Source organism: Megascapheus bottae, chromosome 25, assembly GCF_031878675.1.
Source record: "Megascapheus bottae isolate mThoBot1 chromosome 25, mThoBot2.hap1, whole genome shotgun sequence".
Lineage (NCBI taxonomy): Eukaryota > Metazoa > Chordata > Mammalia > Rodentia > Geomyidae > Megascapheus > Megascapheus bottae.
This window is the reverse complement of record NC_143533.1, coordinates 14699242-14987599: the sequence shown is the minus strand read 5'-3', so window position 1 is coordinate 14987599 and position 288358 is coordinate 14699242. Positions and strand designations below refer to the sequence as shown.

The 288358-nt window shown below is 42.2% G+C and overlaps 7 protein-coding genes, 1 long non-coding RNA gene and 1 pseudogene across 23 annotated transcripts in view; 3 read left to right on the top strand and 6 right to left on the bottom strand.

The window, feature by feature from the left end:
* Positions 1-11118, top strand: part of Pigb (phosphatidylinositol glycan anchor biosynthesis class B) — a 16866-nt gene extending 5748 nt beyond the window's left edge. For 2 of the 5 annotated variants that reach the window (XM_090358365.1, XM_090358366.1), the window contains 9 exons: positions 59-163; positions 1469-1599; positions 2429-2569; positions 4459-4510; positions 6070-6281; positions 7361-7425; positions 8281-8494; positions 9813-9993; positions 10905-11118. In XM_090358365.1, the coding sequence (XP_090214491.1) occupies positions 59-163; positions 1469-1599; positions 2429-2569; positions 4459-4510; positions 6070-6281; positions 7361-7425; positions 8281-8494; positions 9813-9993; positions 10905-11057 (1254 nt within the window). In that variant the 3' untranslated portion in view covers positions 11058-11118. Of the gene's footprint in view, positions 1-58; positions 164-1468; positions 1600-2428; positions 2570-4458; positions 4511-6069; positions 6282-7360; positions 7426-8280; positions 8495-9812; positions 9994-10904 lie in introns of those variants that run through there. The other 3 variants (XM_090358368.1, XM_090358367.1, XM_090358369.1) reach the window with 3 other exon arrangements.
* A 116-nt stretch (positions 11119-11234) lies between these two features.
* Positions 11235-43099, bottom strand: Ccpg1 (cell cycle progression 1). 3 transcript variants are annotated; one of them, XM_090358363.1, is made up of 10 exons: positions 42973-43098; positions 34715-34783; positions 31840-31954; positions 29460-29542; positions 27208-27406; positions 21966-22220; positions 18189-18310; positions 13879-15281; positions 11892-11989; positions 11235-11344 (listed from the first exon to the last, which is right to left on the bottom strand). In XM_090358363.1, exons 2-10 carry the CDS (start codon positions 34772-34774, stop codon positions 11328-11330), a joined length of 2352 nt encoding a protein of 783 aa, XP_090214489.1. In that variant the 5' UTR covers positions 34775-34783; positions 42973-43098; the 3' UTR covers positions 11235-11327. The 3 variants fall into 3 exon arrangements, with proteins under 3 accessions (XP_090214489.1, XP_090214487.1, XP_090214488.1); XM_090358361.1 differs by having other exon boundaries at positions 11235-11989; positions 42973-43099; XM_090358362.1 differs by lacking the exon at positions 42973-43098 and adding an exon at positions 35816-35904 and having other exon boundaries at positions 11235-11989.
* Positions 37088-37219, bottom strand: LOC150046442 (thymosin beta-15A pseudogene; annotated as a pseudogene).
* A 63-nt stretch (positions 43100-43162) lies between the features above and the next one.
* Positions 43163-46783, top strand: Pierce2 (piercer of microtubule wall 2). 2 transcript variants are annotated; one of them, XM_090358371.1, is made up of 2 exons: positions 43163-43419; positions 46325-46783. In XM_090358371.1, the coding sequence occupies exon 2, from the start codon at positions 46358-46360 to the stop codon at positions 46670-46672; it is 315 nt and encodes a 104-aa protein (XP_090214497.1). In that variant the 5' UTR covers positions 43163-43419; positions 46325-46357; the 3' UTR covers positions 46673-46783. The 2 variants fall into 2 exon arrangements, with proteins under 2 accessions (XP_090214497.1, XP_090214496.1); XM_090358370.1 differs by having other exon boundaries at positions 43164-43524.
* Positions 46784-52962: 6179 nt separating this feature from the next.
* Dnaaf4 (dynein axonemal assembly factor 4) lies at positions 52963-67225 on the bottom strand. 2 transcript variants are annotated; one of them, XM_090358358.1, is made up of 9 exons: positions 66991-67217; positions 66361-66508; positions 65316-65449; positions 64553-64784; positions 62593-62738; positions 61288-61397; positions 56774-56927; positions 55820-55925; positions 52963-53839 (listed from the first exon to the last, which is right to left on the bottom strand). In XM_090358358.1, exons 1-9 carry the CDS (start codon positions 67111-67113, stop codon positions 53727-53729), a joined length of 1266 nt encoding a protein of 421 aa, XP_090214484.1. In that variant the 5' UTR covers positions 67114-67217; the 3' UTR covers positions 52963-53726. The 2 variants fall into 2 exon arrangements, with proteins under 2 accessions (XP_090214484.1, XP_090214485.1); XM_090358359.1 differs by lacking the exon at positions 55820-55925 and having other exon boundaries at positions 66991-67225.
* Positions 67226-67245: 20 nt separating this feature from the next.
* LOC150046438 (uncharacterized) lies at positions 67246-78985 on the top strand. 3 transcript variants are annotated; one of them, XR_016539686.1, is made up of 4 exons: positions 67246-67424; positions 76428-76490; positions 76745-76865; positions 77651-78985. It is a non-coding gene; the product is annotated as an uncharacterized LOC150046438 (long non-coding RNA). The 3 variants fall into 3 exon arrangements; XR_016539685.1 differs by lacking the exon at positions 67246-67424 and adding an exon at positions 67440-67667; XR_016539687.1 differs by lacking the exons at positions 67246-67424; positions 76428-76490 and adding an exon at positions 67444-67667.
* Positions 78371-89004, bottom strand: Pygo1 (pygopus family PHD finger 1). The gene is made up of 3 exons (XM_090358360.1): positions 88736-89004; positions 80914-80999; positions 78371-79492 (listed from the first exon to the last, which is right to left on the bottom strand). Exons 1-3 carry the CDS (start codon positions 88782-88784, stop codon positions 78371-78373), a joined length of 1257 nt encoding a protein of 418 aa, XP_090214486.1. The 5' UTR covers positions 88785-89004.
* A 15052-nt stretch (positions 89005-104056) lies between these two features.
* Positions 104057-172233, bottom strand: Prtg (protogenin). Its single transcript, XM_090318685.1, is given in 22 exon segments — positions 104057-104392; positions 105538-105642; positions 107310-107475; positions 108266-108386; positions 109166-109348; positions 113602-113706; positions 113709-113771; positions 114472-114599; positions 115478-115664; positions 116126-116221; positions 134063-134251; positions 136149-136454; positions 137294-137458; positions 140726-140733; positions 141014-141265; positions 142539-142698; positions 143259-143417; positions 144367-144504; positions 145410-145543; positions 147018-147162; positions 169176-169478; positions 172146-172233. Coding segments are annotated over 22 exon segments (3537 nt in total).
* A 30048-nt stretch (positions 172234-202281) lies between these two features.
* On the bottom strand, positions 202282-269036 carry Nedd4 (NEDD4 E3 ubiquitin protein ligase). Of its 6 annotated transcripts, XM_090358357.1 has the most exons (29): positions 268965-269036; positions 264122-264195; positions 261697-261775; positions 261565-261603; positions 260165-260218; positions 237386-237436; positions 235768-235829; positions 233579-233681; positions 232727-232893; positions 231138-231255; positions 230578-230745; positions 226808-226873; positions 225921-226040; positions 216674-216874; positions 215533-215613; positions 215233-215287; positions 214847-214905; positions 212834-212899; positions 211001-211230; positions 210490-210611; positions 210326-210396; positions 209793-209888; positions 209127-209200; positions 208128-208188; positions 207574-207633; positions 207385-207492; positions 205805-205901; positions 204237-204309; positions 202282-204095 (listed from the first exon to the last, which is right to left on the bottom strand). In XM_090358357.1, exons 1-29 carry the CDS (start codon positions 269007-269009, stop codon positions 203993-203995), a joined length of 2703 nt encoding a protein of 900 aa, XP_090214483.1. In that variant the 5' UTR covers positions 269010-269036; the 3' UTR covers positions 202282-203992. The 6 variants fall into 6 exon arrangements, with proteins under 6 accessions (XP_090214483.1, XP_090214477.1, XP_090214479.1 ...); XM_090358351.1 differs by lacking the exons at positions 260165-260218; positions 261565-261603; positions 261697-261775; positions 264122-264195; positions 268965-269036 and adding an exon at positions 252188-253711; XM_090358353.1 differs by lacking the exons at positions 260165-260218; positions 261565-261603; positions 261697-261775; positions 264122-264195; positions 268965-269036 and adding an exon at positions 252188-253711 and having other exon boundaries at positions 232727-232845.
* Between the last annotated feature and the right edge of the window lie 19322 nt (positions 269037-288358).

Here is a 288358-nt window from a genome sequence, read left to right as displayed (position 1 = left end):
ATTTCCATTTGGTATGAACAAGAGATGTATTTCAACTCTTCTTCTTTACCTATTAAAGATCTGGATCCCCAGACTCGCCCAAGCACTTCTGTCTGCTCTAGCAGACCTGAGGCTTTACTCACTAATGAGGCAATTGGACAGCCAGGAAGTGGCAAGATGGGTGGTAAGTCCTAATCATTTAACCTATGAGCAGAAAGTATCTGGAAGAAAATACAGATCAGCATAACAATTGAATTAAAATACCAGTGGCCCGTCCCATATGTTCATTCCTGATTGAGCCCAGGGTAGTGGAAGGCAAACTCTGGGAGAAACTGAGGCAGAATAGACAGCCTTCTGGTACTGTCTCAGAAGTGCCCACGCCTTTGCTTTGTTTTACCCAGAATCCAGGAGGTATAGCAGCACATCACTGCCCACCTCACAAGAGACCTCATGTTTATTCCACAGAGAAATTCCTTGGCACTCTGACCAACTAGAATGCTTGATATGGCTGGACTTGTAGAAGGGAACAAGTATAGTGTGGAAGAGTCTTTGACTTATTTAAAGATGGAAGTATCAATTCCTTATTATATCCCACTCAAATCTTTGAAATGAATTTGGAGAATTCAATAGAAATTTCAAGTAACTACTTCTAAAATATAATTTATTAGTAAATTGGGAAAAAGATGTGTAGCTATGAGCAGTGTAGTCTTTAGCAATGTGAAAAGGCAGGTTAGTTTGGCGATGAAGCCCTGCTTGTTTATGCAGATAAGTCAGCCTGTATTTTGTGACTACGTATATGTGCACTGCCTGACTCAGCCTAAAATGGTAGCAAGGGTCAGGATACCTCTGAAACCCTACCTCCAAATAGAGCCACTGTGTTCTAGTTTTGAAAAACCCTCTAATTTCATGAAGTATTCTTTAAGGTACATTAGAAATAACAGGAAGCAAGTACATGGTAAGAGCCTTACCCCAACAAACAAGTTACCTAAATTGTACCATCAAAATAGCAGTCTAGCTTACATCTTTAATTCATGAAAAGTGGAATTTAAATCAAATACAGAACTATAAAGTACACTTGAAAATAATCCCACAGAGATCTGATACTATTGTAATGCTACGTTGGATGGAAGTTCTTAAAAACAATGTCTGATGGGGCTGAGAGTTTGGCCTAGTGGTAGAGTGCTTGCCTAGCATGACCCAGGTTCGATTCCCTGGTACCACATACATAGAAAAAAAAGGCTGGAAGTGGTGCTGAGGCTCAAGTGGTAGAGCTCTAACCTTGAGAAAGTCCAAGGACAATGGTCAGGCCCTGAGCTCAAGCCCAGGACTGGCCAAAAAAAAAAAACCATAAAACAATGTCTGAGAGTGTCTACTGTTCATGACCATGTTGACGGGGTTTTGGCAATACTAGACTCTTGCTAGTTCACACAAAAGATGATGCTAACTTCCCACTTCGACAGCATACATGTTTGTTCATCACTTCTCTTAGTTGTTTTGCCAGTTGTGTTCTTGGTTCACGTGGTATTGCTGTACCAGAACCCTCACCAACACCATGGAGACTGTTCTCACTGTACTTGCTCTTTTCTACTATCCTCTGGAAGGTTCCAAGTCTGTGAGCAGGTGAGATCTACTACTGTTAACAATTATGTACGAAACTTAAAGGCATACTTTTGGGAAAAGCTTAAACTCTGTGTTACAGGATCCAGTATTTTCCCAAGTGTTCATAAGTTATGAAACCACAGATTCTAGTGGATAAATTATACTACAAACAAGCAGTGTCCTCAAAGTGGATAATCAAAAGAATATAATTTTGCAAGGGTATATATAGCCAAGTAGCTAATCACCATATAGCTTTTCATACCAAAAAGATGGGTTTTTTTGGTGCCAGTCCTGGGACTTCAGCTCAAGCCTGATCACTCTCCCTGAGCTTTTTGGCTCAAGGTTAGCATGTTACCACTTGAGCCACAGCTTCAATTCTGGATTTTTGGAGGTTAATTGGAAATAAGAGAGTCATGGACTTTCCTGCCTGGACTGGCTTTGGTCTGTGATCCTCAGATCTCAGCCTCCTGAGTAGCTAAGATTACAAAGACCACTGGTACATGGCTGCTCATTTTATTATTTTTTAAAATTTTATTTATTATTTTTTATTTTTATTTATTTATTTTTGGCCAGTCCTGGGCTTGAGCTAAGGGGCTGGGCACTCTCCTTGGACTTTCTCAAGGCTAGAGCTCTACCACTTGAGCCTCAGCACCACTTCCAGCTTTTTTTCCTATGCATGTGGTACCGAGGAATCGAACCCAGGTCTTCATGCATGCTAGGCAAGCACTTTACCACTAGACCAAACTCCCGGCACCTTATTTTTAAAAGAAAATACTGTATCACAGTATTAACAGTAGGTTAGCTTCAAACCTAACTATGGTTCTTAATGGTTCTGTTTCCTTGCTTACAGTGCTAAGTACGTGTCATTGGTGGCATTCGCCTTCATAATTCGTCCCACAGCCATCATCTCATGGATACCTCTACTCTGCACACATTTCTGGCAAGAACAGAGAAAGCTCCCTCTTACTCTACATCATTTCTTACCTGTGGGGTAAGTGTGGCTACTTAGTGTTAAGTATACTAACCTGTAAATGAGCAACTGCAAGGTTTTAAATCCTTTAGTTCATTGTCTTTTTTCCAGTGTTAACTAAAACTTCACACCCATCAGTAAAAAAAAAAATAGTAAGAAAAATATTACAGGAAAGTGAGCAAAATGAAGAGCTATTTCAATGCAATATCCAAAGGGCATCTCCTTAGCAGTGATGAAGTGAACATTTTAAATGGCCATGACACACATCTGCCCAATGGCCGAAAGTTTTTGTTTTTTGTTTTTGTTTTTTTTTGCCAGTCCTACGGCTTGAACTCAGGGCCTGAGCACTGTCCTTGGGATTCTCAAGGCTAGAGCTCTACTTGAGCCATAGCACCACTTCTGGCTTTTTCTATGTACGCAGTACTAAGGAATCTAACCCGAGTCTTCGTGCATGCTAGGCAAGCACTCTACTTACTAGGCCAAACTCCCAGCCCTGAAAGTTTTTTGGAACTCCTAGGTATACATGGAAGAATGTAATTGGACACAACCAGTTCTGAAAACTAAGTACCAAAGCTGACCTTGTAGACTAGCAATCTTGCAGCCCTAAAAGTATACAACAGAAGTGCTAAAGAATGTCCATAGTGGAGGAAGAGAGAGGATTATGAACGATACAAAATATATGCATGTCTGAACTACCATAGTAAAATGCCTTGATATAACTAATACACTCTAAAAAAAATGAGAAAACACTTAATGACAGAAAAATCCAACAGGCTTGTTTTGTGGGAGGTCATGGTGGGGGGGGCGGTGTTGCTAACGAAGATGATGAATGGGAATGTGGCCATTGTAGTTTGTGTGCTTGTATGAAATCCGCTGAAAACTGTTTTGAAGACAAGGGGAATGAGGGAGAGTGAAGAGAGTAGTAGAGGCAGGCAGATGGGGATACTGTACATGGCAGCATTGTGCCAGCCTTCCCTTCTCCCCTCCATTCAACTACTTTATGCTAGTAAGAAAAGAAAAAGTAATGTTTGTGGGCTGAAGTGGAGGTATGGTGTGGATCAAATAGTGCCAGCCTAGAAATCATGAGACTCAGTATCACTAAAAAATAAATAACACAGTGGACCCCCCCCCATCCCTACAACTAATGTTTAAAGAAAAACTTTAAAATGTTCTTAGCATCATTTTTTTTTTTCTTTTTCTGGGGCTTGAACTCTGGGCCTGGGTGTTGTCCCTACGCTCTTCAGCCCAAGGCTACCGCCCTATTCCCTGAACCACAGCACTACTTCCAGCAACACTTAACAGCTAAAAATGGACACAGTAAAATACAGTGTATTGTATTAGAACAGTTACATACATGATAGTGTAAATGACAATTGCCTCACCCAGGAAAATAGTTCAGTCCCACAAACATGATGAAAGACGTGGGAACAAGAGTACATACAGTATGATTCCATTCTCCTAAAATTCAAAGAAGGTAGAACTGTGCCACAACTTGAACATGGGCTTGATTTGTAGACTTAAGTTCTAAGAAAGATCTTTCAAAAAGTGTAAATTCATATTCAGCTGAAGTTTGAAAAGGTGCTTTGGAGTTGTTTTCTGTCATTCTGAATTCTGCCTGGGCACTGTCCCTGAGCTCTTTTCACTCAAGGCGAGTGGCTAGTGCTTTACCACTTTGAGCCACAACTCCATTTCCTGTATTTTGCAGGTAAGAGTCTCACTGACTTTTCTGCCCAGGATGGTTTTAAACCACAATCCTCATTTCTCAGCTTCCTGAGTGGCTGAAGTTACAGGCATGAGCCACCAGCACTCAGCTGAGGATTTTAAAAGTTATCTATTGGTTGAAGAGCTTCAAGAGATACTGTTTTTAAGTAGTTTCAGAATGTGAATCACAGTTGTGATTTCTTTTTCAGATTTGTAACTTTGAGTTCATCTCTGATCATTGATCGCATTTTTTTTGGCCAAGTAAGTAAAAAATATATTAAATATTTCTATCTCTAACCATTTTTTGCACTGGAACCCCAAGCTGGATTCTTAATCCATTAATATTTCAGAAGAGGCAAATTTTCAAAATATATGAAAAACATTTTTAGCAGATTTTCAAGCCATACCTGAAACTTCAAATCCAGGATTTGAGAGGCTGGGGCAGGATAACTTAGTTTGAGGCCAGTCTAGACTATAAAAATTAAATAAAAATGTAAATGACTTCCGGAAGTGGCACAGTTGCTCAAGTGGCAGAGTGCTAGCTTTGAGCAGTGTCCAAGGACAGTGCCCAGGCCCTGAGTTCAAGCTCCAGGACTACCCCCCCTCCCCCGCGCCCCTCCAAAAAAAAAAAGAAAAAAGTTGTAATGACTTTCTTTTACCCTTAATCTACAAATCCTATCAACCAAGGTAAGTATTCTATTCCTCAATCTGGATTTCAAGATAACTAGATAATGGCTTTTGGTTGTTTGTATGTCCCCTTTGGGCAGAAGTCACTTCTGCGTGTTTGTGTTGTGTGCATATATCAGTACAGGAGCCTCAACTCAAGGCCTCTGCACTCTTCTTGGCTTTTTCAATCAAGGCTAATGCTCTACCACTTGAGCCACACTACCACTTTCAAATTTTGCTAGTTAATTCTAGATGTCTTTAGAATTTATCTGCCTGGGCTAGCTTTGAACCTTGGTTCTCAGATCTCAGCCTCTGAATAGCTAGGGCTATAGGCGTGCTCCACAGGTGCCAGCCAGACATCATTCTTGAATATGGATTCAATAATCTGTCACAGTTTGAAACTCAGTACTCTCACAGACAAGTTTCAGATCTTTCCATGACTTCTTTTTCTGGAAGTAATTCTGGCCCATGATGTTGAAAAGATAAATCATGAAAAATGTTTACATTATAGCAGTTCCTAGCCTGAGTGAGTGAGCACTTAATGGTACTTATTTTTAATTAATTTTATTTTTTGATTATGTGGTACCAAGGAATTGAACCAAAGACCTCAATTCATGCTAGGCAAGCACTTTGCCATTAAGCCACATTTCCAACCTCTATTATTAATTTGCTGTCATTGCTATATAATTCAAGTTTTAATATTTGCAGTTTTATCTTACCAAGTAATATTAATATGCAGTATTGTACAGTAAAATATAGATACCACACATATTCTCTATTAAGTTTCACACCCTACCTCTTATTGGATGTAAAACGTAACATTACTTAAATATGTATAAACATTTAATTATGTTGAAGATTCCTCTTAAATCTCAAAACCCAGTCTTTCACAAATTAACAAAGAATGCATCAGTACTTAAGAAAGAAAAATGTCATTAAGGATGACTGCAGCTAATCCCAAGTACCATAAAAAAAGAATTTCAGGGCCAGGAGCATGGCCTAGTGGTAGAGTCCTTACCTAAATCATAAAATCATTAATCAAAACTATTGATCTATTAAGTTTGATTGAGTGGTAAGAATTTTATCACATTTCCTAATGTCAAAGATAAATATTTGACACTAACACATGTTTCTTTCCTCTTCAATTCTGCCAGTGGACTCTGGTTCAATTTAATTTTTTTAAATTCAACGTGCTCCACAGTTTGGGGACATTTTATGGCTCTCATCCATGGCATTGGTACTTCAGTCAAGGATTTCCAGCTGTCCTGGGTACGCACTTACCCTTCTTTATCCATGGCTGCTTTCTAGCCCCAAAGAGATACTGCATACTCATGGTGACTGTGCTGTGGACACTGTTAGTTTATAGGTAAGATTATATTTTCTTCAAATAGTGTGTTGTTTTTTCTTTTTACTAAGAAATCGAATTATCAGTTCAATTAATTGAATTGATTCTATGGATTTGACAGTGGAGATTTTAGAAGTAATTGTGCTCATGGTCAGGTAATTTACATACAGCATTTGCTGAACAAGGGCTATACATTTTTTTTTTTGCCAGTCCTGGGCTTAAGCTCAGGGCCTGAGCACTGTCCTTGGATTTTTCTCAAGGCTAGAACTCTACCACTTAAGCCTTAGCACCACTTCTGGCTTTTTCTAAGTATGTGGTACCAAGGAATTAAACCTGGGTCTTTGTGCATGCTAGGCAAGCACTCTACCACTAGGCCAAATTCCCGGCCCCTATACTCCATTTCTTAAAAGGAGAACAAATTTGATTCACCTTAAGTAGACAGAACCTACCAAAATCTTAAGCATTATTCGGGCACCAGTGGTTCATGTATGTAATCCTAGCTGGAAGCTAAGATCTAAGGATTGCACTGCAGTTCGAGGCCAGTCTAGGCAGCAAAGTCCTTAAGACCTTTTTTTTTTTTTTTGGTCAGTTGTAGGGCTTGAATTCTGGGCCTCGCTACTGTCCCTGAGCTCTTTAGCTTAAGGCTACTCTACTGCCCTACCCCTGGAGCCACAGTACCACCTCTGGTTTTCTGGTGGTTAATGGGAAATAGGAGTCTCACGTTTTTTAGTGCCTGGGATGGCTTTGAATCTTGATCCTTAGATCTCAGCCTCCTGAGTAGCTAAGATTTCAGGCATGAGCCATTGCCCCAGACAAGTCTCCAACAAACTACCAGAAGTAGAGTTGTGGCTCAAGTGGTAGAGTACTAGCATTGAGCAAAAAAGCAGCTCAAGGACAGCATCCAAACCCTTAGTTTGGGTACAATTACTTGACTGGATTAATTAACATCTCTTCCTGAATGAATTTTCATAAGAAAAATGACTGATGCTTTAAGTTCGGTTTCCAATATTTAGAAAATAGATTGTGTTATATTTCTTTTTTAATTATCAGTCATGTCACATGTTGAAATAAATTTTTCCCTTTATGATTTTTTATTATAGCATGTTAGGTCACAAAGAATTCAGGTTCATCTACTCTGTTTTACCGTTTTGTATGGTGTTCTGCGGTAAGTAGCTTTTATTTAATATAAACTATCTATAGAAAGTTAAGACAGTACTTTTGAACTAATATCTTTTCAACCAAGCTAAGAATTGCTTAATTATGTACTAATTGTATTACCATTCTGTTTCATGTCTTAAGATAGCTAGCTTTTTTTTTTTTCCTTTTTTTTAACATTTGGCTTTGTGAGGACTCATTTCCCATTCTAAAACAGAATTCCCTTTCCATCATGTAAACACTGAAAATACAAAGATACGTCTTCCCCAGAATACATAAAAATGGAAAGTTCACTTAGTGAGACAATAGAGATGGTAGTAAGGTTTCTCAGCATTGCATTTTCTAGTTTGTAGATAATCATCAGTAAATTTGATATAATAAGCACTGTACAGGTTCACTTTCCCATCCTGTCACTATCTTGGTGAGGACAAACTCATGAGTTGTTGCCATTTATTTAGTCATTAGATTTAGTTGGAGTCATACCATTTTTACTAATTGGTTGATGACATGGATGAACAGATACCAACATATCAGCCCTCCAAGCCTTGACCAACACTTACAAAAATGTGTCTTATCAAACCTGCACTAGATGGCAGAATCTAAATTACATTTTAAAATTTTCAACAAATATACAATTATGTTGTTCTAGCTTTTGTTTTTACAGATAAAAATGATCAAAACATGAAAATGACAATAATCTTAGTGACTAGTAGTCCTAGCCAAAGGAATTATGACTGCTTATGATTAAGAAATCTTAATAATGTCAGTGTCATAGCTTATGCTATGATACCCAAATATATTTAGAGCTAACATAAAACACTAAGACTGCCAGTGTTAACACTTGAATGTACCTATCTCCATATAGGACACTCATTAGCCCACCTGAAATCATGGAAGAAAGCAGCCCTAAGTTTCTTGTTTTTATCAAATACGCTCCTCGCATTCTATACTGGTTTAGTTCATCAACGAGGCACTCTTGATGTCATGAGTCATATTCAAAAAGTCTGTCACAGCAGTTCCAATAAATCTTCAGCCTCAATACTTATACTGATGCCCTGCCACTCTACTCCTTTTTACAGGTAATAAAAGTTGCTTTATGGGCTGGGAATGTGGCTTAGTGGCAGAGTGCTCACCTAGCATGCATGAAGCCCTGGGTTCCTTAGTACCACATAAATAGAGCCACAAGTGGCGCTGTGGCTCAAGTGGTAGAGTGTTATTCTTGAGCAAAAGAAGCTAAAGAACAGTGCCCAGACCCTGAGTTCAAGCTTCAAGACTGACCAAAAAAAAAAACTTTACTATGTGCTGTTATTATGAACAGAAAAAGGAAAACAAACTGAAACTTAGCTGAGATGTACTCCAGTTGTAGAGGTCTTGGATTTAATTCCCAGCAACACAACACACATACACACATTCCCTCTCCCTTCTCTCAGAATCCCAGATGTCAATCAGCTGATCAATATTCAAATGATAATTATGAACTCAAGATGGTGTGGGCCTGTAATCTAGCACTCAGGATCTTGGGGCATAAGGATGATCAAGACTGGGCAGTCATTCAAGCTATGACAAATCCCCTTCTAGGGCAGAAGGGGAAACGTATAAGAATCCTTTCCACTTACAGTTGTTTCTTGCCAAATAAGCCTTTAAAGAACTTCTCTAAAACAAATTCATCTACCTGTTCTCAAAATGCACTTGGACTTCTGAAACAGCTCATTAACGTTGCAGTATGTGGAGTCTCAAAGATGCTGACTGCTCCCTCCTGTACCCCTCCATACTTCAATTTGGGCTTGTAGGTTTGCTGTTACATGGGAGACCCTTAGTCTCTCTCTCTGATGAAATACAATAAAGGTGGCGGGCGTTTTGGCTCACGCCTGTAATCCTAGCTACTCAGGAGGCTGAGATCTGAGGATCAAGGTTCAAAGCCAGCCTGGGCACAAAAGGACCTGAGACTCTTATCTCCAATTAACCTCTAGAAAACTGGCAGCGGAGCTTGACTCAAGGGTAGGGCTGTAGCCTTGAGTTGAAAAGCTCATGACCCACAAAAACAAAAAAATACAGTAAGGGCTTGTCTCTTCACCTTACTGGAATGCAACTTACATATTTATATCTCCCATTTTGCTAAGCATATATCTTAAAAAGTAACATGAAGGGCCAGGAGCATGGCCTAGTGGTAGAGTGCTTGCCTTGCATGCATGAAGCCCTGGGTTCAATTCCCTGGTACGACATACACAGAAAGCCTCAAAGTGGTGCTGTGGCTCAAGTGTAGAGTGCTAACCTTGAGAAAGCTCAAGGACAGTGCCTAGGCCCAAGGACTGTGGGGGTAGATGGGGAGAAACTAACATGATAACAACTGCCTTTTTAAAATTTGTAACTATTATGGGGAACTGATTCTTCTCCTAGCCATGTTCACTGTGCACTTCCAATGCGATTTCTCCAGTGTCCCCCAGACTTGAGTGGAAATAGTCAGTATCTTGATGAAGCAGATGTGTTTTACCAAGACCCTCTGAAATGGTTACATAGGGAATTTCCTGAGGACATATCACTACCTACTCACTTGATCATCTTCAGTGCTTTGGAGAAGGTGAGTAACATGAAGGAAATGTACTTTATTTCACTTTAGGATTAGCAAACACTGAAGTCAATGAATAATATAGCCTATTTTTGACCTCCTTTAATTCTTGTAATTAGTCTTTTCCGTTGTCAAAATTTGTGCTCCAGTTCTGTAACTTTGGAGGTACACAGATTACCACCCAAAAGCTATTTTTTTATGCCAGTCCTGGAGCTTGAGCTCAGGACCTAGGCCATGTCCCAGGACCTTTTTTTTTTGGTTCAAGGTTAGTGTCCTACAGCTGTGCCACAGCTTCACTTCTGGGGGTTTCTGGTGGTTCATTTCACTTTCTGGTGGTGGTTAATTGTAGATAAGTCTCATGGACTTGGGTCTGGGAGTTTGGCTTAATGGTAAGAGTGTTTGCCTAGCCTGCATAAAGACCTGGGTTCGATTCCTTGGTACCACATTCCTACAAAAGCTAGAAGTGGTACTGTGGCTCAAGTGGTAGAATTATAGCCTTAAGAAAGCCCAAGGACAGTGCTCAGGCCCTGAATTCAAGCCCCAGGACTGGAAAAAAAAAAAGTCTCATGGACTTTTCCTGCCCAGGCTAGCTTCAAATGATAATCCTCAGCTCTCAGCTTCCTGAATATCTAGGATTACAAGTGTAAGCCACTAGCACCAAATCCCCAAAGTGAATTTTTTATTAAGGTAATCTTGCATGGAAGGAAAAGTTGTCAAGCAGCACTCAAGAGCTCACTGGTGATTTGGTGCTTTGTTTTTGATGATGGTACCGGGATTTGAACTTGGGGCTTGGTGCTTGCTAGGCAGGTATTCCTACCACTTGAGCCACATCCCCCTACCTAAAACAGGCCATCCTAAACGTCTCTAAAACATTACTCAGCAAAATGTATCCTTTATTCATGTAAACATTTATTTACTTCTAGGAAATAAGTGCTTTCCTAGCTGCAAGAAATTATGAAAGGACTGCTGTTTTCTTCCACACTTACTTGCCAGAGGGCCGAACTGGAACGCATATATATGTCTATGAACAAAAAGCAAATGGGAAACTCAACAGGATGAATCTCTGGACTGTTTAGAATTTCTACAGAGACTATGTCTGACATCACTGAATTGAAACATTCAGAAACACTCAGTCAATGCCATTATGAACTGCCCAAATATCATTACTGAGGAATTGCATAAAATATTACAAAGTAAAAAAAACATGTTAATACAATGCCAGATTTTAAATAAAGACCTTTAGTTTTCCTCATGGTGTAGTTTTATTGTTTCTTCCACAATATTCAGATGTGCAAGAAATTTCACAAGAGAACAAATCAGCAAGCTCTTAAGAGGCAGCATACTCTTCACATGTCAACGGGCTCTTGAACCCACAAAAAGACAAGAAATGTAAGTATAAAATGTTAGAGATGAAGTCCCAGCACAACATACTGTTTTCAAGCTCTACTGCGAATCAGTGTTAATTACACTTTGTCATGTATGAATTGGGCTTGCTTGTTAAGCTCAGAAGACTGAAAGGAAGTCTTACTTCATGCACAAAATCTGTTGCATGCCTGGCTTCCTTAATAAAACTACATTTTTTTTCCAGAACCCTCCCCCCAAATTTCAACAAAGCTAAATTACAGGAAAATGCAAGTTAGTAAGCTTTTGACTGATGCTTCTGAGTAATAATATGAAGCCATCAAACTGACCTTTTAAAAGTGGAGGGGAAAAAACAAAAAAGGATTGATAATTTCATGTTAAGTTTCAACACCACAAACAACTGTAGAAAGCATCCATGTGTCTCTTACGTTTTCTAATGTAATATTAACTGCAGAATCAGTATTTAGGATCAAAAGGTAAGTGCCCCAATTCTATTTCAAGATTTGCCATGTGTCTTCCATGAGTGCGCCCGTACTTATGCCATTTACCTTCCCTTTTATAAGGCTGTGGCTGTAGGTGCTTCTGCTCCTGTTTTCGATGCCTGGAGTTTTCAATATTTACCATACGTTGCTTTTTATCAGGTCGACTGAAAGTAGTAAACACATTTTTCATCTATGTTAGAGTTCTATGTATTTAAGACAATTTTCATGTTTTTCTCCACTAATCTATCTGAGCACTGTGCAGGAAAATGTTAATATGATGCATAATTCTTAATATACCAAAAATAGAAAAATGTAACTATTGGTAAGAAGGGGAAATACTGAATAGATAACAAGGAATAGAAATGTGACAATAAAATAATGAGATGTTTCCATTTTTCTTCCTTTCCATAAAAGCCAGTCCCTCCCCAAATTGTTCATCTCTCTGTGCACACATATATGTACACACACTTTTTAGCAAATAAAATGAAGTCTCTGGCTCTGCCTCCCTCACAGCACAAATGTCCTTACCCTCAAGGATCAAGTTTCCATCAGAAGTCGGTCCACATGCCATCCACAGCCACAATTCCTAAGCCAAGGAACATTTTACAAAAAAAAAAGTCCCTGTCCTTTAACATTTGATCCATGACTTGTATGTTTTCCCAGACATCTTTCTGCTATCTTGTCTTATTAGCCTTTTCTACAATTCTAGCAGCCCTGTTCCACAAGGCTGGCAAGTTTGGGGCTGCCTGACACAGCTATGTAAGTAATTGCCTGTGAAGCCTCTCCAGATGAATGTCAATATCTCCCAACAATTCTCATTTCCACTTCCTCTCACCTCCAACTTCCTTCTGAATGATATCCAACTCAATCAACTCCAGAAACCTACAAGACACTTTTAGAAATCTGTTTATATTCTGTCTCCACTTTCGTTCAGATGCTCATTAGCTCATGTCTGTAGTATAATGACCACTGGATTCTAGTCTCACACCTGCCCATTCAATCCTGTTATCAATAATATAAAATCAGTACTGTTGCCAAAAATCTAAAAGGCAACATAATTCCACTTACTATAAAATTCTATTCATTTTTGTCCTACAACAAAATCCTTCTGAGTTCATACCTCAGCACTACTTTTCTTGCTTAGTTTTGTCTTCCTATCTTCAAATCTTTGCAGTTGATTGACTTACTGACTGAAATTCCTCCTCCATCTGTTTAAATCAAGGATGCTGAAAGGCCAGTCCTCTCACTAAGCCTTTCCAAGTATTTCCACATAGCCTGAGGTCACCACATACATGCCTCCATATCTTCAGTTATCATAGTTTACTCAAAGCAGCCTCACAACATTTGCTGATTATTGCACCAAATATTTAGCAACTAAAAACACCAGAAATCAGTCTCATTATTTTATAGACACATTACATTTATTCATAAGGATATAGTGATATAGGGCTCTTAAAGGTAAAAAGTGAAAGTAACAATTGAACATTAGGGGAGTTTCATGTTACAGAATAAAACAGGAACAATGGATAAAATGTTACAAACACAATGTCTGGCTTGCTGAGTTTGCTTCATGTCACTACCCTTATCAATAATAATCTCATCAAAGTATTAAGTATAATAATTAAATTGGTACATGGAGTGGAAAAATGACAAAAGATGGGCCACTAGAACTGTGTATGCTCTTCTGACTTTAGAGTAAAATTTCTGTTGTCCACTTCTAGCCTCTTAAGTTAACCAAATAAAAGATTAAAGAAAATAACTTCCCTTAAGGTAATGATAGTTTTATACAAAACTGAAACTGAAAAAAAACCTTGCCAGATCAAAGATTACACAGCCTAATTTTTAGATCAAAGTGATGCTATATTGAATTTTCATTTGCAATAACAGTACTTTTCAAACTAAATCCTTCAAATGATTGTAAATTTTCATTGACAGTAATAAAAACATTTCTCTTAGAAATAGTAACATTTCAAGAAACTCATTAAATGTTACAAATACTCTGCTCTACAACTGTTAGAAACTATTATAATAACATGGGTTTATGTAAACCGACCTGGGTCCATGTGGAGGGGGGAAAGGGTGAGCAAAATGTCTGTATATGTATTCATCCAACTTCTCAAACACGTCATCATTATCTACTTGATACTCCTTCATGCTGCTAAGATAATCTTTAACATCATTAACAAAGTCCAGGAAGGGCTTCTGATCATGTTGAAACAGACCGTTGAGGAAAAACTTACTGATGAACTGATCAAGTTCTTTCCAGTGGTGAAAAGCTCTCAGTTCTTTTAATAAGTACCTTTCCATTATCTGTCTAAATTCATCTATCCTTACAGGATTCACGATATTAAAGGGACTTATCTTGGATTCCTGTTGAGCACATTCAAATATATTAGAACACGTTTTTCTGAAAGAGTGATGCTTTTCCCTACAGTTGTACTCAGCACTGCCCCTGGATGGGTTTATATTTCTTCTGTGTTCTTCGAAGGGCACTGGCTTCTCTTTCCTTCTGTCCTGATGCATAGTACGGCCTCTGCAATCCTGGTTTGGTCTAGGTGACCTAAATGTTGGGTACAAGTAGTCACTAAAAATTGTTCTTGGTTTCTCAGCTGATGTTTCCTTTGTAGCACCAAATCTTTTATTGCCCTTTTCATCAAAGATATTCTTCGTGGTATCTTTAAAATGTCGGAAAGTGGATTTAACTGAATCTGAGAACTTTTTCAGATTTTCCTTTACAGCTTCCTTAGCCTGCTTGATTTTTTCTTTATGATGTCTTACAAACTCCTTGGTAGAATTCTTCATGGCATCAAATGTCTCTTTCACTGTTCCTAAGAGTGTTTCCTTTGACTTGCTCTTAACCCTGTGGCTTCCTCTGCTCCCTTTCTTTTTACCATCTGTTTCTTCTTTCCCATTTTGACCTTTTGCCTCCACATACAGTCTTTCCCACAGATCAGAGCGTTGCTGCTCAAAGATTAACTTCTGTTCCATCTCAGTGAGCCTCTGCTGTAAGAGCACAACTTCACTTTTTTCATCCAGTACATCAGGAGACTCGGAGTTGTCCTGGACCTGGGTGTTGAACTGCTGGAGTTCTAGCTTCAAAGCTACCACCACCAATCTTTCTCTCTCCAGCTCCGTCCTCAACATTCTTGTTTCTTCTGACAGAGTGTCCCTTTGACTAAGGAAGGTGTGTGTTTTCTGTTTTTCCTCTTCCAAATGCTGCTTCAGTTTCTGATTTTCTGAATATAATTCAAGATTGGTCCCTTTATCTTCCAATATTCTTATTTGTTCCCTTAGTTTCCTTAACTCTTCCTGTAATGAAGATATGGCTTTTTCATCCTTCTCCACAGTTAGTTTTAGATGCTGATTTTCAGTAGCAAGGTTATTTTTCTGAGTTTCAAAGGAAATCTTTTCAGCTTCAGTAAGGGTCCAACAACTGGCAAGATTTTCTTTCAATGACTAAATTATTTTTTAAAGGAGAAAACAAATAATGTTAAAAAAGCTGAAGCTGAAGCTGAATCTTTAATATATATAACATTAATGAACATGTTCCTAACTGTGCAGTGCCCTATTTTTGGTGCTTGAACTCAGGAACCATGTGCTGACCTGAGCTTTTTTTTTTGTCAGTCATGAGGCTTGAACTCAGGGCCTAGGCATGGTCCCTGAGCACTTCTACACAAGGCTAATACCACTTCCAGTTTTCCAGTGGTTAAATGGAGATAAAAGTCTCACAGTCCTGGTCCGGGAGTTTGGCCTAGTGGTAGAGTGCTTGCCTAGCATAAACGAAGACCCAGTTTCAATTACTCGGTACCACATAACACAGAAATAAGCTGGAAGTGGTGCTGAGACTCATGTGGTAGCTCTCTATCCTTGAGAAAGGCCAAGAACAGTGCTCAGGTCCTGAGCTCAAGCCCAGGACTGACAAAAAAAAAAAAAAAGGTCTCACAGTCCTTCCTGCCCAGGCTGGCTTCGAACCATGATGCTCAGAGCTCAGCCTCCTGAGTAGCTAGGATTATAAAAATGAGCCACTACCACCCAGCTTCCCTGAGCATTTCTGCTCAAGCTAGAACTATTACTTGAGCCACAGCTGCAACTGTGACTATTTTATGGTTAAATGGAGGTAAGAGATTCATGAACTTTTCTTGCCAATGCTGGCTTTAAATCATGATTATCAGATCTCAGCTTCCTGAGAAGTTAGGATTACTGTGAACCACTGATGCTTGGCTCTATTATTTTTAGTAGTATTAAAGATTGAATGAAAAAAAGAGCTATATCAAATTAAAGCCAACTGCATGATAAAATAATGTAATTAAAGACAAAGGAAAGTTACCAAGAACTCTCAGTTTAGCCACAAAAGAACTTAAAGGGGGCTGGAGAATGCTCAAATGTCAGAACATTTGCCTAGCATGCACCAGGCACTGGATTCCAACTCTAGAGAAGAGAATACTTGTAGTTTTCCAAGAAGATGGAGGATAGCCCCTCTATCTTCTAACTACAGAACACTCTCGGGAAAGGGCTCCTAAAGAAGTTAGGTAGGACCAAAGCTTTCGTTTCATGAATGGGGGAAATTATCTTTTATAAAATGTAGTCAAAATACTTTACATGAATTTATGAAAATAGGTCAGTTAAACCAAGTGAATTTAAGAGGCAGAAAAGAGGACTGAGGAGACTATTGTGAGAGTGACTGATAGGGTACATTGTATGTGTGTTGACTATATCAGTGGAATCCACTCTTTATAACTACTGCATGCTAATTTTAAAAAACGGTTTTTAAAAAGACAAAATTATACCTACAGCATACTTCCAGCTTTTAAAAAAAAATTCTAGATGGGCTCTGGTGGCTCATGCCTGTAATCCTAGCTATCGGGAAGCTCAAAGCCAGCTAGGGCAGAGAAGTCCATGAGACTCTTAAATCCAATAAACTACTCAAAACAAGCGGGAAGTAGTGCTGTGGTTCAAGTAGTAGAGCATTAGTCTTAAGGAAACAATTTAATCATATACAAATAACATTTCAAGGTTAAAGGCAGGTAAGTCATAAAAATTCTACAGTAACAGAAGAGACTGAACTCATAACAATTATATGACAACATATATACTGAGTTTCTCCGTTTTCAAAGGCACTTCTGAAGGCACTATATATAAACCAGATTATAGTAACTCTAATGCATACCAAGTAATGTAACTCAGTACCTATGAATGGCAGAACTGGTACTAAACAAGGCTTAAGAATATTTCTGCAGTTAAAAGTAGCTTTCACTGATCTAGTTTTTACTTTTAAAAATGTCAATTTGGGCTGAGAATGCATGCATGAAGCCCTGGGTTTATTGTTCAGTACCACATAAACAGAAAAGGCCACAAGTGGCACTGTGGCCCAAGTGGTAAAGTACTGGACTTGAGCAAAAAGAAGAAGCTCAAAGATAGTGCCCAGGTCCTGAATTCAAGCCGCAGGACAAGCAAAAATACAAACAACAAAAACAGTAAATATGATTTCAGTAAGCTGTTACAACATTATCCAAATCAGTTAAAATACAGCTAAAAATATATCATGGGTTATAAAATTGTAAAGCCTTTGTGCAACTACTTAATAATAAAAGGAAAACAGAACAAAACAAAAACTTCAACCATGGTCCTCAGATCTCAGCCTTGAGTAATCAGTGCCCTGCTTAATAGTTTTTCCTCCTCTTTTGTGGTGGGATTGAACCCAAGATGTTACAAGGGGTAGGCAAATGTGCCACTTTCTGAATCTCTTCTTTTTTTTTTTGCCAGTCCTTGGGCTTTCTCAAGGCTAGAGCTCTACCACTTGAGCCACAGCACCACTTCCACCTTTTTATGTATGTAGTACCAAGGAATTAAACCCAGGTATTTATGCATGCTAGACAAGCACTCTACTACTAGACACAACTCCCGACCCCTCTTTTCCCATCTTTAAAATGAAATTACAATTTACTTAATGTAGAGTTATAAACTGGAGCTCTGGTGGCTCACAAATATAATCCTAGCTACTTAGTAGTTTAAACTCAAGCCAGCCAAGGCAGGAAAGGCCACAAGACTCATATGTTCAACTATTAAAATACCAGAAATGGAGCGGTGATTCAAGTGACAGAATGCTAGGCTTGAGCAAAAGAAGCTCAGAGACAATGCCTAGGGTCCTAAGTTCTTGAACTTAGGAGCTACACACAAAAAATTATACAGATATATATATGTATATATATATGGTTATCATGAGAAATATAGCAGTTCATGACAGGGACTAGGATTTAGCAGTTGCTCTAAACAATTTTATCAACACTTTTAAGTTGCTCTTCACTATACTTCAATCTAAATAACACATACTGGCAAACAATTTTATCTATTTGTGATACACACCTTAGAATCTGTAAGAGACTCCTGTTCTTGTTGACATTGATAAAGATAATCCTTCATATCATTCAATTCATCTTCATGTATATTTCTGACTAACTGTTGACGCTTTTGAATCTGAATTGTGCCTAAAATGAAAAATTATTATGAATATATAACATTATGATGACCAATATATACAAATACAGAAAATATTTACTCTACATACAGCTACTTAGAATAAGAATAGCACTTTACAGTCCCTTAAAAACTCGAATTATAATCCCAGTGCTGATAACTTACACTCAGAATCCTAGATACTATAAAGGCTGAGATAGGGACAATTGAGGTTCAAAGCCAGGCCGGGAAGAAAAATCCAGCAAACTCCATGTCCAATTAAACAGCAAAATCTAATTGGAGGCATGGCTCAAGTGGTAGAGCACCAATCTAGAAAGCAAACCAAGTGAGCACAAGAGTCTGAGTTCAAGCCTTACCACTGTCAAAGAAAAAGAAAACGTTGTCATTATAAGCTAGCACCATTGACTAACATCTGTAATCCTAGCTACTCAGGAGGCTAAGATCAGAGGATCAAGGTTCAAAGAAAACTCTGAAACTGGCAGTGGTAGAATACATGCCTATCATGCATGAAGTTCTAAGTTCAATTTTTTGGTACAACATATACAGAAAAAGCTGGAAGTAGTGCTGTGTCTCAAATGGCAGAGTGCTATCCTTGAGCAAAAGTGCTCAAAGACAGTGCCTAGGCCTGAGTTCAAGTCCCGGGACTGGAAAAACAAAACAAAAAGAAAAAGAAAACTCTGAAACTTTATCTCAAATTAATAAGGAAAAAAAATGCTAGACTGTAGGAATGGCTAAAATGGTAGAACACTAGCCATGTGCAAAAAGGTTGAAAGAACACAAGGTCCTTAGCTGAATCTTCAGTACTAGCACAGACAGACAGGGAACACACACACAGTATTCTATAAACAGTGAACATGTAAGTAAAATGTCACGGTGTCATTCATTATATGATGCCACAGGATACTAACTGTAATATTAATAAGCCCACTTATGTTCATCTGTGTTACTAAACATACATGTGGAAACTTTTTTCTGTGTATTGTTCCTTGAGCTTAAGAACCTGGGCACAGTTCCTGAGCTGTTTTTTTGCTCAGGGATAACACTTGACTCACAGCTCCATTCCTAGCTTTTGGCTGGCTAACTGGAGGTAAGTCTCTTATACCATGCTGTCTAAGCTGTCTAGGATTATAGGCGTGAGCCTTCGGCACCCAGGGATGGGACAGACTGCCTTGTATCACTCTGCCATATCAAATGCACTTAGCTTGATTGTTTAAGGCACTTTTAAAGTACATAAAGTACTCTAAACTCCTTTATATAAAGAAATAAATATCCGTGGTAGGCATTTTCCTCCAACAGGTTAAAAGTTAGTGCAGGAAAAAATGAAAATCTCTCTTTTAATATCTAATATTTTGTTGTAGAATACAAGACCAAAAAGGAAATTATATTAAATAACCTGGCTATAATTACCCACCATTCTCAAAGCCAAATCTTCTAAGAATTATGCCACAGAACTGGAGATGTACTCAGCAATAAAGCCCTTGCCTCTGTATTCAATTCCCAGCACCACCGGGAGCTGGGGGCATAGTACCCATATCAGTGGGTCAGATTGGGGGGGAATCCACGATGGTTAAAGCGGTACTGTAATACCACTATTCTTATGCCATGCAGGATAAAGGAAGATTCTTTTAGTTTCAACTCCATTTCACCCCCAAATCAAAACATTATTTTGCTAAGACATGCTGTCACATGCTTCTACATGCTTCATACATGAGAAAACCACAGAAACTAGAAGGGCAAAATGCACCTGACAACTTACTATTTACCAAGCACACACACACAGAATTTCAAAACCAAAGGATGCTACAGACTATTTTTAATCTTTACTACATCTTGAAAAACACTAAAAAGAAATGTTAGTGAATGAGAAATTCTGTGTAAGGTTTCATTTTTTCCTTTACATTTCTGACATACAGAAACATGGCAAACATGATTTAAAAAATTACTCAAGATGAGACTTTAAGTATTGGAAATTGCTATAATTGTTTCAGCTAGATATAATTTCCAGAGAATGAGGAAACCTCTAGCATTCTTTCAAAATGCTAACAAGAACAATTACTTTGCTGTTGGCAAATAAGTAAAATCCCTGTTGAGATCTAAGTGTATAGGACTAGAACTCAGCACATGGCTAATGTCTGATTTAATAGTTGGTCTTATTTAACAGGTGCTCTTGCTTAGGACTGTCTCATTTAATTTTTGATGTAGTCATGCAAACTGGCTTTATCCTTTCTGAAAGACTTCTGAGCTTGGGATACAGTTGCCACCCCTTAGGAGAGCTTGTGGACAACACATCTAACATAATCTGAATACAACTGTGGGAGCCTCTTCAGGGAGAGGAAGGTGTGGAAGCTCCAACACTATTGTAAACCATTCAACAATGAATTTCAGTATAAACCACTCAAATTACATTTGTCAATTTACTACATCATCTAGCAAAACTCTTTTCTGACACCCCAAAAGTAAAATAATTAGCATATTTCCTAGTATTTAATTGTCTAACAACACCCCAAGTAACCAAGCTCAGTCCTATCTTGTTAGTCCTCAGAGACCCTTATTTTACTGACTTCTGTTGCTGCCTCCTCACCAAATCTCTGGCTACAAATTAGCTAGCTGTTTCAGTTTGTTCCATGCCATACTTACTTACCTTCCAGAACTTTCTACAAAACATTCAAAGGGCATGCAATTGCTGAGATTTTAACACAGCCTATATTAATATTAAAAGTCACTTTTAACAAAGTTTGCTTTTAGTAAGAAAAAAAAGTTAAGAGATCCTTTGTTACCTTCATGTTTACCTATAAAGGGAAAAAATTCATACTGAAGATGTTATCAATACAACTGACCCAGCTACTCAATAAAGTTAGATATGCATTTCAAATCAAACTGCATTACTACAAACATCAAGGGAGAATACAAGTCATGGTGCCTCAGCATTCAATTCAAATAGGCATCCATCAGAAATCTAAATACCCTTTTTCTTTCTTTTCTTTTTTTTTTTTGCCAGTCCTGGGGCGTGAACTCAAAGCCTGAGAGCACTGTCCTTGGGCTTTCTCAAGGCTAGAACTCTACCACTTGAGCACCACTTCTGGCTCTTTCTATGTATATGGTACTGAGGAATCGGACCCAGGTCTTAGTGCATGTTAGGCAAGCATCTACCCCTAGACCAAACTCCCAGCCATAAATACTTATTTTTAAAAATAGTATTATTTTCATTAAAGTTTATCCTGAGTGGGGCACTGGTGACTCACACCAACTACTCATACCTTCTGAGATCTGAGGATATTTCAAAGCCAGTAGGCCACACTCCTGACCCCAGAGTTGAGTTTTCTGAGGAACCTCCAAACTGCTGTTCAGAATGGTTGTGCGAGTTTACATTTCTACCAACAGTGCAGTAGGGTTCCTTTCCCCTGCACATCCTTGCCAACATTGTTCAAATTCAAGTTGTTGTCCAATCAATACAACTGGGGTCTGATCCTGTATTTCTTAATAACTACTGGATCATGTACACACACAGTATTCAGAGACAGACAGCACTACCTCCACTGCCCAAATGAAAAAACAGAGCACTCAAGTTACAAGATATATATATATATATAAAATAATTTGGTGAGCAGAGACCCATGGCTCCTCACTAAAGATCACTTTACATCTTACTTATTTTCAAATACTTACCATAGAAATGTCCAAATCCCATGCTGATAGCAATGACCAAAGCAAGTATAACACACTTATTGAGACCACTACTGCACTGGCGTTTACTCAACTCCTTGGAAGGTTCGTGCTCTTGCTCAGCAAGCAGCCGCTCCTCAGATTCTGATGTAGAAAGCGTCTTCCTCCTTCCCCGGCGCCGGCGGCAGGCAGGGCTCGGCTGAGGACTGGTTTCATCGCTACTCGATTCAGCATCATCATTAGGCTGAGATGAAAATACTATTTTAAAAAAGTTGAAAATTAGGTATTAACATTTTTAGCAAAGCTTTCCCAGGAAATACATTCACAGTAACTAATGCCATCCTTACATGCCTTTTAACACAAGACAGCCAAAACCACAAACCAAAGCACTAATGTGTTCAATTTACCAACATAAGCAGAAATGAAAAATACCTCAATATACAAAATTTATCTTAAATTTGTGTGTTTTTCTCCTTAAAGAAGAAAGTATTGCCTTTTCAGTTCAAAAAAAAGCAAGCTCCTACTTGTAAGCAACACAGGAAGTTATCGAATACTTCTTGTAGCGTGCAACATAAAAGCAGCCACCAATTTTCCTCAGTGTACCTGCCCCTTATCCTATGGGGTCACCATAAAGGTCAAAATATTATGGTTTAGTAATACAGGTTTCCAGAAGTCAGATAAGCCCCTCCCTTCGACTGCCACTCTTACTAAAAGGTTTTTAATTTTACCTTCTAGTAAATACATCAGCATGAGGAAGTGACACAAGAGCTATTGCCAAAATTAAGGACTAGACTGGTACTACTCCTTTATGAAAAGAATGAAAGACAAATGAAGGAAATTTTTTTAAATGAACAACAAAAAAATCTCAAGCCTCGGAAACATTCCCTAGAAATATCAACTTCTTTTTTTTCTCCTCAATTGTATCACTTCTTAACACTGTGCTTTATTTCAGCAAACTATAAGGTCATAAAGAAGGAAAAAATCACTCAATCTCAACAGACCAGTTTGAAGAAAAGCAAAGCAAAAACAGTAGGGACAAAATGTGAAGTAGAACTTAATTCACAGCTTCAAAACAAATCTCATGCTTCAAAACAGCAAAACAATTTTTCAGAAGATAGGATAACCATGCCACAAAAAAAGCTGGTAACTTGGTTTAGTACTATTTGAATTTAATCAGCTTTCACACAATAATAAACACAAAGAAATCACTACTGAATGCTTATTCCTAATACTTAAGTACTATGGATGCCATTGAAATCTTTTGATCATGACCCTTATTTTATGCCCATCATGTTTTTCTGTCTAGTCTTGAACACTAGTTTTCCAAGATGTCATCACCTAAGATATACGGTTACATTTCTTGGATAAAAAGAAAAAAAAGACCTAAACATTCATAATACAAAGGCATTCATGATCATGACTAGATTACTTTGGTCAGACTTTCTGACATAAAACTGTAATAATTGTACAACAAACCATTTGTCAAAATTCCCAAAATGAATGTTTGTGTGCTATTCATTTTGAATTTATTATATATTGTACAAAATCAGCCTACTTCACATTAAAATACTTACTTTATCTAATGCTTCCATTTTTTTTTTTTTGCCAGTCCTGGGGCTTGAACTCAGGACCTGGGCACTGTCCTTGGGCTTTTTCCAGGCTAGACCTCTACCACTTGAGCCACAACCCTACTTCCAGCTTTTTCTATGTATGTGATAACCAAGTAATCAAACCTGGGTCTTTGTGCATGTTAGGCAAACACTACCACTCGGCCAAACTCCTGGCTCCCTGCTTCCATCTTTTTTAACCCATACATAAAATTAATTGCTGAAATATTTTCATTCCCAAGCTCCTTTCAAAGCTTAATTTGGCCCGCAGTCCAAGATGCAAGCAACGCAAAGGCATGCAAATAAGCTTGGCCAGCTTTTGTTTTTATTAACAAACTCTACTTTGAACATCTCTCAGAGGATCACAAGTAACAGGTATTTTTTAAAAAGCACTTAGTAAAAAGTAAATGTGACTGGGCACACTCAGCTCTTGAGAAGCTGATGGGACCACCTTGGAAATCGAGTTGGCTGAGAGCATGGTGTTTCAGCCGGTCATCCCAGCCCCTTATGCATTCAGGAATCTTCCACAGCTTCTCCCACCACCTTTCTTTTGTGAATAAACAGGAAAAAAGATGTATAAAGCTTTATTATATATAATAAAAAGGGGGAAAGGAATTGAAAGTACTTCATTATGTAACACTTATCAATTCTAAATTAAAAACACTCATATGTTTTTGTATCCATGCTGGTTCTAGGGCTTCAACTCGGGGCCTGTCCCTGACCTTTTATTTTGCTCAAGACTAGCACTCTACCACTTGTGCCACAGCTCCACTCATGGCTGTTTGGTAATTAACTGGGGGCATGAGTCTCACAGATTTTCCTGCGCAAACTTGCTTCAAACCATGATCCTAGATTTCAACCTTCTAAGTAGCCAAGATTATGGACATGAGCCACTGACACCTAGCACAATTTGAAAAGCATTCACAATGCTGGGTGTTGGTGGCTCACGACTAGTAATCCTAGCTACTCAGGAAGCTGAAATCTAAGGATCACGGTTGGAAGCCAGCCTGGTCAGAGAAGTTCCCATGAGACTCTTAGCTCCAATTAACCACTCAAAAACTAGGAGTACTGTGGGTCAAAGTGGCAGAATGCTAGCCTTCAGCACAGAGAGCCTCAGGGACAGTGCCCAGGCCCTGAGTTCAAACCCCACAACCAACAAAACAAAGAATTCAAAACACAATCGTCTCTATAGCTACCAACTTTGCCTTCAAGGGAAGGTCACACTAAATAGGCAGTATTTAACTTAGTCAAAAATATAGAAGCCAAAGATGGGGCCAGGAGTTTGGCCTAAGGGGTACTTGCCTAGCATGCACAAAGATCCATGTGGATTCCTCTGTACCACATACATAGAAAAAGCTGGAAATGATGCTGTGGCTTAAGTGGTAGAGCTCTAGCCTTGAGGAAAGCCCAAGGATAGTGCCTGTCAGGCCCTGAGTTCAGCCCCCAGGACTGGCCAAAAAAAAAAAAAAAAAAAATCCAAAGAATGAAAAGAAAAGGGATAGAAAAGACAAAACAAAACAACTCAACAATGGGCGCATGAAATTAACAAAGCAGGAAGTAAAAAGAAAGGAAAGGGAAGGAGAAACTATCAGATACTTGCCTGCATAACAAAGGAGGTCCTATTACACTCTGTACAGTCACATCATACAGTCCTAGCTGCATGAAGTTCCATGACATTAGATGATGAAACCACCTAATGATGCATTTCTCACAACATTGCACATTGTTAAGCAGTATATGGCCTGGCATCTTTATTTACTGAATGGAACAATTTATTGGAAAGGATAACTATAATAGATTTAAAAAAACCAGGAGAATAGCCTGGGAATGTGATTTAGTGATAGAGCACTTGCCTAACATGCATAAACCTTGAGTTAGCTTCCTCAGTACCACATAAACAGAAAAGGCTGGAAGTGGCGCCATAGCTTGAGCACAAAAAAGCTCATGCCCAGAACTCAGGCCCTGAGTTCAAGTCCAAGGAAGTGGGACTGTGGCTCAAATGGCAAAGTGCTAACCTTGAGCAAAAGAAGCTCAGGGACAGTACACAGGCCCTGAGCTCAAGCCCTAAGGCTGGCAAAAAAAAAAAAAAAAAAAAGCACAACAGTTATCCTGATAACTTCAAAAAGTTCTCAAGTTTTCAAAAAATATTCGCCAAGTAAGCATTAAAATAATGGGCTTAGATGTGTCCAGGTTCCTGAAAAAGCTACATGTGTGATCTCTTCTATGTCTTATATGTCACCTTGGACTCTTCTTGCCCTGATTTTTTTTTTTAGTATAGTAGCCTAGGCTAGTCTTAAACTCCTCCCTCAGCCTCCTGCATGCTGAATTAGAGGTTTGCCCACTATGCCCAGCTCAATCTATCCCATGTGTACTCTTTTTTCTATTGTGCTGTTGGGCTCAGGACCTGGGAGCTGTCACCAAGCTTTTTCACTCAAGGCTAGTGAGACACCACTTGAAGCAACAATGTCACTTCTAGTTTTCTGGTAATTAATTGGAGTCTCATGAATTTTCCTACCTGGGTAGACTTTGTATTGTGATCCTCTGATCTCAGCCTCCTGCCTGGCTAAGATTACAGACCTGAATCACTGGAACCACAGCTCTATGCGTACTCTTAAACAAGAAGGATAAAATAAAAAGCCACAGGGGAATCAGGAGAGAGACTATTTGAATGCAGCATGAATCCTAGCCCTTATATGCATTTATTTACCTGGGCTATACAGTAAAAACCTGTCTTAAGGATAGGGCCCAGGCACTGATTTCAAGCCCCAGGACTTGGCCACCTCCTCCCCCCACACACAAAAAAAGTTCACAAGACTCTATCTCAAACAAACTGCACATTGTGGCACCTATGATTCCAGGCTTCAAAAAGATAATAGGCCATCTAAGAAAAAAAACAAAACACAAGAAACCCCAACTGAAAAATTAAAGCAAAAAGTCAGAAATGTGCCTCAATGGTAGAATGCCTGGTTAGCAAATATAAGAATGCTACCAAAATCCAAACAAACAAAAAAAAAGTTGAGGAAAAGGAAGAAATTCTACCTGTGGCTGGGCTGTAGCTCAACAGTAGAGTGCTTGTCTAGGATTTAGGACCTTGATTTAATCCCCACACAAAGAAAAGGAAAAAGGTATTGTTACGACAAAATTATGCTTTACTCTAAACCACAGTTGCCAGTAAAACATCAGACTTAGTAGACTAAAAAAACAAACAAAAAACAGGGGACAGGAGTTTGAGTTTGGCCTGACAGTAGAGTGAGTGCTTGCCTAGCATGCTCAAAGATTTAGATTTGGTTCCTTGGTACCACATACATAAAAAAGGTCAGAAGTGGTATTGTGGCTCAAGTGGTAGAGTGCTAGCCATGAGAAAGCTGAAGGACAGTGCTCAGACCCTGAGTTCAAGCCCCGGACTAGCAAAAAAACAAAAAAAAATAAAATAAAATAAAGAAAACCTTTGAGTTTGGGGCTAGGAATGTGGCTTAGTGGTAGAACACCTGGCACCTGTCTAGCATGCATGAGACTTTGGGTTCCACTTTGGTATCATATAAAAAATATATCCAAAAGTTGACAGCTAGAATCAGAAAATGTGACACAAACAAGTGGTTAAGTGTAATATCCATGTGTTACCTTTACACAGGTCTTACCAGTTTCTGGTTGGCAGAACGCATACTGGCTGCTCATGGAGGAACCCATGTTAAAGTCGTCAGAATTGTGTGCCTCAACAGCCAGAACCTCTTGACTTTCAATTTCTTCTAACTTAGGTGGTTCAAGGGTAACAATATCAGAGTCATCACTGGCAGTTCCAAAATAGACATTGTGTTCAGGTGACTTTGTTTCCTCTACCTAAGAAGTCACAAATTTACAGAAAATAAATCTAATCATTGTTTAAGATTTTCTGTGCAATTCAACATGGTCCATAACCTTATGAAAATAAGACAATTTCTTTTTTCTTCTCTTCAGTATTGGGGATTGAACTCAACAGCCATATATATGCTTACTTAAAGACATTATGTTTACCCAGTAGTAAAGGACTGCACAGTATCAGGCACGTGATATAAAGTAGGGCTGTTGAATTACTATCATGGTATACAACCATGTGCAAAACACAGTAGAGGAAAGGGCCAGGAGTTTGGCCTAGTGGTTAAAGTGCTTGCCTAGCATGCATGAAGACCCGGGTTCGATTCCTCGGTACCACATACATAGAAAAAAGCCGGAAGTGGTGCTGAGGCTCAAGTGGTAGAGCTCTAGCCTTGAGAAAGTCCAAGGACAGTGCTCAGGCCCTGAGCTCAAACCCAGGACTGGCAAAAAAAAAAAAAAAAAAAAAAAAAACAGTAGAGGCAGGGAGTTTGGCCTAGTGGTTAAAGTGCTTGCCTAGCATGCACGAAGACCTGGGTTCGATTCCTGGGTACCACATATACAGAAAAAAACCGGAAGTGGTGCTGAGGCTCAAGTGGTAGAGCTCTAGCCTTGAGAAAGTCCAAGGACAGTGTTCAGGCCCTGAGCTCAAGCACAGGACTGGCAAAAAAAAAAAAAAAAAACACAGTAGAAAAATTTCAAGCAGGAAATAAAATTAAGAGAAAGGAAAATATCACACAGCATTGCCTATTGCTTAAATGTGGAAATGACAATATTTTGGACATGTGAAGTGGAACAAAACATAATTTTTTTTAAAAAGAGGGGCTGCTGGGCTGGGAGTTTGGCCTAGTGGCAGAGTGCTTGCCTAGCATGCACGAAGACCCGGGTTCAATTCCTCAGTACCACATATGTAGCAAAAAGCCAGAAGTGGTGCTGTGGCTCAACTGGTAGAGACCTAGCCTTGAGAAAATCCAGGGACAGTGCTCAGGCCCTGAGCCCAAGCCCAGGACTGGAAAAAAAAAAAAAAAAAAAAAAAAAGAGGGGCTGGCCTGGGGCTGAGAGCTGTGTCCTAGTGTCCTAGTGGTAGCATGCTCACCTAGCATGCACAAAGCCCTTAGGTTCAATTCCCTGGTATTTCATACTCAAAAAAAGCTAGAGGCCGGGAGTTTGGCCTAGTGGTTAAAGTGCTTGCCTAGCATGCATGAAGACCCGGGTTCGATTCCTCGGTACCACATACATAGAAAAAAGCCGGGAGTGGTGCTGAGCTCAAGTGGTAGAGCTCTAGCCTTGAGAAAGTCCAAGGACAGTGCTCAGGCCCTGAGCTCAAGCCCAGGACTGGCAAAAAAAAAAAAAAGCTAGACATGGTGCTGTGGCTCAAGTGAGCAAAAAGGATCCAAGGATAGTGCCCAGACCCTGAGTTCAAATTCAAGACTGGAAAAAAATAAAAAAAGAATAATAATATTATACAGATTCTTAAAGAGTATTACCATAAGATTTTTCTAAATTAGAAGACAGGAGTGAGGACGGAGCCCAGTGGTAGAATGCATGCATAGCAGAACACAAAACTATTGTTTGATCCCCAATACAGCTTAACTTTAAGAGTAAAATTGGTTAAAAATTTAAGATTAAAACTGGGAATGTGGCTTAGTGACAGAGTCCTTGCCTAGCACACATGAAACTGAGAAAAAAACCATAAGTGACACTGCAGCTCAAAAGAAGCTCAGGGTGGGGTGGGACAGGGTATCCGCCAGAGAGATGGCCTAGTGGTAGAGTGCTTGAGAAAGCCCAAGGACAGAGCTCAGGCCCTGGGTTCAAGCCCCAAGACTGGCAGGAAAAAAAAAAGTAGTTCAGGGACAGTGCCCAGGCCCTGAGTTCAAGCCAGGACTGGCAATAAATTAATAAAATAAAAACTGACCCATTTTTCCATTACACATACTCACAATTCAAATAAGAATAAATCCACAACTAGAATTGAGACTTCAATTAGTAATCTCTACAGATACCGTTTATCACACATTCATGAAGTAAAATACATATTTACCTCGATTGCTGACGTGGTTTCTCCCAAAGCTGGAAAAGCAGTTTCTCTCAGTAACAGTGTGCCATTTTGGCTTTGGCTGCTTCCTGATAAAACACAAAGATCAATAGAAATATTTCTCTTCAAACTTTATTTCAAAAAGCTATATAATAATATAATATGGAATTCTTTCTTTAAAACACTTTTGTGACTTTTTTTTGTAGCCTACTTATATAAGTCAGGATAGACAAAAATCAATTTCCAAGGCTGGGAATGCAGCTTAGTGGTAGAGTGCTTGCCTAGCAAGCATGAAGCCCTGGGTTTGATTCCTCAGTACCACATAAACAGAAAAAGCAGGAAGTGGCACTGTGGCTCAAGTGATAGTGTTAGCCGTAAGCAAAAAGAAGCTCAGGGACAGTGCTTAGGCCCTAAGTTCAAGCCTTAGGACTGGTAAATAAAAAACAAAAACAAAATTATTTCCAGTATGTTCAAGTGAATTTAATGCATTATTAATTAATTATAAGCCACTATAAGAAATGGTAATTATTACAAATTTAAAGACAATCTGAGATACTGAACTGTTATCATTTAGAATCTATTAAGAATTGAAAAGAAAGCTAATATAAGTAAAAGCTCTACCTTGTAATAACAAAATGACTTAACCCAAGATGTTCCTAGGAACTAAGAACGTCTATTTTTAAATACCAGGGAGCATATTTCCTGCTTAGAAGTTCATTCATCATTCCTCAGAACCAAAGACACTCTCTGTGCCAAAAAAAAAGTTTACCTATAGACTGCCTATACCTTATAAGCATGTTGTTATACTGTATATATTTTATATTCATTAGATAAATGAGTCTTTCCCCCCCCCCCCCCCCCCGAGTACTAGTACTTATACTCAGGGCCATATGCTCTTGCTTAGCTTCCTCTATTCCCCAAGTTAGCAAGGCTGGCGTTCTAACACTTGAGCCATGCCTCTACTTCTGGCTTATAGCTAAAGAGACGCATGGGACCGGGAGTTTGGCCTAGTGGTTAAAGTGCTTGCCTAGCATGCATGAAGACCCGGGTTCAATTCCTCGGTACCACATACATAGAAAAAAGCCGGAAGTGGTGCTGAGGCTCAAGTGGTAGAGCTCTAGCCTTGAGAAAGTCCAAGGACAGTGCTCAGGCCCTGAGCTCAAGCCCAGGACTGGCAAAAAAAATAAAAATAAAAAAAATAAAGAGACTCATGGAAGCTAGATATAGGCTCATGCCTATAATCCTAGCTACTCAGAGGGCAGAGATAGGAGCATAGTAGTTCTGAAGTCAGCCCCGCACATGGGAGTTTGGGACAGGAGAATCAATACAAAGAAGCCCTGTCTCAAAAAGAAAAAAAAAAAAAAAACTACACTTAGTTTGTCCAATATATACAATCTCTTTTATTATTCTCAAGTTAAAATATAGTTACATTATATTTTAATTTCATTCTTTTTAAGGTTTAAGAATATGAAAAGAGGGGCCGGGAGTTTGGCCTAGTGGTTAACGTGCTTGCCTAGCATGCATGAAGACCCGGGTTCGATTCCTCGGTACCACATACACAGAAAAAAGTCGGAAGTGGTGCTGAGGCTCAAGTGGTAGAGTTCTAGCCTTGAGAAAGTCCAAGGACAGTGCTCAGGCCCTGAGCTCAAGCCCAGGACTGGCAAAAAAAAAAGAATATGAAAAGAGGCCAGAAGCGTGGCCTAGTGGTAGAATGCTTGCCTACATGCACGAACCCTGGGTTCTATTCCTCGGTACCACATACTCAGAAAAGGCTGGAAGTGGTGCTGTGGCTCAAGTGGCGGAGCATTAGCCTTGAGCAAAAAGTGTCCAAGGACAGTGCCTAGGCCCTGAATTCAAGCCCCAAGACTGGCAAAAAAAAAAAAAAAAAAAAAAAAAGTTTATGAGGTAATGACTAGTGAGTTGTATTTCTCTGTATAAATAATGAGGGAAATATATTCACCACAACCACAGAAAACCACATGGTGAAATGCCATTTCACCAAATTCTAAGGCAAATACTCTATACATGATCACTGGAAAAAGTTTAATCTCTTTATTAGTCATAGTTAATAATGGCAAGCAAATTCCATCTGACATCAAGTGTCAAATCCACCTTCATGTAATATATGTATGTAGTCATGTAATAATAATCACTGGTTACATATCCAAATAACAAGCCCTTAGGGCAGGGAGGGGACTGGGCTCAGCCAGGCTTCCTTAAATCCACTTTAGTTTCATCTAATCGGCACTTAAGTTTTAGTTCTTCATGACCAGACCACTGTATCATTTGCCAGAAAAGCTACAAAACACCAAAGGCACAAAACACCATACTGGCAATGTCACTCAGGTATCTGAAGGTTTTAAGAAATGAGAATTTAACCACTCACCTCCCTGCTCTATCTTCAGTACTTGTACTTCCTCTTGCTCTAGAGATGAACATTCTGGGATAAGCTCACAGCTGTCACTGCCTGAGACAGAGTTCATCATTTCTATATCAGACCCCTAGGGAAAAAGTGATCTTCAGTTATTAGTATATTATCACCTCAAAGCTGGCTGTGATTGCACAAAAGGCTTCAGAAATCAGACATCCTAGCAGGATACCAAAGGCTCACACCTATAATTCTGGTTCAAAGCCAGTCTGAGCAGACACATTCAAGAGAGTTTTATCTCCAATTAACTAGCAAAAAGCTGAAATTAGACACATGATTCAAGTGGTAGAGTACAAAACTAGAATAAAAAAGTGAAGCAGAGAGGCTCTGAGTTTAAGCCCCAGTAAAAGCACACACACACACACACAAAAATAGTTCTAGTTTAACTGCTATAAGAAATGGTTTATTTGCATGTGGTTTTATCTTTGAATAAGTTGAAAATTTTAATTTTTTATATTTCCAAAATACCTTGCAAAGTGCATTGTCAAATATGGTTCTACAAATGATAATAAACTAACTGTCCATGCCTATGATACTATTCGGGAAACGGAGATGTGAGGATCATGGTTTCAAAGTCAGCCCAAGCAGGAAAGTCCATGAGATTCTTATCTCCAATAAACCAGCCAAAAATCCGAAGTAGAGCTAGGGCTCAAGCGGTAGAGCACTAGCATTGAGCAAAAGAGCTAACAGGGAAAGCGCTTAATCTTGAGTTTTTAAAGTCTAGGACAGCATACACACACGTACACACATACAAATAAATACATACACACACACACAAAAAAAAAAACAGGCTTGGACATTTCTGAGATTCAAATTTCTTTTATGAGCTCATCAAAATAGCACAGGCATTTTGTCTCTGGACCCACTTCACACAGACTTCAAACCTGAAAATCCATTCTGATGCTTCCCTGCCATTATCTTCCACAGATGCAACTGAATAAACCTTTTGGATTGGATGACCTTCCCTTTGGAGTACAGAAGTATCTGGAACATGTATTTATTTTACTTTTTACTTTTGGTACCATACCTCCAGTCCAGCATTTTTTTGTTGTTGTTGGCCATGGGACTTGAACTCTGGTCCTGGGCATTGCTCCTGAGTGCTTCAGTTCAAGGCTACGGCCCTATCCCTTAAGCCACAGCACCACTTCTAGTTTTCTGGTTATTAATTGGAGATAAGAGTCTTACAGACTTTAGTGCCCAGGTTGGCTTTGAACCAAAACACAATCCTCAGACCTCAGCCTCCTGAGTAGCTAGGATTACAGGTGTGAGCCATCGAACCTGGCCAGTCCAACACTTTTTGCCACTTAGTTGGAGAAGAGTCTTCTGGGCTTTTCTGCCCACGCCGACTATGGTGCTAGGATTATAGGCATGAGCCACAACCCTAGATTCTCTTCATTTTTTATAATAAATATATTATCAGTGTGTGAAAACAAACCAATGCTTACTATGTTCTAGTTATATATATTCATTGTATGTATCATGCTACTATAAAGCTTATTTGAAGATTTGTCTAGCCCTACAGTTCTATCAAGCTGACATAGATAACATAAATGGATGTTCTCTATTTTACTTTTTGACATCCTGTTCAATTTCCTATCTTTATACTCAGCCAACTTACTTAATTTTTCTAACATTTAGTCTTCACAAATAACAAGAACAAGTTGGGCACCAGTGGTTCAGTCTGTAATTCTAGCAGTGAGAGACTAGAGTAGGCAGAAAAATTAGCTCAGCTCTATCTCCAGAGTAACCACCAGAAAGCTGGACGATAGACATGTCTTAGAGACGTGCCTAATAAGCACAAGGTCCTGAACTCAAAGCTGCCAAAAAGGAGAGAATGAATGCAGAGCATGGTGGTACATACCTATAATCCCGGCACTCATAAGGCTAAGGATCAAAAACTCAAGGTCTATACAGGGAGACTCTGTTCTTCACAAATCCTGCCTCCAAGAGAGAATGAAAATAATCTATACTATTACCTCACCCCCCTTTTCTTTGGTGCTGGTTCTGGGGCTTAAACACATCTGGACCTCAAGTTCTCTGTTTTTTCCACTAAGGGCTGTCACTCTACCTCCACCTCTGGCTTTTTGGTCTCATGAACTTTCCTGCCTGGGCTTGTTGAAATCCTCAGATCTTAGCCTCCTGAGTAGCTAGGTTTACAGGTGTGAGCCCACTAGCACCCAGATCACAGGGCACTCTTTAAAAAAAATTCTAAGAATACAGGCCAAGGACAAGGCCTACCAATAACGAGTCAAAAACAATTGCCTAATATTTCAAAGCTAAGGAAAACTATGTACAATGATGTCGAAGATACAACTAAACCAGATTTCAGCAGATTTAATATTGAAGGGAAAATTCCGAAGCAACAATGGATACATTTACTTTAAATGTAGAAAAATATGGGCCTTAGGGCTGGGAGTTTGGCCTAGTGGTAAAGTGCTTGCCAAGCATGCATAAAGACCCAGGTTCAATTCCTCAGTACCATATATATTTAGCAAAAAACGGAAGTGGTAATGTGTCTCAAATGGTAGAGCACTAGATTTGAGAAAGCCCAAGGATAGTGCTCAGAGTTCAAGCCCCAAGACTGGCAAAAAAAAAAAAAGAAAGAAAGAAAAAAAAAAGAAAAGGCTACTCAGGAGGCTAAGATCTGAGGATTGAGGTTCAAAGCCAGCCTGGGCACTATAGTCCAAAAGTCTTAGCTCCAATTAATCATTAGAAAAGGGGAAGTGGGGCTGTGGCCTTGATCTGAAGAGCTCAGGGACAGCATCCAGGCCCAGAGTTCAAGTCCCATGACAAAAATATATGTGTGTGTGTGTGTATGGCTTATATAACTTACCTCATGATTGATGACCGTCCAGTCACAAGATGAGTCACTGTCACTGGAATTTTCAGACATTTTTCAGGTCTACAAATACAAGAATACAAGAACATATTGACTTATGGCATCCTTTTTTAAATTTCTATGGGAAGCTCTCTGTGTCATGTGACCTGACCTTCAGGTGAAACAGACAATGCACCCATATATAGATTTACCATATGATATTTGAGTGTGCACCTACAGATCAAATATAATCCACCTCTGATAACAAAGAGACCCCCCTCAACTATAATAATATGCAGTTAAATTGTTTATTAAAATAAAGGGAAGCAAGGTGGGTCATACCAGTGGCTCATGTCTACAATCCTAGCTACTCAAAAGCTAAGATCTGAGAATCAAAGTCTGAAGCCTGTACAAGCAGGAAAAAGTCCATGAGTCTCTATCTCCAATAAACTAATAGAAAAGCAGAAAGTGGAGCTGTGGCTCAAGTCGTAGAGTTCCAGCCTTGAGCAAAAAGCTCAGGGACAGAAGCCAGGTCCTGAGTTCAAGTCCCAGAATCAGCACATAAAAAGGAGAAGAAAGAAGTGGGGGAGAAAGGGGACAAGCAATCAAGCCATCAAGAGAGCAAGCAGTGTGGGCTGAGAGTTTGGCCTAGTGGTAGAGTGCTTGCCTAGCATGCACCAAGACCGGGGTTCGATTCCCCAGTACCAGAAGTGGTACTGAGGCTCAAGTGGTAGAGGGTCTAGCCTTGAGAAAGCCCAAGGACAGTGCTCAGGCCCTGAGCTCAAGCCCAGGACTGGCAAAAAAAAAAAAAAAAAAAAAAAAAAGAGAGAGAGAGAGAGAGAGAGCAATCAGTGTAAAAGAAAAATATAGAGTGAGGGTGTAGAGCAGAAGGGGCAGGAGAACCCAATTTCACTCTGAGAAGGTCAATGCAGTGCCAAAGAGATACCAACAGCAATGGCCTGAAGGACTGCCTGGGCTTCAACGCATGTTCTCGGCTGGCCTGGGCTGGCTACGTTGTGAGCCCCTGTCCCACAATGAAATAAACCAGGACAAATTTGTAAAAAAAAACAAAGCAACATTGCTTTTGCCTCATTAAAGATAACTGGAACCAATTACCTGATAAGATGGTACCCCTCATCATTCCTGAGTAACTACATTTTACTATGTTATGGAGAATGTCAAATTTCCATTTCCTTATCTTCTAGAATTACACACTATGGAGAAGAATGTGGAGCACTATTATCCCATAATTCTGAAATTCCGAAGAAAAACAACCAATAGCCTGTAGGCAAAGGCCCCATGTACTGCCGTGCCCATACAGCCAGGTGAACTGAGATGGCTGTCAACAGTATTTTCACATGCTTTTCCAAGCTTCTGTTCCAAAGGAGAGGGTTACAGGAATTGGTTTTCACAATAGAGCAGTTAGAAAAGCCTCTTGGATGTGCTCAGCACAAGTTGTAAATTATAAACAGTTTTCATATTTTTTCCAAATGAACATACCTATGATTTTGTTGATAACATAAATATATAGATATATATCCTAATATTAAAAAGAACAATTTTCACCAAGGTGTGAAAACTGAACCTAATTTATTAAGCTATTTAAAGAATCAAAACTGGGCTGTCAGTTTGGCCTAGTGGTAGAGTGCTTGCCTAGCATGCACGAAGACTCCAGTTTGATTCCTCGGTACCACATATATAGAAAAAGCCATAAGTGGTGTTGTGGCTCAAGTGGTAGAGCTCTAGCCTTGAGGAAAGCCCAGGACAGTGCTCAGGCCCTGAGTTCAAGCCCCAGGATTGGAGGGGAGAAGTAATTTTTGGCACTATGAGCTCGATTTAAAAAAAAAAAAAAAAAAAAAAAAAAACAACTACTTAAGCCATGCCTCCACTCCTGGTTTTATTTCCCTCGGAGTATCTAGTGCTGTTTCCCTTACGGTTGGCTTTCCCACCACCACCTCTCTATCTGTGCCTACCTCATAGTTGACAAAGCTTGGCTTGTTCGTTGAGATGGGACTCATTTCTTTTGTTTTTTGTATTTTTTTAATGTTTTACTATAAATGAAAATTAAGATGTCATGAAAGTATGATTATGAAGCAGAAGGCACCTGTTGTAGATAAAAAACTGGCTCACTCGGTAGGGGGCACAAGGACCACACAAAGGTCATCCATAGTGAGATTACTGACACCAGTCATCTACCATCTAAAATTTCATTTTAAAAACAAATTTAAGGGGGCCCTGGCTACTGATGAACTTCCAGCCAGGGAATATAAAAGATGAACCATTTACAGGTGCCTCAAATCTCCACAAACACACAGTTTTACAGAAATAAGCCTAAAAGCAGGAATATCAGGCCATGTTGAAGCATGCTCTTGAGAAGCAGTCTGCATTTTAGGATGTTTGAACAAAGTGTTTTTCTCCTGCTGCAGTTTCCTTTGAAGGAAAAGTGTTTTACTCCTCAGTATTAGTTTTCTTCAGTTTTGATCTGTCAAACTTCTCTACTTCGGACATGTCTGGCTTATCACTAATTTTGACTGGAGACCTGGTGACTCCGGCTAGGACCTGGGCTGAAGACAAAGGTTCGTCTGCACCATGCAGGTTGGGTACAGGATCTCACTTCTTGCCCTGGCTTGCTCTGAACTAGGATCCTCACCAGTTAGTCACACGAGGCTCTAATTATTTGTTTGGAAGAGGCAGGCCTTGGGATTGGGGAATATAGCTCAGTAGAGAGCATTCTTCCCCAGGATGCACAAGGCCACAAGTTCAACCCAATACACCACCCAACTGGAGATAAAATGAAATACCCACTAAGAATTTTTATTAAATAAAATTTAGTAATGTAAATAATTGAAAGAGCTATCAAGCTTGAGTCTGGTGGCTTAGGATTGCCTATAATCCTACCTACTCAGGAGATTCAAAGCCAGCCCGAACAAGAAAGTCTGTGAGACGCTTATGTCCAATAAAACACCAAAAAGCCAAAAGTGGAGCTGTGGCTCAAGGGGTAGAGTGGTAGCCTTGCATGAAAAAGCTCAAGGACACTAATAAGACACTATGGTGACAATGAACTGTACAACTTTGTGAATGGGGATGGGAGGTAAAAACCGGGAGAGACTAAGGGAAGGGGGTGACATTATCCAAAAAGGAATGTGCTCTTTACCTGACTTATGTAATTTTAACACCTCAGTGCATCATCTTTATAATAATAATAAAGCTCAAGGACACTGCCCAGGCTTCAAGTTCAAGGACCAAGATACATACATACATACACACACACACACACACACACACACTTCAATTTCAATCATAGCAAATGACAAATCCAAACATCTTCAGGATGATCTTAAGTCAGAGGAATCCAGTGTATAATCTCAGCACCTAGGAGGCTGGTGGAGATGGGAAAGTTTGAGGCTAGCCTAGGCTAGATAAATGAATTCCAGGTCAGCTTGGCATACACAGCAAAATCCTATCTCAAAAAAAGAAACACATGGCTGAGTTCACAGTGCAGAAATGCCAGCTTCAAGATTACATGCATCATAAAAATAAAGGCAAAGACAACCAGTCCATGATAAACAGGCTCTCCTAGTGCAATGGGACAGAGAAACACTGAAATCTAGCAGAGGAATAAATTCACTTTATCCATGTTCAGAAAGAAGCAGTAATACTGCTACACAGCAAATTATCTCTTGATCTAGAAAATAAATTCTGTAGAAGTGAAGCAACAAATCATTACCTTCTAAGTTTCCTTCTCTGATGTAACACCCTGAAATTAGGAAACCAAACCCACTACTGCCTTATTTGAAGATTGAAACTCCCACCTCTGATAAAGTTTGAAATAGTGAGTAAACAGGAGAGAAATTAAGGTCTCTGCAAGTAGGAAATAGTCCTTTCAGAAGATATTCTCTCATTGAAAAAAAGACCCTGAGGTTCCCAAGGCTGTTGTATTTCAATCTGAAAAAGCTTGTAAAGGCTATTAGGTGACAGACAAATTCATTATTATTGTTGTTGCTGTTGTTATTATTATTAGAATGATAGACAAGTTCATTCTAACCTCAGGGGTACCTCCTGGCCCCATTATCCTCCTTCGCACATATACCTTCTTTGTACAGAGAAACATATCTATTTTTTATTTCAAATATCCTTTTCACAAAATGATAATTTGATGTAATTTTGTCATAGCCGTCTTCCATTTGATAAGGAAAGCTAAAATAAAGATACAAACATTTGCACTGTTTCTCATTTGTTAAGATTTGCATACCTGATTACAGAATAGAATGCATGTATTGTTACTTTATAGTAGTATTACTAGTATTTTTTTTTTTTTTTGCCAGTCCTGGGCTTGAGCTCAGGGCCTGAGCACTGTCCTTGGACTTTCTCAAGGCTAGAACTCTACCACTTGAGCCTCAGCACCACTTCCGGCTTTTTTTCTATATATGTGGTACCAAGGAATCGAACCCGGGTCTTCATGCATACTAGGCAAGCACTTTAACCACTAGGCCAAACTCCTGGCCCCGTATTACTAGTATTTTATCAACTATAAAATTAGTTGATATTCTATAATTACTTCATAAAAGTCATTACTATCCATAGCACTTTTTATTCATGTACTTGCCGTTTACCTTCGTTTACCCATATTCACTCTTTAAGTGCATAGATTACTTAAAAATTTCTAAGACTATTGGACGTGAATGTTCTAGGTCAACTTAACTTGAAGCTAGCCACATAGTTAGATGCTCTAATGGCCAGCGTTAACCTCCCCAGAAGAAGGTGTCAAAACCACTAAGAATCTCTCCTGAAGAGCTTTCTATTTTATACAGTCTACTCATGAGATAAAACCAAAAGCCCATTTTAGGACCTAACAAAAAAATTAGCTACTTCCTATTAGACTAATGATCTCTCTTACACTTTTCAACATGAGACTAAAACAAAATTAAAGGCCTATCCAGAGAAATGCATTACAATTTAAGAGTCTTTATTGCAACAGAGTGCAAAGTCACTGTCAGGAGAAAAGCCAGATTTTCTTCAACAGAGAAAATACTACACCAAGCTGTACCAAGTGATCAAATGAAGCCTCATTTGACTTTTTTTCAAGCTTTTCCATCAAAAAGTATGCAGCATACCTAGCTATCACACTTCAAATGTGTAATATTCTTTATGCAAATGTCACTTATGCAGTCCAAAAATACTTTTAGTAGGTAGACCAGCCTGCCACTTACAAAATGACCAAATCTGCAAAACTGATTTCATCTTCACAAATATCCCAGGAAGGGAACTAGCTATTATTTATAACTTACAAATATAAACAAAAGCACTCAAAAGAAACTAACTTGGAATCATTAAAGCCTTTGAATACCATTTTCCATTGTTGTTCATTTCACTGTGTGGTGCTATTAACCAGAAGTAAGGTTTCAGAAAGATAGTGATTTGTGGACAAGAATAAAGAAAAATTCCATTTGGTTTCCTATAATGAAAGGGAAAGATTTCTAACTCTTGTTATTTATCTTCCAATACTTCCTCAAAAAACACTAAGTTCTTTCTAAAGTTTTTCACACACTAAAAGGCTTTTTATTAAAAATTTCCTAAATATATTAGCTAGATGAAATTCTGCATACATATGGCTAAATTTCATCTTAATGTTCAAACTGAAAGATGATTTGGTCACATTTACCCAAAAAGGGCTTCTGAAGCCAACATGTATTTCTAACTGTTGTAATTTAGTCAAAACTGCAGAAGTTGGGCTGGGAATGTGGCTTAGTGGTAGATTTCTTGCCTAGCATGCAGGAAGGCCAAGGATTGATTTCTCAGTATGATGTAAACAGAAAAAGCTAGAGGTGGGGCTGTGGTTCAAGTGGTAGAGTGCTAACTTTGAGCAAAAGAAACTCAGGGACAGTGGCCAAGGCTTGAGTTCAAGCCCCAGGGCAAAAACAAAAACAAAAACAAAACAAAACACCATAAAAACAACCACAAACAAAAACTGCAGAAGTACCAGGGAGAAGGAGTTCATGAAAAATTGTTATCACAACATGGCAACTTCTTAACCTTAACCAAACACAGACACAATTCTGCCTGTAGTAGTTCTGCATGGTTAGATGAGTCTGCATTTCCTGTTTCAAAATACTGAGGGCTTGCAGCCAGGACTGCCCTTTTTGAATGTTTTTTAGAGACTACTACTTTAACAATAAAGGTAGGCAAAAAGGAGAGTGGGGGAAAATAGTGAAATTTGGAGAAAGTACCTCCAAAACAGAAAACCTAAAATGAAATAAGAATAAATAACTAATAACAGGCTTCAGAATACAAATTTTGTTACAACTAAATGGACACATGGGACTTTTCAAGGCTGATAACAGCAAGAAGACATATTACTCTTATGAAATAAGTTTTAAGAAAAATCAAACATGAGAAAGGGTATCAATGTTTGTGAAGTAATGCACCTTCTAGCTGGTGAATATAATGTAACCCTTCTATTAATTACAATAAAAATAGATGAAAAAAGAAAAATCAAAATAAAGGCTATGTAGCCAATATACAACCTATGTATGCACATCCAATAAAAGGATAAAAATTTAAAAACCAAGTAGTCCAAAATATCACACAGGTAAACTACGGTACTCAAATGACTCAATGTTAGCAAGCTTAAAACTCGTAATAATAATAGCATCTGGGCAGGGCAACAAAGGCTCACACCTGTAATCCTACCTACTTAGGAAACTGAGGTGTGAGGATCTTGGATCGAATCCAGCCTAGCAGGAAAGTCCATGACACTATTATCTCTAATTAAACACCCGAAAGCTCTAAGTGGAGCTGTGGGTCAAGTGGTAGTGTTAGCCTTGAGCAGAAAAGGCTGAGGAACAGCACCTACGACCTGAAAATTGGTTGTATTTACATAAAAGCACAAACAGGCAAGAAGACAGAAATATAACCACCTGCTCGACGGTTTAGTGTACAAAACTGCTTCTAAGTTTTGTGGTGCTGGTTTTACACTAGGGATTGAACCCAGGGCACCAATGCTGGGCAAATACTCTATTGCCAGCCCCTTCAACGTATGGGCTAAAATTCCCCAAGCTGGCCGCAAACGAGATCCTCTGGGCTCAGGCTCCCGAGTAATCTAGGACTTCAGAAGGCTCCCAGATGCTTGTAACCGGAATCTCACCCATAGGAGTAAAAGGGTTAAAACTTACACAACAATAAGATACTTTTTCACGGATCCACCCGGGGATTCGAATTCAGAAAGGAATTAGCTATTCACATTCAAAGTAGTGGTAAATACCCCAGGCCCGGAAGGGGGGGCGGGGGCGGAAGGGAAGGAGATATGGGAGGGGGAGGACTACTAAGATTCTAACCTAAGGCAAAGATGCGGTCCAAGAGTGGCTTTGCAAGCTCACTTTCAGTGACAGCTGACAAAAATCACTCCTAAAACTGGCAGTTCTAAGGTAACTACCAATTCTGACTATTTTTAATTTAAAAAAAAAAAAAGGTCCCCTTCGGTTTCTAAATAAAGCTGAAGCAGGGGAAGCGCAAATCTCACCACCCAAGGTGCTCTCTTAATTGGCTGGCGCTCCCCTGCGGGAAAGGGTCGGGATAAAGTAAAGGTAAAACTTGGCTCGCGCACCGGCGGCGCCAGGCGGGACCGGGCCAGGCGGGACCGGGCCCTGCGGAGCTGGGCCCTGCGGAGCCGGGCGGGACCGCTGCGTCCTGAGCCCATCCACTATGAAAATCCCACGCTCGAGGGTAGAAGGGGGAATAAGGAAAGGGGTTTCATCGTTTTCCCACCCGGCGTGAAGAGCGGAAATCTCAGCCGCATAAACGTGACCATTTCATCTTTCCTATTCCTGCCACGGCGGGGGCTGACGCGTCACCGAGAACGCGGGTGGGGGGGGGCTTGAAGTGAGGGCACGGAACATCTTACCATACGGACTCCACCCGTCCCCACTGAGGAGCCCGCTGAGCCCGCGGGGAGGGGGCGGCGAGGAGGGAATCCTCACGGGGTTCCGGGGCTCCTAGGCTCTCCGACCCCCACCCCGCGGCACAGCTCGCGACTGCGGGGGGGGGGGTGGGGGGGGTGCAGTGGGAGACCCGCCGGCCGGGCCACGCCGCCGACCCCGCGGGTCGCAAGGGCGGCGCGGTCGCTGCGCGGCGGCAGCGGCGCGCAGGGAACCTCCGTGCCCGCCGGGGCCGCCCCCACCTCGGAGGGAGACCTCCCCAGCGTCCGCTCGGAGAGAGTCCCCGAAAGCGGGCTCTCAACTCTCCTCCTCACAGCCAAAACTCGACCACGAGCTTACCTAACTGGGCAGCACCACATCCACCAGACGCAGCCGGCTGTCACGACGCCGGCGGTCAAGGCTCCAGGTGCCAGTGACGCTTCTCATAAAAACAACAACCTGCTCGCTCGCAGGCGTCCGCAGCTGGGGAAGCGGCGGCTGGCGGGGCGTCGCGGTGCATGCCGGGATATGTAGTTCTCCTTGGGCCTCGGGCTTTGAAGGTTGCGAGTGGAAAAGAACTACGATTCCCGGAGAGCAACGCAGCCCACCGCGGCCGGAAACTGGACTTGAGGAACGCGGATCCCCACAACATCCGGGCCCGTGGGCCGGCGGCCGGTTGCTATGGAGATGGGTTGCAAACCACTACAAAGGATTCGCGGTTTCCACCTACAGAACTACGGAATAGACCCGATGGCTTTATCGGGATATTGATCCAGCCTTCTCTTGTATTGCTTTAATTGGTTGCAGGTAAAAGGGCTCAGGGCCCTGGCCGGATTTATCAGCCGTTGCGGGGAGAGACTGCACTTGCGGAAGGAATTAAAACCCGGAGGCAGAATGACTGACCTGAACGGGGTGGGTTTGGGTTACGGGGGTTAAGGCTTTTGAGGATTCTTTGATGAGGCTTGAGGCACCACTCACTTAAGCCCCCCTCTCCCTGCCATCTCCGCTCCCCGCTCCCAAGTCACCCCTCCCCTGGCAGACTCGGAGCTTTTCCTCTGCGAATGTGAATGCACTGGCTTGAAGTCGTTGCTGCCAAGGTGGGGTGGGAGTAGGGGCCTCCCACGGTTTCACCACGGCAAAATTCTGGTGATAGCTTTAAACAGTGCAAAGGTGTCTGAATTTAAATAAAATGTATGTATTTTGCGGTGCTAGGGATCGAGTCCTGGGCCTTGTGCGTGGTTAAGTGAGCGCTTTTTACCACTTAACTTACATATATTCCCCAGCCCTGTACTTTTAATTTTCATGTAACACTGTACCTTGTCCAAAAGAGGAGGTGTAGCGAAAGAATACATGGTGGTGCACCCAGGAGAAACAATGGAAAGATTTCATCCTGTCCTGTGTAAGGGGATATATTTCAAATCCTAGGTTTCAGATACTGGAAATGTTTCCTTACAGTGTCAACTAAGTGACTTAGAAAGGAGGAGGAGGGACCCATGGGGAGAGAGGTTTAGTCTCTTTTCTCTGGCTGGCACTGAGCACTGGACTCTGCCTCCAGGCACGAGTTCCTTGTACTTCTTTAAACAATTTTTCTGTACCCTAAACCTCAAGATTGTTTTGGGTTCCCGTCTGCCATTGAACATTCTGACTGGATCTGAACATCATGAGAGGGACCAAGTGATGTAAACCAAAAGTTTCTATAGATATTAGTATCCTTATCATTTAAGTGCTGCTGCTTTTTAAACATTAACACTATGCCTGGAGGGAAAGTAACTTTGGCAAAGGTCAACTCTGAAGATGACAGACACAATAAGACCTTCTGAAAAAGTTCTTATGATCGTCAATAAAATAAGGCAGACTAAAAAATAGTAAGGCAGATATCTGGCACTGAGGTTCAGGCCTGAAATGTTAGCTATTCAGGAGACTAAGCTCTGAGAAATCATAGTTTGAAATCAGCCAGGGCAATACAATCTGTGAGACTCTTATCTTCAATTAACAACCAAAAAGCTGGAAGTAGAGCTGTGACTGAAGTGGTAGAGTTTGATCAATGAGTGAAAAGACTAATGCTAATGCCCTGAATTCAAGTCTTAACACTCACACAAAATAAAGGCAGACACTGAGAATATAGGAATCATAGCATAGGCAGACAAATTATAGTAGAGATGTCTGATGAAATATTTTTAACATTCTTTTTTATTTTTTGTCTGTCATGGGACTTGAACTGGGTATTGTCCCTGAGCTCTTAAACTCAGGGCCTGGGCATTGTCCCTGAGCTCTTAAGCTCAAGGCTACCGCCCTACCCCTTGAGCCACAGTGCCACTTCCCATTTTCTGGTGGTTAATTGAAGAGAAGACTCTCAAGCACTTTAGTGCCGGGCCGGCAGTGGGACTACCTAGGGGGCTGGCTGTGAACCTCCATCCTCAGATCTCAGCCTCTTGGGTAGCTAGGATTACAGACATGAGCCACTGTGCCTGGCTTTTTTAACATTCTTAGATTTGAGGGTGGTAAATTGTACTAACAGTCACAAAGATGTTAGATCTGATATGAGAATGATAATGAGTGGCTACTCAAAAGGACTGAAGAGAAGTCCAGATCTTTCTTTTTGGAATCTGTAGCATTCCATCTATTTACAGACATCAGTGTTCTATGCCCCTCTGTAAATGTGGCTTCAGAAAATTTTAGTTCTCATACAATAACATTACACATACTGCAAGTTTGTGTCAATTGTTTTTTGCAAAAATTGGTAAGTTCATAAACTTTATAAAATCTCTGGAGTATGCAGAAGAAATGGAATAGCCTTAGAAGAAATCTAATAGGGAGGCATGATGATAATGTATGTCTGTAATCCCAGCACTGAGTTTGGTATAGGAGTTCAAGGCCAACCTTGAGGTTACAGGGTCAGACCCTGTCTCAAAAATAAAGGTTTATTAGGGAAAACATTCATGTACAATATCAATAGTTGACTGATGTGTAGATTGAATATGATTTTACAGTGCTTTAAAACAAAGACTGGCTCAGATTCATTTCAACTTACTGTATTATATGTTTTTAACTGGCTTTTCCCTCTCGGGAGGAGGAGGATAGGTCCCACTTGTGGGACCAATTACAAGACCCAGCACCAATTGATCAGGGAAAGGAGAATGGGATTCTTGAAATATAAAATGAGGGGGAATGATAGGCTAATAAACCAGAGAAATGTCCTTGGCTTCTTAGAGATGAGCAGGATTTGCTGGGCACCTTTCTGTCTATTTGATCTTTCCATGGGTGTTTACAGCAATTGTCACCTCTCCAGGCATCCCAGTGCATCATTTGGCAGATGGGGTAACTGGTCTGGCCACCCACCCGTTGTCTCTGGCTTCTAAACAGTTTTAGCTAGCCCACCTGAACACCAGCCACTAGACAGACAGGCATCTAGACTTCACACTAGGTCACTAGAAACGATAGCACCTTCTCGTAAATAAGAACTAAAACTAGTCTCGAGTCCATTTTAAAACAGACATAAGGTGATTATTTATTGTTTTTGAGGTAGGGTCTCCCTCCATAACCCAGATAGGCCTTCAATTCATTACCACTTGAGCCACAGCACCACTTCCAGCCTTTTCTGTTTATGTGGTATTGAAGAATGGAACCCAGGGCTTCATGCTTGCTAGGCAAGCGCTCTACCACTAACCCACATTGCCAGCCTGAGGCTAACTTTTATGCATCTGTCTTTCAGGATAAGAAAAATGCTTCTGCTACTAATATAAACATGGACACGGAATGCAAACCACTGCCTACCTGTGTGAACCCGGGCAACCCAGTGTTCTCCTGCATGCTGGATCCGAAGACACTCTGCTCCACGACCTCTCTCTCTCAACCCAAGATGATTATGTATAAAACCAACTCCAGCCAGTATGGCGAATATTTACCAAAGCCACAGTTTTTTCCCTACAATTATACTCCAAAGGAGTACAAATTTTCCAGCCATATCAGAATGACTGGGATGTATCAGAATAATGGTCTAAACACTGCCCCTGATAGAACCAGAACCCTTGATTGTTCTAATTTTCAACGTACTCTGTGAAAATAAGATTCCCTTGACAATTTAAGAGGAAACAGATTTGTGAAAACGCGTTTTCAATTTAGGGCTAGTCCCTAAACTTAGAATATGAAAAGATTTGAATAAAATTGTTTATGTACACCACTTGTGTATTGTTTTCTTTTTTGTTTGTTTGTTTTTAGTGAGTCACTTGGCTTGAGCTTGCCCTGGGTGCTGTCCCTAAGCTCTTCAGATCAAGGCTACCACTGTACTGAGCCAAGCCCCACTTCCCTTTTCTTTTTTTTTTTTTTTTTTTTTTTTGCCAGTCCTGGGCTTGAGCTCAGGGCCTGAGCACTGTCCTTGGACTTTCTCAAGGCTAGCACTCTACCACTTGAGCCTCAGCACCATTTCTGGCTTTTTTTATGTATATGGTACTGACGAATCGAACCCGGGTCTTCATGCATGCTAGGCAAGCACTCTACCACTAGGCCAAATTCCCAGCCCCACTTCCCTTTTCTTGAGGTTAATTGGAGTCTTTTTTTTTTTTTTTTTTTTGCCAGTCCTGGGTTTGACCTCAGGGCCTGAGCACCGTCCTTGGACTTTCTCAAGGATAGGACTCTACCACTTGAGGTTCAGCACCACTTCCGGCTTTTTTTTCTATGTATGTGGTACCAGGGAATCGAACCCGGGTCTTCAAGCATGCTAGGCAAGCACTTTAACCACTAGGCCAAACTCCCAGCCCCTAATTGGAGTCTTTTAAAGAGTCTCAGATCCTTTTGTGCCCAGGCTGGCTTTGAACCTTGATCTTCAGATCTCAGCCTCCTACAGAGCAAGGGTTACAGGCATGAGCCACTGCTGCCCAGCCTTTTCTTTTTTTATTGTGATTAATAGAAGGGTTACATTATATTCACCAGATAAAAGGTGCATCACTTCACAAACATTGATACTCTTTCTCATGACATGGTCCCCATTTCCCTCCCCCCCTCCCCCCGCCCAGCATTGTTTTCTGAAACAAGGTTTAGCATGTACCCCAGGACTGGCCTTTCTACTCCTGATTCTCTAACCTCCTGAGGGCTGTGATTATAGGAATGTGCAATGGTTTTTGCTATTTTGTTTTTAGGGTAGGACATTGTATAACATTATTATTTAAGAGACGCTGTCTGTGTAGCTGAGACTGGCCTTCAACTTGTAATCCTCCCTCCTCAGCTTCCAGAGTGTGAGAACAGGTGTGCCACCAAACCCACTTCCAAGCAAGGACATCACATTTTCACAGTAGCCAGCCGACCTCTAGTCAATATATAGAGAAAATGTAGCCAGGGCTGGGAGCGTGGCCTAGTGGTAGAGTGCTTGCCGAACATGCATGAAGCCCTGGGTTCAATTCCCGGTACCACATACACAGAAAAAGCTGAAGTGGTACTACGGCTCAAGTGGTAAAGTGCTAGCCTTGAGAAAGTTCAAGGACAGTGCTCAGGCCCTGAGTTCAAACCCCAGAACTAAAAATAAAAAAAAAGGGAAAGAAGAATGAAAATGTAGCCAAGCACAACTACTAACTAACATTTATTTTAATATGGACTGAAAATAATAAAAGTGTATAATATCAAAGACTGACTAGGCCAAGTGGAATAGTTAACCCTCTCCTGAAAGAAGCATTAGAGCACAGGTCTTACATTTTCTTCCCATGAGAAATAAAACTATCTCTTGGAGTATGCCTCCCTAAAATAGAAATAAATGTAATTTCTCCAGAAACCTATTTCAAAAAATTTTGAGAAAGTTTTTTTTTTTTTTTAAATTGTGAAAGCACACAAGGGAGAACGAGGTGGGGGAGGGAAGATAAGGGAAGAAATGCAGCACATGGAGGGCAGAGCCAACAAAAGACTCTCCAGAATGCTTGAACTTTAACTTCAAACCTCTAGCCTTGAGTAGCAGCAATGCCTGTAATCTAGCATGGAGAGGCTGAGGGAGGGGTTTTCAAGGTCAGTTCGGGTAACCACAAATTCCAGGCCAGCCTGGAGCCCATGGGAACATCCAACCTAAACTAAAAACTAACAACCACTAGAACCCTCATGAATCATCATAGAAGACACCCCTACCAGTTTACCATAAACTTTCTGTTGGGCCGGGAGTTTGGCCTAGTGGTTAAAGTGCTTGCCTAGCTTGCATGAAGACCCGGATTTGATTCCTCGCTACCACATACATAGAAAAAGCCAGAAGTGGTGCTGAGGCTCAAGTGGTAGAGCTCTAGCCTTGAGAAAGTACAAGGACAGTGCTCAGGCCTTGAGCTCAAGCCCAGGACTGGCAAAAAAAATAAAACAAAAAAAAAACTTTCTGTCAACCCCAACCACTCAAGAAGCAATGACTGCTATTTAAATAAGACACTTTTTCACAGGACAATACTTTTTGTTATCTTGCGTTTTCATCCATACAGTGTAGACCATTCATGCTTTCCTTCATCAAACTATCCTTATAAAATGCTCCTTATAAAGGATTTTAGGGGGCCGGGAGTTTGGCCTACTGGTAGAGTGTTTGCCTAGTATGCACAAAGCCCTAGGTTTGATTCCTCCATATCACATACACAGAAAAAGCCAGAAGTGGCACTGTGGCTCAAGTGGCAAAGCACCAGCCTTGAGCAAAAAAAGTGTCCAAGGACAGAGGCCAGACTGAGTTCAAGCTCCAAGACCGGCAAAAAAAAAAAAACCCCAAAACAAAACAAGGAAGAAGGTATCAGTAGCTTTTGTCTATAATCTGAGTTCCTCAGTAGGTTAAGATCTAAGGATTATGTTTAAAGCCAACCAGGACAGAAATGTCTGAGATTCTTATATCTCCAATTAACCAAAAATCTAGAAGTGGAGATGTGGCTCACATTGGCACAGTACCAACTTTGAGTCAAAACAAACCAATAAGAGCATGATACCCTGAGTTAAAGCTCCAAAACCAGTACAAAAACAAGAAAAAAAGAAACTTAGTCATGACCAAGTTTTTCTATTGTCAATACATGAGGGGACTTAAAAATGAGGAGCTGCATAAAGCTTGCAAAAGAAGGAAATTGTGTCAACATTATAGGAAGAAGGTTGTTTGGTGATGGCATGAAATTCCTTTTTTTTTTTCAAACTAATTCTCTTTTGCCAACTGTCATCATACTTTGATTTCCTATCTATACCTGCTTGCAAGAAAAAATGAAATGTCACATAACCTGTAAGCATTCCCACCTCATTTTTTTTAGTATGAATTAGGAAGTTACAACACCTTAAAGGGCTGTATATGTGGGTGTGTGTGAGGCAGGATCTTGCCTCATACTCAAGATTCTGCTGCCTCAGCCTCCCGAAGGCTGGGGTTACAGGTGGGTACCTCCACATCCAGTACCAGCCTACAGGTGGTCATTTTGGTTGAGCCTCTCTGCGCATCAAGCAGGAGTGCCACACTTTCTCTTTGCTTCTCCCTATTTCATCCTGTTTTGCTAAATAAATATTAGTAGAATTTTTTTTTTTTTTTTGTGGGTCATGGGGCTTGAACTCAGCCTGGGCGCTGAGCTCTTCGGCTCAAGACTACTGCCCTACCCTTTAGCCAAGCTATACTTCCCATTTTCTAGAGGTTAATTGGAGATAAGAGTCTCAGGCCTGGGCTGGGAGTTTAGCCTAGTGGTAAGAGTGCTTGCCTAGCATGCACAAGACCCAGGTTCGATTCCTTGGTACCACATACATAGAAAAAAGCTGGAAGTGGTGCTTTGGCTCAAGTGATAGAGCTCTAACCTTGAGAAAGTCCCAAGGACAGTGCTCAGGCCCTGAGCCCCAGCCCACGACTGGCAAAAAAGAGTCTCAGGTCCATAGTGCTTGGGCTGGCTTTGAAGCTTGATCCTCCGATCTCAGCCTCCTGAGTAGCTAGGATTACAGGCATGAGCCATGGTGCCCAGCCGGGGGGGGGGGGGGGGGGGGGGATTTAAAGGTTTAATTTTGGCTTGTTTATTTGTGGTGCTGGGTTTCCTTCAAACCTATGACCTACCACAAGCTCAGTGAGTACCTTACCACTAAACTCCATCTCCACACCCTTAATTGCTTTTATTTTTGGCTTTTAGTCAGGAAACTCTTCAGCTATAAAACAGAATGTGTGTTCCAAGCAGAAGAGGTTGGTTTTATATGCAGAAAGAGAGAGAGAGAGCAGAGACAGGCTGGGATGTGGCTGGGTGGGAGAGGACTTGTCTGGCATTCCTGAGGCCCTGGGCCTAGGCCCTGCACCACAGAAAACAGAAACAAAATGAAAAACTAGATTGATCTTTTCATTGTAAAGCAGAAGGAAGAAAAAAGAAAGGGGTTTTATTTAGTATGTGAGGGGAGGGGCAAATGCTGGTTCTGGGGCTTGAACTCAAGGTTTGAATGCTGTCCTTGAGCTTTTTTTGCTCAAGGCAAAAGTTCTATTGCATGAGCCATAGCTCAAACAATAACTGGAGATGAGAGTCTCATGGACTTTGAACAGAGATCTTCAGATCTCAGCCTCCACAATAGTTAGGATTACAAGTTTGAGCCACCAGCACTTATCCTTACATTTGATTTTTTTATGTGTGTGGTGGTCTGGTACTTGAACTCTGGGTGTTGTCCCTGAGCTCTTCAACTTAAGGCTACCACCCTACTGCTGCAGATCCTGAGATCTCAGCCTCGTAAGTAGCTAGGATTACAGGTATGAGCCACCACACCTGGCAGGTATTTTATTTTATTTTTTGCCAGTCCTAGGCTTAAGCTCAGGGCCTGAGCACTGTCCTTGGATTTTTCTCAAGGCTAGAACTCTACCACTTGAGCCTCAGCACCACTTCTGGCTTTTTCTAAGTATGTGGTACCAAGGAATCGAACCCGGATCTTCGTGCATGCTAAGCAAGCACTCTACCACTAGGCCAAACTCCCGGCCTAGTATTTTATTTATTTATTTATTTATTTATTTATTTATTTATTTTTATTTATTTTTTTTGGCCAGTCCTGGGCTTGAGGCTCAGGGCCTGAGCACTGTCCTTGGGCTTTCCTCAAGGCTAGTGTTCTACCCTGAGCCACCACACCATTTCTGGCTTTTTCTATGTATGTGGTACTGAGGAACTGAACTGGGTCTTTGTGGATGCTAGGCAGGCACTCTACCACTAGGCCACACTCCCAGCCCCTAGTATTTTATTTTTTAAAAAAGGAAGTTATGCTGGTGTGTGTGTGTGTGTGTGTGTGTGTGTGTGTGTGTGTGTGTGTGTGTGTGTGTGTGTAGTGTTTACATAATAACAATGATACAGCACCCATATTTGTGTAATCAACAAACATACAATATGTAGTGATGTCTCAGCCTTTGCTCTTCTCTGTTTATGAAATCAACATCTGCTCAGCTCAAGGGAATACTGTTTTATAGAGTTAAGCACTGCCCAAGTCTAAAATCACAAAGCCACTCAAGATCTACAAACTAAATTTGTCCGAGTTTTGTCTGCTATTTTGAGACAGAGTCTGTCTAGCCTTGAAGTAGAAATCTCCATCTTCTGCCTCCTTTGGGCTAAGATTACTGGTCTGTACCACTACATGTGGCTTTATTGTTGTTGTCTGTTCACTTTTTGGTGCTACTCCTGGGGCTTGAACTCAGAAACTGAATGCTATCCCAGAAGTTTATTTTGCTCAAGGCTAGGGCTCTACCACTTGAGCCAGAGCTCCACTTCTGGCTTTTATTTATTTTTTTTGGGGGGGGAAGTGTGTGGGAAAGAGTCGAGGAAGCATTTTAAGAGTCTTACAGACTTTCCTACCCCAGCTATCTTTGAATCACACTCTTCAGATTTCAGCCTCCTGAGAAGCTAGGATTAGAGGCATAAGTCACTGGTGTCTGGCTTTAAATTTTGTTTTGTTTGGGGGTCGGGAGTTTGGCCTAGTGGTAGAGTACTTGCCTAGCATGCACGAAGACCTGGGTTCGATTCTTCGGTACCACATACATAGCAAAAAGCCAGAAGTGGTGCTGTGGCTCTCAAGTGGTAGAGCCCTAGCCTTGAGAAAATCCAGGGACAGTACACAAGCCCTGAGCCCAAGCCCAGGACTGGAAAAAAAAATTTATTTTGTTTTTGACAAGATCCTATAACTACAGTTGGAGATGTGATTTTAGGTACTTTAGTATAGGTTAATTTCTAATTAATCTCCAAAAAGCAGGAAGTGGAGATGTGGATTAAGAGGTAGAGCTCTAGTCTTGAGAAAAAAAGCTAAGTGACAGTCCTGAGTTCAAGCCTCAGGACTGATACAAAACTAGGAGGGTTCTCTGTATTTGGAAGCTAAACATTTATCAGTATCTACTATAGCAAAGTTCAGACAATAAGATAGTCAATTTAACATAAACAGAAATGCTTTTCACAAATACTTTATTTTTAAATTCTTCTCTATCAAAACTTAAGCACCTTGATCACATACCAACAGCAATTTTGTTATAAGGGTAAGTGTAATTCAAAAATAACAAATATGGATAATTAAGCCAGGCACCAATGGCTCATGCTTGTAATCCTAGTTACTCAAGAGCTGAGATCCAAGGATAGCGGTTTGAAGCCAGCCCAGGCAGTAAAGTCCATGAGACTCTTATATCTCCAATTAACCAGCAAAAACCCAGAAACAGATCTGTGGCTCAAGTGGCAGAATGCCAGCCTTGAGTAAAAGTTAAAGGAAACTGAGGGAAAGCAAAGAAAGCAGTGACATTGTTAAAAAAAGAATTGCACTCATTACCTGACTCACCAGTGGTAACCCCTCTGTGTAACACTTTATTGATAACAATAAAATTATATATATTATATATATATATTTTTTTTAAAAAGCTAAAGAAGAATGCCCTGGCCCTGAATTTGCAAGTCCCAGTATCAGCACAAAAAAATATATAATTAAGCTGTTTCACAAATAGGAAGGATTAACATATTCTAACTTGGATTTACTTTGGGAAGGAATCCAAGAAATACTTCACATTCAACAGATTCTTAGTATTTTGTCTTCTAGAGAACTAAAATACTCCATAGTCAGTAATCCTGCATAAGTGGCCATATGTACCAAGATTTCCAATGTGTCTCAGGTTTCTGAGAAACTTAAAAACAATGCCAAGTACTCTACCTAGCTATTTCTAGTCATCAGTAAGAGTTGACTTCTGTTCCTTGAATTATATTCCGAATCTTCTCCGCATCACGTTGTACAATTTCGTTGGCTGGCTCAATCTTAAGTGCAGCTTCGTAATCCTGCAATCCTGTGTTTAGATAGCAATGATGGTAAGTATTTATTTTATCTAAATTAGCACAGTCCCTAAATAAATTCATGTATATTTTAGAAATTAGTTAGGTGCTGGTGAGCACTCATGCATGTAATCCTAACTACTCAAGAAGCAAAAATCCCATGATCACAGCTCAATGCCAGCCCAGGCAGAAAAACCGAAGAAATTCTTTTTTGTTACTGTTGTTGTTTTGCCAGTCTAGGGGCATAACCTCAGGGCCTGGGTGCTGTCCCTGTGCTTCTTTTGCTTAAAATTAGCACTCCACCACTTGAGCCACAGCACTCTTTCTAGATAAGAATCTCATGGACTTTGCTGCCCAGGGTGGCTTCGAACCATGATCCTCAGATCTCAGTCTCCTGAATAGCTAGGATGATAGGCAGGAGCCACAAGTGCCTGGCCCCAAAAGATTCTAGCTCCAATTAATGAGCAAAAAGTAGGATGTGTGACTAGTGCCACGGCACTAGTCACAGGTTTGAGTGCAAACCTGGACAGCACCCAGGGTCTGAGTTCAAACCCCAATCTAGCACAAAAATAAAAATAAATGCTGCAGGGCACCAGTGGCTCATGTCTGTAATCCTAGCAACTCAGGAGTCTTAGGGACTTTTGTGCCTGTGCTGGCTTTGAACCATGATCCTCAGATCTCAGCCTCCTGAGTAGCTAGGATTAGGAGTGTTAACCACTGGCACCTAGCTGGTTATGATCTTAAATAATTTCATGGCTTTTTTTCTCCAGAATAACCTAGAAGTTAAAACATATCTATTGCTGGGTACAAGTAATCCCAGCATCTCAAATAAAAAAAAAACCAAAGCAAATGCCCGGTGCTGGTGGCTAACACCTATATTACTAACTACCCAGTTTTCAATATAATTTTTAGACCCTCAAATTATATAATGTAGCCTGTGGTAGCCCCACCCCCAGTCCTGAAACTACATGTACCTCTAGCCTCCAACAGCATCAGCAGAATGCTGTCCACCCAGATCTGACCACAATTGTGATATCTCTCTAATGTCCAGGGACACCTGTAGAAGGCCTCCTCCTCTCCCCTCCCCTAATGGCTCCAACGCAAGATGACCATGGAATTATTTAAGAAAATTCTTCATGAAAATTGCCTATGAAATTGCTTATGATAAGGCCAACTTCAAATTTCACTTCTGTGAATCATCTTGCTTGCAGAGAGTATGAGGGGATGTACAACCCCCCACAAAAAGCCCTGTGGAAATGTGGAAGTTTGGACATGGGGAAATTACGGCCTGGGCCAAAACTGAGACCAGCAGGAACACAAAGTACTAAAAGAGAGGAATGGAGGAAACTAAGCATAACTACCTTATTACCTTTATACTTCAGTTGCATACGTCTTAGCTTGTCACCAGGAAACTCCAGAAATAATTGAAAATTGAACAGTCTAGAATGGGGACCTTGTTCTGCTTGATGATCAGTAGTTACCAAAATTGTAGTTTTGCATAATGATTTATGACACGTACCTGAATCGTAACTGCTATCGCTAACTGCTAGTTTCTGCTTCTGTAACTTTGCTTGCTTACTTTCTTGCACGTACACACCATATGCGCATGGTTTATGCACTAAAAAACCCCACTGGATGGAAGGTTGGCACTGCACTCTACTTATCAGACTAGTGGGGTATAGTTGCCATGTGGCTGAGTAAAAGTCCTAGCTACTTTAACTGAGTGATGGGGTGTATTACTGTTTTCTGTATACATCAGTCAGGGAGCCAAGACCTAAGGATTACGTTTGGAGCCAGGCCAGGCAGGAAAGTCCATACTTCTATCTCCAGCTAACTGTGGGGAAACTCCAATTGCTTATGGGGAGCTATAGCTCAAAATGGTAAGAGTACTAGGTTGAGCAAAAGAGCTCAGAGACAACACTCAGGCCCTCAGTTCAGGCACTGCTACAAAGAAAAAAGAAACAAAACAAATCACGTTTCTATGGATGTCTTACCTTCTACATACAGTTCTAATCGACAGAATGCTGTTCCTCGGCGTACATGTGCCTTCATTCTTGCATTAGCATTGTCTGTAACTGGTGGCGTCAATAATTCCAGGGCCTAGCAAAATAAGCCACCATCCCCCAAAAGCATCCATATATACTTACATAGACATATGCAAAGCAAAAATATAACTTTCTAAGTTAAGTGTGAACAAAATCTAAGTAAGAACTCTAATAGAAACCTGGGACATGGCCAAGAGACACAGCACCCTTCTTGAAGTCATTTAGCTCTGGTTCAGGCCCAGGACAAAACCAGAAAAAACAAAAACAAGCCTCAAGCAGGAATTCATCAATTGCATATATACTACACAGATAAAAGGTCTGATCAGGCTTATTTTTTGAAATTCACCACAGGAATAATTAAATACCATCTGTAGTCTTTTGCATTTAGAATGACTGATTCAATCCATTCCCCCCAACCCTTGTACTCTGGGCCTCAGCTCTGTCCCTGAGCTTTTTTGCTCAAGGCTAATACATTATCACTTGAGTCACAGTACCAATTCTGGCTTTTTCTGAGTAACTAATTGGAGGTAAGAGTCTCTCAGATTTGTCTGCGCTGGCTGGCTTCCAACCACGATCCTCAGATCTCAGCCTCTTGAGTAGCTACAATTACAGTTGTGAGCCATCTGCATCCAGCTAACCATATCAAATCACCACATAAATAGAAAGCACTGGGGCCAGGAGTTTGGCCTAGTGGTTAAAGTGCTTGCCTAGCATGCATGAAGACCCGGGTTCGATTCCTTGGTACCACATATATAGAAAAAAAGCCGCAAGTGGTGCTGAGGCTCAAGTGGTAGAGTTCTAGCCTTGAGAAAGTCCAATGACAGTGCTCAGGCCCCGAGCTCAAGCCCAGGACTGGCAAAAAAAAAAAAAGAAAGCACTACACAGAGAGAGGTGCCTACATACCTTTGAAGAATCTTCAATGGCCTTGTGTAAGTTTTTCAGTTTTAGGTGGCAAGCAGCCCGATTCAGATACAAGAGTGGAATTTTGTTATTTAGTCTTATGGCTAAGTTGTATGCATTAATGGCTGCCAAATAGTTTTCTGTTGCAAACAATTTGCTAGTGAGACAAAAACAGAAAAACAACAACATTGAAATAATAATTCAAACAGAAATAATATCTAGAGCTATTTGGCAAAGGGATAGCTCATTCCTTTTGTTTTCCCAACAGATTGGAGACTGTTAGCTGACTGACCCCCAACTCCCCATTCCAGGAGCATCTAGTGACAATGAAGTGGTCATCAATTGTTTCATCTGCTGAGTAGATTTCTATCCCCCTTGTTATAATGAGTGATTGAACTGGGATGGGACTGTGACCTAAACTGGTCTATGCAGAAATAAACTTCTGGGCTGGGACTGTAGTTCCAGGCAGAGGGCCTAAAGAGCAGGTGCAAGGCCCCTAGGGTCCCTCCCTAGCACCCACACAACAAAGAGAAACAATGAAGCTTATAACTTTGGTTTCACAGGGAGGATGGAAAGTTGGAAAAACTCCTTCCCCTGCCATATGTGAGTGAAGAGAGCACAAAGCCTAAATTGTGGTTCACTTTCAACACCATGGGAGATGGGAGAAGGTAGAATTAAACATGAATTAAATATGAAAAGAATAAAATAGGTACATTAAGAAATAACTAAGGGGGGCTGGGAGTTTGGCCTAGTGGTAGAGTGCTTGCCTAGCATAAACAAAGACCTGGGTTCGATTCCTGGCTACCACAAACACAGAAAAAGTCAGAAGTAGTGCTGTGGCTCAAGTAGTGGAGCGCTAACCTTGTGAAAGACCAAGGACAGTGCTCAGACCCTGAGTTCAAGCCTCAGGACTGCCAAAACAAAACAACAACAAAAAAACCTGAGCATTTAGGAACACGAGTTAACCTATAAAACTAAGCTTTACCTGAAATGAAAAATACTTTTAAGATTTGGAATACTTGAACCAATAAACTGCTTTAAATAAAAAATCCATGTCAGTGTGGTATGCATGGCCTGTCATCCCAGCATTTAGACAGTGGAGGCAGGGAGATTACAAATTCAAGGCCAGCCTGAGCTACATTGTGAATAAGACCTTATCTCTCGCTGATAGCTCACCCCTGTAAATCCTAGCTACTCAGGATGCTGAGACCTGAGAATTGCAGTTTGAAGCCAGCCCAGGCACGAAAGTCCATGAGACTCTTATTTCCAATAAACCACTCAGAAAACCTGAAGTGATGCAGTGGCTCAAAGTGGTAGAGTGCTAGCCTCGAGCTAAAGACCTCAGGTAGTGTCTAGGTGCTGGGTTCAAGCACCATCACACAGAAAAAAGAAGAAAGGAGGAGGAGGAAGAGGAAGAAGAGAAGGAGGAAGGGAAGGAGGAGGAAGAGGAGGAAGAAGAAGAGGAGGAAGGGGAGAAGAAAGAGGAGGAGGAGGAGGCCATATGAAATAAAAGGCTGTCTGATATACAGGTAGAATCCAGCTACAAGGAAACTTTCCTAACAATGAACCACACTGGCCTAGTACATAGGATACTACAGAGGTCAGAGTGAAGACTCCTGTGTTCTCAATTAGGACTTGACAGCAGAATGAACTTGGGAAGCCAGAGGAAAACCAAAAGCAAAGCCTCCGTCCTAAAATGACTGGGTTACGTGGCAGACTCTAAAACCTGGCATGTAGGCAGAGAGAATGAGTGGGGCTCGGACACTAGAATTAGGGTAGAAGGTGAATTTATGAAACAACAGTAATAGGAGGGATGTTAGGCGTTAAAGTATAGGGTTTGATAGCCTTAATTTTCACTGTCCTGTGTTAGAATTTGTCAGATTGTATGCAGATGAGATGCAAGCAGATCCAGTGTGAGGAAAGAAAGCATTTGCCCCACTATTGTCAGGCCACTTAGAGCTTTGTGCTCATTTGACTGGCTCCATTGGCTGGTGTTCTACCACTTGACCCATGCATCCAGCCCAGCTTTTTGCTGTTTATTTTGGATATGGAGTCTCCAGGAATTTTCTGTCTGGGTTGGTGTCTGAGGTCCTTTGGATCACGTAATCCCAAGGAGCTAGGTTTATAGGAGTGAGCTAGAAAGAAGGGATTTTTTTCAGTCAAGATACAGTCACTAAAACTTATGATAGAAACCATGCACAAAGTAATGGCAAAATAACAGAGCAATGGCCCTTCTCCCTTCTATGATTACAAGTTTCAGGAAGGGTAGCTATTAAAGTTATTTACAGAGTCTGAGTCATGGAAAGCTGTTAAATACCATTGTGACATGCATATACCTAAATAAGAGCATCTAGACTCGTGCAAGTATGCACACCACACCTATGCCAATGTGGAAGTTGAACTTAGGGTCTTACACTTGTTTTCAGTTTATTTGTCAGGTATTCTACCATTTAAGCCATACCTCCAGTCCAGCTTTTTTGCTGGCTATTTCAGACATATACTCTTTCAGACTTCCCTGTCAGGGCTAGTTTTGAACTATGATCCTTGGATCACAGCCTTCTGATGAGCTAGGGTTACCTAAGTACCTAAGCATGAGCCATAGGTACCCAGCCAAAACGCTTTCTTAAAATTATCCTGGCTCTGCCCTGAGGACAGGGCCCTCTCCACCTGCTGTCCACTGAGGCACCTCACCCCCCAGGGAGGTGGGGACCCGCATTCTCCAGTCTCATTTCTGCTAGCTTCACACTCACTACAAAGTCGTCACTGTCTGGGTCTCATGACATTGCCCTATTAGTCTTTCTGTCTTGTGCATCCCAGTCTAGACTCAAACTCATGACTTTCTGACTGCTGGGGTCTCTAAGTGTGGACCAATGCACGAGACAGACTCCACAGTGGTTTTGCGGTGGTTGTTTTCCCACTTCTGATGAATGCCTAGGCCCCATGTTGTACTAGACAAGTGCCCTACCACTCATCCACATTCCAGCATTTAAGGTTTATGCGAACATCGCTGTTAGCAACTCAACTTGGACATGAGAAAACCTAGTTATCTTTCAAAAAATGGCTATGAGTAATCAGAGTTCTAAGCTGTTGGATGATTGATGATGATGATGATGATGATGATGATGATGATGAGAGACTCCCTATATAGCACAGGCTGGCAGGACTCACATTCTTCCTGAGTTCAGGGACTGCAGGTGCGTGGAAAACACTCTGTATTCTCTAATACCATTTTGTTTTTTGAAGTGTGGGGCACTGAATCCAGGACCTTTGCACATGCAAGGCAAGTACCCTACTGCTGAGTATACCATCAGCACTAAGCGCTATTGGGTTTTTTGTTGTTGTTGTTTTCTTTTTTTTTTTAATGAAACTAATCACCTTAAAATAACTAAAATTATATTTAAAAAACAATTTTAAGGGCCATATGACATATAAGCATCCCCCTAAATGTGATAGGTTTCATTTATTCTTCCTTTTTTGGTGGGTGTGAGAATTCAGTATCTCTTGTTTTATGCTCACTGGCAGGAACCCTACTACCTGAGCCACACCTCTGACCCTATAGGTTTCTTTTCTTTCTTTTTTTTTTTTGTCAATCCTGGGGCTTGAACTCAGGGCCTGAGCACGGCCCTTGGGCTTTCTCAAGGCTAGAGCTCTACCACTTAAGCCACAGCATCACTTCCAGCCTTTTTACTGTGTATGTGGTACCAAGGAATCGAACCCAGGTCTTCATGCATGCTAGACAAGCACTCTACCACTAGGCTAAACTCCTGGCCCTCCACAGGTTTCTTTTTAAAAAGTTTTAACTAGGAGCTGTAGGCTTATGCCTGTAATCTTAACTACCCAGGCAGGAAAATCTATGAGGCTCTCATCTCCAATAAACTACCCAAAAAGCCAGATGGGAAGCTGTGGCTCAAGTGGCAGCATACTAGCCTTGTGCAAAAAAAGCTCAGAGACAGTAGCCAGGACCTGAGTTCAAGCCCCAAAACTGGCGCAAAAAATGTATTAGGTAGTTGTACAAAGAGATTGTAACTCCATAAGTCAGGCTACGAGTACAGTGATTCTTTTCTTTTTCTATTATCTTTTCTTTTCTTTTTTTGCCCGTCCTGGGGCTAGAACTCAGGGTCTGGGCACTGTTCTTGGGCTTTCTCAAGCCTAGCTCTTTACCACAGCACTGCACTTTTGGCTTTTGTTGTGGGTATGTGGTATCAAGGAATTGAACCTAGGGCATCATGCATGCTAGGCAAGCACCCTACCACTAGGCCAAATTCTCAGCCCCAGTGCAATGATTCTTGATTAATGTCACATCTTCTTTCCTTCTCCCGCATTGTTCCCCTTTGATATTTTTACATTTTTTAAAATAATTTAAAACAAAAAATAGAACTGTAATTCCTCACTGTACTATAAGCTACTTGAACCTCCCCAATGCATGCAGCCACAAGAGTCAGAAGAGCTGGAGAAGGTACTCAGTACTAGTATCTGCGTACATTAGAGATCTCATGGGCAGAGTCCAAACAACTTACTTTCCTTTTTCCTTCAACCAATCTGGATTCTTTTCTTCTTCTTTTAAATCACAAAATTCAGGAATATCAGTGTTCATTGCTCTTCTGGCTTCAGCTTGTTTATGCAGCCACTGAAATGAGAGAACGACTTGGGAAGGATACTATCTTTATCCATGTTGTGTTGCTACAACAAAATACCCATGGCTGGCTACTTTATAAAAAAAAAAAAAGAGAGAGATTGGTTTTGCTGCTGAAAATTTAAGACTGGATGCCCCTGTCTGGTCAGGTTCTGGTAAGAGCCTTTTGGCTATGTTCTGGTATGGGAAATGGCATCAAGTGGCTGGAGGATGAAAGAAAGTGGGGGAGGGGAACAAATGAGGGCCTCACACTCTTGCTTGGCTTTTTTCATTCATGATTGGTGCTCTACCACTTGACCCATGCCCCCATTTCCTGCTTCTTTCTGGCTAATTGGAGTTGCTTAGATTTTTCTGCCCAGGCTGGCTTTGGCTCTGGTTCCTCACATCTCAGCCTTCTCAGTAGCTAGAATTACAGGTGTGAGCCACCGGCAGCTAGCCATGTTTTAGATCTTCAGTGTCCCCCAAAGACCTGTGTGCTAAAGGCCTGGTCACCAGCAAGAGGCACTATTGCTAGGTGATGGAACTTGAGGAAGCAGAGCCTACTGGGAAGAATGTTAGGTCAATGGGGGTTTAAACTTAGAAGGGTATTTTAACCGGGATCCTTCCTTTCTTTCTGCTTGGGAGTTGGGTCACTGCTGGTGCTCTAACACTTGAGCCAACCCTCTAGTTCTAGAGTATCAAGGATTTGTCTGCCAGGGCTGGCTTTGAACTGTGATCCTCAGATCTCAGCCTCCTGAATAGTTGGAATTATAGATGTGAGCCTGGTAACGATATTATTTGTTAAATTAGTGTTCTCTCATGAATCTTTTATAGCCAAAAATTCTGTTAAATAAATTTTTTCCATAAGGAAATATTAAAATATATTATGAAATAATATTAAAGAATACCTATGGGGTTGGGAAGGTGACTTAGTGATAGAGTGCTTGCTTAGCATGCATGAAACCCTTGTTTTGATTCCTTGGTATCACATACACAGAAAAATCTGGAAGTAGCACTGTGGCTTAAGTAGTAGAGTGCTAGCCTTAAGCAAATGCAGCTCAGTTATAGTGCTGAGGCCATGAGTTCAAGACCTAGCACTGGCAAAAATGAATGAATGATACCTAGGAAATTCAAAGCCAGTACTAATTTCAGTAGCTGAAACAAAAATAAAGCATCTTCATTGCTGGCAGCTCTGGGCAAATATACCCACCTCCTCTTCTTCTGCTACTCGTGATTCCCGGAGAGCAGTGGGGAATACTCGGGGCGTAAAACTGATTTTAATACTGCCAACAGAGCGAGGGGCAGGAACGGTGGCTTCCTGTAATGCTTCAACAAATATATCCTCTGAATTTTTCCCTTCAAAAGTAAGGATAGCCAAGTAAGCCACTGTTCATCTTCTAAGTAAAACTGTGACTTTTAAGACAATTACACATCAAAGCTAATTCTAAAATACTAAAAAGCCAAAGACATCTTGTGCAAAAAGAAATAGTGACGTCATCACTGATAATATGGCGGCTAATCTGTCACTTATTCAGTGATCCCCCCCACTACTTTTCTGAAGTTCTTGTTGTTGAAGCTCGAGTCCAGTTCATGCTGACTGGGGGAGGGGCGTACACCCCCCTGGGAGAACCTGTTAAACACTTGATGTCACATGTCAGCCTTTCAACCTTCAGAGGAAGCTAATGGTAACAGGCCAGATACTCCAGTGAGAACTCCACATTTCTAGGGGGGTTACTTACTACAGTGACAGGTAAACCAGTGGAATAGGAGAATTTAGTCCATGTATTGGAATATAATCCATGTGAATAAAAGCAAGGATAGGTTGCCTTTACTTGGCATAGACAAAAAGAAGTAAAACTGTCTACTGTAAAGTCATGGTTTTCTTTGTAGAAATTCCTAAGGAAGATTCAGAATTGCTACTAGAACTGACAAGTGAATTAAAAGGATTTTAAGATTATAAATATAAGCCTGGTGCAGTGGCTCACGCCTGCAATCCTAACTACTCAGGAGGCTGAGATTTAAGGATCAAAGTTCAAAGCCAGCCCGGGCAATAAAGACCATGAGACTCTTATCTCCAATTAACCACTAAAAAAACGGAAGCAAGGCCGGGAGTTTGGCCTAGTGGTTAAAGTGCTTGCCTGGCATGCATGAAGACCCGGGTTCAATTCCTCGGTACCACATACATAGCAAAAAGCCGGAAGTGGTGCTGAGGCTCAAGTGGTAGAGCTCTAGCCTTGAGAAAATCTAAGGACAGTGCTCAAGCCCTGAGCTCAAGCCCAAGACTGGCAAAAAAAAAAAAAAAAAAAAAAAAACGGAAGCAGTGGTACTGTCACTCAAGGGGGTAGGGCAATAGCCTTGAGCTGAAGAGCTCAGGAACAGTGCCCAGAGTTCAGGCTCCACAACTGACAAACTACAAAAAAAATTATAAATTGGGGTCAGGAGCATGGTCTAGTGGTAGAGTGCTTGCCTAGCATGCACGAAGCCCTGGGTTTGCTTCCTAGGTACCATATACAAAGAAAAAAGCTGGAAGTAGTGCTGTGGCTCAAGTGGTAGAACAGTAGCCTTGAGAAAGTTCAAGGATACTACCCAGACCCTGAGTTCAAGCCCCAGGACCAGAAAAAAAATTTATATATATATATATATATACATATATTAACAATGGCTTATATATATATATATACACATATGTATACACATATACAGGAGGAAAAAAAGACAAAGAGGAAGAAACGGTAGGAGGAAAGAGAGGGATAGAGATTTAGTATAAAGAATTGGCTCAGGGGCCGGGAGTTTGGCCTAGTGGTTAAAGTGCTTGCCTAGCATGCATGAAGACCCGGGTTCGTTTCCTCCGTACCACATACATAGAAAAAAAAGCCGGAAGTGGTGCTGAGGCTCAAGTGGTAGAGCTCTAGCCTTGAGAAAGTCCAAGGCCAGTGCTCAGGCCGTGAGCTCAAGCCCAGGACTGGCAAAAAAAAAAAAAAGAATTGGCTCACATGGCTGTAGAAATTAAGAAGTCTCTAGACCTGCAGTTGGTAAGCTTAAGAACCAGGATAGCCAGTGTATTATATATATATATGGATAGTATTATAATATATAATACATATCATAAATAACACCCATATGTAATATGGATATATATATATAACTTCGGTATATGTATATATATGTACCTTTTGTAGCATGATGAGTGAATGAGGAATTTCTTGTGACAGTTTTACATTTTAATTTTTTTCGTTCTTCTTTAGTTTGCTTTCCCTGTTGACATAATTTCTCTTCTCTTGGAATTGCTTTTTGTTCTTTATCTTTCTTTTGACATTCTTTCCACATTTCCAGTTCTTTAGTGGCTTTTCTCCGTTCATTTTCTTTCATATCTTCTATTTTTTTCCTTTCATCTTCTTCAATCTGTAAAAAATGGCAATGACCAAAGCTTTTGAATCACGTAGAAGATTATACTTATACAATAAGAAATTAACTATAATTATATTCCATGGAGCCCTTTTTTTGTTCTGGTCTTGAGAGCTTGAACTCAGGGCCTTACCGTTGTATCTCAAGGCTGGTACTCTACTATTTGAGCCACAGCTCTGCTTTCAGCTTTCTGCTGGTTAATTGGAGGTAAGACTTTCCTGCTAGAGCTACCACTGATATCTGATCCTCAAATATCAGCCTCTTCAGCAGCTGGGATTATAGATGTGAACAACTGGTATTAATTAAGGCAGGGTTTCACTAAGTAGCCCAGGCTGGCATCTAACTCCTAAGTAACTGGACATACCATCATGCACTACTGCCTAGCTTATTATTCAACATCTATATATAATCTGGATTTTCATATTGATTGTAACACATGTTAAGTACCGCATATGATCAAGTGCTGAAAAAGAACAGTGACTGGAGCTGCCTTTTCCTCCCTCATTATTTTCGCTCCAGCTTGCTTACCTTCATCATGACAGTTAGTGCATACTTTTGATCTTCCCGCCTTGCTGTAGCTTTTGCCTCCACAGCTTCCTGTGCTGTCTGTTGAGCTTGTAAAATAGATTTCTCTCTGATTTTTTTCTTTGTCTCTTTGTCGACTAAAATATAAGGAATATTGCCAGGTGATTAACTTGACTTAGAGAAAATTAATATACTGATGCAGGATGCAGTTTGCTTTTTTCTGATACTGGGGTTTGAACTAACAGCCTCCCATTTGCTTGGCTGGTGTTCTACCACCTAAGTGATGCCTCTAGTCCTACTTTACGCTGATATTTTTGTGAATGGAGTCTGCCTTGGAAGGTCTTAAACCATCATCCTTCAGATCTCAGCCTCTGAGTAGTTAAGATTATAGGCATGCTGGGCACTGATGACTTACGCCTGCAATCCTAGTTACTCATGAGGCTGAGATCAAAGCCAAAGCCATCAGGAAAAGTCTCTGAATTTTTTTTGTCCAGTCCTGGGGCTTGCACTCAGGGCCTGGGCACTGTCCTTGGGCTTTCTCAAGGCTAGCACTCTACTACTTGAGCCACAGCACCACTTCCAGCTTTTTCTGTGTATGTGGTACTGAGCAAGTGAACCCAGGGCTTTGGGCATGCTAGGCTAGCACTCTTACCACTAGGCTATGCTCCCAGCCCCAAGTCTGTAAGATTCTTATCTCCAATTAACCCCCAGAAAGCTGGAAGTGGATCTGTGGTTCTAATTGTAGAGAACCACAAGTTCAAACCCCATGACAACAAATTAAAAAAAAAAAAAAGATTATACGCATGAGCCACAAGCACACTGCTCAGGATATTTTAGCTTTATCTAACTTGATAAGAAGTCAATTTATTTGTATTCTTTTTCGAGATGGAGTTTCAATAATGTTCAAGGTTTTAAGTAGTTTGCTTTCCTTGCTGATGGGATTAAACCCAGTGCTTTGCATATACTAGGTGAACACCCATCATCTCTGCCTCCTGAATGCTAATATTACAGGTATGCACTCCTACACCTGGGCACATGATGCACTTACCTCCTGGCATGGAAAGCGTCTCCCACATGGTCGCTTCTTTTTTATACAAGGTGAAGGTAACAGCGTCATTCCCAATCTTTGCTTTGCTGCTGGCATCGTCTATGGGAGCGTATAAAAATACTTCAAATAAAAATGGAGGAAAATTGACCTGTACCGGAGGAGAGAACAACACAGAAACTCAGTTGATTACGTACACTAACTGCCATTAAAAGAAATATGTGATAAACTGGGCACCAAGTGGCTCAGGCTTGTAATCCTAGCTACTTAGCAGGCTGAGGTCGGGGAAAATGGTTCAACACCAGCCTAAGAGGAAAAACCTAACTTTTTCTTCTATCAGGAACCACAATGTAGCAGGGCCTAGGAGAAAGGCCGGTCGTCTAGTCCTCTCCCATGGGACATTTGTCTGCAGGAGGGTTGCCACTGGACTGGGATTTGGTTTTCCCTTGAAATGGAAGTGAAAGACGGGGGGCCGTGGCTCAAGGCCTCCCTAGCCAGAGACCCCAAGTTGCATCCTCACGCTGAAAAAAAAAAAAACAAACCCGAAAACGACAAGGTGGACAATAATGCGAAGGACAACGCCAATAGCACCAGAGGAGTTCGGGGGAGGCGGCGGGTGGGCCCGGCTCCCACCTTGAGGTAGTTCTCGGTGCAGAACACATCGGCGTCCCGGACGCTCACGCCCCGGAGCGGCAGCGAGAGGAACACGGCCGCCGGCGTCTGCTGCCAGCTGTAGTCGCTGATCTGCACCGGCATGGCTCCGGGCTGCGGTTGGCGTCGCCTGTTGCCACCGTGCTCGCTCGGTTGCTAGGGAAGCCGGGGTCACCGCCCGCGAGGACTTCCGGGCCAGGCCGGGCTCGGGGGGAGGGGGGGCGGGGGGACGGGGAGGCGGGCCGCCGACCGCGGTCTCGTCCACGTCCGATTCGGGACTGCCTGGACGCCGGGGACGCGGCGGTTAGCCGCCGCTTCTCGGGGTTCCTCTTCGCCTCAGAGGTGGCCCCCACGTTCTCGGCAGGAGTGAAGGACTGTGGGCTCACGGAGCCGTAAAGCGAAGCCCCGGGGAGCAGGTGCGACACTGCCGCGCGTGCGCGCTCTGCCCGGGAAGGAGGGAGGAAGGGAGAGAGGGCGGCCTGGCGGGGAGCCCCAGGCCCCGTGGTGTTCTCGGGAGTTGGAGGCAGGAGGCCCCGGGGCCAAAGAGCAGGATCGCGGCTCCGTCGAGGAAATCATTACACGTGAGAGGCTCTGGTGGACACCCCCGAGTTTGTGAGCACGGCTGTAAACCTGACTCTTCGCAGGTCTCAAGCACCCAGGTAGGGGGTCGAGTTCAGGGCAGAGGTGAGACTTGGAAAGGACCCCATGGCCTACCCGACCAAGGCTTTGCTGGACGAGATACCAGCTTACACGGATGTAGTCTTCAAGTAGATTTGAAGTCGGGGTGGGGGGGGGTCCAGACATGGAAGAACAAGGATGACATCCGCGGCTCCCGTCCTTGTCCCCGGGCTACTTTCTGTCGACTCTGTTTATAAATCACTGGAACATCATGCTACCGCAGGAGACGTAATTAAGAATCTAGAAGGATTTGCCAGCTGCAGATTTCAAGCGTGATTGTTCAACGCATGGAGACCATTCACACACATCTCAAAGCATCTCAGAAATTCCCTGGAACTCGAGGAACAGCAGACATGGAGAAAACGTCTTTTCCCTCAAACAAAGTTTCCTGACTTACCTTAGCCACTTTGGCTAGCATTTTACTGCGTGAGCCACAGCGCCACTTCTGGTTTTCTGGTGGTTAATTGGAGACAAGAGCCCTGCTCTATTTTTGGCATCTTCAACAGTGCCTAACAATAATGAGTAAATTTATACTTACTCGGATTCCATACTTATCAGTTAGCTTTCCTTTTTTGATTCTAAATAAACCTACATATTTTGAAATATTGATTTCCCACATTCTTCTCTTCCCCTTTTAATTTTTTCTTTTTTTCTTTTTATTTTTTGCCAGTCCTGGGCTTGGGCTCAGGGTCTGAGCACTGTCCTTGGATTTTCGAAAGGGTAGAGCTCTACCACTTGAGCCAGAGCAACACTTCTGTTTTTTTTTTTTTTTTCTATTTATGTGGTAACTAGGAATTGAACCCGGGTCTTTGTGCATGCTAGGCAAGCACTCTACCACTAGGCCAAACTCCCAGCTCCCTTTTTCATTTTTTAAAGCAATTGTTTCTCTTTGGTTCATCTTTGTCTTTCCAGGCATTCTGGGTTTGTCTCCAACTTTCTATGCTTGGAACTCCAACTCATCCAGATGTCCCATGACAGACAATTCACTGTTTGAGTTTTTTTCTGATACCAGTAATATTGCAGACCAATTGCTGGCTCAGCAAATTAAAAACAAAACCAAAAACTTCTATCATCTTTGGCTCTTCCTGAGTTAAAAGTTTTTGGTGTCAGTTGAATATAGGTTGTTTTTAGATTCCTTAAATAAATGGTACCATAGAAGAGAAATTTCAACTCAGTACACCCCCCCCACACACACACACACTTAGCATAGGACTGTTCTTTCCTTTTTTTTTTCAAACCTGATATTTCTATCTCCTCTATCAAAAAAAAAAAATCAAACTTACCTGACACTCATCATTCAGGAATCATTCAGCTGCTAAGGCTGTAGATTCTTCTCCAATTTTCTGTTAACAGAAGTCCTAGTGTGTTAAAATAAAAATAAACATATATTATGCTCACTATTTCTTAGGGAAACCCAGGAATTAAGAGTTTGTTTTCACACAAAAAAAGTAGCAATGCCTGAAAAGAAATACCAAGTCTCTATGGATAAAATTAAAACCTTGGTAAATTGTAAACTATGGCCATCAACATTTTGTTGATGATGCTCACACTTATCTCAATGAAAGTCAAAACACTTTGGTCTTTTTCTCTTTAAAAACTAGCTTTATTGAAAAGAATTTGAAGCGTAATAACACTATATGAAACACATGATACATATTATCCAAGAAAGCCTGCCATACTTCATGTCTACACATAGATCTACATGTGACATTCCAAACACAATGCACAAATGACATTAGCCTTATCCCTGAAAAGAGTAGTCAACAATACCTTAGACTGTCTTCACAGCAGAACCTCTACTTGTCTTATTACTTTATAGATTAAAAAAACTAACATGGAAAACAAATTCCAATGGTCAGTTCTAGCCTAGTGTTTAAGGAAGCAGAGAGTAGAATCAGAGGAGAAAACCGTCCAGACTTTATCTCAAAAAAGGATAAGTAGCTTCCTGTTATTATAGTAACGGTGGTTAGTTCAGAATTGAGGACATAAGTAACACTTGAGAGCTTTGAAACAAATGACCCATGATTTAGCATATTTCATGTTTTACTATAGTCTATCAGCTACCAAGCCAAGTATATTCTTTTGAAAGTTAGAACCTGTATACAAGCATTATAAAGATAATAAACAAGTTGGAGGTGATTTACTAATTACATACTTTAATTTCACAAAACAGTCCATGAATCATTTCATACTAATACTTCTTTAAACCTATATGATTTAAATAGAAATATACCCAGTTTTAAAAGACTATGTGTCAAAATATCAGACAAAAATAAACCCTGAACATGTAATACTAAATTTTTAACACAAAAAATAGACTTATGAAAATATGAGCATTCAAGTCAAGTATAGTAGATTATGACACAGATGGTATCTGCCATTTTTAAAAATATTAAGACTGAATCAGATTTATTGCTATATCATCCGAACAACAGTCAACAATTAAAAGTAAAAAATATACCACAATCACCATGCCAAGTAAAATGCAACATAGAAATATCACTAACAGCTGGGCGTGGTGGCTCACGCCTATAATCCTAGCTACTCTGGAGGCTGAGATCTGAGGATTGCGTTTCAAAGCCAGCCCGCCACTACAAAGCCCGTGAGACTCTTATCTCCAATTAATCTCCAGAAAACCAGAAGTGGAAGTGGCATTGTGGCTCAAGGGGTAGGGCAGTAGCCTTGAGCTGAAGAGCTCAGGAACAGTGCCCAGGCCCAGAGTTCAAATCCCAGAACTGACAAAAAAAAAATTATTAACATAGGGAGACATTTATTTTCTATTGGATTCAGTGGTATAATAAAACCTTATTAATTAAGGAGTTTGAATAGTTGGGTCTAAAAATCTGAATGTTTTCAAAAGACATGCAATTTAAGTACTCACACTGTATTCTTTTAGAAGGGTGGCCAGCGCTGTGACTCATGCCTGTAATCCTAGTTGCTCAGGAGGCTGAGATCTGAGGATCAAAGTTCAAAGCCAGCCTGGGCACTAAAGGACGTGAGACTCTTATCTCCAATTAACCTCTAGAAAATGGGAAGTGGGGCTTGGCTCAATGGTAGGGCAGTAGCCTGGAGCAGAAGAGCTTAGGAACAACACCCTGGCCCAGGGGTAGGGCGGTAGCCTTGAGCTGAAGAGCTCAGGGACAGTGCCCAGGGTGAGTTCAAGCCCCATGACCCCCCCAAAAAAAGAGGGTGAAAGCTCCAGGCTTATTTCAAATACATAAATTGACATCAGTCAAGTATTACTCAAATTATTTTTGGGTACTTGTTTTAAATAACATAATAAGAATGTTTCTTTAAAGTAGTGTTCTTAAATGTTCTTAAAATATTTTTAAATTTTCCTTCATAACTAAGCTTTTAAAAATCTTAAGACTTATTTTCAAAACCTTTCATTACATAGTCCAAAATAACAAGTATTCAAGTATCAATGGTCAATGTTTACACATTCTAAGTAAATTACTCTTATGGTATCTGAACAATTTATGAATAAGACTAGTGTTACTATTTTGTGGTGGAATCATAGCTTGTGGTTGGAGTCATCATCTTAAAGTTCTGCTTTATGGGGGCTGGGAGTTTGGCCTAGTGGTAGAATGCTTGCCTAGCATGCACCAAGACCCAGATTTGAGTCCTCAGTACCACATACATAGAAAAAAGCCAGAAATGGTGCTGATCAAGTGGTAGAGCTCTAGCCTTGAGAAAGTCCAAGGACAGTGCGCAGGCCCTGAGCTCAAGCCCAGGACTGGCAAAAAAAAAAAAAAAAAAAAAAAAAAAAAAAAAATCCTAGCTACTCAGGTTCAAAGCCAACTCAGGCAGGGAAATCCATGAGACTGCTATCTCCAATTAACCACCAGAAAATGAGAAGTGGCATTGTGGCTCAAAATGGTAGAGCACTAGTCTTGAGCTTAAGAACTCAAGGATAACACTCAGGCCCTGAGTTCTAGCTCCATGACTGGAAAAAAACAAAATTCTACTGCATAATCTTAGTAGTATTTAGTAGTATGGGCTAAAATATCCTCATAAGCACTGTCAGTTAGGATAATTCCTTAGTTAATTATATCTATAGGTAAATTTTCTTTTTTCTTTCTGAGATAGGGTCTCACTATCTATCCCAAGCTGGCCTTTAAGTAAGATACTCTTACCCCAGTCTCCAGTGGGCTCAGATTACAGAGGTGTATGACCAGACCCAGCAGATTAAATTTTTAAGAACTATTTGTTGTACTGAATATCATGAATTGCTAACACAAAATTTTATTTCTCCTAGTTTAGACATCTGACCACCCACTAATCCACAGATACTGATGTTTCACATACTTCATAGAGCAGCTTAAAACATACCAGCATAAAAAATAATTAGTATTACATAGTAATTTCCTTTGCCATAGGAATAAGTGTTGGACAAAGTCTGGAAACATTCTATTTTCCAATTTGAATTACAGTAATTTTGCCACAGACCACAGCACTAGTGCATGTATTATTCCTTTAGACATGCTCTAAAAAAACAAAACAAAACTTTACTGCAAAAATACATGTCACCAATGTGGAACACACTCAGATTTGTATAAAAGTACTGAACTAATATCCCAAAAAGAGGTATATGTAAACAGTACATAAGGAAGAAATAGTTTTAATATGAAACAATCATTTAAGTCACATACATCATGATAAGAAGCAGGACTTTCTTTTATAAAAGATAACATTTTAACTAACAAGCAACATCATCTATAGATCTGCAGAACAGGATAGGTGCAGGTATTTAATGTCGGCATTGTGACATAGTATTGATAAACTATGACTAAGATGAAGCTTATACTCTGGGTTTCATTCCAAGCTTTTTCATTAGACACAGACAAGCGCTGATGGGTCACTGCTTGTCATACACAGGGCCACTTTCTCTTAACCATTAGTCTCAGACATTTGAGCACTATTTGTAGCCTCCCCTCTCCAACAGCTCAAATTCCCATTCTAGTACCACCAAGACTTGAAAATCCAGTGACATTATGGTGCTGTGCTGAGGAGGAAGGTAGAAAGGGAGGTTAATGAAATCCGGAAATGAGAAGAAATCTCTGAGTGAAGAACTAAGGACAGGAAGCTTTGGAAAGTCAAAACAAGCTAAAGAGGTCAGAAGTGCTCTTCAGACAGCACAAGCTAATTTTCTAAAAATACTGCTTCCCATGGTGTCCCAAATGTAGCCACACCATCTGAAGAGCCTTACCCCCCCCCAAAAAAAGGCACATTCTCCACTATTTTTATTTGTATCTTAGCAGAAAATGCTTTTCTTTTTTTTTTTTCTTATTATAAAGGCAATGAAAAGGGGTTTACAGTTACATAAGTAGGGTGCATTTTTTTTTTTGCCAGTTCTGGGGCTTGAACTCAGGGCCTGGGCACTGCCCTTGAGCTTCTTTTGCCCAAGGCTAGCTAGCACTCTACCACTTGAGCCACAGCACCACTTTCCAGCTTTTTCTATATGTGTGGTATTGAGTAATTGAACCTGGATCTTAGTGCATGCTAGGCAGGCACTCTACCACTAGGCCAAACTCCCAGCCCCACTTCTGGCTTTTTCGGTCTAGGTGGTACTGAGGAATCGAACCCAGGGCTGCCTCCACTGCTAAGCCACATTCCCAGCCAGATGTTTCTTTTTGTACAATTATGCCCTCCCTCATTTTCTACCACTTTCCCCTCCCCACAATTTTCTTTTAAAATCTAGTCAACCAGTACCACCCAAAGAAATGCTTTCTGCCAAGCTAAGATGGGAAATTCTGAAGCACAGGGCACGCAGAACGGGAAAAGTCAAACTTATCTGCACATCTTTCCTCCAGACAGCACACAATGGTAAGAGGTAATGGAAAATAAGATCTCAATCTTATCATACCAGGAATACTTAAAGGAAACTAAGTGCTCAGGATGACGACAATGATCTACATGATGGCTTATGTGATGGTATAAATAAGCCTTTATGAGCTTCCCTAAGAATCTGGTTACACAGAGTTCCAAGCTACTATTTACAAATGAATTTTGGAAATTGGGATTTTTTCAGCCTTTTTTTTAAAGTCTAAAATAGCACAAATATTCATGCACATGAAACCTCTATCTATCATCAAAAAAAATCTAAAACTATAACTTTAAAAACACTGCTTAGAGCTTGGGGTATGGTGAAATGGTACAGCACTTGCCTACCATGTACAAAGCCCTGGGTTTGATACACACACACACACACACACACACACACACACACACCAGTAGCTTATATACTTACTATTAAATACAGTTAGCATGTTTGATAACTTCTAGCACTTTAATTTGCTTAAGAGAAATGTTTGAAAGAGTATTAGATGGAGACTGTTGACACTTTATGTGGATGATGAGGGTTTTTTTCCTGCTACAAGGCAAAGGGGAAGCCTTTGTAAAAAATAATAAAAAAAAGTTGGATGTCTTTTTATTATGTTTGTTTATAAGCACTAGTACAAGAAAAATCGTTTTATGCATATAACCTTCTAATCTGGAGAAGAGCCTTATTAACTGCCTGCTGAAGTATTTTACCCAAAAGGAAGACCCATGTCTAACTCTAAGCATTCTATCAGAAGAACTACTTTCTTTTTAAGCTAAGATTCTTCAGTATTTGTGGGTCCAGTAACATCGAAAAGCCAGTGTACCAGCAGTCCTCTCTAGTGAATGACTAAACCCAAGTTTTAAGAAAAGAGGATGCTGAGCCAGGCATTGCATCTGCAGTGGCTCACTCCTGTAATCTTAGCTACTTAGCAGGCTGAGGGCTGAGGATTTCTGTTCAAAGCTAGCCTAAGCAGGAAAATCAGTTAGACGCTTTTTACTAATCAGCCACCAAGTAACTAGAATTGGAACTGTGGCTCAAAGTGATGCAGCAGTAGTCTTGAGCACAAATGCTCAGGGACAGCACCAAGCCCTGCATCCCAAGCCTTACCACCACCACCACCACCACCAACAAAAAAGGATGGATACTTTAAAGCGGTGCATGAGCAACCCAGCCTCAATGAGAAAACCTAGATAGTGCTCATAGTAGACCAGGATGAACTTTAGCAAAACTCAAAATTAAAGGGGAAACCCTGATAAAGCAGTGTGTGCATGTGTGTGTGTCTCCTTAGGGTGTGTTCCTATATGTGTAGGAAAGAGAAATGAGAGCCCTCAGTGAAGGAATGGGGTGTGATCTTGAAAGGTACAACTCCACTGTGTGTTTAAGGATGATGGCAGCTTGTCACTCGTTCTAAGCTTTCTTCATGTCACACTGCACAAATGTTCTATCCATTCTCACAATTCATCACTGTTTCTCCCCCAAAAGCATTTGCAAATGTGATTTGGACTAAATGTTTTAAAGAGATAAATGTGAAACTAGTAAGAAAATGAATTCAAACACATGAAAACATTCATTAGTTATGATTCATGTCAAAAACAACCATAGGTTCTTCTTTAGAATACTTATTTAAGTACAACGTTTTGAAAACCTAAACACATGAATAGAAATCCACCTGTTTGTGAGTTTAAAAAAGCAATTGTAAACAACAGTGAAAGGAGAAAATGAATCAACTTACAAATCAAATGTCTTTAGACTACATTTCAAAAGGTTATTTCATTTTCACAAGAACAGCTAATTACTGAAATTGTAAGCTGTCAAAGGTCTAGGAAACTTCATCAGCTCAAGTGCTACCACTCCAGGCAGGAGGCTCCGGAGTATCCAAAGGCTACCTTCTTCTATTCAGTCATAAGCTCATTCCCCAATGTGAGCACACAGCATGCAGTATATCGTTACTGAAAAATCAGCACTCAATAGAATTTCAAAACAAATTAAGTCTTTAAACATGTAGAACATTATTTGTCTCTAGCAGAAAAATAATTATGTAAGCAAAATGCTCTTTGAGTATGTACTGAACACCACCAAATACTGCATCTTAACCTGCTTCAAATGGTAGTTTTCATACAAGGAAACACCTAACTGTAGAATTTACATCATCTCATTTTCTAATTATTTCATTGTGTATATATGATACAACTATTTAAAATATTCTAATTAGTCAAGCAAGGATAAAGAAAGAAAACCTTCTATTACCTTGTACCATAAGAAACAGCTGCCAGTGGCTCAAGCCTGTAATCCTAGCTACTCAGGAGGCTGAGATCAAGGTTCAAAGCTAGCCAGAGCACAAAAGTCCGTGAGATGCTTTTTTCCTGATAATCACCAGAAAACAGGAAGTGGCACTGTAGCTGCTTAGCCTTGAGCTGAAAAGCTCAGGAACAGCATCTAGGCGTAGAGTTCAAGCCCCACAACAACAACGAAAAGAATGAAAGAAATGGCTGTTTGGGATGCCAAAATTCAAATACTATTTATAAAAATAAGTTTTATTCAACAAAAATGGACACCAGAATCAGTTTACTTCCAATAAGGTATCAAATACCTAACTTGTAAGCCATCATTTTGTTAGCTTGTATAGATTGTCGAAACTGTCCAGTTACTGCTTAATTGGGGAATCTGTTTCTTAAGAAGAAGCCACAAATGACAAAAGAGCTGGTTGTCCACTAGACAAAGGTCCAGTGATGTGGAAGATGTGATGAAGTTTTGCAGCCTACGTCAGTGAACTGGATTACAACATGTGGATTCACGACTGTTAGTCAAAAGTTGTTTTTTTGGTGGTACTGGGATTCGCATGCAGAGACCAAACGCTCTACTGTGTAAGCCATGCCAACTGCCAGCCCATTTTGTTTTCATAATTTTCCCTACACAGGACAGCCTTGAATCATCACCCCCCTACTCGCCTCCTCTCTGCCATGAAGTTGGGATTTTATCGGTATGTGCCATAATACCTAGCTTGGTTTAGGTCTTGCTAAGTCTGGTTGCTGTTATTTTAGCATGGGCTGGCCTTAAACTGCAGTTCTTCCATCTCCCCTTCCCAAGTAGCTGGAATTATAGGCATAAGCCACGGCCAAGCTCAAAATTGTTAAAAGCCAAAAATTTTAGGCACAACTTAAAATTTCCTGACGGTACTGTATACAGCTCCTGGCATCATCTACCCAGATTTTAAACCGTATGTCTCCTTTACAGATAAACAAGTCTTCAGAACTTTCCAGGAGGAAATGGTAACAGTGGTGCTTCATCAGCATCCAGCCATGGTAGAAATCGTATCACTCGGCACACAGCGTATTTCACTTTATTTTCATCACAGGTAGGATCTGCTCCAAAAAAAAATGTTCTTTTGCTGTTGTAAATCTTAAATTTGCATTCCTTCAACTGTCTTTTTTTTTTTTTTTTTTTTTTTTTTTGCTAGTCGTGGGCTTGAGCTCAGGGCCTGAGCACTGTCCTTGGACTTTCTCAAAGTTAGAGATCTATCACTTGAGCCTCAGCACCATTTCTGGCATTTTTCTATGTATGTACTACCGAGGAATCGAACCCGGGTCTTCCTGCATGCTAGGCAAGCACTCTACCACTAGGCCAAACTCGCAGCCCCCCACTGTCTTTTTTCTAAGCATTGTACTCCAGCTCCCATTTCCACAATGGGCCCAGTCACGGCAGAGACTGAAGTAAGGCCTCCATTTGCTGTGCCTAAGTTGTTTATCAACCTGCATCTTAACTGATCTCCACTTCAAGTGGGTTTTGAGCTTTCCTGAGGCTCATTTTGCCAGCTCTTCAAATCACCATTAAGGGGGGTTCTTTTCTTTGGCCAGCACATCATCTACAGTCAAGTGATGCCGCTACCTTTCTCATCTGCAGAACATCATGTTTGAAAGTTCACACCTTTCCTGGAGATACCACTTATTACTGGTAACTCTAGGAAATAAAACAACTGAATCATCAAAGAAAACTAAGGTCATAATACTATCCTTCTAAACAGTACAACTGGAACTATACTGTAGACCAACTTTACTAGTTGCAATCATTTTTCAGTTGATCAAATGTAAAATCCAAAAGTCAATTAACATATATTTACTGAGAATCTTTTTATCTATACAGATATCCTGGGAAGACTGACTGGAAAATATGAAGTTCACTCATTTCCAAGGCCCTTATGGAGAAGGAATCTGATGCCACACACTTGTTTTCTGAGAATCTATTATAACGGATGCTTTCCCCATGTTATAGCTATAGATACTGTTTGGATCGCATGTTAAGTGGATCCTTCAGGAACTTTTTGGAGCCGGGAGTGTAGCCTAGTGGTAGAGTGCTCATCTAGCATGCATGAAGCCCTGGGTTCTATTCCTCAGTACCACCTACACAGAAAAAGCTGGAAGTGGGGCTGTGGTTCAAGTGGCAGAGCACTAGCCTTGAGCAAAATGTGTCCAAAGACAGTGTCTAGGCCCTGAGTTCAAGCCCCAGGACTGGCAAGCAAAAAAAAAAAAAAAATTGAACTAAATTTTTAGTGGCCAAGGTTTGGCACTGAATCACGTATTTTTCCATAATTCCAATTTTTAATATTTTGAAGCTCAAAAGGCTTCTGTGTTTATGACAACAAGTAACAATTAGGCATAAATGTTTGCAAAGCACCCACACACACAGTATAGCAAACAAAGGCATTACAGAATGTGCACTAGCAATGAAGTAGAATATTAGGAAGAACGTAAAAGTAATCAAGTGTCTGTGTGTGCATTTAAAAAAATAAAGGAAAATATTTCAAGCCTGTGTCACGGAGCCTCTGGAATACACAAGGGGACCCCACTTCAGTTTTGCCTGTGATTAAGCATCACTGCCCACTGCAGGAGGGCCGAACGTTTCTCTGGTGCGTGTTAACTGGACATCTTTGTCGGCCATGCAGGTGTCACAGCCCCACACTGCTGAAGCTTCTGCGGTCAAGAGGCCGTAGGCCGTCTCAGTCATCCCCGTGCAGATGCGGTGGAACCACTTCTGACAGGAGGCCTCGCAGAGGATGGCGTCCTGATCGTCATTCACTTCATGCGTACAGATGCCACAAGGGTACACGGGGTCGGAAGAGGAATGGCCATGGCGGCTGGGGTGGAGGGAGGATTTATTGCTTTTCTCAGTACTGCACACCTCAGCTGCACCTCTGGGGTGCCGTGGCTTATTCTGTGTCCCATTTGCATGGCTGTTGTTTGTGGTTTCAGTGCTACTTGAACGGCTGTTCTCTGGATTGACGATATTGTTACGGGTAACATTTTTCAATTCAATATTACTCTGATTCCCTGTGTCATCCATATTTAAGTGAGGAGGAAGAGCGGAGGAATGTTGATTTGTGCTTTTGGTGGCTCCTTGGGGAAAGTCTTGTTTCGGAGGTGGTGCTTTTGCTTGACCAAAGGTGTTTGGAGGTGGAATAAAAGAATGGTTTGATTCTAATGAAGTAAAATTTGAGTTATTTCCAGGGACAAAATTAGATGCCAAATCAGGGTTGGATACTGGCCCAATATTCTGTGGAGGAATCTGACTAAAGTTTTCAGTGGGATTTTGTCTAAAATGTTGATTGGGTATGTTAACATTTTGAGTTAGCACATTATTGTAAGATGGATTTCCAAAACTTGAATTATCATGTGGCCCAAAGTTAAAAGCATGTGGTCGATTAAAACCCATGCCCAAAGGATTCTGAGGAAATGGGTGTGGCTGATTCCTGAGTGAGTAAGGACCACAGTAGGGAGATGACATTCTTGGGGGGACGTGTGGTGGCATTCTGAATGTGTTATAGCCTCCAAAACCAGGATAACCAGGGCCGAGGTATGGATTTGATGATGGTAGTGGCTTATAGGAAATAGTATTATAGTTGTCATCAAATGGATTAGCAGCCACTAGATGGTCAGAGTTGGGATTTGGTGGTGGAGCATACTCAGACAGTGGAGGAAAAGAAGGTCCCTGAAAAGAGATACAAAGTAAAGCATAGGTTCTTGGTCAAAGAAGTCATTATGATTGTCCCCTCCCTTTATACCTAATGAACCTGGCTTTAATCGAACCACTCCTATGGTGTTATGACAACACAACTTCTTTACTTGACCTTCAATCACAATTCTTTATATTAATTATACTCGATCCAACTATGCATGTTTCTTTTATTTAAGGAAAGAGAAATAAAGATGAGTGTGTGTGGCTTATGCCTGTAATCCAAGCTACTCGGGAGGCTGAGATCTGAGGATCCTGGTTCCAAGCCAGCCCAGGCTAGCTGGAGATAAGTCTCCAATGAACAACCAGAAAACCAGAAGAGGCACTGTGGTTCAAAGTAGCAGAGTGCTAGTCTTCAGGAAAGAGCTCAGGGATAGTGCCCAAGCCCTGAGTTCAAGTCCCACAAACACACGCAGAAAGAAAAGGAGGGAGGGAGGAAAAATAATGCTTTTTTGAGCTAAAACCCATTGTTACCTACCTAGGAAACTTCAAGGAGCCACAATTAAAGAAAGTATCTTCAAAACACTAACAGGCCTTGGGCCGGGAACATGGCCTAATGGTAGAATACTTGTCTAGCATGTGTGAAGCCCTGGGTTCAATTCCCCTGTACCACACACACAGAAAAAGCCGGAGGTGGCTCTGTGGCTCAAGTGGTAGAGCACTAGCTAGCCTCGAGAAAGCCGAAGGACAGTGCTCAGGCCCTGAGTCCAAGCCCCAGGACTAGCCAAAACAAAACCAGCACCAACAACAACACTAATAGGCCTCAAATCTGAAACAAAACCTGCCAGTTTTAGTCACAATGTAAGTTTAACAGATACTGGTCAAAAAGGAAATGGGGGGCTTGGAATGTGACATAGTGGTTGAGTGCTTTCCTAGCATGCATGAAGGCCCTAGGTTTCATTTCGTAGTAGTACACATAAACAGAAAAGGCTAGAAGTGGCACAGTGGCTCACAAGGTAGAGTGCTAGCCTTAAGCAAAAAAAAAAAAAAAAAAAAAAAACTAAGGTACAGTGCCCAGGCTCCAAATTTAAGTCCCAGGACTGGAAAAAAAAAAGAAAAAAAAAAGAAAAAAAACCCAACAATTTCTAGTAGCAAACTTATCCATAGCTTTTATCACCCAAAGAGAACTTCAATTTATAGGAAACTACATCAAATCTATATTTATACCTTTTAGCAAACTTTAAATTTCAGAACAAGTATTTTAATTGGCCTGACCAAACTTTCTCCTTGCACTAGCCATAATTCATACAGAGCCAACAATTACAGACTACCAAACGAAACAATAATTGCAGAATTCTCTTATCAGATCCTGAATGAAGAAAGGAAAACCAACCCATTAACAAACTTCACTTTTCTCTAGCAAAGGACAATTGTCACTAAAGAAAATATCAATTTACCTGTGCATTCGCCTTGCGTTTTTTCTTCTCTGGACTTCCTAGTTGCACACCCGGGCCTCCTAACCCATCCAGTCCACTATCACCACCTAGAAAGAAGAAACAATCCTCGTATGTCTCTGTGTAAGTGGAGCAGTGTGGTAGATCTCCTAGAGATATCTATTTTGTTTGTTTTTTTTTGCCAGCACCAAGGCTTACCTCAGGGCCTAGATATACTGTCCTTAGCTTTTCTGCTCAAGGCTGATACTTATCATTTGAACCACAGTGGCACTTCTGGCTTCCCGGTGGTTAATTGGAAGATAAGGGTCTCTTTCCTGCCCAGGCTGATTCTGAATCTTGATTTTCAGATTTCAGTTTCATAAATAGCTAGAGTTGGCCAGCAGCGATTATCTATCATAACCTATGCACTAGCTAGCCACTTTGCTGGGAGTTGTAAAATACCTGACATGAACCATTTAAGGGAGGAAAGATTTATTTTGGGTCACAGTTTCACAGGGTGTAGTTCATGGTTGCTTGGTCCCATGTGATTGGGCAGAAGGATATGAAGGAGGCACTAGCTTGTTTACCTCAAGAGAGACAAGAAGTAAGTAGGGGTGCAAGAGTCATTGGGAACTAGGTGCAACCTTCAAAGGCATGGTTCCCCTACCCCCAAATCTCCCCACTAGTTAGGGATGAAGCATTCAACAGGGGAGTGAGCCTTGGGGATACTTCACATTCAAACCTAACATCTATTAGTTTCCTATTTTTGCCTGATAAAAATAGTCAAAAGCCTGTCATATAGTTTCATGCATCTGTCCCTTCCATACTACTGTTTTAGTAAATAAGTCAAGTCTCCCTTCCACTGTTTTGTTCAGTAAGTCTTGCTCCATATTCCATCCAGGTTCATTGGAAGCTCACGACCCTTCTGACTATGCAGCAAATACACACAACAGAATGGGGTTTTTAAGCAATCATCTTAGAATTCTGGCTATCACAAAAGTGGCAAACATTAGCTCTGATGATCCATTGGGGATAGATGTAAAATGATAATTGCACACACACACACACACACACACACACACACACACACATTCAGTCTTGGTGCTTGAACTCAGGGGCTGGGCACTGTCCTTGAGCTTCTTTTGGCCAAGGTTATCTATCACTTGAACCACATCACCACTTCTAGTCTTTTTTTTTTTTTTTTGGCCAGTCCTGGGCTTGTGTTCAGGGCCTGAGCATTGTCCTTGGGCTTTCTCAAGGCTAGAGCTCTACCACTTGAGCCACAGCACCACTTCTGGCTTGTTTTTCTATGTATGTGGTACCGAGGAATTGAACCCAGGTTTTCGTGCATGCTAGGCAAGCACTCTGTCACTAGGCCAAACTCCCAGCCTGACTTCTAGCCTTTTCTGTTTATGTGGTACTACTAAGAAACCAAAAGCAAGGCCCTGTGTTCAATTCCCTGGTACCACATACACAGAAAAAGCTGGAAGTGGTGGTGTGGCTCAAGTGGTAGAGCACTAGCCTTAAGCTGAAGAGCTCAGGAAAAGCACCCAGGCCCAGAGTTCGAGCCCCATTACAGACCAAAAAAAAAAGGAAAAGAAAAGAAACTAAAGGCAGGGCTTCATGCATGCTAGGCAAGCAATCTACCACTAAGCCACCTTCCCACCCTTGCATATATTTTTGTAGTTCTATTTATCTTATAAAGTATATCTAAAAGCCATCTGGCTAGGTGCTGGTAGCTCACACCTATAATCTTAGCTGTTCAAGAGGCTGAAATATGGACAATATCAATTCAAAACAAGCCCATGCAGGAAACTAGGAAAGACTCCATCTCCAGTTAACTAGCAAAAAGCTGGGCAACTCAAGCAGTACAGTACCAGCCATAAGTGAGTAAGTTTCTCAAGCAAGAGGCCCAGTATTATATACCACCCCCCCCCAAGAAAAAGTAGTTCCTTTTCTATTTCCATCTTTTGTTGTTCCTATTCTATTAAGGAAGCACACATGTTGGCAGGTAACACCCAGCCTGTCATCCCCAGTGACACAGAGAAGCACAGGGGGGCAGATCACAGCCTGAGAGAGCCAAGCAGAAACTGAGATCGTACTTGGAAAATAATGCAAAAGGGGGCTGGAGGCATGGCTTGACAGGCACTTGCCTGTCAAGTTCAATCCCCAGGACTTTGAAAAAAAGAAGAGATTTTTTACCCTAAAAGCAATGAAGTACCACTGAATAATTTTAGGAAATCGAGCACAGGGGCAATGGAGTAGGGTGGATCAAATGTTGGGCCTTACAACTTGTTATTTGTCACTAGCTCAACAAAGTATAATGTTACCTAACTTCCGGGATGTAAAGAAGACATTTGTGAAACGCTTCCTCAGCCAATGGGTGGGCAGGATGGTGTGCACCGCGAACATCCTAATTTAGAGGATTCCTGAGAGAACTGAGCCAAACCACTTGGCAATGCATTAGGTGAGAACTCCACAGATAGTAATTACTTAACAATAGCAGGGGCCAGATGGGTGGATTAAGGACACAGAAGAAGCCAGGAAACAAGGAAAGGGCTACTGTAATTATCAAAGAGATAGGCAAATCCAAACTGAAGATTGTGTGATTGTGGAAAGGTCAAGAAGGCAAAGGGTTCAAATCACTATAAGAACAGGCATTCTGGGGCGGGAGCCTGGCCTAGTGGTAGCGTGTTTGCCTAACATGCATAAAGATCTAGGTTCTATTCCTCTATACCACATAAGTAGAAAAAGCCGAAAGTGGCGCTGTGGCTCAAGTGGTAGAGCCCTAGCCTTGAGAAAGCCTAAGGACAGAGCTCAGGCTCTGAATTCAAGCTCCAGGACTGGAGTGAAAAAAAAAAAAATAGTGACCATGTTCATTAAGATATGGAATACTGAAGAGAGAATACATTGCCCATCTCATATTTCATTCAATATGTCAAAAACAAAATTCATTTATGTATTCCTCCTCTATCTACCCTTTCATATGTGTGCAAGAGACACTCTTCTCATGCTTTTTCTCTGACCTCTCTGAGAAGTCTAGCACATTTCTACCTTTCAAGATCTTTTTCCACCTGTCTTCCAAATGTTAGTGTTTTCGAAGCTCGTGGTCTCAATGCTTTTCTCTTCTCGTGGTTCAGTCCCTCCTGGGTGAGTTCCCATGCTCCCAAGACATTAATTAGTATTCGCTTGTCTACGGATGACTTCAGATCTCTATTTATGGCTCAACAAGTAGCTTCAATCCCAAGCCATGTAAACATATCCACTGGAGTATCTTGGAGGTTTGAATCCGAACTTACTTTCTTGATAATCTACCTAGTTCTTAGATGAATCAATTTTAAAAATAGAAACAGAAACCTTTCCTGTACACTTTCTCTCACAAGCTGTTACTCCCCTATTCTGTGACTACAACAACCTTTAAAGCCTCTCCAACCTTTGTGACATTTTTCTCATAAATGTACTAAAAAACCTGACATCTGAGGATTGCAATTTGAAGTCAGTCAGGGCAAAACAAAAAATCCACTGAGACTCTTATCTCAAATTAACCCACAAAAAGCCACAAGTGGAGCTGTGGCTCAAGTAGCCTTGCGGGGAAAAAGCTAAGGGACAGAAACCCAGATTCTGAATTCGAGCACCAGGACTAACACACACACACATACACACACACACACACACACACACACACACACACACACAGCATGAGCAATAGGGACAATCAGAATGCAATATAAAGAAATTAATAAAGAAATAAACAAATTTATGTGGCCATTCCATTCATTAATTTGACAGTATGGGGGAGATAAAATGAAAATATAATTAAGTCATGAAATCTCTCTCATAATCAACAGCTGAGGTTTCAGGGGTAGACTAACTAGTAGATAATATAAGATACTGTGTAATTTGAATGGAATACCAGGACAAGATCAAGACCATAAATCAGCTTCTTCTGGTCCCTTTACATCTGCAATAAAATAAATATTCAAATATATATGTACAGAGAACACCTGAGGATCTCACTAAAGAATGCAGAGAAATGTCCTAGCAATCCTAATTCTGAGGATCCAGGATTCTATTTTAGTATCACAGGTTAATTGTAAGGCTTTTGTTTTACAGAGCACACCATGACAAAATCTCCCTTTATAAATTTGTCAAACTTCTACTCCACCCCCACCCTGGCCTTTTTCTTTTTCTGTCAGTTGTGGAGCTTGAACACAGGGCCTTGGTGTTGTCCCTGAAGTATGTTACTCAAGGCTAGCATTCTACCACTTTGAACTGCAGCTTCACTTCTGGTTTTCTGGTGGTTAACTGGAGATAAATGTCTCATGGACTTTCCTGCCCAGGCTGGCTTTGAACTACAATGCTTGGATCTCAGCCTCCTGAGTAGATAGGATTATAGGCAGGAAACACCAGTGCCCGATTTACTTAAATTAAAATACATGTGTATTTATCTATAGTATGTGTGTATACACACACACACACACACACACACACACACACACACACACATGGAATCTGTCTCATCCTTGTCTTAGCAAGCATATCTGGTATTAATACACATGAAATAAATATACTACCATTCTAAATGTGTATCTGTATATAGGAGTGGATAAGAAAGAACTTGGAGGGCTGGGAGTTTGGCCTAGTGGTAGAGTGCTTGCCTAGCATGCACAAAGACCTGGGTTCGATTCCTCGGTACCACATACATAGAAAAAAGCCGGAAGTGGTGCTGAGGCTTAAGTGGTAGAGCTCTAGCCTTGAGAAAGTCGAAGAATAGTGCTCAGGCCCTGAGGTCAAGCCCCAGGACTGGAAAAAAAGAAATTAGAAAGCACTATTCAAGAATTTACGTGCTAGGGCTGGGGGCATGGCTCAAATTCAAGCCCCAGTACTATGGCCTATGAAAAAAAGAGCTGGCTGGGAGTTTAGCCTAGTGGTAGAGTGCTTGCCTAGCATGCACCAAGACCGGGGTTTGATTCCTTGGTACCACATATACATAGAAAAAGCCAGAAATGGTGCTGTGGCTCAAGTGGTAGAGCTCTAGCCTTGAGAAAGCCCAAGGACAGTGCTCAGGCCCTGAGTTCAAGGCCCAGGACTGGCAATAAATAAATAAATAAATAAATAAATAAATAAAAGGAGCTTATGCCCTAAAAACACCACATACTGCATGATATATATATATATATATATAAAATAACAATAAAAGTTTCAAGACAGTGAAGTTCAGTAGAATTGTACTTCAGAAATACAACATCCTAGTACCTTTTATGGTTTACAAAATAATGTTTTTAAAAAGCCTTTTACATTAATATGCATATTACTAGGAAATGACTTGCAAAATCCTATGAGATGAAAATACTGACTTTCAAAAAATATTCTGGGGTCAGGAGTTTGGCCTAGTGGTAGAATGCTTGCCTACCATGCACAAAGCCCTGGGTTTGATTCCTCGGTACTACAAACATAGAAAAAGCTGTAAGTGGTACTGTGACTCAAGTGGTAGAGCACTGTCCTTGAGGAAAGCCCAAGGACAGTGCTCAGGCCCTGAGTTCACTCCCTAGGACTGGGAGAAAAGAAAAAATTCTGTCACTTTACTCTTAGAATATTCTTAAGTGAACACCTAGCCAATTGTAACAGGAAAGGTATCAAAATTTCAAGCAGCAATTGGAACAAACTGAAGACACATTGCCTTCTTGATCCTCAATACTTATTACATTTAGAATTATATTCAAGACCGCTAATTACAGCTGAGTGCCAGTGGCTCTCACCTGTAATCATAGCTACCCAGGAGGTTGAGATCTCAGATCTGTAGTTCAAAGCCAGCCGGGGCAGGAAAGTCTGTAAGATTTTTATCTCCAGTTAACTACTACCAAAACAGGAGTGGATCTATGGTTCAAATGGTAGCCCAGGTCCTGGTAAGCCCCCAGTACTGTCACACACACAAAAAGACTGATAGTTAGGTTCAAAGCTAGAAACTGGATGACTCTTTCTTCTTTAGCCACAAAGCAATTTATAATTATCAGCAAAAAAAAAAATACACCAAAAATGTCAGAAGAAATATCCTATCTCGGAAAGTTTGAGTCCTTAAAGGCTTTCTGTTGGCAACACATAGCCCAAACAGAAAAAGGTTAAAATAATTTACCAAATGAAAGGCTGCGCTGACATTAAACCATGTATAAATGCTCTGCTCTAAATTACATTTTGTTTAAATGACTAAGAAAACAAATTTCTCCCTACTCTTTGAAGCAGTGTCTTTCGGATATTAGACTATCTGTGTGTCATAAATCAGTTCTATATATGCTTGATTTGTAGTCAGGTAGACCAGAAACATCAATGAATGACTGCAGTCCTTGATCTCAATATCATCTAAACGGCAAATTTTCTACTGCACTAATTATAAAGTATTTTATGCATACATCCTGTTTTTGTTTTTCTTTGCCTTGTTAAGATCCAAGCCAGGACTTCATGCAAGCTAGGCAAGTGTGTGTGTGTGTGTGTGTGTGTGTGTGTGTGTGTGTGTGTTCACCCATTTTGTATGAAAGAGCAACTAGAATAACTTCCTAGGCTACCTTATGTTATAGAGTCTAAGCTTTACACAGCAGCCACAGAAACTCTGCTACAAATGTCAACTCAATCACTGTTTTGTGCAAAACTGTACAGTTCCTATATCAGAGTGAAAAGTGAAAAGTCTTAAATGGTACCCACGGTCTCCCAAAACACAACCACCTCAACCTTCAGCCCGTTTCTTCTGACCCTTCCCGTGATCACTTTGCTCTTTACAGTACTTTCCTTGTATGGATGGATGGGTGGATGGATATGTAGACAGGCAGATAGACAGATGAATCCAGACCCAAAGCCTTTTGCCAAGAGTGAAGTCTTCCTGAAACATAACCTTATGTCTAATCCATGTTCGTGCTTTATTTTTTTTTAACCACAGCACCTACAACTTGCCCTTCCATACCTTTTATTGATCCTAACTGTATCCCCACAACAGTGTGAACTCGCCTCTGGATGCAGATCGTCTGTTTACTCCCGGCTGGAATAAACAGGGGTGCCAAGAACAGTGCCTAGCACACAGTAGACGCTCAATAAATAGCTAGCTTAATGACCCAGCAATAATACTCCAACTTTAGGACTTCCAGCCTTACATCCACTGAAGTGGAACGCATCCCTATCTTTGCAGATGGCATGTGGGGTTTTTGCACTTGCATGCAGTATCTTTTGTCTAGTTCACCGCTCGCTCGCTCGCTCTGACTCTTCATGGCAAAGCCGGCAGTAACAGTACTCACTAACCTGCCAGGAACAAAACGAATGGTGCATAAAAGCCATTTTCAGCGATTCCACTCTTAATCGTACGCCAATACAGAAGACGTCTTTTGGATTCAGCTCATTGCTCCCCTTTTACCCTAAGGGTAACAAACTATGCAATGCTTTTATTTGGGGGGGGGACACAGGGAGGTGGGAAGAAGGGGTTCAGGAGAACCTCGCAAGCCCTGCACACCTGGAAAAGCATAAACTCTTGTGCCATGCAACTTACTTTTTGGAGGGGAGAGGGGAGGGCGCACGGTTGGAGGTCCCGACCCGGGAACCCCATTCCCCCCGAGGTGCCCATTGTGCCGCGTCTGGGGAAGGGGGTGCGGCGGCGGGAGAAGGGAAGGGGTTGCGGAGGCGGGGAAGGATGCTGAAGGCGGCCACACGCAAGTCGGGGTGAGCCGGGAGGCGGGCGACGCGGAGTTAGGCCCCGGACGGAGCCCCGTGGCCGCCGGGCACGCGTGGGCCCGGATTCACACACCGCCGCCCGCTCCCCCGCGCGGATGCCGCGTCCCCTGCGCGCGCGGGCGCCGGGCCCCGGTACCTCGGACTCTCTTGAGCGCGATGGGGTCCTTGTCCTGTTCCGCGGACATCACCGACCGCGGCGCATGGCTCCCAGGCCGCGGGAATCCGGTCTCCACGCTGCGGCGGCGGCGGCGGCGGCTCCTCCCCGACCCCCGGCCCCGGCCCCCGCCGCCTCCTCCTCCGGTGCCTCCGCCTCACAGGGCCGCGGCGGGGGGCGGCGGCGCGGCTCGGGCCCGGCGGCCCTGGGGAGGCGGCGGCGACGCGGCTGACTTTGCAAAGTTTAGGAGGAGGCCGAGGCTCGGGGGCGGCGGCGCGCAAGGGGGGACCCGGCACCCCCGGGCCGTGGATCCCGGGCGGCGCGGCCCGGGCGGCGCCCTCAGGACCCTGAGGACGAGGACGCGGAGGAGGAGCCCCGCCGCCGCCGCCGCCGCCGCCGCCGATCCCGGTCGCAGACACAAAGCCCCCGGCCGGGAAGCCGCCGCCAGCCACCCGCTCCGGGCCGGGCGACGGAGATGGCGCGGCCCCGCGCGAGGACGGGCTCGGGGAGGGGAGGGAGGAGGAGAGGAAAGGGAGAAGCGCGGGGCGGAGGGGGAGGAGAGGAGGGGGTCCACGGCCTCGACCCGCCCCCCGTCGCCTCCGCTCCCACCTCGGCCCAACCCCGGGCGCGCGCACGCCCCCCCTCCTCACCTCTCACCTCTCCCCTCTGACCTTGCGCTGGGGGGGGGAAGGGGGGTGCGGACCAGCACTTGACAGCTGGACACCCCCCCTCCCCCGCCGTGCGCCTCCATCCGGCCTTTCCCGCGCTCCGCAGAGCTCCGCGAGGTCCCCACCCCCCTCCGCCGCCCCCGGCTCAGGCCCTCTATGAGGCCCCCATCACTACACAGGGATACCGACTCCTCACCCCCCCACTGTCTCACCAAGCCTCCCCGACGCCCCATCCGTGCGTGGCCTCTGGGCCTGGCCGCCTGTTTGGGTAACCCAACTCCATGCAGGACACTGGGGACCCCTGGGGCGACGCAGGGAGGCCTCTCCAGGGGTCCAGTGGGCTCCCTTGCAGCCTGTAGCAGGGGCCTTAAGCTCCCACGTCCTCCGGCCTGGGTTCCCAGAACCATATTCCACGTGGGGGGAGAAGGGAGGTTGCATAGTTATCCTACCACTGAGTCTCGGTGCAAGCTGTAATCTTCAGTCACAGGACACATGGCTCAGATGTCCCCATCACTGACTGGGCGCACTCCAAGCATGCGAGAACACAGAACAGAAAGGACCGAAGCAGGAAGTCTCCATGAGGCCCAGGGTAGAAACTGCCCCCACCCCAGGCAATGGTGAACAAGTGGCCCACGAGGCAGGTCCAGCCAGACCAGTGGCAGAATGCAGCCTGGCCAGGGGGCAGATGTCATTCTTGGCCTTCCTCACTAGAAGACCCAGCCTGGGACAGCATGGAGCAATGATTGGTTACAAGAGGCCCATGGCAGAAGGCTCCCCCAAACTAGAATGGAAGCCCCATGCAGGCTGGTATTGTCTGGGTCCCTACTATGTCCTCATCACAGTCCCACATACTGAGTGTTCAAAAAAATACTCGGTGTGATGCAATGGACTGGAAGTGGTCCTGGGACAACCTGGATTGGCAGAGCTGTGGTGTTACTAAAGTAATATGATGAAAAGAAAGTGCTCAGGACAGATGATAATGTGATAAAGCAAAATTTGATCTAATGCTCTACTCTCACAGAGCTCTCCAAGCACCAGTCAACATGGAAACTTTTTCTTAGATAGCCCTAGGGAAAGGAGACTTGTTGAGGAAAGTCATTGCTAAGAGATTGTGATCCCCCCGCCCCTCAGCCCCCTTCCTGGTACTGAAGACGGAATCCAAGAAATGTGGATTTTATTCTGAAAATGGGGGAAACAATGAAGACTTTAATGAATGATACGCGTAGGTCTGCATTTTAGGACTACTGTTCTAGAGTGAAACATGGATTAGAGAGGCACCAAGCAGTGTCAAGCCAGACCTGGTATTGCATGCCTGTAGTCTCAACTGCTGGGGAGACTGAGGTAGGAAGATCACCTAAGCTTTTAAGTTCAAGTGCAGTCTGGGCAACAACGGGAGAACTCTCTCTCCAAACAAGCAACATCAACGAAGTGTTCCTACTCATTCATGTTATTCTGGTATTATTTATAAAGAAGATAAGTTTATTACTCAGAGTTCTGGTGACTAGCAAATCCAAGAGCAAGTCACGAGTATCTAGTAAAGACTGCTTCCTGCTTTCCAAGTTGCACCAAGAATTCGGATTTCTGGGAAGGAGCAGGCAGAAGGCAGAAAAGCGAAAGGTATTGGGAAAGGAAAGTAGGAAGACAGGGAGTTCAAAGCCAGCCTGGCTACAATAGTGAGATCCTATCTTAAGAAACAAAAACCAGAAGGGCAGAGAGTGGATACATTCCCTCCATCAACCTCCTTGCAAAGACACCTAGTTCTCTTCATGCTGTGGTAGTCCTGAGTGGTTATCTCATGAAGTGCCAATCTCCCAATGCTATCGCCTGAAGTTTGAAGGAGACACATTTAAAGCAAAGTAGTTGAGAAGTGATACACATACACACACCAGGAAGGTCAGGGAGGTCTTTGTATGTTGAAGCAAGGGATTCAGGAAAAAGTAGTATGAGCTGATACGGTAATGGCTTAAGCATGGAAAACATTTATCCCTAGCCTTGTTTTAGATGTCCCAGAACAGAGGAAGAGCTTCTGATTAGGACAACGAGCTATCTCAGACACTTTTGAGATAGGGAATCTAGGAATCTAGCATAAAAAATATACTGATACAACCCATAATATCTCAGGTTATACACATACTCCTCATATTAGCAATTGTGAGTGAACTGTATCCGTATCACTTAAATAATCAGTTATAATAAACTTTGTGACGCAATAACCCAATACTTGATAGCTTACAAAACAGTAAAAACCAGTCACTTACTTGTTTGTAGTTCTGTGGCTAGACCATGTGTGCTAGGTCAGCAGGGAAAGCTGTGCTTTTTCAGCAGACTCCAGGATTTGTTGGGGACAGTGGCCTTGTGTGTTTGATGGCTTACAGGCTGGTAACTGGGCCATGTCTTGGCATCCAGCAGGCTAGTATATGATCACCTTCATCTAACCGTAGTTTCTGGATTTCCAAGAATACCAAGAGAAGGTAAGTCCTTATGTGCAATCATTTTTCAGCTTTGCTTACGTCTCATTTTGTCAATCCCATTCTCAGTGTGGAAGTGGCTTGTCCAAAACTGTGGATACAAGGAAGGCAGAGCAAATGCCACCTTCTATCAGGTGTGTCCTTATTTCTGACATTCCTGAGGGAGAGGAGCACATGGTACTCTTTAAAAAGAAAACAAAACAATGACAAAAAAAAAAAACCCCTCCAAAACCCTCTTTACATGGCATCTGTCATGTTCTTCCATTCTTGTTCATTTTGGAAATGTCAGATTCCCCACGAAGATTCATTAGTATGCCTCAATGATGTTAGTGAGATGCCACAGATTAAGTACAACCTGCTCCAGTACTAATTTTTTTTTTTGCCTGTTCTGGGCATGAATTAAGGACCTGAGCACTGTCCTTGGGTTTTCTCAAAGCTAGTACTCTACCACTTGAGCCACAGCACCACTTCTGCCTTTTTTCTGTGTATGTGGTACTGAGGAATCAAACCTGGGTCTTCATGTATGCTAGGCAAGCACTCTACCACTAAGCCAAACTCCCGGCCCTCCAGTACTAATTTTAAAGAGTCAAGGGAAAGCTTGAGTGGCTTCTTCTATACAACTCATTACACCCTAAAAAAAATTTTGTTTTTTGGCCAGTCCAGGGACTTGAACTCTGGGCCTGGGTGTTGTTCCTGAGTTTCTCTATGCTCAAGGCTAGCATTCTACCACTTGAACCACAGAGCCACTTCCAACAGTTTTTTTTTTTTTATTAAAGAATTTATTAACATTGATTTTTACATCATATTTCAAATGGTGTATTTAACAAACAAGTATTCAAGAAGGGAATCTCTGTATACAATCACTGGCACTTAGTTTTTAGAACAAAATCAAAATTAGGCTAAGGGTTTGTATATCATAGATACATATTAATCTGTGTAATAAAACATTATGTCTATAGAGTCATAAGTTTTTATGTCTGTGTAGTTGTGTTTATATTTCCCGTCCCATGTCCATAGCATTGGGTATGCCAATATTGAGTCCTCGCTCTTGTACTGTTTGGATCTAATAGCCACATATTAAGGATACCATGAGCCTTTTGTTCATTTGGTCTTGACTTGTATCACTCAACATGATTCGCTCTAGCGTCACCCAGTTCACTGCAAATTCCAACAGTGTTGTTTTTTTTTTTTAAAGTCATTTTCTCATTGAAAGATACTGGAGTAATTTTTACTTTTTAGCTAGTAGGAATAAAGTTATTATGAACACACATGAACAGCGCCATTTCCACAGTTTTTTAAAAAGTCATCTTCTCATTGAAGGACACTGGGGTAATTTTTAAACTTTTTATTTAATAGGAATAAAGTCATTATGAACACACATGTATAAATTCCTGCATGAAAATAGGCTGACATAAAGAAAATTTCCTGACATAAAGATCCAACAATGCAAGTGCTAGATGGTATGCAAAGTCCATTTTCAGTATTATAAGGGTTCCAAAGTGTAGAGAGCTCTTTTTAAGAGCAGAAATGTAGCTGGGCACAGTGGTTCACGCCTGTAATCCTAGCTATACTGGAAGCTGAAATCTGAGGATCTCGGTTCAAAGCCAGCCCAGGCACTAAAGACCAAGAAATTCTTATTTCCAATTAATCATTAGAAAATGGGAAGTGGGGCTGTAGTTCAAGGGGTAACGCGGCAGGCTTGAGCTGAAGAGCTTGGGGACAATGCCCAGGCCCATGGGGAGGGTGGTAGGCTTGAGCTGAAGAGCTCAGGGATAACACCCAGAGTTCAAGGCCCATGACCAAAAAAAAAAAAGAGCAGAAATGTCATGCTATTCCTTTTTTTTTTTTTTCCTCTCTGTCATTTGAGGGACTTGAACTCTGGGCCTGGGCACTGCCCTTGAGCTCTTCAGCTCAAGGCTAGCACTCTATCCCCTAAGCCACAGTGCCACTTCCAGTTTTCTGGTGGGTAATTGGAGAAGAGAGTCCAATGGACTTTAGTGCACAGGCTGGCTTTGAACCCTGATCCTCAGATCTCGGCTTCCAGAGTAGCTAGGATTACAGTTGTAAGACTGCAGCCCTGCTCATGATATTCTTTTCCATAAAACTCTCCAATAACTTCATTGTTCTTATAATTAAGTCTTTGAAAATATTCCTCAAGACATGATTGTCCTCCTACCACAGGGTTTTTTTTTTTTTTTTTTGCCGGTCCTGGGCTTGGGCTCAGGGCCTGAGCACTGTCCTTAGACTTTCTCAAGGCTAGAGCTCTACCACTTGAGCCTCAACACCACTCCCGGCTTTTTTCTATGTATGTGGTACCGAGGAATCGAACCCGGGTCTTCGTGCATGCTAGGCAAGCACTCTACCACTAGGCCAAACTCCTGGCCCTACCACAGGATTTTTGCAGATGCTGTTGTTTTCTTTCCTTCTTTTCTCAGTCTAATTAACTCAAAGTCTACCCTTCATTCTTTTTTGGAGGGGGGGGGAGGGACTGTGAGACTTGAACTCTGGGCCTGGACACTGTCCCTGAACTCTTCAGCTCAAGGCTATTGCCCTACCCCTTGAGCCACAGCACCATTTCTGACTTTCTGGTGTGTTAATTGGAGATAAAAAGTCTCACAGACTTTAGTGCCTGGGCTGGTTTGAACCATGGTCCTCAGATCTCAGTCTCCTGAGCAGCTAGGGTTATAGGTATGAGCCACCACACCTGGCCTACCCTTCATTCTTAACCATCTTTCTTCAAACAAGCCTTCCCCTAGTCAAAGCCAGTTTCCTCATTTCCCCCCATGTTCTTTTACTTCATTACTTTTTTCAGTTTACAATTACACTGTAATTTTTGTGAATATTTGATTAAGTTCAACCTCTAGATGAAACTCAATGTAAACACAGCTTGTTTAAACTTTTGCTCATTGCTATCTGGCACCTAGTAGGTGTTCAATAAGTTGAATAATGGCAAATAATTCATTGTTAAAGCCTTAAATTCTATAATTGCATTCATCCAGCACTCATTTCATATTATTAACTATGTTCATACAAGATGGTCTGCTAAACAATCAATTCCTATTCCTATACCCAAATTTTAGATTCATACAAAGTTTATATTAACACATCCTAGAATACATATTCTTTCTAATGAAAGCCTACTAAAATATTTCTAGTTGATAAAATTATAAAACAAATAATAGGATTTGGGTGTGCATGTGTGTATGTGTATGACAGTGGTAGGGCATGAACTCGGGGCCTTATGTTCTTTTTTACTTTTTCTACACAAGGCTGGAACTCTTCACATTTGGAACACATTTCTATTTTTTGGTGGTTAGTTGGGCATCGGAGTCTTATTCTTTTCTGTCCCCCTCCTCCCCCACTGGATTCGAACCTCCATGCCTCAGATCTCAGCCTCCTAAGTAGCTAGGATTATGGGTATGAGCTCCCTGTGCCCAGCTGTGGGATCACTTTTTTTCACTTTTTTTTGGTCGGTTGTGGGCCTTGGACTCTGGATCTCGGTGGTAGCCTTGAGCTGAAGAGCCAATAAAACCAACATAGCAAAGGAATGAGATTCTTTCTTATTTTGCTCTGTTTTTATTATAGCAATGGAAAAAGGGGCTGATTTTCCCCCACCCAGGATACAAATACTGCCAACATGGGCAGATTGCAATGCTGTGGGTGCCTGAGAAAAACGTTAGGAACATGTGGGAATGAACAGTATGCGTGCACATTTGTGAATGAAACACAGCAAGGCAAGACTATGTAAGAAACATGGCAAGACTTAGTGTTAAAACAACAAACTAAATATGGAACAATCGGCATCTTAGAGAATCTCATTTAACAGACAGTACAGGTGCCAACTTTAAGCCTTTTTTACTTATAGGCGTATTTTCAGGGAAAGACTGGAAGCAAGGAAACAAGATAATGACAACTTTGCATAATAACATTATTTTGAGTATTTTATTTATTGGATACTTGCTTTTTGTTGTGATGGTGGTGATGGTAGTATCAAGGTTTGAATTCAGGGCCTTGAGTGGGCTTGGCTTGCTTGCTTGACTTGATGCTTTACCACTCGAGTCATGTCTCTAGCCAAGCTTTTGCTGGGTATTTTGGAGATGGAGTCTCCTGGAACAATGCATCCCCACTTGGGAGAAAAAAATTAATGAAATTAAATACAAGTAATTAAATACAAGTAACGTCGTATTACCTAGTGGAGATCATTAGATACCTAACACTAGATTGCTATGTTGGAATCTTCATTGTTAAGAAAGTTAACAAGAGTTTTGTCTATTAAACAATGGGGACAGGTTCTGAGGGTGGGGTAGAGTGGTTGTATGAAACTAAGAGGGAGGGCTTCAAGTGACACAATCCCACAAAATCATTTATTTGGTCCAGCATTTATTTGGTCGGTCTTCGATTGAAACTTTATGTGCCACATGACCAACACAATTCCAATAATGCCTAGACTAATTTAAATTCTTCATAGCCCTGGTCCCTACATGCAGGATTCTCTAAATATGGGGTGCCTCCTCAGGCTTCCCTGTGTATTGTGATTCTAAGATTTTTTTTTTATAATATAGGCCAGTCACTATTGTAGAGTTGGTTTGTGTGTGTATGGGACCTGGGGCTTGAACTCAGTGCCTGGGCACTGTCCTTGAGCTATTTTTGCTCAAAGCTAGCACTCTACCACTTGAGCCACAACTCTACTTCCGGCTTGTAGGTAGTTGAGTGGAGATAAAGAGTCTCAAGGCCTTTTCTAGCCAAGCTGGTTTCCAACCTTAAGCCTGTAGGTCTCAGCAAAGCCAGAAAATGATTTCCACAGTGCTATTCAGAAAGTGTGACATGCAAACAATTCTCAGCTCACATCTATCATCATCCCAATCCCATTCCAGATATTCCAAGTTTCCTTTCCCCAAAGGAAACGGAAGAGTAAAAGAACACAGGGACCTTTTCTTTTTTTAAACTAAGAAAATCTTTTATTTAAACTGTGCAATCAATCAGTATTTAGACAGCAGTTTCATAAACATTTTGGCATTTAAACTTTTATTCATTTTTGGCATGACCTGTAGGGTAGAATATAAACTACCCTGGGGAGTGGAAGGAGGCAAATGCTAAGAAATATTTACTATGATGCTAAGGAGAAAACAAATACATATTATTAAACAAAATATGTTTTAAGAAGACATTGGAAAAAAGAAAGTACATTCAAAAATCAGGACAGACATTCGCTTTCTTCATGCACTGGAGTTTACAGAGCTGATCCCCTGAGTCAAGTATAAAATTAATAGCGTTCAGCTCCACCATCCACGAGCAAGTGTGCGAATGCTGGCCGAGTAAGAACAGTATACTGAGTGACAGGATCCAGAACACCCACGTGAGAAAATAATTTAACTGGCTCCCACACTTGCATTAAATTCACATCTTTGAACAAAATACAAAAACACACACACAGACATAAAATTTTGCGCAACAATAGCAAAAGACACACTTTCTGAACACGCCAGCACTCCTAGACGAAGCACTCATAGATAAAGGCAATGTGTATGTAGGCAGGCACTCTTGTTTCCTTTCACAGGCTGGAGTTGCTAAACATCAGCAATCATTTCCATTTGCAAACAAAATTGATGCCATCCAGAATGTGGCCTTAAGCACAGACTGGAATAAACTAGAATGAGGCAGCTCTATGTGTTGAGGTGTATAAAATTCATCCAGTATCGGCATCTAAGATGCGGTGTATTGGCCAAGCAGGTGCAAAGCTCCGGATTCCATTTACAGTGACATAAATACACAGAAATAAGTCTAAAGAGTTTGCAGAAATAAAAAAAAACGGTCCACAGTCACAGGAGAGTAAATCTGTTAAGGAAGAATTCTAGAAACACACGTTTCTCCTTAACTCATTAAAAGCCAATATATCAAAAGTGTGTGAATGTCTGTTATGCATAGTCCATTTTTTGGTCTCCTCCTATGGGTTTACTCACATGTGAGATGACTTTAAATCTGGGTCTCTCTCTCTCTCTCTGACTGCTTTCTTGTGTTGGGTTTCTCTGTGCATGCATAAGCAATGCGAATGCTTTGCAAAGAATCATTAAGATGAGTTTTTCACACCTCGCAGAAATGACTTGAGTCCTAAATATTTACTATTGAGTTTCTTTTTAGGTTTTCAATATATTGCTTCACTTTGCCCAACAAATTATCCTCATTTCATGGATAAAGATGGAACAGAGTGAAAAGGCCAGGCAAGAGAGCAAGGGCCCTGAGCTGAAGCCCCAGCACCAGCACAAAAGAAGAAAAAAAGATGTAACAGAAATAGATTAAGAACTTTTCTACCAAATAATTCTTGAAGTGGTCAAGACTAAAATTTAAGTGCTGGCACAGCTCACAGGCAGAGCATCTGCCTAGCGTGCATGAAAACCTGGGACCTATCCCAGCCTAACAGAACAAAAAACTCTAGAACTTATGTGTTCTGAGGCCTAACCTGCCTCCCCTTCCCTCAATTTCCGTCTCAATTTCCATTAGAGGGAAAGATTCATTGATGTTTGTGTGAAAACGACTGACTCTTTAGATGTGTCACTGATCACAGATCCTGGGTTTGTCAGCCAATAACTACGGAGACCACAGAAAATTTCAAAAGGTAAAATCCAATGCTAAAGACCTAAGGGTAGTGAGGAAATGTTTACATAAACAGGAACTCCAGAAACTATTTGGTCCTTTTTCCTAATGCAACTCTCTGGGCCTGGCTGACCGAAACGAGAGAAATAATAGAGCTGGGAAAATAATGATCACCTCTCAAAGTCTGTGCCCAAATACAGGACAGAAGAAACTTCACAAATGTGTTTAAAGTGAAGAACTTTAGATGAGAAAATGAGTTAGCAAGGTGGACCCACCCTAACCAAGTGAGCCTTCAAGCCTGGAATACCCTTCTCTCCAGGGACATCGCTGGCTTTGAGGGCCCTAGAGGAATCTATAAGCCCTTAAAAACCTGGGAAAGACAAAGAAATGAAATCTTTATCTAAGGTTTCCAGAGAAAGAAAGCCTTACCCACACCTTGATTTTTAGCCTATGGAGATCTAGAGAGCTCTAAGATTAATTAAGTGTTGCACCTTAAAACACCTCCAAAGATTTTAGAAAGATGAAACCTGCAAACACATACATTGCGTTAATCTATGATCTTAGGTCCAGAGTATGCATCAAACTAACACACAATTAATCTACAATTAAACATCAATACAATTGACCATTAGAAACTGGTTGTGAACACTGGTCTTCAGAACTTATCCCCACAGACACACACTCTGTGGTTACAGGTGGCAAAAAGTTATTTTGACCAAAACAAAACTTATCAGAGACCAAAGCCTGCAAAACACACATTTAGAATCAGAATGGCCATGATTCTTTTGACACTGTGGGAACGTTTTCCTTTTTTTTTTTTACATTCAGTATTCGAGGTTTACATTCAATGAAATACACATATACACACACATATGAACCATTATAGCCACTGCTGAAGTATAAGCCTATCTGGATATTCTTGCATTCTAACAAAAAAATATATGACACTTTCTATTTCCTTTTTTGGTGACCAATTCAGAAATGTTTCCAGCATGACACCAGTGGGTCATGCCTATAATCCTAGCTACTCAGGAAGCTGAGATCTGAATTAACCACCAGGAAACCAGAAGTGGTGCTGTGTCTTAAGGACTAGAGTGCTAGCCTTGAACTGAATAGCTAAAGTACAGCACCCAAGCCCAGAGTTTAAGCCCCATGACCAAGGAAGAAGGAAAAAGTTTCCAAAAGGTTCTTTCTCTGAGCTTGAACTACGATCCTGAATTGTTAATATTGAGACCCTTATCAAAGCAAAGACAAGATGCCAAAAAATAAAATCATATTGTTCCTATTAGTATCATCTGTGTCTAAAGCACAAGCAAACAGACGGGTAGAATTTCACAACGGATCTAATTTCCTTGGCGAGGCAAAGCTGAATTTGAAAAGTCATGGAGTGTTTTTACTTTTGGGTTATTTTTTTTTTTTGAAAGTTAAACAGAGTTTTATTCCATGCCTAGCATCGAGAATCATACTGACTGGTCAGGGCCGTCTATAAGATGTGAGTGAGAGAGTCCTTTTTGGTTAATTATATTAAACTCCTGATCTCATTAAAAAGTATCTTTCTTTCCCCTAAGGTGTCACACTGCAGTGTGAAAATCACGCTCCCTTGACACAATATATACGTCTCAATTTAATAATTCAGTTTCAACTCAAGAATTTTGAAGAGCACATCTATCAAAAAACCACTCACTTAAAATATGATGCAATGCAGCATGCTGGGAATTGCCACCTGTAACCTCAGCTACTCGTGAGGCTAAGAACTGAAGATCAAGGTTCCAGCTCAGGCTGGAGAATCCATGAGACTCTTATCACCAGTTAAACACAAGAAAAACAAAACCAAACTCAGGGGCAGTGCCCAAACTTTGAGTTCAAGTCTCACAGCCAGCACAAAAATAAAATAAAAATATGACATGTTTTGCATCCATTTTAGCTTTGAAAATGACAATATTCCTATTCCTCAGATGTCACCTCAAGCCAAGTGACACTTTACAATGAGGAAGAGGACTGAACACTAATGGTGTGGTTACCCTGATACCCTCAGCCATGATTGAAGCTTGCTGGAGTTTTTATCAACATCTCACAAGTAGGCGCTTAGGAAAGAATCACATCTGGCAAAAACATTCTGTGGCTGAGTCAGCAGGCTTCATGGAATGTCTCTATGGATGATATATGTGTGCAGAATAGATTCAGGAGAGAGACAGTTGTTGAACACAAAAACAAGAAACAAAAAGCTTAATGTACAACTCAGTTTCCCTACATGTGGAGGTAACCTTAAATATCTTTGGTTCTTTTTGCTTTTCTTTTTGCTTTGCTGATGTAAAGGACTTTAGAACAAACACCGATAAATAACAATGTATTTATTGCTTTACTTATGTAAACTTAGCCTTTTGTATATCTTTTGCTACTAAGGTTAGATTCCCTATCTGCCTCTAAATAAATTTATTTCACATCTGCTGATTTTTAAAGGCTAAACTATATATTTTAATGGTCTTTGGTATGAAAATACTGAGGAGCAGTATCTAGTAATATTTGGCATTAAAAAAATGATATGCACGTGTCAGTACCGACAGTAAATAAATGTTTGGAAAAGAAAATAGTTTTTGTCTGTATATTCACCCCTTGGGAGTGAATATCATAAAATGCCATTCACATTTTAAGTTACAAATTCATACTTCAGACTTCAAAGATGCTTTTTGGCCAAGTATAAGGAAGTCTTTGCTTCACATTCAATACAATCAAAATATCTTGCTTTTGATAAAGAGATTTCTAACCCCCCAAACAAGTTAGTTTCAAAATGCTTTTTAATACTGTATAATTGAACATATATACTTGCTGAAGGAAAAAATTATACTTGAATTTCCTTTAAACTTTCTGCTGGGAGAGGGTAATTACAATTTATTTTAAATGCTCTGGTAACAATGAGGTAGTCAGCATTACTAGTCTAATTACTACAAAAAATGAAGTATGCCTTCTTATTTGGGGTAACTGCCTGTATATGCTTCATTCTAGCTAATTCAATTTCAAGGAGGTGAGAAGAAAATTAATAATCAAAATTTCACTTTCTCCTGAAAATTCTTTGGTAATAGATTATGCAAAAATCCTGAATATGAATAAAAGGAAAAGTACAAAAAGGGTAAATAATTAGCAAATACTTACAGCCAAACTATCTACCCTAACTAAGGACCTATTTATTTATCAATAACCAAACAATAATTTTCTCAAAGACATCATTTCCTCTGATTTGTTCAAGACCATCTTTTTATCTTATATTTATTTCTGTTTTTAGGCAGATAAGACAGTTCAAAATTCATACGGTCCTACATCTAAAGCTTTCCATTTAAAAATTAATATAAAAAAAATCTCATAGTACTTCTAACTTTGAGGTAACTGATAAAGTTGGTTCTACAAACATCTATACCCACCCACCCAACACCATACCCTGTCAACATGCCCAAGGGCACTCCCTGAGTCCAGGCAAAGTAACACTAGCATAGCTTTAAAAGGAGGTAGTATAAAACAGGAGCCAGAAAGGCAAGAGCAGCATCTCCCCCAACTCAACAGGATTCACCTAAAGCTCTGCTTTTTCATTTTTTTTTGTTGCTGTTTTTTTTCTTTTTTCTTTTGCCAGAAGGTCAAACTTAACCAGAGGGGACAAATTTTGAACTTAGTACTGAAGCAGTGACTGCCACTTTATAGATTGCTTCAGAATATAACCAGTTTGGCAACAAACTACAAAAAAGAAAAGGCAAGACTGTTACAAAATGTTCTATCATCAGTCAGTAGGAGAGAGCCAGGAGGTTATTACCTAAACAAATATCAAACAATACAAAATAAAAAACTCTGAATTTGAGAATGATTTAACATGACCTTAAAAAAAAAATATGAGACTCATGCCAGGCACTGGTGGCTCAAGCCTGTAATCTTAGCTACCCAGAAAGCTGAGATGTAAAGGCTGAGGTTCAAAACCAGCCCAGGCAGAAAAGTCAATGCGACTTTTAGCTCTAGTTCACCAGCAAAAAGCCAGATGTACAGCTGTGACTCAAGTAACAGATTACAAGATTTGAGCCCGAAAGCTCAGGGACAGCACCCAGGCCCAAAGTTCATGCCCCAGTATTGCAGAAGGAGGAAAGGAGAAGGGGAGGGCGGGAGGGGTCATTTCAAGGAGACATGACAAATGGTATTAACAAGCAATAGGATCCCCCTTCTCTGTACTGCTCATGACTGAGTAAATGATTCAAGAGAACTCCTGAAAGGAACAGGAAACCAAATGTAGCAAATTCTCTTAAGAATTCAGAAAAACACCAGTTAAGATAGTAGACCTCTGAACATCTCACCCTTAAACAAAACCTGCACTTTTAAAGTTACTGTACATCAAAATCATCATTGACTAAAACAACAACAACTGTTAAGGCAACTTTCTGTACTCCTAAGTAACTTTGTGAATTTTAAAAAAGGTCTAAGGCAACACATTTCATAGCATATACTGGAAGGCACTGTGAAGTGAAAAATCTCACGTTCTTTTTACTGTCACCTGTTACGTTGTTTTTCATCTTCATTATTAGTGTTTTATGCAATTTCCAATTCTTTATGCCAAACTGGATTGAAAAGAAAACCCTAACAATTCTCTAAAAATCCCCCCCCAGCCCCACCCGCCACATAGGGTTTTGCAACGAAGACTGGAAATATGGTTAGATGCTTTGCAACCTAGATGGTGCAGCCTTTGGCCGACTATGAGGCAAAGGGAAAGGGAGAGAAGGCACTGCTTCAGGCGGGTACTCTCTGAGCTCCCCACACCTAACAGCCTGGTATGCAACACCGTGCCACGTAGGCTACAGGTCAGTGCTATTCTCCAAAGTAGCAGCACTTGCTTTGGTCACTGAAGTAGTCCCCCTGTTTTCCTCTTCTCATAGCCAGAGGTGTTCCATCACACAGGTGTCACACAGTGTTTAAAAAATAACAACAACAACATACAAAAAAAAACAGAGCTTCAGAGATGACCTCGTCCTCATCTACCTGTAAGGCTCCTCCAACCACACACGTCTCTCACACACAACACACACACACACACACACACACACAGAGCCACACATCGAGGCACACACACAAACACCACCAGGGGAGCTCACCGGCCTTGGAGGAGCCAGAACAGAGAAGGGACGAAGCTGTCTTCAGAGTTTGCCATCTGGCAAACTGAGGTAGATAATCAGCAAAGGGGCTTTCAAAAGTCTTTCCTTTGCTCCAGTGATACAGTTCATAATCCAGCCAAAACACCTTGACTGTCTTTTCACATTGCTGACGACAGGCACATTCAAAATGACAACAATAGTAATAATAATTAAACACACACACACATTCCTAAAAGGCTCGAATACCTAAACCCACATCAGGACATTCATGAAAGGCTTTGGCTCCGGGCTCACTGTCCTTGGAACAGCCTGGCAGCAGACAAGGGAAGAGGAAGGAGGGAGGAGGGAGAAGAAGGAAGAGGGGAGAGGAAGGAGGAGGCAAAAGGGGGAAGGAAAGGAGAAAGAGGACCTGAGGAGAGGAGGAAGAGGACCTGAGCGATGCCCTCCACGCGGCTGTCATGTCTCCCCAAGTGGAGCACCTGCACCCATCCTGGCCGCTGGTTCCACATGTGGGTCCCTGCCAGGGAGAGAATGAGGGGCCGGGGGTGTGGTGCTTATAACCGAAGACAGGTGTATCTCATCATTGGATTCATGTGAGAACCTTCCAGAATCCCCAGTCTCATGGCTGCCCTCGCTGTTGGCAGAATGCTCGGCGTCGGGGGTGTCCGGGGCAGGTGGGAAGGGTGCAGGGGCGCTGGTGGCTAGGCCTGGGGGACTGGGGGAGGCAGCAGTCACCAGCACCGTGGTGCCCGGCTGGTAGAAGCAGGCAGCTTGAGGGAATCTTCTAGAAGGCTGAAGGAAGACAGGCGAAAGTGAATACTGAGCAGGCCCTGCCGCCGCCATACCCCAGAAGCAAAAGCAGAACTGCCTGCCAGAACAGTCTTCAGATCCTCCTGCTCCTCCTCCCCCTTTCCCTCCTCCTCTTCCTCCTCCTCCTCTAGCTTGTATTCTTTTGGCCCTTGCCCCTGCCCTACATGAACACAAAGTTTTGACTCTTCCTTTGCTAGTATTAGGGTTTGAACTCACGGCCTCTTTTGGTGTCTTGGGTGGTCCATGATCCCCTTCTGGCTTTTCTTCAGGACTGGCCTCAGACTGCAATCCCCCCCACTCCTCCTCCTCAACGCCTGTGATCACGACGTGTGCCACGAGGCACACCTGCTATGCTGACGTGTGCATCTAGGCTCTCCCTAACTACTACTTCTTTTTGGGGCTGAACTCAAGAGCCTGGGACTTAGTAGGAAACTTTCAACCACTTCAGCCACCACACATAGCTCCTCTTTTTGCTTTAGGAATTTGTTTTCCCAATAAAGCCTTGCTTTCTCTGGGCCGGTCAGGACCGGCAGCCTATTTACACTGGCTGTGCAGCTCACACAGCAGGCACTTACGCCCTTGCCCGCCACTGTTCCCGGCTTAAATGAGGTCTCACAAACTCCATGTCTAGCCAGGTCTTGTCTTTGCTTTCAAGCTTGCTAGGATGATTGGCCTTTGCCACCCTGCTCTTCCCATAGCTCTGATGTCTATTCTTTTTTTTTTGGTCGGTCATGGTACGTGAACTCTGGGCCTGGGCGTTGTCCCTGAGCTCTTCAGCTCAAGGATACCACCTTACCCCTTGAGCCACAGTGCCACTTCTGGTTTTCTAGTAGTTAATTGGAGATTAGAGTCTCATAGACTTTGGTGCCTAGGCTGGCTTTGAACCTCAATCCTCAGCTCTCAGCTTCCTGAGTAGCCAGGATTACAGGCATGAGCCACTACGCCCTGCTTGACATCTATTTTTATTACTCACCTTAGCTCTCCACAAGCATGCCTCAAAGGGGAAAACAAGGTATTATCCAGAAAGAGAATAGAAATTAAAAGAACTCATCTCTACTTTTCTCTCCTTTTAACTATGATTTCCTTTCTCAGGGATGTTAAAGATTCCTGTCATGTAGGTGAATTACCTGTTCCATTTTTGTCTTCTTAGAATCTTGGAAAAAATGCCACTTTTTCTTAGTGTTGTTTTTAATTACAGGACCATAGCTATTAATGATCAGGTCAGTTCCTCCCTGGGGAAACAAAATAGGGGGAAGGAGAGGATATAAATATCTTGGTATTAGAGACTACAGTTTATCATAAGAACCTAGACCCTGTCCCTGAGCCTCTTTGTGCTCAAGCCAACAGACCTACCATTTGAGCCACAGTGCCAGTCTGATTTTCTGGTGATTAAATGGAGAAAAGAGTCTCAGGAACTTTTGTTCCCAAGCTGGCTTTGAACCCCAATTCTCAGATCTCAGCCTCCTGAGTAGCTAAGAGTACAGGCATAAGCCACTGGCTCCCAGCTCCAAAAAACATTTTTTTTGGGGGGGAGGGGTCAGTTGTGGGACTTGAACTCTGGGAGTGGGTGTTGTCCCTGAGATCTTCAGCTCAAGGTTACCACCCTACCCCTTCAGCCACAGCACTACTTCTGGTTTTCTAGTGGTTAATTGGAGATAAGAATCTCATGGATTTTAGTGCCTGGGCTGGCTTTGAACCATGATCCTCAGATCTTAGCCTCGTGAGTAGCTAGGATTACAGGCATGAGCCACCATGCCCAGATCCACAAAAATTTTTAAGACAAAGGGGACATCTCTTTATCATTCTTTCACACAGGCAGCACACAACATTTTATCAGAGTATTCATTAGTGAATGAAAGAGTGTAAGGTTTATATCCAGGCTACTCACAATCCTCCTGGCCTGTCTCTAGAGTGCTGAGATAACAGGGTTGTGCCACCATGCCTGGCTAGTGTTATTTGTAACATACATACAGTTCTGCATTGTATATATGCACTTGAAGCCTCCATTGCTTTCTGCTTCTTTGATTTTAGATTTTTAGTGTGTATGTGTGTGTGTGTGTGTGAGCGCATGTGCACACCACTCCTGAGGCCTGATCTGAGATATGAGGTTCATAGTGCAAAACCAGCCTGCGCAGATACATGAGATTTTTTTTTTTTGGCCAGTCCTGGGGCTTGAACTCAGGGCCAGGGCACAGTCCTTGAACACTTTTTACTGAAGGCTAGCACTCTGCCACTTAAGCCGTAGTGCCACTTTTGGCTTTTTCTGTGTATTTGGTTCATACATGCTAGGCAAGCATGCTACCACTAGGCCATGCTCCAGGTCCAAATGCATGAGATTCTTATCACTAATTATCAATATAAAGCCGGACGTAGAGGCAGGTCTCAACTGATAGAGCATAAATCTTGAGCAGAAAAAGCCAAGCAAGAGTACAAGACCTTGAGTTCAAGTCCAAGTATGAGCTCTAAAAAGAAAAAAAAAAAAGAAAAAGTAATATCCATACAAATGTATGAACTTTAATTCTATTAACAATACTGAATAATTCTCATCTTAACAATGATCAAATTCATCAGACATTTTAAAAAAATACATAAAGTTGGATGCTGGTGGAGCACACCTGTAATCCTATAGATTCAGGAAGCTTTGACTATGTTTCAAAACCTAGGCAAGACAATCTGTGAGACTTATCTCCAATTAACTGCCAAAAAGCCAGAAGTAGAGCTCAAGCAGTAGCATACCAGCCTTAAGCAAAAGAGACAAGAAATAGTGCCAAGGCCCTGAGTTCAAGCTCCAGGACTGGCACCAAAATGGGAGAGGAGAAGAGAGGGGAAGGAAGGGGAGAGAGGAGGGGGGAGGGAGGGATAGCCAGGGAAGGGAGGAGGATGAGAGAGGGAAGAGCACCTTCGCATCGCTGAATCTGTTGGGCATGAGCATGGGCATTAAGGAGTCTTCATTCTCTACAGATCTTTGCAGTGTCTTTCCTACTTCACTCCTCGTGGCAAAGGTGGCACTGGTGCCAGACAAGTGTTGCGTTCCATGCTGAGCCGTCTTGGAAGAAGATGATTTCCTGAAATATTAAAAAGACAAGAAAAATGTCCTCATCTCTAGAAGACAATGAGCAAATGTACCCAAATTGACCTGTGATCCCAACTTTGCTTAACAGTGGTATCCTTTGATGACAGTTTTGCAAACAGCTTTAGAAACCGAGTATTAGAATTTCTTTTTTTGGTTGGTTGTAGGGCTTAAAATCAGGGCCTGGGCACTGTCCTTGAGCTTTGTGGCTCAAGGCTAGTGCTCTACCACTTTGAGCTACAGCATCACTTCTGGTGGTTACTTGGGAGTCTTTTCTGCTTCAAACCTCCCTCCTCAGATCTCAGCCTCCTGAGTAGCTAGGATCAGCACCAGAAGGCCCATTTGTCTTAATTCTCATCTGAAGATTGCCAGCCATTTACCTTGTGCGGTTCTCAGTGAATGAGGCTTTTTTTTTTTTCTTTTCTTACACAGGAAATATTTCAGGAACTCTCCCAAGCACCAAATGCATGGGATTGAAGCATACCATTAACAAAACCAATCTCAATGACACATTTTGTGTTTCTCAAAATAAGAAAGGAGTGAGGAAAGCAGACCCTCATTTAAGTATATTTTATAGACACAGTAAAAATATTTTACCAACGACAAAACGATCTCCCTGCAAAATGCATAATTTCTAGCTGTAAGAACCCAGTAACAGTGCATTTATTTTAAAGTGGCAAAGTCCTGGTCACCCTAAAAAGGCCCTGGATTTCCACTGGTTCCCCAGGGTTGCTGTCATTCAAACCCTTTTCACCCGCTCAGCATCTGCAGCAGTGGGCGCGCACCTGGCTTTACTTCGGTAGATCAAGATGAGAACACAGATGAGGATGCAGGTCAAGGCGATGCCTACGCCTATGGCGATGCCTGTCATGGATTTCTGGTCTAATTGGTAATAGCCTGAATAAACTGGAGAAAAGTGTGTTTAGTTGGGTCAATCAAAAGGAAATAATGATGACAACAAAGCCTTTCCATATGTCATAATGAAGTACGTGACGCACAGAGAAGGGACTGGGCTCCTTTTTTCACCGATGACCTGGCAGCTGCTATGGCTACCTCATCCCACACACATAACACAGAATGACAACTCTCACAGAGCCACAGGTCCTTAGTATTGTTCTGAATTGAGCTGGCATTTCCCTGCATTTAAAACTGCCGAGTTTCCCCACCCTCCACCACTCCTTTGCAGAAGAGGTAGTGGAAAAAGTGACTAGTCCTGAACCCCAGGGGTACGACAGGAGGCCCAAGGCAGCGAGGAGGGCGAGGACTCCTCTCCGAAGATGTTGGTGCCATTGCTTTTGTGGAAACCAGCAGTATGGTAGTCTGAAAGCCACCGTAGAGAGACAGCCGTACACAGCAATAAGGCCGGACCCTCACCAACAACCACTTGGCAAACCTGGTATAGGTTTAGGCTGTTGGCAATTTTAGAAGGCTTAAAAAAGAAAAATATGTGGGCTGGAGCATAGCCTAGCGGTAGGGTGCTTGCCTAGCATGCATGAAGCCCTGGGTTCAACTCCATGGTAGCACATAAACAGGAAAAAGCCTCAAGTGGTGCTGTGGTCCAAGTGGCAGAGCACCAGCTTTGAGCAAAACATGTCCAGGAATAGGGTCCAGGCCCCGAGTTCAAGCCCAAGGACTGGCAAAAAAAAAAAAAAAAAAAGTGTGTATCACTGTGGCAGCATACATACCTTTGGTATCCGCAGAATCTAAGCGCTTGGGCCGCTGGTTAGACTGTGGATTTTCCTTCGGAAGCACGGCCAGCTCAACAGAATTTGAAAAGGGTCCTTCCCCCACCTCATTAGAGGCAGAAATCTTGACGATGTACACATTTCCAGCCACCAGGTTCTCCAGCAGAGCCATGGTTATCGCTCCTAGGAACACAGCATCACACTGTAAATGTCTATGCTCACACGAGCACTACCTTTTACTGTGAAAATCATTTCTCGGATTACAGGCTCACACTTGTAAATCCTAGCTACTCAAGAGTCTGCTATCTGAGGACTGAGATTCAGAGTCCGAATCACAAACCCAAGAGATTCTTATCTCTAATTAACCAGCAGAAAAGCCACAAATAGAGCTGTGGCTCAAGTGTCAGAGCTCCAGCTTTCGGGGGCAGGGGGAGAACATCTAGACCCCTGAAATCAAGCCCCAAGACTGCACCAAAACCAAACAAAAATTTAAGTAAGGAACTTTCCAAGCATACACACACAAAGAAAATACAGGACATGTTCACCCCAGATAAGCAATTATAATTCGATTTTTAAAGCACATGGATGTTCCTCCTATGGCCCAATTTATTATGTCAGATTTCTTCCACAAAAGAAAGGGCCAAAAGTAAATCATCTGGTGAATTTACACAGCAGATTTAGTAGCTACAGGTATTTTCTCTGTTGGTAAGACTGCTAAGATTCTTGCTTGGAGGTTGATATTTCTTCATGGGCTTTTTTTCTATTCTTCTTCTGAACTGTTGGGAGATTTTTTTTCCCCTATAGAAAACCAACTTCCACCCTGGAAATGAATCCTAACAGTAAGAAGTCTAACCACCATAGCTGGGCAACATAAACCACATCTATAATCATTGCAGTTCAAAGCCAGCCCAGCCAGAAAAGGCCATGGGACTGCAATTTTTTTTTGTTTTTTTTTTTTTTTTTTTTTTTTTGCTAGTCCTGGGGCTTGAACTTAAAGCTGGGGCACCATCCCTGTGCTTCTTTTGCTCATCCATGTGAGCCACAGCTTTCAGCTTTTTCTGTGTATGAAGATTCAAACCCAGGGCTTCATGAATGCTAGGCAAGTACACTACCACTAAAGCCCTAGTCCATTAAACTCTTATCTCCAATCACGCAGGAAAAGGCTAGAGGTGGAACTGCTGCTCAAGTGGTAGAGCATCAATCTTGAACAAAAAGCCAAGGCCCCAAGTTCAATCCCCAGTACCATTCTTTCCCTCCCTCCCTCTCTGTCTCCGTCTCTGTCTCTGTCTCTCTCTCACACACTCTCATACACACACACACACACACACACACACACACACACAATGACAAGGTGGGCACAGTGGCTCAAGCCTGTAATCCTAGCTACTCAGGAGGCTGAGATCTGAGGATCAAGGTTCAAAGCTAGCCTGGGCACAAGAGGACCTGAGACACTTATCGCCAATAGGAAGTGGGGCTTGCTTCAAGGGTAGAGTGGTAGCCTTGGGTGAAGAGCTCAGGGATAGCACCCAGGTGGAGTTCAAGCCCTATGACAAAGAAAGGAAGGACAGGACAGGACAGGACGGGAAGGGAAGGGGAGGGGGAAGGGAAGGGGGAGGGAAGGGGGAAGGGGAAGGGAAGGGAAGGGGGAAGGGGAAGGGGAAGGGAAAGGGGGAGGGGAAGGGGAAGGAAGGGGAAGGGGAAGGGGAAGGGAAAGGGGGAAGGGGAAGGGGAAGGGGAAGGGGAAGGGAAGGGGGAAGGGAAGGGGAAGGGAAAGGGGGAAGGGGAAGGGGAAGGGGAAGGGAAGGGGAAGGGGAAGGGAAGGGGAAGGGGAAGGGGGAAGGGGAAGGGAAGGGGAAGGGGGAAGGGGAAGGAAGGGAAGGGGAAGGGGAAGGGGAAGGGAAGGGGAAGGGGAAGGGGAAGGAAGGGGAAGGGGAAGGGAAGGGGAAGGGAAGGGGAAGGGGAAGGGAAGGGGAAGGGGAAGGGAAGGGGAAGGGGGAAGGGGAAGGGAGGGGAAGGGGAAGGGGAAGGGGAAGGGAAGGGGAAGGGGAAGGGGAGGGGGAAGGGGAAGGGGAAGGGAAGGGAGGGGAAGGGGAAGGGGAAGGGGAAGGGGAAGGGAAGGGAAGGGAAGGGAAAGGGAAGGAAGGGAAAGGAAAGAAAGGAAAGGAAAAGAGAAAGAAAGAATAAAGGAAGAGAAGAAGAAGAGAGAAGGAAGGAAGGAAGGAAGGAAGGAAGAAAGAAAGAAAGAAAGAAAGAAAGAAAGAAGAAGGAAGGAAGGAAGGAAGGAAGGAAGAAAGAATTACAAATTTGCCTAGCACTGCATCTGTAGGTGGGGTACCAAGTGGGAAATGTAGCTTTCTTGCAAGTGGCCCTTCCACCTCCACCACTCATGAATCCTTACAGCGGCTCAAATAGCTCACAACAGCTTACTGCAGTTGATGCCAAGGCTGGTTGTGTGCCGCTATGCCAGTGTGGCAAGGGGTGATCTCGAGAGCCAAGGTCAAGCTACAAGGACCACCTCTGCAGGCCACGTGACATGGAGGTAGCCACACCAGCAGAGGTGAGGTCAGGAGCTCAGCAGAGCTTGTTTTCATCTTCTCTGGTTGCCACTTGGCCTACACGGAGTGTGAAGAACCTGAGCACAGGACAGCTAAATCAACAAACCCCAATTTAGCATCAGGAAGCATTCCCACTGGTCCCAGGTTCTCAGGCAGTAACACGGGGTACTCGGCTGCCAGGAAAAGTCTCTTTCTATTCCTTTACAGAAGACAGAAAGACAGCATTTTGGGAATAAATGCCTAAAAAAATGTGTTTTAATATGTGACAAAACCAGTCATTACCAGAAATGAAAAGCCATTCATTTCATTCAAATATTATAAGTGGATCCGCAGTATTTGTGGTGTGCATCTTTTTTGGTCATTCTATTTCGTTTTGGGGAGGTGATACTGGAGGATTGCAGGGCTTGAATTCAAGTCTCTGACATTGCCTCTTAGCTTTTTTTCACTCAAGGACAGTACCCTACTACTTTAGTCACAATTACATTTTGGGCTTTTTACTGGTTAAACTAGAGGTAAAAAAAAAAAAAATCAGACAATTTCCTGGTCGGGTTGGCTTCCGCCAGGATTCTCAAATCTCAGCCTCCTGAGTAGCTGGGATTATAGGTGTGAGTCATGGGCATCAGTTGGGTCGTTATTTAGAAAAAAGGAAACTAGGAAAAACATTATGATTCTCTAATATGTAAGTGATCAAACTTTTCCTACGTTCTCATTTCCTAATAGGCCAAGCACATCTGCCTCAGAAATTCTGGGTTCCCAGACACCAATATAGCGATGCTCAGATGTCATTTCTTCCGAGTAAACTTACCTTACTACCCCCTGCCACCGTGTCTCTTTGCCCTACTGAGACTTTCTTGGCTTTTTGTTTTTCCCAGTCCTGGGGCTTGAATTCAGAGCCTGGGCACTGTCCTTGGACACTCTTTGCTCAAGGCTAGCACTCTGCCACTTGAGCCACAGTGCTACTTCTGGCTTTTTCTGTGTATGTGGTTCCGGGGGTCGAACTCAGGGCTTCCTGCAGGCTAGGCATGCATGTTACCACTAGTCCATGCTCCCGGCCTGACTGTGACTTTCTTTATAGCATCTGTGACAGTATCATTTGTATACATGGGATATAAGTAGTACTTGCTCAGAAATCACTCACTAATCATAAATGTAAGAAATATATTCCTAGTGGTGATCCAATTTATTTGTTTGGTAAACATAGAGTTAGAGAAACTGCTTTATTGCAGGATTTAAATTTCTAATGGGAATCTTCTTTTGGGGGGGAGGGGGAGAAGAAAAAACAGTACCAGGACCTGAACTCAGGGCTTGGGTGCTACCCTGTGTGTGTGTGTGTGTGTGTGTGTGTGTGTGTAAATTTTTTTTTTTTTGCCAGTCCTGGGGCTTGAACTTCGGGCCTGAGCACTGTCCTTGGGTTTTCACAAGGATAGCACTCTACCTTTTAAGCAACAGAACCACTTCTGGCTTTTCCATGTATGTAGTACGGAGAAATCAAACCCAAGTCTTCGTGCATGCTAGGCAAGCACCACTAAGCTAAACTCCCAGCCCCTGTCCTATAATTTTTTTCGCTCAAGACTAGCACTCTACCATTTAGGGCATAACTCCATTTCTGTCTTTTTTGCTGCTTAACTAGAGATTGGAGATAAGAGTCTCTTGGGTTTGCCTGTCCAGGTTGGCTTTGAACTACTATCCTCACATATCCACCTTCTAAGAAGCTATAATTACAGTGCCCAGTTCCCAATAGCCCTTTGAATTAAACTGAATATTTAAATAATAATTTACTTCTGACATGGAAATATGCAATTCTTTTTTTCTCTGATGTCTCTATTATCATTAATCCACCTGTTCAGTCTCCTTCGCATAACAACTGACATTCACGTTTACCTTCTCGATGCAGGACCTGCCATTCTCCCGCGATCCAGGCCTTTCGGGATGCGTACAGGATGGTGTAACGTGTCACCACTGTCTCAGGCCCATCGGGGGGCTTCAAGAAACCAGGGCAGTGTCATTGTCGATCAGGGTCACCTTGACTCCAACGGGGGGACCTGATGGTGCTGTGCACAAATGGAAAAAAGGAGTGTGTCACTGCAGCAAAATAACATGGTGCTGCCATGTGCCAGTGGCTCACACCTGTCATCCTAACTACCCAGAAAGCAGAGATTTGAGGATCACTGGTTCAAAGTCAGCCCAGGCAGGAAAGTCTGTGAGACTCTTATTAACTACCCCCAAATGGGAAGTGATGTTGTGACTCCAAGTGGTGGAGTGCTAGCCTTGAGCAAAAGAAGCTTACAGACAGTGCCCAGGCACTGAGTTCAAGCTCCATCCAGTACCAGCACCAAAGGGGAAAACAGAAAAAAACACGTAGCTGAAAATTCAGGATATTGTTCTTGCCAAAGTGATACTGGATGGACGGATGGACAGATTATAGACACTTTTTCTCATTAGTGTATAGTAATTGTACAAAGGGTTTTCATTGTAGTTTTCCATATGTACATAATGAATTTTAATAATTTCCTTACAGTATTTTTTTTTGGCCAGTCCTGGGGCTTGAACTCAGGGCCTGGACACTGTCTTGAGCTTCTTTTGCTCAAAGATAGCGCTCTACCACTTGAACCACAGTGCTACTTCTGGCCTTTTCTGTTTATGTGGTACTGAGGAATTGAACCCAGGACTTCATGCATGCTAGGCAAGCACTCTACCACTAAACCACATTCCCAGCCCCTTCCTTACAAGTCTGGTTGCAGCTGCCTTTACCTTCTGGAAGTGTGGAGTGGTAGACCACGGGGCTCCAGGGGCTGGACAGCTGGTCCACGTGCAGCCTCACAGCAAATTCATATTTGGTGTTTGGTTCCAGACCTTGAACCAACATGTGCGTCTCTGACCTACAATGAAGAGGGAAAAAGCCATCATCGCTGGAAGCTACCAGACTGTTTCTACAGACTTACACCTTCCCAGTCAACAGGCACACACACAATTACTCATCCCTCAGTCCCTCCTAGTCTTAAGATATTCATTAGACTATATACACAATTGATTCTACTCGTAAAACAGAGTGTTCCATATTATCCTTCAGAACTAAAAGCCTCAAGTGGCCTCTCTGAGAGGGAACCACGCTTCTAGAATCAATGCTATGTTAAGAAAAAGAAAAGACTGGGCTACATGCTGGGAGCTCATGCCTACCTACTCAGGAGGCTAAGAGCTGAGGAACATGGTTCAAAGCCGGCAAGGGCAGCAAAGTGAGACTTTTTGTCTCCAATTAACCATCAAGAAGCTAGAGTAGACCTGTGGTTCAAGTGGTGGAGCTTCCACTTTACGCAAAAATGCTTAAGAACTGAAAGCACCCAGGACTTGAATTCAAGCCCCAGCACTGGTACACAGAGAGAGGGGGGGAGGTGAAGAGGGGAAGAGAAAATGGGGGGAGAGAGAGATGGGGGGGGGAGGTGAGAACAGGGAGAGGCAGGCTGAGCTTCCAGAATTTCACAGGGCATCTCTAAGTACTGAAACATTTTATGTATTCATTTTCTGAATTTCAAAAGACTTCCTAAGAGGGCTACAACTTAACATCCACCTAAGTTTCCCCTACCAAAACACTGCTATGCTAGGTTTCAAAACATGACAGGCAAAAGCTGGCAGCCACCTTTTTTTTTTGAAGATGCACCCTGAAACAAATGCACAAAACTGAAACCGAGCAGGGTTTAAAAACAACACGAAACATAAAGCATGAGCGGGGAAGAAGTGGGGGAAGAGCGGGCTGACATACGTGTGCAGGTAGAGAACCAAAGAGGCGTTCTGCAGGCCCACGGGGTTGCAGCGGACGGTGTAGTTGATGAGCTGGGCAGAGGTGAACGCTGGCCTCCGCCAGTGCAGGAAGATGGAGGAGGAGGTGTTGGCCTTTGCGTAGAGGTGGTGGGGAGGTGGCGGAGGAGGGACCATGCGATCACGCACCGCTACGGAAAAACAGTCTGTCATTTCATGACACTACGTTTGATGTAGAAATGGGCTAGCCTTGAGCTGAAGGGTCTCAGAGACAGCGCCCAGGCTTAGAGGTTAAGTTATACAACCAACCCCTCCCTCAAAAAAAAAAAAAAGGCAATAAAACAACAGCAATTATAAAGAAACAATTAGCCCTGTAGTGAAAGCAGACAAAAGAAATTTAGTGTGCCAATTATTCCATCAGGTTTTTATCTCCCCAGGTAAATTTCTAGCAGTCTTTTGGTTGCAACATTAAAATGGGGACTCAGAATCTCCCCCAAACATTTACTGAGTACCTACTTACTGTAGATACTGTGCCAGGGTAGTAGTGTGGTGAATGGAAAGCAATTAAACCACCAAGGTTTCTGAGTATAAACAAGACTTGGATAGGAAGAGGAGGGGGGGGGGTTACAGAGTCGCTGGAACTGCCACTCACAAACACAGCCCGGCGTGCTGACCGTCTGGTCCGCCTGGTAACCGTCTTCAACGTTGTTATAGGCCAGCAGCCTCACATGGTATTTTCTTCTGGGGTCTACAAACAAATCCACAGAGAATCATTAGAATCCGTCCTCTGGCAATGGGTAAAAGCCTTTCTAGGCCTTTCTTTTTCGGACAACTGTAGGGCTTGAACTCAGGGTCTGGATGTTATCTCTGAGCCTCTTTGTGTTCAAGGTTAGTGCTCCATTACTTTGAGGCACAGTATCACTTCTGGTTTTTGAGTAAGTTAACTGGAGGTAAGAGTCTCACAGGGACTGTTCTGTGGAGGCTGGCTTTGAACCTTGATCTTCTCAGATTTCAGCCTCCACAGTAGCTAGGGATTACAGGCGTGAGCCACCTGTACCCAGTCCTTTCTAGACATTTTAACCTTCTGAATGCATAAAAGTCTTGGGGTCTTGTGGAGTATTATACATATCAGTACTGGTGCCAAAACTCAGGACCTACTGCTCTTACTTGGCATTTTCACCCAAGGTTGATGCTCTGCCACTTGAATCCTCCCCCGCCCCTTCTGCCTTTTGGTGGTTAATAAGAGATAAAGACTCATAGGCTTTCCTGTCTGTGCTGGCTTCAAACTATAATCCTCAGATCTCAACTTCTTGAGTAGCTAGGATTACAAGCATGGGCACTGGAACCCAGCCACATAAAAGTTTTAATAAAACTTTTCTTTTATCTTCTGTACACCCAAGTCTGAATGACAACAATGTTTTTTTCTCCATTGCCCAGATTTTTATTTTAAAAGGTTAAAGTTACTAGGTTACCATTTGTTCATGCCTGTAACTCTAGCTACTCAGGAGGCTGTGATCTGTGGATTTTGCCTCCAAGACAGGACTTTCCCAGCAGTAAAGTCCATGAGACTCTTATCTCAAAAATTAGCTATCAAAAAGCCTGAAGTAGAGCTATTGTTCAAGTGGTAGAGCATTAGCCTTGAGTAAACAAAGCTAAGTGGCAGCATGCAGAAGCAGAAAAAATTAAAGACTGTATATAGTCATGTATTATTAAAAATTTAAATTTTGTGTTTTTTTCCAGTTTATTGCTTCCACATTTTCAAGTCAAAAAAAGAGAGTTGGAGCTCCCTCTGCTGGTATCACGTAGCTATGACACTAAAATCCATCCTCCCACCCCCACTCCCCCCTTTTTTTCAGGACCTTGAAGAAATAAATGGCTATGCATTTTCTTTTTTGGTATTGAGGATCAAACCCAGGACAATGCACTTGCTAGGCAAGTGCTTTGCCACTGAGCTACATCCCAGCCCTAGCTATGTATTTTATTTATGTATTTATTTATTTATTAATTATTTATTTATTGCCAGTCTTGGGCCTTGAACTGAAGGCCTGGGTACTGTACTTGGGTGGGCTTTCTCAAGGCTAGAGCTCTAGCACTTGAGCCACGACACCATTTCTGGCTTTTTTTTTTTTTTTTTTTTTGCCAGTCCTGGGCTTGAGCTCAGGGCCTGAGCACTGTCCTTGGACTTTCTCAAGGCTAGAGCTCTACCACTTGAGCCTCAGCACCACTTCTGGCTTTTTTCTATGTATGTGGTACCGAGGAATCGAACCTGGGTCTTCATGCATGCTAGGCAAGCACTTTAACCACTAGGCCAAACTCCCGGCCCCTCTGGCTTTTTTTTAATGTATGTGGTACCGAGGAATTGAACCCCGGTCTTCGTGCATACCAGGCAAGCCCTCTACCACTAGGCTAAACTCCCAGCCCTAGCTATGTATTTTTAATGAATATGAATTTTTAAACCTTACTCAAGAATATAAACACACTTAAAAGTATCTATTTGAAGTGGCATATAACTACAAAGTCCTTTCAATCCTCCCCAAACGCTACCCAGAAATAATGTAATTTTTTAAATTTTACTATTCAAAAATGCAAAAATAATAAATTTAGTTAAATCATTTGGAGAAGAAGACATGGAATTACAGAATAAACATCATTTTTTTCAAGACGAGTGCCAGTGGCTCACAGTGGTAATCCTAGCTACTCAGGAGACAAAGATTTGAGAATCATGGTTCAAAGCCAGTCTAAAAAGGAAAATCCTTGAGATTTTTATCTCCAATTAACCAGCCAAAAACTGGAAGAGAAGCAGCTCAGGTGACAAGAGTACTAACATAAACAAACAAAAAAACTTAGGGACAGTACCCAGGACTTTGACTTAAAGCCCAAGGATGGACACACAAGAGGAGCTAGGTGTGGTGATTCATGCCTGTAACCCTAGGCATTTGGGAGGCAGACATATAGAGATTTCCATTCCAGACATCACTACCGTTCACTACCTCAACCAACGACTGGGGAAGGCAGGGCTCCTCGGCTGTCCCAGCTATGGGGAAGCACAATGGCTGACAGCACTGGCATGCACGGTCAACCCCACAACAAACACCCAGAGCGCAGGCCAGCACAAAGTAAGACTCTAACCTCAAAAGTATCCAAGTCAAACCAGATGCCGGGGCCTCACATCTGTAATCCTGATCAGGAGGCTGAGATGTGGGAATTGAAGTCTGAAGCCAGGTCAGGCGGGAAAGTCCACAAGACTTCTCAGTTAATTGTAAAAGAACCTGAAGCGGAGCTGTGGGCTGTGGTAGAGTGCCAGCCCTGAGCAGTAAATAAGGGACAGGACTCAGGTGCTAATGCCAGCACAGCCTACAGACAGACAGACAGACAGACAGACAGACAGACAGACAGACAGACACACACACACACACACACACACACACACACACACACACACACACACACGTCAACAAGAAGCTGCAGGCATGGCTCAAGAGGTAGAGCGGCTGCCTAGTGAGACTAAACTGCTCCATTCAATACCCAGAACTATCAAAACCAGGAGGAAGTGCCAGGCCAGGGGCAAAGCTGAGCAGTGTTGCCAGAAGCAGCTCTGCCATGTTGACTGGATGCACTGTCCTCTTCAGCTTCTACCAATTTGAATCCAACTGAACATTAGTCTTTTTGTTGTATTTGGGTTTGTCAATCCAGAGCTCCTGAGCAACCTGACTTACTATTTACGAAGCTGTCAAAAACAAGACTTGATGTCCTATGGGTAATTTTATGAGCAGATTTAGAACCACAGCCTTGAAGTAATGTCAAGACCAGTGTTTATCACCTACTGAGTCTTCTTGGCTAAAAAACAAAACACAGAGCCGGGTCCTGGTGGCTCATGACTGTCATCCTGGCTACTCAGGAAACTAAGATCTGAGGACTAAAGTTTGAAGCCAGCCTAGGGAGGAAAGTTTGTGAGACTCTTTTTTTTTTTTTGCCAGTCCTGGGCTTGAGCTCAGGGCCTGAGCACTGTCCTTGGACTTTCTCAAGGCTAGAGCTCTACCACTGGAGCCACAACACCACTACTGGCTTTTTTCTATGTATGTGGTACCGAGGAATCAAACCAGGGTCTTCGTGCATGCTAGGCAAGCACTCAACCACTAGGCCAAACTCCCAGCCAAATTTGTGAGACTCTTATCTCCAATTAACCACAAAGAAAGCTGGAAGTAGAATGGTGGATCAAGCAGTAAGAGCATCCCAGTCTTAGGTAAAAGAGGAGGAGGAGGAAGAGGAGCAGGAGGAGGAGGAGGAGGAGGAGGAGAAGGAGGAGAAAGAAAGAAAGAAAGAAAGAAAGAAAGAAAGAAAGAAAGAAAGAAAGAAAGAAAGGAAGGTAGGTTAGAAAAGAAAGTTCAAGTCCATTTGACACAAAGGTCATTCAAAGCATTTTGATTCATAACTGTGTGGCTTAGGTGTCGGCTTATTATTAAAATGATTGTGTCTCTACCCTAAAGACTGAAACTCCTTATTCTTCTAAGCTACAGAGATATGAGAATTCCCCTTACAAAGATCTTAGAAGTTTTAAATGAAATCATGATATCTATATAGATATATAGATATATAGATATATTTGCCAGTCCTGGGTCTTGAACTCAGGACCTAGGCACAGTTGTGAGCTTCTTTTGCTCAAGGCTAGCACTCTACCACTTGAGCCACAGTGCCACTTCCAGCTTTTTCTGTGTATGTGTTACAAAGGAATTGAACACAGGGCTTCGTGCATGAGGTAGGCAAGCTCGCTACTACTAAGCCACATTCCTAGCTCACTCTGCTAGCTGTCCCTGTTAATATTCCCTAGAGTACAAATCAGATGAAGGTTCCCAAGTATGCATCTGCCCTGTGTATGTGATTAAAGGGGTCAAGCTACCTGATTATGATAAAAAAATCACAGGGTTACCTTCTTCTTCCTGGCAAACCCACCTGCCTTTACCCACAAGCTCCATATAAACATCTGCGAAGGAAGAGACTGCCCTGACACACATACACTCTCTCTCTCTCTCTCTCTCTCTCTCTCTCTCTCTCTCTCTCTCTCTTTCTCTCTCTCTCTCTCTCTCTCTCTCTCTGACACACACACAAGCATGTGCACATGCGTATGTTACAAAACAAGTTAACAACTTCCTTCCCCCATGGGAGAACAGTACATTGTTTCATAAAAATGAAGTGTGGAAGTGTTTCACAGCTAGTATTAGCAATAGCCGGCAACAGATGGACACAAAAATTCAATCTATGAATTATATCCCAGTTTTACAAGGAGGAAATTATTAGAAAAATGAAAGTTCAAATGAAACTCTCTGTCATGCCATTTTTTTTCTTCTCTTCTTGTTGGTGCTGGGACTTGAACTCACAGCCTGGATGCTGTCCCTGGGGCTTTTTTTTTTTTTTTTTTTTGCTAAAGGCTAGCACTCTACCATTGAGTCACAGCTCCACTTCTAGCTTTTCCATGGTTAAATGGACTTACTGTCTGGATTGGCTTTGAATGTCGCTAATCACATCAAGTGTGAGCCACTAGCTTTAGGCTACCTCCAAAACAATTTTTTTTGAGGGGGGTCAGTCCTGGGTCTTGGTTCTAAGCACTGTCCCTGGACTTCTGCTCAAGGCTCCCCCCCTGTCTACCACTTGAGCCACAGCACCCCATCTGGCCTTTTATGTTTATGTGGTTCTGAGAAATCATTCTACCACTAAGTCATACTCCCAGCCTATATCTCCCAAAAAAATTTTTTTTTGTGGGTCATGGGGCTTGAACTCCGCCTGGGTGCTATCCCTTCATCTCAATGCTACCGCCCTACCCTTGAGTCAAGCCCTACTTTCCCTTTTCTAGAGGTTAACTGGAGGTCCTTTTGTGCCCGGGCTGGCTGTGAACCTTGATCCTCAGCCTCCCGAGTAGCTAGGATAACAGGCGTGAGCCACCGCGGCTGCTCAGCTATCTCCAAAATTTTTTAATAACTGGATTCACCAAGAATCTAATTTCATCCTAACTGAATAAAATTTAGCCATGGCAAGAACATTGACAATATCTTTATGCCACTTCTTAAGTGATGTGCTTAGAACTTCCGGTATAATAAACCCATTCTTCATTGCGGAGTGTTCCTGGAAGACTACACAACAACTCCCAGGTCCCTAAGTCCATCCCAGGCTAACTTACAGAACCTCCCAATTCTCCCATCCACCACCAGGTGGCATGTGTGTGTGTCTGTTAAGGACAGTCATGGCCCCATTCACCTGGATGCCCCACTTACTCCTAAGCCCGAGAATGCAGATATCTGCAGACTCATGACTGACCAAATCAAACCCAGTAAGCATGGAGAATGGCTGTTGCTTATGCTTCACCAAGCAATAGTGTTTCTGAATTGCAGAGCAGTTAAAAAACTAAGGATGAGCAGGATGTGTATCATACAGCTCTGAGAACTTTGCAATGTTCTTACCCACCATCCTCTTCCCAGAAGGCTAGGACGATTAGTAGACAATTTTGAAGCCAAGGACAGTCTAGTACAGTGCTACAAACTGAAATGTTAAACCTCAGACTGTCTGGATTTCAATTCTACCTGGTTATTAATGCAGGGGAATGTGGAAAAACTCATGTCTCCTTACATCTTAATTATAAGTCAAATGAGTATGATGATGATACTGGTACTCTGAAACTGTTGGAAAAGATTTTAATAACATTAAATTGTTAAATACTTAGGAAGAATAGTGACCATACTATCAATAAAAATTATAGCTGGCTTGCTGGTAGCCCGTGCCTTTTTTTTTTTTTTGCCAGTTTTGGGGCTTGAACTCAGGGCCTAGGCACTGTCCTTGAGTTTTCTCAAGGCTAGCGCCTTGAGTTCTGGCTTTTTTGAGGAATTGAACCCAAGGCTTCATGCATGCTAGGCGAGTATTCTACCACTTGGCCACACTCCCGGCCCAATGCCTGTCATCTTGAGATGCTCCAAGAGGCTGAGTTCTAAAGATCACAGTTCAAAGTCATCCTGAGCAGGAAAACTCATGAGACTTTTAACTCCAATGAACCATGAAAAAAGCCAGAAGTGGAACTATGGGCTAAGTGGTAGAGTGCTCACCTGAAGCAATAAAGTTAAGGGACAGTGTCCAGGCTGTGAATGCCAGCAGACCACACACACACACACACTTTAAAGATTCATTATATGCTAATGAAAATGTGAATACACAAGGCCGAGTGCAAACTCCAGTGCCACTCAAGGGAGGAGGAGAGGCCTGCTATGGAAAAGCTCTGCTTAAATCACACACAAGATGTTCGTTTCCAGACGGCTTCAAAGCATTGCACACGAGGCTACAGGCCAGCACACGTGAAAAAATGAGTGCAAGCAGAGGTAGAAAGGGGGAAATTCTGTAGGATGACACCTCGTGCCTGGCCAAATGTCCACTTTTAATTTAATCTTTTGTGCAGTGAGGTTTTGTGCATGCCTGCTTTTCAGGCCCATTGTTCCCTGCAGTGTGGCTGGAGAGCTCCTAGCTCTGGACAGGCAGGGTGACTGCACTGCCCCGGGGCCTGTCCCTTCCACACAATAACCCCATCTAATTATTCAGAGAAGAAGCCAGCAGTGTGGCTGCAGTGACACCTGGGTCATGGCCTCTGACACAGAATCTGGGGGCCAGCCCCAGTTTGCCCCAGCAGCAGAGGGGCAGGAGACATGTGTGTGTGGGGTGGGGGGAGGTAAGAGGGGGGATGGGTGGGAAAGGAAAAACCAGGGAGATCCGGTGGGGCCCGAGGGCCGTAGACATCCACTCATAACCTGCACTCAAGCCAAGGGGACCAGGTTTTTCTCAGAGGTTAAAATGGCAAAGAGTTCAAATCCTGTCTTTCAAGGAGTTAGCAAGCTGAGCTGCTCAACACGTCTTCTGGCTGCGCATTTGACCTTTAGATGGAAGCTCAGTTCTGCACTGGAATGGGCACGCACACACAGCGGGACCAAAAGGAGGAGATGCTTAGAGGAACACAAGGGCGCCAAGGCCTGTGTGCATCTGATCGTATAAAATAATACTTATCAAAATGAACCCCAGAAAACAAGAGTTTTTTTTTTTTCCTTTGTTGCTGTTTTTCTTTTCTTTTTGTCTTGTGTATGTACTTATCTGTGGGAGGGGAAGGGGGGGCCTAGAATTGGAGGGACAAAGGAGGAACAAATGCAGCAGTGGGCCTCACTGGACATCATGCTGAAAACAAACTATATAACTTGTGAGTGGCCATGGTAGGGAAAAACTGGGAGAGAGCAAGGGGAAGGGCAATGGTGTCCAAAAAGAATTGCACTCCTGAGGCCAAGAGTTTGGCCTAGTGGTAGAGTACTTGCCTAGCATGCACGAAGACTGGAGTTTGATTCATCAGTAACACATACACGTAGAAAAAGCTGAAATCGGTGCTGTGGCTCAAGTGGTAGATCTCGAGCCTTGAGAATGGACAGCGCTCGGGCACTGAGTTTAAGCCCTGGGACTGGCAGAAGGAAGGAAGGAAGGAAGGAAGGAAAGAAGGAAGGAAGGAAGGAAGGAAGGAAGGAAGGAAGGAAGGAAGGAAGGAAGGAAGGAGAAATACATTCATAACCTGACTCATGTAATTTAACCCCTCTGTACATCACCATTAAAATAACCTTTTTTAAAAAGATTGTTGAGTGAGGTGAGTCAAGACCAAAGGAACAAAAGGCACATGGTCTCCTTAATATGTGCACATTAGATTCAAACAATACGAGTGATGACTCAATATTTGGGTACCCAAGGTTATGGACATGGTCTTGGAGATATAAACATAACTACATAGACATAAAAATCTATGATGGGATATATACTCTATAGATATAATGTTATATAGATTGATGTATCTATGACATACAAACCCTCAGCTTAATTTTAATTACATTCTAAAATTTATGTGCCAGTGATTGCATATAGAGAATCCCTTCTTGAGTACTTGTTTGTTAAACATGACATTTGAAATATGATGTAAAAATCAAGGTTAATAAAATCTTTAAAAAAAATCTGTTCTCACTCATCAACTCCGTTTTCTGTAGGAGACTGCCTGTTTGCAAATGTTTTTTCTCCCTCCTTCTGCCTTATGCATTGAAAACTTACTTTCTTTAACAACTCCACCAAATGTGCCACACTCATGGTGTGATGGTATATTTGCCCAAGTGTGACCTGGTGGCAGATGGGGGGGGGAGTCACTGTCCCAACCCCCGCTCACTCCTCCTCCACACAGTGTGGTGTGCAGGCAGGACATTTGTCTGAACCTGACAACACTCAGGCTCTTTTGTTCTGTCTTCCAGAAGGGCCTTGAAGACAAATAACACCTCTCCCTGCCAGGAAAAACACCCCCTCCTACTACAGAGTCTACAAGAACTTAGGACAAAGTTCTTTATATGGGGCATTGTAAGAATCCAGTTCCTCGAAATAAGTAGACAACATTGGCCAGCTCTGCTTTTTACAACTTCCTCGAAATATCTGGGATTGTTTGGTGATATGTGAAGTGGCATGAAAGCTTTCCCAATTTCAGCGCCGTCATTAAATATTTCCATTCTTCTTTGGACCATGAGATTTCATAAATTACATTTGTATACCTCAGGTTTTATTTTGCAAGATGTTTTGGAAAAAAATGCTTCCTACTTTGGGGGGAGGGGTCAGTTGTGGAGCTTGAACTCAGGGCCTGGGTCCTGTACATGAGCGTCTTGGTATTCAAGACTAGCACTCTACTACTTTGAGCCACAGCATCACTTCCGGTTTTTGAATGGAGATAAGGAGTCTCATGGGGACAGTCCTGATCGAGCTGCCTTCAAATGACAATACTCAATGTTCAACCACTGTCCCCCAATTTAGGATAATTATGTGAACCATACTAATGAAGTTGTGTCCACATATATGCTCCTGATTAAAAGGGAGTAAAAGTAAGCTCACGCCTCTAATCCTAGCTATTTAGAAGGCTGAGATCTGACGATCAGGGCATGAAGCCAGCCCAGGCAGAAAATCCATGAGGTTCTTATCTCTAATTAATCGCAGAAAAAGTTGGACATGGAGTTGTTCCTCAGGTGGTAGAGCACTAGCCTTGAGCCAAAGGAACTTAGTGTCAGGCCCTGAGTGAAAGCTCCAGGACTGACAAAAAATAAACAAAATAAAAAGAGAAGTACGTTCCATTGAGATGATAATAATTCTACCAAGAGCAAGGCCTCTCCTGAAAGCAAGAAGAACACTTGACTTACTTACAGTATTATATTTGCTGAGCTTTTGTTTAAGCAGCTACTCTGCCAGCAAACACACATGTGTGGATCATCTCACAGACATCAATGCTATACAAACAGTATTTTGATAAACTGACAAGAGAGAGCCTATTCACGACAGCCAAACTTCCCCTGTAGCTAGGAAATAAATTTTCTTCCAGAACTAACATTTCTCCGTTCCTCTGTCGTGGGTTGGCCATGCCACTTTGACCCTTCTGCAAGGCAACATGAAAATGTCATCTATCATCTCCTGAACTACCGGGACTTGGTGGGGAGGTGCCTGGTTTCATTGCAAAAACATCTGGAGTGGGTCACCCACCCCTTGGCGGATAGATGTGCACTTACAAGGCAGGATAAGGTGCGGGTAGACAGCATGGAACGTCTCTTCAGTTCCTTAAGTTCAAAAACAAAATTTCTGGATATGTTGAAACATACAAGGAACATTGTGTCATAACTCTGAACTCTGCTGAATGAATCACTCTGAAATACATTTTTATGTTAGCAGTCAACAAAATTCTAGGAGCTTTTGGCTACAAGCAGGTATCCCTCACTAACATGTTAATGGGCTATTGAACTGTATATACTACACCCTTTTAGGTATTAAAAGACACTGAGAACTGGGAGCTAATGGTAGCTACTCAGGAGGCCGAGATCTGAGGATCACAGTTCAAAGCCAGCCTAGGCAAAACACACACACACACACACACACACACACACACACACACACACACAGAAATTGAGACCGGGAATTTGACCTACTGATAGAGAGCTTGCCTAGCATGCACACAGACTGGGGTTCGACTCCTCAGTACCACATACTTAGAAAAAAGCCAGAAATGGTGTTGAGGCTAAAGTGATAGAGCTCTAGCCTTGAGAAAGTCCAAGGACAGTGCTCAGGCCCTGAGCTCAAGCCCAGGACTGGCAAAAAAAGAAAAAAAAGAAAAAAAATCCCACAGAAATGGAGCTATGGCTCCATTTTGCTCAAGCACCAGCCTTGAACAACAAAAAAAACAAAAACAAAAAAACCCTCAAGGACAGCACCCAGGCACTAAACTCAAGTACCCAGTACCAGTACACAAAGTAAAAAATAATGAAATAGGGCTGGGAATGTGGCTTAGTGGAAAAGTGCCTGCCTCATATGGATGAAGGGCTGGATTGGATTAACTCAGCATCACATGCACAGGAAAGGATGGAAATGGCACTGTGCCTCACGTGGTAGATTGCTAACCATGAGCAAAAGAAGCTCAGGGAACAGTGCCCAGGCCCTGAGTTCAAATCCCAGAATTGGCAATAAACAAATAAACCTATGCAAACAGTATAAAAGGATAAGCTAAAAATGTTTTCCCTCATTAATATATATTTCTTTTCTTCTTTCAGGCAGCTTTCTCCTCCCTATGAAAGGCATAATAAGGAAAAGCTTAAAAATCTTTACTTGCATTCAGTTTTTTTTTTTTTAAGAACAAAGACCAAAATGAAAGCAAAATGGATCCTACAAAGAGTAATTACTGGGATGTTTTTTTTCTTCCTGTCCACCCAGAAGCTCCTTTCATGTGCTAATGGTGGCATTTCACAAAGCTCCCCTCCTTTAAGTTACTTAGATCTTTAAGGACCTCACACATCTAAAGATTCTTTGCATTCGCCAGGAACTTGTGGAGTGGACCCAGAGCTGACATTCAGTGTGATTAATGGATGGTATTGATTTAATCTCCTACAAGAGTTCTTCCTCTCTCTTAGGAGATGTGGATCATTCAAGTCAAGCACTAGCCATGCTGACAGACTTAACAGAGGGATGCCCAGCTAACCAGAACCTTCCCTTTCTTCTCAAAAATAACATTCAAAACATCTGGACTGGGAAACAGTCAGGAGATGCTTCTCAATAATGGCCAGTGTGTGTGACTGAGATTGAGGAAATGTTTATTGGGAGTTGGAATAAAGCATAATTATGAAAGCTTAGAGAAAATTAAAAATCAGCCGGAAAAACCACCCTAGAAAATGCAACATGCTTCAGGAAAATACTGGAATATTTTAAAAGGCAAAATAAAAGTCTCAAAAAATAAAAAAAGAGTCTCTCATGATCTATGAACTGAGCTAGCCAGGCAATACAGTAAGAGTTAAAGATACAGTTTACATAATTATGAAACAGCTCTAGGAAATAATGCCCCAACTTCTTCAAAAGCCTCAACTGCAATTATCATCTGAATTTGCTTGTGTTGTGCCTGTACTGGGCTTGAATTCAGGGACTCACACTATCTATCACTTGGCTTTGGAAAAAATAAAAGGCAAGATAAACCATTTAGACATTTCATGTGGGAATGTAATCTGCAAGAAGAAATATTCATTGAGAACAAGAAAGACAGACACTCTATATGGCCAAGATATCCCGAACTACTCTGAATGTCAGCCCTGAAATGAAATGGACATCATACGCTCCCAATCTGGGAACATATAGCATGGGTATTGCAGAAATAAAAAAAAAAAGAAGCAAAACAAAACACAGCCCTTTACAATAATGGCATTTCCTTATCCTGCTTATTCTGCCTGGCTCCACAAGGGCCTTGCTTTCTTTAGGGCTTTTTTCAAGCAAGTCTGTGAAGTCTCTCAGTACTGTAAATCTTCACCTAGTGCCAAAGGTCAAAGGGTTATCTGCAGTTATCTGCCCTGGGTGGTTTTAGGGTAGACAATTTTTCTTCTTTCTTTCTTTCCTTTTTTTTTCTTGTCTTTCTTTTTTCTCTTAAGCAAGAAGACAAAAACCTATACATATGAATCACACAGCAAGCTAATTTAGGTAGAGCAAGAGCTGGTCTTTTACAGATGAAGTACTTTCTGAAGAAAAAAAAAAACACAGAATATTAACTTTTTAGTGGCTCTAACAAAGAGAAACCAGCTGCCACCAGGGCCATCCCACCTCCATTGTGTGCTGGGAAGCTTGTCACACAGCTGTTGAAACCCACAAAAGGCAAAGGCATCCACTTGGTTCTTGGGGAAGGGAAAAAACAACAACTTTGCTTTATCTTTTGGGTTCTTCTTGTTGTTCACATTAATACACCTCAGCTAATTATAAGATATAATTTGCATAGAGTATGCTGTGTTTTAGAGCATTTCAGGGTGATAATTATTTAAGACTAAATATTTAAGTCCATGGGGGGTAAAACATCAAAATTCTTTTAAATTTTTTTTGGTTTTGTTCCAGTACTTAGGATTTGGGATCTGTCCCTGAGTTTATTTTCAGTCAAGGTGGCAATGTACCACGTGAGCCACAACTCCACTTCCAGCTTTTTTCTGGTGAATTGTAAGTCTCCCAGACTTTCCTTCTCAGGTTGTCTCTGAGCTATGATCCTCAGATTTCAACCTCCAGAGTAGTCAGGGTTACAGATGTGTGCCACCAGCACCAAGCTTGATCTCACTTTTGTTTCCTTTCCCCAAAATAATTTTGGTTTTTTTGTTCAGTTTGGTTTGCATGTTGAAGATAGAACCCTCAACATTAACCCACACCCTAGCCCTCCAAAATGACTTTTTTCAAGTAGGAACTAAATGTAAGTATACCATTCTACTTTACTCACTCTACTCTCATACAGTCCAGGATGCAGCAGAAAAGCAAGCATTGTAGGGCATCAGTGGCTCACAGCTACAATCCTAGCTACTCAGAAGGCTGAGATCTGAGGATCACCATTCGAAGCCAGCCCACTGCCCATCAGACTCTTTTCTCCAATAAATCTCCAAAAGCCAGAAATGGAGCTGTGGTTCAAGGGACAGAGCACAAACTCAATAGAAACGGCCAAGTAAGACCAACTGTGAGGTCCTGAGTTCAAGCCCCAGTACTGGCATCAAAAACACTTTTGCCTTGACTGAAAGGAAAGATTACAAGTGAATTTGGCATAGCAATTCGCTACACCAGCTGTAGCCCTTGGTCTTCTGTCTGTAATGTGCAAACCACACAAGCAAATCTTAATCTAGTATAGCAAAAAGTAATACCTGGAAATCCAATTTCAATTTGATTTTGGCAAGCTTCCTTATGAATTTGCTGAGGAAACTCTAAAATGAGTAAGTCTCCCTCAGACTGTCTCTTTTCACCCTAATGCCCAGCATAGTACCAATTTTTGAAATAGACAAAAAGGAAAAAAAAAGAATATTTTTCACTTTATTCTCAGAATATTATGAATTTTGTTTCAGTTTATTTTGTGGTAAGTATAGAGTACATGCAGCTTACAAGTAAACTGAACACTGAAAGTGCTAAGAAAAATGAAAATTAAAAAAAAGTGACTTAGGGAGTTTGTGCCTGTAATCCCAGTTACGCAGAAGTTTAAGACCTAGAGGATCACAGTTCAAATCCAGCTCTGGCCACAAAATTAAAAAAAAAATTTCAAGAGACTTTATCTTCCAAAATAACCAGAAAAAAAAGTTGAGCAGAAGTTGTGGCTCAAGTGGTAAAGCACCAGCCACCTAAGCAAGTTGAGTAAGTGTGAGGCCACAGTCTAGCCAGGTAGTCATCCCATGGCTCATGCCTGTAATTACACCTACTCTATCCAGGAGGTTAAGAAGCTCACCAAGGACAGACAAAGCTGAGTTCTTAGTTCTAACTAGTGACAAGCTAGCAGTAGATGTGTGGCTCAAATGGCAGAACACCAGCCTTGAGTGGAAAAGAGCCACACAAGAGCTTGAGGCCCTGAATTCAAGCCTCAGTACTGGTACACACACACACACACACACACACACACACACACACACACACACCCAGTACAGGAAAGTACTGATAATAAAAATAATAATACTAGTAATAATCATTACAAAGTAAAAATACTCATCACAAAATAAACTGCAATCATACAAAGATGCCAAATCCTGGTGTAAAACTCACATCACCATTTAAAACCAATCACACCAGACTTAACTCCAGAGTCAACAAGTTTTAATCAAAACCAAGCTTCATTTCCAAGTCAAACCTGAACAAAACTAGCAACATCAAAATGTGCTCACTGTTCCACCACTATAGTATTACTTGTATTGAAGATAACAATCTTCAGTATGGATTTAATCACCTAAAAAGACAAGCATTCCACAGCTCAGATTTGAGGGTTTTGAAGTAAAATGTTCTGAAATGTTTCCATACTTTCTACAATTGAATTTCATGCTATATGGCAAAAAATGAACGTATCAGTTAGAAAGCCATTTAATTAACTAGGTTTTGATTTAATCTCTAAAGAGTGGGTTATATCTGTCAAATCCTATGCCACACTACAATAACCTACTTAGGATAATATCTTAACTTGCTTGTTAAATGAACTGGAAGACATAAATCCATCTGTTTTTCTTTTTTGTTTGTTTGTTTTTGTTTTATTTTCTTTGATGCAGGTCCTAGGACCTGGCTCTATCCCCAAACTTTTTTGCTCAGTACTGGCCCTCTACTATTCAGCCCCAGCTCCAATTCTGGCTTTTTTTGGGGGGGCTTCAAGTCACAGATTATCCTGCCCAGGCTGGATTGGAACCGGGATCCTCAGACCTGAGCTTTTGGAGCAGCTAGGATTATTCCTTTCAGCCACCAGCACTGGTCCCAGCTTCATTGTTTTTCTTGTAGAAACAAATACCCAGAATGAATTCACAAGGGGAGTGTGTCCAGATCACAGGATAACATACTCTTTCAACTGGAAACTTAATTGCCGGAAACAGAAACAAAAGAATGTGTAAGGACATGAAAATGAGACTGTGAGACAGCAGTTTGTTACACAGAATTGACACCAAATGAGCTAACAGAAGCACTGAAATTTCATTTCCAAGGCCACTCAGTACAGGCAGCTCTGGTGAGCTCACATCTAATGTGGATGAGCTCATGAGGGCATGCATTCACCCTGCAAGACACAGACATGACTTCCTTAACCTGCTGCCCTCTGGACACATCACTCTCTTAAACAGGCAGCCACCACCAGATGCTCCCACCAGAAATGGTCACAGATGGCCAGCCGTCCAGTTAACAGAACATATTGCCCTCCCATCAGCCCAAAATAAGGAAGGCGGCAAGAACTATGAACACTGGGGTTGTTCTGAACTGGGCCAAACATCAGCCCTGACTTTCTAGAAAAACGCCGTAAGCCAGGCATCCCTGTCTCATATCCTAGCTACACAGAAGGCTGGGGTCTGAGAATCATGGCTGAAAGCCATCCCTGGCAGACAGATATGAAACACTTTTATCTTTTAATCAATCAACGAAAAGCCAGAAGGGGTAAAGTGCTAGCTTTGAATGAAAAAAAAAAAAAAACAAGCTAAGCAAAAACACGAGGTCTTGAGTTCAAGCCCCAGTAACAGCAAAACAAATAAACAGGCACTTCAAAGGTGAATTAGGAGATGGGAATGTGGCTTAGTAGAGTGCTTGGGTAATATGCATGAAGCCCTGGGTTCAATTCTTCAGTACGACATAAACAGAAAAAGCCAGAAGTGGCACCGTGGCTTAAGTGGTAGAGTGAGACATTGAGCAAAACAAGAGCAGGGATAGTGTCTTGGCCCTGAATTCGACCCCCAGGACTGGCACAAAAGCGCTTACACCTACACAACTGGATCTAGGCTAGACAGCCATTCAGGCTGAAACTTCAAGGGGAGCAGAACCTGACGCCCAATAAGGAAGCCCTGGCTGCACGAAGACCTCCGATCTTGAGCTTCAAGTGGTCCAGACATCAGACTCACCCATACGCAGAGTCCTTAACCATAAAAGCAGTATCTCAGTTTAAAAATCTGGTTGTAGCCAGATGCCAGTGGCTCATGACTATAATCCTTCTCAGAAGGCTGAGACCTGAGGATCATGGTTCAAAGAGAGCCCAATTAACCACCATAAAGCTGGAAGTGGAGCTGTGCCTCAAACAGCAGAGCACTAGTCTTGAACAAAAAAGTTCAGGGACAGTACCCTGGCCCCCTTAGTTCAAAGACCTAGGACTGGCACAAAGATAAAATAAAATCTGATTTTAAACAATTAGGTCAAAATAAGATATGCAATGGATCTACAACATAGAAACTAAGAACTATGTCTAAAACCTAAAGAATTTTGAGAACTTATTTTCTAGATGTTACAAAAGAACCCAACAGAAATCAGTGGATCCGCCTTCTCTTCACCAACACGCACGCATGTGTGCACATGCTTCCCTTTCTCTTCATATTTAGGCATCTACACAAATCTGTAGAGAACTAAAAACTTTAAAGAACTACTTTTTTGTGTATGCCAGTCCTGGGGCTTGAACTCAGAGCCTGGGCACTGTTGTGAGTTCTTTGCTCAAAGCTGGTACTCTACCACTGGAGTGACAGTGTCACTTGGAGTTTCTTGGTGGTTTACCAGAGACAAAAAAGTCTCACAGACCTTCCTGCCTGGGCTAACTTCAAACTGCAATCCTCAGAACTCAGCCTCTCGAGTAATTAGGACGAGAGGCGTAAGCCAGAGCACCTAGCTGAAAGAACTACTCTTAATTGTTGAAGTTCTACAAAAAGATTTCTTTGAACGTTCCACAAGTAGAAGCCTGATTTGTCCTGCTCCAAAATGAAGTCACCTCAATAGAATAAGCTACTACAAGGTCTGCTTAAAGGAACACCTTAGGAATATATTTTTATGGATATAGAAAATACATATTTGCAAGTTTCCTTATCAGTGAAATTAAATGAAGCATTGAGCTTTATCTTTGATTTATTTTCATCACCAACGGTCAGTCCCTAATTCTATTCTGTGTTAAAAACCAAATAAAATGAGTCCACATCAGCCCTGGAAATGCACTGAAGCCACAGGAGGGACGAAAACACAGCTCGCTTATGTGACAGGAGGCTCCCATCACCTCAGTGTCCGTCACGTCAGTATGCACGCATGAGAGCAGCTCGACCTGTAACATCTGTAATGTCTCATCATTTATAAAGCTGTGTGACAGAAATCGGTAGTAAATCTATTTGATGAAATGTAAACTCAATTAAAACACAAATAATAAGATTAGAAGCAAAAAGCCATGTGGAGAATTACAGCAAGGAACTGTGGGAAAAATAGGTCTCAACATCCCAGCATCTGGACAATGGTTCCTAGCACGTTTTCTTATGAAGAAGTAAGGACTCCAGCCCAGTGCTGCTGGAGGAAAAGAGGAGGAGGAGGAGGGAGGGAGGGAGGGAGGGAAAGAGGAGGACCTGCCTAGAGAAAAAGAACTAAGAGCATACAGGCTCTGAGTTCATGCCCCAGCAACCAACCGCACCAAGAACAAACAAACCAACAAACAAAAACCCAATTCTTTCCTGTGCAGCATCAGGTTGGTTTACTCCAGCCTTACACCCCAAACCTCCTGTTCCCAACTGGCCAGAGAGGAAGGGTAGAAGGAGGCCCCGCAGGGACTCACCCAGGCCACTGAGCGTGTAGAGAAGGTCGCTGGTGTCCAGGAAGATGGGGCCATTTTCCTGCTGCCCCTCCTCTTTATAAAAGAGCTTGTAGCCCTGAACGGCTGCTCGGTCCTCAGCGTCTAGCTGCCACCTCACAGAAATCGTGGTGCAGTTGAGAGGGTCCAAATACAGCTCTGGAGACTTTGGGGCTGAAAGAATTCACCAGGAAATGCAAGGTAAACAACCCACGATTCACCCACCAAAGCCTACAAGTGCAGCTCAAGGGCATCGGCCAATACTCCACAGAAAACTCCAGTTCCTATGTGTCAGTATAACCTAACTTTTAAAATTTCACTGTCATATTAAATATCAAGATAGAATACACTACCTGAAAGACTTTAATAACAAAATACTGTCTATGTGAATATTTGTCTATTAATAGCTTTCAATAAAACATGATATAAAAATATGATATAAAAATCAGTGTTAATAAAATATTTTAATAAATTTTTTTTTCAAAAAAGTAATAAATATTTTCTGATTTTGACCATTCAATACCCTTCTGTGATAGAGAACAGGCCTAATCATCAATCAAGTAACAGTAAAATTAGTCTTATCACATTCCTATGAGTAAGAAGGCTAGAATTTTCCATTCTCATAGGTCCCTTCCCTCCTCTCCTTCATTCTTTCCTTCTGTCTTCCTTTTTCTTTTCCCCTTCTTCCTTTTCCCCTCACCTTCCTTCTTCCTTTCCTCCTCTCCCCCACCCTGCCTCCCTTCCTCCTTCCTCCTCTCTTTTTCAGTACTGAGAACTAAACCCAAGGCTTTTAACCTGCCACCTTGAAGCATAACCCTATCCTACTGCCTTTATTTCCTTCCTTCTTTCTCCAAATAGGATCTAACATTAACTTTTGCCCAGGCTGGCACTGAATCCCAATCCTCCCATATCTGCTCTGAATGAATAGCTGGGACTGCAGGTGTATACCACCACACTTCTCCCTTTTCTTTCATTTGAACAGATCATTTTTTTAAGTATGACAAGAATATAAAGTCTCTGTTAATATATTCCCTGCAGTAACTCAGATCTGTCCATGAAGGCTTTTCCAAAGTCAATCAGTAGTTTATCCACCAGTGAGCTGTAAGTCCAAAGGTACTAACTACAACAGAAATAATAAAAAGTAAGCTGGGTGAGGTGGCTCACACCTATAATCCTAGCTACACAGGAGGCTAAGATCTGAGGACCTCGGTTCAAAGCCAGCACTAAAGTCTATGAGGCCCTTATCTCCAATTAAACAGCAAAAAACTGAAGTGGCACTGTAGCTCCAGGAGTAGCACAGTAGCCTTGAGCTGAAGAGCTCAGGCACAATGCCCAGGACCAGAATTCAAATCCCATGACGAAGAAGAAGAAAAGGAGGAGGAGGAGGAGGAGGAGGAGGAGGAGAAAAGAAAGAAAGAAAGAAAGAAAGAAAGAAAGAAAGAAAGAAAGCAAGCAAGCAAAGAGCCAGGAGTTTGGCCTAGCGGTAGAGTGCTTGCCTAGCATGCACGAAGACCTAGGTTCAATTCCTTGGTACCACATACATAGAAAAAAAGGCTGGAAGTGGTGCTGAGGCTCAAGTGGTAGAGCTCTAGCCTTGAGAAAGTCCAAGGACAGTGCTCAGGCCCTGAGCACAAGCCCAGGACTGGCAAAAAAAAAAGAAAAAGAAAAAAAGAAACAATAAAAAGTTTCAGTGTTTTCAACTAACTCTACCACCTATGGAATATTTTTACTCATAAGGCAAAAACAAATACAAAAACAAAAAATACCCACAAATGTATGCATAGCAAAGCACTGAAGGCTACTTAGGCTGCGGAGATCTAAGGATTACATTTCCAAGTCAGAACGAACAAGAAAGTCTATGAGACGCTCATGTCCAATCAATCACAGAAAAAGCTGGAAGTGGTGATGTGGTTCAAATGGTACAGTGCTAGCCTTGAGCAAAAGGAACTTAGGGATAGTACCCAGGCCCTGAGTTCAAGGTCCAGGACCAGCCAAAAAACAAAAGCAAGCATAAATTAGGGAGAAATCTGGTTCCACAGTGAGAGCGTTGTGCTCGTCCTGGAGAGAATACCTTGCACACTGGTAGCTTTGGGGGTCCTGTGTGAAGTCCACACCGACGACTCCCCCAGCCCCACTCGGGTGGCAGCGGCGATCCGGACCAGATAGACACAGTCAGGTTTCAGGCCTTCCAGAAGGTACTCGTGCTCGGTCCCGGGGAGCTCCAGGGCGTAGATGTTGCTGTCGGAGCTCAGACGAAAGGACAGACGGTACAGGATCACCTGACCACGCCGATACTTGGCCGGGATGGGCAGCCAGGAGATGAGGATATCCGTGGGACTTCGGCTGGTCAAGCTAATTTCAGGAGGTCTCAGAGGAACTGGTTACAGAGGAAAACAGGCGGGAAGTGCTTCAAATCAAGCCACTGCTTTTAGATAGTGCAACTTAGCTACTGAACAATGCCCTAGCCTTGAGCCACACCTGGGGCTTAAACTCAGGAGCTCACATCCTCTCTAGACGCTTTCCACTCTACCATGAGTTGTGTCTCTACTTCCGGCTTTTTGCTGGTTAAATGGAAGTAAGAGTCTCGTGGACTTTCTTGCCTGGACTGGCTTCAAACAGTAATCCTCAGATCTCATCTCCTGAACAGCTTGAGATTACAGGCATGAGTCACCCACCAGTGCCTGGCACAACATGTATTTTCTTTTTAAATTAACTTACCTTAATTATGAGGGGAAGTATTTTATTATGACATTCTACACCTGTTTACAATGTATTCTAATCAATCACCCCTCTATCACTCAGCTGTCCCCTCTTCCTAAACCAGGCTTCACTATTCAGTTTTCACAGATCTAAACTGTCTACGTTGACCACATTCATTGCCTTTTCATTCTGTATGTGTGTGTGCATGTGTGTGTGAGCATGCACCAGCTGTGGTGCTAGAACAAGGCCCCACACTCTTGTTTGTTTTTTTCACTTAAGGAGGGCACTGTACCACTTCGAGACTTACTGCTGGTTAAGTGGACTTCAGAGTCTTTTAGACTTTCCAGCCCAGCCTGGCTTTGAGCCACAATCCTCAGATTTTAGTCTCCTGAGGAGCTAGGTCACAGGTATAAGCCACTAGCACCCAGCTTTTTTAAAATAAGAAAAGGTATGACCTTTCACTTGATGCACACCCATTCATGGGGAGGTGATGACACCGCTGCACTGTCCTCTTACCATCCTCCAAGGTGTTCTGCGTCACATGGTCTGACATCTGGCTGGCCCCCATGGGCATGTATGCCACAATGTAGAAAGTGTAGTTGCTGGCAGGTTCTAAGTCATCAATAATATAATGGGTCGTGTCATTCCCAAGGACTACTTGATATTCTTCATTATTTAAACCTAGAGGAAAAGTCCATTTTGAAAAATTACATATGCTACAAAAAAAGGAGCAAGACCACGTTGCCATACACAATGAAACGACTCGGAGGGGGTCTGGCCCGTAAGTCTAACCTGTGCCTGCCACCTTCAATGCAGGCAAAGTTTTTGCAAGCTGTCAACTTTTTCTTTCTTTGCCAGTCCTGGGGCTTAAACTTATGGCCTGGGTACACTGAGCTTCTTTCGCTCAAGGCTAGTGCTCTACCACTTGAGCCATAGTGCCACTTCTGGCTTTTTCATGTGGCACTGAGGAATAAAACCCAGGGCTTCATGCACATTAGTCAAGCACTCACTAAGTCACACTCCCAGCACAAGTTTTCCCTTGTAAGAGTAATCAAGTAATGCATCTTGCTACAGACAGCGTGTCTACATTTTTCTCAAATAAATCAAACTGCAAGGAATACATTTTGTCTAAACTTCATTTGCCATCTGGTCCAAAACATAGAGCAGAGACAAGAGACCAGAGGAACATCATCATGACAGAAAGAGTGGTTTCTTTCTTTTTGTTTCAAACAGAGATGGTAGGGAATGTAAAAACTCTTATTCTTTAGAAAAATAAACCAAAGCAAACTAGTCTGACACAATTTGTTCTCTGATTTACAATGAATGCAAAGGAATTGGAGGCAATGCCTCTGTGTGTGTGTGTGTGTGTGTATTTTAAGATGGGCCTCGGCAGTTTTTCACTGCGAGGTACAGAGAGGATTTGTCTGTAGGGTTTAATTCCTACAGAGCAGACTGTAACGCAGGGCGCCAGAAGCCACTGTGTTCTGCGAACAATTCCCAGCCAAAGCTTGTCAACTTAATCAAAACTCTCTACTGCGAGATTGATAAACAACACAGAAGGCACATTTCAGTATTCAGTTTTCCCACATTTCTGAATTAACTTGATAGCATTTTAATTAGACAAGATTACAGACATTTCACAACAGACAAGCTAATGGCTGGTTAATTAGGACCTGTCTAGTACGATTTCTGACCTAGCAAACAAGGTCCTCGAGTTGGAATTAAAAAGCCTGTTCTTTCTCTTGAATAGACCTCGGAGCCACATGCAGAGCCCTAATGAAACACCCATAATAGAGAACCAAAAGAGGCTCCCACCAATCCTGCCCCCGCCCCCCCTCCTCAATCATAGCAAGAGGAATTAACATACTCCACCCAGCTCAGTTATCAGACGCCCATTATTCCTGCTGCTGCGACTGCTGATTTGCATTCAAAATACTCCTTTTCAAAACTCTACTTCAAAGTGCCCCAAACCCAAACAACTGCACCACCAACAAACCATCTGTCTATGGCCAAGTTCAACACATCACCATTCTCTGGGTGTTTAAAATATTTATATATAACTATTTATTATAAATATATTTTAACATTATATACCATATATTATTTATAATTATACCATTATGTATTATAGAATGATTAGATAAGTATTATTTAGATAAATATAACATATTTGTATGATATTAATCATTTTAATATGCTCTATTACATATTAATGTTATATAATTACCATATAATATGTAATTACACAACATATAATTATAAATACATATATAATAGTAATATGTGCTACATATATGAAATTATATATATAATTATATAGTATCTATTATATTGTATCTATTAATAAATATATGTAATATCTATTAAACTCTATGGACAAATATATATGTATCAAATGAAACTATAACATATAAGCTGGGCTGTTTATTGTATGGAACTAGAACGTGGAGACCATGATTGCTACGGAAAAAATGGATGAAGACTGATAAGTACTTTTATTTTTCTTTCAAGATTTTGGACAAAAGATACAATAATTTAAAAAAAAAAGAAAAGAAAAAGAAAAAATATTGGATCCCAAGAATGGAACCAATATTTTAAATAAGAATTGGTGCCGGTACTGGGGCTAAAACTCAGGGGCCTCACTTGGCTTTTCTGCTCAAGACTGGTGCTCTACCACTTGAGGCACACACCATTTCCAAAATAATTTTTTTGAACAATGATTCGATACTTAGTTTTATTTAGTAAATGACACATTGGTAAAGTGTCTTGGTAAATATCCATAAAGTTCTACAGACAGAAAACATTCCAAGTCTATAGAATTAAATATGCTTAGCCAGACACTGGTAGCTGACGCCTGCAGTAATCTTAGCTACTCAGGAGGCTGAGATCTGAGGATTGTGGCTCAAAGCTGGCCCCTGGCAGGAAAGAAAGTCTGTGAGACTCTCACCTCCAATTAACCATTAGAAAACCAGAAGTGGTGCTATGGCTCAAGGGGGAGGGTGGTAGCCTTAAGTTAAAGAGCCCAGGGACAATGCCCAGGGTCAGAGTTCAAACCCCATGACCAACAACAACAACAAAAGAAGAATTAAGTATGCAAAGAATTTGATGTTTGCTTTCCTCCTTAAAAATAACATGCTCTACTGGCCACAGTTTATTATTTTACTCAACAGTCCCATAGCTCATCCTAGGTAACTGAATAGTTAAACTGGTGTCAGTCTCACTTCAGGAATTTTTACTTTGGTGGCACAAAATTCCGAATTATGTGACTTTGTCATCTGCGGCTGGCAGATGCTTCGTATTAAACACTAATACTTATTTCTAAGCAGAAAAATCCCAAATGACCCTCATATATACAAAATATTATCATATGAAATTTAGAGGAAAAAAAAAAAACTGGGCTCACAGGTGATCATTTTTTCAACAACAAATGTTATACAATATCAAAAATATCTTGTGGGCCAGATAGCCTTGTGGGCCTAGTAGCAGAGTGCCTGCCAAGCATACATGAATATCCAGGTTCAATTCCTCAGTACTATGGTGCTATGGCTCAAGTGGTAGAGCTCTAGCCTTGAGAAAGCCCAAGGACAGTGTTCAGGCCCTGAGTTCAAGCGAGGACTGGCAATAAATAAATAAATAAACAAACACACACACACACATCTTGTGGATATTATATAAGACATCCTTCATTTTGCAAACCAATTCTGTGTGTGTGTGCACCAATAGTGGGGACTGAATTCAGGGCTTTGTGCTATTTGTTGCCTGACCTTTCTGGCTCAAGGCTGGCACTCTACTACTCAAGCCAAACTATTACTTCCAGGTTTTTGCTGGTTAACTAGAAGTAAGAGTCTCGTGGATTTTAGCTGGCCCAGTAGCTCATGCTTGTAATCCTAGCTCAGGAGGCCAACATTTGAGGATCAAGGTTCAAAATCAGCCTGGGCACAAAAAGACCTGAGACTCTTATCTCCAATTAACCTCTAGAAAAGGAGAAGTGAGGCGCGGTTCAAGGGTAGGGTGGTAGCCTTGAGCTGAAGCTCAGGGACAGCTCCCAGGTTGAGTTCAAGCCCCATGACCCACAAAAAAAAAAAAAAAAAAAAGTCTCGTGGATTTTATCTTCGGCTGGCTGGCTTCAAACCACAATCCTAACCACAATCTTAACCTCTGAGATGTAGCACCAACTCCAAGCTCAAACACTAAGTCCTGGCAGCAGTGGTATCCACCCTGTACGGTGTGTCCCACTTACCTTCTGCTTTCATGTAGTGCACAGAATAGGCGATAACCTTGTCTGAATTGTACAGTGGCCTCTCCCAGGCTAAGAGGATGGCGGAGCTGGACATGGTTTCTGCGTGCACGTTACAGGGAGCGCTTGGGCTGTCCTCTGACATCACCACCATGAGCCTGGCTCCAGACAGAACAGACCCCTGGCTGTTCTCAGCCATGCACTGATAAATAGCATCATCCTCGGGAATAATCTGGTTAATCACCAGCTTACTGAGGAAAGAAAAAAAAAAACAAAAACGTTTAGGATTACTTTTTTAAAGTAAGAATGATTGTAAGGGGGCTGGGACTGTGGTTTAGTGGCAGAGTGCTTGTCCAGCATACATGAGGACCTGGGTTCGATCCCTTGGTACCACATAAACAAAAAAATTAAGTAATATTTTTTTTTTTTGCCAATCCTGGGGCTTGAACGAAGAGCCTGAGCACTTGGGCTCAGTCCTTGGGCTTTCTCAATGGAAAAGGCCAGAACTACTGCTGTGGCTCAAGCCTTGAGAAAACCCAAGGGCAGTGCTCTGTTAATAAAATATTTTTAATTAAAAAAAAGAATTTATGTTTACACTAATAAAGTTTCATTGTCAACAGGATCCAGGTTGTTATTGTTGTTTGGTTTTTGTTTTGTGTAGTAGGTACAGGAATCTGATCTCAACACCTCATGCTTGTACTCAGCTTGCTCATTGACTGGTATGCTACCACATGACCCAGGCAGCCAGTCCAGGTTTGGTGCTTATCTTAAAGATAGGAGTCCCATAAGACTTTTCTCCCCAGGCTGGCTTCCAATCTCTATCTTCCATATCTCAGTCTGCTGAGTAGCTAGGGTTACAGGTGTTAGCCACTGATATGTGGCTTCAAAGTCATTTAAGTTTGAACACTATAAAGTAATGTTGAAGAATAAATTGTTTAATTCGAAGTTTTTCATCTGATAGAATGAACTAAGATCCCAAAGAGTTGCTATGTTTGCTTGTGGTAGCACAGCTCGTGGACTGCTTGCCCCCAGGAGAGAACCTGTTTATGGGAATTTCCCAGCATTCCTTTGGGAATGCTCTACTACTTCCATGATCCATGCAAGAATGAAAAAGGATTTATGGGACACTAACGATGTTGCAAATCTCAAATTTATTTCCTATTTAAATTTAGTTTTTAACTCTTTTTTTTTTTTTTTGATTGGTCGTGGGACTTGAATTCTGGGCCTGGGTGCTGTCCCTCAGCTCTTCAACTCAAGACTAGTGCTCTATCACTTGAGCAACAGCACCACTTCCTGTTTTCTAGAAGTTAATTGGAGATAAGAGTCTCACGGTCTTATGTGCCCAGGCTAACTTTGAACCATGATCCTCAGATCTTGGCCTTCTGAGTAGCTAGGATTAAAGATATGAGCCACCAGTGCCCAACTCTAGTTTTTAACTCTTAAGTATCACAAAGGCATATGATATTATTATAACCATTTCAATTTTTTTAAACCATACAATATTAGCAAAATGGCATAGCCCACCTGTTGTACATTTTAATTCTTCCATTGGAATGCATCTTCCTTCCGTTTTTCAGCCAGGACATTTTAGGTGAGGGGATTCCTTCTGCCTGGCACACGAATCGAGCAGTGCCAGCTCGAGGCCTTGTCAAACTCACTGGCCATTCCACAAATGAAGGAGGAGCTATTGGGGATGAGGGGGAAATACATTCTATGTTCTTAAGAAGAACAAGTCAGGAAGAAGTCAGTAGAAGCTCCGTTTCTGAAGCTATCTGACATCTTAAGCCTCCCTGTCCAAATTCTCTCCCGATAGCTGTTCTCCCCATTGCTCAGTTTGTGTCCATTTCCCTGGCTGAGACCGTTGATATATACAACACTACAAGCACAGCACCCACATCCTTGCTGACTAAATCCCAGGTGTATGTTTGTGAGGAATACAATCACCAGATTAAAGCTGACAAACAGGAACAGACACTTGTGTGAGGGAAAAGAAAGACAAACAAGGAATAAAATGCTCTCTAGGCAAATAGGCTTCATGGTGACTTCAGAGTAACTCTGTTAACTATATTTTTACCCAAAGACTCCAACTTTCTCCTAAAACCAACTGTTGGATCACAATACTTATTACCAGCATCCACATCAATGCAAAACTCAGGAATCATACAAACTCAGAGAGAAAGAAATCAGCAAATGTGTAAATGTCACGATTCTCTTACATAGGGAACCAAAGGGAGTGTAGCGTACCTAACACCGTTAGAGTTGCCATGGCAACGGTAAAGTTGCGCGTGCCAGGGGTAGTGGCCCGACAAATATACACTCCAGCATGGTGCAGTCTGACGTCAGATATCATGAGGTTACCGTTTCCCAGTACCCGGGTGTTAAAGACATCAATGGACTGATGATCTGGGGCAAAGAGAAAACTCCAGTTCAAACCATGTTAACACATCATTTGAAATTACATCCAAAGCCCCTACTATCCCACAAAACACCTATCATAAAAAAATAGTATAAACATCTCCAGAGTAACATCTTTCCTCAGCCAGGTGCCAATGACTCATGTTTGTGATCCTAGCTTTTCAGGAGGCTGAGCTCTGAGGATCACAGTTCAAAGGCAGCCCAGGCAGGAGAGTTCATGAGGCACATTAATTAATTTGTTTGTTTATTGCAGTTCCTGGAGCATGAACTGTAGGCCCATGTGCTGTCCCTGAGTCTCTTTGTGCTTAAGGCTAGCACTCTACTGCTTGAGCCACAGTGCCACTTCTGAGTGCTTTTTCTGAGTAGTTTATTTGGAGATAAGAGTCCCAGGGACTTTTCTGCCCAGGCTGGCTTCAAACTGTGATCCTCAGATCTCAACCTCCTCAATAGTTAGGAATTACAGGCATGAGCCACTATTGCCATGAGATTCTTATGTTCAATCAGCTACAAAAAGCCAGAAGTAGAGCTATGGCTCAAAATGGTAGAGAACCAGCCTTGAGCACAAAAGCTCAGAGACAGTACCCAGACCCAGAGTTCAAACCCCAGGATCATCACAGAAAACAAAACCTAAAACAACAACAAAGAATCTTTTCTCTACATGTAGAATTGTCAAAGGGACCCTATCAATTACTAATGTCAAAAATGTGTCTTACTTCCCAGTTTGATTCCTTGGTACCACGTACATAGAAAAAGCCAGAAGTGGTGCGGCTCAAGTGGTAGAATGCTAGCCTGGAGAAAGCCCAAGGACAGTGCTCAGGACTGGCAAAAAATGTGTCTTACTTATAAAGCAATATTTTATCAACTTTAAGAGAATATACAAAGTAGAAGAAGGAGATTTCCCTTCCCTCTACCATCATCTCCCAACCCCAACACATACCAAGGCGGCTCCAAGAAATGATTGGCTTGGGATTTCCTGTAGCTACACACTCTAACACAGCAGTGTGGTGAAGAGACACTGTTGCATTCTGTGGGCCCGCTACAATGGTCGGTGGGAGGAAGGATTTGGACTCCTTTGCTTTGAGGAGGAAGACACAAAACACAAGTAAGTATGAGTCAGAAGTAAGTAAACAGTGTTACAACGCCAATTCTGATATACATTTTTTTTTGCCAGTGCTGGGCCTTGAACTCAGGGCCTAGGCACTGTCCTTGGACTTTCTCAAGGCTAGAGCTCTACCACTTGAGCCATAGCACCGCTTCCTGCTTTTTTCTATGTATGTGGTACCGAGGAATCAAACCCAGGTCTTCATGCATGTGAGGCAAGCACTACCACCAGGCTAGCCCCCTACCCCAAGAAACCCTCATCTGTTAGCAGTAACATTTTCAAAACAATGAGAAAAAGAAAGTAGGATAGAAACACTGTTACTGACAATGAAAAATTTTGGTAAAAAGAAATGATAGCTATGGCATTTTTAAAAATTTATTGTTTACTTTGCTGTTATGCTGGGGACTTTCATGTTCTTTCTGCATTTTATAGTTTTCCCACATAAAGGTGAAGTGTTTGTAAAGCAAATCATCTTCCTGAAGAAGTTGAGAAAGCAGAAAACAAGTTAGCCTGGGAAAGGAGAATTTGAATTGTATCAAGATACTACTTTTTACAGCATATAATTACAATCACAGGAGAAAAAGTAATAGGTAGCTGAATACACTACTAAAAATGGAAAAAAGTGCCAGTGACTCACACCTATAATCCCAGTTACAGGGGGCTGACCTGAGGAGGGCAGTTCAAAGTCAGTCTGGGCAGAAAAAGTCATGAGACTCTTACCTCCCGTTAGCCAGCAAAAAGCTAAAGTGAAGCTGTGCCCCAGGTGGTAGAGCACCAGGCTAGAGTGAAAAAAACTCCAGGCAGAGCATGAAGTCTTATGTTTCAGTCTGAATACTGGCATACACAGAAACAGGAAAAAAGTCACTTAGGTGTGGTACCTGGAACAACCGTGAGAGAAGCCTCCATACTTTTCCGTCGGTGAGCTACGGTGGAGGCCACGCAGCGGTAACTCCCAGCATCTATCTGGCCCACATCATAGATCTGCAGTACGCCTGTTGGTAGCGCAGTTATCCTGCTATGCAAAGAAATGTAATTAAACTTTTTTTTTTCTTTTTTGGTCAGTCATGAGGCTTGAACTCTGGACCTGGGCACTGTCCCTGAGCTCTTCAGCTCAAGGCTAGCAGTCTACCACTTGAGCCACAGCACCACTTCCAGTTTTTTGGTGGTTAATTAGAGAGAAAAGTCTCATGGACTTTTGTTACTGGGCTGGCTTTGAACTGCAATCCTCAGGTCTCAGCTTCCTGAGTAGCTAGCTAGGCTAACAGGCGTGAGCCACCGGCACCCAGATTTAATTAAACATTTTATAGTACAGCTTCTGCTTAACATATCCTATGAAAGGAAAAAATACAGTCAATCCTTTGGACAATCCTAAAAAAGAATACTTATTTCTCTTATTTCTTTATGTTCTTGGGGGTGGTTCAGACTTTGCCTTCATGCTTGCTAGGCAGGCTCACTATTACTTGAGCCATGTTTCCAGCCAGAAAGATTTCTCTGTTAACATGCTATCTTGGACTGATGTACAGATGTAGAGTGTTTGCTAGCAGGCCCAAGATCTGGAGTTCAATTCAAACAAAAGAATCAAACTTTTTTTTTCTAGGCCAGTCCTGAACTCAGAGCCTAGGTGCTATCCCTGAGTCTCTGTACTCAAGGCTATAGCTCTACCACTTGAGCCACAATGCCACTTCTGGCTTTTTTCATAGTAGTTTATTAGAGATTAAGAGCCTCACAGACTTTCCTGTCCAGGCTGGTTTTGAACTGCCATTTTCAAATCTGAGTCTCCTGAGTAGCTGGGATTACAGGCATGAGCCCTCAATGCCTGGCTTCCAACATTAATTTGATTCTCTTGCTTTCATATGGATCATTATAGAGCTTTGAAATATGATTAACTGTAGGATATAGTACATGAACTTCGTTAGTCTAATTTTACACACACAGTCTTTTATTCCTTTGACCTTCTAGCTGAAATTTAGCTACTTGATGGCTCAGACCTTATTATCATTTATTTTTAGCTACTCAGGAGGCAGAGATGTGAGACTTCAAGTTTGAAGCCAGCCCAGGCAGGGAAAATCCATGAGACTCTCATCTCCAATTAACCACTCAAAAACTAGAAGTGGGGCTATGGTTAAAACACACCCAGACTTTAAGTTCAAGTCCTATGACCAAAAAAAATAAAATAAAAAAACAAAAAACAAAAAACAAAAAAGCCTATTTATTTCCTAAAGCTTTGGACTATAATTTACAGACTCATAGGGCCCATACTGGAATATGGCTAAAGAAAGGTGATCTAAGCTACACAAGTATTTATGCCTCCTATATCTGAGGCAGAAGTAATTCTTTGCTAAATCTGCAAATGCCTTAGGAAATTATCACCCCCCCTCTGGTCCCCCACACCCAGGAAAATGAGTTTCACAACCATCCTTATCTTGCTACAGTCATCACTGACGTCTTCATCACTTATATCACCTCAAGGCGAACTCCACACTCACCTGTCTGTGGCTACAGGCAGAGCTGTGCGGTTAAACTCCCATGTGATGGCTGCGGGAGGGTTGGATGAAATCTTACAGGCGAATCGAGCAACTCCACCTTGGTGAGCCTCGGTGGACACAGGCTGAACTTCAAATGCAGAAATAGCTACAGAACAAAGCATGACAAGTCTTCAGTACTGAAGAGTATGGGCCACACTTCAAATGTGCACCGAGAAAAAGAAAATAAAGACAAACTAGTCAGATAAATACCATGGATTTAATTAAGTTTATTTATTTGTTTTGGTGTGTATGATCAGTCATGGAGCTTGAAACTCAGGGCCTGGGTGCTATCACTGAGCTGCTTCGCTCAAGGATGATGGCTTTTTTGTTTGTTTGTTTGCTTTTTTTTTTCCACTTTGAGTTCCACTTCTGGTTTTCTGGCAGTTACCTGAAGTCTCCTGCACTTTCCTGCCCAGGCTGGCTTTGAACCAGATCCTCTGATCTCAGCCTCCTGAGGTCCTGTAGCTAGACCTACAGGAGTGAGCTGGAAATTGGTTTTGAATTAAATTTTTATGTTGCTTTTGGCAGTACTAGAGATAGAACTCAAAACTTTATGCTTGACCACTTAAGCAATGCCCCATAAGGCTTTTTGGTTTGTTTTACAGAGGGTCTCTCAATTTTGTCCAGGATGGCCTTAAGACTGCGACCTTCCTACCTCTATCTCCCAAATAACTGGGATTACAGATATGCACTGCTGCACTCAGCCTTGAATTAGCTTTTGAAGAATCTGCTAGGCTCGGATGAAGTAAAGAAACAAGGGATACTATTGATACACACACACACACACACACACACACACACACACACACACACACACACACACACACACACACACACACACACACAGAGCTTGTTGGATACTAGTGACTCACACCTGTAGCCATAGCTACTTAAGAGGTCAAGACCTGGGAGATCACTGATCAGTCAGACCAAGCAGACAAGTGTGATAGTCTTCATCTCCACTTAACCAGCAAAACAATGGACTGTAGGTATGATTCAAGTGGTGTACCAGCATGCATGCATGCATGCATGCATGGATACAGACAGAAGTATATGCATGCATATACATGTATATGTGTATATAGACAGATAGATACCTTATGTGTCATGCGTGTATATAATTTCAACCAAAATTAGAAAGTTTAGCCAGGCACTGGTGGCTTATAACTAAAATCTTAGCTACGCAGGAGGCCAAGATCTGACGATCATGATTCTAAACTAGCCTGGACGGGAAAGGCCAAGAGACTCATCTCCAATGAACAAATAAAAAACTGGAAGCAGAGCTATGGCTCAAAACAGTATATAGTATTAGCCCTGAGCAAAAGGAGTTCAAGGAGAGAGCAGCCAGGTGCTAAGTCCCACAGCTGACTAAATAAATAATAGAAAGTTTAGAAAATCATAGAGATATGAAAGCATTGCTCTGTGCTACAAAAGTCTTACATTTTCCCCCAGCCATGTATTTATTTTTCTATTTTGATACCTCCGGTCTCATGTTAAGAACTGGTCTCATGTTAAGAACTGAACTCAGGAACTTAGGACGTGCAACACAGCAGGCAACACCTCTGCCACCAACACGATTCTTGAAGTGGGGCAATTTAAGCTGTGTCCTTCACAGGGGATGCTATAGCCCTCTGACATTTTACTCACGAGCATCAACGAAGTGTGCACTGCTGGAAGTGGCGAGTCTCTCAGTTGTACACACGCTGGCTCTCGGTGGCTTCCTGAGGTAGACTTTGTTGCTGCAGTGGGGTTGGATTTTACAAGTCCACAGGCTCCTTGTGAAACCTGATCTCTTTCCCCCTCTACTGTGCCAATGTAAACCAGAGCCCACCAGCACCGTGAAAGGAGTGGTTAAGAGGCCAGGGCACTCACAGGCCGGCAAGAAACAGGATCCCCAGAAGCACACCCTGCCCCCCCACCTTACAAACACAATAAACGTAAGTGCCTATTTTATTTGTGACTTCCTCCTCTTCACCAGTCTGCTTAATCATTTGCTTCTATGATTTATAGTCAGAAGAGGAAAGCAAAAAACACAACCAAACCAGAAACCAAACCAGAAACCAAACCTATCAAAGTTACTTAAATGAAAATATTCTCCAACTTTTATTTGATCTGAAACTAACAAGCCACATCGTTGGACACTGAAAATAACACATGACTAATTAAACTCATATGCCAAGATTAGCAAACTAATTTAAACTAATTTATAAATTTATAAAGTAATTTATAAATTTATAAACTAATTTAACAATATTATATTAATATGCCATTCACGTGGCTATGGGGTTGCAATGAATAAAATATTTAATGCATCATTTTATTTAGCTAATTTACTTCATTATTATTATAAAGGTCATGTGCTGAGGGATTACAATGACGTTAATCAGGTAATGAGTACTTTTCCTTTTGTACAATGTCTTCCGTTCCTAAACTCCCTCCCAGTCCTTCCCTCCCAACTCCACCCTCGAGTTGTATAGTTCACATTTATCAGTGTCTAGTGAGCTCCACTGTTGCACTTTTCATTCTCTTTCCCTCAAGTTCTGTGTCCCCCACAAAGATATAAATGTGAATATATCATACATAAAGGACAGAACCATCAAACAATAAAACTTTAAAAAAGAGAGACCTCGTTTCCATATCTTGGAGTCTGTTTATATATATATATATATATATATATATATATATATATATGTAATGTTATATAAATATAAAAAGGTATATCAACATTATGTCATTTTGTTTCTTTCTTGAGAGTATCATCTTTTGGTTTCATTGTGTATGAGTATCTAGAATCCTGTATAACTTATTGTATCCCATTGTCTTTTAGATCTAATTTCCACATAGCAGAGAGAACATTAATGCATGACGTTAAAACCCATTTATAGTCAAGCACCGATGGCTCAAGCTACTTAAGAGGCTGAGATCTGAGGACAGAGATTTGAAGCCAACCTGGCTGCCAGGAAAATCCACAAGACTCTTTCCCATTTCCCAAACCAGCCAAATGTCAAAGGGGAAGCTGTGGATCAAGTGGTAAAGTGCCAGCCTTGAGTGGAAAAAGTTAAGGGACAGCGTCCACTTCCTAAATTCAAGCCTCAGTACCAGCACCAAAATAAAATAAAATAAAAAGTACAAGGAATTCACAATGACATAGCACCGAGCAGGAAAGACGTCACTTTCTCTTTTGCAATGGCATATGATATATTCTTATACTGAAGTAACTCAGAATTGTTAAAGCGGGGTTTAAGCCACACTGCCAGTATCCTTGCAGTTCAGACCCTGAGGACTCTCCCTGGTGCCACCCCTTCCCCACGGGAATGCTGGCTGCTGGACATGTGGCCAACAGTCACGTCCCCAATCCCAGCTGTCTTTTCCCCTGCCTCTAAGTCTCCAATTGGCAGCTCTGGGGAAATTCCTGAGTGCTAACTGGGACTCAAAAAGGCCCACAATTTTAGAGTTGTTGGTTTCTTTTTCTTTTTTTTCAGTTTGTCGTGGGACTTTGTCTCTGGGCCTGGGCACTGTCCCTGAGTTCTTCAGCTTAAGGCTGAAGGCCACAAGGCCACTTCCAGTTTTCTAGTCATTAACTGGAAATCAGAATCTCACGGTCTTTAGTATCCAGGGTGACTTTGAACCGACATCTTCAGGTCTCAGCCTCCTGAATAGCTAGGATTACAGGCGTGAGCCATTGTGCCTGGCTTAGAGTTCATTTTTTAAGCTTTATATATACTAACGTATTTCACTGGGTATTCTTTGGGATCACATTTCTTTTTAGTCTCAAGCCAACAACCTGCCTTTATCTACTTCAAACACAGTTTAACAACTTGCCTCCACAGATGTGATCTGCATGTTTTTGAGTCTTTGATTTGAAGACTGCCTAGCAACTGCACAGGAAGTAAACCTGAGAGTTCTGGTCCACTTGCCAGTCAGCTTCAGGAAGATAAAAACCACCCAGAAACACACTTGCTGGAGGGACTTCAAAACTGACCGCGTCTTCAGTCACAGTGAGAAGCTATGAGTTTCCCCACCCTGGTCCCCTCTGGCCACCCTTTCCTTCTAATGCACACTCAGCAAAGGCTTACCAAGTCACATTTTCTTGATATCTGTCTCCTAAAAAATCCACCAATGAGCTCAAGACCAAGACAGCAGCAATTTCCTTGAGAGATTAAAAGCCATGGTGCTTCAACACTGAGCATCTACCTGTGTCACAGGAACTCATCATTACTAATGGTGGCAGTGTGCTTGGGAGGAAACAGGAATGATTACCAGAGATGACAAATGAGTCCACATTTCCTGGCATGAAATATTTTCAGTATCTGTATAATTCTGTACCTTTGCATCCAATATAAAGATGACTGACAGATGACAGACAATTGGTAGGCAGAAAACTGATAGATGATCACTGGCTGACTAATAGATAATTGATGATTGACGGATGACAGACGATTGATAAATGATAAAAGATACATGATTGACAGATGATTGATATAGAAGATAACTAATAAGTAATAAATGATAGATGATTGATAGGCAGATGACTCATCATTGATAACTGACAGATACAGATGATAATAGATAGGAACAGACAGAGATAGAGATAGCAAATCTCTCTTAAATTCTTACCAAGAATTTCTTTCTCATCTGGTGTCATATCTGCCTCTCTGTATCCTTTCCAATCTGGTCCTGAGACACTACAGAACTGTCTGTCAATCCGTGCATGGGTGGCTTCACTCAGGAAGCTGAGATCTGAGGATCGTGGTTCAAAGCCAGCCAGGGCACTAAAGTCCGTGAGACTCTTATCTCCAATTAACCATCAGAAAACTGGAAGGGGCACTGTGGCTCAAGTGGTAACTCTACCACTTGTTAGCCTTGAGCTGAAAAGCCCAGGGAGGCTATTGGAGGCCAGGTTGTTCCAGAAGGAATCAGTTTTGTGACGGGGGAAACAGCTACTGGTAGCAGAATGTCCCTCCCCACATGGCCTGAAGATACAGCAATCAAGACAGCATTAAGAAGCTGGCCATTTGCAGCACACAGGACTATTACTACTGGGACCACTTGTGTTTCCATGAATGATTGTGTCAAGACATTTAAACCAGTTCAAGAGCTGTCTTCTAGTAAATAATAGGATGATAAAATTTACAGCATTGCTCTCCATCTAACTGCACTTGTATATGTATACACATAACCCAAGCACAACATAAATACACACAAAACAGCACACATTAAACATCCAACATACACATAAACACAAAGATGCACACTACACACAAACACACATGAACACATAGAACAGACACTAACTCATACACCAAAAACATTAAACATACAAGCGCACATGCACAAAACACAAGCACATACATATACAAATGCATACACACATACACACATAATGCTGCTTTTTCAGATGATAGATTCTTGCTTTTTCAGGACATAAAAGGTCTTCTCTTGCCTTATTTCCCATGTAATAACCAGATACTCAGTGGATAATTTATTTAAATGCATGCATTCATAATTTATTACGTCAATTAAATAGTCTCCATATGACATTCAATTCACAAATGGAGAATCCATCACCAGGAAATGCCTAGGCTCTAATTTAATAGGCCATGTTTTTCACCTAGCAGCTGTTAAAGGCATGCCAGGTTTTATACTTATTTGTTTCATGGCACTAAGATTGAATACAGAATCACTGACCTACAATTTCAGCCATTTTTTAAAAAAAATTTGTTTTAAGACAGGGTCCAGTTAAATTGCTAAGGCTGAGATTTTGATTCTCTGTTTGGTCTCCCCAAAAAGCATGAATACAGACATGCACCACTATTCCCAACTAAGACCAAGAGAATTTAATTAAAATTAAAATTAAAATTCTGTATTTATATCAGATGACCTGTTAAGTTCATGAAACAATAACTTTTGAACTGTCTATAACCTAATAGGTAATTAGTTAACTATAGTTAACTACAATTACAACAATATTACAAGTAATATTGTAGCTTTTTTTGTTGTTTTGTCATTTTTTATTTATTTTTGCCACTCCTGGGCTTGAGCTCAGGGCCTGAGCACTGTCCTTGGACTTTCTCAAGGCTAGAGTTCTACCACTTTAGCCTCAGCATCACTTCCAGCTTTTTTCTATGTATGCGGCATCAAGGAATTGAGAACCTGGGTCTTCGTGCATGCTGGGCAAGCACTCTATCACTAGGCCAAACTCCCCTGTTTTGTCTTTTTATTTATTTATTTATTTATTTTATTTTTTTTTTTTTTGCCAGTCCTGGGCTTGAGCTCAGGGCCTGAGCACTGTCCTTGGACTTTCTCAAGGCTAGAGCTCTACCACTTGAGGCTCAGCACCACTTCCAGCTTTTTTTCTATATATGTGGTACCAAGGAATCGAACCTGGGTTTCCATGCATGCTAGGCAAGCACTTTAACCACTAGGCCAAACTCCCGGCCCTGTTTTGTCTTTTTAAAACAGAGAATCAAACCTAGGATTCCAGCAAAGTTTACCTCCAGAATTTGCAAGTACCTATAACAGTTGCAGATTGGTTTAGCTTATAGTTATATGGTGGCTCATTACTGTAATCCTAGCTACACAGGAGGCTGAGACCTCGGCATCACAGTTCTGAGGCAGCCTAGGCAGGAAAGGCTTTGAGATTCTTATCTCCAATTAACCACCAGAAAACCAGAGGTGTTACTGTGGCTCAAAATGGTAGAGCACTAGCCTGGAGCAAGAGATCTCAGGGACAGCACTTAGGCCCTGAGTTCAAGCCCTACAACCAACCAAAAAAGGGAGGGAGGGAGGGAGGGAAGCAGGGAGGGAAGAAGGAAGGAAGGAAAGAAAGAAGGAACCACTGCAACCAGGTGCTGATGACTCATTCCTGTAATCCCAGCTACTCAAGAGGCTGCATTCTAAGGATCTTGGTTCAATGCCAGCCCAGGCAGAAAAGTCCATGAGACTTTTTATCTCCAATTAACTTCCAAGAAACTAGAAGTGGAGCTGTAGCTCAAATAGTAGAGTGTTAGAACCTGGAGCCCCCACCCCCCTGCCAAAAAAAAAAAAGAAAGAAAGAAAGATCAAGTAAAGTGTGCAGTCTGGCCCTGAGTTCAAGCCCCAGGACCAGCTTATAATCTATAATCCTATCTACTCAAGGGGGCACTATCTGAGGATGGAGTCCATTTTATACCTGACATAACCACACAGGCTGGCACCTTGCCACACCACACCCACGAACACCACTGCCAACCATTTCAGTTTAGGGAAGAAAGCATGAAAGGCAAAAGTCCTCTCAGCACCGGACCCATAATTCAGTCTAGTCTGTGGGATGGTGTCCATTCTCCTGAGACTTTAAGGTTGCCACCCAAAGCTACTGCATAAATAATTGTGTGCCTTTATTGACCACTTGAGCCACGCCTTCTACTTCCAGTTTTTGTGTGGATTAACTGGAGATCAGAGCATCACAGACTTTTCTGCCCTCCCTGGAAGTGAGATGCTGAGACTTCAGCCTCCCGAGTAAGGGCACGGAGTCCGCATGGAGTCATGTGAGTTGGTGGGAGACTGCCAGCATCTGCACAGACCACCTCAGGCTAGCACCAAGCCCTCACACTACTAACTGCAGTGTTTACAACAACAGGAAGCCCCTAATCCCTTTTTCCTTAAAAGAAGAGATAAATAGCTTAGGTTTAGGATCACACAATCCAGGGTCCACAGGAATTAGCATATTCAAACACCACCACCAACACCACCACAGCATCAAAGGTCAAACTAGAGGTCAGCAAGGAATATAAAACCAGTTTTAATACCCAGAGGGCTAATCTTTAAGCCAAAAAAAGCAGTGAGAGAGACTCCATAAGAAATACAACTACTGGGCTTTAGTGGTAGAGTGCTTGCCTAAGACGCATGAACTGTTGGGTTCAGTTCCTCAGTACCATATTAACAGAAAAGGCCGCAAATGTCACTGAGGCTCAACTGGTTGAGTGCTAGTACTGAGCAACGACAAACTCAGGGGTAATGCCCAGGCCCTGAGTTCAAGTCCAGGACTGGCAAAACAAACAAACAAACAAAAAAAAACCCTAAAGCATTAAGAAAAAAAAAATACTGAGACCCAGCTCAAGTACTAAACACCTGTACGGCAAACACAAGTCCTGAGTTTACCACAAAGCAAGAGGGAGAAAAACAAAATAAAGAAAGAAATATTCCATAAGCAAATCTAGGTACTCAACGAATGCAACAATCTACTGTTGCACAATCTCATGTCTTTGGCTGGTTGGGTGGTTTGGCTTTCTTGCAGTGCTGGGCTCTTGAGCCCACACCAGGCAAGTGCTCTAGCAGCAATCATTATCTATCACGGAGGTCATAAAAACTGTTCATTAATCAAGACCTTCTGAGGACACATCAAATTGTCTTTGAATAAATACTTGTTGGAGAAATAAGTAACTAAGTGGCAAAAATCTAAGTATGTGATTCTTAACCAGCCAGTAAGGATTTAGCTTCTCCAAGATGGCAAGATTTGGGGCCAGGAGTTTGGCCTAGTGGTAGAGTGCTTGCCTAACATGCACTAAGACCCCAGTTCCATTCCTTGGTACCACATACATAGAAAAAGCTGGAAGTGGTGTTTTGGCTAAAGTGGTAGAGCTCTGGCCTTGAGAAAGCCCAAGAACAGTGCTCAGGCCCTAAGTTCAAGCCCCAGGACTGGCAAAAAAAAAAAAAAAGCCAAGATGGTACTCTGACGAGAAACAACAAAAATAGTGAGAAGACCCCTTGATGAAAACTGTCCTAGACAAGGGAGAAAGAGACTCACTGTGTTGGATGAATGCCCAACACTAAACCGAACAGATCTAGCAACTTACGGGGGGCAGTAAATTCTCTGAGATAGACACATAAATTCTAAAGTAAGAACACATTCTTGCCTGGCGACAGTGGCTCATGCCTATAATCCTAGCAACTCAGGAGGCTAAGATATGAGACTCCACAGCCCGGGCAGGGAAGTCTGTAAGACTCTTATCTCCAATTAACCACCAAAAAACCAGAAGCAGCAATGCAGCTCAAGTGGTAGCCCACTAGCCTTGAGCTGAAGAGCTCAAGAACAACATCCAAGCCCAGATTTCAAGCCTGACGAACGATCAAAAAAAAGAATACATTCTGCCAGGAGCTGGTGGCTCACACCTGTAATCCTGGCTACTCTAGAGACTGAGATCTGAGGACTGTGGTTCAAAGCCAGCCCATGCAGGAAGTCCATGAGACTCTTATCTCCAACTATTGAGCAGAAAACCAATAGTGGAGCTATGGCTCAACGTGGTAGAGCACAAAAGCTTAAGAAACAGCACCCAGGCCTGAGTTCAAGTCCCATGCCAAAAACAAAAAACAGAAACAGAACCAAAGAAAAAGAAATTTAAACTCCACCAAACTGTTATCAGTGAACGTCTATCAGTTCACTTCTTTTCTGGTACGATCAGAAATTTCAAAAAAAAAAAAAAGTTAAAGCATCAGGGTAAGGATATTTGCAGGCTTTGAAGAAATCATTTCCCATCACTGAGATAACTTTGGGCATTCTCCTGGCTTTACTGAAATTTTTTCTTTATTAAAATTATGGTAAAGACACTACTAAATTAGACTAGGAGTGTGACTTTCCTGAAACACTTAAAAAGTTAATTCCCTTTTATTGAGAGAACAGCAAACACATTCAACTGGTAAAATCACTTAAGCTGTGATCCCTTGTAAAAAAAAAAAAAAAAAGAAGAATGAAATTGCCAACATCAAAGCATTTTTTTCCTATTATAAATCCACAGTGAGGTCAATATTTTAATCTGAGTTACTTTAAATCCAATCACAGAGACTCAAGTTAATTCAGTTTGAAAGCTAGGGGGAAATTAAACTTTATCGTTCTTAATAAGAATTAGTGAGACTGAGTGACCAGTAAAGTCTGTTTCTATTAAAACACAATACAGGAGCAAAATTCTCATGATGCAGTCATAACTGCATTTTGAACAATACCGAGTCAAAAATAAAATAGCCAGTAATCAGAATACATTATTATCAACCACCTCAACAAGTATTTGAAGTTTACATTTTTCTTTTTTTTTTTTTGCCAGTCCTGGGCTTGAACTCAGGGCCTGAGCACTGTCCCTGGATTTTCTCAAGGCTAGAGCTCTACCACTTGAGCCACAGCACCACTTCTGGCTTTTTTCTATGAATGTGGTACCAAGGAATCGAACCCCAGTCTTCATGTGTGCTAGGCAAGCACTCTACCACTAGGCCAAACTCCCAGCCCCTAAACCTAATTTTTAAATCAAACTTCCTTCACAATACTTGAAAAACAGTAACTAGTCCACTAATCAGAAATTGCAGCGTATCTCTTTCCCTCTCCCCCCTCTCTCTTATACTCTCTCTCTCTCTCTCTCAGAAAGACCGTGTTGCCTAGCATGCCAAAGTGCCGGGGCCAACCGGCAGCAAACCAGGGTTCGCAGATTGGGGTTCCTGAAATAGGGGACAAGGACTAGGAAGAAAAAGAAGAGAGACAGACACACTGGGTCCGGGATGTCCGCAGTCCAGGCAAAAACTGCCGAGACTGCCGCGTTTATTTTCCACTCCCCCTTCTTCCCTCCTCCTGACCCAGGGAACCTCCAGGTGTTACATTCATATGGTAATTCTCAGGTCATTTACATAGAATAGGGCCAGAAAGCAATAAGACAATATAGCCATCGTCTGATGCAAGTCAAGGTACAGTTTGATTCCACTCTGGTTCCCAACACCAAAGACCCGGGTTCCATTCTTTGGTACCACATACATAGAACAGCTGGGCGTAGCAGGGCACAGTGGCTCACGCCTATACTCCTAGCTACTCAGGAAGCTGAGATCTGAGGATCAAGGTTCAAAGCCAGCCCAGGCACAAAAGGACCTGAGACTTTTATCTCCAATTAACCTCAAGAAAACAGGAAGTGCGGCTTGGCTCAAGGGTTGGGTGGTAGCCTTGAGCTGAAGAGCTCAAGGACAGTGTCCAGGCCCAGTTCAAGCCCCATGACCCACACACACAAAAAAAAGAAAAAAGGAAAAGCTAGAAGTGGTGCTGTGGTTCAAGTGGCAGGCTATTGTCATGAGGAAAAAGCCCAAGGACAGTGCTCAGGCCCTGAGTTCAAGCCCCAGAACTGGCAAAAAAAAAAAAAAAAAAGAAGAAGAAGAAGAAGACGACCCAGGGGCTTGTGGTTTAATATGCCTGAAATCCTAGCTATTCAAGAACTTAACATCAGGCCAAGCGCCGTGGCTCACGCCTATAGTCCTAGCTACTAAGGAGGTTGAGATCTGACAATTACAGTTGAAAGCCAGCCCTGGCAGAGAAGCTGATGAGACTCTATCTCTAAATAATTACAAAAGGCCAAAAGTGGAGCTGTGGCTCAAGTGATGAACAACAAAAAAATGTTGATATCTGAAGCCTGAAGGTTCTAAGCCAGCCCAGGCAGAAAAGCTCGCTAGATTATCTGCAAAAGAACCAGCAAAAAACATGCCTAGAGGCATGGCTAAAGCGGTACCTGCCCATTGGGCTGTCAGAGAGAGAAACAGAGACAGAGAAAGTCAGAGAAAGAGAGAGAAGGGAGAAACAGCTTTCTCAGTCAACTACCTGTGCAAACATCACTGTTTCCACTAGAGATGACACTACACCCCACAGGCATTTCCAGCCATCGAATGGGGGGGAGGGGGAAGTGGAGGTTGGCTCTACTGGCATCTGATGGGAGACCAGGGATACAGTCACACACCACATCATGCCCAGCACAGCCCTTACGATGCAAGATTATGCAATATAATGTGTAATCTACATCTAGAAACTGGGGAAGGACGAACACTGGTGGCATGGAAGATAAGCTATGGTTAGTACGTTCAGAGCTACCAGAGATTACAGGGCACTAAAGGGCGTTTTGTAGGATTATTCCAAATCAATACAATATATTTAATGTAGTCTGTAGCTGGGTACCAGTGGCTCATGCCTGTAATCCTAGCTACTCAGGAGGCTGAGATCTGAGGACCACAGTTTGAAGCCAGCCCTGGCAGGCAAGTTGGTAAGACTCTTACCTCCAATGAACTGCCAAAAAGCCAGAAGAAGAATATGGCTCAAGTGGCAGTACAACAGCCTTCAAAGAAAAACAACCAGCAAGAACTGAAATCCAAGGCTGGGAGTTTGGCCTAGTGGTAGAATGTTTGCCTAGTATGTACAAAGACGTGGGTTCCATTCTTTGGCACCACATACATAGAAAAAAGCTGGAAGTGGTACTGAGGCTCAAGTGGTAGAGCTCTAGCCTTGAGAAAGTCCAAGGACAGTGCTCAGGCCCTGAGCTCAAGCCCAGGACTGGCAAAAAAAAAAAAAAAAGAACTAAAAACCCTGAGTTCAAGTCCCAGTTTCAGTACTGAACAAACAAATGAGCTGGTATAAATTAGTATCATAAGAAAAATTGTCACTTGGGCCAGAAGAGTAGCCTAGTGGTAGAGTGCTCACCTAGCATGCACAAAGCCCTGGGTTTGATTCCTCCATACCACATACCCAGAAAAAGCCAGAAGTAGTGCTGTGGCTCAAGTGGCAGAGTGCTAGCCTTGAGCAAAAAGTGCCTAAGTGCCCAGGCCCTGTGCTCAAACCCCAGGACTGGCAAATAAAAAAAAAAAAGAAGAAGAAAGAAAAAGTGTCATTTTCCAGATAAATTTTCCAGATAAATAGGGATTTACAACAGTGCCCTAAAGCAAGCTTCATAAACTTTTCTTTGCATCTAAAAACTAAGCCCAGTGAGGACACAAGCAAGATCCTTACACAATGAGAGCATTCCCCAAGAGTCCCTTAATTAATCGACTCTGCAAAAATGCAAACATACCAGCTGAGAGAATGACAACCCTCTAGAAACTAAAGCCGAGCATCTTCAAATTCATGCCTTCCGTTAATTCTACAAGAACCTAGCCTTTCAAGGTTCGCCGAAAGCAGTTTCTAAAAACTAGAGGTTTAAAAAAAAAAGGCAAGGAATGTGAAAGTCAGGAAAGAATTTGTCAGATTAGTGTCAGAGCCCTTTTGTGAGGGTGATGCCTTCATCCCTCACCCTGAGCATTTACCTTGGCTTCAGTGTCACAGTCCAAGACAATGCTGTTCATTTTTTCTCTATTATCACGGTGGTCAATTATGTATTAAAGGCTCATTCTGCATTTAGTACCATGCTATTAGAACTGCAATATTGCTTCAATGACTACAATGTTATTTTTTCTTCCTACTTATTATCAAAATTGAAGTGATGGTTTTTGTTTGCTTTTGTTTTTGCTTTTGCAGTCCTGAGGCTTGAACTCAGGGCCTGCGTGCTATCTCTGAGCTCTTCTGCTCAAGGCTGCTGCTCTACCACTTGGTGTCACAGCACCACTTCTACAGGTGTGAGCCACCATGCCTGGCTTGTGTTAACTTTTATTCCCTCGTTTTTTCCTGAAACATTCAGAGAACATGGACACACAGTTGGGTATATATATTTTCTTTGTGTGTTGGTACAAGTGTTGACAGCTTGAACTCGGAGCCTAAGCACAGTTCTTAAGCATTTTTGCTTAAGCTTTAATGCTGTACCACTTGCGCTCCTGCACCAATTCTGGTTCTTTGGTGGGTAGATAAAAAGAAGGGTCTTTAGAATTTTGGTAAGTAACCCCAAAATGACTAGTTTTTTTTCCTTTGTATTGAATTAATCACTAGTGATATGTTGCTTGAGATTGTTTATTCTTGCCCATTCTATTTTCTTCTGAGTTATAATAAAACACCAGTGTGGATGATAAAAAAAAAAGAATTTCATGGACTTTCCTGCCTGGGTCTCAGATCTCATCTCAGATCTCAGCTTCCTACGTAGCTAGGATTACAAGTGAGAGCCACTGGCACCTGGCTGGTGATTATTTTTTTCATTTTGATGTGTGATGTGTGTGTGTGTGTGTGTGTGTGTGAGAGAGAGAGAGAGAGAGAGAGAGAGAGAGAGAGAGAGGGAGAGAGGGAGAGAGAGGGAGAAAGAGAGAGGAGAGAGGAAACATGCAGATTCTGGATATTATCCCTTAGCTTTTTATTCAAGGCTGGTACTCTACTATTTGACTTCTGGCTTTTGGGGGGTGAGCTGGAGATAAGAATCTCATAAACTTTTCCTTTCCCAGGCTGGTTCTGAACCTCGATCCTCAGATTAAGCCAGCACACCTAGCTCATTCAGGATTTTTTCAAAACATTTCAAGAATACAGGCTGAAGGTCATCTCTCATCTCATCAAAGCTGTGAGAAAGAACAATGCAAGAAGTGACATTGATCTTATAAATCCATGTGTTGATGTGAAACCCCTTTGTACAACTGCTAAAAAACAATAAAGATATAAAATAAAATTAAAAAGAATCAGAAGTTGTAGAATCTTCAACAAAATACCTGACTTATTACCATGGATTATATTTTATAATTATCAGTTGAAGCGCAAAGACAGTACCCAGGCCCTGAGTTCAAGCCCAAGACTGGAGGAAAAAAAAAAGATGAAAGTAGTACACTCACTGTGTAGTTCTGGTTATCAGCAATATGGATCATCTCTTGAAACACTCATCAAAAGTAATTCTGGGGGCCAGGAGTTTGGCCTAGTGGTAGAGTCCTTACCTACCCGGTTCCATTCCTCAGTAAATAGAAAAAGCCAGAAGTGGCTTTTGCTATGGTGCAAGTGGTAGAACTCTAGCCTTGACAAAACGCAAAGACAGTGATCAAGCCCTGAATTCAAGCCCCAGGACTGGCAAAAAATAATAATAATAATTCTGAGGCTTGGAGGCATGGCTCAATTGGTAGAACACCAGCCTCTGAGCAAAGCATCAGGTACCAAAGTCAAATCCCAGTCTCTAGGCCAGGAGCTGGTGGCTCACACCTACAAATCCTAGCTATTCAGAAGACTGAGATCTGAGGATGGTAGTTTGAAGCCAGCCTAGCATGAAAACCTGTGAGATGTTCATCTCCAATTACTTACCAGGAAATCTGAAGTGGAACTGTGGCTCAAAGTGGTGTAGCACTAGCCTTGAGCTGAGGGCTCAGGGATAGTGCCCAGGCCCCTGAGTTCAAGCCTCATAACTGACCACCCACACCAAAAAAAAAGAAAAGTCTGGGTCCCAAAACAAAAAGAGGCGAGAGGAAGGAAGAGGAGAATTCTGGTCCTCAAAAATACGTAACTTTGAGGACATCTGATTTCCGAACAGAAACAGCCCTTTAATAAAGCCTTGTGAAAAAGACTGGCTTTCTGCTACTCTTTCAGATGGCACTGCTTCAATAGGCCCAGCTGTTAAATTCAGGAGCAGCAGGACAACAAATTCTTGGGCAAACAACTCCTGGGAGCTGAATCCAGTTTCTTTACAAACCTCACAGTTTGCAAGACAAGCTCATTTCTACAATTTGAAAGAAAAATCTAACTTTTCCTCACAATGGATTCATCTGACAAAAAGCAGTAACTGAAAGGAGCTGAGCTGGGAACACAGGTTTCTGAGGCTATAACCCTCAACTAAACCAAGTGCCAAAGTGAGGAAAACTGGTTCCATTGCCCCGAGATTATCCAGCGCCTGATGAACAAACTATTTAAGAACCAAATCAGCCTGGGAGAACTAGACAGTCTACTTCTACTCCCTTAAACTGCATTTACTCGAGATTCTCCGTTTTAAGTTTAAACATATTACTTTGAATAGGTGATTTTTTTTCTTGGATCCCCACAGAGCATCAACTCAGCTTTTATCTACAGTGTTGGTAGATTGGTCTCTTTAAGTATCTCAGTTTGGTCTATCTCTATTTTGTTCCCCCAAATCAAGTAACTTTTGGTTAAGTGACTGAGGGGCTGCTAACTGCCAACCGCTTGACTGGAAGGGAACAAGACCCTGTCCTTCCCAGCACTAACAGATATCAACCAAACAGGGACACACTGTTGAAATTTTTTTTCTGTGATAAATTCAGGATTGTTAATAAAATGTTAAAGGTCTAGGCTATAGTTTTGTTTTGTTTTGTCCATCATGGAACTTGAACTCTGGGCCTGGACATTGTCCCTGAGCTCTTCAGCCCTAGCCCTTGAACCAATTCCAGTTTCCTGGTGGTTAAATGGAGACAAGCGTCTCATGGGCTTTAGTGCTTAGGCTAGCTTTGAACCATGATCCTCAGACCTCAGTCTCCTAAGCAGCTAGGATTACAGGTGTGAGCCACCTCCCTCAGCTTAGGCTATAGTTTTATAGTTATTATTCTTTTTTAAGTATGTTCTCCCCACTTAAAAAAAAAAATTGGATAGGGAACAGGGGAAAACAAGATGAGGGGTGGGGGAGGGGGGAAGGGAAATGGGGACCATGACATGTGAAAGGGTATCAATGTGTGGGAATTAAGGCACCATTTATCTGTCAAACACCATGTAACCCTTCTATTAATTACAATAAAAATATATTAAAAAACAAAAACAAACAAACATGACTTCTAAGTGTGTGTGTGTGTGTGTGTGTGTGTGTGTGTATTGAGGGGGGAAGGGGTAGGTCATGGGGATTAGACACTGTTCCTGAGTGCTTTTGTTAAGGCTGGCACTCTACCACTTTAAGCCACAGCATCACTTCTGGTTTTCTGGAAGTTAGTTGGTATAAAACTCTCAAGGACTTTCCTGCCTGAGCTGTCTTGGAACTCTAAGGCCCAGCCTCCTGAGTAGCTAGAATCACAGGCATGAGCCACCAGCATCCATCACTTTTTTCTTTGGGGGGGGGGCCAGTCCTGGGGACTGAATTCAGGGCCTGAGCACTGTCCTTGGGCTTTCCTCAAGCCTAGTGCTCTACTACTTAAGCCTCAGCACCACTTCTAGCTTTTCTATGTATGTGGTACCAAGGAATCGAACCCGGGTTTTCATGCATGCTAAGCAAGCACTCTACTACTACGCTAAACTCCCGGCCCACAGAACTTTTTTTTTCATATATTTTTATTGTAATTAATAGAAGGGTTACATCATAGTCACCAAATAGAAGGTGCATTACTTCACATACATTGATACCCTTTCTCATGTCTTGGCAGAACTTTTTTTTTTAATGTACTTACCTCACCTTTCAAAATCAAATATGGACTATGTTATAGATTATTCCATACACACACACACACACACACACACACACACACACACACACACACACACACATATATAACAGCTGTTCATTAATCCCACATAAAAAAATCCTTAATTTTCATTTTAATTTCAATGAAAGTGACACATAGCTTTTTAAGGATTTTGAGTAGCTATTATCCATCATTATTTTTCATTCTTTCAGGCAGTACTGGGATTTGAACTTGTGGTCTCCAAGTTGATAGGCAGGAACCCAACCACTGAGCTATACCTCTGGGAGGTTTCATTTTAACATTTTATTCATGAAAAACCTGTAGTCTACAAAAGGAATTATTTTTACTATCAAGTTATATAAATGCGCTCCTTAAATAACTTTACTAACCACAAAATGAGTAAAATTGGAAGAAAAAAATCATGAAGTTATAATTATCCCTATGACATTCCAGCTGCAAATAAATGTCCATTCATATGTATATACATGTACACACAGATATGTGTGTGTATTTCCTCAAATTAAACAACCATGAAAAAAACTGAGAAATACAAAGCCAGTTTTATTTCTCTTTCCCTTTATCCAAAGACTTCAATTTCCACCTTTTATGGAAAGGAAACAAATAACTAGCTTCCGGTTTGACCTGTGGCTGAAGCCAGGCTTTTACATATCTGAGAACACAATCCGCTGCCCGCCTTCCCCCCTCCCCTCCCCCCCCTCCCCTCCCCCCTCCCCTCCCCCCTCCGTCTCTCCCAAGTGCCTCTTATCTTCAACTTGTTGAAATAAGAGACTGCTTTTACCATACTGATGCTTTCCCCGGAAATTCATATTATTTCAACATGCAGAACTAAAGGAACCATCAAGATGCCCTCAGGTTCTTAACCCTGAAATATTTCAGCTAAACGGTTTCTAAAATAGAGAGTACTCCAGAAAGTGAATTTTTAACTTAAACTCTGTCTTTCTGTTCTTACCATTATATGTAATTTTTTTTTAAAAAGAGCCTCTCGTATTACTCCTTTTTCTATTCTAGTTATATGGAAATATAAAATGACTGAATTGTTATCAATAAAAAAGTTAAATATTACTTTTAATGCCATATTTTCCTTTAAAAATGAGATGCCTTTGCACAACTAAGTTACCAGAACTCTTTTGTGCCTGGATGAACCCCAGGAAAGCCAGGCCTCCAGGCCTTTAGGGGAGAGGACCTTGTCCCTGCTGTCCCCTCCCCCTCATTCTGATGTTTCAGAGATAAGGTCGCACAGAGACACTTAAGGAAAAGGCCGGTTCACATTTGAATTTCTGCATTCCTCAAGAACAATTCCTGGCAATAACCAACTTCGCAGCAGAGCGACATGAAAGCTTTGGCCAATGAATGAGGGTCATCTGCTCTTTATCACAGGGTAAACCTCATCCTGGCCAGTTTCTAACCTTTTAACCCTGTGAATTCCTAATTTACACATGAATAATGGAATTCTTGCCTAGAGTGCAACTTTCAGCCTCTGGTTCCTAAGTTTAGAAAGGAAGACTTGATTGCCCAAGGTTTAAAAAAAAAAAAAAAAGTAAAACTTACACAGAAGAAAGTTTACAATGTCAGGCAGGTAGTAACTACACTGTTAGAATCCTAGAAAGAGGACTATTTTGCTTATGAGGTCTCTGAGAGGATAAAAAGAACATGCATGGGCCCTGCTGTTATCAATAACCAGGAGAAATGGCTTAAAAATAACAAGAGAATGTCCACTTGATGCCTATTCTCTTTCTGTTTGCTCCCATAATCTCTCTATCCTGAGCCCAGGAAAAAGCTCTCAGAGAGACCTTTATCAGAGGATTTTAGGTAACAGAACTCACTTGTTCCTTCAGGATCTCTTAAGAAATTTTGTTATACCTATAGAAAACTCATTATGAATTTCTTATTTTCAAATGTGTGACAAGGACATGATTTTTTCCTAGGTAATACCTCCTGGAGATTAAATAGAATGTTGTACCTATCAACGTGGTTTCAAACTGTTACTGCTTCTGGAACAGGGAAATATACCCGGTTCACTAAGTTTTCCATGGATAATATGAACATTACCTCTCTGCTCATACATCCTGAAATTATTTTATGTCTAAATGTCTAATTGGGTATTTATTTATTTTGCCAATCCTGGGGCTTGAACTCATCAGGGTCTGGGTACTGTCCTTGGACACATTTTGCTCAAGGCCAGAGTTCTGCTACTTTAGCCAGAGTGCCACTTCAGCTTTCTCTGTGTATGTGGTACCAAGGAATCAAACCCAAGGTTTTATGTATGCTAGGTGAGCACTCTACCACTAGGCTATATACAGGCCCTAACTCGGTAATTGTACAAAGATACAAAAATTTGAAGCCAGGTGGTAGTGGTTCATGGTTCAAAGCCAGCCCAGGCAGAAAAATCCACAACTTTCAATCCCCCACCCCCACCCCGTTCTGGGACTTGAATTCAGAGCTGTGCTCAAGGCTGGTGCTCTACTATTTGAGCCACAGTACCATTTCCAGCTTTTTCTGAGCAGTTTTTTTTTTTGTTTGTTTTGCCAGTCCTGGGGCTTGAATTCAGGGCTTGAGCACTGTCCTGAGGCTTTCTTAAGGCTAGATCTCTACCATCTGAGCCAAAGCACCATTTCTGGCTTTTTCTATGTATGTGGTATGGAGCAATTAAACCCAGTCTTTGTGCAAGCACTCTACCACTAGGCCAAACTCCCAGCCCTTTCTGAGCAGTTTTTATTGTAATCTCCCAGACTTTTCTGTTCGAGGTTGGCTTTGGACCATGATCTCAGCCTCCTGAGTAACTAGGATTACAAGTATGAGCCACTGGTGCCAAACTGTCCATAAGATTCTTATCTCCAACTGACTACCAGAAAGCCAGAAGTAGCACTGTGGCTCTCAAAACAGTGGTACAATACTAACCTTGAGTAAAGACAGCTCAGGCCCAAATTTCAAGCACCATCACTGACCCAAAACAAACAGATAAACAAAAACTAAAAGTATTTTAAAAGCTGGTATTTAGTTAACTTGGTACTTGATTGGTTAGTTTTTGGATGCTATGGATTGAAGAAAGGGACTGTGTCCACCCAGGATCAGGATCTCTGCGCTACAAGGAAGTTGAGCTCTGCCAATGAGCCGCAAAGATTAATCAGTCTCACACCTTTCAGATTTTATTTATGAACACACACACACACACACACACACACACACACACAGTGTATGTGTGTAAAAGCCCCAGAACCCACTATTGGATATGGTGGTAACAAATCCTATCTGCTGACCTCCCTCCATCTCCCCTCTCCCCCTCCGCAAAAAAAAGTTACACAAGTCACAATTACCGGATGTGAACACACACGAGTCCACAAATTCACAAAGATGGAAAACCTGGATTCCTGCAGAATAATTTCACACTCAACAGAAATCACAGGAACAGAACTTAAGAATAAAAAGCAAGATAATATACAGGGAAAAAAAAAAAGGGACAGGAGCTGGGAGTTTGCCCTATTGGTAGAGTGCTTGCCTAGCATGCATGATTACCCAGTTTTGATTCCTCCATGCCACATACATAGAGAAGGCCAGAAATGGTGCTGTGGCTCAAGTAGTAGAGCTCTAGCTTTGAGAAAACCCAAGGACAGTGCTCAGGCCCTTAGTTCAAGCCCAACACTGGGAAAAAGAAAAACGAAAGAAAAGCAATTCAGGGGAGGTAGGAATATCACAGACTATAAAATAAAACAAAGCAACAACAAAAATGACAAAAAAAAAAAAGTACAAGAGGGAAAGGTTTAGAAGAAACCCTGGATCAATCTAGATTTACAAACATCTCTATTTTTTTTTTTTTGACATTTCAACACTGCTGCTTGCAAAGTACTTTCTACCAGTTAGGGCTGCACAAATGCAATAAATTACTAATACGAGGGTGCCATAAATATGGTCATGAACAGTATTGAAATTCCAACCACAAGCCTGAAACCAATTCCCTGAAGGTTATCTGCCTTTATCTCAATAGCTCCCTCTTCCTGTGACCCACTTGTAAACCAAGAATTTGTAGGTACAGTGTTAAAATCTGCCTTTTGTGCGCTGTCCAACACACATAGCTCCACTGCCTGTAAAACCATTTTAAAGCCTGTCTTGGTGCAATCTGGCTCTGCTACCTGTGTGATCACCTGAGGAAGTCAGACTCTATGGAAGCAGGTCTCCTGCCTAGCTCAGGCCCATCCTAATTCTCAAGGTATCAGGTTAACGTCTTGTCACTTAGACAAATGGCTGCTATGACGGGGTTAATACAAAGGAAATCATTAGACAGCAAACTTTATGACAACTGGGGGAGAGAAAAGAGGGAGGGTAGGAGCAAGAAATCTGGTTTAAGCCCATTAGACAGAATATGGAAATGGCCTTAATCTATCTATCTATCTCTCTCTCTCTCTCTCTCTCTCTCTCTCTCTCTCTCTCTCTCTCTCTCTCTCTCCAGCAGGAAAAGGCTAGGAAGACTTCAAAGGCTTGAGAGTTACTGACCAATGCCCTCTCTTACAATTAAAAAAGCAACCAGGGTGATCTAGAAGCAGCTGGAGAAAAGGAAGGTGTCTTGTGCCGGCTTCCATTCAATTAGACTCTTGTCAGAATAACTCTTGTTTTCCTGGGCAAAACTTTTTTTTATAACAGACACACACACACACAAACCTTCATTTGCATATTAGTATTTATATACAACCACCTCTCCAGGCTTTATTTTGCTACAGGTTCTAAACCTAATTTGACCTCATTTTCAATCAATCATTTGAAATGATTTTTTTTTTGCTTCTGTTAGCAGTGATTATTATCTCCAGTAGCATTCTTATACCAACGATTATCTCCAATAAAATACTTTGTGTTATGATTTTTAGGGTTATGTTATGCGTGTGTGCGCGCGCGCATAGGTGCACCAATACCGGGGCTTGAACTCAGGGGCCTTTTTACCCTTGCTTAGCTTTTTTTGCTTAAGGCAGGCACTCCACCATTTGAGGTAACATCTCCACTTCCTGCTTTTGCTGAGTAATTAGAACTGTCAGCAACCAAGAACTCAAAAACACTTACTTGACAGGGCCAGATGTGCTTTTTGACTAAGGATGGCTCCATATTTGTTCATGGCCAAGCACTGATAAAATCCTTCATCCGACTGCTCGCCCCGCCTGCCTTCGGCCTCACGGATGTACAAGGAGCCGTTAGACAGAACCTGGATTCGTTTATTCTCAGACACTTTTACTCCATTTTTCAACCACGTGACCTTGATAGGAGCTTCTCCTTGAGCACGGCAATCCAGAAGGAGTGAGTCTTTTCTTGTCACAGTTATATCCTGGGGCTCTTTTATAAAAAACAGTTCACTAAAGCACCACACTCCTGTGAAAGAAGAAAGAAAGAAGAAAGAACAAACGTCACATCCAGGCTGTAAAACACATATTCGGGAGATAATACAAAACCAACCGTGGTTGGTTAACTTGGAAACATCTTTGCCCTTTCAGCAATGCTTTTCAACAAGTCAGCAAAATCACCATGTCCAAACAGATATATAACAGTGTATTACAACATACTATATGTGCATATTGTATTATATAGAAAAAAATTAAAAACACAGGGAGGATTTCAATAACTTCTGCTCCTCCAAAGAATTCTGTTCTCAAATTCCTTGCTAGCAATTCAAAATCAGGAAAGCCCTCCAAGACAAGCTGTGCGCTACTTTTTACAAGCTTGTCAAAAAGATCTTGAACAGGGTAAGTCGTAAACCTCTAATTTTACAAGAAATCATTAGCAAAACTCCAACTCTGTGAACAAGCAAGTTTATTTCCTACTCCCTTGAAGTGTTTTGGGGACCTCCAGCATCTACTCCTTTGGAAAGTGCATGTTTATCTTTTGTGGCATGTTACAAGTTTGCATTTTTCTATCATCCCTCTGCCCCCTCCCCCCACCACTTTTTTTTCCCCTCAGCTGGGATTCTGTCTTCTCTCCTTGAAAGAAATCCATTTACTTAATTTCTACAGAGACAGCTAGGTATTTAAAGGACAAACAATACAGTCTGAAAAGTTGGTAACTCTCTGCTGCTTGTACTCAGTGGGTGATCAGAGTAGGAAAACTTTTCTTTTTTTCTTCTTTTTTTTTTTTTTAAAGAATTACCAATTGTTGGGGAGCAAGGGGGAAATGCGTGACTAATTGATCCTTACTGTCTAATAGGGATAGGAGATTGTTTAATCAACCAATACACATTTTTATCAGAGTAGAGGAAATGCTTGATCCTAAGCATAATGGCACATGCCCCTGGACCCTGCTAAGAGAAAAAAAAAAAAAAGCATCACTCTGACCCACTTGTGTATTTGAAGTAAAAGCCACCTAAGTCTTTGGTTCTCAGAGGCAGGGGCTGTGCTGGGGGAGGGGCGGGGGCTCATCTTCCTCTGGGTCCTTGGGAATTCCTGATCACAACGATCTCTCAAAGGTTCTGATCAAGCCTCCCCTCCCGCACTCCCGGGGTGACAAGAACCACCCAAACAGCTCAGCTCCCGGCAGGGCCCTCCCGAAGACACCCATTGTGTGGGTCCACCCCATCTGACTTTGATCCTTTTCTCTTGCTAACTGGAAGTAACTCCTCCAGGAAGAGGTGGAGGAGGAGGGAAAGAAAAAAGGCCTCCGCATCTGTAACTTGTAAATAAATAAAATAACTCATTTCCCCCTTAACACCTCTCTCCTACCCCCGCGTTCCCCCACTCACCCCCCCCCCCACTACAGTCTTGGAGGAATCCTATTTACCCAGCAAGAAAAGAAATAGGAAGCCAGGCACTGGTGACGCGTGGTGGCTCATGCCTGTAGTCCCAGCAAGTCAAGAAGCTGACATCTGAGGGTCAAGAGTTCGAAGCCAGCCCCAGGGAGGAAAGATCCTTATCTCCAGAGACCCACCACCAAAGTTTCAAGTACTGAGGTTTGATCTCAGGGCATCACACTTGCTCGGCGAATATTCTACCCCTTAAACCAGACCACCAGCTCTGCTAGTATGTTAGAGATGGACTTTAATGGACGTTTTTGCCCAGGCTAACTTCAGACGAAAGTCCACAGCCTCCTGAGCTATTGGTGCTTGGTTTCCATGTACCTTTAAATCCAACTTCACTTATTGTATACATGTTTTAAGAAACTAGACATAAAAAGCAAATAAATGTAAAAAGTTCTCCATGAAAGACATTTCTCTATCCACTTTACTAATAAATACTGGGGGAAAAAAACCAAAAACACCCCAGGGGCAGCTCTCAAGGCCCTGAGTTCAGGCCCCAAGACCGAAACATTCACCACCCATCCTTCCCCCTCCACCCCCCCGGCCGTCCCCAAACAGACTTCATCCAAGCGGGTGCTGAGCTAACTTGGAGATGTCAGGGACCCTCGCACCTCACACCCACCTCCCCTGTGCCCTCTCACCCACCCAGATACCGGAGCGCAGGAGATTAAATCCTATGTGGACATTTTCCTTCCCGGGCTCCGCGGCCTTCCCCCCCACACCCCAATTCCTCCACAGGCCCCGAGCTTGGAGAGACGGTGCCGAGTGCACAGTCCCCTTCCCCGAGCCGAGAACGTGGGGACCCCGGGCGCACCCTTTCCCCGCGCCCGCGCGCGCTGCACCGCGGCGCCCCCTGCGCAACCTGGAGGAAACAATATAAATAAAACCACGTGCGGGAGCGGGGCGGGCGCGGGGCCCGGGCGGGGCGTGGGGCGGGCGCGGGGCGGGCGCGGGGGGGGGAATACGAGGAGGGCGTGAGGGGCGCCGGAGAGGCGGTGAGGGGCGCGGGGAGGATGCGAGGAGAACGTGAGGGGCGCGAGGAGGAGGGGAGGAGAGTGTGGGGAGGACGCGGGGGCCGCGGACAATGGGGCGGGGAGTGGACGGTGGCCCCCCCACGGCCCGCGTGCGCCCCGCCGGCAGCTCCGGGCGGAGCGGGGGAGCCCCCCGGAGGTCGGCGGCGCCTCCCGCTTCCCATCCCTCCCGCTGCCCGCCGCCCCCCCCCACCCCGTGCACCCCCGACCCTCCGCGCCCACCTGGAAGGCAGCCGAACAGCAGCAGGAGGCGCGGCGCGGCGCGGGGCGGCATGCCGGCGGGGCCCCGCGGCGGCAACGAGGGCGCCATCAGCGGCGGCACGGCGCGGGCATGCTCCGGGGTGGCCCGCGCCCCCGGGTCCGCACGCCGCGCTCACGCCGCCTGGGGGGAGGCACTGCCCGCGGCCTGGCTGTGGAGCTCCGGGCGGCGGGGCTCCGGGCTTGGGACTCGGGCGGCACGGGACCCCGGCTCCGGCGTGGTGGCGGCGTGGCGGCGGCGGCGGCGGAGTGGACAGCGCGGCCGGGGACTACTTTTTACATCTGGGCCCTGGGGTCGGGCGCGCGGAGGGACACGCCGGGAGGAGGGGCGGGGGGTGGCGGGGTCGCGGCCCGGGAAGGGGAAGGCGGGAGGGGCGGGGCGGCCCCGCCGGACAATGCACCTGGGGGTCAGGCCCCGGCGGAGGGGCTCCGGCCCGGGCCCCGCCCCCTGGCCGCCCGCGCGCCGCCGTCGCGGAGGACGGAGCCACAAAGGCCGAACCTCCGGGCCTGGCCACATTCTCCCCCCACACCCACCCACTGCCATTCCCGGGGGCCCCCTCCTCCCCTCCTCGGGAAGTTTAGGACCCTGCCAGGAGGCTGAGGGGTGGTGGTGAGAGACCTGGGCAGGACCCCCCCATACACACAGTGACTCCCCAGCTCCCCAGGGAAGGACCAGTTACCTGCCTTGTTTTGTTGACGTTGGACCTGGTCCTCATGTTCTCACTTGGATCCCCCCCCCAAGATGGCTATTCTCCCAGGTGGGCCACAATTCCTCCTCACTTCCAGTTTTTGTGTGTTTGTTAGTGTACTGGAGATAAGAGTCTCACAGACTTTTCTGTCCCCCCACCCCCACCCCACCGTCGGGTTGGTTTCGAACCATCATCCTCAGATCTCTGCCTCCTGAGGAGCTAGGGATGGCAGGTGTGGGTCACTACAGCCAACTCCTTTCCCACTGTGAGAGATGTATCAGTGGGACTGGAGGCTTCACCACACACACACATCCATACCTTTGAGGCCAAACCTTCTCCACCCTGAGCCCATTAGCTGCAGCACGGACTTTAAAAAAAAAAAAATCCACACTAAGAAGCCTGAGTCAGGTTTGCCTATGGCTCATGCTCATGTCATCCTAGCTATTCAGAAGGCAGAGATCTGAGGATCGTGGTTGGAAACCCACCCCGGGGGCGGGGTAAGAATGTGTATTTGCGCATGTGTACACATACACTCACACTGACCTGAGATGAACAATTACCCCTGGGGGAGACGTTTTATTATCTCTTCCTCAAGTTACTGAAGTTCCTTAATTTGTAAGAACTGGGCACACAAAAGGCCCTGGAGGAACCAGATGAGTAAGGGGGGGGGCAGGCCCGCCCTGGTGCACCCAGCTTTAATAAGTCCTCCAGGTACGGTGTTAGGTTGAACAAAATGATGCAGAATCTCTTCACAGTTCTCAAAATTAATTGAGGCTCACAGGAGTTATTGAAACACAGATTTCAAGGGTGGTTTTTATATACAACTACTTAAAGACAATAAAATAGACTAACATGAAAAGTGGCATGCCCAATGAACTTAGCTTTTGCTGCTGGCCGAAATGTCACGGAGACCTCAGGGTGCAAGCGACCTTGCTTACTTTCCAGAAGTCATTCCTGTGAAGGAGGGGTGCGGGGAAACCCCCAGGTTGAGAGAACATGGGCTAGGACAGGCTGCCCTTGAAAAGGTTACTAGAAGAATCTGTCTGCTTCATGGTTTTTTCAAGGAAAATAATACACATGGCATAGCAATACCCTTGGCTGAGTCGCTTCCAATCCAGTCTTCTTTCTAGTTTATATCAGACTGAACTATTTCTAGGCATCAGAAGGTCTCATGGGGAGAAGGGGACAAGCTTAGGGTAAGAACATGAAACATTGGCAAGGATGTTTTAAATAGGTGTTCATTCCGGTTTATAGAAAATTATAATATTCTTCACTGCCTGCTGTCTAGCTTGTTTTTGTTTTTTTTTTTGTCTTTTGTGGGTTTTGTTGTTGTTGTTGTTGATTTTGAGGCTTGAATTCAGGGCCTGAGCACTGTCCGTGAGTTCTTTTTTGCTTAAGGCTACAGCTCTACCACTTTCAGCTCCAGCTCCACTTCCAGTTTTTGAATGATTAGTTGGAGCATCTCATGGGTGAGGGGAGGGAAATGGGGACAAAAATATTAGGAGTATCCATGTGTGAGAGGTAATACAACTACTACCTGACAAATGTAACTGTAACCCCTCTATACATTATCCCGACAATTTAAAAAAAAAAAGTCTCATGGGAACTTTTTCTCCCTGGTCTAGCTCCCAACCACAATCTTCACATCTCAGCCTCCTGAGTAGCCAGGATTACAGGCACGGGCCACTGATGCCCTGCTTTGCAGTCTCTCTTAATAAATCAGAATAAAAAATGGAGGAAGGGGGCTGGGAAGTTCATTGCCAGGTTGCCTTTTCTTTTTTCCTTTTCTTTCTTTCTTTCTTTTTTTTTTTTTTTTGCTAGTCCTAGGGCATTGTCCTTGGGCTTTCTCAAGGCTGCTGCTCTACCACTTGAGCCACAGCATCACTTCCGGCTTTTTCTGTATTTGTGGTACTGAAGAATCAAACCCAGGGCTTCATGTATGCTAGGCAAGCACTCTACCACTAGGCCACACTCCTGGTTCCTGCCTTTTCTTTCTTTCTTTTTTTTTTTTTCTGGTCGATTGTGGGGCTTCAATTCTGGGCCTGGGTGCTGTCCCTGAGCTCTTCAGCTCAAGGGTACTGCCCTACCCCTAGAACCACAGTACCACTTCAGGTTTTCTAGTGGTTAATTGGAGATAAGAGTGTGAAAGAGTTTAGTGCCTGGGCTGGCTTTGAACTGCAATCCTCAGATCTCAGCCTCCTTAGTAGCTAGGATTACAGGTGTGAGCTACCATGCCCAACTATCTTTAATATTTTCATCATTACAACTTTAATTTTTTTTGCCTGTCTTGGGGTTTGAACTCGGCCTGAACACTGTCTTTGGGCCTTCTCAAGGCTCTATCAAGTGAGCCACAGAACCACTTCTGGTATCAGGGAATCAAACCTGGGTCTTTGTGAATGCTAGGCAAGCACTCTACCACTAGACCAAACTTATGGCTCTTACCCCATTCCTTTGGCTAACATGATGTGTGCCTCCTCAAACTCTCACATTTTTCTCTCGTATGCTTGTCTTATATCAGCTAGACTCTGTAGCTATTTAAGGTATTACTCAATTCTTGTGAGTGTATCATTTCCATGCACTGCAATACAGTATGTATTATGGTTAACACTAGATTGGCTAAAGCCTGGGGTTTGGTTTCTAACAGGCTTGAGTTCAGATTTCTCTGTTGCATAAACATATTACTCATGCTCTCAAACTTAATCTGTTTAATGGGCTGTGGTGATGTAATATGACACATGGAAAGTACCTGGGACACAGCTCTATAAATAATTGTCATTATTACTACTTAGGAAGTAAATGTCCCCCTGAGTGAGGAATCTGTCCTTTCAGTGTGAGTTTGGTTTTGGAAAAGTTAAGTTTCTAAGATCAAATATGGTTCATTTGGTAACTATGATGCTATGGTAACTTCAATGTCTGCCTTGAGAAGTCCCTAAGCTGGATGTGGAGAAGGAGTAAGACAAGCTGGGTATGATTCTTTAGAACGACCCTGTGGAGGAGAAATCTCATTGAGATTTATTCCACTTTATCTTCATATTCTAAAAATCAAGACTAATTATTTTCAGACTGGATAAAGTAAAGCCTATGTGAAAAAAAGAGCTGAAACCCGAGGATAGGGTTCTTTTTTTTCTTAAGTAGAATGAATTATCTGTAATAAATTCAAGTGTCCTGGCCCAGCCTTGGGAAGAAAGACTTTTTTTTTTTTTTTTTTTGCCAGTCCTGGGCTTGGGCTCAGGGCTTGAGCACTGTCCTTGGACTTTCTCAAGGCTAGAGCTCTACCACTTGAGCCTCAGCACCACTTCCGGCTTTTCTGTATGTATGTGGTACCAAGGAATTGAACCCGGGTCTTCGTGCATGCTAGGCAAGCACTTTAACCACTAGGCCAAACTCCCAGCCCCGGGAAGAAAGACTTTATCATGTATCATGTAATATCAGGCATTCGTGGCTCACACCTACTCCCAGCTACTCAACAGGCTGAGATCTACGGATTAAAGTTCAAAGGCAGCTTAGGCAGGAAGGTTTATGAGACTCTTTATCTTCAATGAACCACTAAAAAAGCCAGATGTGGAACTGTGTGTGGCTCAAGTGGTAGAGCACTAGCCTTGAGAAAAAGCTCAAGGACAATGCCTGGTCCCTGACTTCAAATCTCAGGAACGGCACACACATGCGTGTACACACACACACACACACAAATACAAATAAAGTATGAGCTTGTCTGTCCCAGATCCAGACAAACAGGAAGAAGTGGGGAGAAAAAGTTTAGCCCAAAGAAATAAAGTATTGGAAGAAGCCAGGCGCAAGTGGCTCACACCTGGAATCCTAGCCACTCAGGAGGCTGATATCTGAGGGTTAGTTTGAAGCCAGCCAAGGTAGAAAAATCCCCTTGAGACTTGTCTTCAATTAACTCCCAAAATATCTGAGGTGGAGCTGTGGCTCAATGTGGTATAGCACTAGCCTTGAGCAAAAAAGCTCAGGAACAGCACCCAGGTCCTGAGTTCAGGTCTCTTGACAACAAACTCCTCCCCGCCCCCCACCCCAAAACAAGTATTGGAAGAAACAGACAAGCTGTGGGATACAGAGAATTTCCTTGTTTGTACCACTAGACTGCAGCCCTCCAGACCACAGAAGAGATAGATACACACGGCCATACTGTCCTACTAGGGTTCTGTTTGGTGCATGAGGAAGGAAAGAGGTAGTTTGTGTGGTGAGATGTTGGCTCTGCAGCTCCACGCTGTGTTTAGACACTCCAGGGGTATTCAGGGCTTTATGCACTGTGTTTCTAAACACATCCAGGGCATGCTTTTATTTAGTACTTTCATAAAGCTTTAAAGACTGCTCTCAAAGTATACATCATGCTTTAACACCTTCATATAACACCTAGCCAAGTGCTTTGCACACAGTGGACTGGAGGGGGTCTCCACATTTGTGAAAGAAAGAAAACAAGTAGCCAGGCGCTGTGGCTCACACCTGTAATCCTAGCTTCAAAGGAGGCTGAGATCTGAGGATCAAAGTTCAAAGCCAGCCCGGGCACAAAAGAACCTGAGACTCTTATCTCCAATTAACCTCTAGAAAATGGGAAGTGCGGCTTGGCTCAAGGGTAGGGTGGTAGCCTTGAGCTGAAGAGCTTAGGGACTGCCCAGGCTGAGTTCAAGCCCCATGACACCACCCTCCCAGGAAAAAAAGGAAAGAAAACAAGTGCTTTCCACTCTGTTCCTGGTGAACAGAGTGGTGTTGCTGGTCCTTAAACGAGGGCTAGAGTTAGCGTGTAGCTTGTGATGTGGAAGTAGGAAGGGAAAGATGGCTGGGTGCTGGTGGCTCACACCTGTCATCCCAGCTACTCAGGAAGCTGAGGTACAAGGATCCACAGTAGACAAAGATTAGGGACCCTTATCTCCAATTCACTTAGCAAAAAGCTATGGCTCAAGTGGTAGAGTGCCAGCCTGGAGTGAAAAACTAAGGGATAGCACCTGAGCCCTAAATTGAAGCCCAGATACCAGCACACACACACACACACACACACACACACACACACACACACACACACACACACTCTTGCAGTTGATAAGATAAAGAGAAGATTCGTTCTTGTCAGTCTTTCTGTATCCTGCCACCTTGCCAAGTGAAGAGATTTGGGGGAACCACAGCATCTGGAGGTTACCCATGTGCCCTTAGGCTAGGAAGGTCGGTCGGTCTGTGAGTCAGATTTTAAATTGGGGTGTTTTTTAAAGACAGCTAGACAGAGTGAAACCAGAAAGAAGGGGGGCAGGGAATGGATGGAAAGCCGAGCCTTTTAAAAGCTTTCCACAAAGGCAAAGAGTTGTTCACCAATCCCTGGCCCTCCCCCATGACCCTGTTACCTAAGGTCAGTTTAACACTTTAGAAATGGTCTTGGCTGACTCTAACTGCTGTCACTCACCACTAACAAATATGTCTTTAAAAGGGTCACATTTGGGCCAGAAACCGGCAAATTCTTTCCTTCCCATTCACTTATCACTCCAAAGTATCATTGGTTTCTATTAAGAAATTCAAGGTTGGAGCCTGTGGCAAATGCCTGTAAGCCTAGTTATTCAGAAGGCTGAGATCCGAAGATCCAGGTTCAAAGCCAGCCCAGGCAAGAAAGTCTGTGACATTCTTACATCCAACTAACCAACAAGAAACCAGAAGTAGAAGTGTGGCTCAAGTGATTGAGAGTCAGCCTTGAGTGAAAAAGCTAAAGGACATCGCCCAGGCCCTGGGTCCAAACCCTAACATCAGCACCAAAATGAAATTAAACAGTTTTTTTTAATTTAAATGGACCGCTAGTATTTAGTATGCTTAGCCAAGTTTCAATTTTTTTCAAAGCAAATAAGAAATCTAAAGAAGGGTTATACACATTTGGTAGAGCCCTCAAACTGTAAAGATATTTTGATTTCTCGAGGGATTTACCAGATCAACATTCTTTCTGGCTAGTCCTCAAATTCAAATAAAGAACCATCCATGTAAACCAATAGGGGGGTTTGCTTCTGCCTTCTGGTCTCTTTCCTTGATTCAATTCCACTACATTGTGTTAGTTGTTTAGGGGATCACAACAAATAAAGTCTAACCCTTAACCTCAATGAGCTCAGAATGAAGGAAAAAAAGGGAAAATGACCTGTAAACAAATGAGAGAAAAAGAGGGGTTGTACCTCATGAGGAAAAGGCAGATGGCATCATAGGGTAGGGGAGTGTCAGGAAATGCTTAGATTTCTTGGAGATAAGGTAATGGGGCTTGCTTCTAACTTGGCCATAATTTCCTTTATCTTCTCAACCCCATACCTTGTAAAGTTGCCTCCAATACTGTATTGGAGTTGATCTGTGATGTATTTGTGGAAACTTTATAGTGTCTGGCTTATGAAGCCAAATCATAAAAGGATATTTTTGTCTGGGGTACTGGTGGCTCAAGCCTGTAATCTTAGCTACTCAGAAGACTGAGATCTGAGGATTGTGGTTCAAAGCTAGCCAGGGCAAGAAAGTCTGTAAGACTCTTACCTCCAATGAACCACCAGAAAATTGGAAGTGGCACTATGGCTCAAAGTGGTAGAGTGTTAACCTTATTGATTTATTTTTTATTTTTTGTCAGCTTGGAGCTTGAACTCTGGGCCTGGGGAGCTGTCCCTGAGCTTTTCAGCTCAAGGCTACTGCCCTATTCCTTGTGCCACAGTTTGCAGGAGGGCAGAGGGAGGAAGCAGGAGTGCAGAGGGATGGAGCTGAGAAAATAGGATGAAGAGTGCCTCCATTTTTCATTCAGAAAGTTTGGCAGGAGAAAGGAAAAAAGAACAGGATGATCTTGCTGGAGGGCACAGCAGGACCCAGCAGGCCGGGAGGGAGAGAGGGGGGCAGGTCTGGAATACATCTGAATTCAAGGCTAGCCTCTGTTTCCAGATGTGTTAGTCACCCATGCAGGAGAGATAATGTCTCCATCTGTCAAGTGGGGCTGGCATCCTTGTCTTCATGTGGTCCTGATTCTTATTTACATTGTAGTGGACAAGATATCGCTTCACGCTTGTCAGAGAAGTCTCTCGACCCCAGATTTATATCCGCAGGACTAGCCAGTGATATTTATTGCCTAGAAAGACCAAGACTTCAGTGTTTCAAGACAAAACATGGGATGGACACTGGCTAGAGCAGCCAAGGCAGCCTTTGGGCTAGGTATGGTGCCACTAAATTGTCCTTAAAATTCAAATTTGTGGGGCCAGGAGCATAGCCTAGTGGTAGAGTGCTTGCCTAGCATGCACAAAGCTCTGGGTTTGATTCCTGGGTACCACAGACATAGAAAAAGGCAGAAGTGGTGCTGTTACTCATGCAGTAGAACTCTAGACTTGAGAAAGACCAAGGAGAGTGCTCAGACTCTGAGTTCAAGCCCGAGGACTGATTTAAAAAAATCTAATATGGGGGTTAGGAATGTAGCTTAGTGGTAGAGTGCTTACCTAGCAATGCAGAAAACCCTAGGTTCATTTCTCAGTACCACATAAACAGAAAAAGCCACAAGTGGTGCTGTGGTAGAGCATTAGCTTTGAGAGAGCTCAAGCACAATGCCCGGGCCCTAAGTTAAAGCACAAGGACCGACAAAAAAAAAAAAAATCAAAGTTGGGTATTCTTAATTTTTATGCTTCTGTTCTATATGATGATCATTTCATCAGTCAGTATCTCTCTCAGTCTCTCTCCTCAACAGAATTTTCTTTGCAGCAGACCAGAGGGGTGTGGAATTAGCTCTGCTAATTCCAGAGCTCCCCTCCCCCACTCATTCCTCCACCGACAGGTCAGTCTGTATGTAGGAAAAAAAAAAAAGATCTGAGCATTTTTTCAAACAGATCTGGAGTGGAGGGTTGGGGAAAAAGAGAAGGGAAGGACTGTACCAAATGAAACTCTTTGATCTAACAAAAATGTCCCTCAACACCACACACACACACACACACTCTTTATCAGTAGCTTGTTCCTATTTCTTTCTTTCTTGTTCCTTTCTTTTCTCTTCCTTTCTTTCCTATTCTTGCTCTCTGTCTCTCTGTCTCTCTCTGTCTCTGTCTCTGCAGAGGAGGGGGGATCAGGGACATAAATAACAACATTGCCTTTATAAATATTAAAAATGACAAAATCTGATAGGACCCTGTGAGTGCTTTCTCAGCCCATAAAAATCACAAACAGATGAGACTTAAATGTTTGAAAAAGCTGCCAGCATAGGAAGGCGGGTGGTGTTGGAGAAAGGGCATAGTCATAGGCCACACTATTTCCAGAAACCCAGACAAATATAAACAAATATTCATGCCCACTGTGATTTTCCTTTCATGTTTTCTCAGCTTTTTCACAAATACCCCATCCCCTTTGATCAGTTTCTTCTGAAGACCCTAAAAGGAAAAAACAAGATGGAGGGGGCTTCCTGCTGGGGGTCTCCCCATTTTATGTCACTAGGCCCACTTTAGACAAGGAGACGGCAGCTTGGCAGAGGAGCTAAGGTTGTCTTTCTTGGAATGTGCCAGCCACAGTCATGGGAAGAGCTGTCATGGGAAGAACGATGGTAGCTCCAGAGTGTGAAGACAAACAGGGAGGTCTGCTAAGCTGTTCCCAGCACCCCTTCCTCATTCTTCTCTGGAAAGACCCCTTCTGGTCATGCTCTTCTTTTTAAAAACACCCCAGCCTCATGTCTATAATCCTAGCTACTCAGGAAGCTGAGATCTGAGGATTGCAGTTCAAAACCAGCTGGGGCAGGAAAGTCCATGAAAAATTTTAATCTCCAATTAACTAACAGAAGCTAGAAGGGGAGCCATGGCTCAAGTAGTAGGGTGTCAAGAGCGAGGACTCAATATTTATGTACCTAATGCTATGGACATGGTATTGGAAATATAAACACAACTACACAGACATAAAAATTTATGACTCTATAGACATAGATTAATATGTATCTATGACATACAAACCCTCAGCCTAATTTTAATTATGTTCTAAAATCTAAGTGCCAGTGATTGTATATAGAGATTCCCTTCTTGAATACTTTTTTGTTAACAAGTATTTGAGATACATTTCAATACATTTGAAATGTGATGTGAAAATCAATGTTAATAAATTATTTAAATAAAAATAAAAAATACATTAAAAAAAGCTAAGGGACTAAGGGACAGTGCCCAGATCCTGCATTTAAGCCCCAATACCAGCATCACACACCCCAATAGAATAGGCCTATACTCAGACTCATTGCAATCCCATGTAATTGTGATCTCTTCTCCTGGGGAAGTAGAATTGTTAGCAGGCACTCAGGAGGAAGCATTTCCAAGACAAACTGGTTCTACAAATTGGGAAGCAGGCAAGAAAAGTGAGGAGGCAAGAGCACCAATATAAGGTGATTCTCTGACGTTGGAATCCCAACGTGCTTGCATGCTCAGGTACACAGGCTGGGACTTAAGGTCAAGTCCTTGGTTCTCTCCCTTAGCTTTCTCACTCAAGGCTGGCACTCTACCACATGAGCCATAGCTCTACTTTGGTTTTTTGACTAGTTAATTGGAGATAAGAGTCCCCTAGACTTTCCTGTCCCAGCTGGCTTTGGACCATGATCCTCGGATCTCAGCCTGAGTAGCTAGAATGACAGGACGGGAGCCACTCACTGATGCTCAGCTGTGATGGACTCTGTTGTTGGGACAAATGACAGTGTGCTGAGGATAGGACTGGAAGGTAGGTTTTAGATTTTCAAAGTAAAGACCCCAAGTAAATGGTAACGGGAAGAAACAAACATGGATTCTAAAGCAACCACAGATACAAATCTCACTTCTGCTGGTAGAGCTGGAGCCATGTAGGAGCTGTAAACTGATAACCTCAAAAGAGCCAACAGGTCGATAATCCCCTAGCCACAGCTTAACAAAAGCCTGCTTGATGCCTGGCAGACATCAGCTCCTGCTCAGCTCAGGGCCCCTCTTGTCACCACAGAATTCCCTGGGGTCTTCCTGCTCCTGTCCTAGAAAACCTCTTCATGGGATCCAGGAGTGTGGCTGAGTAGTGGAATGCTTCCCTAACATGCACAAAGCCCTGGGTTTGATTCCTTGGTATCAAACACAGAAAAAGCCAGAAGTGGTGCGGTGGCTCAAGTGGTACAGCGCTAGCCTTGAGAAAGCTCAAGGACAGTTCCCAGGCCCTGAGTTCAAGCCCCAGGACTTGGGGGGGGGGGAGAAAGAAAAGAAAAGAAAAAAAAAACCTCTTCAGGCTCTGTGGGTTCCCTCCAGGTGCCAGCTAGAATGGGACAGGGTGGTAAGGAGAGGAAGAGCTGCCTTCTTCCCTCCTCTGGAGGACAGAGGTAGAGGTGGAGGGGGCACGTGTCTTCATCTGCTTGTGAGCTATCTGAGGACCTCAAAGCAAAATGGACAGAGCCCAAGAACAGTGCTTAGGCCCTGAGTTCAAGCCCCAGGACTGCCAAAAAAAAAAAAAGGCAAAGCAGACAGAGAATGTCACTGGCGCTGGACTTGTCAAGTAGACAAGGAGAGTGGCTATGGGGGCTTGAGACTCCCAGAGACTCTTGATTTCCCTCTGTGCTCAGGTAAGCCAGGTACTGGTGGTTCATACACCTGTCACCCTAGCTACTCAGGAGGCTGAGGTCTGAAGATCAAGGTTCAAATTCAACCTGGCCAGGAAAGTCCACAAGATTCACTCTTTTCGCTAATTAACCACCAAAAATAAATCCAGAAGTGGAAGTGTAGTTCAAGTAGTAGGGCATCAGCCTTGAGCAAAAAAAGGTCATAGGAGAATACCAAGCCCTGAGTTCAAGCCTCAGTACCAGCACAAAAATAAATAGATCAACAAAATTAAAAGGTTGTAAAACTGGATGCCAGTGGCTCACATCTGTAATCCTAGCTACTCAGGAAGCTGAGATATGAGGATCTCAGTTCAAAGCCAGACTGGCTAGGAAAGTCCATGAGAGTCTTACCTCCAATTAACCACCAATAAAATAAAGTAAAATAAAAGCCTAAAGTAGGCCAGAGTTTGGCCTAGTGATAGAGTGCTAGGTACCACATACATAGAAAAGCCAGAAATGGTGCTGTGGTTCAAGTGGTAGAGCTCTAGCCTTGAGAAAGCCCAAGGACAGTGCTCAGGCCCTGAAATAAAGTCCAGGACTGGCAAAATTTTTTTTTTTTTTAAAAAAGCCTAATGTAGAGCTGTGGCTCAAGTGGTAAACCACTAGCCTTCAACAAAAAAAAAAGCTCAGGGACAGCACCTAGACCTTCCTTGAGTTCAAGCCCCAGGACCACCACCACCAACAACAAAAAAAGCAAAAAGTAAAGGATGTCAACTAGACGCTGGTGGCTCATGCCTAGAATCCTAGCTACTCAGGAGGCTGAGGTCTGAGGATCATGGTTCCAAGCCAGTCCTGGCAAGAAAAGTCTGTAGGACTCTTGTCTCCAATGAAGCACCAGAAAACCATAAACGGTGCTGTGGTTCAAGGTGGTTGAGCACTAGCCTTGAGTAAAAGAGCACAGAAGCTGCACGCAGACTATCAGCCCCATGATGATTAAGAGACAAATAAAGTACAGATCACCTATTTGCTGTAGTTGCTGAGAATTTTGTCTCAGATGATCTCTGAAGTAAATACAGAACTCATCAGATTACAGACATAAGTCAGTCAGCCTGAGCTACTGCAGGAAGCAGGGGGAGTTTGAGGGAGGAAAATACCAGCCTAGAGAGAGCCAGCAATATAAATCTCACCCTCAAATCAGCCAAGGGCAGCCAAGAGGTGCAGGTGTGCAGGAAGGACGTCTGCCCTCTTCCACACCCAGCTGTGAGATCATGCTGCTCACAGACATGTTCCTTGAATTACATTTGACATTTTGTTCTGATTACATTTTCCAATTTGAAAATATTTTCAAATGGCAAGCCAGTACCATGACATTTTGAAAATACCCACAAAACAGTCTGACCTGTAGCTAGTGGCTCCTACCTGTAATCCTAGCTACTTAGAAGGCTGAGACCTACAGGATCATCATTCAAAACCAGCTTAGAGCAGTAAAGTCCACCAGACTCCAACTCCAATTTAACCAGCAAAAAGCTTTCCCAGCATGCACAAAGACCAGGGTTCGATTCCCCAGTACCACATACATAGAAAAGCCAGAAGTGGTGCTGTGGCTCAAGTGGCAGAGCGCTAGCCTTGAGGAAAAAGCCCAGGCCCTGAGTTCAAGCCCCAGAACTGACAAAAAAATGAACAACCAGAAAACCGGAAGTGGAACTGAGGCTCAAAGTGATAGAGAACTAGCCTTGAACATAATACTTCAGGAATAGCACCCAGGACCTGAGTTCAAGTGCTACAACCGACCAAAAAAATAGACCTGGTATCCCTTTCTGTCTAGGTCTGGGATCCCATCAGATCCCAGCCACCAAGACCTTGAGCATTCTTTCTCCTCTTCTTATGATGCCTCCTGTTCCTGATGCTCCTTGAGTCTCCATCTGTTTGAGGAACAATAAGATGACAGCTGGCCACCAGTGGCTCACACCTGGAATCCTTGCTACTCACAAGTCTGAGATCTGAGGATCTCTCCAAAGCCTGCTCAGGCAGCAAAGCCTGTGAAACTCTTCTCCAGTTTACCACCACAAAACCAGAAATGGGGCCGAGAGTGTAGCCTAGTGGTAGAGTGCTTGCCTAGCATGCATGAACACCTGGGTTCGATTCCTTGGTACCACATACATAGAAAAAAGCCAGAAATGGTGCTGTGGCTCAAGTGGTAGAGCTCTAGCCTTGAGAAAGCCCAAGGACAGTGATCAGGCCCTGAGCTCAAGGCCCAGGACTGACAAAAAAAAAAAAAGAAAAAAGTGACACTGTCTCCAAGGAGTAGAGCACTAACATGCACTAACGCATACACATCACAGATCTATACCATAGTCTAGACTGAATGCAAGGTTTCTATCCTATAATTATTCATTATCTTCCCCCTTCCCTTACCCAGACCAAGGCTTAATCAAGTAGAATCTACCGTGAATGCAGGAGCTGGTCCCAAAGCCTGCGGTGGGCCTAATCTCCACTGTTCCTTCTTCTATGGCCAGTTCTTCTGAGGGTCCCATCCCATGGCCCTGTACTAGAAGCTGAGCAGACAGAGGATGAGAAAAGCCAGTTTCCTGCCTTGCAAGGGTCATGTGTGGCTGGGGACAGGCATGTGCATATAAACAGCTGGAACTTGAAAGAGGAAGAACTTGTTCCCTAAGGGAATCGCAAATGACGCTTAGCAGACATGTCAAAAGGGGAGAGATTGCTTCCAGCTGCTGGGACTCAGGGGCCAGGACCCCAGGACAGGCGCTGTCTCATATCGCTTCCCTCCACTGAAGAGGGTGACCTCAGACATCTTCAAAGGACACTGCTAACTAAACAGAGAGCCAGGCAACTGGAGCACCTAGTCTTGTCTACGACCCCTTAGAATACTTCATCTACTTTATGTTAATATATATGTGCCATTTATATTATTATAAATCATATACAAATAGTATAACACACGATATAACGTATAGAATATTATAGTTGACATTATAGAATATATAATAAGTGTAAGTATAACATTATATACAATGATAATATCATATACAATGATAATATACAATGATATACAACAATAATATACAAGTATAATCAATATATCATATATGTGATACATAATAAATACGATATCTAGGGACCAGGAGTTTGGCCTAGTGGTAGAGTGTTTGCCTGGCATGCACAAAGACCCAGGTTCAATTCCTTCATACCACATACATAGAAAAAAGTTGGAAGTCGTACTATGGCTCAAGTGGAGTTCTTGCCTTGAGAAAGTCCAAGGACAGTGCTCAGGCCCTGAATTCAAGCCCCAGGACTGGCAAAAAAGAAATATATAGGGACCGGGAGTTTGGCCTAGTGGTTAAAGTGCTTGCCTAGCATGCATGAAGACCCGGGTTCGATTCCTCGGTACCACATACATAGAAAAAAGCCGGAAGTGGTGCTGAGGCTCAAGTGGTAGAGCTCTAGCCTTGAGAAAGTCCAAGGACAGTGCTCAGGCCCTGAGCTCAAGCCCAGGACTGGCAAAAAAAAAAAAAAAAAAAGAAATATATAGCCTATGTATATTATATATATTATATATTATCCACCTATTAAAGCTAGATAGATAGATAGAGAGATAGATAGTCAGAGAGTTAGGTGCTAAGGGTTGAGCACCAGGCCTCCCACAGACTAGGGTTCTGCCACTGAGCCAACTCCCATTCGCAGAATCCTGTCTTAAAGAACTGTGTTGGAGAGACATAGTCTCCATTTTTGGTAAGTCAAATGAAGTTATTTTGGAATAAAATTTTAAAGCGGGCTGGGCACCGGTAGTGCATGCCTCTAGTCCTAGCTACTCAGGAGGCTGAGGTCTGAGGATCATAGTTGGAAGCCAATGGGGGCAGGAAAGTCTGTGAGACTCCTATGTCCAATAAACCTGGAAAAGCTGGAAATGCTGCTTTGGCTCAAATGGTAGAGTACTAGCCTTGACCACAAAGCGGCTCAGGGATAGCACCTAGAGTTCAAGCCCCAGGACCAGCAAAAATAAAAAGGAAAGAAAGAAAAGTGGATATGAGGGGCCGGAAGTTTGGCCCAGTGGTAGAGTGCTTGCCTAGCATGCATGAAGACCCGGGTTCGATTCCTCCGTACCACATGCATAGAAAAAAGCTGGAAGTGGTGCTGAGGCTCAAGTGGTAGAGCTCTAGCCTTGAGAAAGTCCAAGGCCAGTGCTCAGGCCCTGAGCTCAAGCCCAGGACTGGCAAAAAAAAAAAAGTGGATATGAAAACCAGACGGAAAGGATTTATATTGGGAAAGTATATGAAGAGGAAATGTAGGTATTTGTTCACTTAGCAAATGTTCTGGTCCAATGACAGGCCTTAGGCTATACAGTAGAAATACAATTATACACAAAAACAGAACGTCCTATTTTTGTTGTTATGGTCATGGGGATTGAACTCAAATAAATAATAATCATCATAATAAATCAAATAGTATTTCATATTTTCTAATAAATTTTAAAAGGAGTTGTCTTTTGTGTGAGAACGTGAAGAGCAATTGTTTGCATCTCATTTCAGAAAAGCAATATACTTTTCTCTCTCCCCTGCCTCCTTCCTCACTTCTCCCTCTCATCTCTCATCCCTCCAACTCCCCTCCCTTTCTCTCATTCTCTTTTTTTTAAATACTTGAGAAAAATAAAAGGATAGGCAGTTAGGGGAGTCTTTTTAGGTATCTGAGACTGACCTGAGATAAAATTAATAATTTGATCCACTAGGCTTTCAGTCCCTATTTCCTTTCCATAATTGTGATCCCATTCATAAGTAACAAAAAAAGACTAGAAATTACATTTCCTGGCCTCTCCAGCCTAGTTGTGGCCAGAGATTTGAGGCTATAAAAGTCTCTCTGTGATCCTCCATGCGGCAATTAGGGGATTGGGAGCTAAGTGACCATTTGTGCATTCTGAATAGCATGCAAATGGCTGATTGTGGGTGCACACAGGCCCTTCAGCAAGTGAAGATCCTTCAGGAGATGTTACCCTTTTCTTTCCATTTCCCACCCCATTCTCTGTCTCTCCATCTCTGACTCTCCCCTTGCTCTCTCCCCAGAACAGGACTGTGCAAAGGAAGATAATTTATTTTGCTGCTGCAGGTAGCACCCATTGGAATGCAAACTCTATTCACACCCTGGAAATAACAGCAGCAGCAGCAGCAGCAGCAGCAGTAACAGCATGATCTGCTAAAGTTCACACAGTGGCAGGCAGAGTTTTTCAGGCTACTTTGCAAAGCTGAGAGGAAGTGTATTTGTTTTTGAACAAATTAGTCAGTACTCAGCCTGGCTGGAAAGCTGAATCAGTGGCGCCACCTGCTGGCCAAACTGAATGTCCCAAAGAATTTTTGTTATTGGTTGTGGGGCTTGAATGCTGGGCTTAGGCCTGGGCAATGTCCCTAAACTCTTCTTCTCAAAGCTAGTGTTCCACCATTTGAGCCATAGAGCCACTTTCTATTTTCTGATGGTTTTGAACTGGGATCCTTAGATCTCTGCCTCCTGAGTAGCTAGGATTGCAGGCATGAACCATCCATGCCTGGCTTTTGTCTCCTTTTTTATGGGAATGAGAAGTGAGGGTCAGAGAGTATCCTGTGGTGGCTGAGAGATGAGACTTTCCTTCACCTTTCTGGGTATCCTAGTGGCCTTACTTATGCATACATGCCAGTTTCGAGGATGGCAGCCATCTTGCCCCGCTCCTTGCTCCATAATGGCAACAGGCTCCACTGTGGAAAACAGACTCCAGGAAGGCAAGTGGTCTCTGAGAAGCCATCCAGTAACAGCACTCATCAGATGGCCTGTCTGTTCCACGAATGTCTTGGCAAACACCAGACCACAGCCTTACCTGGAAAATATGGGTCCTGTTACGTGAACCACTGTAGAACCTCAACAGACACTTGTTAAAGTGATGGCTGCCAGCACATCTATAATCTTAGCTATGAAGGATGCTAAGATCTGAGGATTGAAGTCCAAAGCTAGTCTGGGTAGGAATGTCTGTGTGAGACTCTGATCTTGTTAAGCAGCAAAAGAGCCAGAAGTAGAGCTGTGCCTTAAGTGGTAGAACGTCAGCTGTGAGTGAAAATTGATAAGGAATACAGAGCACTCAGGTCCTGAGGACAAGTCCGAGTATCAGTGCACACACAAAAAATGGATGGATGGGGGCCGGGAGTTTGGCCTAGTGGTAGAGTGCTTGCCTAGCATGCACGAAGACCTGGGTTCGACTCCTCGGTACCACATACTTAGAAAAAAGCCGGGAGTGGTGCTGAGGCTCAAGTGGTAGAGCTCTAGCCTTGAGAAAGTCCAAGGACAGTGCTCAGGCCCAGAACTGCTAAAACAAAACAAAACAAAATCTATCTAACCATTGTACTCCTTGGCCCTGACACTTCTGATGCCACATTAGACCCATGCTCTACATAGCAGTGGTCAAGTTTCTACTACATTGCTGGGCTTCCATTAAAACTGTTTTCTACCACAGAATGTTTCCTTTCTCCTTGCCAAGTGCAGTCCCTATCTCTGACCACTCCGTGGCACACCCAACAAGCATCCTACTCGCTGAAATTGGCAGGGGAGGAGCAGAAACTGGCTTCTCTTGTTGAGGTCCAGGAACATCTAAGCTTAGCACTGCCCCCTATTGGAAGAATTAGGTGAGACAGTTAACCCACAAAGCCAGCATTTGCTGCTTTGCCATTTAACATTGATACATGTGCCTGCTTCTTGAGTCTCTTTTGCCAATACCTTCATATTAACTGTCTTTTGCCCTCCCCACTGTGGGCTCTCATCTGGGTTCGATTACCTCTGTGGTCCTTTGGATCACTCTGGCATCACCTTTGTAGTCTCCTTGAGCATCTACACTGGACTCTATAAACACAGCCGTGACATTTTTCCTCAATGATTTGCAGTCACCACTGTACCTAATCTGCATTTTAATACTTTCCTTCCTGGAAATCATTTTCATAATTGCTACAGGTTATTTTGGAGAAGAGAAGGAGGGAAGGTGGTATGTGTGGGGGTTAGCAGAATCTATTCCAGCTGAGTTAGAGAGAATCCTTAATATTCCAAACCATCTTTTTCTCCTCTCCACCACTGCCGTCCTCTCTGTCACATTTGTCAGGGTCACTCAGGACAAAGGGAAAAATGCCTCAGCTGCCAGCTCCCACTTTTCAGATGCCCAGAAACAACTGAGAGGTGGGTGAGAACCATGGTATAGGTTCAGGGGCAGGGACCACCTGAATGTGCTTCCCGGTGGGTCTCTGGCTAATTTCCTGTTACGTTGCCATTCACTTGGCCTTCCCTGTGAGCTAGGAGACCACAGTGAAGAGTTTGATAAGTTAACAAAGTCTTCTTTTTATTACTGAAATTTGAATTCAGGGCTTCGAACTCAATTGGTTTGCTTGGCTGGTATTCAACCAATTGTGCTATACCTCCAGTCCTGTGGGGGTTGTTTTTGTTTTTGCTTTATTATTTCTATTTTGGAGATGGACTCTTGAAGACTTTTCTACCCAGGCTGGTTTCAAACTGCAAATCCTTTAGATCTCAGCCTCTTGACAGTTAAGATTGTAGGTGTGAGCCACCAGGTTCTTTGAACACAGAAAAAGAATGAACACATCAATAGTCAATGCTGTCACAGCAACTCATTCCATATACTAATTACTAACACTATCATGATTATTATTTACTATAGTTTAGAGCTAGTGAAAGTAGGATACCGTAATGTGTGTATGTGTGTGTGTCTGTGTGTATAGGTACTGGGGCTTAAATTCATGGCCTCTCACTTTTTTGTTGTTGTTGTTGGTTGTGGGGCTTGAACTTGGGCCTGGGCACTGCCCCTGAGCTCTTCAACTCTACCACTTTGAACCATAGCACCACTTCCAGTTTTCTGGTGGTTAGTTGCAGGTAAGAGCCTTAAGGACTTTTCTGCCTGGGTTGGCTTTGAACCATGATCCTCAGACCTCAGCCTCCTGAGTAGCAAGGGTTATAGCTGTGAGCCATCAGCACCCAGCTTACTATATGATTACTAGCTAAACTAAAACTTTCTAAATTTCAATGGCTTTTCTACTCACAACTCAGTACACACAATTTTAACTCCCAGACATGTATGATAGTCACTAATTTTTCATAATCTTCCAAATCTCTGACCCCTAGGTTGAACACAGGGCTTTGCAGAACCTAATCACACACTATCAACTGAGCTCCATCCTCAACCCAAGGGAAATACTTCTTTAAAAGTCTAATTATGCTGTATGATTATAAATATCACTTTTATTTTATTTTTTTGTGTGTGTGCCACTACTGGGGATTGAACCTGTTTAAGGCAGTGCCCTTTGGCTTTTTTGCTCAAGACTGGCACTCTACCACTTGAGCCACACCTCTCATTCCAGCTTTTGACTACTTAACTGGAGGTAAGAGTCTCATGGACTTTCCTGTCTGAGCTGGCTTCAAAGCATGATCCTACGAAGTTAGGATTATAGGCATGAGCCACCAGAGCCTGGCTGATAGCCTACTTTTATGTCTGATAGAGTGGGCTCTTTTAGTTTTTCTCTAGTGTTTTCCTAGCTGGCTGTGATTTTCTGTTTTTCCCTGCAAACTGTAAGAACCATTTGTTGGTATCCTATTAGGTTTTTGAATTAAGTTAGGGAAAATGACATATTTTTTTTTTTTGGTTATGTTGATTTCACCCTGGGCAAAAAACAGGGGGTATCTTTCCATTTGTTCAAGAATGCTTTTGTGTTTTTTGAAGAGCATCAAATTACATTTGAAAATGTACTTGTTTTCAACTTCATGCAGAGGCCTTAGGAATGCGACACAAAATCCAGAGTGTCACATTCTCCAGAGAAAAAGACCCGTGCTTTTCATGTTAACCCATGTCAAGTACCAAATGAGGCCTTCAAAAGCCCATTTCCAAATGGTCCAAGGCTTCTGATGAACTTGTATCAACGTTAGCTGTTGAGGAATGCTCTGGACTGCCAGGAAATGTCAGGGGAAAAGTTTATTATCTTTTTTGGAGGGTGGGTGGGTGGGAGGCATCTGTCTCTTGGAGCTCAGCAGGAAGCCAAACTTTTCCCAACTAAGTCCCTAAACCAGCAAATTTCTTGAGAAAGATAAATAGCTTCTCTCTTCTTGAGGAGTTGGATAGGGAGGCAAATGTAACCCAAGGCATTAATCCTAAAACAGAAACATTCAGAATAAAAGGTATTTCAGGGCTTTTAGACAGGAGAGAAAAATCTTGTAATGAACTGGACACTGGCTCTTCTGCAAAGAACTCCTGCTCCCCCCACACCCTTTCTGTACTCACACCCTTATGCACAGGAGAAAGAAGTTGGCAGGCAAAAGTAGATTAGTAACACAGAGAACTGAGAACTGAATGAGACAGTCTCTTGCTGTTTCCCACAGTGAAGAATCTTTACTAACCCACTCTATGAATCAAGCCTACAGGACTAAGTCCAAAGCACCTTTAAACGTTAGAGTTCTAATTATTTTTTTTTTATAGCATTTAACTAGTTAGAAAGTTAAGAGCCAGGTGCCAGTGACTCACACCTATAATCCTAGTTACCCAGGAGGCTGAGATCTGAGGATCATGATTTGAAGCCAGCCTAGGCAAGAAAGGGTGTAAGACTATTTTTTTTTTGCCAGTCATGGGGCTTGAACTCAGGGCCTGAGCACTGTCCTTGTATTTTTCTCAAGGCTAGAGCTCTACCACTTGAGCCACAGCACCACTTCCAGCTCTTTTCTATGTATGTGGTACTGAGAAATCAAACCCTGGTCTTGGTGCATGGTAGGCAAGCACTCTACCACTAGGCCAAATTCCTGCCCCAAAAGTCTGTAAGGCTCTTACCTCCAATTAATCACCAAAAGGTGAGGTGCTTGTGGTTCATGTCTATAACCCCAGCTACTAGCAAGACTAAAATCTGAGGATCATGGTTCAAATCTAGCCCAGGCAGGAAAATTCATCAGACTCTTTTTTTTTTTTTTTTTGCCAGTCCTGGGCTTGAGCGCTGTTCTTGGACTTTCTCAAGGCTAGAGCTCTACCACTTGAGCCTCAGCACCACTTCCGGCTTTTTTTGTATATATGTGGTACCAAGGAATCGAACCCGGGTCTTTGTGCATGCTAGGCAAGCACTTTAACCACTAGGCCAAACTCCTGGCCCTCCATCAGACTCTTATCTCCAATAAAACTACTCAGAAAAAAGCTAAACTTAGTGCTGTGGCTCTAGTGATATTACACTAGCCTTGAGCAAAAAGAAGCTCAGGGACAGTGCTCATACCCTGAGTCCAAGTGCCAGGACCAGTACACAAACACACACACACACACACACACACACAAATAAGTCAGGAGCTGGGGCCAGGAGTGTGGCCTAGTGGTAGAGTGCTTGATTAGCACCACAAAGCCCTGGGTTTGATTCCTGAAGTGGAACTGTGGCTCAAGTGGCAGCGCATGAGAACCAGCCCTGAGTGGAAAAAGCTAAGGGATGGTGCTGGGTCCTGAGTTCAAGCCCTAGTACACAATAATAAATAATAATAAACAATAGTAAGCCAAATGAACAAATACAATTCTGGCTACAGTCCTATCCAGTATCTGGAGGGTCAGTGTGTACATTTACTGTATTGATACTCTGGGCATCTGGGAAAGAGGAAGGGGCACTGACCTCGTGAATGACCTTCTAAAGAGAAAGTTTGTCTGTAAACCTCACTTGCAGGTCAGGCCTGGTGAGATTAAGGTGAGAACATTATGTGTGGACCCTTAGTTGTGAAGCTTGGGTCAGGGAGACCACCCAAAGAGGCTGACCTCACTTCCAGATCTGTTCCTAATTTACCAGGGTGACCAGTGCCAAACCCTGGTTGTGTCTTGTTTTATCCTTCTGAGCTTTCAGATGAGAATGCAGCGTGAACCCTGCTAACTCTGTCGAGAGTGAAAAGAAAAATACATCAAAGAGAATTTTAAAATTCTAGCTGAGCACTAGTTGGCTCATACCTATAATCTTAGCTACTCAGGAGGCTGAAAGCAGAGGATCGTGGTTCAAACCAGCTTGGGCAGGAAAGCCTATGAGAATGGTCATCAATTAATCAGCAAAGTCAGAAGTGTAGCTGTGGCTCAAATGCTAGCATGCTAGCTTTTAGTAAAAAAACCTAAGGGGCTTGCCTAAGCGTGCACGAAGACCCAGCTTCAATTCCTCGGTACCAAATACATAGAAAAAAGCCGGAAGTGGTGCTGAGGCTCAAGTGGTAGAGCTCTAGCCTTGAGAAAGCCCAAGGACAGTGCTCAGGCCCTGAGCTCAAGCCCAGGACTGGCAAAACAACAACAACAACAATAATAACAACAATAACAACAACAACAACAACAACAAAGGGACAGTGCCCAGGCTCTGAATTCATACCTTAGGACCAGAAAAAAAATAATTAAAATGACTCAAGTGATTTCTCTGTACTAGTAATCTTCCTAATTAGGAAGAAATGGGACAATTAGATCACTTGTAAATTCTAGTTGTCATGGATTTAAAAAACAACAATAAAAAAGCAAAAACTATCCTCACTTAGGAGGCTAAGTCAACCATCGTGTGTCTAAGTGTGTTTGCTCATTTAAAAAGAGATGGCATTGGAGGCTCACATCTGTAATCCTAGCTACTGAGGTGGCTGAGATCTGAGGATCATGGTTCAAACACAGCCTAGGCAGGAAATTCTATGTGATTCTTATCTTCAACTAGCCACTAGAAAACCAGAAGTGGAACTGTGGCTCAAAGTGGTAGAGTGCTAGCCTTACGCAAAAGAGCTTAGGCCATGAGTTCACCCGTGACTGATGACCTCCCCCCTCAAAAAAGTATAAGGAAGCTGTGTTCTATTAACTGAATAGACTTGCAAGCCCCCAGAATGAACTTCAGTGAGGCCTTCCCTCCACGCCCTCCCCCATGGCTGGCAGGAGGACGCTGAAGTTGAGTCAAAGGAAAAAAACAAAGTGATGATCATTCTGGAAATGATTCTCTAAGCTCAGAGAATTGTCGGTTATGTTTAACGAGGAAACACATGTAATTTTCTGAAACCCCACATCTACGCTTTTCCCTTTGGCTATAAGCATGTTTATTCCCTGCCTTCATGCCCGGGACTAGCGAGCATCTTCCGAATAAGTAATTCAATCTGGGGAAGCCATTTTGTGGCCTGGATTTGTGAAATCTTTCTCCTACACAAAAGCCTCATGTGAAATCTCATGCAGACAAAAGAAATTAAACTAGAATGCCACCACCCACACCAGAATCTCTGTCCTGGCTGTTTTTTTCTGGCTCTGAGATTCATTTCAGGTAAACAGAACCAGCAACAAAACATCCAGACTGGAGAGTTGGTCTTCTAGTCTTTCAAGTCTTTCCTTCAACTTTAGGGAACATTCCCTTTTTCTAATGTCTACCAATACCAAAAGTGGTGTGTGTGTGTGTGTGTGTGTGTGTGTGTGTGTGTGTGTGCCTGTCTGCTTGTTTCTGTGTTGGGGCTTGAAGTCTGGGGCTTCCCATTCTGACTTAACTTTTTTAGACATGCTCTAATACTTCAGCCCCATCTCCATATCAGCTTTTAATTTAGAGATAAAAGTGTCACAGACTTTTCTCTCCTGGCTAGCTGTGAATTGTGATCTTCCAGATCTCAGTCTCCCAAGTTCTAAGTAAAGGCATGAGCCATGGGTACCTGGCTTAGAATGATTTTTTTTTTCTACTCAAACCATCTATATTCTTTCCATTCTTTTCCCAGTCACCATTTATAGGTTATATTCAACATACATTTAAGTAAGAAAATGTTCTTACTCGGGTACACAACTATTTACTGATGAATCCCATCTTTACCCATCTTTGACTTACCCCTGCTTGCCAGAAGCTTGCTCCCACTATACCACCATGTTCAAACTAACAGTCCAGTTTCTTTTCTTTCCTCCTCCTCATCTTCTTCTTCCTCTCTCTCTCTTTTTTGTTGCCAGTCCTGGGCTTGAACTGAGGGACTGAACACTGTCCTTGGACTTTCTCAAGGCTAGAGCTCTACCACTTGAGCCTCAGCACCAATTCCAGTTTCTTCCTATGTATGTGGTACTGAGGAATCGAATCTGGGTCTTCGTGCATGCCAGGCAAGCACTCTACCACTAGGCTAAACTCCCAGCCCATCTTTTTGTGTGTGTGTGTGTGGGGGGGGTCATGGGGCTTGAACTTGGCCTGGGTGCTGTCCCTGAGCTATTCAGCTAAAGGCTACTGCCCTACCCTAGAGCCAAGCCCCGCTACCTGTTTGCAAGAGGTTAATTGGAGATAAGAGTCTCAGGTCCTTTTGTGCCCATGCTGGCTTTGTACCTTGATCCTCAGATCTCCGCTGCCTGAATAACTAGGATTACTGGCATGAGCCACTGCCTTTTTTTTTTTTTTTTAGGTTGGTTGTGGGGCTTGAACTCTGGGCCAGGGCATTGTCTCTGAGCTCTTCACCTCAAGGCTACCGCTCTACCCCTTGAGCCACAGAACCACTTCTGGCTTTTTGCTACATATGTGGTACTGAGGAATCGAACCCGGGTCTTCGTGCATGCTAGGCAAGCACTCTACCACTAGGCCAACTCCTGGCCCCCTGAGCTTCTTTTGCTCAAGGCTAGTGCTCTACCACTTGAGTCACATCTACAGAGATACAAGTCTCATGGGCTTTCCTGCCCCGGGGCTTGCTTCAAACTGCAGTCCTCAGATCTCAGCCTCTAGTGTAGCTAGGATTGCAGGCGTGAGCCACCAGAGCCTGTAGGAAGAACTTTCTAATCTGCCAACCAATCACATGCCCATTGGCTGGTGTGCATTCTACACAGTTCCTCATTATTTACAGGAACACAGCTCAGAAAGTTTCTACAACCTATATCTATGTATCTGTGCTGCTGTTTCAGGCATTGAGATCAACTCATAACTTATCTCTGAGAAGTTTTATGTTACTCCTTCCACCCTATCCCACAGGACCACACGCACTATGGACAATAATGACAGGGAGGCTTCCAGTTCAAAGCTGTTAGCTGGACCAAGCTCCCAGCCAGAGACTCTCCACCTGCAGCCCACTACGCCTCTCCCACAGTCTCCTCTGCTCTTAGGTGACCCCCTGCACCCTGCCAGGAACTTCCTCCTCCACAGTGGTCCTAATTATTCCCACCCTCTGTTTCTGGCTTTCCTGACAAGCCACCGTCCTGGTCTCCATCCATTCCCCAACCCCTCCATGCTGCAAGGGGCTTCACTGGAGGCTGGCTTCTAAGGATGCTTTCATGTTTTGTGCATGCAAGGTCCTCTCCCCATGACCTTCAGTATGGGGCAGCTTTACCCTCAGCCTTAGGGAGCTACACGCAGCAAACCTGTTCCTTATTGTCTAGAGTATTGCTTGGTTTAATATTTAGCTCTTCCAAGTCTCTGAGCTTCCTGAAGGAAGCAAGAGAAAGCTTCTAGATGCATCACAGTTCCTTTACTTTTTCTATCTATCTATCTATTTATCTATCTATCTATCTATCTATCTATCTATCTATCCATCTATCTTGCCAGTTTAGGCCTAACACTATCACTACTTTTTCTGCTCAGGACTGGTACTCTACCACTGGAGCCACAGCACCACTTTTACTTCTTGGTGGTTACTGGTGGATGAAAGTTTCAAAGGACTTTCCTGCCCAGGTTGGCTTTGAATCTCAAGTCTCAATTATCAGCCTCCCGACTCCCTGGGATTACAGGTGTAAAAAACCAATGCCTGGCATCTTTATAAAATTTCAAACCTCAGCCTTATGTTCACAGATACCAGAGCCATCCAATATGGCAGCGGCAGCTATGAGGTGCCGAAAGTGAGCCAGTTTGAACAGAGATATGATCTAAGCATAATAAACATTGGACTTTTGAAGGCTTAGTATTAAAAAACAGTTCAAGGGCTGGGAGCATAGCCTACTGGTAAAGTACTTGTCCAGCTAGCATGCCTGAAGCTCTGGATTTGATTCTCCAGTACCACATACACAGAAAAAGCCAGAAGTGGTGCTGAGGCTCAAATGGTAGAGCACTAGCCTTGAGAAAGCCCAAGGACAGTGTTCAGGCCCTGAGTTCAAGCCCCAGGACCAAAAAAAAAAAAGTTCAAGGGGCTGGGAAGGTGGCTTAGTGATGGGCTGCTTGTCTACCATGTACGAAGCCCTAGGCTTGAGTCCTTACTACCACATCAATAGAAAGAGCCAGAAGTGGGCCAGGAGTTTTGACTAGTGGTACAGTGCTTACCTAGAATGCATGAAGAGCTGGGTTCGATTCCTCGGTACCACATACATAGAAAAAATGCCAGAAGTGGTGCTGAGGCTCAAGTGGTAAAGCTCTAGCCTTGAGAAAACCCAAGGACAAAGCGCAGGCTCTGAGCCCAAGCCCAGGACTGGCAAAAAAAAAAAAAAAAAAAAAAAAAGAAAGAAAGAAAGAGCCAGAAGTGGTGCTGTGGCTCAAGTGGTAAAGTGCTTACCTTGAGCAAAAGAAGCTCAGTGACAGTACCCAGGCCCTGAGTTCAAGCCCCAGATTGGAAAAAAAAAAAAAGTTCCAGCTGGTACTCTCTGGTGGTTTATGACTGTAATTCTAGCTACTCCAGAGGCTGAGATTTGAGGACTGTGGTTAGAAGCAGCCCAGGCAGGAAAGTCCATGGGACTCTTATCTCCAATTGACCAGCAAAATGCTGGAACTGGAGCTGTGCTGAAGTGGTAGCACATTAGCCTTAGGCACAAAAGCTCAGGAACAGCACTCAGGTCCACCACAACAAAAGAATGCAAACAAAGCAAGGAAGGTAGATAGGTAGGTAGGTAGGTAGGTAAGTAGGTAGGAAGGAAAGGTTCACTAATAATATTAAACCAGGATCTAGTATTTCATGTCTATAATCCTAGCTACTCAGGAGACTAAGATCTGAGGACTGTGGTTCAAAGCTAGCCTTATCAGGCAAAGCCTTGAAATGCTTTTGTCCAATTAACCAGAAAGACAGAAGTGGAGTTAATATATATCATATATAAACAAATGTATATGTATATATATGGATGGAATGAATTGTCTATATATATGTATTTGTATGAATGTGTGTGTACATACATAGCATTCTTACCTCTTGGGCTGCACCAATTAAAAGCCAGGAGGGGAGTGGTGTTGGTTTGCCCAGCTTTCTGACAAGAAGATATCACTGGCTGAGATCTGATGGAAGATGGGTCTCTCTTCTCCCCTTGGACTCACCCCCCAACCCCCGACCTTCCCAGGCTGAGGATGGACTAAATTCCATGCCAGTAGGTTGGGCTTCTGAAGAGCTCTCAGAGATAAAACAACATGATTAGACTTGCATATTAGAACAGTGCATCCAGTCCATTTCTAATTCTTTTCAGTCTGTAGGGTATTTCCTAATCAAACAGATATTTGGAATCTGATCATTTTGTAAAGTGAAAACTGATTACGTGTGGATAAGAGTTTATAACCATGGCCAGGAGGGAGTACTGGCACATACCTGTCATCCCAGCTACTGGAGAGGAGATTGGAAAGATCCTCTTAGTTCAAGGCCAGCTCAAATGATAGGGAGCAAGACCATATCTCACCCATCACAATCTTAGAATGGTGGTTCATAATCCCAGATTATGTGGACCATGTAAGTAGGATGGTTGTAGTCCCAGGCTTGTCTTGGCAAAAGCAGGAGATACTATCTGAAAAATAAACTAAAGCAAAAAGATGTAGAGGCATGGTTCAAATTTTAAAGACTTTCTGTAGTAAGCACAAGGCCTTAAGTTCAATTCTTAGTACTGTCCGGGGGGGGGGGGGGGGGGAGAGAAATATAATCAGATACATCAGATTATAAGCTTAGGACTGTCATGAGATTTACATCACCCAAAATACTGGTTTAAAGCACTACTTAACAAATGAGTCACACTTTTGTTTTTAAAATTAGAATAGAACTTTATTTTTGGAATTGCATTTTTAAAAAGTGATTTCATACTTTAAAGTAGGCAGTAAGTTTTGATACATCAAGATGGATAAATAGTGTATAAGGTCTTCTTTTTAAAAAAGAACAACAAAGATTCAATAGTTTCTAATTAAAGTAAATGGTTAAACTTGATATTTTTATGGAAATAACTTCAAAATTATAAATAAAAATGGAAACAGATGGCATTTAAAATAGCATTTGTAATAAAATTGAATGCATGTTAATTTCTTTTGTTTTGTGTTGGAGAAAAATATAGGCTAAAATACTTTTCTAGAAAAGTATGATGCCCTTGCTTTATTAAAAAGAAAAATAAGCTGGACACTGGTGGCTCATGCCTGTAATCCTAGCTACTCAGGAGGCTGAGTTCTGAGGATACTGGTTTGAAGCCAGCTCAGACAAGAAAGCTCAAAACACTTTTATCTCTAATTTACCACCATAAAAAATACTGGCAGTGGAGCTGTGGTACATGTGGTAGAGCACTAGCCCTGAGCAAACAACAACAAAAACCACTCAGGGACAGCATCTAGGCCGTGTATTCAAGCCCCAGAACTGGCACCAAAATAATAAAAATAAAATAAAAAGCAAAATAAAAAAAGGAGCCTCTTTTGGGTGCGCATTCCTGTTGGGGTGGGGTAGATTCATACAAGCTCCTTCCAGACCCTCAATCCAACCTGAGAGATAGAGATGGTGGCTTGGAGGTGTCTGGTTTCATGAACCCCAGAGTCTGAGTCACAGGATCATTCAAATGAATCTCTATCAGACAGATGAAAAGAAAGCTTGGTGTTTTCTGAAACTCCTATAGCTTTTTCCATAGAAGTGACATTTAAACAACCACATAGCCAGTGGCTATAATCCTAGGTACTAAGGAAGCTTGAAACCAGAGGATGGGGGTTCAAAGGTTCAAAGCCAGCCTGGGCAGAAAAATCCATGAGACTCTTATCCCTAATAAACTACCAAAAAACAAAAACAAAAACAGAAGTAGAGCTGTGGCTCAAGTGTAGAGTGCTAGACTTGTGAAAAGAAAAAAAAAAAAGATTAAAAAAAAATACAGGGACTGGGATATAGCTCAGGGGCAAAGCGCTTGCTTAGCAAGTGCAACATCCTGGGTTCAATCCCCAGTACCAAAAAAAAAAAAAAACAAAAACCCAAAAGACAAAATACAATCATGCTTTAAAAAAAATTACTTTTACATTCAGTTCTACATAGTGAGCACACATTTCCAAATGCATTGGCCCATATGACTACTACTTTGCTCTGGTGGAGACACACACACAGGGAGATACAGGGGTACATTTAGTGTTGGCTATGCCCCTACTTCCCTGATCCCCAATAAATTCCTTTACTTTCAAAAGATGTCATTCTTTGGGAGTGCTCCGATCTGACACGATCAGATGGCTAGGAGCAAGCCTAGGGCTTTCCAAAGTCTGTTCTGGTTTTTCTACAGAACTTTGCACAATTCTGCAGGGCCACAGGGTAGGCATTGTTCTTCTGAGTGACAGAGGAAGACACAGGAGCCCCGAGGGGTTAAACAGCTTGCTGAGGTTCACCCAGCAAGTAGGACCTGGCCTATTCTTCCTGCTGGTGGACTCTAGGGAAGAGCATACAAATCTAGCCTTAAACTAAGCTGACAAGAAGTTTGGCAAGTGGTTTGGTGACCATGGTCAGAAATTTCCACCTACAGTTGGTAGATAGCATAAACCAATGGCTAGAAGGTCTTTGGGATAAGTCTCTCAGGACATTTATATGTATTTTAGAATGTTGATAACACATATTTACAATTATTTCTATGTCACTAAGATAACCATATTGAGAAATAGGCTTAGTATTGGTTTTTTTTTTAAATTAGAGCATTTCCTAGAATATTCTACAGAATCATTCCAATGTATGATAGGCAACATATATGTATATATATATATATATATATATATATATATATATACACACACACACACACACACACACAGTCTTGGCACAATTTATTTTCTGCAGGTGCATTGGGACCTAGAATATTTTTTTGCTTTGTTCTGGCTCATTCCTACTATGGCTGGTCTGCAAATTCATTTGTACACACTTGTAATTTCCTTGAAAAGGAACACTGAGCTATAGTTTACTACTGTTCAATGAATCTCACCCCAACGGCTTAGCACAGCACTAAGCATACAGCAGGCACTCAGACCATGTTCGCTGAATGCATGCACATGGGGTAGCCTTTATGTATTTCCATGAAAGTAGATGTGAAGACAGGATTCTACTTGTAGAATTTTTCCTGAAAGGATTTGGGGTTTATAATAGTTATAGTAATGATAACTTATCATTTTTACAGTATGCAGTATTTTAGAAAAGGCATAAGAAATGTGGTCACAAATTTAATACAAATTATGCCTTGAACTACTCTTTGGTTATCCAAGCAAATTATTTGGTTGCTTTTGTTTTGTTTTTAATACGAAAGTGATTCTAAAAAATATATTTTTTAAAAATGCCCTTACAGAAATGAGCTTAATTTGTAAACATAATCAACCCTGTAAACATGTATGAACTACATATTTGTGCAAGTGTAAAGGCAGCGACGATATAATGATCTCAGTTCTTTACTGTGTGTGCAAGGACTGTTCTGTGACGCTCTCTGGTTGGAAGGAGAAAATCTAACTACCCTAACACATTGAAACATCATGCCCCATAGGATACACAGGCTCAATCCTTTCCACCCACTGCAACATTCCCTACGAGCCACTTTGGTAAAGCTGCATATGAACAAGTGCCAAATACTTTTAAAGTGAAGAAAGTGCCAGTCACTGTGTCCCATGCTTGTAATCCCAGCTACTCAAGAGGCCGAGATGTGAAGATTGCAGTTCAAAGCTAGTCTGGCCAGACAAATCCTATCTCAAATTAAGTAGCATAAAAGTTCAATGGGGCTTTGGCTCAAGTGGTAAAGAATGCCAGGCTTGAGTGAAGTGAGAGCACAAGGTCCCGAGTTCAAGCTTCAGGACCTGTGCACGCACACGTACACGCACACACACAAAGTAAAGAAAGTAAACACTTTTTTTTTGCAATAAGCAACATACTTTCCAGAAGTTCTTCCTAAAACCCTGGCAATAAGGGGCATTAATTAGACCAGTCTACAAAAGAATAAATACCAGCATTAACAATAAACACAACTATACACGTTGGTGTTTCCTTAATACGAAAACAATTGTCTCCCTCCAAACTTCAGTTTTCCTTCTCAAAAAAAAAAAAGAGCATCCATTTTTTTTTTTTTAACACGACACTTACCATATACTTCACAGTTACATTTTCAGTAGTTACAAAACAAACAATGCCTGGCAAATACTGCTAAAAAAAAAAAAAAAGAAAGAAAGGAAAAAAAAGAGGTAAATGTGAAGGAAAGAACTCACTGTGTCAGGTATTTAGGACTTCTAAATCCTAGCATGGAAACTCATAAAGACAGAACGAATGGAGGCCTGGTTCTGACACACGGTGGAAAAAGAAAATTGGTGACAAAGCTGTCGTGCTTTCCTTTCTAACTTTTTTTTTCAGTGATTTTTTTTCCTGCACTATCTGGGGGCAGATGCAGTGGCTGAGTTTGTAGTTTTCCCCCAGACACATTTAAGATAACATTTTGCTTATGATAAACGTGGGTGGGGAAGGAAGGAAGACACGGCTTGTTTGGTTTAATCGACTCCATCAAAACCCTGAGTGTTTTCGATTGCCATCTGCAGTTTATCCCATAATTCTTCAAATGACCCATAGGGTGGCAGGTCCAATCGATTGAAACTGAAAGAAAGGGACAGAAGCGGGTTAGGAAAGACAGGGACAAACATAAAAATCAGCACAAGGAGGAGGACTGTGAAACTCCAGTGAGCCAGTGTGTGAGGAACTCTGAGGACTCTGATCTAACAGCATGACATTGCTCACCAGGTGTGCGCTCTGGGCAGCTTCTCAGGGGTACCCCACTGCTCCACTGTAAACGACTGTGGTCCATTTGAGCCTGCAAGGAACAAGAGGTTCTTGGTTTCCTGTAGTCTAGCCAGGAACATCGCTCAGCATTTCAAGACTCACTTCTGCTAATGCGGAAAACATACGCCCATAGGAATAAACCAACCCAGAAGAAATGGAGCCTCTCCTGTGCCAGCCACGCCTCAAGGGTTCATTGCCATTTAATCTGTGGGCACTGTGTCCCTGTTCCTCGGGGAACTTCTAGTGATGTTGTCCCAGGTGTCTGTCTTACAACTCTGAACGTCACTGCAGTCATGTGTGAGTTCTTTTAGAGGTATACAGGGAAATAGGTGTTCTCGGATTTCTTTCCTTTTCTTCTTTCTTTTCTTTCTTTCTTTTATTTTTTTTTTTTGGCCAGTCCTGGAGCTTGAACTCAGGGCCTGAATACTCTCCTTGGGCTTTCTCAAGACTATCACTCTTTAAAAACAAATGTATGGCTGGGAGTTTGGCCTAGTGGTAGAGTGCTTGCCTAGCATGCACCAAGACCCAGGTTCGATTCCTTGGTGCCACATACTTAGAAAAAGCCAGAAGTGGTGCTGAAGCTCAAGTGGTAGAGTTCTAACCTTGAGAAAAATCCAGGGACAGTCCTCAGGTCCTGCCTGAGCTTAAGCCCAGGACTGGGGAAAAAAATGTATTCATTACATTATTTATATAACTTACTCCCTGTTCATCACCTTTTCAATAAAACATTTAAATTAAAAAACAAAAAGACTAGCACTCTACCACTTGAGCCACAACATCACTTCAGGCATTCCTGTGTATGTGGTACCAAGTAATCAAACCCAGTGTTTCGTGCATGCTAAGCAAGCACTCTACAATGAAGCCATGCTCCCAGCCTCTCAGATTGTTGTTTGTTTGTCTTGGTACTGGCCTGGGTGCTGTCCCTGAGTGAACTTTTATGCCCAAGGCTAGTGCTCTAACCACTTGAACCATTTCAGCTTTTTGGGTAGTTAATTGGAGGTAAGAGTCTCCCAATTTACTCTGGCTTTGAGCCTTGATCCTCAGATCTCAACTATTTGAGACGCTATTATTACAGGCATGAGCTAACGGTGCCCAACTCACTTTTGTTTTGTTTTGCTTTCCCCCAGTCCTGGGTTTTGAACTCAGAGCCTGAGCACTGTCCTTGGGCTTTCTCAAGGCTAGAGCTCTACCACTTTTGCCTTTTTCTATGAATGTGGTACCGAGGAATTGAACCTGGGTCCTTTTGCATGCTAGGTAAGCACACTACCACTAGACCAAACTACCGGTTTTGTTTTGTTTGAACAAGGTATAACTACGTAAGTGAGGTTAGCATTGAACTTACAATTTTCTTGGCTATCCTTCTCATGAGCTGAGATAACAGGTGTGTGTCATCGTGCTCAATAATCCTATGTTTTTTTTTTTTAAGCTAAATGTTAGTGTAGATGATAGAAACCTAAAGTTGAATTACTCATGAAAAGCCAGTTGGTATGGCTCCATGTTTTTCCATGGTCAATGGAAATCCTTACCATAGAGTTCAGCAAATCCATTCATAGGCACACGGGATGTGCCGGTGACAAACTGGAGCAATCTTATTCTTTTTTCTGAGTCCATCATTAAGACAGCCTGATGGAGAGTCAAAACATCATTTAGGAAACAATACTTGGGGGGGGGAATCCAAAATTATACCGAAAAATTTGCCGATAAAATTGAGCTGGAGCATTAATCACCATCAACTAAATTTGCATGCTGTTTTAACTAAGTATGTCTTCATGTGTCCATTAGGTTCCTGAAAGTCTATCTTCAAGGCATCATGGAAACTCTTTTTTGTGCTATTACTAGGGTTTGAACTCAGGGACTTGGTACTGTCCTTTAGCTTTTGCACTCCAGGCTAGTACTCTACCACTTGAGCTCTAATTTTGGCTTTTTTTTTTTTTTTGTGGTTAACTGGAGATAACAATCTCACAGATCTTTTCCCACCTGAGCTAACTTCAAACCTCGATCCTCAGGTTTCAGCCTCCCAAGTAGCTGGGATTATAGGCATTTGCCCACTAGTCCTTGGCATTATGGAGACTTTTATTTATTTATTTTGATGCCAGTCCTGAGGCTTGAACTCAGGGTTCTTTTTGCTCAAGGTTAACGCTACAGCACTTGAGGGACAGCTCCACTTTCGGCTTTTTGGTGATTTATTGGAGATTAGTCTCACAGACTTTCCTCACTGGGCTGGATTCAAACCACAATCTTCAGATCTCAGTCTCCTGAGTAACTAGGATTATAAGCATGAGCCACCAGAGCCTCACCTATAGCAACTCTTTAGAATAGAATTATAGTAGAATTTTCTTTTCAGATATAATTTATAGTTTTGTTTTTTATTTTTTGCCAGTCTTAGGGCTTGTACTAAGGGCCTGAGCACTGTCCTTGGGCTTTCTCAAAGCTAGAGCTCTACCACTTCTGGCACCACTTCTGGCTTTTTTCTATGTATGTGGTACTGAGGACTCGAACCCAGGTCTTTGTGCATGCTAGGCAAGCACTCTACCACTAGGCCTCTGCTTGCTCATCTTTAATATGTATGAAGGATAGACCTGTGTCCGGAGAAGTACCCCAAGTTCAACAACAGAGGAGCATTTCTCTGAATTATCTACCTTATATCCCACTAGGATGGTTCATCAAGAGTTGATGCGCAGTTAGGAACCAGTTCATACCTGTAATCCCAGCTACTCAGGAAACTGAGATCTGAGGATCATGGTTTGAAGGCAGCTGGGGCAGGAAAAGCAGTGAGACTCCTATCTCCCAATTAACCACCAAAAAAGGCAGAAGTGGAGCTGTGGCTCAAAGTATTAGAGCACTAACCTTGAGCAAAAAAAAAGCTAACAGAGGGAAAACTGGGAAAGAACGAGGGAAGGGGTGACATTGTCCAGAAAGAAATGTATTCTTCATCCGCCTCATATAACTGTAATCCCTTTGTATATCACCTTTATGGTAACAGTAAAATTATTAAAACACTCCAGGATAGTACTCAGGCCCTGAGTTCAAGCCCCAGGATCAACACACACACACACACACACACACACACACACACACACACACACACACACACACACACCATTACCTTCCAGAACCACTGGATGACTTGGTGGTTGGCACAGTAGCCGTTTTTATACTTGGTGTGCTCTCTCCAGTCATTCACATCGACGTCCCCCAATCCACACATAAGGAGCTATGGCGGACACACACATAGAAGGTTGGAAGCCAGAAAAATCGCTGGTGCAAAAACCACATTACAAACAGTGCTTCTTACCTCCAGTTCATTTTCATCAAAAATTTTGATGAGATCCTGTGGTATTAGTTCAAAAAACCCCTAGCAGAAAAGAAAAAAGTATTAAAAAAAACTTGGCTAGCAGGTTCAAGGGGTCAGTGATAACAAGTCCTACATGTCAACCACGTGGGCTGTTTGTGGAGCTCTCCATTTTACCCAAGAAAATGCCTGTTTATTTTTTTTCCTCTCTAGTTCTCAAAGTGGCTATTTCAAAATGCCCACAATACAGCAGGATGCTCAAGGCTCATGGCATGAGGCTGAGATCTGGAGGATCATAATACTAGGCCAACCAGGAAGAGAGATCCATGAAACTCCATCTCCAACTTAACTAGCAAAAAAGCTGGGCAGGCATTACATTGCTTAACCCATGAACCTACCCTATTCCGAATAAGTGCAATTAAATAATGAACACCTATTCATAAAATTTAACTTGCTTGGCTTTATCTTTCTAAGCTACAAGGAAGCCCAGTACTGGAAACTTATGGATTAAACTTGGAAACTGTAGAGGGGCAGAAGGAAGAAAATAAAATAAATACCTCTTTAAAAGCAGACATCTGCTTCTGGATTCGGTTGACAAATCGCCATTGTATTACAAGGCTAAACACAAAAACAACAAAAAAAACCCTGCACATTTGGATATTTTACACAAGGAAAAACAATTTTAAGACATCTTTATTTTACTTAGAAACAGAACACAAAGATGAGCTAGGACCAAGGCAGAAGCTGAATATAACCAGTTACTACTATTAATGTATCTCTTCATATCTATCTATATCTTTATATGTATATTATATACATTTAAACCTCTATATCCATATAGAGATATGAAGACTAGCTATGCCTAAATCAAAAACTGAATACAATTATGATTCCTTATTATTATGTCATTATTGTAATGAGTTAAAATTCATATAAAGTATAATATAATTATGTTACTATAATAAGTTATGATCATTATATCATATATTACTTGCTCATTATTATACTAATTATTACACTAATACAATAAATAATAACATTATATAGCTAATGTATAAGATATGTTTTGGCTACGTACTGGAGACTCACACCTGTCATCTTATCTACTCAGAAAGCTGAGATCTCAGGATCGAAATTCGAAACAGGCCCAGGCAGAGTAGTCTCTGTGAAAGTCTTATTTCCAATTAACTACTCAAAAACCAGAAGTGGCACTATAGCTCAAGTGGTAGAGCACTAGTCTTGAATACAAAAAGGCTCAGGGATAATGCCCAGACAGCCCCACAGCCAAAACAAAACAAAAAAGATATGCTATACATTATATGTAAACAATATTACTATTTAATAACATGCAAATACACAAATATACACATACATACATACATACATACATACATACATATGGTACTATGGACTGAACTCATGGTTCTGGGCTTTGTATTTTTTTCCATGAGAAAAAAAGCTTTGGGCTTCTGGCGATGGAGAAAGAAAAAGAAAGAAAAATCCCAGAAGAAAGTACAAAATTAGTTCAAGGAAATTCTTAGGTAAAAAATACTTACTAAATATATTCCTTTTTGTTCTTATTGGTGACCACAATTTCTGATCCACCATTTTTCAATTCATGCTGATGTGTCTGAAATCAAACGTGATACCTGGATATGTTATTTTTGGTTGAACACAGTGAAAAAGTATACAGATGATAGTTATGCTAGCACCTGGTGTTTTAAATTAAATCCATTCAAAAACCAAAATGCTAAGAAAACCTAAATATTAGTTTTGCTAAAATAAACACAGAATGAGTCAAAAGTTAAGGACAACACAAAATCAGACTGACAGACAGCCTTTGTAGCTGGAAAACAAATGTAAAAATAGAGCCGAGTGTGTATATTCATACCTAAACTTAGGTTATGTTTATTTCATAAATTCTGTGTGTGTGTGTGTGTGTGTGTGTGTGTATGTATGTGGCAGTCCTGGGACTTGAAGATCAGGACACCATCCTTTAGCTTTTCTGCTCAAGGCTGGTGTTCCACTACTTAAGTCACATCCCCTACTTCCAGCTTTTTGGTGGCTAACTAGAGATGAGAGTCTCATGAATTTTTCTGTCTGGACTGGGTTCGAACCCCAATACTCAGATTTCGGCCTTCTGAATAGTAAGGATTATAGTTGTGAGCCACCAGTACCTGGTTTTGGTTCACAAATCCTGCAGCATTAGGAAATTCACAAACCTGTCCAAAAAGCTCCTCATCAATGATGAACCTGAGGTCCAATTCTGTTGGGTCATTTTCAAGAATCCATCTTAGTGAGTTATAATATTCACCATCCTGGAAGGGGAAAATTTTATTTTTAGAATTTGTATCCAGAGACCCCTGAACTTACATAAAAGGTTATTTTTGAGAATCTGAGTAAGTAGAGCAAAGTAAAAGCATTAGCTGGACAGCTTTTCCATACATATCTTACATGGATTACATAAGAGCTAACTAAGTATATGAGTAATACAGGCTGGGCACAGTGGCTCGCACTTATAGTCCCAGCTATGTGGGAGGCAGAAACCAACAGGATTGTGGTTCTGAGGCCATTCTGGGCAAAAAGTCAAGAAAAATCACCATGTGGCTTAGGAGTATATACAAGGCCCTGGACTTGTTAACCAGCATTGCAAAACATGAACAGGCTGCAACAACAACAACAACAACAACAAATCCTAATTCTGTAGACTGTGTGGTTGCCTGCTTGAATCATACTGAAAGAGGAATCAACATACCACTGACTCCATGTCATGAAGAGTTATCGGTTTCTGTAGCATCATCTTGTAAAAAGGGCGGATGAAGAAACCTTGACAGGGAAGAAATGCATGAGAAATAATCACCCAGTGAGAGAACACAGACAATGACTGACATGGGAAACATTTCACAGCTTAACACTAACCGTCCAAGAGTTTGCCATGATAAACAGCCATCCCGGCGACCCGACCAATGAACTTGAAGTAAGAGAGATGATCTTCGTTACACAGGCCAGAGTTGGGGTTTATCTGTAGGGTGTAATTATCCCTGTAAAGACAACCACGTTGAAGTACAACTTTGATATATATGTGTATATATATATATATATATCACATAAATGTATATATAAACATATATATGTGTATATATATATATTTTTTGGTTGGTCATGGGACTTGAACTCTAGGCCTGGGTGCTATTCTCGAGCTCTCTTGTTCACAGCTCCACTCCCAGCTTTTTCCATGATTAATTGTGAAGTAAGAGACTCGCTTATTCTAAAGACCCTATCTCAAAACTAACGAACAACAACAAAAACCGAACTTGAATATGGTAGTATGCATGTATAATCCCAGCACTGAAGGGACAGATTGTGAGTTCAAGGCTAGCCGGGGCTATTTAGCAAGACTCTCTCTCAGAAAATAAGAAAAGGTACTTACGTAGCAGAATATTCAAATAACCCATAGTATGGGTTAAACATTTCCTTTGAGATGAGGAAGAACCATTCTCGGGCGACTCCTCCGTAGTCTAGGCCCTTTTCACCATCAAACTCGATCCAGAGCCGAGCCTTGAGGAGCTCCGTTCTCTTGACACTCATCACTCTCCGGTAGGACTCCTCTAGAACAGTCATTCGGTGCAGCTTCATTTCAAATTTGTTTGGAATGTCACTCTGCAGAGCCAGAGAAGAGGGACCCAGGCTTTCCATCACATAAATGACAAGTTTCTCTAGCAGGGAAGTCCTGACATGCACCAACCATCCTCCTCTACCCTAGTCTCATGTTCTCTGTCCTTTTTGTGTGTTTGTAGTAGTGCTGGGGCTTGAACTCAGGGCCTAGCTGCGACTTCTTAAAAACATGAATTTACTTTATTATTATTTAGAGGTGATATACTGAGAGATTACAATTACACAAGTCATGAGTATATTTCCTTCTGTGCAGTCCCTCACTTTGTTTCTAGTTCCTCCCTCCTGTCTCCACCCATGTGTTGTATAGTTCACTTTCACTGATGTCCAGTGAAAAAGTGGCGGTTCATTGGAGCTATGAGTGTCTTAGATTTGTCTACCCAGGCTAGCTTTGAACTTCCATCCTCAGATCTCAGCCCCTCGAGTAGTTAGGATTCCAGGCATGAACCATCAGCACCCAGCTAACACACTCACTCTTTTTTTTTTTTTTTTGGCCAGTTCTGGGGCTTGAACTCAGGGCCTGAGCACTGTCCTAGGGCTGTCCCCCCCACCCCCCGCCCTTCTTCATGGAACTTGAACTCTGGGCCTGGGCGTTGTCCCTGAGCTCTTCAGTTCAAGGCTACTGCCCTACCCCTTGAGCAACAGTGTCACTTCCAGTTTTCTGGTGGTTAGCTAGAGATAAGTATTTCACGGACTTTAGTGCCCAGGCTGGCTTTGAACCACGATCCTCTCAGATCTCAACCACCTGAGTAGCTGGGATTATAGGCGTGAACTACCATGCCCAACTATACTTGGGCTTTTTCCTCAAGGCTAGTGTTCTGCCACTTGAGCCACAGTACTACTTCTGGCTTTTCTATGTATGTGCTACCAAGAAATCAAACCTAGGTCTTTGTGTGTGCTAGGCAAACTCTCTACCACTAGGCCAAACTCCTGGCCTGACACACTCACTCTTTAACAAAAGCATATAAGGATTTTATTAGGGCATCAACAATGTGAATTTAAAAAATAATGTTTAATTTTGTTAAAATTTTGTATGAACAGCAACAACAAAAAACCTACGGTATCAGACTTGCCATCTTGAATCCTTGGGCAAAGCAATCCTAGGGTTCAGAAACTAAGGAAGTGTAACCCAATGTAGCCACCTAGTGGTAGAGTCCCTAAACTACAAAGAGGAAAGGCCAAGAAATGAACAAAGAAGCCATTGAAAATGTTGGTGAATACCAACAGAAATCAAAGAGATTTGAAGGTGATGGACTTCATCTCAAGTAGACTGAAGTTGTGATTCTGGGGATGGTGTACCAAACACACTGAATATACATAAGGAGACAAGTATAAAGAGCCATCCATTAGCATTTTCATTCATGGTTTTAGTCTATGGGTTGTGTGTGTCCAATATTAGGACTTGAACTCAGAGCCTCCCACTCTCACTTAGTTATTTTCCCCCAAGGTTGGGACTCTACCACTTAAGCCTAGGCTGGATTTAAACTATGATCCTCAGATCTGAGCATACTTGAGTAGCAGAAAATTTGTTTCTTATGTCTTGTGGTGGATATAATGATCATTCTCAATTTGTATGATAAATATCACTAACCTGCTTCTTCAACTTTCTTCGGAAGAACTCATACTTTCTTTTGTAATCTCTGGAGTAAGGCACTGCCTGTTGAGGAAAATTAGGGGAAAATAAAGGTTTTGATTATTCTGATTCTGGAACCATTTTAAAAGTTTCCCTGTAGGCATTTTCTGAATGTAAGTGAAAAGCACTTAAAAGAGGGGCCAGAAGTGTGGCCTAGCAGTAGAACACTTGCCTAGCATGCATGCAGACCTGGGTTCAATTCCTCTGTACCACATGCATAGAAAAAGCTGGAAGTAATGCTGCGGCTCAAGTGACAGAATGCTAGCCCAAGGACAGTGCTCAGGCCTTAAGTTCAAGCCCCAGAACTAGCAAAAAAAGAAAAAGAGAAGTAAGAAAAAAAAGCACTAAAAAGAGAATTATTTGGAAATTAAAAGTTTCCTTTGAAATAAAGCAAACATAAAACTTCAATTAAAAAAATAATTTCTGGGGCCGGGAGTTTGGCCTAGTGGTAGAGTGCCTGCCTAGCATGCACGAAGACCCAAGTTTGATTCCTCGGTACCACATAGAAAAAGCCAGAAGTGGTGCAGTGGCTCAGGGTAGAACACTAGCCTTGAGGAAAGTCCAAGGACAATGCTCAGGTCCTGAACTCAAGCCCAGGACTGGCAAAAAAAAAAAAATAATAATAATAATTTCTGGACTGGGAGTTTGGCCTAGTGGTAGAGTGCTTGCCTAGCATGCACGAAGACCCGGGTTTGATTCCTCAGTACCACATGCATAGCAAAAAGCCGGAAGTGGTGCTGAGGCTCAAGTGGTAGAGTGCTAGCCTTAAGAAAGTCCAAGGACAGTGCTCAGGCCCTGAGCCCAAGCCCAGGGCTGGCAAAAAAAAAATAATAATAATAATTTCTACATTTAAGACCAAATTGTATTCAGAAATTCCTCTGGCTGTAACTTTCACCATATAATAGTTTTGAAATGTAACGTGCCAAACACAGGACATTTCTTCCAAGTAAAGAAACATTAGAAATAAAATTTCCATTACTATAAAAGTCTTTCAAAGTGATTCCTCCATTAAAGAAACAATTTGAAAAATTTACTTTTTCCCTTCAACTCCTAGGAGTTGCTTTTTTTTTAAATCATCATTTCAAAGACTACCCACTGAGAAACACAGCAGAAATACAAAATAAAAAAATTTCATGTGTTCAATTTTATTTTTATTTTTTTGTACTAGTCCTCTAGCACTGTCCCTGAGGTTTTTCACTCAAAGCTTGTCGTCTTCCACTTGAGCCACAGCTCCACTTCTAGCTTTCTAGTGGTTAACTGGAGATAAAAGTCTCATGGGCTTTTCTGCCTGGGCTGGTTTTGAACTGTGACCCTCAGATTTTAGCTTTATAAATAGCTAGGATTATAGGTATAAGCCACTGGTGCCCAGCTTATTTAATTTTATTTTCTGAAGTGAAAACAAAATCTGTATTTCTTTTTTTTTTTTTTAAATGGGACCAATTAGTTACAGAAGAGAGGGAAAAAGGTTTCCCTATCATTAACCTGGCTCAGAAGTGATATAACCAATCCTAATGTGAAAATCATTATACTTCAGTATGGTGGTGCTTTATGCAGTAGGCCTTTCCAAGGGGCTGCTTCTAGAATGTTCACCAGTGACTAAGTTGATAGGATGGTGCTGCTTTCTCCTCTGGATGCACCCTTAGCTCTTTTCCTCTATATTCAGGACTCTCAACATTCCCCCCTCCCGTCCCCACACAGGGGTACACAGGGATAGCAGGGACCAGCCTGAGCTCACCAGGCCACTAGCCCAAAATTTGGGCAGCGTGGTTCACTCATTGCCCATGGCTGTGGGGGATGGTGAGGATGATGGAGGATGACTTTCTGTTGTCTTATCAAGTAAGGGGTGCTTGAAGGAGGACGTGGAGAGAGGAGAGATGGCCCAGTGTGCCTTCTACTCACTGCCCTTGAGTGTTCATGTCTAAATAGGGACGACAGTGTCCCTGCGTGGGGCACTGACGCAGACAAACTTACTGGTCCGGTAACTGAGACATGCTCTAAGCGAGGGTCTTCCCACTGGGTTCTTTTTATATCTGAAAGGAAGAAAAACAGACAAATCATTTTTTCTCAAGGACAAAGTTTTATTACACCAGAAATAGTGTCCTAAAAGCTGGGCAATGGTGGCTCATGCATATAATCCTAGCTACACAGAAGACTGAGATCTGAGGATCACAGTTCAAAGCCAGCCCAGGCAAGGAAAAAGTCCATGGGACTCTCACCTGTAATTAATTACCAGAAAACCAGTAGGGTGTGCTTATATTGGGTAGAATGTTAGCAAAAAATTTCAGGGATAGCACCCAGGCCCTGAATTCAAGCCCCACAACTGACCAAAAAAACAAAAAAAGTCATAAAAAACATACTGTGATTTATGTAGAAGATCCTTCCATCTGTATGTGTTCTTTCTTCCCATCCTGGCTATAATTACAAATATATTTCAATTATTTTTAGGGCAGGGTTTTAAATGTCTAAAAGAAAACAATTGCATTAGTTAGGGCTCCTTTAATTGGCTGAATTGAGTAAGATTAATTTCATTTGCTTTCTTGGTAGATGTCATTGATATTTTAACAATATGGATTACAGTTGTTAAAGAACTACTAAATCCCAGAGTAGGAGATATGTGAGATATTCAAGGCAGATTGCAAGCTGTTATGTGCACTTACAGGTAAAGGTCCTAGATCATTAGACGGATCCAGTAAAGTCTTTCCTCTCAGATGAGCTGGAATTTTCAATCTTGGATCTTCCTTTTTTTTTTGTTGAATAAAAAAACAAAAAAGACAGATTAAAAATAAGATAACAGACATTTTAAAAGAACGGAAATCAATACACTACAAGATTTTCTAATATCAATATGTATTTAAACTATTCTCCTGTCTATATATGGTAGCTTACGCCTGTAATCCTTGCTACTCGGCAGGATGAGATCTGAGGATCATGGTTCAAAGCCAGCTCTGCCAGGAGAGTCCATAAAACTCTTATCTCTAATTAACCATCAAAAAAAAACCCAAAGTAGGGGCGGGAGCATGGCCTAATGGCAGCGTGCTTGCCTAGCATGCACGAAGCCCTATGTCCGAATCCCTGGACCACATGCACAGAAAAAGCTGGAAGTGGTGCGGAGGCTCAAATGGCAGAGTGCTAAAAGTGAGCAAAAAGTGTCCAAGAACAGTGCCCAGGCCCTGAGTTCAAGCCCCAGGACTGGCAAAAAAAAGCCAAAAGTGGAGCTATGCCTCAAAGGATAGAGCATCAGCTCTGAGCAAAAAAGCTAAAGGACAACACCTAAGGCTCTGAGTTCAAGTCCCAGTAAAATCATACAAAATTTTATTTTTTAGAGTTCATGCATACTTCATTTCCTTAATACATGACATAATGATTTCTCCTAAAATCTGTCATGCTGAGACTAGAAAAATGAGAAATAGGAAATAAATATGAATATCGCCAAGGTAACAGTAGAAAGAGGCATAATAGTACCTTTTTTTTTTTTGAAGTCTAACTACTCTTTATTAACAAAAAATAAGCCCTGGTAGTTTTTTTTTCATAATAGTATCTTGAGTAACAGTAACATTGAGAAATTCAACATATTTTCCAGTATCCTTGAAGGATTAGAAAGTAGAGGCATGGCTCAAGTGGTAGAGCATCTACCTAATAAGTACAAGGCCATGAGTTCAAATTCAGCATGGCTCAAGTAGTAGCCAGAGTATTTGCAAGGCCCAGGGTCCCAGTACTAAAAAGAAATAGCATTAACGATCAGAAGGGGCAATTTGTAAGCATCTTCTGAGAAAACATTTCAGGCAAGGAATTAGTTACCCAGGTGGTGGTTTTGGTGTTGTGGTCAATAAAGAAGGGCCTTCCATTTGGTGCATGGCGGACTTCCCAGCCTTTAGGAAGGAATCCTTGTTCAATTTCCGATGGCTGTGTCACCTGCAATGCTGGGTCACTGGTGGGAAGTAGTGGCTGAGGTCCTGCGCAGCTCTGGCTTGATGGCAGCTGACTTGTCTCCATGGTGACCTAGTATATTGATTAAGTCACATTGTTAAAAAATTTTTTTGTTGTTGTTTTGGTCCCAAGGCTTAAACGAGGCCTAGGCACCGTCCCTGTCCCCGAGCTTTATTGTTCAAGGCTAGCATTCTATCACAGCTCCACTTCTGAAAGCTAACTTCCACTTTTGGAAGTTAAGTAGAGATAAGAGCCTCATGGACTTTTCTGGCCCAGGTTGGCTTTGAACTGTGATCCTTAGATCTCAGGCTCCTGAGCAGGTAGTATTTTGCAGGCAAGTGACCAGCCATACTGTGTAATTTACAGAGAACTTGCAAATAGCTCTAGTTACAAAGATAGCTTAACCAGCATGCACAGAATACACATGTGCAAACAGGCCCTAAACATTTGAGGCTCATTTTCAAATATGGTTATGACATAATTTTAATTTTTCCCTAACTTTTGTTTTTGTGGTGGTGGTTGTAGGGCTTTGCCGGGGCCAGCTGGCAGCAAACCAGGGTTCGAAGATTGGGATTCCTGAACTAGGGGCAAGGACTAGGAGAAATTAAAAGAAAGACAAACAGATGGAGTTTGGAAGGACTACAGCCCAAGTCAGCAGTCCAAGAAGGCTGTGAGCTCCAGACTGCCGCCTAAGACTGTCCTGTTTATTTTAAGTTCCGACCTTAACTACTCTTCTTAAAACTAGGGAACTGCCAGAGGCTACATTCATACAAAATAGTAAACAAGTCACATATAGGATAAATGAGAAAGGATTAACATTGCTTAAAGTCATCCTGATAAGAACTAATTGACATTGCTTAAAGTCATCCTGATAAGAACTGATTGACATTGCTTAAAGTTATCCTGATAAGAGTTACTTCCTTGTGTATACAGTTGTGTAGGTCCAAGGTCAGGTCTAAGGTCATTGACCCCACAGTCGGTCCCCAACATCTCCCCCGTCTTTCTTTTAAAAGATGCGGACTTGCTTGTCTTAGGTTGGATGGATCGCTGACTCTGCCTTACCCGTCATGGGGAACTTCTTCAGATCAAGCTGAAGGCCCTGTCTTAGGTTGGTCAGAGAGCATCCCCTCTTATCCTGTCCTTGACTGCGATTCCTCTCGGGAGGGGGGGGGGGAATTCATCCATCTGGGGCTTAGATCTGCGGAGTTGTTCGATTGGTGACTGTTGCAGATGTGACCATTGGACGGCTACTGGCCATAGGTGTTGATTTGTTCCCAGCCATAGCTTCAGTTGTCATTTTACTTGGAGTAGAAACAACAGGAGTTGGCTTGATATTGGCTGTTGGTGGATCTGAAGTGCTGGCAATTCCTCGTTCTTCAGAAGCTGCAGTAGTTTTCAACGTGCTCTGTCTCTGCTGTTCTGGGACCTTACTAGTAGGTTCTTGAGGCTCTTTTCTCTGCTCTAAGTGCCTCCCTTGATGCTCTTGGAGTTCTCTCTCCAATCTACTGATTCGACCTTCTTAATGGGACTTAAGAGCTGTCATACAAACATCAAGTTCATTTTTTTTTTTTTTGTGAGCTTGAACGAAGCCAAAAAAACAGGGGTGGTTGCGAGAACAAAGCAAAGTTTGTACTTGGCAAAATTGGGTCTGGATATTGGAGTTAGTAGTTCCAATAAAGGGAACAGTTTCTATGACTTGAAGAACACAAATTACATATTGACTGAGTGTAAGTTAAAGGGCTCGTCTTGTAACAGGACGAGTGCTTGTAAAACAGCCTCTAATTCTACCTCTTGGGCGGAGGAAAAACCCGTAACCCAAGGTTGAGTTTTCCCATTAATGGTCAAAGCAGCTGTTCCATTAGAGGATCCATCTGTAAATACTAAAGTGGCAGAAGATAAAGGCGAGGCCTGTACTATGGAAGGAAATAGGAATGTATGACACGCAGCAAATTGGAGAAGTTTGTTAGACGAGTAGTGATGCAAAATTTTTCCCGTATAATTGGCCCAAGCAATGGCCCAAGAATCGCAATGGGCGAATAGCCAATCTTGTTGTTGTAAATTATATGGGACACAGATAAAATGAGGTTCCTGACCTAAATATTTACGGGAATCCACTCGGCACATATGTATCAGATTAGCTACCAATTCGTAATAGAGGGTCAGCACTTTGCCAGGTGTTGATGGTAGATAAAGCCATAAAAGTGGGCCATCCTGCCACAACACAGCAGTTGGGGAGTGAGAAGTAGCTAAAATGTAAACTCCCCATGGTTTAGAGTAGTCACAATAGGTCACTTGTTGCTGGGAAATTGCCTTTTCTACGATTTGGATGGCCCTCCTGGCGTCGGGATTTAAATTGCGCAAGGATGTAGGGTTGGTATCTCCTTTTAAGAGATCAAAGAGGGGTTTTAACTCTCCTGTGGACAGCTTTAAATAAGGCCGAAGCCAATTTATATCTCCTAAAAATTGCTGAAAATCATGAAGAGCTCTTAAGTGTGAAGTTTTTATTTGTATTTTTTGGCTTTTAAAATAGTGTGGGCCTAATATATGGCCTAAATACGTAAAAGGGGGATGTTCCTGAACCTTTTCAGCTGCTATTATAAGGCCAAAGAGGCTCAGATCTTGCTTTAGTTGTCCAAAGGCTTGTCGTACGATGATAGGGTCAGAACAAGCCAACAAGATGTCGTCCATATAATGAACAATATAAACACAGAAGAAAATTTTTCACGGGTGTAAGAAATGGCTCTAGATACAAAACTTTGACATAGGGCCGGGAGTTTGGCCTAGTGGTTAAAGTGCTTGCCTAGCATGCATGAAGACCCGGGTTCGATTCCTTGGTACCACGTACATAGAAAAAAGCCGGAAGTGGTGCTGAGGCTCAAGTGGTAGAGCTCTAGCCTTGAGAAAGTCCAAGGACAGTGCTCAGGCCCTGAGCTCAAGCCCAGGACTGGAAAAAAAAAAAAAAAAAAAAACTTTGACATAAAGTTGGGCTATTTGCCATGCCCTGTGGGAGCACAAGCCAATGATATCGCTTCATGGGTTCTTTAAAATTAACAGAGGGGACACTGAAGGCAAAGCGCTTACAGTCTTGAGGCGCCAGGGGTATAGTATAGAAACAATCCTTCAAATCTATAATAATCTTATAAGTATCCTTTGGGATTGCCATGGGTGAAGGCAAGCCGGGCTGTAAGGCTCCCATCAGTTCCATAGTTGCATTTACCTTTCTCAGATCCTGTAACAGCCTCCATTTACCTGACTTTTTCTTTATAACAAAAATTGGAGAATTCCATGGAGAGTTAGAAGGGGCCACATGTCCCAAGTCCAGCTGTTCCTGTACCAGCTGCTGTACTGCAATGATCTTTTCTAGAGAGAGAGGCCACTGTTCGACCCATACCGGTTCTTCAGAGAGCCAATTTATGGGATCAGCATGAGGGGCAGGACAAACAACAGCCCCCGTTAAAGAATACCCTAATCCTTGTCTGGGGGGGGGGGGGTGAAACTGGGGTTGGAGTGGCTCTGGCTCCCTCTGTGCTGCTTGGCCTAGTCCCCTAAAGGGGAGGAGGCCTTGATCAAGTAACTGCTTAGTGACCGCAGCACTAGGACTAAACATATACACTCCCATTTTTTCCATGATATCACGACCCTATAAATTAATTGGCAGATGATCCAGGACAAATGGCTGAAAATGACCAGAGTGCCCTTCCTTATCTCTCCAAACAAGGATCGCATTGCTCTGCTGTGGGTCAGTTGCTTGCCCAATCCCCTGTAGGGAAGTCATAGAGGTTGTCAGGGGCCATTGGGCTGGCCAATGCTTTTTAGATATTACAGACACATCTGCTCCTGTGTCTAATATTCCTTTAAAGGGTTTTTCTTGTATAAATATAGTCATCTCAGGCCTCTCTTGTTTTATGCTTTGTACCCAATAGATATCAGAGGATCCAAATCCTCTCTCTCCGCATGGGGCAGAAGAATTAGCAGTCTCCCCGTGAGGTAAAGGCATAAGTATTAGTTGTGCTAATTTTTGACCGGCTGGGATCGATACCACGTGTTTCGGGGCAGAGGCCATAACTTTGATTTCTCCAGTAAAATCCTGGTCAATTTTGCCAGGTATAATCTGTATCCCTTTAAGGGCTGAGCTACTTCGCCCTAACAGCAATCCAGCCACTCCTGGGGTAAGGGCACAGAAGACCTCCGTGGAGAGAGCTTGTGTCCCCATCTCTGGGGTCAATACTGAGCAGGTGGAGGAACAGAGGTCCAATCCTGCACTGCCTGGGGTGGCACGGAAGAGGCTGGAGACTGATTTTGGGGGGTTGTTAGAAGATGTACTTGTGGCTGAGAAGAGGGAGGGACTGCCCCATGGTTTTGCGGGGCCAGAGGCTGGCCCCTTCTCCAGTTTCCCGAAAACGGGCGGCCATTGCGATTTGTTGCTGACTTGCAATCTTTAGCCCAGTGCTTCCCTTTACCACAGCGTGGACATGTGCCAGGTGATTTTTCTCTCTTTAACCTGGCCTGGCGTGGGCATTGCATCATCCAATATCCTATTTGTCCACAAGAGAAGCAACTCCCCGGGGGACTAGCATCCCGAGAATGCCGCTGACCTCTATATTTTAGAAATTCAGTAATAGTCTTTCCTTGAGGAGCGGCGGCTAAAGTAAGGCCTTGTACATGGGAGGGTCCAATATCAGCACACAGTGAAATAAAGTCCGTGATTCCTCCTTTATTCCTATGGGGTCTGATAGCTGCCTGACAGGCGGCGTTGGCATTTTCATAGGCTGTCTAACTATAATCTTCCTTGCGTTCTCATCTTGTACTAGGCGGTCTGCAGTCTCCATTAATCGAGACAAAAATTCTAAATAAGGTTCATTCGGTCCCTGTTTAACTTCTACTAAATTTTTTGTACGATTGGAATTACGTAACCTTTTCCAAGCCTCTTTCGCCACAGCATTTATTTGTGAATAGGCTTCCTTTGCATAACCCAATTGATCTTCGGTGTTTTTATAGGTTCCCTCTCCTAACAACTGATCAAAAGTGTAAGGCAGGTTCTTAGACCTATTTGTTTCAATTTTAGCTCGACACTGTGCAGTGAACTCTGTCTCCCATAATAAGTACTCTCCCGCACTAAGGCATGCTCTGGCAAGCCGCTTCCAGTCATTTGGGCATACAATACCAGCACACGTGGCCTCCAATATTACTTGAGTAAAAGGGGCAGTTGGCCCATATTGGGAGCAGGCATTCTTTAAATCCTGTAATAGTTTAACAGGAACAGGTTGATGGTATACTTGTTCATCATGATCAACTAAACTAGGGAAGCATCGAATCCCTGAAATATCTTCCCTCTCTCTAGCAGCCTGAGCCAGGTTTAATTGCGATGCACTGTGCCTGGTTGTAGTGCCTGTTAAAAGGGACTTGTTGCTAGGGCCTTTAGGCTTGCCTAAAGGTTGAAAAAGGGATTGGGGCTGTAAGGCTGCAGCCGGAGGCGGTGGGTGTGAGGGGTAAGGTTTAGAATCAGACACCATAGTGGCCTGAGGGTCATATTTCTTTCCTACTTCTGGGGGGGCTCTCTGCTCTATCCCCATTTTAGATAGTAGATGTAGGATTTCTTCTAACCTCTTTTCTATCGTAGCTATCCGGTCCTCCATCGGCTCATCATAACTTTCCTCCTTGATATTCAAATCTGAATTCTGATACTCAATATCAACTGGTTGTTGTTCCCTTTTCAAGATCTCACTTAGATTCTCTTGGGCTGCAGCATATGGCTCAGCCTCAGGTTTTTCAGAAGGGTCCTTTATTTCATAAATTTCCCTTAATTCAAGATTAAGTTCAGCATTCTCATGTTGAGGATCTATGCATTCACTTAGTAAATTCCACACAGTAATAGCCTCTACTGAGGTCTTTTCGGGGCCATATACATTATAATAATCTTGAATTCCTTTTCCTATCCGTGGCCAGGTTTTTAGGAATTCCTCCTCTATAGACCTCGGGCATGCCTCCTCGACAAACTGTAGGAAGCTCTGAAGCACCCCTTTTTCCACCCACGTTCCGTGGGCTTCAAGTAGGCCTGTTAAGATCGGTACATATAACCTATGGCTATGAGTTTGACCCATAATTTTTACTCCTGACTATACACTCTCTTAGGATCCTCTCTTAATAGTCCTACGACGTGTTACTCACCACAGGGGGGGGTCCTTCACCTTCGTCCCAGATTTTCAGGTCTCTGTTTGGGCGCCAGTTGCCGGGGCCAGCCGGCAGCAAACCAGGGTTCGAAGATTGGGATTCCTGAAATAGGGGCAAGGACTAGGAGAAATTAAAAGAGAGACAAACAGATGGACTTCGGGAGGACTACAGCCCAAGTCAGCAGTCCAAGAAGGCTGTGAGCTCCACATTGCCGCCTAAGACTGTCCTGTTTATTTTAAGTTCTGACCTTAAATACTCTTCTTAAAACTAGGGAACTGCCAGAGGCTACATTCATACAAAATAGTAAACAAGTCAAATATAGTATAAATGAGAAAGGATTAACATTGCTTAAAGTCATCCTGATAAGAACTGATTGACATTGCTTAAAGTCATCCTGATAAGAGTTACTTCCGGGGCGGGGGGGGGGGGGGGGGGAGGGTAAAGGGACCAAGACATGTGGAAGGGTATCAATGTATGTGAATTAATGCACCTTCTATCTGGCAAATATCATGTTACCCTTTTATTAAATACAATAAAAAATAATACAAAAAAAAGAGTTACTTCCTTGTGTATACAGTTGTGTAGGTCCAAGGTCAGGTCCAAGGTCAGGTCCAAGGTCATTGACCCCACAGTCGGTCCCCAACAGGGCTTGAGCTCAGGGCCTGGGAGCTGTCTTTGAGTTCTTTCTTTCACTCAAGGCTAACACTACCATTTTGAATTACAGCTCCATTTCTAGATTTTTGGTGGTTAACTAGAGAAGAGTTTCACAGGGACTTTTCAGCCTAGGTTGGCTTTGAGCCATGATCCTCAGATCTCAGCCTCCTGAGTAGCTAATATGACAAGTGTAAGCCACCAGTTCCTGGCTTTTCCCTAATATTTTTATGATTTTGTTCCTTGAATTTTTTTTCCAATGGAGCATTTGGTTAAACTTCATTTTTATTTTTTGTTTTTTTTATTTATTATTTTGTTGGTCATGGGACTTGAACTCGGACTCGGAGTCTGGGCACTATCCCTGAGCTTTTTCATTCAACGCTAGCACTGTACCTCTTTGAGCCACACCTCCACTTCTGGTTTTCTGGTGGCTCATAAGACATAGGAGTCTCACAGACTTTCCTGTCCAGGCTAGCTCTGAACTGCGAACCTCTAGCTTGAGTAGCTAGGATTACAGGAGGCATGAGCTACCAGAGCCCCACTTAAACTTCATTGTTTTGTTGTTGTTGTTTTAACAATATTGTATGCTTTCTCATCTAATTCCCCACAGTAAGATAGGGTCAGTTTGAGGGAGGATTTCATGCCCCAGGGCCTGAGCAGATCCAGCTGCAATGAGACATGGCTTCTTGACACATATAGGCATAAAGAAAACACAGTTTCCAGGGAAGGAAGCCAGCTTTGCCTCCAAACAGAGTAAGTGGCTTCAAGTATCAGTAGGGAAAAAAAAGAGTGAAATATCCAGCAGTACAGGAATGGATCATTGAGCTGAGCACAGTACTGCACACTTGGAATCCCAACTATGAGGGAGGAAGAGATTGGGAGGATCATGGTTCAAGGACAGTCCAGAAAAAATGGTTGGTGTGATCTGAGCTTACTATACATTAATCCCTAAGATGATCTTTTAGCACAAAAAGAAGAGGAAAAGGAAGAGGAAAAAGGATAAGGAGAAGGAGAAAGAAGAAGAAGAAGAAGAAGAAGAAGAAGAAGAAGAAGAAGAAGAAGAAGAAGAAGAAGAGGAGGAGGAGGAGGAGGAGGAGGAGGAGGAGGAGGAGGAGGAGGAGGAGGAGCAGGAGGAGGAGGAGGAGGAGCAGGATGAGGAGGACGAGGAGGACGAGGAGGAGGAGGAGGAGGAGGAGGAGGAGCAGGAGGAGGAGGAGCAGGAGGAGGAGGAGGAGGAGGAGCAGGAGGAGGAGGACGAGGAGGACGAGCAGCAGCAGGAGGAGGAAAACCTTTCAAATTACAAAATCATGTCATGATTTCCTGGGTCACAGTCTCATTCAAAACTTTTAAAATAGGGCCAGAAGTGTGGCCTATTGGTAGAGAGCATGCAGGAAGACCCAGGTTCAATTCCTTGGTATCACATACATAGAAAAAGCCAGAAGTGGTGCTGTGGCTTAAGTGGTAGAGTGCTAGCCTTGAAAAAGCCCAAGGACAGTGCTCAGGCCTTGAATTCAAGCACCAGGCCAAAAGGAAAAAGAAAAAGAATAAAGAAAAACTTTTAAAGTAACAAATGGTGGGGCTGGGTGTTTGGCCTAGTAGCAGAGTGCTTGCCTAGCAAGCATGAAGACCCGGGTTCGATTCCTCAGCACCATATACATAGAAAAAAAAACCCAGGAGGCCAGGAGTTTGGCCTAGTGGTTAAAGTGCTTGCCTAGCATGCATGAAGACCCGGGTTCCATTACTTGGTACCACATACATAGAAAAAAGCCGGAAGTGGTGCTGAGGCTCAAGTGGTAGAGCTCTAGCCTTGAGAAAGCCCAAGGACAGTGCTCAGGCCCTGAGCTCAAGCCCAGGACTAGCAAAAGAAAAAATAATAACAAATGGTAACTTTCAGGTGTACCTGAAATCCTGGGGAATAGTAAACATTTATGACCTCAGTGTCATGACAGAAAGTATGCGGAGTATACTGAAAGTAGTGGAACAACGTATACAGAAAGGAGTCAGGGAAACAAGTTAAACCAGGAGTGGTACCTCACACCTGTTCTCTGCACCACCCAGGAGGCTGAGATCTAGAGGATCAAGATTCAAAGCCAGGCCAGTCCATGAGACTCTGATCTCCAAGTAACCAACAATAAGCCACACTGAAGGTGTGGCTCAAAGAGTAGAGCCTTGGCATGAGTAAGCAATCAAGCAAGGTCTTAAGTTCAAGATCTACAACTGGAAAAACAAAAACAAAAACAAGCCTAAGAAATAAAGAAAAGAAAACAAAACAAGTTAACATGCAGAGTGCAGGTACCTGTGTGGTGGGTTTTGCCCAGGTGGTGGTTCTGGAATTGTGATCGACATAATACGACCTTCCTCTTTCGTCTTGCTTTTGTTCCCACCCGGGGGGCAATCCGAACGAAGTAGGCAGAAGCTGAGATGCAGAATGCCAGAATTAAACTTGGAGAAGAAACAAAATAAAAAGGGCCACATGCTCTTTAATGGGAACCGTTTTGTTTTATTTGGAACTAAAACTATTACAGTTAGAACGTGGACAAACGGTATGTTTTAATTTAGTACTATGGATGTTATTTTAGATCACCTTGTAAAGAATACAGAATGAGGGCCAGGAGTTTGGCCTAGTGGTAGAGTGCTTGCCTAGCATGCATGAAGACCCGAGTTCGATTCCTTGGTACCACATACATAGAAAAAAAGCCAGAAATGGTGCTATGGCTCAAGTGGTAGAGCTCTAGCCTTGAGAAAACCCAAGGACAGTACTCATGCCCTGAGCCCAAGCCCAGGACTGGCAAAAAACAAAACAAAACAAAACAACAACAACAAAAAAACACAATGAAGTGGGGAAAAAATATATCACAACAGACAGGAATGAGGAGACAAACTGGGCGAGGTGGTTCATGTCTGTAATCCTTAGCCATTCAGGAGGCTGAGATCTGAGGATCTTGGTTCAAAGCCAGCCTGGGCACTAAAAATCCATGAGACTCTTATCTCCAATTAATTACCAGAAAACCGGAAATGGCACTGTGGCTCATGGGGTAGAGTGCTAGCCTTGAGCTGAAGAGCTCAGGAACAGAGCCCTAGTCCAGAGTTCAAGCCCCACGACCAGCACCAACAACAAAAGAAATTAAAAGATGCTAAGTTACATTTTTATGGATGAATGGGAGAGGATTATTCAAAACTCACCACAGGAAGTGTAGGCTGTTCCTCAAAAGTATAGGCTTGGAAACTGCCTCGTCTGCTGGAATGATTCTTGTTAAAAAAAAAAAAAAAAGAAAGAAAGAAAAAACAAGAAAAGAAGGAAATAATACTGTTAGATCTGTTGTTTTCAAGTCCTGGGTTTGAACTCAGAGTCTGAGCACTGTCCTTGAGCTTTTTCATGGCTAGAGCTCTACTACTTGAGCCACAGCACCACTTCTGGCTTTTTCTATGTATGTGGTACCAAGGAATTGAACTCAAATCTTCATGCATGCTAGGCAAGCACTCTACTACTAGGCCAAATTCCCAACCCTTTTAGATCTGTTTTTATTTTATTTTATTTATTTATTTATTTTTGCCAGTCCTAGGGACTAGGCTCAAGGCCTGAGCACTGTCCTTGGACTTTCTCAAGGCTAGAGCTCACCACTTGAGCCACCGCACCATTTCTAGCTTTTTCTATGTATGCGGTACCAAGAAATCGAACCTGGGTCTTCGTACATGCCAGGCAAGCACTTTACCACTAGGCCAAACTGCCATCCCTAGATCTGTTTTTAAATGGCAGATGAGGTGGTGGGGGAAGGTGTTAATGAGGGCTGAAAGGAAACAGGTAGATGTTGGGGTGATGGATGGGGACCAGCCTGTCAGTTCAACCTGTACCACCTCCACTCCAGCTTTATGCAGTCCTGTTTTCTCCCCTGTTGCCCCTTCACCTCCTGCACACCTACTCCCAAACATCTAAAACCCAGCTATCCACATTCTAGACATGGGTTTCCCTCCCGGCCACACCCACTTTGTTCTATTCAATCTCTCTTAACTAGCTCTCCAGCACATTCAACTTTCCATTTTATAACAATTTTTACAAATTTTTTTTAAAAAGAAAATTTAAGTTTTCATTGTCCTGTCATCGCAATAATGAACAGCAGCAACGTCCTTATAAGTTTCCGGAATGAATTCAAGCCTCATTTCCTTAAGTGCATGCTGTAGGATGAAGCCAGAGAACCTCGTGTGACTCAGATTCTGAGCTGACATTCTCTAGCTGACATATTTCAAGGGCTGAAGACAGGCACTGAATGAAATCAGAACACAACACAATAGTTCCTGAGCTCCAGGCACCGCCCCTTCCTCATCTCTCTGGCTACTTTCTGCTTCATGGTCTGATAGCTGCACACTGCACCCAAATCAATTATTTCCTGGAAATCCCATTCTTTTCCTTTCCTTTTGCCTTCAAGTACTTGCTGTTGCCACACTATCTGAAATACTGTTGCCACTATATTTTAGCTTTGTTACTAAATGACATCAGGGTTACCATGCATGCACATAAATTAAGTCAAAATACCCACTGCAGGATCGTTTCAAGTAGCTGAGAGATGTTAAGTCTGAAAGTCTGTCTCTATAGGAGACTGGCACCCGAATTATCTTATCGATGACTTGTATAATTTCAAGCTGAATGACTGCTTCGGGCCTGAGCACTGTCCTTGGGCTTTTCTCAAGGCTAGAGCTCTACCACTTGAGCCACAGCACCACTTCCATCCTTTTTTTCTGTTCTTTTCTTTTCTTTTCTTTTTTTTTTTTGGTCGATCATGGAGCTTAAACTCTAGGCCGAGGTGTTTCCCTGAGCTCTTCAGCTCGAGGCTACCACCCTACTCCTAGAGCCACAGTACCATTTCCAGTTTTCTGATTGTTAATTAGAGATAAGTCTCACAGACTTTAGTGGACCTTAGTGCCCAAGCACAATCCTCAGAGCTCAGCCTCCTGAGTAGCTAGGATTATAGGAGTAAGCCACCACGCCCGGCACGCCATCTTTTTTCTATGTATGTGGTACTGAGGAATCAAACCCAGGTCTTTGTGCATGTTAGGTGAAAACTCTACCACTCGGCCACACTCCTGGCCTACTTTTTCTAATTGTAAATGGAGTAAGAAGCCGGGGGCGGTGGCTCACGTCTGTATTCCTAGCTACTCAGGAGGCTGCGATCTGAGGATCAAGGTTCAAAGTCAGCCCCGGCACAAAAGGACCTGAGGCTCTCATCTCTAATTAACCTCTAGAAAATGGGAAATGGGGCTTGACTCAAGGATAGGGTGGTAAACTTGAGCTGAAGAGCTCAGGGACAGTGCCCAGGCCAAGTTCAAGCCCCATGACCCATAAAAAAAAAAAAAAAACACAAACAGGAGTAAGAAACAGGCTCAATTGGTGGGGCTGGGTATACAGAGAGTGTGGGTCGCACAGGGTGGGTGAGTAAGGTTGAACATGGTGGAAGTGCTTTATATGCATGTATGAAAATAGAATGAGGCCTGTTGAAACAAGGAATTTTATCACCCTCTGGATGCTGCAGCACAGGTCTGCAAGGATGAGGACCTAAATTCAACCCCTACTACCTCAACAAGTAAACAGACCAAAAAACAGACCACTAAGACTTGTTTTTGAGCTGCTGACATGATGTACATGATTGAAATACTTGAACTGGAAGGCAGGAGGATCACAAGTTCAAAGTTAGCATGGGTTAAAAAAAATAGTAAAATTTGTCTCCAAAAGAACAGAAGTTGACTTTAGTTAGTTAGTTATTGTAGTTCTGGGGCTTGAAGTGTAGGCTGGAGTATTGTCCTTGAGCTTCTTTTGCTCAAGACTAGTGCCCTGCCACTTGAGCCACAGCTCCATGTCCAGCTTTTCTGGTAGTCTAGTGGAGTTGAGAGTCTTACAGACTTTCTTGCCCAGGCTGGCTTTGAACCACAATCCTCAGATTTCAGCCTCTTGAATAGCTGGAATTATAAGTGTGAACTCAGCTACCACCTCACTATTTTCCATGGCTGCATAGTAGTATGCTATTTAGATGCTATGCATTACTTCTTCAATTTTTCTCAGGGCTGGAACTCCTCTACCACTTGAATCACAGCTCCACTTCCAGTTTGTGTGCACACTGCTCTTACAGCTTGAACTCAGAGCTAGGACACTGTCCCAACGCTTTTTGCTCAAAGTTAGCTCTCCACCACTTTAGCCACAGTTCCACTTCTGGCTTCTTTAGTAGTTCAGTAAAACCAAGAGCCTTGTGGAGGCAAGCACGGTGGCTCATGCTTGTAATTCTAGCTACTCAGGAGGATGACTTTTGAGAATCATGGTTTGAAGCCAGCCCAGGCAAGAAAGTCCATTAGATTTTTATCTCCAATTAACCACCAAAAAGCCAGAGGCTCAAGTGGTAGCATGTTGGCCTTGAGCACAAAGAGGTTCAGGGACAGTGCCCAGGTCCTTAGTTCAAGTTCCACAACTGACAAAAAAGAGTCTCATGAAGGGACCAGGAGTTTAGCCTAGTGGTAGAATGCTTGCCTAGCATGCACAAAGATTTGGATGATTCCTCGGTACCACATACATAGCAAAAGCCAGAAATGGTGCTGTGGCTTAAGTGGTAGGGCTCTAACCTTGAGAACCCCAAGGACAATGCCCAGGGCCTGAGTTCAAGGCCCAGGACTGGCCAAAAAAAAAAAAGTCTTACGGACTTTCCTGCCTGGATGGCTTGGAACCATAATCCTCATATCTAAGTCTCCAAGTAGTTAGGATTACAAGCATGAGCCATCTGCACCACCTGGTTCAAATATTTTTGACTGGAGGACATGAATGTGCTTAAGACTGATCTATCTGCCAACGATATATGAAAAATGAGCACAATGCAAGGCACATTATTAATACATACCATTAATGATAAGAAAGCCATGTAATGCATTCATTGTATAAAATCTTGAAGCCATAAGAGAATTAAAGAGTGTCTTACTGAGCTGGACATGGGCTGGCTGGCGGCCAAATTGCCACGCACAGTGAGTCTGGCATTCAATTCTTCCGCAAGGTGAGGATGAGCGTCCAGGTTACTTGATGTCGGCGGTGATGGGAAAGACTGACCACCACACATGATAGCTTCATCTTCTTTTATCACTTCCCAGTTCTAAAATGAACAGAAGCAACTTGAGTTATGTGTATTGTTTTCATATGTATGCCGGTACTGGGGCTTGAACGCAGGGCCTTGCACGATCACCTGGCATTTTTACTCAAGGCTAGAGCTCTACCATGTTGAGCCACAGCGCCACTTCTGGTTTTCTGGTGGTTCACTGGAGAAAAAGTCTCATGGACTTTCCTGGCTTTGAAACATGATCCTCAGATCTCAGCCTCCTGAGTAGCTAGACAGGTGTGAGCCACCAGTAGCTTTGAACCACAATCTTCAGACACCACCTCTGGAGTAGCTGGGATTACAGGTGTGAACTACCAATGCCGGGAGAACTTACACAGTTCTGAGGAAGGTAGCAAGTCCCTATCCACAAGAGCCACGAGCTGCTGTACCTCAGAGGGGTCCCTCGGATCCACTCCTTCTGCTTCGTCAGATATCTGTCTCCGGGTGGTGAATGCACGCTGTGCTTGCAGCTCCATGTCTCCATCCTCAGCATCTGCTAGGTCATCCCTGTTTTGGAAGGAATCAGAGCCATCATCAGGCATGCCTCCAGATAATTAAAATGAGTCAAAGATCTAGGGATCACTTAAAAATGCATAACAGCCATTCATTCACAACTGGTTGTTCTGCTGTTTCATGTACCGTGGACAGACAGGCACCTTGGGATGCTTGCAATGTGTCTGATATTCCATTTTCTATTCTATTCTAATCTATTCATTTTTGTCAGTACTGGACCTCACACCCTCAACTTGGCTTTCTTGCTTATGAGCCCTACCACCTGAGTCATGCCTCCTGTACAGTTTTTTGCTAGTTAATTGGTCTTGTGTACTTTCCATCCTGGGATTGGTTTAGAACAAGGATTATCTGATCTCAGCCTCCTGAGTGGCTAGAATTATAGATATGAGCCACTGATGCCTGGCCTTCCTTTTAGCATTAGTTTTCAGTTGACACTTAATAATTGTATAACTGCTTTCTGGAAGACTATATCCCAGATATGTATATACATGTGTAATAATCAAATTAGAAATCTAGTATATGAATCATCTTTTTGTGTGTGTGCATGTGCTAGTACAAGAGCTTGATACTGGGATCCTGTGCTCTCATTTAGATTTTTCATTCAGGGCCAGCTGATCATCACCCAAGCTACAGCTGTACTTCCTGCAAGCATATATATCTACAAACTATTTATATATATGTATATATTCATTTCCATTTCCTGGAGTTCATTTTGACAAATATTATTTTATATGATTGGAGGCACATAGGCATTGAGGCTTTGTGTTTCTCCCCTAAGACACACAGACAGACAGACACACACACACTTTTTTAGCTTGACTCAGGGCCTGGGTGCTGTCCCTGAGCTTCTTCGGCTCAAAGCTAGCACTCTACCAAGTGAGCCATAGATTTATTTCTGGTTTTTGTTTTTGTTTTTTAATTGAAGATAAGAGTCTCACAGACTCTCCTGCCTAGGCTAGCTTCGAACTGTGATGCTCAGATCTCAGACTCCTGAATAATTAGGATTACAGGCATGATCCACTGGCACCCAGCTGAGATAGTATTTTAAATACTTTGGTCACAAAAATCTTGGCCTTCTTACAGTTGATGGATCCTTCTACCACTATGAACTCATTTACTCCACACATGACTTCCAAAAGAAAACTGAACAGTCAAAATGTAGGCAGAGGGCTGGGTGTGGTAGTTCACACCTGTAATTCCAGCTTCTTGGGAGGTAGAACACCACAATCGGAAGCACCATCCCAACAAACCAGGTGGGCGTGTGTGTGATACAGCTCCATGGGAGGATGAGTAAGGAGGAACTCAGGTCATTTGAGGCAAAAACAAATGAACACCAAAAAGCAATAGGAGTGGGGCTCAAATGGTGGAGTGCTTAATTAGCAAACAAGAGGTACTATGTAGTAACCCAATACCACCAAAAAGAAAAAAAGCTTCTACCACCAGTGTGAAAGCCAGCAGTACATACTGCGGAGTTGGTCTTTTCCACTGTGTCCTTCTCGATGCATGGTTTACATAGTAAGTCCTTCCCAGGACGTCCTGACGCTCTTCCCATCCTGGGGGAAGAGGAGAAGGCTCTTGCTGCTGCTGCAAATGGCAGACAGCATCTGGTTGGTCCAAAACAACCCAGCCAGGCTGAAAAACAGAATAGAAACAAATTAACTTTTTTCCCCCCTTTTATTCATGGGGTTTAAACTTGAGAGCCTTGGTGCTGTCCCTGAGCTCCTCAGCTCAAGACTAGCACTCTACCACTCTGAGCCATTTCTGGTTTTCTGGTGGTTAGTTTGAGATTAGAGTCTCATGGACTTTCTTGCCTGGGATGGCTTCAAAACATGATCCTCAGATTTCAGCCTCCTGAGTTGCTAGGATTAGAGGCATGAGCCACCAGTGCTTGACTGACTTGCTAGTTTTTAACACCATTAATTCTCCAGAACTATCTTTTAAAGGAAAAGAATTATTAATGAGGCCAGGAGTTTGGCCTAGTGGTAGAGTGCTTGCCTAGCATGCATGAAGAACCATTCCTTGGTACCACATACATAGAAAAAGGCTGGAAGTGGTGCTGTGGCTCAATTGGTAGAGCACTAGCCTTGAGAAATGTCCAAGGACAGAGCTCAGGCCCTGAGTTTGAGCCCCATTACTGGCAAAAAAAAAAAATACATTAAAAAAAAGAATTATTAATGAATGTTGGCTACAATAAATGCTTAGGTAATTAATATTTATTGCACATATTAACTTCACTAGGTAATTTTCTTCAAAGTATAGCAAAATATCAAATAAAACATTTTCGTTGTAGTCTAACCAAATATTTATAACACCTCACCTCTAATTCCTCTGCCTGTTCGGCATTATCGTCTTCTGAGCCACTGGTTTTAGGCAAGTAAGTCATTTTTAATCTCAGATAACCTTTCACTCTTGATTTGTGACTGTAGAAAAGAGAATAATTACTCACAAAACTTGAACAATAAAACAAAAGCATTACAATAAGTGAGTATACTGAACATTTACTAGCATTGAGGAAAAAGCTTCAGACCTCAACCTACTGAATAAGCTAGGTTTAGGGACATGAACTATGAATATTCTGCTCAGAAGTCCTTTTTTTTTAAAGCCTGTCTTCCTTCCTTCCTTCTTTCCTTCCTTCCTTTGTTTTTTGCCAGTCCTGGGACTTGAACTCAGGGCATGAACACTGTCCTTGAGCTTTCTCAAGGCTAGAGCTCTACCACTTGAGCCACAGCACCACTTCTGGCTTCTTCTATATATATGGTACTGAGGAACTGAACCTGGGTCTTCGTGCATGCTAGGCAAGCACTCTACCACTAGGCCAAACACCTGCCCCCTCTTCTTTCTTTCTTATCAGTCTAAGGGATTTAACTCAAGGCATGGACACTGCCCCTGAGCTCTTTTGCTCAAAGCTAGCACTCTACCACTGTGAGCCACAGCATAAGTTCCAGTTTTTGAGTAGTTAATTGGAGATAAGAGTCTAATAGGCACTTTTTTGCCTGGGCTAATTTTGAATTGTAATACTTGGATCTCAACCTCCTGAGTAGCTAGGATGACAGGCGTGAGCCACAGGTAGCTGGCTTTCAGAAGTCATTCTAAATGAAAATAATTTTCTGTAAATTCCCCACAGTACATTTTCCTAAATGCATTCTCTAGAATTGAAGACAAGACAAATATTATTTTCACTGATGTCATTTACTGTTGGACTTGGTAAAGACTTTTGACTAGATGTTATTTGACTATGTGATATAGAAGAATAAAAGGAGTTTTACTGCTAGAGGATAGCCTCAAGTGGTAGAGTGCAGCCAAAGAAGCACAAGGCCCTAAATTCATGCTTCAGTATTGGAAAGAGGGGAGGAAGGAGTTTATTCATGCTACTTTCTCTAATTATCTGAGTCTTAGGAAAAAATAATACACACACACACACACACACACACACACACACACACACACACACACATATTTGAGTCACAGTATCACTTCTGGTTTTTCTATGTATATGTGATACCAAGGGTTTCATACAAGCCCAGGGCTTCGTGCATGCTAGGGAGGCACTCTACCACCAGGCCACGCTCCCAATCCTAAACTATTTTTTTTTTTTTTGCCAGTCTTGGGCTTAAGCTCAGGGCCTGAGGACTGTCCTTGGATTTTTCACAAGGCTAGAGCTCTACAAGTTGAGCCTTAGCATCACTTCCGGCTTTTTCTAAGTATGTGGTACCAAGGAATCGAACCTGAATCTTCATGAATGCTAGGCCAAACTCCCGGCCCCCCTAAACTATTTTTGTAAAGAAAAGTATTAGCATGGCTCACATCTGCAATCCTAGCTACCGAAAAGGCTGAGATTTGAGAATCAGTTTAAAATGAGCTCAGGAAGGAAAGTGCATTAGCCTCTTATCTCCAATTAACTATCAAAAAAAAAATCAGAAAAAGCGCTGTAACTCAAGTGGTAGAGCAATAGCCTTGAGCAAAAAAAAAAAAAAAAAAAAGCTCAAGGACAATACCCAAGGCCTAAGTTCAAGCTCTAAAATTGGTGCATAAGCACACACACATAATTTAAAATTATTTCTCTGAAATTAAATTTGTCTGTCAAGCTGTATAGAACCATTACTTGGACTATAATATCAAAAGTTAAGATAATCGGAAGTGGTGCTGTGGCTCAGTGGTAGAGGGCTAGACTTGAGCTAAAGAGCTCTGGGACAGTACCCAGGCCAGAGTTCAAGTCCCATGACCACCAACAACAAAAAAAATCAAGACAATGAAGAATTTCAGTCACCTATTTGATAAATATCAGAAGAACAAATCTTTCCCAAAGAGGTACAATCATTTTTCTGTACATTCAGAATACTTTTGCAATGTACAAGTATCACAAATAACAATAAAACTTTAAAATATATAATTTATTTAGAAGTAGCTTATTAATAATAGTTTTAATTCTGCTTTTCCAAAGAAACTATTGTTAAGTTTAGCAAAGAGACTTAAAAAAAAAAACCAAACCTTATTGCATTTACTCACCTTCTTGGGTGAAGAACAAAATCCTTAAATGTATATGGTCTCTCCATTCTTGGATTTTCTGTCTAGAATGAAACAGTAGGTTTTCAAGACATATCTGTAACATCAAAACGTTAGGTACTTTTCAAAAATATTCATGAACTAGGACCTAAGGCATTGCTGAAGTTAAACATAACACAAGAAAAATAGCTTTTGTTTGTTAAAAGGTCATAATTAGTCAGTGCTTTTCCTTTCCTGTCCAACAAGAAGTGAGCCAGGCAAGACGCTGGTGGCTCATGTTTGCAATCCTAACTACTCAGGAAGCTGAGATTTGAGGATCATGATTTGAAGTCAGCCTAAGCAGAAAAGTCTGTGAGACTCTTACCACCATCAAAAAGATGCAAGTGAAGCTATCGCTCAAGAAACAGAGTGCTAGCCAACCCTGAACAAAATGGCTCAGGTACAGAAAGAAGGTCCCGAGTTCAAGCTCCTCTACTGGTGCATATGTGCATAGACGTGCGTGCGCATATGCACATGCACGCACACAAAAGTCACTATGGGTAGCAGGGTTACAAAGCCAGCAAGTAAGGTAGAGGATAAGCAATAAGTAACAGGACAGAGTGAAAAGAATACCACAAAGCAAATACCATAACGGGAACCCTAAATAATACCGATTATGGACAAAGTCAGCATGTTGGCTTGGCTGGAACACACAGACAAGTCCAGGAGAACAAAGATGTAAACAGCGTGGAAAGTAAGATTGGATGAAATATGTTACTGAAAGCTAATGATCTCCAAACTCTAGAGAGTCGGTATCTCAGATGACTGACAGTAAAAAGCTCATTGCTAATTTTTTTTTACAACATTGATATTTTCATTTATTTTAAGTATTTATTTATTAATTAAAGTTATCTTTAGTTGTACTAAGGCATTTCAAGTCAACATAAAATAATAATTTTATTATTACTTTTTTTGCCATTCCTGGGGCTTGAACTCAAGGCCTGAGTGCTGTCTCTTACCTTTTTTGTTCAAGGCTGGCACTCGACTACTTGAGTCACAGCCCGTCTTCTGGCTTTTTGGTGGTCAACTGGAGATAAGAGTATCCCACTCTTTCCCATCCAGGCTGGTTTTAAACCACACATCCTCATCTCAGCTTCCTGAGCAGCTAGGATTATAGATGTCAGCCATCAGTTCCTAGCTGTATGTAAGATCATCTTACAGAAGAAACTACAATGGGAAATGAAGCTGGATTTTCAGACAATGATATGCTTAAGAAATAAACAAGGTGGGCACTGGTGGCTTATGTCTGTAATCTTAGCTACTCAGGAGGCTGAGATCTGAAATCAAAGCCAGCTCAGGCCAGAAAGTCCATGAGACTCTTACCTTCAATTAACCACCAGAAAACTAGATGTGGCTCTGAGGCTCCAAGTAGTAGAACACTAGCAAAAAAGAGCTCAGGCCCTGAATTCAAGCTCCATGACCCACCAAAAAAAAAAAAAAAAGAAAGAGAAGAGAATAAAAGAAAAGAAAAGAAGTAATCAGGGCATATAATTTATAAATAAAATAATTACTATATTTGTATATATACATTTTAAATGAAAAAAGAATACACAGAGAACAAAATCACTGATCCTGTACTAACCGGTAATGGATAAAGAGGAACGTCCACTTGACCTAGGAAATCATCTCTTGTCTATAAAAGAAAGAGGAAATAAGGTTACTTATACATTCAATTTTATTAGACTTTGATGAGACACTGCTCTCCTTCACAGAAAATGTTGTTTTTTTCTTTCCTGTTTAATCTTATGGATTCAATATCAATGGATTAAATCAGTCAGTAGATTGGTTGATTAGCGCTTAATCAATGGGTTAATAAGCATCACTCAATGGATTAAAGTATCAGTGACAACAATGATGCAAAATAAAAAACAATGTGACACAACTTCCGATCATAATAAGCAGTAACATTAAATTAGTTCTTCTGCAGATAATGATTATGCACTCAAAACAAAAAAATGCAACTATTTGAAAGCAGAATAGAGTGACCAAAGTGAAGCAGAAACTGTGAGGCAAATCAATCCTTCATAAAGACACAGGTAGGATTCGTAAATGTGGCATGTCAGAGGAAGAATCCATACTTGTAGCTTGTCACAGGTAGGATTATATTTGTGTTTGGTCACCTGGCATTATCCCACTGCCATACAGAACAAAGCAGTTAGAACATAAGCAGGAGGGTGCAACACTCTAGTTGGATGAGTTGGTAGGCCAGGTGGGAGTTAACATCACCACAGAAAGTGAAGGAGAAGGGGCCAGGAGTTTGGCCTAGTGGTAGAGTGCTTGCCTAGCATGCATGAAGACCCGAGTTCGATTCCTTGGTACCACATACTTAGAAAAAGCCAGAAGTGGTGCTGAGGCTCAAGTGGTAGAGCTCTAGCCTTGAGAAAAATCCAAGGACAGTGCTCAGGCCCTGAGCTTAAGCCCAGGACTGGCCAAAAAAAAAAAAAAAAAATGAAGGAGAAAATCCCAGAAAAGGAAATCACAAGAGCCCTCCAAATTTGGGTATAAACTCTACCCAAATCCCTAGTTTATCCCTGAAATGCACATGTGAAAGATTATCAGTTGTAAGTTGGAAAGCATCAACCAAAGATTTTGTCTGATTTCAGACAAATGTGCACCAAAGGATCAGTTGGGGGCACTGGTGGCTCCCACCTGTAATCCTAGCTACTCAGGAGGCTGCGATCTGAGGATCACAGTTCAGAGGCAGCCTGGGCATGAAAGTCCATGAGACTCTTATCACTAATTAACCACCAAAAAGCAAAATAAAACACAAAACAAAAAAACCCGCAACAACCCCTGGAATTGGCACTGTGGCTCCAAGCGATTGAGTTCTAGTATTGAGTAAAAAATCTCAAGGACATGGGCTGGGAGTTTGGTCTAGTGGTAGAGTGCTTGCCTAGCATGTATGAAGACTCGGGTTCGATTCCTCAGTACCACATACATAGAAAAAAGCCAGAAGTGGTGCTGAGGCTCAAGTGGTAGAGCTCTACCCTTGAGAAAGCCCAAAGACAATGCTCAGGCCCTGAGCTCAAGCCCAGGACTGGCAAAAAAAATTAAATTAAATTAAAATTAAAATTAAAAAAAAAAACTCAGAGGGCAGGGAGTTTGGCCTAGTGGTAGAGTGCTTGCCTAGCATGCACGAAGACCCGGGTTCGATTCCTTGGTACCACATACATAGAAAAAAGCTGGAAGAGGTGCTGAGGCTCAAGTGGTAGAGTGCTAAGCCTTGAGAAAGTCCAAGGACAGCGCTCAGGCCCTGAGCCCAAGCCCAGGACTGGCAAAAACAAAAAAAAACAAAAACAAAAACAAAAACAAAAAAAACCCCTCAGAGACAGCAGCCAGCCCATGAGTTCAAGCTCTATGACGAGGACAACAACAACAACAACAACAACAACAAAAACAAATAAAAAAAACAAAACACTGAGTTCAAGCCCCAGGACTGGTAGAAAAAAAAATTTCACCAAAGGAAAGATGGAGGGAAATGGGGTTGTGGCTTCAGGGGTAGGGTGGTAGCCTTGAGACGAAGAGCTCAGGGACAATGCCCAGGCCCAGAGTTCAAGCCCCATGACCAAAACAAAAACAAAAACAAAACAAAACAAAAAACAAAGGAAAGACAGAATTTGGAGTCCTACTAAGTTAACTTGATAGAATAAAAATCAATGCTTCTTCAGAGAAAGATAACAAAATTTCCTCTCTACATTATGTATTACATACCCCGTTCAGCACAGAAAAATTTACTAGACATGAAATGGAATAGAATATGCCCCAGCATCAACAGAAACCCAGCACAAGACCCAAATCCTAAAATAAACCGGGAAAATAGAATGCCTCTTAAAGATGTTCAAGGACTTAAAAGGAATATGAGTCTTTATGAATGACCGAATAGGGGAAATCTCGTCAATGAAATTAAAACTATAAAAATGACTCAAGTGCACACTTTAGACGAATAAGTACCATATAGGAAATAAAAACATCAGTAAACTCTTGGCATATACCGGAAGATGACTGGAGAAAATTCTATGAACTTGATGCAAGATCAACAGAACTTATCCAAAATGAAAAGCAAAAAAGATTTGTAGGGATGTTCAAGCAGTCTAGCATATGCGTAACTAGAATTGTAGAAGAGAAGTGGTAGGAAGAAATAGGCAGAAGCAGTTAGGAGGTGGGGAACAACCCAGAAACAGGGTTTTTCCACATTTGGAAAAACACAAGCATAGATATTCAATGATCTTAATGAATTAGAGCATGATAAGTATAAAGAAACATGTGTAGGTACACTATCATTAAATGCTAAAGGAGAATGGGAAAATTCTGAAAGCAGCCAGGTAAAAACATATAGGGGAATAACAACACAACAACTGACTACATGTCGCAAAACAATGGAAGTCAGAAAAAATAGAAAAATTTCTTTCTTTTTTTCTTTTTTTTTTGCCAGTCCTGGGGCTTGAACTCAAGGCCTGAGCGCTATCCTTGGGCTTTCTCAAGGCTAGAGCTCTACCATTTGAGCCACAACACCACTTCTGGCTTTTTCGATGTATGTGGTACCGAGGAATTGAACCTGAATTTTTGTGCATCTAGGTAAGCACTCTACCACTTGGCCTCACTCACAGCCAAAAAAGAATAACTTCTATTACAAAGGTGAACAAAAGCTGGGCATGGTGGCTCAGGTCTGTAATCCTAACTACTTAGGAGGCTGAGATCTGAGGATTGTTGTTCAAAGCCAGTCTAGATGCTAAAGTCTGTGAGACTCTTCTCTCCAATTAACCACCAGAAAACTGGAAGTGGCCCTGTGGCTCAAGGGGTAGAATGCTAGCCTTGAACACAAAAGCTCAGGGACAATGCTCCAGGCACTGAATCCAAGCCCTAAGACTGGGCATGCAATGATATCATTTAAGTAAATTAAGCAATAATTGATTGCAGAACTAAAACACCAATGGAAAAATTTAAATGCAGTATTACAAATATTTGATTAATCTAAAATAAGGCAGGAAGAAGGAAACAAAACCCAGATGAAACAAACAGAAAAACAGCACAGTTTGAGAACTAAATCTAACCATACAAATATAACAATATTACTTTTTGTTATATGTGTGTGCTGGTGATTGGGCTTGAACTCAAGGCCTGGGCACTATCCCTTAGCTTTTTGGCTCAAGCCTAGCACTGAGCCATACCCCCACTTCCAGCATTTTTGCTGGTTAATTGTAGATAAGGTTCTCACGGACTTTTCTGCATGGGCTGGCTTTGAATTGTGATTCTGAGATTTCAGCCTCTTGAGTGGCTAGAATAACAGGTGTAAGCTAACAATGCCTGGTCTCAATGGTTGTCTTATAACCAAACTTAAAAAAAAAAAATCCTGTGTGGTGAGAATTTCCTTGTCTCATGTACTTCTGGTATGGTAAAATATGTTTTAAACATTTCTGGTAACACATTATCTTCCTTTAAAGCCAAAGATTTGAACTGAGCTCATTAACTTCCATATCCAATCAAATGATCCCAAAGAACTCTATTTTCCAGACTCAGTGTCAGTATGCATGGTCTGGGAAGGAACTGGGAGCTCCCTTGGAAAGTCTGGGGCATGTGGTTGTTAGAAATCAAGGACAATTAAAGGTTCTTTTTCCATTTACAAAGGAAAAAGTAAAAGCTTGAAACTCATTCCTGGGAGGCAAGTCAGTCTGTGATGTTCATTAATGTTTCCTTAGCCAACCAATTGTTCCAAATTCAGAATGCCAAGCATTTCTTTGCAACAGTTATTTCCTATGTTTGAACAGCAAACCGCTTTCTTCAAAAAAGGACATTTGCCTTCAGTAAAAATACAAGTTATTTAAGAAGCCTTGCCTGAAAAATCTGAGAAAGGATTGAGACTGCAACTGCCAGCTCATTCTTTTTAAAACTGTATATCTGCTGCTATTGTAGTTAGGTTAATAAATAATGCTTTTTTCCCCTAATTGCTTAACTATACGAATTTCAGTTTCCTAAAATCTATCTTTCTTTTTTTGGTGCCGGTTCTGGGGCTTAAACTTGGGACCTAGGAGCTTTCCATGAGCTTTTCATGCTCAAGGATAGCACTCTACCACTTGAGCCACAGCCCTACTTCCAGATTTCTGGTGGTTAATTGGAGGTAAATGTCTCAGGGTCTTCTCACCTTGGGCTGGCTTTCAACTGTGAGCCTCAGATTTCAGCCTCCTGAGTAGCTAGCATTATAGATATGATTTACTAATGGCCAGCCTTAAAATAATTTTTAAAACATGAAAAGGAAAAAAATCAAAGTCAATTGTTATAGCTTCAGTTAGAACAATAAATTCTCTGAATTTAGTAAGAAAAACTTATTCATTTTGGTAAGAATGAATGTTACCTGAAATATAGAGAAAATAAAGGACTCTTTAGAGAAATAATATGTAGCTTTAAAAATAGGCACAAAAGTCTCTGTGGTCAAATTTAAAGTAATTCCTAGTATACAGGCAATCACCTCAGTGAGGTCAGGTGTGAGGTGTTCAAAGCTTGTCTGAAATAGACTTAGCAAGAGTATTATCTATTATCCTACCCTATTTTCTGTGAGCAATAGTGTCTTCTCACCTCCAATCACAAGCTCTCCAAATCCAGGAATAAATTTCTCCATTTATGGCAAGCACCTATTCTATTTCAGATAAATACTTGCTAAATTAATTTGCTTTGAAGATGACTTGAGTTTCCATTAAGGGATGTGACTCTTGAAGAGGTTTCAGCCTTGGTGCGAAAGTAAAGGTCATTCCTCGCTAAAACAGTTACTTGAAACTCCAGGAACCTGTCTGGGAATCCTAGCTCTCACATCCCGTTTGAAAGGAAGCTATTTTTATGAATCCATGATCAAATTAAAGCTAATCAAATGGCTTTCTGTTTAAATACCACTAGGAAGTTCTTTGTCTATTCGATCTTTTTTCTTTTTCTTTTTTTTTTTTTAAGAAAACTTGATGTGAGCCTCTCCCTAGATAACGCAGTTTTCCGGTACCAGTTAGAATATGTAGGCTATGAATCAGACTCTACTATGGAAACAAATCCTTGAGTCACGATCATAATATTCCACTGGCATCCACCCCAGAGAGAAGGTACTCATTTAAGAGTTGCCATTCCTCTATACACACGACCAAGGACCATCAGTCATCACTTAAATATCTAGTTCGGTTATCTGTACAGGGCTCTCTGCTCAGCCTCGCCTCTCAGGATCCTGCAAGGCTCTCCACCTCGGTTTCCACAGGGCCCCTGGCTTTGATGATTCATTTAATAAATATTTATTGACCATCACTATTCTCCATGCTGAGGATATGCAGAACAAGACACAGACATTCTAGTCAGTTGGGGTTAAAAAAAAAAAAAACAAGTACTTGTTTAATCTCAGCTTCTCTAATTGATTCAAGAAAATTTATATTCCTTCTGCCTGCTTCCTTGCCTCTCTACTTTTATATCTTTGACTTGGCTTTCTTTACTCATGGCTGGTACTTTATCACCTGAGTCATGCCTCCAGCCTGGCTTTTTTTTTTCCTATGTATGTGGTTCTGAGGAATCGAACCCAGGTCTTCATGCATGCTAGGCAAGCATTCTACTGCTAGGCAAAATTCCTGGCTCCAGCCTGGCTTTTTGGTGGTGGTTAGAGAAGAAGTCTTATAGACTTTTCTACCTTGGCTGGCTCTGAACTTCAATCCTCTAGATCAGTCTCCTGAGTAACTAGAATTACAGGCATGAGCCACTGGTGATCCTTCTTAAATTGTTAGAATATAGCCTGTAAACAAAAACAACAGAAAAAGTAAAGAAGAAAACCAAAAGAGCAACAATCCTGGATTATTTTAACTATAAGAGATTCCAATCACTTTTTGTGAAGGAAGGGACAAAGGATTAAAAAAAATCGTCTATGAATATTTCTGCACTTAATAATCAATTAAATCTGAATATAAAAACTATTATCCATGGTCTAATCAATATCCTATTGAAAATTTATTTTTGTGTAGTGGCATATAAGATATAATTGTCTTGGACTGAGAGTTTGGCCTAGTGGTAGAATGTGGCAGCATGCACAAAGAGTGGGGTTCAATTCCTCACTACCACATACATAGAAAAAACCAGAAGAGGTGCTGTGACTCAAGTGACAGAGCTCTAGCCTTGAGAAAGCCCAAGGACAGTGCTCAGGCTCTGAGTTCAAGTCCCAGGACTAGCCCCCAAAAAAGATATAATTATCTTGAAGTAGTTGAATAAAAGGGTTTTAATTGGACAAATCAGTTCATAAGTACAATGTATGTGATCAGTGTCACCTCTTCCATTCTTCTCCCCCATCTTTCCCAACCCTACAGTATATTTTTCTATTATGAGAAGTCAAAATGTTCAATAATGCTATGGTTCTGCAATATTTCTAAGTCCAGAGAAGACCTACTCTCTCCTTCCTTTCCCGGACATTCAAAAGCCTATCTGGAAATGCCATGCATTTGATTGTTTAAGGTGCTCTTTGTTGTATCTGGCTCACAAGTTGAGCTCTAAAATACAAGACACGTAAGTGGGTAGGGAATGTGTCTTAGCTGGTAGAGTGCTTATCTAGCATGCAGGAAGCCCTGGGTTTGATTCCTCTGTACTACATAAACAGAAAAGGCTGGAAGTAGGGATATAGCTCAAGTGATAAGCACTAGACTTGAGAATGCCCAAGGACAGTGCCCAGGCCCTGAGTGTCAAGCCCCAGCACTGGCCAAAAAAACCCAAATGACGCCCCCCAAAATTAGACACATAAGGTGCTTCCTTTCCACGCATCCTATTTCAGCAGTTTGAATAAATCATGAGCCTTGAGTGAAAAAGCTAAGAGACAGTACCTAAGCCCTGAATTCAAGCCCCAGTATCAGCACAAGGAAAAAAAAAAGTCTAACAGAATTGCCTCATCCCCAAGTAGTTTCTAGAATGAGGCCTTAAAACACTGACTTGCTTTCGACATAGCTGTATTTTTGTTTTGTTTTGTGTTGGTGGCTGGGAGGGGATGGCGAAAGTCACAGCACTGCTGTCCCAAAGGAGTTGTGACTATTCATAGGCAGTGTCAGGTTTCCAATTTTGTTTCCTTCATTTGATTTAACTGGTTCCCCATTTCAGCTTTCACTGCCCAGATCCATTCATTCTCATAGTTCCAAGAGGGAAAAAGAACATGAGAGCTACAACATCTTCTCATCTAGAAGAAGACACTGTATATAACCTTTGTGGAGAAAGAGTCTGGCTTCTGTCTATCACTAATGGCCACGCAGGTTCCTGTCTGCTATGTAGTTATGACACTAAGACACCCTGCCCACACTGGCTTATAAATGATGTTTAGCAACCTTTGGGAAACTTCTCCTGCTTCCTTACCTATTTTATTGGCTTTCTACCCTGGTATTTTCCTGAACAAGTCTTGCTGAAGTCCACAGGATGTCTTTAACTGCTCTAATGGACGCTTGAGGTCTGTGGCATGGCATACTGTCCTCTCTCTCTTCCTAGCATTCCACACCACCATGCTTGCCTGTCTACTGGCCCCCTCTGCTTGTTTTGAGGGGATGTCAGTTCTGGGGCTTGAACTCAGGGCCTGGATGCTAGCCCTTATTTATTTGTTTGTTGCTCAAAGCTAATACTCTACTATTTGAGACACAGCTATACATCAGGCCTTTTGGTGGTTTATTGGAAATAAGAGTTGCACAGACTTTCTTGCCCAGGCTGGCTTTGAACCATGACTCTTAGATCTCAGGTTCCTAATGAGCTAGGATTATAGGCGTGATCCACTAATACCTAGCTCTATTTGAGGCTTTGACTACACATCTGTCACTTCAACACTTCAACTTCCCGGCAATCATGTCTATCCTGGGCTCACTCTGCTCCTCCAGTTGACCCAATGATAGCCATGCCACCATCCCAGCATCACCACACAATCATGCACCACCTCCTCCTTCCTTTTCCCTCCCAATCTGGTCCTCTCTTCGCTTCCCTGCTTCAGTTCACAACATTGCCATTCACCTGGGCACCCAAGCTAAGGAAAGGTCAATTCATTTATAATCATGGTGTCACAAAAACGTACTCCGTACAATGAGCGCTTTAGCTTTTCAGTAAAGATTTTCTACTGGGCGCTGGTAGTTCACTCTTGAAATTCTAGCTATTTGGGAGGCTTAGATCTGAGGATCATGGTTTGAAGACAGCTCAAGCAGGAAAGTCTGTGAGGCTCTTATCTCCAGTTTATCAGCAAAAATCCTGATAGTGCAGAGAGAGAGAAAGGGACTTGTCTATGGACTAGGTCGTATCTATTAGCTACAGATGAGTTACTCTTCTTCAGCATGGGGTACCAGCCTTCCCCTCTTCTAGTGCACCAACTCTTTCCTCACTCCCAGTTTCCTAGGTAACCCGTACCTGAGTCACTCAATTACTCACTGAGCACAGTTCTTTAACATTTCCAGCCTTGCTATTTCTGCCTATAGTGATTTTTTTTCTTTTGTTTGTCATGGGGTTTGGACTCAAGAGACTGGGTCACTGTCCCTGAGCTTTTCTGCTCAAGGCTAGGGCTCTACCACTTGAAATACATTTCCAGTTTATTGGTAGGTTTTTTTTTTTTTTTTTTTTTTTTTTTTTGCCAGTCCTGGGCTTGAGCTCAGAGCCTGAGCACTGTCCTTGGATTTTTCCCAAGGCTAGAGCTCTACCACTTGAGCCTTAGCGCCACTTCTGTTTTTTTCCTATGTATGTGGTACCGAGGAATCGAACCCGGGTCTTCGTGCATGCTAGGCAAGCACTCTACCAGTAGGCCAAACTCCCGGCCCCTATTGGTAGTTATTAAGACATTCCTGCCTGGGCTGGCTTTGAATCATGATCTTCAGATCTCAACCTCTTGAGTAAGTAGGATTGCAGGTGCAAGCCACCTGGGCCTAACCTACAGTAATTGCTTTTTTTTTTTTTTTAAGTTAGGGGAGCAGCACTTTATTTATTTTTTAATTTTAATGTATAGAGGGGTTACAGTTATATTTGCCAGATAGAAGGTGCATTATTTTTCACACACTGATACCCGTCCTCACTCCCTACAATAATTTTTTTTTTTTTTTTGCTATTTCTGGGCTTGAGTTCAGGGCCTGAGCACTGTCCTTGGACTTTCTCAAGGCCAGCGCTTTACCACTTGAGTTCAGCACCACTTCTGACTTTTTTCTATATATGTGGTACCGAGGAATCAAACCTGGGACTTTGTGCATGCTAGGCAAGCACTCTACCACTAGGCCAAACTCCCAACCCTACAATAATTCTTAATATGGGAGAGTTTTGAGCTCAGGGATGTCTGACAATACTTGGAGACTGTATGTATGTGTGTGTGTGTGTGTGTGTGTGTGTGTGTGTGTGTGTGTGTAAGTGTAGGTGTGTTTGGGTACCAGGCCTTGAAATCTGGGCCTCATGCTCTCACTTGGCTTTCTTGCTTATGTCTAGCACTCTACCAACCAAATTATGTGTCCAGTTCAATACTTTGCTGGTTAATTGGAGATAAGAGTCTTGTGAACTTTTCTGCGCAGGCTGGCTTTGAACCTCAAGCCTCCAGGTCTTAGCCTCCTGAATGGCCAGGAGTATGGAATGTATAGTACATGGTACAATATGATGGCGTGTGGCTTGGAGATCCCTTTTTTTTGGCATCTAGAGAGGAGTGCTACTGGCATCTGGTAGGTGGAGGCCAGGGCAGTGCTCAGCATGCTAGAGGACACAGGGCAACATTAGGACAAAGACGTATCCAGCCCCCACCCCCAGTATAAACAGTGCTGGAATTTCATTCTGGATGTTTCTGCCTGGCAACTCCAACCCATCCATCAAGACTCAGTTTGCCAATTACCTGCCCAGTGATGCTTTCCTTGATTAAAACAGGTCCCTTCCTCCAGAAAAATAACACCCCATTTTCCTTCTCAAGCACACTGATAGTCTAGTACTCTGCATGCCAATTCGAATGGAGACAATCCTTCTGTCTACCGGGTGTCCTTATTAGTAGGAAAGGAGTGACCCAAATATAAATGGTCTTTAACTCCTCTATTTGACTAATTTATTTTATGTGCCAATTATGGAAGCTTGAACTCAGGACCTGGGAACTGTCCCTTAGTTTTTGTTTGTTAGTTTAGTTTAGTTTTGTTTCTCAAGGTTCCACTTCTGGCTTTTGGGTAGCTATTGGAGGCTCATGAACATTCTGCCTAGGTTGACTTCGAACCATGATTCTCAGATTTCAGTCTCTTGAGTAGCTAGGATTGCATCAGTGCCAGGCTACTTCCAATTTTTTGCTGGTTAACTAGAGATAAGAGACTGAACTGGTTTCAAACCTTGATCTTTAAATCTCAACTTATAGGTGAAGCCACTAATGCCTGAATTTTAACTTTTTTTTTGTTCTTAGTGCTTGGCACTTATCTCTGTGTTTGATGAATGAATTAATGAAATCTGTCTGTAGAGAATATAAGTATTTCCAAGCAACCTGAATCTCTCTGAAGTCAACACTGTAATTCTCTAGTTTGAAGAAATGTGCATTCACCTATATGTATTTGCACTATATAGAAATATCAAACTATATAATCAAATACATATATTTGCATCATTATGAATTACATTGGTTTTTCTGGGTAGGTTCACATAAACCTACCCAGATGTCTCAAGCTAATTGGCTTGATAACATGAAGTCCTTATAAAATCAGGAGTGGGAAAATAATAGATATACATTTAAGACATCCACCTTGGAAAAATAACCAAGTAAATGACTAAAATGTATAATGCTGAGACTGCACTGAGATGAGCATTTTTCAAAAGTTCTTCTGTATTATGCCTAAATGACTTATTTATTCAGGAATAATAGATAATAATCAAAAGGAAAAAAATACAAAAAAATTAAAACAAATATGTTAGTAGAGAATAGACGAAGCATAAATGGGTAAAATTCTAAGTTGCTGAATAACAGAGTTATAATATCTAGCAGGGAATGTAGACCTTCACTAAACAACAGATGGGGAAAAGATACTTAGAGTAGTCTAAGTACTAGAGAGATTTTAGAACTCTTAATAATAACAATCCTTAACCTATTTGTTGATAGAGCTGACAAACTATTTTACACAACATTAAAACATGAAAATTTCTATTTGTAGATCAATGCAATATTGCATTTCTACATGTAATACAAACTTTATTCCTGCTATTGTTATGGCATAAATAAATGTTCTCATGAGCGCAGCCAAAGTTCCATCTTCCCCCTAAGCTATAAACACAGTACAGATTCTGGGTCACTGATCTAGTTAAAAATTTTCACTAGATATTAAAACTTCATCATTAACGAGCTGTTGATTATAGGGAGCTAGTGTATAGTTACAGGCTGGTAACAAAACACAGAAAAGAATCTGTAGACCTTTCCAGGCCTTAGGAAGCAGTGGTCTCTCACCAATGCAGTGATTTAATTTCACGGCTGCCCAGTACAGATAGTTGACATGACTAAATGCTACTCTAATATCAACTTGTTAAAAGTGAATACAGACTCAGCATATCAGAATACGAACCCAGACTCACTGGAGACATGAGAAATATTTTGGGAGCTGTTTATTTATAAGTGAGTTACAATATACCACTATAATTAGATTAATATATAATTATTGATAAACACAGGATTATTTCTACAATCTCATAACTGTTGTCACTGCTGTGTTTAGAAAAAGTAACTGCAGTATGACTCCCCAATAAAATAAGCCTTTGGTGGTTTTGTTTGGTTTTGCTATTTATCAATTAGATCAATTTAGATCCAGCATACCCTGAAGTTAAATGTTATCACATTGCTTATGATACTTTCATGACAAAAACTTGGGTCAATTAATATGGAAAGACAAAACAATGCAAAGCCTTCCAACAGATCGTACACGTCTAGACTAGTCTATAATCCAATAATCTTCTCCCAAATAGAAGCAGAATGAAGCTAGGCCCTTTTGTTGTCCTTCAATTATGTAAAACTAAACCCCATGAAAATGTATATATAACAAGCATTTATTTCATTTAAAACACATTTAAGCAAATTTGGATGTAACCTTTTCTTACCCTAAAGGACAGAAAGAATGATAAAATGAGATCTAGAAGAATAAACTTGTAAAACAAAACAAAACAAAATACAGACACAAATACCCTTTCTGAAAAGTATTAAGAAACTCAAAATCAACTATTTTAAGGATATTTCTTTCCTTTTTTTTTTTTTTTTGGCCAGTCCTGGAGCTTGAACCAAGGGCCTGAACACTGTCCTTGGGCTTTTCTCAAGGCTAGAGCTCTACCACTTGAGCCACAGCACCTCTTATGGCTTTTTCTATGTATGTGATAACAAGGAATTGAACCTGGGTAATTGTGCATGCTAGACAAGCACTCTACCACTAGGCCAAACTCCTGGTCCCTTAAGGCTATTTTGATAACTAATTTTTGGTGAGTAATTCCTTTCATATTATCTCATTAAACATAAAATAAATTTATAAGTAACAGTCACTCAATTAACTGTTGCTTTGTTTCTTCTTAAGTACCAGTTAATGTGTCTCTCGGGAAAAGAGACAAATGATAGATAGTCCTCTCCCAGCTACTTCAGAAAGTTTTCTAAATGGAATCAATAACCCAAAAGACACAGATTGTAATTTGAGATGCAATCTCTTTTTATCTTTAGTAATTACTTAGATTAACAGTCTGGGCATTGGTAACAACAACTATATTTATCAGATTTCAAAAGAGAGAAAACAAACTATCAAATACTTAGTATTGTTTGCCAGTTCTTTTTCCCTTTCTACTTATTCAGTTTTTCCCCCCTTTCTAATCTCTAGTACAGATATTAAAAGGCATACAAAAACAAATATTAAGTGATACATAAATACAGATAAACAGGTAGAGTCCACTCTCATACTCCCACCAAAATAAAACTATTCTTCCATCTAGGATAAATTTAGTCAGAAAAGTTTTAAGTTTCCTGTAATCTAGCAAGACCTTCCAAGCATAGAATTAAAAAGAAAGGAATAAAAAAAACGCAAAAACAAAACTATTTCAGTTCAAACTATTTTAAATACTCTTGAAAAGCCAAATTATATACAGAACTGCTTTAGCTAAGATCCATTAGTTAAATTATTAGTATAATAAAGTTGCCCAAATAAGAAATTAACAGGGTAAACAGAAAATTATGGAAAATGTCAAGTGATTTCAGGCAAATTCAAACATACAAAACTTAGAAATCAATATTGGTGAGAGAGTAAGCTACATTTTAGAAGCCAGTATTAACTATTAGCTGAAGGAAAATAGGGCAGAAACAAAATTCCTGTGGTTGGGGTATACACAAATGCCAATACCATTTCTTTTTCTCTGTTTAAACATGCAATTATAATAGTTTCTATCAATGATCTTACATCTTCATGCACGGTAGAAAAATATTCCTATGTGTCTATATAACAAGATCATCACCTTTTTATGTGCTTTACTTTATATCTTATATAAACACTCCATATTTTACTTTATTTTACAGTGAGTAAGGAGAAAGGGAAAACTATAGGAATACTGAATCCTGTTGAATACTATTACATTTTAAATTATAGTATTCTATATTATTCCTATTTGGAAGTAGGAATAATATATTTATAATATATAAAACACTGTACAATGTTATATATATATCAATATAATATACATTTAATAGAACATTAAGATACTGCACAATATATTAAAATACTGTGTAATATTAATAGTATTACCAATCTTACTATTAAAAATATATCAAAATACTTGGAAGAAAAATATACCAGGATAAAAATGTTACAAAATTATTATTTAAAATTTGCTTTATGCTACAGAAGCATTTTACAAGCTTATATCACTTAGGAAAGGTTTGCTTGTTTATTTGTTTTAAATGTATAATTTGCTCACTAAGGAAATAATACAGTGAAAACCTTTTGGGGGGGTTCTTCTGACTTCAAATCAAAAGTGGTAGTTGTAACTTGTGTGTGTGTGTGTATGTGTGTCTGTGTCGGTCGTGGGGCTTGAACTCTGGGCCTGGGTGTTGTCCCAGAGCTCATCAGTTCAAGACTACCACCCTGGGCCTGGGCATTGTCCCTGAGTTCTTCAGCTCAAGGCTACCGCCCTACCCCTGGAGCCTAAGGGCTACTTCCAGTTTTCTAGTGCTTAACTGGAGATAAGAGTCCCATGGTCTTTAGTGCCTGGGGTAGCTTTGAACCATAGTCTTCAGATCTCAGCCTCCTGAGTAGCTTGGATTACAAGCATGAGCCACTGCTCCTGGCAAAGTTATAACATTTTTGCTCCCTAACAGCTAGGGAACTTGATAAACTGCTGTTACAATCACTAGCAACCAAAGGTGTCATTCAATTATTCTAACATAAATTAACATGTCATGAGACCTAAGGAAACGTACCTTGCAATTTGACAGTTGGCTTGTGAAATCCCTGCTGCTCTCTCTTAGTAAGTTGTCGACTTTAACTTCACCTCCTGATGCAAATTTTATATGTAACTGCGATGGTCCCCCCTTAGAACAATTGTGCTTCAGGCTGGATAAACAGGAAATATTTGGGTACGTTCCTCCCAATGAAATACTTCTCTGTAGACTAGCGTGGTTTCGGTGCATCCGTGACTTTGGTCTTTCCAACTCTCCACTGATACTGATTTGGTAATCCATGCTGGGGGTGGCCGGTAGGCAAACCGATGAGGCCCTAGGTGGGCACCTGGGATGCTTGGACTCCGGAGGAAACTTCACCTCTGACCTCTCTGCTTCACAATCACCATGTGCTGCTTCACCATCTAAGGGGGTTGCTTTTTGTTGGGTGAACTGCACTGAAACACAAGCGTACCCTTCGGCCGGTTTCTCACAGGGAGTGGGGTTTGAAACAACAACTTTCTTTGGTAAGGAGCCCTTCGTATGGAGTGGTCGGATGTCTCTCACTTCTGCTCCGGGGAGCCCCAGGGTTTTGGATAATCGTACTCCATTGACAGCGGTGGAAAGGAATCCCTTGGCACTGGTGCCATCTTCACCATGTCCAGTTTCATTAGGGGAAACCACCAACTGGTGCGAGGTCTGGTAGGATTCTCTGCTTGGGAGAAGACCCGTGGCCGTGGGGGAAGTTGGTGGGGTGTTGGAAGGACTTCTAGGGAAAATGACTAGGGAGGAACAGCGTTTGAGTGGGATTTTGGTATTCCTGCTCACAGGCGATTTCACCACCTCTAGTCCAGGCTCAGGGTCATCCTGGAGGATGGGGAGCCCACTGGGACTTGTGGACAAAATCTCACAGGGAGGAGTGCTCCCATGTGGCAGGGTTGTGTTCGAGGGGCAGTCAGGAGCTAAAGTTCCACCAAAAAAAGTCTCATCACTTGATGGGAAAGTGGACACACTACTATCACTGATGACACTGTTGGAGTACGAACCTCCACTCGTGATACTGGCACATGAGCCGTAATCACTCCCATTGCTACTGCAGGATCCATTGTCACTGGCTGACACGTTAGTGAGGCTCCCACTCCGAGTGGCACAACTCTGGAGTTCAGGATCAATCACAGCAAACAAGACATCCTCACCCTCTGTTAAGACATGGCTGGACTGGAGACCCCCACCGTACCTTATGGGCTGGAGTGAAATCTGCAGGCAGCTGGTCTTCTTCGGCACACTGGCAGAGGAAGGAGCAAATGCTGTTTCCCGAGGCTTGCCGTGGTCCTGTGTGAACGGAGCTAAGGCAGCATGTCTGGAAGCCAGGTTCATCTGAACTACTTTGGACGCCGAAATCTGTGTTGGGCTCTGGAAGGACGTGGGAATCTGCCGGTCCAGATCATCTTCCCCTGCAGTTTCTGACAAGGGGTATGTGTGGCTTCTCCTTGCTGTGAAGTGCAATCGCAAGTTCTGTGCCATTTGTTTGCATTTCTAAACATATTAAGGGCTAAAAAGTCCAAATAAAGATCTCTGTCCCACAGAGAGGCAAGAAGCAGCTGCACTCATCCAAACCAGGAAAAAAAAAATCATTTGTGGTGGCTTAAAAAAAAAAAAAATGGAGAAAGGGGAAAAAAAAAAAGTTCTCTGGCAATAGTAGTCTTTCTCCTAAGTAAAACATGATATACTAGAGTCCAGAGAGAGAAAAAGACAGTCCATGCCGGAGACTGATATTTCCAGAATGTCTTTGAGTCTCTTGTCGTCCAAATGCGACCTTTCAGCTGAGCTCAGCCACAGCCCTGACTCAAAACACAGCCAAACTGTTCCAGTATACCTTCTCCAATTTGCATGAATGACTAACACAAAGACAACAATCTTCTAGCATTTCAAGTTGAAGCGTTCTTTTTTTTAAAACCCCAGTTCTACTAAATGAACATTTAACACACACACCGCCTCCCCTCCCCAATCACACTTCCAATACTTTCTCCAGCAAAGTCTGACCACTAATATTTTTCTCCAAAGGTTTAGAATTACAGGAAGTGGGTAGGAATGAAACACCCATGTAATTGAGTATCAAATCGAAGATTGAATTTCCAAATAGTAATCGTAACTAGGAATCGAGTCGTCAGGTTAACATAGAAAGGAAAATGAACCATTAAAAACAAATTAAAATAAATTTTTAATGAAATCTATTCAAACAAGTTGCATAAATTTGGAAAGAGCCAAAACATCAGAGTGAATTAGGACGTCAGCAAAATCAAATCAAATACCACTTATAAAAAGTGAAAGCTAACAGATACAACTACAAAATGATCCTCTTGAGACTGCTTCCAGAATGGAGCATAGAATGGAGGAAAAAAGGAAAAAAGAAAAGAAAAAAAGTTTAAGGGACGCTGTCACCAAGTTATTTTCTCCGGTAATTTTAAGACCTTGTGCTGCCAACTAGAACAGTCTTTAAATGATGCCATTTATATTTTGACTATTAAAAACTTTGCCAAGAAATAGGCAAAGCAAACATTCCATTAAAAACATACGCAGATTATACAGAAAAACTATACCCAATCTAGTTTGAACACATCAGATATTTTATTCCACTGTCTCTGCAATATGTTCACTTAAGAGGGAGGTACATAAAGAAGTCTAAACAGAGTTTCACACATCAAATAAACATATTTCAATGCCAATTTTGTTCTGGAAAAAAAAAAACCTACTTGGGAGCTCTTTGCTGCCCCCTAGTGGTGCTTTGAAACAATCCAAGTCGCTGTTTGATATGTATAAAGAAATACAACCCATGCATATTTCTTTATATAAACAGAGTACATACTTGTTTACATTTTTGAGCTGGCCTCAAGGTGGAATTACTTACCCATGCTGATAAAACTCTCACTGTAGGGAACAGTAGGCTGTTTGTCTTTCCAGAGGTTGAGATTCTGTGAGTGTGTGTGTGTATGTGTGTGTGTGTGTGTGTATGTATGTATATATATATATATTATATATTTCTCCCCTTTTTGACTTTGTATTTATTTAACCTTTATTTTCAGTTTACTAGGGCAATAAAGTTTAATATTTTAATTTCTCTCCCAAATGTCACACACCCAGGTTGGTACTCTGTTTGGAAGAAACAAATTTATTTTTAAATAATACTCTAGGGTATATTTAAACCTCTTACCTGAATTTTATAGCTGAAAGTCTAGCAATAAATATATACTGGCTCATTCATAGGAAAGTAAAAAGGAAAACAGCTGAGTTGTTTACCACATGGAACTACACCCCAGTTGTATTTTTCTAAGTTTTTTTTCCCTCTAAGTAAAAGCAAATATGTAAAATATATACCCTGACTTTGTTTAAATAATAAAATGGCTGAAGTTAGGTCTGTTTTGAATCACCATTTTTTTTAAACAGTATTTTAAATCAATTAAGACATGATAAAATATAAAGAGGAATTTCTTGAATTTTATTTGACTCAAAGGAAATATTTTTCTGTCTTAGAAGGTATATAATGGTTGTAAACTTAGTAATACACTTATTACAGTACTTTGGTTTTATAAAACCCATTTCCTTATGATTTTAAAGACTTCAATAAATATCCTTGTTTTTTTTTTATTCGTGTCTGTGCCAATACTGAGACTTGAACTTAGGACCTGGATACTGTTCTTAGCTTTTTCTGCTCAGGACTGATGATTTATCATTTGAACTACAGCTTCACTTTTGGCTTTTTGATGGTTAACTAGAGATAAGAGCTTGTCTCAAGGACTTTCCTGCCTGGCTTTAAACCTCAGTCTTCAGATCCCAGCTTCCTGAGTAGTAGTCTGGATGTGTGAGCTACCACTGCCTGGTTGCTTCATGCTTTCTTTTATTATTTCATTTAAAAATATGACCCACTGCTGCTTCTAAAGAAATGAAGAAGAAATAGAGAAGGAGGAGGAGGAAGAAGAGGAGGAGGAGGAGGAAGAGGAGGAGGAGGAAGAGGAGGAGGAAGAGAAGGAAAGGAGGAAAAAACATTGTAGCTAGACAAGAAGAAATGATACTTGAATTTTTTTTTTATTTTTTATTTTTGTGGGTTATGGGGCTTGAACTAGGCCTGGGCTCTAGTCCCTGAGCTCTTCAGCTCAAAGGCTATAGCCCTACCCTGGAGCTAAGTCCCACTTCCCATTTTCTAGAGGTTAACTAGAGATAAGAATCTCGGGTCCTTTTGTGCCTGGGAAGGCTTTGAACCTTAATCCTCAGATCTCAGCCTCCTGAGTAGCTAGGATACAGTGGTGAGCCATGGTGGTGGCTGGGGGGGGGTAGGGCACTTGAAAATTTTAAAGGGACAGTTTCAGAAAGAAAAAGTAAGGCAAACGAATCCAACGTACTCTCATTTCAGTTAGAGCTTGGATTCCAGAAAGTCTGAGTAGCCTGTTTTTCCAGGATCTGAACTACAATTAGTGCAGTCACAGGAAATCAGAGCCTGGGGTAAATGTTACCCTTCAACCCAACAGAGGATGCAAGGTGAGAGTGGTCAACCCTCATCTCAAGGGTAGGTTGCCGGGACAGCAGTGACAACCCTCATCCAGGAGCGTTCCTACAGCATTTCCTATTCTGGTAAAGTCCTATGAAGACTGAAGCTCATGGACTACTTCCCTCCCCAGAGCTATGTTGTTATTATTTACACATCGCATGAACTGCACAATGTGGGCAGGCTCTGGGTTATGCTAGCCATTGATGGACAGCCATTGATGGACCCTGAAGGCTGAAGTCTACTGTGACAGCTATCTGCACACTGACACTGCATGAGGCACATTCTTATTTTCAATTAACCACCAAAAAGCTGAAAGTAGAGGTATGGCTCAAATGATAAAATATGAGACATGAGCAAAGAAGTTAAGAGACAGCTCCAGGGGCTGGGAGTTTGGCCTAGTGGCAGAGTGCTTGCCTACCATGCATGAAGATCTAGGTTTGATTGCTCAGTACCACACACAAAGAAAAAGCTGGAAAAATGGTGCTGTGGCTCAAGTGGTAGAGCTCTAGCCTTGAGAAAGCCCAAGCCCAAGGACAGTGCTCAGGCCTTGAGGCACAAGCCCAGTTCTGGCAGAGATGTGGGGGCGGGCGGCAGCTCCTGGTCCTGAGTTCAAGACCTCAACATTGAAATCATAGAACTTTGAAGTAATTTCATTATATCCCATAATCCAAGAAGGCTTCATCCAATTAGTTGGTCATAAAGATAAGAAGTTTCCCCAAAAGAGCAATTCTGCCTCAACTCTCCAATTTAGAAAGCCTGCCTATATATTCCCAGCTTCCTGGGTTGTCTCACTGATTACACACTTGCCAGCTTCCACAAATACATAAATCAGGCCCCTAAAGTCTTTCCCTCTCTCCCTCTTGCTCTCCAACCCTAACAATGCAAGGACTAAAACTCACATATAGTGGTCCCACCCAGAACCCAGACATCTAAACCCTTCCAGGACTGAATGTGTGCAGGTGTATTTCTTAGGACAGTGACACAGGGTGCTAACTTCTGCTGCTGAGATTTTTTTTTATGGCCCATCATTATGAAGTAGTAGGCGTTAATAAACTCATACCACCACAACCATCACCAAAATTATTGGTTTTTTTTACAAACTTCTAGTTCTTAAAATAAGAAAAGGAATCTATGTATCTATATTGCCTACTGCTCTATCACTTTGAGCCACAGTTCCACTTCCAGTTTTCTGGAGAATTTTAACAGGAAAGTCTATGAGACTCTTGTATCCTATTAACCATTAGAAAACCCAATGTGGCATTGTGGCTTAAAGTAGTAAGTGTGCTAGCCTTTACCAAAAGCATCCAGGTCCCGAGTTCAAGACCTGTGACTAACCAAAAAAAAAAAAAAAAGAGAGACAGAGCTTTACCACTTAAGGGTAAGGGTGATGGGCTTTGATAAAAAAGCAACCTCTTGGGCTAGGAGTTTGGCCTAATGGTAGAGTTTTTGCCTAGCATGCACAAAGACCCAGGTTCGATTCCTCGATAGCACATACATAGAAAAAGTCAGAAGTGGTGCTGTGGCTCAAGTGGTAGAGCTCTAGCTTTGAGAAAGCTCAGGCCCTGAGCTCATACTTAGGACTAGCACAAAAAACAAACAAACAAACAAAAAAACCAATCTCTTTGTCAACCATGCACTTCATTACTCCATCCTACCTCATAACAGGCCCAGAAACAACAAAGCCATGTGAGTATGCACTGAAGCTTCTCAAACCAAGCACAAAATTAAACTTTTCCTCTTTTTCTAAGGAGAGGAAAAGGAAGGGGTTTTGGTCCTAGGGCTTGAACTAGAGTTCAGGCACTCTCCCAGTGCCTGGCTCAAACCCTATTCTTTTTTAAGCTCATTTCCTGAGATACTGTGTTACAGAGATGGAAAGTTAATATAACTTACACATTCAAATCTTACAGATTTAAAATAAGAATTTAAGATGCTAACAAAAGGGTTTAAACACACACACACACACACACACACACACACACACACACACACACACACACACATCCTAAAGCCTGGTGCTGGTGGATCATGTCTGTAATCCTAGCTATTCAGAAGGCTGAGATCTGAGGATCAGTTTTGAAGCGAGCCTGGGTAGGAAAGGCTATAAGACTCTTATCTCCAATTAACCAAAAAGCCAGAAAGTAGGGCTCTGTGGTTCAAGTGGTTAGAGCACTAGCCTTAAAAATTAAAGCTCAGAGGCTAGGAATGTAGCTTAGTGGTAGAGTGCTTGCCTAGCATGCATGAAGTCCTGGGTTCATTTGATTACTTAGTACCACATAAACAGAAAGCCAGAATTGGCACTGTGGCTCAGGTGGTAAAGTGCAAGCCATGAGCAAAAGAAGCGCAGGGATAGTGCCCAGGTCCTGAATTCAAGCCCTACCAATGGCAAATAATAATAATAATGATAGTAATGATAATGATAAAATAAAGCTCAGAGAGTTCAAGACCAGGACCAGCACAAACAACAACAACCACAGCAACAACAAATTCCAAAGAGCTAAATTTATGACAAACATGAACCTACAAGATAATTTAGAGATCAGAAATATCATTCTAAAGCCGGGTGTGGTGGCCTATAATCCTAGCTACCTAGGTTGACATCTGAGGCTCTTGGTTCAAAGCCAGCCTGGGCACTAGAAAGTCCTTAAGAATCTTATCTCCAATTAATCACCAGAAAACCGGGAGTGGCACTATAGTTCAAGGGGTAAGGTGGTAGCCTTGAGCTGAAGAGCTCGGGGAAAGCGCCTAGACCCAGAGTTCAAGTCCCATGACCAACCAACGACCAAAAATAAATAAATAAATAAATAAAACTATCATTCTATAAAAAAGGAAATCAGATTCCCTTTGTTTTTTGACCCATGTAAGAGCTGCCAATTGTCCAGAGGACTTTATTAAGTCATTCCTTATCCATGTAGCACAGAGATGTCCTGAGCAGCAGAGTTAAGATAAGAGAGGAGCTAGGGAGGGAAATGGGTACCAAGACATGTGAAAGGGCATCAATGTATGTAAATTAATGCACCTTCTATCTGGCAAATATCATGTAACCCTTTTACTAATTACAATAAAAAAAGAAAAAAAAAAAGAGAGGAGCTAGGTTGAAACTGGATGTAGGATATCTGGGGTGTGGAGGGAAGGGAGCCAGGAACACAGAACAGAAAATATTCAGGGTGAAGCCTCTGGAGCCCTGACTACAAATCAGGGCTCAGAAAAGACTAAGAGGGAAGGCAAGATACAAGGATCCTGTTGCTGTCATCTCCTGACACCACAGACCAAGGGTAAGAATTTATAATCTGATGAGAAACAGAGGAGGTGATGGCTAAGAGAATGAGCAGAGAGAGTAACCCAGGAAACAGAGAAAACACTGTGTCTCCCAAGAGCAGCCCTAAGGAGATCTCCTATGAGCTCTTACTTCCCTAGGCTAACCCATCCAAGGAAGCCCACTCTGCTCCCTTCACCCCCAGGCAATACATAGAACTTACCAGTCGATTTTCATCAAACACTTCAAAAAGGAGCCGGTGCTGCTGAGGATGGACCTAAGGAAGGAAAAACAAGAGCATCAATAACAATAGACACAGAAACACATGCTTTGGGGCCGGGAGTTTGGCCTAGTGGTAGAGTGCTTACCTAGTATGCACAAAGACCCAGGTTCAATTCCTTGGTACCACATACTTAGAAAAAGCCAGAAGTGGTTCTGAGACTCAAGTGGTAGAGCTCTGGCCTTGAGAAAAATCCAAGGACAGTGCTCAGGCCCTGAGCTTAAGACCAAGACTGGCAAAAAAAAAAAAAAAAAGAAACACATGCTTTACAGCAGCAAGTACTGAGTACTGTGACGTAAGACAGATGTGAAATTCCACGTAGCACATAAAATAGAAATGGCAACAGGATATCGAATGTATTTAAGTTCTTTTTGATTTTAATGATGTTGGTCATAAGCAGAATATGACAAATCACAAATGTACAGAGAAACTGCTCCAAAAGAAAATGAGAATGGGCTAGGAGTGTGGCCTAGTGGTAAAGTGTTTGCCTAGCATGTAGGAAGCACTAGGTTCCATTCCTCGCTACCACATACACAGAAAAAAACCAGAAGTGGTGCTGTGGCTCAAGTGTAGAAAGCTCAAGACAGTGCCCAGCCCCTGAGTTCAAGCACCAGGACTGGCAAAAAAAAAAAAAAAAAAGGGGCTGGGAGTTTGGCCTAGTGGTTAAAGTGCTTGCCTAGCATGCATGAAGACCCGGGTTCGATTCCTCGGTACCACATACATAGAAAAAAGCTGGAAGTGGTGCTGAGGCTCAAGTGGTAGAGCTCTAGCCTTGAGAAAGTCCAAGGACAGTGCTCAGGCCCTGAGCTCAAGCCCAGGACTGGCAAAAAAAAAAAAAAGAAGAAAATGCAAAAGTTTAAGAAACAAAAGACCCAGTGGAAGTGTGGCTCAGGTGGTAGAGCACTATCCCTGAGCAAAAAAAGCTTAAAGGGAGAGTGCCCAGGCCCTGAGTTCAAGCCCCAGTATTGCCTAAAATTAAAAACTAATTCTGGAAGGGAGTGTTTACTTTTTTTTTCCTTTTCTTTTTTTTTTTGCCAGTCCTGGGGCTTGAGCTTGGGCTTTCTCAAGGCTAGAGCTCTACCACTTGAGCCACAGCACCATTTCTGGCTTTTTCTATGTATTTGGTACTGAGGAATCAAACCCAGGTCTTTGTGCTTTCTAGGTAGGCACTCTGCCATCAAACTCCTGCCCTCTTAATTCTTTTTAAGATGATAACACTCTATAAAAAAATAAAATATTCTAAGGCATATTTCTGAATGTACTAAATGAAAAACCTCAGAATTCTAACCTAAGGAGAAAAGTATTTACTTTTTTTGTTTCAATAAAATAAAATCTGTACTTACTCTGAACAGAATTTCTTCATTCCATCTTGGATTCAAAGACTAAAAGATAAAAAATATAGTATAACTAAGTTTTCATAGCTTGTCATATTAAAAAATCCATTAAAATGTTTTTTAAATATTGCCAAGTCTCACCTTTTTAATGGTTTTTGTTTGCACACTTGTAAAAACTCCATTCATGGGGTCATATAATGTCACTTTCACATAAGGATCACTGTTAAAATTTTAAAAGAAAATGGAAAAATTTTAATTGTTACTTAGCCCAATCTTAGACTATCTAAATTATCCACAGAATTTTCCTTATGAAGAATTGCTTTAATTGAAGCAATTTTCCCTACTTAAACACTGCTATTCTGAGATTTATATATATCTATGACATACAAATCCTCAGCTTAATTTTAATTATGTTCTAAAATCTATGTGTCGTGATTGTATCTAGAGAATCTCTTCTTGAATATTTGTTTGTTAAACATGACATTGTTAAATATGATGTAAAAATCAATGTTAATAAAATCTTTTTTTTTAAGTTGCTATTCTGGCCGGTACAGTGGCTGCTCACTTCTGTAATCCTAACTACTCAGGAGGCTGAGATCTGAGGATCAAGGTTCAAAGCCCGCCCAGCACTAAAGTCCATGAGACTCTTATCTCCAATAACCTCTAGAAAACCAGAATGGGGCTGTGGCTTAAGGGGTAAGGCTGTAGCCTTGAGTTGAAGAGCCTCAGGGACAGCACCCAGGCCCAGAGTTCAAGCCCCATAACCCACAAAAAAAAAAAAAAAAAAAAAAGTTGATATTCTGTACCTAGGGTAAGTAATTATAGTAATTTCTACACTCTTAAAAATTATGCCCAGTTAAGTATGGTGGTTCATACCTGTAATCCCAGCACTTCATGAGGCTGAGGTAAGAGAATAACAAGTTGTAGGTCTCAACCAGTTTAAGGACTATGTTGGTCATAGAAAAAGTATTGCAAAGAAAAACCTTATAATTATAGAATAAATGACTTGGAACCCATAGTCTGAGTACTGTCCTTGAGTGCTCAAGGCTAATGCTCTACCACTTAAAAACACAGCTCCCCTTTGGCTTTTTTGGTATTTAATTGGAGATAAGAGTCTGGGCTTTTCCTGCCCAGGCTAACTTTAATCCGAGATTCTCAGATCTCATCCTTCTGAGTAGCTAGGATTATAGGTGTGAGTCACTGGCGTCCCACTTTTAAGCTGCTATTTTTTTTTTCCATCACATGCTTAATCAGGTTTAAGACATTTCTCATCACTTTTCAGTTTGCTAAAAACTTCCATCGTGAATAGGTGTTGAGTTTTGCCAAATGATTTTTCTACGTTATTGATTTTTGTCTTTTCCTTCATTTTTCAGACATTAAGCCAACTTTTTATCTTAAGTTTGCTCAGTAATTCTTTTTTTTCTTTGCCAGTCTTGGACAGTGCTCAGGGCCTAAGCAGTGTCCTTGGGTTTTCTAAAGGTTAGAACCCTATCACTTGAGCCTCAGCACTACTTCCGGCTCTTTCTATGTATGTGGTACCGAGGAATCGAATCTCAGTCTTTGTGTATGCTAGACAAGCACTCTACCACTAGGCCAAAGTCCCAGCCCCATTAATTTATTTTTATCTTGAGTTGATGTTGGATTTGTTAAATTATACCCAATTGAATTTAACTATGTGATTATCTTCTATACCTTTTTCTTCTCTACTATGCTAATATAATAAATCTACCTTAATTTTTTTCTGTGTGTGTACAGATTCTGGGGCTTGAACTTGGGGCATAGGCACCTCTAACATTTTTGGTCTGGGATCCTCATATGTCAGGTAGGTAGTATTACAGATGCTCAGATTCTACCCTAACTTAAAAAAAAAAATACTGGAGTTGGGAGTGTGAACTAGTGGCAGAGTGCTTGCCTAGCATGCACGAAACTCTGGGTACTATTCCTTGGTACTATATACTCAGAAAAGGCTGGAAATGGTACAGGACAGTACTCAGGGCCTGAGTTCAAGCCCTAGGACTGGCAAAAAAAAATGTTGAACAGTGCTGGTGGCTCACATCTATAAGCCTAACTACTCAAAAAGCTGAGATATGAAGATCCCAATACAAAGCCAGCCTGGGCAGGAAAGTCCATGGGACTCTTATCTTCTATTAATCAGCAAAAAGCTGGAAGTAGAGGTGTGGCTTAAAATGGTAGAGTACTTGAACGCGCATGTGTGGTAAAGCTTTTAACAAGTTTAATTTGCTTACTGGCTTACTAACATGACTACCAATATTTCCATGTCTTCTGTGGTTAAGTTTTATAATTTGTAGCTTTTGAGAGTCAGGAAATTCTGGAGGCAGAGATCAATAGTAAAACCAATCACTACCACTGGACAAATGCAAGAATTCAGATACCAAAAGATTTAATTTAGAACCACTAGCAGTGAAAATGTTACTATTGTAGTAAATTTACATAACCACTTACTAATAATATCCAAAATTTCATTTAACTGAACTTAAGAAAAAAGAAACTGCTGGTCAAAAAATGCAAAGGTTTCAACCTTTACAACCCATTTTGACATACTCACCTTGCTCCCAGGATATCTTTCTTGGCAAGGCCTATTCCAGCTATAATTTTAACCTTCACGATTCGTGAATTTTCCTGAAATACAAAAATCAGTAGTTTATTTTCACATAGTTGCAACCCAGCTAAAAAAATAAACAGTAAGTAGGAAATTAAAATCAGGGGCATCTTTTTAAAGAAGCGGGGTGCTGGTGGCTAATGGCTGTGATTCTAGCTACTCAGGAGGCTAAGATCTGAGGATCGAGGTCTGAAGCTAGCCCAGGCAAGAAAATTCATGAGTCTCATCTCCAATTAATGATAAACTGGAAGTGGAGTGTAGTAGAACACCCAGGCCCTGAGTTCAAGCCCCAGTACTGATACACATGGATGCACATGGATGTGTGCACGCACGCACACACACACACACACACACACACACACTCACACACAAAGTGTGAATATTTAGAAGGCACACTTGCTACTCATTTCCACCAAACAAGTTACAGAACACTATAGTACAACTGTGTAGTGCAACATATATTGCCTACATGACCATAAGAATTCATAATTTTCTTTCCTTTTTGTTTTTTTTGGTCAATCCTGGAGCTTTAACTCAGGGCCTAGGTATTGTCCCTAGGCCTCTTTGTGCTCAAGGCTAGCAACCTACCACTTGAACCACAGTGCTACTTCTTACTTTTTCTGAGTAGCTTATTAAACCAGCCTGGACTGGCTTTGAATCATGATCCTCAGATCTCAGTTTCATGAGTACCTAGGATTACAGGTATGAGCCACTGGCTTTAAATTACAATTTTCCCCACATTCTTCTCTTTTTTCTTTTCTTTTTTTTTTTCCAGTCAGAGGGCTTGAACTCAGGGCCTGAGCACTGTCCCTGGGTTTTCTCAAAGCCTAATGCTCTACCACTTGAGCCACGGCACCATTTCCAGCTTTTTCAATGTCTGTGGTACCAAGCACTCTTTACCACTAGGCCAAACTCTGGGCCCCAAATTTCCCTACACTCTATCCTATTTTTCCTTGCATTTTATCTTGCTTCTATTCTGTTTCACTTTGTTTCAGTTTCAAATGCCTAAGAATCATTTCCATCTGCTCTTACAAAAAAAAGTCTACTTTACTTTGAATCAGCAGCAGAGGACTGCCTATTCTCAGAGTCTAAGTTCCAGAGGTGACCTAACTGTAATGTTTTCCTTCTTAAAAGCAAAGGGTGTGGGTGTGAGTGTGCGAGTGCCTTTGAAGGCGTCTGAATGTTTCATCATAAAGGAATAATAAATGCATGATTGAGGAGACAGATATGTTTAGCCTGATTTTGTAAGGCATGCATATATCAGAGAATACATATTGCCCAATAAATATATACAAAGTCTGCATTTTCCAAGGATGTTTTAAAAATGTGTGTGTGTGTGCATGTGTGTGTGTGTGTGTGTGTGTGTGTGTGTGTGTGTGTGTGTGTATGTTTGCTAGTACTGGGTCTTGAACTCCAGGCCTGAGTTCTGTCCCTGATTTTTTTCACTCAAAGCTGGCATTCTATTTGAGCCACAGCTCCATTTCCTGCTTTTTGGTGGTTAATTGGAGATAAGAGGCTCATAGGAGCTATATAGTGGCCTGTAAGCATAGCCACTCAGGAGACTGAGATCTGAGGATCACAGTTCAAAGCCAGCCAGGGCAGGAAAGTTGGTGAAACTCTTTTTTTTTTTTTCCAGTCCTGGGCTTGAGCTCAGGGCCTGAGCACTGTCCTTGGACTTTCTCAAGGCTAGAGCTCTACCACTTGAGCCTCAGCACCACTTTCAGCTTTTTTCTAGGTATGTGGTACCCAGGAATCGAACCCGGGTCTTCATGCATGCTAGGCAAGCACTTTAACCACTAGGCCAAACTCCCGGCCCTGTTGGTGAAACTCTTATCTCCAATTAACCACCAGAAAAAAAGGAAGTGGTGATGTTACTCAAAGTGGTAGAGTGCTAGCCTTGAACAAAAAAGCTCAGGGATAACACCTAGGCCCTGAGTTCAAGCTCCATAACTACTTAAAAGGAAAAAACAAAACAAAACAAACAAACAAAAAACAGTCTCATAGACTTTCCTACCAAGATGGCTTCCAACCATGATCCTCAGATTTCTGCTTCCTGTGTAGCTAGGATTACAGGCATGAAGAGGCTTGCCTGACTTTATCTTTCAACTTTTGTGATGGACCAGAAAATAGAAACAAAGATATATTCTCCACAACATACACAGAAACAAGCAATGTTTGTTCTTTGCCCCCAGATAGTGAACTCCTTAAAGGTTTAGACAATCTCTTCTCTCTCTACCCCTGGGACCCAGCATGGTACATGTTACAGAGCAGAGAGTTAGTGAATGTCAACTGAATGAATAACTCAATTCAAAAAGAACAAGTAGAAGACTTTTGTCATGATGTCTCTTGCCTTCCGGTCTGGTGTTCTTCCTTTACATGGGCAAAATAGAAGTGGAAAGACATTGGACTCATGAGAGTCACCGCCAGATGTCCTCATACAAATAGGGTAGGGCCCATGCCATCATTTCCCAGAAGTTACAAATTCTTCAGCAAGTTCAGGAAATACTCATTCAAGGGGTGGAGTTTCTGGCCTCAGTTGCCACTCTGGCCATTAACTGCCACAGTTATTTTTCATTTCAGCTGGACAGGGAGGTGAAAAGAGATAATCAAGACCATAGATCTGCTCCAAGAACAAGCAAACACACAGCAAATGATACTTCTGTCATTTCTGTCTGTGATCAGTTAGATCTGTTGGAGGGAGGTGAGACGGGAAATGTGGATGAATTAAGTTACTCGAGAGGCTGGGATCAGTGCATCCTGGTTTGAAGTCAGCTTTGGCAGGCAGTATATGAGTCTCTTATCTCCAATTAACCACCAAAAAGCCAGAAATAGAGGTGCGGCTCAAGTGACAGAAGGCCAGCCTTTATTGAAAAAGCTAAGAAACAGTGCCCAGGCCTTGAATTCAAGCTCTAATTAGAGCATTAAAAAAAAAAAAAGAAAAAGTTTTTTTTGTTGTTGTTGTTTTTTTAATACATACATGAAACAAGCTGGGAGTTTGGCCTAGTGGTAGAGTGCTAGCCTAGCATGCACAAAGACCTGGGTTGGATTCCTCGGTACCACATACATAGCAAAAAGCCAGAAGTGGTGCTGAGGCTCAAGTGGTAGAGCTCTAGCCTTGAGAAAATCCAGGGACAGTGCTCAGGCCCTGAGCCCAAGCCCAGGACTGGCAAAAAAAAAAAAAAAACTATAAAAAATACATACATGAAACAAACATTATACATATTTATGAGGCACTGTGTGACTTTCATACATGTATCCATTAAAGGATGTCTTAAGGCAGACCGAACTTTATTTATTGCCTCAAACATTATTATTTCTTTAAGGTGAGACATTCAAACTCCTTCTAACATTTTGAAATAAGCATGCACCCCAGAACTTCTACCAAGGCTTCACTTAACATACTACCTGTCTTCAAGTTTCAACCAAGCTGCATATATATGTACATTCTGGGAAGGGAGAGGATGGAACTTTGCATGTCTTAATTCCATAAGAAATTAAATTTGAATTGCAGCTCATCATTCTTTTTTTTTTGTCGGTCGTGGGGCTTGGACTGTGGGCCTGGGCACTAAGCTCTTCAGCTCACGGCTACCGAGGGACCCCTTGAGCCACAGCACCACTTCTGGTTTTCTGTTGATTAATTGGATATAAGGATCTCATGGTCTTTAGTGCCCGGGCTAGTTTTGAACCGAGATCCTCAGATCTCAGCCTCCTGAGTAGCTAGGATTACAGGCGTGAGCCACCGCACCTTCATCTTTCTTAAAGTACTCTGAAATGAGTTGTGTGCAAATCTGACACACTACCCACGCGTTTTAGCCTTCTCCAGAAAAGCACGAAAGGTAAGTTTGGGGACATCAACTTACACAACCTCCTGAGAAGTCACCTAGATCAGCAAAAGGAAGCAAGCCAGGGATTTCCAGCTCATTAGATACCATCTTGGTAAACTGTTGGTTGGTTTAATCAACCAACCACCGGAAACACACAGGTGGGATTTTTCTCACCTCAACCTGAGTCTTGGAATCCCACTCCTATGCTTTCAGACTCAGCCACCAGCCACAGAAAACCCAAAACTAACCTTTGCAAAAGAACTTCACCATAAACACCCAACAAGTAAGTCAGCAAGCTGAGGAGAGACAGCTTCATCTTCAAACCCTAGAGCCTTAGTTTTCCAAGTGCACAGCATGCATCCTTGGTTTTTCTGGCTTTCTATGCTTAAACATCCAAAATAATAATAATAAAATAATAATAGAGGGTGAACTTCCCACCGATGGACACTTGTTGCTGAGTGGAAGAAAAATTCCCTCTCCCTGCTTCCCTATCCGGGTCCCCACTTTAAAGGACAAAAAAAGAAAATCATCAATAACAACCACATAAATCCAATAGCTAAGGATAAACCGTCTCTAGAGTCCCTCAAGTTCAGGGGAGCCGGGCCTGGGCCGCAGGCGGGATGCTGAGCCCCGGGGACCAGGCCCCGCCCCCGGCGCTGGCCGCACCCCAGGCGGGCGGGGGCGGCAGGAAGGCGCCGGGAGGGTGGGGACCGCGACGCCCCTGCGCCGGTCCGCTCCTCGGCCCCTTACCTCACCGCTTCTCCGAGGAAACCGCTCTGAAGAGGGTTGAGGGGTGTGTGGCGGGGGGGAGGGTGTCTCCACCGGGACGACCCCCTTTCCCGGGGTTCCCTACAGCTCCCAGAGCACGGGGAGGAGGGGTGCAAAGAGCGGAGCCTCCAGACACCCCGGTCCCTCCCTCCGGGATGGGAAGCCCGCCCGCCGCCCTCGGGGGATCTCCCCCGCACCTCGTCCTCCTGGAGCCCGAGCACCTCCACTGCGCAAGTTGCCATTGCTTCTAGCAGAACCGGACGCGCCGGACCAGCCCGGGGCTGGGAACCGTCGTGAGGGGGAGGAGGCGGAGGGGAGGGGGGAGGCGGGAGGAGCCGGAGGAAGCGGGGGAGGGGGAAGGGGGGAGGCCTCCTTCGCCGCCGCCGCCGCCGCCGCCGCCGCACCACTGCGTGCAGCGCCTCCCGCGGCTCGCGGGCGCCAGTGCACGGCCCCGTGCGGCGGGAAAAGGCGGCGCGCGCACGTGCAGGCCGGGGGCGGGGCGCCGCTGGTGATTGACAGGCCCCCGGGAGAATCCCTCAGCTCCCCTCTCAAACACCCTCCCCTCCAGCGTATTTGCATGGAGCCGGTCCTTCGCAACAAATCTCACACCGAGATCCCACTCAAACCCGGCTTCCAGGGTGCTCACGGTGGCTCTTCCCAACCACGCGGCGGGCAGAGGAAGGAGGATCCCGGCAAAGGTAAAACCCTAGCTGAAAATTTTTAAAGCAAAAGAAAACCAAACACACACACAAAAAAACAAACTGGGGTGTGGTTTGGAGGCGTGGCTTAAGAGCCAGGGGTGTGGCCACCGTGACAGCTGGTGGAAGTGCTGGAAAGAGTGATTAGAGCGGCAGGGCGGGGCTTAAGCAGCGGAGGCGTGGCTAGAACGATGAGGGCGTGGTCAAAAGGGAATAGGGCGTGGTTCCCGCTGTAGGGGGTGTGGCTCAAGGTGTAGAGGAGTCGACTTAGCAAAAGCAGAGCCTCAGTTCAAATCCCAGTACTGGTGCAAACGTGACCATCCTCATCTAATAATAATAATAATAATAAAAGAATCCTGACTCTGCAGAGTCCTACAAAGAATTGTGTTTAGTCCCAGCCTAAATCTCCGAGTGAAAATTCCAGCACTGCCATGCATTAGGCTGCTGATTCTTAGAAGCTACACTCTGGTACACAGCTGTGGTCTGACAGCTGCAGAAATGGACAGGCTCTGGCCTCATTGATCTTAAGCTCCAGACTGGAACTCTATCTGTGATTTAAAAACCTGCACAAACTCCTAAACTATTCTGGTATGGTCGTCTTTAAAGCTAACCAATACCAGCCGGGAGTTTGGCCTAGTGGTTAAAGTGCTTGCCTAGCATGCATGAAGACCTGGGTTCGATTCCTCGGTACCACATACATAGAAAAAAGCCAGAAGTGGTGCTGAGGCTCAAGTGGTAGAGCTCTAGCCTTGAGAAAGTCCAAGGACAGTGCTCAGGCCCTGAGCTCAAGCCCAGGACTGGAAAAAAAAAAAAAAAACCTAACCAATACTATCCAGTCGGGAAAGTAGCAAAGAAGAGGGAAAATAATTTGGACAAGAGCTTCCTGTGCCATAATAATGGTGTGCTTTAAATTAATCCTGCCCCATTGCAGCAAGACCTCCATGGAAAAGATTGGGGAAAATGATACGTTATTCAAGCCAGTGATTTAAAAAAAATGAGTAAAAAATAAAACTGAGGTCCTCAATTCAAGTCCCATTACTGGCAAGTAAATAAATACATAAACAAGAATTATGGAAAACAAAGCTAGCATGGGCTCAATATTACTGGAATGAAACTGGAAGGGTTGTTAGGAATTCAGTTTTCAATAGATAGAGAAGTAAAATGTACATATAAAATGGGATGCATAAGCAAGGCATTGGAGACTCTTCCCCCACCCCACCCTCAAAAAAAGCCGAAAGTGGAGTGCTGGCTCAAGCAGAGCACTAGCTTCAAGCAAAACAGCTTAGGGACAGCACCTATGCCCTGTGTTCCAGCACAGGACTGGCAAGCACTCTACCCCTGGGCCAAACTCCTGGCCCAGCCCTTTCTTTACCTCAATGAACTAGAGGGTCCCTAGAAGAGAGTCTGAGTCTAGGATAAGACAGAAAAAGCAACAGATGAGCTTGAAATATTTTACTATACCAGAAAATAATGATAGAGACATGTGAGCTGGCTCCAAGAGACTTCCAGGAGGCATATATGTACCAACTTGAGCACCAAATGAATAATATAACAGCAGGATAAAAGCCAGTAAATCAGTTTAGTGCCACTACTTCATGTGGATCTAAAGCAAAATCAGTGGTAAAATTCAAAGCTTGTCAACAGGTACTTTTTTTTTTAAGAGTCCATGCTATCTTTCTACAAAACACTAAATGTGGAGATGAAAAAAGGCTGAAAGTTGAATGCTGGTAGCTCATGCCTGTAATCTTATCTATTCAGGAAACTGGAATGTGAGGATCACCCTTCAAAGTCCCTGTGAGAGTCTTATCTCCCATTAACCACTCAAAAAATTAGAGGTGGGGCCGGGAGTTTGGCCTAATGGTAGAGTACTTGCCTAGCATGCATGAAGACCCAGATTCAATTCCTTGGTACCACATACATAGAAAGAGCCAGAACTGGTGTTGTGGCTCAAGTGGCAGAGCACTAGCTTTGAGGAAAGCCCAATGACAGTGCTCAGGCCCTGAATTCAAGCCCCAGGACTGGCAAAAAAAAAAAAAATGATTAGAGATAGACCTATGGCTCGAAGTGGTAGAGCGCCAGCCTTGAGCAAAAGAGCTCAGGGACAGCACCCAAACCCTAAATTCAAGCCCCACACTGACCAAGAAGAAAAAGGCAGAAAGACAGCAACTGAATCACATGACCAAGTAGACCTCACTAAGAGAAATCATCCATTCCTGTAAGATGATGCAGCAAGAACATAGCATTGCCTTGATGCTCACCCTTGCCCAACCCAAATCCCACCTGAAGAAATGCCAGCAACTTGCGCAAAACAAACAACAACACAAAACAAGTCTGACCTGTATCATCGAGCTGATTCTGGACTCTGACTCACTAAGGACCCCAGAAATCATGTGGATTTCATCTCAGGATTGTCCTTCCAAGAAAGAATGTTTCTCCATTAGTTTCCATCTCTGTTGGGCAGGGGTTATGTCCTAGTATGTTAACTCTCTGTGTGTGTGTGTGTGTGTGTGTGTGTGTGTGTGTGTGTGTGTGTGTGTGTGTGTGTGTGTGTAGAATGGCTGACTTGGTTCTGCAGACATCTTGAATAGCAGAGTAGTGAGGCCTAGGAGCAGAAAGGGAGAGGTTGGCTGAAAAATAAAAGCAAGTGGATGATGCTTACTTGCCCACCAGGCTGGCTGCTGTAATAGGACAACACTTAGTTGAGAGGACCAGAGTACAAGAGGGATTTGATACACCTTCACATCTGCTCCTTAGTCCAGTGAGCTCTACAGCCTTTGAGGTGGTGGTCACCTTTTAACCCTCTAAAAACAGGCCAGCAAGCTCCCATGGCTCATGCCTGTAATCCTAACTACTACTCAGGAGTCTGAGATCTGAGGATCATGGTTTGAAGCCAGCCGGGGCAGGAAAGTCCATGTGACTCTTGTCTCCAATGAACTACCAAAAATGTGCAAGTGGAGGTATGGCTCAAGTGGTAAAGTGCTAGTCTTAAGCAAAAGGCTCAGAGACAGCACATAGGCCCTAAGTTTAAGCTACACACACACTGTCTAGAGGGTGACTAGTTTCAGGGTTAGGCGTCATTTATGCAGTGAAAAGGGTTCTAGGGACTCTAGGCATATTCATTCCCTGAGGATGTCCTAACAAATGACCGTAAATTGGGTGGCTTCTATAATATAAATATATCTTCTTAGCATTCTTGAAGTCAAATATTCAGCACCTCCGTATGTACTCCTTTTGTCCCTTGCTTGTTCCTACTCCTGGTGGTTGCCGACAACCTGGGCTTGAGGCTGCATCTCTCTCCATCCTGACTCCACATTGGTCTCTTCTCTGTGTTTCATTTTTCCTGTGTGAAGATAACTTGTGATGGCCTTGAGGACCCACCTGAGGAATTGAAAGTAATCTCACCTCCATGATTCTATGTAAATACAGACCTGCAGAGGATCTGCGAAGACCCTTCTTCGAATCAGATAGCATTTGTCAGTTTCAAGGAAATAGGACTTGATGTCCTTACATGGCTATTATTCTATTTACGACACCGGAACTTCAAGGTTCTTAGCACTTCCATCCACTGTCCACCCATGAGGTCCAGGAGACCCAGGTCTCTTTAAAGGTCTCCGTGGGAGATGTCTGCGCGTTGCCATTCTATATTTTTACCCGTGCTATCTTTCTTCTGGAAGTCAAGATGTAGCTCAAATATCATCTACCCTCTGAAGTCTCTCCAAGCATGAGCTGCTGTTTTGGGTGTAATCACAACCTTCTATTTTTTCACTTTTCCTTGCTGTAATCAGGTTTCAGTGTTCTAATAAAACTATTTACACCACCTTTATGGCACTTGACACACTGTCTTATAATCCCCTTGGTAGCTTTCTCTCTGAATTACGTTTGGAGATCCCTGAATATAGGCTTTATGTGTACTATCTTACCACTGGCTAGGAAGGAGCCAAGCAGCAGAGACATGGGAAATGAATGAAAAGTGACAAGTTTAATGGTAATATCTTCCTCATATAATCTGTACACCTATGGATTTTATGGCAATTTTCTTATTGCACATAACTGAGTTATATCAAAACTGTTAATACTCTGAAGTTCAAGATCTTTGAGCTGTCAGAAGCCAATGGCTCATGCCTGTAATCCCAGCTACTCAGGAGGCTAAGCTCTGAGAATCCAAGTTTAAAGCCAGCCCAGTCAAGAAAACCTGATTAATCTAATTAATCACCAAAAAGCCAGAGGTGGAGCTTTGACTCAAGTGGTAGAACATTAGACTTTAGCAAAATAGGCCAGGGACAGTGCCCAGGCTCTGAGTTCAAGCCCACAACCAGCACCCACAAAATCAAGTCATGTAGTATGTCTTTTTTGTTTTTTTCTTTTTTGTCTCACAAACCTGCCTGCCTGACTGGCTTTGATTCTCAGTCCTGTGATTGAGCCCCTTAAAGTTGCTAGGATTATAGGTATAAGCAACCAGCACTGGGTAAGAAATTACGTTTAAAGAGCAAAAAGCCTGACAACTCAAATGTCTAAGCTATTGAGAAAAAGTCTCTTCAAGTTTTCTTACCAAATACAGATTAGCATTCCAGTTTTGTTATGAAGAGATGGAATGTCTGGAGGCTTTTTACAGGCAACCACTTCTAAATGAAGCTAAAGGTCTCAGCTACCTGCACAAACTTGTCTAGCTTTTGGTTGCAGAGACTCAAGAGTGGATAAATACTTTGCAGGCAACTTGTTAAATAAATTCCTTGCCTGTGAATGCTTCCTCCTTCTCTTGATTCATTTCTGAGACCCAATCTGGTATCAGATTTTTTTTTTCTTTTTTGTCAGTCCTGGGCTTGAGCTCAGGGCCTGAGCACTGACCTTGGATTTTCTCAAGTCTAGAGCTCTACCATTTGAGCCATAGCACTACTTCTGGCTTTTTTCTATGTATGTAGTACTGAGGAATCGAACCAGGCAGGGTCTTCGTGCATACTAGGCATGCACTGTACCACTAGGCCAAATTCACAGTCTGTAGATACTTTTTTTTTTGTTGTCGGTCTTATAGAGCTTGAACTCTGGGACTGGGCGCTGTCCCTGAGCTCTTCAGCTCAAGGCTAGTGCCACAGTGCCACTTCCAGTTTTCTGGTGGTTAATTGGAGATAAGAGTCATATATATATAGTTTCCTTTTTTGGTCAGTCCTGGGACTTGAACTCAGGACCTGGCCACTGTACTTGATCTCCCTCAAGGCTTTACTGAGACTATTTATACAAAATAAATAGTAAATATTAAATTCACATACCTCTGGTCCAACATTGCCTTTCTTTAGGGAAACCACCAGTTCAGGGTTCCAACTTATGTGATTTAGAGGCAAAAATCTGTTAAGGCTTTGAAAACCTTTTTCCTTTTGCCTGTGGGATTATGCTTAGAGCGCAGGTGACAGGTGACAATAGCCAGCCCTGCACAGCAGAGGGGAAAATCTGGCCTACTCACTGCCTGATGATCCTTGCTAGGATGTGTTCTTTTTTGGGGGGAGGGGGGTCAGGTATAGGACCTGAACTCTAGGCCTAGACACTGTCCCTGAGCTCTTCAACTCAAGGCTACTGCCCTCAGCTCTCAGCCTCCGGAGCAGCTAGGATTATAGGCATGAGCCACTGCACCCGCCTTAGCATGTGTTACTCTCTGCTGAGTATGCCCTTGTTCCTGCGCCTGTTTTCCTTGCCCTTTTGTACCAGGCCTATGCCCTATTCTACTAACTCTAGTCCTCTGGAGCCCACAGGTCCTCTTGGGCACCCCACGCAGAGGCACAAGGACTCTGGATCTTGTCCAGGACTACCCTCAGCTCTGGGAAGCCAGCCATGATCGTGGTGTTTCTTTTTTGGCTCAGCCACCCTATCCCACCATGGCTGTTCCATTGGCATTCCCATATTGCTGCAGGGGTGTTCTTTAAGGGAATGTTCTTCTAAGTCTCCAGACAGAAAGTGGGCCTGAGACCCACCCCCAGCCGCCTACTCTAGGAATCTCAGGCTCAGGCCTGGTGAATTCTAACCACCCCCTTTCTCTCCAGACTTCACTACCCAAACAAGGAAAGGTTTTATTACCCTTTTGTATGGCAGGAAGTTGCCATGAGCTCACATCCTAAACCATCTGATTTGATGGATATTAAAAGATTTCAACTTGCCAGGCAAGGTGGCTCATGCCTATAATCCTAGCTACTCAGGAAGCTGAGATCTGAGCATCACGGTTCAAAGCCAGCTCAGGCACTAAAAAGTCTGTGAGACTCATCTCCAATTAATCACTAGAAAACTGGAAATGATGCTATGGCTCCAGGGGTAGTATAGTAGCCCAGAGTTCAAGTCCCATGATTAGAAAAAAAAAACAAAAACAAAACAAAACAAACAAACAAAAAAACTTTCAACTTACCTCTTGACAGATCTTGATATTTAAAGAGACTTGAACAAAGCTACTGCCCTCAGATCTCAGCCTCCTGAGTAGCTAGGATTATAGGCATGAGCCACCGCACCTGGCTTCAGCCCAGGTTTTTGCTGGTTATTTTAGAGATAGAGGTTCTCAAACATTTCTGCCCAGCTAGATTTGAATTGTGACTCTCCAGATCTCAGCTTTCTGCTTAGATAGGATTACAAATGTGACTTACTAGTATTCAGCTACATCTGCTAACCTTTTGGAGTTATTCTTTCTTTTGACTTTCTATAGAATACATGTGGTCTGTCATGAAGCTGGGCATGGTAGAGTATACTTGTAGTCCTGGCTGAGGCAAGAGGATAATTAGAGCCTCATTGTTCAAGATCAGCCAAGGAAACGTAGGATGAAAACACAAATGTTTAAAAATGTGTAAATAGCAGGGCACTAGAAGCTTAGGTCAGGAATCCTAGCCACTCAGGAGACTGAGATCTGAGGATTGAGGTTTGAAGCTAGCTAGGGCAAGAAAGTCGTTGAGACTTATCTCCAGTTACGCAAACAGAAAACCAGAAGTGGTGGTATAGCTCAAAGTGGTAGAGTTCAAGCCTTGAGTGAAAGAGCTCAGAGAGAGTGCCCAGGCCCTGAGCACTCTCAACTGACAAAAACTAAAAAAATTAAATTAAAAAAATGTGTAAATGGAAGTATAAATATTTAAAAATTCTGTTACCTTGTACTGAATAGTCTTGAGTTCTTATCTTATCTCTGTTAGCCTATGGGGATCTTCATGGCATTACCTACATCTTGTACTTGGTGTATGCTGTAATGCTATGCACTTGAACTGGTGGGAAGGTACTTTCTCCACCTAGTGGTAAGCCTGGGAAACTACATGCAGCTTTGGTCTTCATTTTGATGTAAACCTGGGATTGACAATAACATTTAAAAAAGAATACACTGAGTACCGTACTTATACTACAAACTACTTTGGTCTTAATCTATTATAACACAAATTACTTCAGTCTTAATCTATTTTTAAAAATGTGCAGTGTTATCTTTCAAACAGGCATAACCCCTCTTACAGAGTGTGTGTGTGTGTGTGTGTGTGTGTGTGTGTGTGTGTGTCTGTGTGTCTGTGTGTAAATGTGCATGTGTGCATACACGCTCCAGTACTGGGGCTTGAACTCAGAATGTGGGCAATGTTCCTTAATCTTTTCATTCCACTTCCAGCTTTTTGGTGATTAACTGGTGATGAGAGCTTCATGGACTTTCCTGCCCCTGCTGACCTAGAACTGCCATGTTCAGATCTCAGCCCACTGGCTAGCCAGGATTACAGGCGTGAGTCACTAATGTAAGCCTAGAGATGGAAGTTATGAAGAAAAAGAAAAGATAAGTCTGATCTTTTTTTTTTTTTTTTTTTTTTTTGGTCATGGGGCTTGAACTCTGGGCCTGGGCGTCATCCCTGAGCTCTTCAGTTAAAGGCAACTGTCCTACCCTTATAGCCATAGCACCACTTCTAGTTTTCTAGTGGTTACTTGGAGATAAGAGTCCCATAGACTTGAGTGCCTGGGCTGGCTTTGAACCAGCCTCCTGAGTAGCTAGGATTACAGCGGTGAGCCACCTCACCTGGCTAAAACACACTTTTTAACAGAAACAAAGAATTTTTTTGTTGTTGTGGGTCCTGGGACTCAGGACCTGAGAACTGTCTTAGGGCATTCTTCAAGGCTTGCATTCTACCATTTGAGCCACAGCACCACATCTGGCTTTTTTCTGTGCATGAGGTACCAAAGAATCCAACCTTGGTCTTTGCGCATGCTAAGCAAGCACTCTACCACTAGGCCACAATCCTGGCCCAAAAAAAGAATGCTTTTAAGAAGGTTGTTGGTAGATGTTCGCAGCTGAGAAAAGAATCTAAAGTCGAGAATCTATTAATAGGAAACTCCAAAACTGAAAAAGGAAGTAAAATTATGAATGGGGAAAGAACAGGGCTGAATATCTTAAAACTATCTCTTCAAAGTATAAACATGGATAATGGGAATGCTGGAAGGAGAAGAAAGATAGAAACACAAGAAATATTTGAAGGACTGTGGCTGTAGCTCAACAATATAGCATCTTCCCCATTTGTACAAGGCCCTGAGTTTGATCCACAATACCACATACACACACACGCACACACGCACACACACGGTCTACATGAGGAAAACTACAAAACGCTGATAAAAGAAAACAAAGAACTCATTAAACAGGAAGATATTTTATGTTCATCAATGGCAACATTATATACCAAGATGCCAACACTTCCCAACATGATCCATAGATTCCCTGCCACCTTAGTCAAAATCTCAGCAAATTACTTTTTGTTAGTATTTATAACCCAATGCTAAAATTTATATGTAAGTGTAAAACAAACTATAGCAAATCTAACATTTAAACAATATAAGCCCGGGGCACAGTAACTCATACCTGTAACCCTAGCTGCTCAGGAGGCTGAGACTGGAGGATCCCAGGCAGAAATGTGTATTGAACTCTTATCTCCAGTTAACCAGCAAAAAGCAGAGCTGTAGTTCACGTGGTAGAGCACCAGCCTTGACTAAAAAGGTAAAGGAGAATGCACTGGCCCTGAGTTTAAGTCCCAGTTCCAGCATACACACGGAAGAATAAAATAATATATTTGCTCTGGGTGCCAGTGGCTCACGCCTGTACTCCTAGCTACTCAGGAGGGTGAGATATGATGACCACAGTTCAAAGCCTGCCTGAGCACTAAAGTCCATGAGACTCTTATCTCCAGTTAACCACCCAAAGTGGCATTGTGGCTCAAGTGGTAAAGTACTAGCTTTGAGCTGAAATGCTCAGGGACAATGCTCAGGCCCAGAGTTCAAGTCCCACAATGGACCAAAAAAAAATATATATGTATATATATAAACATATATATACATATATACACATACATACATACACACATGCACAGCATAATTTTTACAAACACTGCATACAGTAGACTCTTTGGATTAAAACTAAAATTATAAAATACTTTATTCCATTCTGTTTTGAGGATGTTCCCAATCATCAACTTAAAAGAGTTGCTTAATCAGAAGTTAGTTTAATGCAAATATCTGGCATCTGCCCAGGAAGACCATAAGGCCGTTGTCAAATCAGTTAAAATTTCAGTTCCAGGCAGCAAGGGTGACCATCTGCTGTGGCTGGCAAAGAAAAGTAACATATTTCAAGATGCAGATGCATCTTCGTCTCCCCCTACAGTTCTCTAAGAAGGCTTATTAGCCAAAGATAATTTGATTATAGCATCTAGCCCTTAAACAAAATAGACAGATTTTCTGTAAGTAGACAGATAACGATAATGAATGTTATGCTTATTTGCTATTATGAAGGATTTTTGTTAGCTAGTCCTGGGGCTTGAACTCAGGGCCTGGCCTTTATGCCTATGCTCAAAGGACAGTGAACTACCACTTTGAACCATTTCTAGCTTTTTGGTAGTTAACCAAAGATTCTTATGGACTTTCCTGCCCAGGTTGGCTTTGAACCACAATACTCAGATTTAAGCCTCCTGAGTAGTTAGGATTGTAGGTGTGAGAACCAATACCCAACTAGGACCATAATTTTGTAGCTTAGTACCCTCTGACTTCTTCAGAAAAATCTATCTACAAATCATTATTAGTCTTGACTCAGTTCATCAAACTGAACTGTCCTTGCTACCAACAGGAACAGGTCATTCAGCCTTTTGCAAACACAAAGCCTGGGCTTTGTGGGAGCTTTGTGCTTAGTGAGAGATAGAGATCTATAAATATATGGTCAAGTAAATAAAAAAAAAAAACTGGCCAGGAGTTTGGTCTAGTGGTTAAAGTGCTTGCCTACCATGCATGAAGACCTGGGTTCGATTCCTTGGTACCACATACATAGAAAAAAGCCAGAAGTGGTGCTGAGGCTCAAGTGGTAGAGCTCTAGCCTTGAGAAAAGTCCAAGGACAGGGCTCAGGCCCTGAGCTTAAGCCCAGGACTGGCAAAACAAAACAAAACTATCACACAAGCCAAATCAAGTATCAGTGGAATCTTTTTACTACAATAGATAGAGACAACCAAAGGCTTCCCTACAGAAGGCAATTTCAGCACGATTTAGCTTCATAAATGTTTATTATTATTATTTTGCCAGTCCTGGGCTTGAGCTCAGGGCCTGAGCACTGTCCTTGGACTTTCTCAAGTGGGCCTTAGCACCACTTCTGGCTTTTTTCTATGTATATGGTACCGAGGAATCGAACCTGGGTCTTCATGCATGCTAGGCAAGCTCTACCACTAGGCCAAACTCCCAGTCCAGAACTGTTTATTATTACAGGTCAAGGCTTCTGTAGAGGGACATTGATGATTTTTCAGAAATGCTCAAAATCAGTTGTCAATGGATAGCTGGGCACTCCTGGCTCATGTTTGTAATTGGAGCTACTCAGGAGAGTGAAATCAGGAGGACTGTGGTTAGAGGCCAGTCCTAGGGGAAAAAATTCATGAGTCCCTTTTCCCCATCCCACTGCATCTCCACATAAACGCTAGGAATAGTACTACACATCTCTCAGGTTAGCCAAGGTAGAAAGCATAAATAGGAGATACGCTTGGCCCAGGCTAACCTACACAAAAGTGAGACACTAAGCTCAAAAATAACTAGACTACAAAGGATTGGAGGCAGTAGAGTTCATGTTTATGAAGGATAAGATTCTGAGTTCAAACCTCAGTAGTACTGGGAAGAAAAGAGTATTTCCAAATCTGCATATATCTGGTTCTTTTTTTTTTTTTGCCAGTCCTGGGCTTGAGCTCAGGGCCTGAGCACTGTCCTTGGACTTTCTCAAGGCTAGAGCTCTACCACTTGAGCCTCAGCACCACTTCTGGCTTTTTTCTATGTATGTGGTACTCGAGGAATCAAACCTGGGTCTTCATGCATGCTAGGCAGGCACTTTAACCACTAGGCCAAACTCCCGGCCCTTAAAAGTATTTTTTATTTTTGCCAGTCTTGGGGCTTGAACTCAGGGCTTGGGCACCAACCCTGACATTCTTTTGTTCAAGGCTAGCACTCTAGCTCTTAAACCACAATGCCACTTCCAGACTTTTCTGATAATGTGGTACTGAGGAATTGAATCTAGGGCTTCATGCAGGCTAGGCAAGCAATCTACCACTAAGCACATTCCCAGCCTAAAAGAAATAATTATTATTGCTCAATATGTTCTGGTGGTGACAGTTTGATGCTTCTAAAATTTTCAACTCTACCAACTAATGATTACTTTCATTCATTGATTAAAAAAAAAAATGTTCATTTTCGAACTGGGAGTTTAGCCTAGTGGTAGAGTGCTTGCCTAGCATGCACTAAGACCGGGGTTCGATTCCTTGGTACCACATACATAGAAAAAAAACAGAAATGGTGCTATGGCTCAAGGAGTAGAGCTCTAGCTTTGAGAAAGCCCAAGGACAGTGCCCAGGCCCTGAGTTCAAGGACTAAGACTGGCCAAAAAAAAATGTTCATTTTCTAATTTTAGCATTACTTACAATTTCCTAAAAAACAAGGGTTTTTTTTGCATCCAATCTCTATTTGGTTATCCTAAGTACAGCTGGTATAGGAGAAGCAAATTGTCTTTGAATGGCCAGTTTCCAAGATCTCACTTCTCATTTTTTTGCATAATCTTTTTTTTTTTTTTTGCCAGTCCTGGGCTTGAGCTCAGGGCCTGAGCACTGTCCTTGGACTTTCTCAAGGCTAGAGCTCTACCACTTGAACCTCAGCACCACTTCCGGCTTTTTTCTATGTATGTGGTACCAAGGAATCAAACCCGGGTCTTTGTGCATGCTAGGCAAGCACTTTAACCACTAGGCCAAACTCCCAGCCCGCATAATCTTTTAAACTTGAAAAATAATACACAGACATAGAAAGCCACAAAGAACTGGTTAATGCTTCTATGAATTACTGAAAACAATTCTTCAGAGCTACCACCTAAGTAAGCAAATGGAACATTGGCAGCTGTCCCAAAAGCCCTCCAGAGTCCACTTATTCTTCAATCATAATAATTGTTTTGCCTATGTCTTGATTTTACCACCCACGTGTGCATCTATAAACATTGTACTTTACTCCCACCTGTTCATTTAATATGAACTTGGATATGACCTTCTTGTTTTTTTGAGACAGGGTGTTGCTATGTAGCACTGGCTGGATTCAAAACTCAAAATCTTCCTGCTTTAACTTTCCAAATGTTGGGATTACAGACAAACCCCACCACACCCAGTTTAACATGACGCCGCCTCCACCACCACCACCACCACCACCACCACCTCCTCCTCCTCCTCCTCCTCCTCCTCCTCCTCCTCCTCCTCCTCCTCCCCTTCCTCCTCCTCCTTCTCCTTCTTCTTTCTTGGCAGTACTGGGGTTGGAACTCAGGATCTGGGCCTGGAATGCAGTCTATAGTTGTTGACTCAAGTGACTAGACAGAACACAAGGGCAACAGGAATATGTGGCAAGAAATGTTCCTTACCTTATGGCAGGCAGGAAGTGGAGACATGAACACAGGAAGTGGCAGGGCAAGATAAACCACCACCAACACACTCACAGTGAGTTACCTCCTCCAACTAGACCCCATCTTCTACTTTTCACCATTTGCTAATAATGCCATCATATGCATTCAGGAAGGAAAAAAATCCACCTGATTAGGTGGGACTCTTGGAATCCAATTATTTCCCAAAAGCCCATCAGCTGACAACAGGCCCCTAATATAGGAGCCTGTGGGGGACATTTTGTATTCAAACAACAACAGAAGAAACCATCAAATAGAGCTGTAAAAATTTCTGGCCATGGGCTGGGAGTTTGGCCTAGTGGTAGAGTGCTTGCCTAGCATGCACAAAGACCCGGGTTCTATTCCTTGGTACCACATACTTAGAAAAAGCCAGAAGTGGTGCTGAGGCTCAAGTGGTAGAGCTCTAGCCTTGAGAAAAATCCAAGGACAGTGCTGAGGCCCTGAGCTTAATCCCAGGACTGGCAAAAAAAAAAAAAAATCTGGCCAATGGTTGGTTGAGGTGACTCACACCTGTAATCCTAGCTACTCAGGAGGCTGAGATCTGAGGATCAAGGTTCAAAGCCAGCTCAGGCACTAACAATGTTTGACTTATCTCTAGTTATTAGAAAATGGGAAGTGGGGCTGTGGCTCAGTGGGTAAGATGATAGTCTTGAGCTGAAGAGCTCAGGGAGAGTGCCCAGGCCCAGAGTTCAAGCCCCATAACCAACCAACAAACAAACAAAAAAAGAATTTCTGGCCAAGTGTTAGTGGCACACACTTGTAATTCTAGCTACTCAGGCAGCTGAGATCTGAGAACTGCAGTTTGAAGCTAGTCTGGGCAGGAAAGTCCATGAAACTCTTAAGTCCAACAGACTACTAAAACAAAACAAATCAAAACAAAAAACAGCCTTTAAAACCTTGAAGATAGAAATTTCACAACTAATATGAGAGTGAAGATTAAGTAAATATTCTATCAGCCAGGGTGGATTTGTTTTAGGAAATTAGAATGGTATTTCACCAATTGAAGCCCACATATAAAAGGTATCATGTGTCAAAAATCTATATTGATACTAAATAAACATGCTCAGATCTGGACAATTAATTTAAATTGAAATTTTATTGCTCTGCCTTGTTTATGGCAGTTAACATGTGGCCTTCTGCTTCAGTATTTACTCATACTTTCCTTTCCAAGAGACATGTATTTTCAAGAAAAACCTAATGTTTAAGTGCTGAATTTCCTCTATGTCTTGTCTTTTCTACAGGTATTTAAAAGACCTATATATGCTTGGATTTAGGACTTTACACAGTGATCTCAAATCTCTTTGAGGTTCATAAAAAGTTCTAGGAGGTAATCTGGATAGGAATTATTATTTCTTTCAATGAGGAGTACAAGAATGGTATGAGTTAGCCAGGCACCCGTGGAGCAAGCCTGTAATCCTCCTCACAAGGCTGAGATCTGAGGATGGACGTTCAAAACCAGCTCCAGCAGAAAAGTTCCCTGAGACTCTTATCTCAATTAACCACTCAAAAGCCAGAAATAGTGCTGTGGCTCAAGTGGTAGAGCACTAGCCTTGAGGGCCAAGAGGCCCTGAGTTCAAGCCCCACAGCTGGAGGGGAAGGAGGGAGACAAAAGTACATGCCTGTATTTCTAGTTATTCAGGAAGCTGAAATCCAAAGGGTCAAAATTTGAAGCCAGCCCAGGCAGAAAAGTCAGAGACTCCATTTCTAACCAGTAAGCAAGAAGTCTGGCTGGAGGCATGGCTTAAGTGGGAAAGTACCAACAAAGTCAGTGCAAGGCCCTAGGTTTAAAGCACATATAAAAAAAAAATGACAAGTTCTAGGCGTAGGTCACAGATGTTCTTGATTTCTAGCCTGTAAGAGAAATCCAAGCACATGTGATGAGTTAGTGAAATATAGGACATGCTTATAAAGAGAGGATTTAATGCAGTGAATTGTGTTTGTAAATGTTTTTTTTTTAACTGTATTTTTCTTGTCTTTTCTTTTTTGACACTGGGGATCGAATCCAGGAAGTGGTACTTGCTAGGCAAGTGCTTTGCCACTGAGCTACATCCCAGCCCTTGTTTGTAAATATATGAAAGCACCAACTTTAGATTGTGCCCCCGAAATGACTCCTGGAAGAAACGATGTGGTGGACACAACTGCCTGACAGTGGGAATGATCTGAATCCATCCCTGGCTTTCCTTCAGCAACAGACAGAAGTTTCTGGCCCTGCACTTCCCTCCTCCACACCTCAGCATCCCTGTATTAGGGATTGACATGAGGGCTTCCTATTTGCTAGTGTTCCATCACTTGAGCCAGGCACCCAGCCCTTCTCCAAGTATCTGAGATAGGGGTCTCAGGCTTTTGCCCAGGCCAGCCTCTGACAGTGATCCTACATCTGCCCAGACTGCTTATCTGGCATTGGAGCATGGCTCCTAGTTCCTAAGAATCACAAGGCTGTACTCTAGGGACCTGCTAGGGAAGAAGCTGGGAGTTCACAGGCTTGCTTGTAAGAAAGGGTCATTTGGAAATGGTAGGAAGATGGCTTCTGCCTTGTTTTCACACCTCAGATCTGCCCCAAACAAATCTAATAGGTGTGATGTGTAATGCAATTTACACACAGAACCCAAGTTATGTGGAAGCCCAGGAAATGTCATTTTTAGCTTTTCAGCTTCTACATGCTAGGGAGAACCTAGAATAGAAATTGAGCAAGTCAATCCACATTTGCTGGGCCATTAAAAAAGGACAGGAAAAAACTTAGTAGTCTACAACCACAATACACTACTACCTGAGGCTCTTTCCCGGGGGTCACTGTTGTAATTGGCAGAGCAGGTCTGATACCAAAGACTAGAAGGCTAGATTGCCTATCAATTTGCTCCATTAATGCTTTTTAGCTGTTTAAGCAGCTTAGAGTCCATCTAATCCCTTCCACTCCCAAAGAGTATTCAAATGCTGTGCTAAACTCAGGGTTATTCTAAGGTCATCTTTTGATTTATCCATCCCCAGAATAAAGAGATGTACTTTGCTGGCCAATTTCTTGGGTGGTAGAGACAACCTCTAACACTGAATGATCACCATGATAACCTAACATTCTCTACCTCCACACCCTTAAGCCTGCCAGTGGCGTGGTTGATTATAATTTGGATTTCTCTTGAGGAACTAAAAATTTAAAAGCATGAGTTACACAACAAAGAAATTATTCTTTCTGGTTGGGAATGTGGCTTAATGGTGGAGTCCTTGCCTAGCATGCATGAAGCCTTGGATTCCATTCCTCAGTACCATAAAAACAGAAAAAGCAGGAAGTGGTGCTGTGGTTCAAGTGGTAGAGTGCTAGCCTTGAGCAAAAAGAAGCTCAGGGACAGTGCCTAGACTCTAGGTCTGACAAAAAAAAAAAAAAGAAAGAAAGAAAAGGAAGAAGAAAAGAAATTGTTTTTTCTCAGGATTAGCAGATTGCTTCCCTCACAAAGCCATCAAGTTCCTTCTGTCATTTTATGCTACCATTCTTTGTGGGGTTTTATGTTTTTTTTTGTTTTGTTTTTTTACCTCAAAGTCCAAGGCAGCTGTTGAGTTCAATTAAATCTGCATTCCAGCAGTTGGCAGGAACACGTCAAAGCAGTAGCATACAGTTCCTTTAATGCTGTTCTTTTGGTTGAGTACTGGATTCCACACCTAGCTACAAGAGAAGCAAGTAGTCCTTCATTCAGATGGCTGTGTTTAGCTAAGAATGAGAGGCTGAAGGGATTTTTTTTAAATCATTTTCTATTCTACAGAAATGGCACCTCTTAAAATTTTCAGGTTAAAACCAGGCACTAGTGGCTCCACGGCTGTCATCCTGGCTACTCAGGAGGCTGAGATCTGATGATTATGGTTCAAAGCCAGCCTGGGCAGAAAAGTCCATGACTTTTATCTCCAACTAACCACGGGAAAACTGGAAGTGGAGTTGTAGCTCAAGTAGTAGAGCACTAGCCTTTACAAAAAAAGCTCAAGGAAAGCACCCAAGCATTGAGCTGAAGCCAGAGGACTAGCACACAACACAAATTCAGATTATGTAGTAAACTGTCCCTTCTTCAAACATGTACTTTCAAAACTCATTGAAAAGAATACAGGTAAATTTACTTCACGTTTCATCAAAGGAAAAACGTGGTCTTCCAAATAATAATGGGAGCTGAGGAAACTGCCCTTAGAATGCCCAACTTTACAGCTCATAGGAAGGTGGCAGGGTATCTAAACCATAAACTTAGGCTTCTAATTAGTCCTTAACAAAATTTTTCTTGGCTTATGAGAAGGTAACTGTTCACTTCTCTACATATCATCTACATAATATATCATATACTATATATATTAGGAAATATACAATATTTTATACATATATACACACACATAAATATAAATGACTGAGCTCCTCTAATGTCTACCAAGTTTTCCCAGCTACTAAGCACCTATTGCCTTTTTTTTTAAAGAATTCATTAACATTGATTTTTACATCATATTTTAAATGACAAGTTTAACATACAAGTGTCAAAGGGGGGAATCTCTACTCACCTATTGTCTTTCATGGTCCTCCTCTGGCTAGGAAGGGTAAATCAAGAAGTTACATAATTGACTTCAGGGTGAACATTTGTCCAGTGAGACTAGGAGGGTGTGTGGGGTACTCAGGATTTTCCCTGTTTTATTTAAAAAGCAATGAGAACTGTCTTTTGTAACCCTACTTGGAATGTAAAGGATACATTTTAGTTTTGGAAGCTGTATTCTGACTACAACTATTCTGTGCTTTGCACAGAAAAGCAAAGCTAAAGATAGGGCAGAAACAGTAAACCCCACCACATTCCTTTTTTTGTTGTGTTGTTGGTTGTGGGGTTTTGAACTCTGGGCCTGGGCATTGTCCCTGAGCTCTTCAGCTCAAGGCTACCCCTGGAGCCACAGCACCACTTCCAGTTTTCTTTTTTTTTTTTGCCAGTCCTGGGCTTGAGCTCAGGGCCTGAGCACTGTCCTTGGACTTTCTCAAGGCTAGAGCTCTACCACTTGAGCCTCAGCACCACTTCCAGCTTTTTTCTATGTATGTGGTTCCGAGGAATCGACCCGGGTCTCCATGCATGCTAGGCAAGCACTTTAACCACTAGGCCAAACTCCCGGCCCACTTCCAGTTTTCTACAGGCTAACTGGAGAGTCTCACAGACTTTAGTGCCCGGGCTGAACCTGGATCCTCAGATCTCAGCCTCCTGAGTAGCTAGGATTACAGGTGTGAGCCATCACGCCCGGCTCCAATCATTCTTGCACACAAGCAATGACCCCATGTATATGCGATCCTAGACATTGGTATTAGAGAATGAGCATATTTCATGCCAGGTCTTGATTTCACTACTTGGTAGGAACTGAAATTGCTGCCTGCTTGTAAACATTCTCTATTTCTGGTTCATGGAAAAACCTGCATTGCATCTGAATATAACTTAGCCTTTACATTTCCTATGCTTTTTTTCTTTTTCTTTTTTTTTTGGTGGTGAAGCTGGGTACTCAAGGCTTGGGCACTATCCCTGAGCTTTTCTGTTCAAATCCACTTCCAGTTTTCCAGTGATAAACAGATAAGAGTTGCATGAATTATCCTGCCCTGGCTAGCTTTGAATCACGGTCCTCAGATCTCAGCCTCCTGAGTAACTAGGATTACAGGTTTGAGCCAATAGAACCTGGTTCCTTTCCTATTTTTCCCTTATTTTCTATTCAATGGTTCTGACTTACACCCACCAAGGCACACCCCCGCATGCCGACACTCACAAGCAACCACCATGTGAAGAAGCAAAAGAAAAGGTGGCTTCTTGACCAACATAAAGTGAAGTGAGCAACAGAAAACCAATGAATAAAATGAGATCAACTGGTTCCCTGGGATTTACAGCAGAGTAGATCAGCAGCTCTATTCTGTCCAGTGTCACTTTTTCCCCCATCATAGTGCTTAAACTCAAGGCCTGGGAGCTGTCACTGAGATCTTTTGTTCAA

Excerpts from the sequence above, each read along its gene's own strand:
- Dnaaf4 (XM_090358358.1), bottom strand. The coding sequence starts at position 67,113 with ATGCCGGTGCAGATCAGCGACTACAGCTGGCAGCAGACGCCGGCGGCC. Across the intron at positions 65,450-66,360 it reads GACGCTTTCCATGCCAGGAG|TCGACAAAGAGACAAAGAAA; the intron begins GTAAGTGCATCA and ends CTTATATTTTAG. Across the intron at positions 53,840-55,819 it reads ATTAGAACTGTATGTAGAAG|GATTGCAGGATTACGAAGCT; the intron begins GTAAGACATCCA and ends ATCTAAACACAG.
- Pygo1 (XM_090358360.1), bottom strand. The coding sequence starts at position 88,784 with ATGTCCGCGGAACAGGACAAGGACCCCATCGCGCTCAAGAGAGTCCGA. Across the intron at positions 81,000-88,735 it reads CGCGCTCAAGAGAGTCCGAG|GTGGTGATAGTGGACTGGAT; the intron begins GTACCGGGGCCC and ends TCTTCTTTCTAG. Across the intron at positions 79,493-80,913 it reads AACGCAAGGCGAATGCACAG|GGACCTTCTTTTCCTCCACT; the intron begins GTAAATTGATAT and ends ATCTCTTTTCAG.
- Nedd4 (XM_090358351.1), bottom strand. The coding sequence starts at position 253,669 with ATGGCACAGAACTTGCGATTGCACTTCACAGCAAGGAGAAGCCACACA. Across the intron at positions 237,437-252,187 it reads GCCAACTGTCAAATTGCAAG|ACAAGAGATGATTTCCTAGG; the intron begins GTACGTTTCCTT and ends TTTCTTTTATAG. Across the intron at positions 231,256-232,726 it reads TGGAAAAGACCAACTCCGCA|GGATGACCTAGCAGATGCTG; the intron begins GTATGTACTGCT and ends CTTCCAAAACAG.
- Ccpg1 (XM_090358361.1), bottom strand. The coding sequence starts at position 34,774 with ATGTCTGAAAATTCCAGTGACAGTGACTCATCTTGTGACTGGACGGTC. Across the intron at positions 22,221-27,207 it reads GTTCTGCCAACCAGAAACTG|TATTTTCATCTCAGCCTAAT; the intron begins GTAAGACCTGTG and ends TTTTTAAAATAG. Across the intron at positions 18,311-21,965 it reads GGGATTTGGACATTTCTATG|GCACAATTCAGATTCAAAAG; the intron begins GTAAGTATTTGA and ends TTTTCATTTTAG.